The following is a 288,358-nucleotide window of genomic DNA, read 5'->3' as shown; positions in this document are numbered from 1 at the left end:
AATGTACCATAATGCAAGATTATTTAATAATAGAGGAAATGAGGGGAGAGTGGATGGAGATGCTATGTGGGAAATCTTTGTATTTTTTGCTCAATTTTTCTGTAAATGTAAAACTGCTCTAAAAATATGTCTATTAATTTTTTAAGTAATAGAAAAATAGAGAAATAGGTAAAGAACAAAATTATTCAAATAAAATATGTGTGGCTGATAAACAAAAACTTTGAATGTCATTCATAATACAAATGATGCAAAAACAAATGACAGCGAAAAACTATTTCTCGTATTCACTTTAAAAAGTAATTTTAAAGTATTTTAAGTACAATGAGACCTGTACTTTTGCACACTGTTGGTAGAATTGAAAAATTATGACTGCTTTTCTGAAAAGCAATTTGGCAAAAATCTCAAACACATATATTTCCCTTGACTCAGTAGTTCTAAGAATCTACATTTTAAAAGTGTGTGTGTGTGTGTGTGTGATTTTGTAATAATGAAAAAATTGGTTATAATAAAGGAATGATTAAATAAATTATTGCACATTCATATGATGACACATTATGTCACCAATAAAAAATATGTTTTTAAAGAATATTTATAATGGAAAAATGTCCAAACCATAATTTTTAAATAGGAATATCCTTACTGATTTTTCTGATATGTTGTTCAAAAATTAAAATAATGCCAGTAAGTGGATTATACCTCAGTAATGTTTTATAACATGCTTTTTTCACCTAATAATATATGATGGGATTCCTTCTATGAATGTAGATAGATAGATAAATAGATAGATAATTTACATCTACTTTTCATCTTTTTAAAGCAGTTTGTTAGTATTTCATTGAGTGGAAGCACTTTGTACTTCATAAATCAATCAATATTTTTATTTACAGTATTCCATTGATGGATGTGACAATATAATTGTGCCATAGAAAACACTATTTTCAAGGAGCTGCGGGTTGATTTTGTGCATGTCAATTTGTCCGTCTATATGCATACAAGATTTTTCCGAAGCACATACACCAAAATGTTAATACCGTGTTTCCCCGAAAATAAGGCCTAGCCAGATAATCAGCTCTAATGCGTCTTTTGGAGCAAAAATTAATATAAGACCCGGTATTATTTTCCTACAATATAAGACCGGGTATAATATAATATAATATAATATAATATAATATAATATAATATAATATAATATAATATAATATAATACCAGGAAACAGGGTACCTGTTTGTTCTTAAATAAGGTAACACAGGTGAAAACATCCAGCACAATGCCTACCACATAGTAGATAATCCGTAAATGTTTGCTGTATCTGGAAGGATAATTTCTCAACTCAGAATGAACAAATCAGGGAATGAATATCCCACCACTTACTGGAACATAAGGCAAGAGCAAGAATGCTAAGAAACAGTCACAGCTTTCCTACTGTGATGGTTATGCGTATTAAAGGTTACATCACGAAGGAAAGTGAACACATCAACAAAGAATGAAGCAAACAATTTCAACTCACTAAAAGCCAGTAAAGATGTTTGAGATTAATTCAGTCTTCACACAAAAAACATCTTCAAACTACTTTAGATGAAAAGAACAGCTATAATTATTTTAATCAGATTTTTTTGCCAATACTGTCTTTAATTTGTTCTGCAGACCTCTGCATTTTATCTGTTCTTCTCTCTATATGCACTATCTGCCTCCCAAGTAGATAGCTAAGAGTTGACTTTTCCTAAACATTTAAAACAGTATCTCACTTCTTTTTGGTCAACTTTTCAACCAGCCTAGCAGGCACTACCTATTTGGTATAATTTTAAGGACATTTCTGTCCAATTCATAAGTTTGTCCACCTGTTCTAAAACCTGAAAGAACTTGAACAGGAATCAAAGTGATTAATTCTGCACTTAGAAAAGGCTTAAAAAGCACATCCCAGAGGAAAGCAAAGCATTTATTCAAATCCAAGCTAATATATTCTCCTCCTAAGTGCTCTCCTCTCTATTCAATTTCTTCATTATTATCCATACAAAAAAATGACTCACAAATTTATATCTCCAGTCACCAAACCTCTGTTTTACTCAGACTTCCAACTTGATACAACTAGCAACTTATCTTATATTCTTGGGATTCTCAAAAGTATGAATGAATTCCATGTTCTCAACCACTGCCCACACCCACCAATACTCCTAACCTGACTTCCTTCCATGGTCCCCTAGCTCAGAGAACTGGTCATCCAACTGAACAAACCTGAAAGTCATGTCATCCATGACACCTCCCTCTCCTTCACCTCCATGGCCAAACTATCCCCCAATTCTGTCAAAATTGTCCATAACTCTCCATCCCTCCACCTTCTTTAGCCAAGTGTTGTCTATTTTAGTATTCTCCTAACCAGTCTACCTGATTCCTCCTAACCCGTTGGATCTATTCACTATATTACAGCAAAAACAAATACGTTAACCTATATTTTATTCCCTGCCCCTCCACTTCCACAGAGCCTTTGCATGTACTGTTTTCTTGACTCGAATCACTCTTCCCTCCTTGATAACTTCAACTCCTTCACATTTCTGCTCAAGCATCATATTACAGGGAAGCTTTCCTTGGCTTTTACGACCAGATCAAATTCCTACACGTTGTACGTCTCCTTCATAATGTTCCTCAAGTTGTTATCTCACATTTACTTGTGTCGTTATATTGTTTCCCCTCACTAGTCTAAGCCATAAAGCATGGATTTGTCTAATTTTTCTCCCTGTTGTATCCAACCACGTAGCATAGTGTCTGGTACATAGTAGCTGCTTGAGAAATATTTCCCGGGTAAATAAATGCATATACTAAAATATAAGTAACAACATCAAATCCTTTCCCAAGAATAAGTTTTTGAGACAGATAAAAACCAGAAGGAGAATAAAGCATTTCCTTGAGTGAAAGAACATGTGAGAAAAAAAAATGTCTGGCACACAGTAGGTACACAGAGTCATCTGCTTTAAAACTTTCATAGGGCCACTATCTGCATTCTATTCCTTATGTATTTATGGAGAGCAAGCCCCAAACAATACAATTTGCTTCCAGGATGCTAATAATGAAGTGTTTCTGTCTGTCTGTTTCTGCTCCCTGAACCTTCTCTGCTTTGTGTAAATTTACTGTGACTACACAAGACATAACAGGCCAAATGAAAGAAAGAGTTGCAAGAATTTCTATTTTGCAAGTTGGGCAGGATGCCCGAAGAGACAAAATTTAGGTCTTCCCATTAAATGGATGCCGAGCTGTCTAGTCCTGAGGCTGAGATAAAAAAAAAAGTATCTACTAGGAAGGGAATCATTTCTAAATATGGGCTAGAGAATTCAAGATTTCAAGTTTAGCTTCCTCAGTGTATGAGACACTCAAAGAGATCAAAGGTGAAGTGTTTGATCTCCGTGAGTTCACTTAAGGACACATTCCAATAAGGAAAAGCTGTGGGGCTTATCATTGTTTTATAAAACAGTGTGAAGAGAATTGTTTGGCACTCGCTTGTACATGACACACGCACAACGACTCATTTCTTTAAATATGAAGCCCTAAATCACCCCATCTAAAATTATGTTTCCTACCAACATCGCTTAGTAACCACACATAGGAATGTGCACTGGCCTGGAGGCAGCTCCCACAGATCTCCTGAGATGATGGCATGCTCTTCCATTGGCAAGAATCCTGCTCAAGACACTCGGATTCTTGTCCCATTTCTCTGGCACTAATTAGTTCTGTGGCTCTCACACAGCCTCAGCTCTTCATGTGTAAAATGAGGAGGTTGGATTTTTTAAGTCTTTAAAGTCCCCTCCAGTTCAAAATTCTTTGATTCGTGCCTGAATCCCTGCTGGGGTTTGAATTTAGTCGCCGAAGTGGTCTGCAGAGTTTCGGGAGCATTTGGCGCAGTGGTTCCCGCTCTTTGCAAGGGTTGGGTCGTAGGAGAAATTTATACCACTCTTAGCAAAGAGGAGAAACCTGTCCTATCCAGAAACCAGGGCCATGAGCAGCCTCCAAATTGGAATGACTGGAGGGGTGGGGTGGGAGAAAGGAGTAGGCAGGGCAAGGCGACCATGGTGGGGACACAGCACTTTTGTCCCCAGATGGCACTGGCCACATTTCCCTTCACGACTGCTCTGATCTCAGCAGGCAGGCCACTGACCTCACAGGTCTCACCTTCTGCAGCACGGACTCTCAGGACTCAACTGAAGAATGTGAAGACTTCACTACCATACTTGTCATGTTTATAGAGCAGCCCTCCCTGCATATACAGGATATCTCTATATCTATGTCTATCTAGCTATGTCTGTCTATCTATCTATCTATCTATCTATCTATCTATCTATCTATCTATCTATCTATCTATCTATCTATATAACAGAGGGTGACAAAAAATGTATACACATTTTAAGAAAGGAAAACACTATATCAAAATTACACTGATGGTAACCACTTTGCTTACCTCTTGTAATTGCAGAAGTCAAACACGACTTGTATCCATCCTTTGTTTTTGGTATATATTGAGTATTATAATTTTAATACAGTTTTTTTCTTTCTTAAAATGTGTATACAGTTTTTGGCACCGTGTGTGTGTGTGTGTGTGTGTGTGTGTGTGTGTGTGTGTGTTTGTGTGTGTGTGTGTGTGTATTTCTCTCAAGTAACCATTTATCTGGATTATTCCAGAAGGAGTCAGAAGCAAAGAAAAATACCTATACAAGAGGGCCATTTTCAAATAGGAAGATAAATTCAAGCTGCCTCCATAACTTTGTGCTTCCTTCCCCAGCAGAGAAGAGAAACCCCCTCCCCATCCCCACCCCCCAATCGGGGGGTCTTGTCACTATTTAGGGCTTTACTATGGGCAAAAGGTCAATGTCAACTTCTCAGTATATGGGAAAGTTTTATTTGTTTAACTAACCTACCAGAAGAAGATTCTAACTTCAATTTCTTTGCCTTGATTTATAGATGATAAATACTATCTTACTCAGGACACTTTGTTCAAAATGTTACACAAAATATTATAGACTATGTGAAATTAATTTTCAAATTTTATACTTATAGCTATACATTCTCTAAAATGCAGCAAGATGTTGTCAAAGTATAATTTGCTTAAGAGTAATATTGTAGATTGAGATTTGTACTTGGCCATGATATACATTTGTCACTTTTTGGACAAACTTTTTTGTCATCTCCCTTCTGCGTTACGTTTGTCAACTCTCTTCTGTTTTATATGAGTCAAAAATTGACTTTCATCTTAAATAGACATGATAAAAAGAAACTTTCTATTTGGAAAAGTCCACAACATGAGCTCATTCTTTTACTATCTAGTCTTGCAACCTTGCCTTGGGTATTTTTAGCCTAAGCCAATCTTTCAACATTTACTTTATGTATGTAAATAACACATGTTCCTTTTAGAAATTCTGCTTACGTTCCAAAAAGCAGTAACTGATTGCCCACTGCTATCATTCAGTCTTAAGCGTTCTAATTCAAGTCCGGGGTGACCGGCGACACCTCCCTCATCCTATTGGATTCATTATGAATATCACACGGATAATAATACTTGTAATTACTGCCAGAAAGCTTGCCACCCTCTTTGAAGTTCTGAAAAATCAAGATGCCCCAAATGTGTGTTCATAATTCTTTATCAGTTGGTCAGATTACTAAGCAAACCTTAGCTTCCTCAAAATAAAATGGCATTTTTTCATTTTTTAAATTTGAGTTCCAATGTTTCTAAGTTAAACAGAGTATAAATACTCATATGAATAAATACATGAGCTGTTGCAGAAAGTACCATTATATACAGAAGTCAACCTATAACAACTTTTGTTTTAGGAGAGTTATTAGAAATAATTCAATGTTATAAATAGTCAGATCCTAAGAGATTTGTCAAATCCTAATAGTTTGACTAATAAGTAGTCAAACTAAATAGATTATTTTCTTTATAAGGCAAATCGTATGTTGCAATCATGATGATTCAAATGTGATTATTTCCAATTGCTTATCTTAAGATTTTTGAGAAACTAATGTCTAAAGTCCTGTGTGCTCTCTGGTTTTCTCATTCCTCCTACATTATAGATTCAATCTCGTTATATTGTTTTGAAAGCCCTTTCTACCTTCCTTCTATTTGCATATAGTGAATTTGTTGACAATTTGATACCCAAAACTGAATGCCTTTCTTCATCTCCTTTCATAGTAACTACACATTCAGCACAATGTAAAACATTAAATGAAAGACAAAAACATACAACTAAGAGGAAATTGTTTTCTATCTACCTCTAACTGACCTGAGTCAGTCCAGTATTATTGGCTATGAACGCCATCACCAACATCTTTTTAACGGAATTAACTATGCCCTTTAAATCACCCTTTATGGAGAAATGACATAAAGTTGATACGCAAAACTGTGCATTATCCTGAAGGACTGCTTAAGGTGTAATGATAAAGACCAAATAATTGCCTAGGCTAAAATCTAAAGGAAGGGAAATCATGAGATCAGAGGTGGCTTCCCCATGACTTGAGCAAAAGTATTACAGTACTTCCACCAAGGGAGCCGTTCCCCTTCCAAGCAGGAAACTCATTGGAACTCCCCTGAGTCACTTGCAAACTAGTTATAGATGTGACATCAACTCATATCCACAAGCATAGTCCCATAATTTTTCAAAGTAAACATTTAAAGCCCCGTATGATAATTTCATAGCCGTGCATGTTCTCTGATAGCTAAAAATGACAGTCTCCAAATAATACTTAGCCAAGTGACAGTAACCCTGCAGATGCCTGCCCAGGAGGGCTGACTACTACAACACCGTGACTTATATGCTTCTATGTCAGTTTCCCCAGCAGCCATCATTATAATGTTCAAGTGTTGTAACACAGCAAACATTGCAACACAAGAGACTGCCGAAGGCTGACACAAACTACAAAGCCACGCTCTCCTTGGTGAATGATTCAGATAATTACAATGATAAAAACATCAACAAGTTTTGTAAACTGAAACTAATATTAAAGAAAACAAATGAAGCTTTAAGAACATAAGGTCTGGCCTAGAATCATTGAATCCTATAGTTGGAAGAGTCTGAGAGGTCATCTGGTTAGCCATCCACCTGATGCAGAAGTTTCTTCTACAATGTTCTTGACAAGTGGTCTTTCAGCCTCTCCTTGTTCATGCCCAGTGCCCAAGAGTGCACTATTGCTATTGAGTGGAAATTTGCCTTACTCAAATTTCCACTCATTGACTGTTTTCTAGAGCTCTTAAATCAATTCTGCCACTCTTTGTACTAGCTCAGTAGGTTTTTAAAAATACCTTATAACAATAGCAAGCATTTATTGAGTACTTGCTATATGCCAGGCATTCGACTGGGTATTTTATATCAACTATCTTATTTATTTAGTGATTATAGGTATAAACTCTAGAGCCAGACTGAGTTAGAATTCTGTCTCTGCCATTCACTAGCTAAATAACATTAGAAAAGTCATTTAACCTCTCCATGCTTCAGCTCTTTGACTATAAAATAATAATAATAATACTGCTTACATGATAGAGTTGTCATAAAAATTAAATGCTGGTGTATACAAAGTGTTCAGAACAGCCTAATACATGATAAAGACTGTAAAAATGTGGTGATACCCATTATTATTTCTATTATAATCCCATTTTACAGAGGAGAAGACTGAGATTTAATAAAGAGTTTAGGCAAGATAAGGTTGGGATTTTCAATTATTATTAAATCACATTTGGAATAGATTTATTATCTCATGTGTGTGCTGTTTCTTGTATTTGCTATTCCATTTAGCTTTGCATGTAAATCTATTTAAATTGATTGAATTCTGGGAACTTTTTTCAGTATTTGATTTGTTCTAAGAGTTTGGATCCAAGAGTATGGCTTCTCCAAAAGAAGCATTACTAAATTATATTCTCCCATAAAACAAAATCATCCAGTGTTAAACTAGACTGAGTAAAAGCATATTTGTGATACATCACAAAATGTATCAAGAATCATATTGTTCAAAGCCTTTGATTCAATAATCCTACTCCTAGAAAGCCATTCTAGGGAAATAATTAAACAAAACAAGCAAGCTACATACCCCCACAATCTTCTTTACACATTACCAGCTCCATTCCCCAAAATATATTACACGTATAGTTATGTAAATTATGATAACTACACATGAGGAAAAGTATGTAGCTAATTAAATAATAATTATGACATATGAAACACGGAAAGAAGTTTGTAATAAATTTAAAAAGAACCCAAAATTGAGTTATAATGGAATTATCACTATTAAAATATGTGTGCTTAAAGACACAACTGGGAGAAAATACCCCAAAATGGAAACAGTTCTGTTAAAAATGGTACAATCCAAGAGACTCATCTCAGTCACAAGGACAAATATAGACTCAAAGTGAAAGAGTGGAAGTCAATACTCCAAGCAAATGGTATCCAGAGAAAAGGGGGTATATCCATACTTACATCAGATTTAACAGACTTCAGAATTAAAAGGTAACAAGAGACAAAGATGAACATTTCACAATGATAAAGGTGACAATACAACAAAAAGACATAACACTTATCAATATATATGCCCCCAAACAGGGAACACCAAAATATACAAAGCAACTACTAACAGAACTAAAGGGAGAAATTGACCAAAACACAATTATAGTAGGGGACCTAAATACATCATTGACAGCTATGGATAGGTCATCCAAGCAGAAAATGAATAAGGAAATATCAGCCCTAAATGACACATTAGACCAAATGGACATAATTGACATTTATAGAACACATCATCCTAGACTGTACACTCTTTTCTAGTGTACATGGAACATTCTCCAGAATAGACAATATGTTAGGACATAAAATAGCTTCAGCAAATGTAAGAAGACTGAAATCATACCAAGCATATTCTCTGATAACAAGGCTTTGAAATTAGATACCAACTGCAAAAAGAATGCAGGAAAACCCACAAATATGTGGAGATTAAACAGCATGCTTTTAAAGAATGACTGGGTCAAAGAAGAAATAAGAGGAGAGATCAAAAGATACATAGAAAAAAAAGAGAATGAAAATACATCCTATCAAAATTATTGAGCTGCAGCAAAAGCAGTAATAAGAGGGAAATTTATATCATTACAGGCCTACCTCAAGAAAGAAGAAAAATCCCAGATAAATAACCTAACATTACACCTTAAAGAACTAGAAAAGAACAAATGAAATACAAAGTCATCAGAAGGAAGGAAATAATAAAAATCAGAGCAGAACTAAATGAAGTAGAGAACAAAAAGACCACAGAAAAAATTAATGCAACAAAGAGCTGGTTCCTTGAAAAGATTAATACAATTGAAAAACCCTTGGCTAGACTCACTAAGATAAAAAGAGAAAAGACACAAACAAAATTAGAACTGAAAGAAGTTAGCACAGATACCACAGAAATATATAATAGTACAGTTGCCGGCTACAACATCAACATACAAAAATCCTATATACTATATACATTCCTATATACATTCCTATATACTAACAATGAAATTTCAAAACCAGAAATGAAAAAAAAACAATTCCTTTTGCAATTGCAACAAAAAGAATAAAATATCTAGGGATAAACTTCCCCAAGGATGTGAAAGACCTCTACACTGGAAACTGTAAGACATTTTTAAAAGAAATTGAAGACATAATAAAGAAATGGAAAGACATTCCATGTTCATGGATTGGAAGACCAACATAGTTAAAATGGCCATATTACCCAAAGAAATATACAGATTGAATGCAATCCCCACCAAAATCCCAATGGCATTGTTTAAAGAAATAGAAAAAAAAAAAATCATCATATTTGTATGGAATCACAAAAGACCCGAAACAGACAAAGCAATCCTAACAAAAAAAATATGGCTGGAAGTATCACACTCCCTGACTTCAGCTTGTACTACAGGGCAACAATAATCAAAATAGCATGGTATTGGCAGAAAAACAGACACACAAACCAATGGAATAGAATTGACAATCAGAAATAAACCACATATACGTCATATGTGGGCAGATAATTTTCAACCAAGGAGCCAAACACATACAAGGAGAAAAGAAAGCCTCTTCAATAAATGGTGATGGGAAAATTGGAAAGCCATGAGCAAAACAATGAAACTAGACTGCTATCTGTCACTATATACCAAATATTATATTATACCAAAATTAATATACCAAGATTAACTCTAAATGGATCAAAGACCTAAACATGAGTCCTGAAACAATAAACTGCATAGAAGAAAGCATAGGTACTAAACTTACGGACCTTGGATTCAAAGAGGATTTTATGAATTTGACCTCAAAGGCAAGAGAAGTAAAAACTAAAATAAATGAATGGGACTATATCAAACGAAAAAGCTTCTGCACAGCAAAAGAAACCATCAATAAAACAAAGAGGAAACCAACCGAACGGGAGAAGATGTTTGCAAGCAACACCTCCAATAAGGGGTTAATATTCAAAATATATAAGAAACTCATACAACTCAACAACAAAAAGACAAACTGTCCAATTAAAAAAATGGGCAGAAGACCTGAACAGATACTTCTCTCAAGAAGACATACAAACAGCCAACAGATGTATGAAAAAATTTTAAACTTCACTAGCTATTAGGGAAATGCAAATCAAAATCACAATGAGGTATCACCTCACACCTGCTAGAATGGCTATCATTAACAAGACAAATAATAACAAGTGTTGGAGAGGCTGTGGAGAAAAAGGAACCCTCATACACTGTTGGTGGGAACATAGATTGGTGCAGCTGCTATGGAAGACAGTGTGGAGGTTCCTCCAAAAATTAAGACTAGAATTACCACATGACCCAGCAATCCCTCTCCTGGGTATCTACCCAAAAAATATGAAAACATTTATCCGTAAAGATATATGTACTCTGATGTCTATTGCAGCATTATTTATGGTGGCCAAGATATGGAAACAAGCAAAGTGTCCTTCGATAGACGATCGGATAAAGATGTGGTATACATACACAATGGAATACTACTCTGCCATAAGAAAAGATGAAATACTGCCATTTGTGACAACATAGATGGATCTTGAGATTATTATGCTAAGAGAACTAAGTCAGACAGAAAAGGTTGAAACCATATAATTTCACTCATATGTGAAAGCAACAAAGGAACAAGACAAACAAAGGAACAAGACAAACAAAGAAACAAAAACTCACTAGACACAGACAACAGTTTAGTGGTTACCAGAGGGGAAGGGGGAAGGGGATGTGGTAGAAGAGGAAAAAGGAGATCAAATATATGGCGATGGAAAGAGAACTGACTCTGGGTGGTGAGCACACAAAGTGATATATAGATGATGTATTACAGAATTGTATACTTGAAATCTATGTAATTTTACTAACCATTGTTACCCCAATACATTTAATTAAAAAGAAAAATTTTTAAATGGTACAATCACTGGCTCACTTCAAAATACTTTTTAAAATATTTATACAATAGGATACTATACAGTAGTGAAAATGAGCTAAAACTATATGTTTTAGCTCATTTATCAGTATGATAAATCTTGAGCAAAAAAATGTTTCAGTAAGATAGATATGGCATAATTTCATTTATGCAAAGTTTTTAAAACGTATGAATGGCAAATCATATATTGTTACAAACATACACACATGTGGTAAAAGTTTAAATATTTGAATGGATTGATACATACACCAAATTTAGTCTAGTGATTACCTCTGGAGCTAGGGAGGGAAATTTGACAAGGGAGAAATCACTTCTTATGCTGGTTGGAGAATAAACTGGTTATTTAACAATATTATTTTCTACTAGTGGTTCTCAACCAATCTGAGAAGTTTATTAAAAATACAGATGCCTGGGCCCCCCACTCTAGATTTGATTCAGTTGGTTTAGAGTAAGACATGGCATCAGTAATTTGAAAAGCTCCCAGTTGATTCTAATGAGCACACAAAGTTGAGAAGTAATGTATTTTCGGTATAGCTAAAATACATAACAAATGATTAAAACTGAACTTGAATGTTGCTATATTGTTTTAGCAATAAAAATACGAAGTTTAAATAAACACACACACATATATACATATATACATATACATGTACATATACATATATATGTATCTATATATCTATATCTATATATAGATATATAGATATGTATATCTTGGTCTCTGCTTGACTCATAAAATTAGAGAACCCTGCAGCTTTCCAAGCCCAGGTATCCATGGGTCCTCTGCTATCCACAGTACAAGGAACCCAGCATGTGCATTATGCAAGAGTGGAAACCAAGCCCAAGCAGATCAAGGAAACAGTACTGTTTAAATCATCATGCCAGCAACAGCACAACTGAAAATGACACCCCCACAGTATTGTTTTCCCTGCAGAGTGAATTTCACAAGAGCTCCCTTGTAGAGGGTGACTTCTGGGCCTGTGGCTTCCTCCTCCTCTGGGCCTCTCTCTCCGACTGTAATAAAGGAAAGAAGAGAAAGAAGCCAATCTGTTACGTCTCTGCAAGGCAGGCTTGTCAGATTTCCATGATGCCAGGCCAGCGGCTACAGTGGCAGATTCACCCTGCGGGCCAACAAGGAAGATAACCAATTGCCTTCTGAGGCAAATGAAGATGGTCTTGAAGTCATGAGTGGAAGCCAAAGGAAACTGTCTTGGCCACGTCCTGGCTGCAGGTTAGCCAGAGGAGGAGGAGGAGCCCACAAGTGTTGGTGACAGGTCTACCACCCCCACACTCACCAGCTATGCACCTCCTGAGCCTCTCCCTTTTCTCTGTTCCCTTCCTTCAGACTCTGCATGGATTCCTGTCCTTTATCTTCCCCAGGTTTTCTTTAGAAATCAGAGTGGGGAGTGTGAAGAAGAGGATCTTAGATGGAGGTGAAGCAGTAGCTTTTGTGGCAAGAAAAAACAAATAAAGGAAATGGAGAAACAGTATGGAAAGAGCCAAATTAATAGAATAACCTTTATGGACTGAATTGTGGTTCCCTAGCAACTTAAAATGAGGCGCGCTTAATGAGAAAAGAAACACCCTCGTTTGGTGAAAACAACAAAAACAGTAACTCATTTTTGCACTATTTATTGCACAACCTATCATTAATGGAACCTAAGTTCTGACAGGACAAGTGACATGTAAAGTCCTGTTAGTCCAGGGTCCCAGCAACCAGACTGTGGGAATATTGTTACTAAAGGGACTTGAAAATCCCACTGGGTCACAGAGGGATAAATATGGTATTAAAAAGAAAGAAGAGACATGTGGAATGAAAATAGCATTGCTGAAATTCATTTTTATTGAAGAACCCAAGATTTTTAAGTGGGGATATTTCAATAAAATATCCTGGCTAAGAGAGGCTAAGGAGTGCCATGTTAAAAACAGTGGCTTCCTTTTCTTAGAAAAGGGAATTTGTGTCAGCAGGTGGTTCTTATGGTCCATTTGTAGGAAGACGTTCGTTTGTAAAGGCTCAGAAAAGAGGCCTCTCAATTTTCTCTAGACTGGAGGAACAGTGATTAATTTTGAGACGTTACAGATGAGAGAGCATATAAACAAACGTGGGCAGAAGCAGGACGGTTAAGGAATGCTACCACTGCTATTATGCCTGGCATACAATTTTTTTTTTTAATTTATTTCTCCAGAACTAATCATCCTAGCATCAGAAACAAAAGCTGAGGGATTAAGCTCTGTTCCAAGAACAGTTTTGATAACATTCATTACATTGGTAAACAAACTCAGAAACAATAAAAGTAAATCAAGGTATATTTCAGCTCCAGTGAAAAGGCAGTTTGCCAAAAGGGACCCAATAACAAGGCAAAAATTATTTTCAAGCTTCTAAAAGAAGTCTAGCCATGAAGACTAAAGAAGAATAGTAAAACCCCAAGAAAAGAAAGAGAATAAAGCAATTTGCTATTTTTAAAAATGTTGTAGTCATTTTGAAAGAAAAAAAAAATGCTTTAATGACCAATGTGTCCTGGGGACTCTCTGGAATATATGATGAAGTTATCTAACAAGAATTTGCCTTGCATGTCGTTAGTCATTTGTGCAGTCAGCAAGCGAGGCACGCCAAGACTTTCGTATAACCTGATGTCTTCAGAAGCAAAAACCAGTCAGACAAGTTCCAGATAGAAAGAAAAATAAAAGCATAAAACGTAGAGACTGGGATTACATGGAGAAGATAGAGCTTGTCAAAAAAGAGAAGACGTATAATTCTTGGTCCTATAAAAACTCAGTCTAATTAAAAACTCAAATCAATTTAAAACTCAACAAATCAATCAAGTGAATTAAAAAGTCGTCACAAGCACTCCATTATCATTTATAGGTATTTAAATATACTACTTCATCAGATCATTCTGGATTATAAACATGACAATAATAGTTTATACATATGAGTTCTTTAACATCAAGATATAAAATGGTTGTCTCATTAATCTCATACCACTCTGAGGAAAATTGAAAAAGTGATGAGAGTATGGTCAGAAAGTAAACAAATACACTCTAGAATATTGTTTTCAAATCTGTGGGGCACAGTCTTAGGTCAAAGGCTATGTTCAAGTTGTTTGTCTTCCTGCAATAGTATTGAATGCATCTTTTGTATAATTATTATTATATTATAATGCAGACTTCTCCAAGCTAGGGGTGTTGACAGGTAAAGATGATACATTAATACCTAATTTATATCAGGTTAGTCTATCTCAGGTCCCATTTTGAGACCCACCCTCCCCGCCCTGGGATTGCTTGGAGGTTATCTCCCAGTGGTGGTGTCTACTGAAACAGCTCGAGCTCTACAATATTCATTCATTCCTTTACTCATTCATTCACATATTCACTCATTGGTAATTTCAAGGGCTGTCATGAGGGGATATTAGCCACACCCCACTGGTCACCATCATTTCCTGCAGCAAATACAATTTCAATTCAAGCTCCCTAATCTCCAATCCCAACCAGATGATCATTCCTAAACCATCTTTATATAAAAATTCTAGAGATAGCACTGCATTCATCTTTCATAAACATTTCTTTTTCAGGCACTGTGCTCGACCCGGGGGATATGGCCAAGGTCAAGCTCTGCCCAGGTCTTTATCCTCAGAACTGTAGAGGTGGGGGGAGTATCTGCTTGGGCTGATGTGGGGACAGGATGGAGTTAGGAAGACAATTCTGATTTCTCAAGATTCTTAAACTGGGAAAGACCTAGTAAAGGATCCAAGATGTAGACATCCCTACATATTCTCAATTTAGCAAAGCTAGAAGCTATAACTGTACTAGATACTCACAGTATGCCTTTCAGAAATGATACGTAATAATTATTGAGCATCTAGACACATAAATGGTCCCTGGTTTACATGCAACTGTTACTGGTTCTGTCCCTAATACAGAGCAGAACATTCTACAAACAATCAGGTTAAGTGTGACTTTACAGACAGGTGGGATAACTCACTCAAGATCACACCGCTAGGAAGTGGGGAAGACAGATCTAGCCCCACCAGCCTGGGCCCAGGCCCTGGACCCTTCACCACCTTGCTGCACGAGCTCTTGCAGCCACTAGTTTCACGTGTCCTCACACTTCGGAACCCTTTACAATGTAATAACAGTAATTTGGAGGAGTAGTCCTCTGTGATATAAGGAAACTAATTTTTGACTGGAAACTCTGTTCTCGTTCCAGTTCTCTGCTAATTAACCCTGTAAACATGGACAAGTGTCTTTACCTCACCACCTCTCAGTTCCCTCATCTGAAAAATTCTGACATGGAACTCAATGGTCTCAAAAGTCCCTTTCATTCCTACAATGTAAAGCTTTAAGAAAAATGTATTCTAAATTAAGAAGTATGTCATAGTTTAAATTGTAAGTCTCAGTCTGTAACGACAAAGTTCCACTTGAGTATACCTGAAGGAAAATCCCCCAGGCTTTTTGTCTGTGTCATAGAGGCTTTAAAACATTGAATTTTGACGTAATCTCAACTTTAAAATAATCTCATTTCATTCACCCTTTTTAAGAGGATGAGTCCAGCTCTGGCAATGCCTTGGACTCATGAAGCTCCTCTCTTGAGGCTGAGCAAAGTAAGGTAGGCACTTTCTGGGTGGCAGCTGGACAACCTCCCTGACATGATGACATAGAAGTAGTGATGATGGCCAGTGTTGACAGGAAATGTGGTAGCAGAATGCGGGATTGTAGGTGTGAGACAGGTGGGGGCAGAGGAGAGGATGGAACCCGCCTGACAGAATGAACCTCCAGCTGCCCAAGCTCATTACCAGAGTTTACTTTGTATAAGGGAAACAAGTGTCACACTGCTAGTATATAAGTGGTTCCTCATTTATACACAACTTGTCCTAACTCACTCAGCCTTTCTTCTGGACTTAATGGCGTTCTTTCTCCTTGTCTTGCTCCCACTATTGCCTACACCTGCTTGAATCCTGCCTAGACAGTAGTTTAGAGTTGGGGAATCCCTGCTTGGGCACGAATGGAGACTGAATGGAGTTACAAAGAGAACTCTGATTTCGTGAGTCTCTTAAGCTCTAAAAGACCAAGAAGAAGGATCCAAGGTGATGACATTTCTAAATATTTTCAGTTGTGTAAAGTTGGACACTGAACCTGTACTAGATTCTCCTAGTGTAACACTAACATTTATTGAAAGCTTACTAAGTGTTCTAAAGAACTTATATATACTATTCTAAAAAACTTGTATGTATTAACCCATTGTTTCCCCCCAACAACCCTGTGAAACAAGAACCATTATCCTATGTTACAGGTGAAGAATCTAGGTACTAAAAAATTAAATATGAACTGGGTTACAAACTCAGGTGGTCTGCTTCCAGGGTCAACACTCCTAACTGCTGCCCTATGCTGTCTTGGTGTAGAAATTGTTCCCAGGAAACACAGAATCCATCTTATAGATGAGGAAATAAAGGCCAGCGATGTCCAGAGGCTTGCTTGCCCACATGAACCATAGCTGGTTAAAGGAATAGCCAAGAAAACCCTAACTCCCAACTTCTAGAACAGTAATTCTTTTCCTGTCTTTGTCTGACTCTCAGGGTTGGGAGTTGGGACATCTTGAGTATCTTATTCTTACTTCTTGTAAAACCTGTTCCACGTCCTTGCCAGTTCTGCTGCTCTTCTCCGGGAAGAGTCTGGCTTTCCTGAGATGTGACACCCAAAATGTACTCTGGCTGCACATCTCCATCAGCAGGGCCCAGGCAGAGGCCCCTTGTCCTGCCTAAAACAGTTTACCCACCTGTAAAAGAACCAAAGAAACCACTGAGGGATGTCGTCAAGGACGAGACCAACTGCCACCCTGAGCGGAACTTGCCCCAACTCTGATGAGCTTTTTTCCCCCCAAAGTTTCTAGAGATAAACTCTCTCTCTCTCTCTCTCTCTCTCACACACACACACACACACACGATACTTTCTAAGGAAAAACAATAGTTCTCAAATATTTCTCAAAGGTAGTATACTTATGGTAAGGTATATGAAGAGAACAAAATACCAAAATACCCCCTCTCTATATAAGATAATCAGCACAGACACCCAGACCCAGTCAGGAGGGCATGGCACATTACCGTTTACCATACTAGCATCTGTCTGTTGAGCTAGTTCTGAGCTTCTACACTCACCTAGCTCATTATCCTGTATAGGTAAAAGGCCGAAACTCTGTAATCGCAGCCTTTTTTTCTCTTCTTCTTTAAGCAAGAGTATATCCTTCAGTGAGACATCTTTCATCCATGTTAATTTCTGCAAAGGACAGATTGCAAACCTAGTTTGAACAGCTCCCTGTTGCTCTACCCAGTCCGCAATAAGTCAGCAGGTGGGGGTGAAAAATTTATTCTCTAAGTTACGTTAATTTCAACACTCTGTGTGCCTTTAGAAAAGTTCTAGCACATTTTGTTTTAATCAAATAAAACACTTATGTACATTGTTTTTTATTTTGGTTGGAAAAGGATCCTAGATGATATCATCTCTAAAAATCCTCAGTTGTATAAAGTTGGACCCTGAATATATCATATCAACATATGATATTACCATATCATAAAATATACCAAATAAAATAATGACAAACTTATTGACTTCGAGGTGTTTAGTCCTCTCAATAAATTCACATCTATTTGTTTCAAATGCTTCATTTTCCTGATTAGATAGCAAAAATGTAAAAATCAATAACCACTTGAAATGTATAGTGCTGGTCTTCTAAAAATGAAACTACATCTATTTACAAGTTGAGAACCATATTATGATGAAATCAAACAAGAGATAGGAAGCTGCAGGTGAATTTCTTACATTCCATCTTCCTGAGTAGTAATTTAAATTTAAATAAATTTTATTTAAATCAATTCCATCCTAAATTATGTGCATTGATGCATTCATTACGAATAGCAGATGGAGCAGATTCAGATAAATAACACTCAAAGATTAGTAGGATGAATGAAAAAAAAAACTGTCATCTTGTTCTGATTAGTCAAAAAAAAAAAGAAAGAAAAACCAGCAGGGAATAAGTAACCATTTTGGGAAGTCCGTGATATGAAGAGTGATTTTGTGACCTCAGAGAAGGGACAAAAGAAGAAGAAAGCCCTCAAACTAATTTTTGTCAAAACAATCCAACTAATAGATACTCCAGATTTTATATCAACTCATTTTACTTGGTGCCAATCAACTTCAATGTTTTAAAAAGAGGGTATACAAGAAGAAATCCAAATAAAAATGTCTAAGAAGTTAAATTAATTATTAATCAGCATTATGAAATTTTCGTCTGTTTCCACCTCAGCGGCCTATTTTTCAAATTCACATTTATCTTATAGTATGCTTCAGGTGTTTATTCTAAGAAGCCGTAGCATCAAAATCAACAATGAATCCATATGAAATAGTCATATGAAGTTCTGACTCGGAGAAAACATTCAGAGAGAAATGATTTTGGCATAAAGAAGCCACTCTTTGGAGGCAACAGAAATTCAGATTTCCACTCTGCCACAGTTACAGATGGAGTATGGATATTTATAAAATAAAACTAATATAATGGCATTTTTCTTTATCATCAGCACCAGATTCTTTTATCATTGAATTCACTTCCATTCTCTGGCCTGCCTATGACCTTATATGACCTGATGGCAGAAACAGACCATCTTTTTTTTGTTCTGGGTGTGGTCTCTTCCATGTTGGGTAGAACATCAGAACAAAGCAGGATGCACGTGCATGACCAAAACAGCAACTTTATGGGTTTTACACTCAGTGATGCTTCATATTAATTTCCTGTGATTTATGTCTTAATCCTTAATTGCTCCATTTTGCAATCAGGCACCAGCTGCAGATAATGCAGGTCACAGTCACTAGATTAGTCAGTCTCGCACCCCCGAGGCCATTCTGCACATTTGCCAACAACATTCAGAACAGCAGCCATAGGTCACCACAGGCAGACGGTTGGGTAAAGAAAGTTGGTTCAGAGCTGTGGTTCTCAGAGTGTGATCCCTGCTCTAGAGGCATCAGTCTCACTTGGGAATTTGTTAGAAATGCAAACTTTTTTTTTTTTTTAAGGAGGGCGCAGCTCGCATTGGCCCAGGTGGGGATCGAACCAGCAACCTTGGTGTCATCAGCGCCACGCTTTAGCCAATTGAGCTAACTGGACACCCCAGCAATGCACATTCTTAAGCCCCACCCCAGACTTAGTGACTCAGAAAGTGGAGATCATCAGTAACCTCAGTTTCAAGCAGCCCTCCAGGTGATTCTGATACACACTACAGTGTGAGAACCGTTGAATTAGAGTGATTCCCACAATGCTATGCTTCTTTTAAAATGTGTGATACATTGATTTTTATCACAAAGCTTCAAAGGACCCAAGATAATGCTCATATTACATTGCCTACTATACAGCTATGAAAAATTAGGGAAAATGAATGTTGGTTATTTATGGGTATTCTAAAGAGCATAATATTTTAAGACACAACCAACTTTATATTTGTGGGCATGGAGTTTGGGTTGAGAAAGGACTTGAATCCTTTTTTCCAAGACCCACAACCTGCTGAGGCAAAGCCTCTTGGGGAAACAGCTTCCCAGAGTCCCCAGAGATGAGGCTTCCACCTCCTGGCAAGAGAAGCTTGGAGACAAGGGCAGACGACCAGGACCTGGGACACGGGGCTGATCATCATGGTGAGGTATCTGTAGCACTGACTCAGTCTTTCATGTATTTATTCATTCATTTATCAAATGTTTAATAGAAAACCTGAGCTCCTTCATTCCTAGTAAAATTCCTCACCCTCGCAGAGTTGACTTCCTTGCTGAACCACACCAGAAAGAGTCAGAACTGACCCACCAAGGCAGGTTAACTCGGTGCATGCATGGTTAGCGGAGGTAGGACACCCACTGCCATCCCCACGCCTGTCCTTCCCTGGAATCCCCTGAAAGGGTGTAGATGCCAGCCTCCAACATGGAATTTGGCATTCCTAATGTTTACTGGTGTGCGTTTAGAGAATTAATTTACCTAATATTTAACTGCTATGAATGAATTCAAGAATAAATGAATGAAAAAAAACAATCTTGGCTAAATGGCACTTTTCTTTGCTTAGCTTTTGAAAAGAGTGAAATAAGTGACAATCAAAGGTTATTCTCCAACTAGAATACAGTGTTAGGATTTTATGTTGCTGATACAAGATACGTAAATCTTGTACATCAAGCAAGTAGGTGGCAAGGCTGACATTCTATTAAGCAAGCTGAAAAGTGCCCAAAACTCTCTGCTCTGAGAGAAGGTAGACTGCAAAATACCTGAGCCAAAGCCAGAATTTTCCCTCAAGAAACACCTTTGCCTCCATTTTAGGTCCCTGAAGGCACATACAAATCTTCAGAATTGCATGGGACTTGTCTTCCTAGCAATAGTGCTTGGCAAGAGCCTAGTGTACATAAGCTTGACCTGGAAAATTTTTAAAGCAGGTATCATCAATTTTGCCACTCAGCCATAGAAAAAGTCCAGTAATGTTCCTGTGGAACATTTGATTCTGAACAGCATAACTTCCTGACATGCCTGCCAGAGTGAATTAGTTGCACATTGTACATCCAGGCATCTGCATAACTTGACCTGCTGTATGGCGCTATTTGAATTCTCACTAATGACCACAGAAGGCAGCAATTGAAAATTGAGCCATTCTTTCTGGCAGAAGTTAAGATAGCAGGAACAATTGCTTATAGAGACCACCCATGATACATGCTATTAAAACTATAACGTAAGCATACAGAGACATATCTGTAGGATTTGCTACGGCCAAAGGGCTAGCATTCCAGTAACAAAAAAGTGGCTTTCTTGAGATTACTGTAAAACGATATAATATAAATTATTGAAAAGGGTAATAAAAGGAGGGTATGTAAAGTCTTTAATAGTTAGGGATCTATATTAAGCCCCACGAAGACCAACAGTAAGTACTGGTTTGCAGGGCAATGAGATTTCCCCTTTTCCTTCAGTGGGAGGGGCTAGCCTCAAATTCAATTTCCCACTAGAGTGGTGGCCCCCAGCCAAAGCCTTCAGGTTCTGGGCAGCTATCACCTATGTGCAGGCTTTGTGCCAAGGCACATTTATCCCTGAGCAACACAAGACGCTCTCATCCTTGCCACATAAAACAAGAGGACAAGAGATGTCACTGTCCTCCAGTGGGTATACAGTCTTGACGTGGAGTCAGCCACACCCCAGCCCAAATGTGCCTCTGTGCAAACACTGAGCCTGGCAGCCTGGTGTGTGCTCAGGAGTGGTGCATCCTGGTGTTTACATCAAGCCCATTGCAAGACAAGGCCTTACAGGTCATAAAATAAAAAATTGATTAAATCTCAGACAATGCTGTAACAATCATTTTCTTGGACAAAACACCAAAGGCTGGAGGGGTACAAAGCTCTATAATTCATCTCTGATACATTTTCCTATAGATTATTATTAATCCACAGTTTTCCTTATTTCTCCCTACCCCTTTAGGGGGGAAAGGGAATTCATTGTTTTGTTCATAAAAAATGTGTTTTCAGTTGTTTTAAATACTTGCTTGATTTGGGTCCATCTTTTTTGTCCATTTGTTTATTCACATTAAGTTTTGAATAGGAATAAAATTCAAAAGTTATGAAACAATGTATTTAAATAAAGGTTTCCTTCTTCTCCTCTTCTCCCAAATACCCAGTTCAGATCTCCAGAAGTATCCATCATTATCAGTTTCCTTATGTATCCTTAAGATTTTCTATGCACATATGCTTTTTTAAAAACAAAAATAGCAGAGCATACATATTTTTTGCATCTTGATTCTTTTCACTCGATAATATATCTTGACAATCACTTCATATTAGTGCAAACAAATCTGCTTCCTTTATTTTAAGTTACATAGTACTCATCTCATGGCTGGACTATAACTTAATCAGCCCCTATTGGTGGACATTTAGGTTGTTTCCTTTGTGGTTATATACCAAGCTGAAATTAATATCCTTATATGTTTTTGCCTGCATGTGAGAGTATATCCAAAAGGTAAATTCCTAGAAGTGGAATCTCTAATGAAAGGATATACATGTGTTTAATTTTAATAACTGTTGCCTGATGGTCTCCCAGAGAGGGCCGTGGTCATTTACTGACCCACTATCAATGTATTTGAGTGCCTGTTTCTCCCCACTATGACCAAGTGCATGTCAAACTTTTTTATCTTTGCTAATTCGATCGGTGAAAATTTTTTTATCTTTATACTTCAAATGAAAAATGTATTCCTCTTTTCCTATTTTTATACCTCTTATTTCTGTACTGTGTTGCACTAGCTACTACCTCCAGAACAACACTAAACAATCCTGGTGCATATGGAAATCCCTGTTTTGTTCCTGACTTTCATGGGGAAGGGGCATGATGCTTCCCATTAAGCATAATTTTTATCTGTGGGGTTGAGATATAGGTACTTGCCATGTTAAGGAGGTATCCATCCACTTCGGTGTTATTGGGAGGTTTATTTTTATTTATATATGTTATCAAGAATGAAGTTTGAATTTTTTCGAATGCTTTTCACCATCTAATTACACTCTTTTTAATCCTTCTTACAAACAAAGCAGATCCTATCATTTCTGTCGTTGGCTCCACACTCACACACAGTGCTGGATGCTGCAGGGCTCCACCCAGCTCCCATCACCCACCTTGTGGGGGCTAAAGGCTCACATGGCGTCCCTCCCCAGGAGTTTTTCTAGGTCACAGGGACTGCCCAGCCCTAGCCCAAGGTTATATCCTGACTAGCTGACACATGGGCTCAAAAGGGCCCCATGGCCTTAATTTGGGGATGACTTTGAAGGTCTGTCCGAATTCCAGAGCTCCTTATAGACGAGGCTGGGGCCTCAGGTTGCAACCACATTGAGTCAGCTTCTCCCTGTGTCCCAGTCCTGTCTCCCTCACTTCCTTATAGGTGTATCTTTTGAGAGTACGTCTTAATAAACCTTCTGCAAGTGACTCTTTGTCTCACAGTCTGTTTCCGGGGATCCCAATCTGACCCAGAGGAGGCTGTGAACCCCTCTGTGATAAATGTTTTCCACCTGTCCCTCTGGATCTTCACTCTTTCCCACCTGGCTTGCTGTCCCACCAGCCTCACTTGTGTGAACTAAACTAACAGGGCTCTTGTGCCCTCTGGCTCTCTGTTGGATTTAGTCAGTGGAATGCCACAGAAGAAGATCCAAGGGAGGGAGGAGAGTAAGGTTGGATATTTATTCCCTGACTCGGATTGGCTGGGTCATTTGATCAATTGACGGTCAATGTTGCTTTCAAATTGCCTGCTCTATATGACTTTGTTCTTCCATATTCCGGCAACATCTGCCTCCTTTTGTCCCTCAAACCTAGAGATGGAGAAAACTCTATTGCTGCTATCACTTGTGGTTCTCCAGCACCAGCTACACCTCTTTAACTTGTCTCCCTTGTAAATAAATCCTCAAATTATCCACATTGGATTGTATCACGTATTTCCTTTTGGGATCAAGATTAATCTACACCCATCAGGTGTAAGGAACAAGCTGGATTCCCCCATGGCTTCCTGCCTATACTGGCAAGATTTTAGCACAGGACAAAGGAAGAGGATGAAAGAAAATAATAATAATAGTAGCTAACATTACTGAGTGCTTGTTATGTCCCAGGCACATCAAATAAAAAAGAAATCCAGACTTAGGTAAGGGGAGACTTCATTTGAAAGGATTATTGCAAGGAATGGGGTGGGAGGGGAAGGGATTATCCACAGTAGGAGAAAGGTCTAGTGCAATTGGGAGAATTGTTTGACAATAAGATCTGCAAGTGTCTCAAGCGTTAGGCGAAACGAGTGTTTCTTTTAGAGAGGGGTAAACAGGCTAGGAAGAATCTGAAGTGGGAAAGTGGTATGAAAGGGTAGGGTGGCTGATCTGATAGATCAGAGAATGTTTTATTCTGAGGTCAACCTATTTCCAGGAAGGATGTTCAGGCTGAAGATGGGACAAAGTTTAGGGGCCTGAGAGGAGAGAATCTTAACCAAAGTTCAGTTAACAAGTGTTTTGTTCTGATTGATTACTGAGGACAAAACAGTTCAGCTAATTTTTTACGAGGCAAAGAATGAGAATTTACAGGGTCTGTGCCTGGCTTTTATTGTAGGTAAACGAGGGAGCAAATCTTATGTAAGTCCTATGAGTTAAGGATGGTTCTTGGCAAGAACCATTTTCCAGAACACAGAGACTCAGGGGATTTCTTTAACCATTGCTGTTTTCCAGGACCATGGGGTTCAGGTAAAATTCAACACTGTCAGCACTAATCTAAGAGTTTTACATGCGTTGTCTTACTTACCCCTCTCCACATCTCTATTTGCGTAAGTATAGTAAAGTGGTTACGAGGGTACCAAGAAGACAAACTTGGGCAAGTTATTTAACTTCAGTTTCCTCTCTGTAAAAGGAGACTAATCAGCTCTAACCCCATAGGGTTGCTGCGAGGGTTAAACAAATCCATACACACAAAGCACTTATGTACAAACAGCTCCTGGTGTATAGTGAGTATTCAACTGATGTTAACCATTATTACTATTATTATTCCCACTTTGTAAATCAGGGAGGGTAATTTACTCAGGTCAGTAACGACTAAAACCCACCCAGACTGCATGCTTTTATCGTCTCTCTACTGCATGCCCAAGTGGGGGGGAAAGGGATAAAGTGAAAGAAATATTAGACAAAGCCAAGATAGATTTTCCAGTTACTGCCTACAATTCAAGAAACAGAGGAAGGAACTGAATCACTTTATTTTTCTCTAACCTGAGGAATTTTTGAGGCGGTAGCTGAAAGAAAACATTCTTACCTCCTAGAATTATTGTCTTGCTGCCAGCAGAGTCTGCGGTCACCCATCCCTGTTTGGCACTGGGGCAGCAGCCAAAGGTCCCTACCTCCTTCCCAATTTATCAAGCCCTCCAGTCTCCCCATTCTATTCTGGGCGGTCCTTTATTTCTAGATGGAACAACACTGTAAAATTCTGCAAAACTGTTGTGATTTATTTTCTGACAGACCAGTTAGCAAGAGCTCTCTAAACACATTATTGTGGTGGTCTTTCTGTTGTTATTACCATATTACTAACCTTTAGCAATTTTGTTTCTTTTCTGCTGCTCTACCTTATTTTCTAGGGAGAAGAAGATAGTAGAAATATCGAACATCCTTCTCCCTCCTCCTCAATCTCATCAAGTTCTGCAAAATCTAGAGCCTAAAAAATTACCACTTGGCTGTCTTAACCTAAAAATAAAAGGCCAAAATGAGAGGCAACACGCATTTATTTGAGATCAAAAAAGAATAGCTATTTGAGGAGCACTGATTCAGGAAGAAACCCAAATAGTGTCCCATTAGGAGACAAAGGCAAGAAGTATTTATGAGAAAGGGAAGGGAAACAATTACATCAATAGAAGGAAGGCATTTCTATAGGTGCAGATAAGCTAGCATAGTGACGCTAATTCTAAAGAATGTTTTTAATTTTCAGTTTTTAATGTTTCGTCCAATAGTCATCAGTCCTGTAGTCATAATATGTGCTTTCTTATTATCATTGCGAACAGTTATTTGGAGCAAATGCTGCCTTAGGCCCAGTTGAAAGGTTATTTTTCCCTGTTTTAACATTTCAAAGATTTGAGGCATAAGACGTGCAAGGCAGTTTCTCTGGGATGGCAGTTCCTAGTCCATGTTATTTATTTACTTATTTATTTTTAACTTTATTAAATTTATTGAGGTGTCATTGGTTAATAAAATTGTATGAGTTTCAAGTGTATAATTCTATAATACATCCTCTGTATATTGCATTGTGTGTTCACCACCCAAAGTCAAATTTACTTCCGTCACGGTATATTTGATCCCTTCACTCTTGTCCACCTCCCTCCCTACCCGCCTTTCCCTCTGGTAAGCACCATACTGTTGTCTGTGTCTATGATTTTTGTTTGTTTGTTCATTTGCTGCTTTCAGTTTTATATCCCGCATGAGTGAAAGCATATGGTTCTTGACTTTTTCCAACTGACATTTCATTTAGCATGATAATCTTAAGATCCATCCACGTTGTTGCAAATGTCAGTATTTCATTTTTTCTTATAGCAGAGTAATATTCCATTGTATATATATACCACATTTTCTTTATCCAATCATCTATCAGAGGACACTTTTGTTGTTTCCATGTTTTGGCCAGCATGAATAATGCTGCAATACACAAAGGGGTACGTGTATCTTCACAAATAAATGTTTTCAAATATTTCAGCTTACTCCATTTTAAAGTGGTTCTGTTTATATTATTTTTCACAGTTGGATATTGATAACAATACGGAATTATTGTTAACTTTTGTAGGCGTGATCGGTTCCTTATGTATTTTATTTGATACCTAAAGCCAATTGTTTTTAAATACCTAATTCTCTATACAACAAAATTATTTTTGGTAATAATCATGAAATCAAATTGAAAATTATGGCCAGAAATTTTATTTTATTTAACTTTGTATATATAATACATGCTAGTAAAAGAAATAGAGATCACATATAAAAAAGAAAAAAAATGTAATGAACTAATTCTATTTAATTATATTAAGGGAAAATATTAGACATACATCTTGGTCTTTTAAAGTAATGAATAATAACATTAGAGTTTAATTGTAATTAAATAAAAAGAATCCTAACTAAAGTAAAGGTATTCAAGTTAACTGAGATATTTCACATATGAAAAAATACTTGTTAGCCTTCTGCTCAGGAATTCCAGCCTGCTCCAAGTGTTTGTCCCAAACCTTTTATGAAATCAAGTTTTTATGAAACCAGGCCTGGCCCACATCTGAATTCTGTCCACAAAACTAAAAGCTGTTTAGATATTAGAAAATGTTGAAAAATAACCAAACAAAAATATTTCACCTTACAATTCTAACTGTTTTACCATTAAAAATTTTAAACCCAAGTGATTCAAGTTCTCTTTATCTTTATAATCACTATGCCATCATTGTTCATTTCAAATCTACTGTTTAGATGCAGGAATATTAGTACCACAGGGGTTTCAGACACAAACTGTCTCCCTTACTCTCATCCCACCCAGTCTAGGTCGACAATTCCAAACCATTAGGAATTTATTTTCAAAACAAATGCTTGTAGTTCAGTCTCAACATGCCAGGGGCCAATTGTATAACTGGGAATTCTTTAACTGCCATTAGAATTGTTGGTGTAAGAACCGTCCAAACCTGTAGAGACTTTTTATAAGTTTATTTGAGCCAAACTGATGACATTGCCAGGAAGAAAGATCTCAAATTCTCTGGAGAATGATAGTTTTGCAGTTTCTTTTATGCATTTGAAATTAAAGAGGGAAGTAAGGAAGAATAGAAAGGAGAACACAAGTCAGGGAAACTACTATGATTGGATTACAGAATAGTTAACAGGATTCTGTGCTCTCTTAAAGGTGGTTACGCTTCCAAAGGGTCTGAAAAAGAGGTATTTCAAAAGTGTGTTAAGCTAGATACACAAAAACAATGGACAGGGCGTGCTTAAAATGAAGATAAACCTTTTATAGGCTTGGGGCGTGTCTACCCTCCATGACCTGCCCAGTTAGGAATTTACGATCAGATCACCCTGTGAGGTTACTTTTGGTTAGATTTATTACAGAACCCTTTTATTTGTTCAGAGAATACAATGTATATTTTAAAATAAGTAATAAAAAGTGCTATTTTGAATCTTATATATATTATTCAACTGTATGCAGGATTTGTTTACAGCTAAACAAAAAAAAGTTTTTCAGGGAGAATTATTTTATCACTGACATTGTTTAGAATTGTCAGTGCACTGTCAGATTTTATTATGGATTTCTGATTCTTTACAAACAATGCACCCCATGATTGCCTGTACCCAGGAATGACCACTTCCACTCTTCTCTCTTAGCATGAGCTGGTATATGATTGAATATGTGATTCAGACACTGGTATATGACCACCATTATCATTGGGTACTACACACTGAAGTATTTAAGGATGAAGTTTCACAATGTCTACAACTTAATTTCAGATGGCTAAGATACACACACCCACATACACAGCTCATATATAGAGAATAATGAAAATATGGTGAAATGTTAACAATTATTTAATATAGGTGGGGATCACTGTACTATTCTTTAAATCATTTATAATTTTTCATAGTGAAAAACTGTAAAAAAGTACTACTACCTTTACCCATTGGCAAATACGGCAAGATAAAAAATGTATATATTATACACGTTTATATTTTCAGTTATGTATGATGTCAGTTTTTTATCACCAATTTTCTAACATATAAATATTTGTAATCAAATGATAAAGTGTGAATTCTTAAAGAATTGTCATTTTCTAATTTTCTGAAATTAGTTAGAGATAATCTACAGTTTCTGATATAAAGACTGATTATATTAAAACAATATTGTGCATAAAAGTACAGCAATGCCATTTTCTCAGTTTGAATAGGGTCCCAGTTGGTTGAGTAGGGTACTGCCTATAGTTTCAAAGCTTAAAAAAGACTTTTAAAAATATATCTAATTTGCCTCAGTAACAATTTTTAAAAACTCAGTTCATAAGTTTTCCATTTGATTATATCCGTTTTACATGGTAGTATAAAATTAGTTTGTTGTATTAATTTGAAAATCGATTGAACTTCATTGTGTTTTTTTCCAGTTCTAGTTTTTTGGTTTTTGGTTGTTGTTTTTTTAATTAAAACATTACTTCTTAGACCAGTTTTAGGTTCACAGCAAAATTAAGCTGAAAGTACAGCGAGATCCCATATACCCCTTCCACTGGATACCCACATTCTCCCCCACCATCAACATCCTGCGTCAGTATATGGTACATTTCTTAAAATCCATGAGTCAACATTACACATAATTGTCAACCAAAGTCCATAAGACACACTAGGGTTCACTCTTGAAGTTGTGCATTCTATGGTTTTTGACAAATGTAAAATGACATGTACTCACCATTTCATATCATACAAAATTGTTTTGAACGTAACTTTTTAAAAATTGAAATGTTTTCAGAATATTTTTTAGGAAGAGTTAAGTTCTAGAATTTAAAATATCAGTAATTCATACTATTTTACTAGAACTTCTAATTGTCAGTAAGTCCTATTATAATGTACTTCTGTTATACTCCTTATTTTTGGTATAACTATTAATATTAGCACCATAAATCTTTGAAACTTCTCATTCTTGTATACTTAGAAGTTTTCACTAAAATATTATCTGTTTCCATTTAATTCATTGCTTTCAAGTGAATAACTTAGTTGCCTCCTATCAAATAAAAAACAAATTCTGATTTAGGTAAGACTTTTTTTGAAAGGATGAATGCTGAGGGGGGAGGGGGGGCATGGAAGGAAGGACTACTGTAATAAGAACAACTCTCCAGCTGTAGATCTGCAAGTGTCGCAAAGGTTAGGGAAAAAGCTTTTTCTTTTTATAGGGTGGGGGTGTCATGACTGGATAGTACCTCAAAGAATGTTTTGCCCTGAGGGCAACCTGTTTTCAGTGAGGTCCTTAAGGTGGGGCATATGCTGGCTCAGATTGAGTGTGGGTAAAAGTTTAGGGGCCTGGAAGAGAGAAACTTAAGTTTGATTAACAAGCACTTTCTTTCCAATTCCATAGGCACAGTCTAGCTAGTCATTTGAGACAGAGAATGGCAATTTGGAAGGTCTGTGTCTGGCCTTATAATAGGTAAATAAGGAAGGCATCTGTGAGTTGTATCTAAGTCATATGGGGAAGTGTGCTTCTTTGCAACAAGCCGATTTCTGGGCCATAAAGAGTGCAGGGATTTCTTAACCTTAACCTGTTTTACAGAATCACTGGGTTTATAGAATATTAAACATTGTCAGTCCCCCATTTTGTTCAAGAAGAATCAAATCATTTGCAACTGAACAATTCAAAGGGATCATAAATCTCCTGCGAAATTAGTTGAACCATCTATTAAGAGGTGGTGGCAAAGGTCAGTTGTTTTGTGGTCAGGCATCTTAAAAGAGATGCCTAAAATGAAAACAAGAAATACTAATATAAAAGGTTCTGTCAAGTCTAAGAGGTTGGTAGATGAAAATCTCAATTATGCAGCCCTGTTGGCTGAATTCCTGGAAGCCAAGGTGTAGGCGTCCTGGCAATGTTGTCCACAGTCATAGTTGTCTCCCCTATAAGGGCTGCATGACCTGAGCATTTTTGCAGACTTCCTTAGTGGCCCAGACAATAAGTGGCTTGTGGAGATAGAAATCTAGCCCACGCATAGACATGCACAGACGGATGAGTCCTTTGAAGTACATATCAAGTTGTGGAGCTTCAATTCTCAGTGCTCCTACAGATCCTGGGTGAAAAGGTCAGCTATACGGCAACCTAGAGTTTGAATAAGGAGCTGAGCTGTAAGGTTTTAATTCTCAGCAACACCAAGTCAAGGTAGAGGAAGAAAAATTGGAAACACTGGTTTGGAGGATTGTGTCCAGACATTGAAGAACAATGGAAGAACTGAACATTTGGTAATAGTTGGCAATGAACGAAAGATGGCAGGATCCAGTCCAATTTACAGGTAAGCAACATGTTTTGAATATATTTTTTCATATCCATCAGTTACCTACAATTAATAAAAAGGTGCAATCGAGCTCAAAGGCTATGAATACGAGAATCTGAAAACGTACAGTAGTATGTTCTAGTTTTCTAATGAAACACAAAACTTCTCTCAACAGTCACCCCACAATAAAGGGTAATCCCAAAGAAAGACTATTTTCTTATCATAAAATAGGGCTAATCTCATTAGAGTTGGCTTTATTGCTTACATAATAATAGGAAGAATGATAATTTACCATAAGAGGCCTTTTTAAGTTTGCTTTGCTGGAAGTTTTCATAAGGAATCTCAGATTGGACTTTTAAAAGCCAGGCCAAGAACTCACTACCAGATTTTACCTGTAGTACCTCTAGATTCAGGTGAACTCTTCTCTTTCTAAGGTTCCCCCAAAATATCATCAGGCTCCTGGGCTTGCCAGAAGGTGACGTTCCTTATTCTGTGAGGCTGGAGTTCCGTAAGCCAGGTAGTAGGCTGCGTTTTCTCAAGAGGGCTTTGTAGGCATTAGCTCCATAAAATTAATCTTAGGTCCTATAAATGTTAGGTCATATCTGATTCTATGACCATCATTTTCAAATATGACATTCCAGTCAAATTCTTGAATATATAACTCATAGTTCCATTTATGTACTGTTGATAAAAGGGATGACTTCTTATTTAACCTATGCAAATAATTATAATGTGATGAAAATAAGAATACTCAATAAGAATTTCTGAATTCTGGAGAGATCAGGCAGAGAAAATGATAAATGGTTTATTTCTTTTTACAAAAGCATAATCTACTCAACTGTTACTGTAAGAGAAATGATAAGGGGTTCTTTATAGCCAAAACACAGAACAGCATCCACAATATTCCAAACAAAACCCATAATCATTCTTCCTCAGTTCATTCAGTCCTATGCAATTAATCTTTATTCTACTCAATCTTAGGTTAGCAGTTTCATGAACCCATCAGCTTCTCCACTAAAGTTCTTGAAATCCTGACTCAGTCTAGTGGTATGGTCTCAAAGTTATTAAGCAACACCATCAGAAGCCTATACTCCCAAGTACCTGGAAAAGTCCTTTCCATGGGTTTCTGTGACGGTCCCTTTTTGTTGAAGATGAGTGGGTGCTCTTATGAATTTTCTCTTATTTCTCACCTTTAAGTTCACACTTTTCTACACTCCAAATAAAAAACTGTTGGCAAATATTTTTCGCAAAACCTCAGTTTTCCCTCCTATCTTTCTTCCCCATGTGTCTCCTTTACTACTCACATAGTACACTTCACTCTGACACTTCTGGTCACCAAATGTGTGTTTGTGTGTGGGGGTGAGGGGGTCTCCACACTAAGCAAATCTGTGGTACCAGCTGGATGGCCTACAGTTTAACTCAATTCTGACACTATCTACCTGGAGATCATGTCCCACAGGTTAAGGGCTCAGTCCTACAAGAGTGCTCCCCACCCCACCTCAGATGTCAATCACAGTAGGTTCCTAAGATACCTACAACTTCTGTCTGATTTGGCTACAAGTTGAAGGTTCCCACAACTGCCTCCTCAGGTCCATCAATTTGCTAAAGTGACTCACAGAAATCAGGGAAAACACTTCACACTTAGTTTATTAAAGGATATGATAAAGGATACAGATGAGCAGCCAGATGAAGACACACATGGGGCGAGGTCTGCCAGGGTCCTATGCACAGGAGCTTCTGTCCCCAAGGAGGTGGGGTGGGTCACCCTCCCCATGTGGATGTGTTCACCAGCCTGGAAGCTCGCTGAACCCCACACTACTGGGACTTTATGGAGGCTTTCTTATGTAGGCATGACCAGTCATAACTCATTTCTAGCCCGTCCCTTCTGGAGGATGATGAATGGGGCTGAAACTTCCACCCTCTAATCATGCCTTGGTCTTTCTGGTGACCAGCCCCATCCAATAGGCATCCAGGAGCCCACCCAGAGTAGCCTCCCTAGAAAAGATGCTCTTAGTGCTCTTATCACTTAGGAATGTACAAGGGTTTCAGGAGCTCTGTGCCAGGAAGCAGCGACAGAGACCAATATATATGTATATGTTTCTACACAGCAAGCAACTTCAGTCTACCTTCCAAGTGGGAAAGGAGGCGACAAGAAGGTATAAGCATGAAAAGTATTAAAACATACCCTACACCAAGATACAGTAGGTCAATGGTGTTAGGAGAGATGGGCTTGCTATCATCAGGTGTATTACAGGTTTACTGTACTTTTCTAATATGATAGACTTGGAAATGAAAGTCTATTGTTCTTCCTTTAAAAAAGTTTAGTAATAAAAAATTCTGAATTCCTAAGATTCAATTTTGTGCTATTAATTTTTAAATGTCTCAAACGAGAGTTTTCTGACTAATCTTTTAAGATTCAAATACATGGCAAGGAGTAAGAAAAAAGAACACATGTAAATAAAGCAGTGTCATTTTCAGGAGGTTGAGTGCTGTAGTCTATCATTCAGGGATCTTGGATCTTATGTTAAATCTAACTACAAAGACAGGCCTATACGAAACCTAAACAAATTGAGTCTAAATCAGTGGGAAGTTAAGTGATAAATCCTTGCAAGTTTGCTGAGTTAACAAAGGGAGAGAGAATTTCCTGGCATCATGCCACAAAAAATTGATTCAGCATTTAAAAAAATTTATCCCCACATCCTTATTATTTCTATCAACTATACGGTACATTATTTAAAAAAGAATGTTATTTTTGTTCAAGGTATTTTCCTAAAAAATTTTAGTGCTCAAAAAATGTTAGTGTTAGTATGCCATGTATGTTTTTTCCCCCAATATCAGCATAGAGGCTGGATACATATAGAGGTTCCTGAAACCAAAATAATAATAATAAAGAAATACTTTAGTTATCAGTGTGTTGAAAGAAGATTTGGTTTTAATAAAGCTGAAATTATATCTTCTAACAGGATTTTTTTTTTTTTTTTTTTTTTTACTGGTCAGTTATACGAAAGATAGCATGCTCAGTTTGGTATACCACATTTTCAAAACAATACCAATAAAGAAAAATGTTACCTAAAGCAGTGTTTACCAAAGTGAATACTGGCAAACATAATTCTACAAAACCTTCTCTCAGGAGTCCCAGGATCAAATAGGATTAGAAAACCCTAAATACTTTATATTTCTCCTAGAGCTTCACAATGCACTTTGTATATTAAAGTCTCTGAGAAGTCCTATAAAGTACAGAAACTTCTTTCATTTTGTTTCACACACAGTTTTCCAAAGGTAGTTTTTCTTTTTCTTTTGTCATAACAATGATTATCCTGTTCACCCAAATTTTGAAAAAAATCGCCTTCGGAAGCACTAATCCAGAGTGACCAGGATGCTGAGATGTCTGGCAAGTGATGGAACTGAGACTGGGGAAAGAAGGTGGAGCTCAGACTCACATGACCTGCTTTCGAAAGCCACCTCAGCCACATAGAACCTGCATGACCTCTTCCACCTGTAAAATCGTTAGGGAAATACTGATCTCTTAATGTTTTTGTAAAGATTAGCAATAGGGTGCACAAAACGTGTAGCTCAGTGTCTGGTTCATAGCGGTCAATGAAATGTTATGCATATCCCTTTATTATTATTAATTTCACCAGGATAAAAGAAAGATGGAAGAAAGAGGAAGGATAATATTTGGAGAGTTTTTCATATAGACGAGGGAATAGACTATTATAAGCCTGTCCAAATGGCAGAAAATGAATCAATGGGCAGAAGTCACAAAAAAACATATCTCTGCCACTAGGAAAAAGTGCTCTATGATTGAGCAGGCAAAGAGTAGAGAAGTTGCTTGATTAAACACTGAACTCCTTAAATGACAGAGGGCACCATAGATCTCTGCTGCTGTTAGGTGGCCCTCTCCACACAACCTTACTCTGTCTCTGGTTCTAGGAAGTAATCCTTCCCGTTGCTGTCTGAGATGGCTCTGCTGGCAGCTATGCCTTGTTCCTACTTTCTTCATTAAACTCTCTGAATTATCACAGCTCGAACGAGCAGTCTTTTATTAGTCTAACTAATAAAACAATCATCTCTAATGCTGAGTATCATTAAGGGTTTGGGTTATGATTCTCGACCAGTTTGATTCTTTACCAGTGGGATGTTGGGTTGAGTTGAACATCTGTTGGGCATAGAAGAGAGTGCAAAAATAAAGGTGAGGCCTAATGTATATACGTCTAGCACAAAGCCTGATCTACTCTTGCTGCAACATGGACAAATTTGGTCTCTTGAGTGTATGAGTGAGCACACACAGAACAATAAATTGTCCTCCTCATACAGCAGCACACGGCTGAAGGGCGACCAGGGGAGTGGCGTGTTTACTATGGATGCTTTTATGGACAAGGCTATGCTGTGGCAGTGATGGGTTATAACTATCGCGGGTTTGCTTAGTGTTCAATTTTTTAACTTCGTCAAACATACTACCAAAGTTATAATATTTGAAATAGTGTCTTGAACTCAAAACATCAAGAATCTCTATGCTTTGTGTTTAAGGCTTGGATAATACTTATTGCTTAAAGTCTTAGAAATTAGGGTTAAAATGCAAATTTATTTGAAAGAAGTAATGCTGATGGGTTACATGCCTAAAGCAGTGGTTCTCAAATCTAATAAGAGTACATAAGAATCACTTCAGAAGCTTGTTAAAAATATAGATTCCTTGTTTAAAATAAAGTACTCCAAATATGTTTTTTTCCCATTGAGATGTGACTTGCATGTTAAATAAACTCTCCCAGAGAATTCTGATACAGACCATGTGCACAACTAAGACCCAAACTTAGCAACTTAAAGCAACATTATGTTTATTATCTCACATGGTTTCTGAGGGTCAAGTATCCCAAAGTGACTTAGCTGGATGCCCAGGGTCTCTCGTGAGGTTGTAGTTAAGCTGTTAGCAGAGGCTGTGGTCACCTCAAGGCTTAGCTAGGCTGGAGAATCTGATTTCCAAGTTCTCTCACATGGTTGTTGGCCAGAGGCTTCAGTTCCCCATCATGAGGACCTCTCCATACGGCTGCTCACAGCCTAACAACTGACTTCCCCAGAGTGAGTGACCAAAGATGGAGATGACGAGAGAGAGAGAGAGAGAGAGAGAGAGAGAGAGAGAGAGAGAGCCCAAGAGGGAACCCTCAGTGTTTAACAAGCTAATTTTGGAAGGGACATATCGTGACTTTTGCCATATTCTACAGGTCACACAGAACAATCCTCATACCATGTGGGAGGGGACTAGACAGGGTGAGAATACCAGGAAGTGGAGATCATTGGGGACCATCATAGAAGCTGGCTACCACACTACATTTTGAGTAATTCTGGCAAAAACGATCAGCTCATACTAAGAGCTGCATCTTTCTGCAGATTCAGATAGAGAGAACAGATGGTCCAGTAAGGAAACAGAAAAGAGATCCTGACAACCCAGTACCAGGCTGGCCTCTGCAGACCTAGACTCCAGACTGGCTACTGCAGACCCAGGCTCCAGGCCAGCCAAGCAGAATGCTAAAGGTCAAGCACCATGCTTCATGCTGATGCCAGTATCTCATCTCCTGGTGGCGTGGGCCCGTGTTTCATCTCTCATTTTCCTGTCCTGAGTTTCTGGTCCCAGGTCTGACCTTGCTGACCTGGACTTGCGGCTGTGACCTGAAGAACACTCCATCATCTCTCTCTCCTGCTCTTGCCCCACGTTCCCAGAACTGATCTCTCTGGACCTGACCTCTGTCCTGCCTGCCTGGGGGCCCTGCTGCTGATACTTCCACCTGGTCTCGCTGAAACGTCCCTGCCCCTCGCCTCACACACTCTGGCCTGGCCTGACACAATTTATTTTGATGTAGAATATCCACTGCTTCCCTCAGCCTCTCTTTTGGTGCAAAATTGAATGCAATCAGTCTCTATCATTAAATACACTCCATTTATAGATATCATTTAAACATTTAATTGTCTATGTGCTCTCTGTGTATTTAAAAATATTTTCTGTCCGATGTTTATTATTCTATTCATCTGCTCATGAGTTTGTTCCTTCACTTGATTCCAACTGATATCACGTGCACAGCATATTTTCCCTGCTTGAAACCTCCCATCTCTGTGCACACATGCTGTTCCTCTCCATCCAGAGTGGAATCTATTTTCTCTCTTTGAATCTGGCTGGCCTGTGACTTGCTCTGACCAATAGCATGCAGCAAAAGTGGCACCCTGCCAGTGGCAGGCCTAGGCAGCTTTGGATTTGGCTCTCCTGAGGGCCCCTAGCCACTATGTGAAAAAAGTCCAACCTCCCTGTTGGAACAAACAAGGCAGCTGAGGCACCAGACATGTGAGTCAAGTACTTGGATCCTCCAGCCCGAGTCAAGCTGTCCCAGCCAACATCACATGAAGCAGAGACCAGCAGGCCCCACCCAGCCCTGCCCACATTGCAAAACTGAAACAAAGAAAAGGCTTTGGTTGCTTTAAACCACTAATTTTTGGGGTAGTGTGCAATGCAGCAATATCTAACGTACATTAACAAATATGAAACAGCAAAACTAACAAATATGAAACTTGTACAGTAACATAAAAAGTACACTGAGGGCAGAAGAGACAACTTCTCCATCTATCACCTATTCTCAGGACGGAATAGTATTGAATTTGATAAAAAGGAAGTTACTGGTTTCAGTAAAGCAGGAGACTCGGAGTCCAGCTTATAGGGAATTAAGGAGAAGTGATTAGAGAAACAGTAAAAACATGCAGGTATGCAACAATTATTCAGAAATTAGAGTAACAGAGTGGTTTTCAACCCTGTCTATATCTTAGAATAGGCACTTAAGAATTCACACCTGCGGCACTTTTGAAAGTACAGATTCCTGGGTCCTATCTTTTAAGATTCTAATTTAAATAATGTTGGGTGGGGGTTGAGGATAGGGTTCTGACATGCTGCTAAGGCTTAAAACTGGATTGTGAATGAAGGTAAGCCTGTAGCTGATAGGTCCAATGGTGGCAAACAAAGGTTTTGGGAGGTTGGATTATATTGGAAATTTCAGGAAAAAGAGCAAGTGAAGAGAGTAGGGCTGTAGATTGGGACAGAAAGGAAATAATCAAGGGAACAGCAAAGTCAGGAGAGAAAAGCACCAAACACACAGGATGTACTGACTGGGTAGGTTTCTAGTGAACTTCCACATGCCACCTGAAGTCTGAAGTCTTAAGAATGAAACTATTACATGCGTTTAAAATAACATGAAAGAATGCAAGCAAATTGGAACATGGAATCTTTGGGGGTGGAGGTTTAGAAGGCACTTTTACTAACTTGATTTTTTTTCCCCCACAGTGAGAGGGTATTACTTTTAATAATCGAAAAACAACAACAAAAAAGATAAGAAAGCATCTGGGAGAATTTTTAAGTCAGTTAATTTTCAATAATCATTACATACTTATTAAATTTTTAAAAATATATTAAAACGTGTAACCCCAATATTGTTGGGTCTAAGGTAAATTGATATAATATTGGAATATGAACTTCAAGTTATAAAACTTTTCATATTTTGGCTTAATTCCACTTTAGGATTATACCTCAAGGAAATGACCAGAAAGAAAAGAAGTAGTTTGTACAAAGATGGTCATAGAAATGCTATTTATAATACTGGAAAGTTGGAAAAATCTCAAAAGTTCAACAATAGTGGTAAGGCTAAAGTAAACTGCAGTGCATTATCAAGATGGAAAACTATGGAACACTGATTAGTGTGGGACTAAGTAGATACACGGAAATGTTAACTGAAGTTAAATAAAAAGACAACAACAAAATCCCTATGTAGGGATGGCAACCATGTAAAACAGATATATGGATTAACAAGGATCAGAAAGGTGTAAATAGTTCTAACTTCATATCCTTTCTCCATAAAATTGATTAAAGTCTGGATTTTTAAATGGGGGGAACAGAAGCTAGGACTTACCTATAGAAGAATTAACTACCTACCGTGCTTCTTTTAACTTCCTGTGCCTGAGAATGCTAGTGTTCTCCCACTGTAGCAACAAGGCTTAACACCCACAAAAATAACTGGTCATATAAGTCTTGGGGGAGTAGTTTTTAATCAGTGACATCAAGTCAGTGTTTTGCAAAAATGGGTGCAGCAAAGGATATAGCAGAAAATAAGACAAATGCAGAAGACATTCTTTTCCTTTCCCTTTCATGGCAGTCAAGTGATGGCATATACTTATGTAGTTACTTTCATTAAAGAGAAGGAAAAGACCACTCAGAATGGAATATTTTAAATTCTTTAAAAATATGACCCATATCAAACATAACAAGGAACAGAGAAACTAATATAATAAACACCCATAAATTCAACACCCAGTTTTAGCCAATGTGAGTATCTGGAAATCCTTTACATATCCCTCCCCATTCCTATTCATCGCCCCCTCTCCTCAAAGGTAAAACTATTTGGATCTTGGTGTGTGCCCTACCCTTGCATTTTAAAATATTTTTGCCACATAAGTATAACTCTATAAATAATATAGAATGCCATTTTATTTTTTTAAATATTGAAATAGCATCATAATGTATATACCCTACTGTAATTTTTCATTTAACACTGCTTTTGAAATATATCCATGTTAATATGCTAGCTGTAATTTTGTTTTAATGATTACATGGTATTTTTAAAAATCATTAATTTTATTATGAAGTACTTTTTAAATTGAGAAAAACTAAAGTAATATCATAAACACTCATGTACTCAAGACCAAATTTCATCATATATTAGTATTGTACTATAATGCATATTAACTCAGATATTTTTTTAAAAAGCCAAAGTTTATAGATACATTTGTAGCCCCTTGAATCTCTTTCCCTGATCTTAATGCCCACCCTCCTTTCCTAGACATATCATGAATTTAGTGATAATTCCTATGAATATTTTAATACATTTCCTACATATTTAAGATCCACAAACAATATAGTTGTGTTTCTAGTTTATAGAAATTATATACATGCCTTTTTCTATATGTGATTTTTTTCACTTATCATGTTTCTGAAATTTAACCATGATGACAGGTGGTTAACTAGTTCTTGACAGATGTAGTATTAGTTTATTCATTTTTATTGCCGTATATTTTTTCATATCTCTATTACATGTTTATTGATTACTATGTGATGGATATTTAGACTATTCCAGTTTTTACTATTATAAATACCTGCAGCTGACCCTTGCACACCATGGGGATTAGGGGCATCGATCCCCACCACACAATTGAAATCCACGTATAACTTTTGATTCCCCAAAAAGGTAACTACAGTCCTCCCTCAGTATCTGAGGGGGACTAGTTCCAGGACCCCCCCACAGATACCAAAATCTGCAGATGCTCAATCCTTTATATAAAACGGGGTGGAACAATGCATAGTCAGCCCTCTACATCCACAGATGTGAAATGTGGCGATATGGAGGGCTGACTATTTATTTTTAAAAATCCACATATAAGTGGACCTGTGCAATTCAAACATGTGTCAACTGTATGACTCACTTGTGGCAGACATGGAGAGGCACAGCTCAAATCCTCCTTCAAGGAAGGGCAATGCCTGACTGTTGATCCTTAGATTGATGGAAGATGGAGGATTAGGTAAATGCTATGCCTACTGCATCCCAGTATAACACCAAAAATACAAATAAATTATAGAACCATCAACCTCAAGAATCATCTGAACACTAGCTAAACAGAAACCCTATAACTAAGGATATAAAGAAGAGGCCACATTGAGACTGGCAAGAGGCGGGGAGATGCAAAACTGGCTGACCCCAAACGTACAGAGAGAGGTTGAACACCACCCAGAGGGACACCTCAGAGGCAGAAGTCCCCCCTGAAAAGGGAGGGGCCCCCAGCCTCATGCCAGGATCCCCAGCCCAGGGGTCCTGTGCTGGGAAGAGGAGTCGCCATGCATCTGAAAGTGAAAAGCAATGAGGACTCTGTCTGCCCTTCCCAGTGGAGCAAAAGGTAGCTGGAAACATACATGCCCTCGTGTAGAGCCAGTACAAGGACTTGCTCACTTGCGGGCACTCACCTGGTCTCTGGCAGAGGGGTGGCACCTTGAGAGGCCTGGGGACATGCAGAGAAGATCTGAGTTGTGTGGCTTCGGGGTGGGAGCTAGAGGGATAGGAGCCATTGTTATCTCTGTGTGGAGCCTGCACAGTTGTGGCTTACATGACAGCAGCATCTTTTCAGGGTTAAGCCCTCCCCCAAAGGGCCAAATCTGGGACCATACTGGTCTGGTGGGATCCGCACGTGTGCACTGCCTTTGTTGTGCTCTGGGTCACTGCCCTCCGCACAGCTGGTGCTACATTGTCTGGGAAACTCTTGACTGCTGGGCTACTGTCCCTGCCCCATAGGCTGTGGAAACCTGTTTAAAGTAGGCAGAGAGCCTATGGCAGCCCAGGGAAACGTCTGCTGGTGGGCAGTAATCCAAGACCTGTGCCACAGCATAGACAGGTGGCGGTGGATGCCTGCGGTAGCTGGCCGTGGCGTTCTCGGGGCATTTTTGTGGGGTGGTTGTGGGGTACTAGTGTGGGAGCCGAGACTGTATTGATTTTGTAGAAAACACCAACCACACCCCCTAGCTACATGGAACCCTGCCCCGCCCACCTTGAGCTGTGTTGCCAGGGACACTCTGGGCACCTGGGTGGCTGCCCTGCCCCACGAGTGGCGGAGGCCTTTTACAGCAGCAGACGGCCCATGATGGCCCAGGGAAATTTTGATGTTAGCCCATGACCCAAAAGCTGAGCCACAGCCACTCTTGGGCAACTCTCAGTGATTTGTGATCTGAGGCAAGTGGTGGCTGGCTGCAGTGTTCTCGGGCACTGTGCAAAGTAGTCACAAGCCGGGCACTGGCGTAAGACTGAATCTGCAGTAACTTTGTAAAAGCCACCAACTATGTGTTGTGACTCCCTGAGACTCCACCCTGCCAAGCTAGTGCTGCATCATCGAGGGCACTCTCAACAGCAGGTCAACCAGCCCAGCCCAGCCCACTCACCTAAGGAGGCTCTTTCAATGGCTGAGCCTTATGGGCAGCCGTCAGGTGGCAATAATGCTAGGGGGCCATGGGCCTTTTGCTATGCTGTCTCAGGCCCACTATTGGTGGCAGCTGCCTCAGCTCACAGTAAGGCCACGCCATATGCCTCCAGGTCCAGCACAGGCAGCAGCCAACCACATATAGCTTTATGGCCATGGGCGGGTAACTGGCAAGGCTGAAATTGGCCTGCACAGGAGCCCCCTCCAAGAAACACCACAAACAACATACCCAGAAGCCTGTGTGAGACCACACCAGAGTACTAACTGGTTAGCCCCACAAGCAGCTCACCGAAAGGTGGGTCTCAACAGGCATGGCAGTGAATCCTCTTTTGAGGCGTCAGCTCCCATATAGCAGCTCATACACTGTGAGCATAGCCAGTCCTCACAGTCAGTCAGCCTGGGAGTCAATCCCACCCACTGACATGCTGAAAACAATCAAGGCTCAACTACAACTGGAGAATACACACAACACACTCAAGGGAAACTCCTGGGACACATGCACAAGAGATCAGGGAGACTGCCATTGAACCACACAGGATATATACTGCATAAGGACACCCAGCAAAGACTGAGAGACATAGGAGATCTACCTAGTACATAGAAGCAAACACAGAGAGGCAGCCAGAATGAGGACACACAGAAACATGTACCAAATAAAGGAACAGAAGAAACCTCCAGAAATGGAACTAAATGAAATGGAGGCAACCAACCTACCAGAGACAGAATTTAAAACACTGATTATAAGAATGCTTAGTGAACTTTGTGAGGATTTCAACAAAGAGATAGATAGCAAGCATAAAAAAGGACATGGCAACCATAAAAGAGAACCAATAAGAAGTGAAGAATACACTATAAGGAATCAACAGCAGATTAGATGAAACAGAAGATCTATTCAGTGATTTAGATGACAAGGTAGCAGATAACACCCAATCGGAACAACAAGAAAAAAGAATAAACATGAGGATAGTTTAAGGGACCTGTGGGACAACATCAAGCGTAACAACATTCACATCATAGGAGTATCAGAAGGAGAAGAGAGAAAGCAAGGGATTGAGAACCTATTTGAAGAAATAACGACTGAAAACTTCCCTTGCCTGGTGAAGAAAATAAACATACAAGCCAAGGAAGTGCAGAGAGTTCCGAACAAGAGGAACCCAAACAGGCCCACACCAAGACACATCATAATTAAAATGGCAAAGGTTAAAGACAAAGAGACAATCCTAAAAGCAGCAAGAGAAAGACAACTACCAGGTTTCCCCAAAAATAAGACCTGGCCAGACAATCAGCTCTAATGAGTCTTTTGGAGCAAAAATTCATATAGGACCCGGTCTTATAGTAAAATAATATAATATAAAACCCAGTTTTATATTAATTTTTGCTCCAAAAGATGCATTAGAGATGATTGTCTGGCTGGGTCTTATTTTCAGCGTAACAGGGTAGTTACTTAAAAGGGAGCTCCCGTTAGACAGTCAGCTAATTTCTCAACAGAAACTTTGCAGGCCAGAAGGGAGACCCAGGAAATATTCAAAGTGATGAAAAACAAGGGCCTACAACCAAGACTACTTTACTCAGCAGGGCTATCATTTAAAATTGAAGGAGATTCCCAGACAAGAAAAAGCTAAAGGAATTCATTACCACCAAACCAGTATTACAGGAAATGCTAAAAGGACTTCTTTAAGTAAAAGAAGGGAGAAAAAAAAACCACACAAATGAAGATCAAAAATATGAGTAATAAAATGACAATAACTATGTACCTATGAATAATCACTTTAAATGTAAATGGATTAAATGCTCCCATCAAAAGACATAGGATAGCTGAGTGGATAAGAAAACAAGACCCATATAAATGTTGTCTACAAGAGACCCACCTCAGATCAAAAGACACACCAGGCTGAAAGTAAAGGAATGGAAAAACATATTTCACACAAATGAGGAAAAATCTGGGGTAGCAATACTTATATTGGATAAAATAGACTTCAAAGTTAAGACTTTAATAAAAGACAAGAAGGACATTACATAATAATAAACGGATCAATTCAACAAGAGGACATCACCCTAGTAAACATTTATGCACCTAACATAGGAGCACCTAAATAAATAAAGCAAATATTGACTGACATAAAGGCAGAGATCAACAGTAAAACAGTCATAATATGGGACTTTAACATCCCACTGATACCAATGGACAGATCTTCAAGACCGAAAATCAACACAGAAACAGCAGCCTTAAATCACACATTAGATCAGACAGATTTAATTGATATTTTTAGAGCATTTCACCCCAAAGAAACAGAACATATTAATACATTATTTTCAAGTGCACACAGACCATTTTCCAAAATAGACCACATTAGGCCACAAAATAAGTCTCAATAAGTTTAAGAAGATTGAAATCATATCAAGCATCTTCTCTGACCACAATGGTATAAAACTAGAAATCAATTACAAGAAAAAAACTGAAAACACACAAACACATCGAGGCTAAATAACATGCTATTAAGTAATGAATGGGTCAATAGTGATATCAAGGAAGAAATTCCAAGCTACCTTGAGACAAATAAAAATGAAAACATAACAACCCAAAACCTATGGGACATAGCTAAAGTTCTAAGAGGGAAATTCATAGCAATACAGGTCTACCTCAAGAAACAAAATACACTTCAAACAATCTAAACTTATATTTAAAGGAACTAAAAAAGAACAGCAAATAAAGTCCAAAGTGAATAGAAGGAAGGAAATAATAAAGATCAGAGCAGAAATAAATGAAATAGAGGCTAAAAAAAGACAATGCAAAAGATCAATGAAACCAAGAGCTGGTTTTTTGAAAATGTAAACAAAATTGACATACCTTTAACAAGACTCATCAAGAAAAAAAGAGAGAGGAGCCAAATAAATAAAATCAGAAATGAAAGAGAAGTGACAACCGACACCACAGAAATACAAAAAAAGTTTTAAGAAGACACTACAATCTACTATATGCCAACAAATTGGACAATTTGGAAGAAATGGATAAATTCCTAGAAACATCAATCTTCCAAGGCAAAAATCAAGAAGAAACAGAAAATCCAAACAGACAGATTACTACTATGAAATTGAATGAGTAATCAACAAGCTCCCAACAAACAAAAGTCCTGGACCAGATGGCTTCACAGGTGAACTGTACCAAACATTCAAAAAAGAATTAACACCTATTCTCCTCAAACTATTCCAAAAAAATCCAAGATGAGGGAAGGCTCCCAACCTCATTTTACATGGCCATCATTACCCTGATCCCAAAACCAGATGAAGATCTTACAAAAAAGTAAACTATAGGCTGATATCCCTAAGGAACATAGATGCAGAAATCCTCAACAAAACATTAGCAAACTGAATTCAGCAATACATTAAAAAGATCATACACCATGATCAAGTGGGATTCATTCCTGGGAAGCAAGATTGGTTCAATATCTGCAAATCAATTAATGTGATACACCACATAAACAAAATGAAAAATAAAAAATAATATGGTCATGTCAACAGAAGCAGAAAATGCATTTGACAAAATCCAGCATCCATTTATGATAAAACTCTCAGCAATGTGGGACTAGAGGGAACATATCTCAACATAATAAAGGCCATATATGATAAACCCACAGCTAACATCATACTCAATGGGGAAAAGCTAACACCATTCCCCTTAAGCTCAGGACACAAGGCAAGGTTGCCCGCTTTCTCCACTTCCATTCAACATAGTGCTGGAAGCCCTAGCTACAGCAATCAAACAAGGAAAAGAAATAAAAGGCATCCAAATTGGTAAGGAGGAAGTAAAACTGTCATTATTTGCAGATGACATGATACTATACAGAAAGAACCCCAAAGAGTTCACCAGAAAACTATTGGAACTGATAAATGAATTTAGTAAAGTAGCAGGATACAAAATTAATATTCAGAAATTGGCTGCATTTTTAGACACCAAAATAAACTATCAGAGAAATTAAGAAAACAATCCCATCTACAATTGCATAGAAAAGTAATAAAATACTTAGGAATAAATTTAACCAAGGAAGTAAAACACCTGGACTCAGAAAATTATAAGACACTGAAGAGAGAAATTAAAGAAAATACAAACAAATAGAAACATATACCACGCTCATGGATATAAAGAATTAATATAGTTAAAATGTCCATACTATCCAAAGCAATATATACATTCAATGCAATCCCTGTCAAAATACCAATGGCATTTTTCACAGAACTAGAACAAATAATTCTAAAATTTATATTGAATCATAAAAGACCCCAAATGGCCACGACAATCCTGAGAAAGAACAAAGCTGGAGATATCATATTACTAGATATCAAATTATACTATAAGGCTATAGTATAAAAGCATGGCAGTGGCATAAAAGCAGATACATAGATCAATGGAACAAATAGAGAGCCCAAAAATAAATCCATGCCTATATGCTCATTTAAACTATGATGACACAAGAATTTACACTGGGGTAAAGACAGTCTATCTAATAAATGGTGCTGGGACAACTGGACAGACACATACAAAAAAAAATGAAACTGGACCACCTTCTTATAACATATACTAGAATAAATTCAAAATGGATTAAAGACTTAAATGTAAAACCTGAAACCATAAAACTCCTAGAAGAAAATATAGGAAGCAAACTCTCAGACATTACCCTTAGTCATACTTTTACTGACATAAAATAAACAAATGGGACTACATTAAACTGAAAAGTTTTTTCACAGAAAAGGAAACCATCAAAACAAAAGACATCCTACTGAATGGAAAAAGATATTTGCCAATGATATATCTGATAAGGGGCTAATATACATTTATTTAAAAAAAAAATTCATACAATTCAACACAAAAAAACAAACAATCTAATTTAAAAAATGGGCAGAGGACCTGAATAAACATTTCTCTAAAGAGGACATCCTGATGGCCAATAGACATATGAAAAGATGCTCAACGTCACTAATCATCAGAGAAATGCAAATAAAAAACACAATGAGATACCATCTCACTCCTGTCAGAATGGCTATCATCAATAAATAAACAAGTGCTGGCAAGGATGTGGAGAAAAGGGAACCTTCGTGCACTGTTGGTGGGATTGCAAATTGGTGCAGCCTCTATGGAAAACAATATGGAGGCGTCTCAAAAAATTAAAAATAAAACTATCTTATGACCCAGCAAATCCACTGCTGGGTATTTATTCAAAGAAATCCAAAATGCTAATTTGAAAAAGAATATATGCACCCCTATGTTTACTGCAACACCATTACCAATAGCCAAGATATAGAAACAACAAAAATGCCATCAGTAGACAATTGAATAAAGAAATTGTGGTACATTTATACAATGGAGTATTACTCTGCTATAAAAAAGAATGCAATCTTACCATTTGCATCAACATTGATGGACCTAGAGGATATTGTACTAAGTGAAGTAAGTCAGATACCATATGATTTCAGAAAGATAAATACCATGATTTCATTTATATATGGAATCTAAAGACTAGAATAAACAAGTATATAAAACAGAAATAGACTCATAGATATGGAGAACCGATGCTTGCTAGATGGGAGGGAGGTTGGAAGATGGGTGAGAAAGCTGCAGGCATTAGGAAGTACAAATTGGTAGTCACAAAATAGTCACAGAGATGTGAAATACAGTATGGGGAATATAATCAACAACCTTGTAAGGCTATGTAGGGTGTCAGATAGGTACTGGACTTATCGTGGGGATCACTTCATAGATTATATAAATGCCTAACCACTGTGCTGCACACCTGAAACTAATATAATACTGAATGCCAACTTTAATTCACATATGTAAAGTACAGCATAGGGAATATTGTATTGTAATAGTTACGTACGATGTTAGATGGGTGGGGTTATCACTTTGTGAAGGGTGTAAATGTCTAATCATTATGTTGTTTTGTACACCTTAATTTTTTAAAAAGCTGAAAAATATTTAAAAAATAAAATAATAGACAAGGTCTGACAATTAAGGTCGGGAACTTGTCACAACAATGTTGCTAACCTTTTTTGATATCAGAGGGATTATTCATTATGAATTTGTACCGACTGGACAAACAGTTAACCAAGTTTACTATCTGGAAGTGCTGAAAAGGCTGCATGAAAAAGTTAGACGAAAACACCTGAACTTTTCGCCAACAATTCATGGCTCTTGCATAAAGACAATGCACTAGCTCACACGGCACTGTCTGTGAGGGAGGTTTTAGCCAGTAAACAAATAACTGTGTTGGAACACCCTCCCTACTCACCTGATCTGGTCCTCAATGACTTCTTTCTTTACGCAAAGGTAAAGGAAATATTGAAAGGAAGACATTTTGATGGCATTCAGGACATCAAGGGTAATAGGACGACAGCTCTGATGGCCATTCCAGAAAAAGAGTTCCAAGATTGCTTTGAAGGGTGGACTAGGTGCTGGCGTCAGTGCATAGCTTCCCAAGGGGAGTACTTCGAAGGTGACCGTAGTGATTATTCATCAATGAGGTATGTAGCACTTTTTCTTGGATGAGTTTGCAAACTTTTTGTCCGACCTCGTATGGATAGGAAAGTAAAGAAAAATGTGTATTTGGGGATGTATATATTATTCTCTTTTCAAAACTTTTTTTTTTTTTTTAGAAATACAGGTATTGTTTCACATTCTAGATTTTAATATATTGTGTTAAACTCACCCAGATATTTCACATCAGGTAAAATGAATATAGGAATGGGTGCAACCGAAAGAGAAAGAACCCAAACCCCATTTAATATTTACCTTACAATTTACCTTAGAATCTGAAAAATCATTTATGATAATCCACTCAGACTGAAGCCAATGACTAGAATGTGAGCATCACATCATATTCATACGTTTGCCCTCGCTGTGTCATGAATCAATGAATGAATAGTCCCAAGTTTGTTTGTTTTTAAAGCACAGATGGTATTTGAGGCAGCCACAAGAATGTGCCTCTCAGATCTCTGAGCGTAATATTGACATCCGGCTGCAGTCCTGCTGCAGTTAGGAACCTACCACACTTCCCACAGGCTGCTGCCAGCCAATGACTGAGTGACAGAGAGACGCAGGCAGGCCTGCTGTTGTGAGATGCAAAACTCCTGTGACAGGTAACTTCTGCTTGAGGACTCCCCGTTGGCCTCTGGCCTAGTGAGACCGTCCTTAGACTGCATGGCGCTGTACAGCTTTCTACTGAGGCTTCCCGTCTCCCCGCTCTCCTTCACAATCTACTAGCACTCCCCTTCTGCTGGCTTCCTCCTCATTTTCCCTCACAGGTGTTCCCCCACCCAGATATCTTGCACATCTAATCCTATCTTGGTATTTGCTTCTTAAGAGAATCTTGAGTAATACAGTGGTTAAGTGTATGAGTTTCAAAGGGTTCCTCTAGACAGGGCATTAAGAATGAAAAGAGAAATACGTGCTCAAAGACTTAGGATATAAAGTTTCTTTAAAAATGATAGTAAAGATGCATATGTATTAACATCTTCAAGACACATTAAGTAAAAAGGAGTTTACAAAACAATATTTATAATGGGATCTCCTTTTTGTAAATAAGCATAGGAAAGGGTATAAAAATATATACACCGAGGTTTTAAAAGTGGCACCTCTAGGTAGCATTTAGTTTCTCTTTTGTCTGCAGTTTCAAATTTGCCTACAGTGAATATGTGTTACTTTTATGATAAGACTTCAGAAAGTTGTTTTAAGCTTTAGAGAATATTGAAGTCCTTAATTAAGCATACTACTCTTAGGTGCTGCCCAAGAAGAAAATTAGATTGCTTATCAACATAAACTTTGTGCATCTTCCCAGCCCTCAGCTGCCTTTCTTTCTGAAGGCGCTACCTGCATCCCAGACCATGCACTGCTGCTGCTTTTGCAGAGCTGGGTGGCTTGTTCTTATTGGTGGGTTGTTGAATCTATCGATGCTGAGCTGCCTTCATTTCTAGGCATTGTGGAAACACCACACTGCAGGGCAAAAACCTGGCTTCCTGAAGGGCTGGATGATGCAAACTGGAAGTGCGAGCTCCCCAAGGGGTGAAACTCGACTTTTGAGAAATGAGAGACGGGAAGGAACCAGGCAAACACATACCGCCTTCCTTCTCCATTCCTGTGCTTTGCAAGAAAGGAGCATGGTCTTTACTTGCATCCCTTCTGGAGAAGCCCCTTTTGCAGAGGGAGAAAATCTGCCAAGTGACCTACTGTGTCTCATACAGTGGTGCCAGTGCAGTCAGGCATCACTTTACAGAGCTTCCATCTTTCCTCACCTCATTTCCTCCTTTATCTTCCTTTCATCACTTGGAAAATAAGGATACTTGGCCACAACTGATGTAAAATATTAAAAAGTGTAGTTGTAAACATGCACAACTCAGATCCCCTTTCAAGAAAGTACCTGCTACCCAGATGCAAAGAGTGGGCTTAGCTGACAGCCCTCTGCCGACAGCACCTTCAGGATTCACTGTAGCTTTCAAGCCTCGGTCAGACACCTCTCAAGGTGGCCCCCAGCCTATGATGAATTGTGACAACGGTAGTCGGGATAAACTTACTCTCGTCTGGCTCCTACCTGATGACTGAATAAGGCTGTAGGAACAGGGTCTAGCTGTTTCCATTCAGCATCCACCTCCTCTAACAATCACTGCTCCAGTTCCCCACTGGGCTGGCAGGGATTTCAGGCTGATGCCCCTCTGCCCATCCTGCCTTCTCCCTTTTTCTTTCAAGGTGTTCCTCTCCATTAACCTTTCCCACTCCTCACTCCCTCTCAGTGTCTGCTTCCCAGAGAGCCCAGCTAGCACCATGGGTACTAGAAGTAGTCCAAGAAAGCAGGAAGATGGGGTTTGGAGACTAGATCACTCCCCACCTGGCTAGTAATAAGCACCCCATTCTGAGTGACGGGTACAGCACAGAGAACCACCAGCAATAGTTGAGAGTATTGCTTCTAAAATTTTCACTGGTGGGGAGTTTACACTGTACCCGTGAAAAGGAATGTATTGCTGATGCAATAATTAAGCCATTTGAAACATAAGGGGAATGATACATATAAGGACAATGTATCCCTTTTTGTTATAGAGTTTCATTGTCACCCTACAGACTTATGGTGAAAAGCAGTGTGTAACTAACATTGTTTATTGACACTAAGTTCACTCTCTCAGGACGAGAGAATTTAATATTTAAGCTAGGACCCTAGGGGATGTTGGAACTTGCAGCTAGGGTGACTCCTAGAAACTTGGAAAAAGCAATGGCCTTCACAGAGCCTGAATTGAAATGCTTGAATTGCCATGGTATACAGACGAGGAAGGGAGTAAAAGACTCAGGGAAGTGAGAGTGCTGGAATGACTATGTTACATGAGGGCAGAAGGACTGTTTCCCAGGAAGACCCGAAGGATACACCATTCATCAAGGGTGTGAGAAATCCGCTGGTGAGAGGAGCTCCGGCATCCCTATGAATTTCAGTGTGGCTCTCCTCTGCAGGCCAGGGTTAAAGGCAGAAGCAGTCACAGAATTTGGCTCACTTGAGAGCACAGGGGATGAGAAGGGCCCGGAACAAGAGAGGCCGATGGTACCATTGCACCATCAGAAGCCAGAGGGTTAGAGTGTTCACAGTTAGGGGATGATTAGTAGGACACAGCATCCCTAGGGGCAAAATAGCTGAGCAGCCAAAGGGCACTGGTTAATACTACACTTAATCAAAACAGAGTGGATGAACAGGAGGTTGAGCGAAGTTGGCCCCCAAATACTCTTGCCCAGTTTCTGGACCTGAACCAGTTTTCAGTTTTCAGACCTGGTGCCCATTGACTGAAGAAATGACTGTGTCTCAGTGTGGGGAAGGCTGAAATATATAATGATTTCCCCAGTGCTTCCCCAAAGGGACCTAGGCCATGTACAAGTGACTGTTCACAGGTGAAAGAGGAATATTCAGACATTTCAAGGATTATTGACGACAGAGTCCAAGTTCACACCCATACCTAACAACCAGAAACTTCATGATGGGCTCTGCATGAGTGAGGGCATACAGGGGCCAAGTAATAAATGAAGTTTTGGTCAAAGTCAGCGTCCACTGGGTCTGTGAAGTCATCTGGAACTCATTTCCCTGGTCCCCAAGTATAATTAAGATTGACATATGTGGCAGTTGTAGTAACCCACACGTTGGGCCTGTTGGTGAGAGCTATCATAGTGGGGAAGGTCAAGTGGAAGCCTGTGAAACTGCACCCCTCCCACCTAGATATGAATCAAAAAGTGTAACTCTAGCAAGGGATGGCAGAGATTAATGCCACTCTTTAAAGATGCAGGCATGGTGGTCTCTGGAATATGTGTTTAATTTGCAGGTCTGGTTCTTGCAGACACCAAATGGACCCTGGAGACTACTACTAGCTCAACCAAGAAATAGCCCTGCTCACAGCTGGCCAGCCAGATGTAGTTTCTTTGCTAGAGCAGATAATATGGTCTCTGGTATGTAGTATGCAGCCATTGACTGGGAAAATGTGTACGTTTCTATTCCAGTCAGGAAAGAAGATCAGACACAGTTTGCTCCAGGGCCAGGTTAACTCTTCCACCATCTGTCATAATTTAGCCTGAAGACATCTGCACCATCTGGACACACTGCAAAACATATTGATTCATTACAGTGATGACATCATGCTGATGTGGCAGTATGAGCACGAGGGTGCTAGCATGCTGGAGACCTTGGTGAGGCACATACACAAAGGGAGAGGTAAATTCTATAGAAATGCAAGCACTTGCCAACTCAGTCAAGTTTCTGCACAGCCCATGGTCAGGTGGCTGGGAGGACATCCCCTTCAAAGGAAAGGACAGACTGTTGCATCATGCATCCACCACCACAGTGAAGGAAGCACAATGGCTGTTAAGCCTCCTTGGGCTTTGGAGGCAACACATTCCACACCTAGGAAACCTTCTCCAGCCCATATGGCAGGTACCAGCTTTGAGGAGGACTTGGAGTAGAGCATGGCTCAGCAGCAGGTCCAGGGCTGCGAGACCTGCTGCTTGGAATGAAACCCCCAGCACTCTTTGGCATTTGAGATGTCAAATACAGATATGGTATGAGGCTTACGGCAAATCCCAGTGGAAGACTCACTGTACAGCAAGATCACACTACCTGCAGCATAGGAGAATACACTGCTTGTGAAACAGCTCCAGGCGTGCTGGTGGGCCCTGATAGGGTTGGAACACTTGACCTTGGGATACGAAGTGCCCATGAGTCTGGAACTGCCCATCATGAGTTGGGAACAAGACATAAAGTGAGATGGGCCCGATAGCAATCCGTCATAAGGTGGACGGTACCTCTAGGACTGAGCATAAGTAGGAAGCAAGGACACAGCTAGGGGCACGAGCAAGGGGCCCAGCACCCGACCCCATGGCATCTGACGTGCCTCACCAACTATGTAGCAGCGTTCCTCCTCAGCTCACACAAATGACCATATGCCACCCGCCCCATTCAACCAACTTTAGGAGGAGAAAAAACTCCTGGCTTGGCTTATGGATAGGTTGATTCGGTATGTGGGTGAAAACCAAAAGTGGATGCTGTCTGCGTTATTGCTTTATTCAGGGGAGGCTGTGAAAAACAGTAATAAGACACCGTGTGCAAGACAAATCTTCCCAATGGGTAGAGCTTCAGGAGGTCATATACTTTGTGCAAAAGGAGATGTGGCCTAAAATAAAAATGTACATGGACTCATGGACAATGGTGAATGATCAGTAACCTGGAAGGAGAAAAACTAAAATTTTGTTTTAGAGAGAAGGAGGTCTGGGGAAGAGACATGTAGATGGAGACAGGAGAGTGGGCACAAAGTGTGAACATTTTTGTATCGTACATTAATGCCACTATGGCATAGGCATCACATAACCAAGTGGACAAGGTAACTAGGCCAGTTGACATTCACTGGCATGATAAGCAAATAGATGCTATGACCACAGTTGCAGAGACGGAGGCTTGGTATGGGTCAGAAAACATGGACTCACACCTATGAAGGTCAATGTAGTGAGTGCCTGCTTTGAATGTTCAACCTGCCAACAACAGACAACACGGAACCCCCAGTGTGGCCCTATTCCTTAAGGATAACCTCGACTTGGCAGCAAATGGTCTACATAAGAATGGTCCTTTCATCCTAGAAGAGCCAATAATTTTTCTCATAGGAACAGATGCTTCATCTGGGTATGGGTTTGCCATTCCTGCCTACAGGGCCTCAGCCAGTACCACTGTCAGGCTATTTGCAGAATGGCTGATCTACAGAAACAACTTAGTATCCAACCAGGAAATCCATTTTACAGATCCATTGGTCATGTCATAAACTATATCTAGAAGCTGTTGGCTAAATAGAGTGTTGGCATGCTTTGCTGAAGGTACAGCTGAAGCCCCAGCTCAGAGGCAACCCTGCAAGGATGGGGGTACTCTCCTCTAGGACATGTACAAATGTTGAATTACACAGCTTTATATGGCACTGCATCCCTAAGAGGAATAACACATGGTCCAGGGGCCAGGGGGTGGAAGCAGGAGTAGCCTCACCATCACTTTCAATGATCCACGGGGGGGTCCCCACAGCTCTGTGGGGTTAGAGGTCCTGGTCCCTAAAATGGGTGTATTCTTGACAGGGGAAAGCAAAGACCCATTGAACTATAAGCTACAGTTGCCACTTGGACACTTTGGGCTCTGTGTGGCCAGGAACCAACAGGCAAGAGTCACCCTCTTGTCAGGGGCCATTGACCCCAATCAGCAGGAGGAGGCAGGGCTGTTGTTTCATGACGGAAGCAGGGCGGAATGTGCATGGAGTTTAGGTGACCCACTGGGTGCCTCTTGGTAGCTTTTGCCTAAGTGTGGCAAATGTAGTGAGACAGTAATGGAGGCTAGCCACAGGTAAGGTTACCAGACCCCTCAGGACTGATGGCAGGGGAAACCACCAGATGAGCCACCAAGGCCAGCAGAGAGGAACAGATGTTAGAACAGATGATGCAGTGGGGAGACGATGAGTATCAGTTGTGGCCATGAGACCAACTGTAGCTCCCGGGAGCAGTTCATCCCTCTAACTTCCCTCTTCGAAATTTCCCCTCTGGAAGAGAGGCCCACCAGAGCCCTGGAGGAGCTGTTTCCCAAATATGTTATGAAGTGGATTCCCGTGGCACACAAGGTAAACAGTGGCAGCTGTGCAGATGTGTCAATCAGGTTCTTCAAGAAAGGACTCATTCCTCAGCTGCGTGGAGTGTGGTTAGCTGACAGTCCCCAGCTGTTTGTGTCTTCAGAGTGCGCTTCACGTTTCCATCCTATGCTTTTCTCAGGGTGGTCCCCAGTCAATGACTAAGCAAGGCCTAACCATTTCCACTCAATGGAGGGACTTCTTTAGGAAACAATCTTTGCTCTGGAGCTCCAGTCCTGCTTCTGTCCTTTGTTTGTCACAGGTATTATACATACCCACACGTTTTTGCATTCCTGACTTCTTTTCAGTGTCTGCTTAGGGAGAATCTAAAACAGATGTCCATCAGGCCCCTGAACACAAGTTGTCCCCTGCTCCCAATCCTGGGATATGTGACCTAACTAATCAGAATGGTTTTCTCATATAAAATTAAAGACTTATTCCTTTCATGCCTAATGAGGATAAAATGAATGTGTAGGAAAATGCTATTTAATTTGAAAATCGCTTTGTAAACTATTATAGTTTTTAATTAAAAGATCTAAAAAGTTAAAGCATTTCCCAGATTACCTAACAATCCACAACAGTTTAAAAAAACTCAAACAGATAATAATTTTCAAGCTCTTGGTTTTTCTGTAGCTTTACTTATTCCCAGGGAGTAATTTATACACTCAGAGAGCTTCTCCCACAATCAGATACAGATCTAAATAAAGAATTGTAGGGTACTACAGTACCTACTGTGGGAAATTTGGTTTGTTTCTTTTCATTTCTAGGATAACAATTACTAAGAGGAAACAAGAAACATTGAAACAATCCCTTTGACAAAACACAGTGGCTGGAGCATTGGGGGAAAATGTTTAACACCTGTGCGACCATGAACCAATTTTTTTTTTAGCACTAGTGTGGTAATACAATATTATATCTGTAGATAAATATTGTAATTATAATGTACACGTAAATAAAAAATATTTCCCGTAAACATTCTCTTAATGTTCATTCCTAGTATTCATACTTATCTATAATGTATTACAAGAAGAGACTTAGTGATCACGTCATCACTTTTTATCAGAAAAACTTTTAGGAGTAGCTTTTTAGCAGAAAATATGGCAAAGTTTTCTATAATGTGCTACTGTTTGCTTAGATGATAATAGTTTTGTGACAGGTTTTCTCTTTCTTCCTTTTGAAAGCTATTTGAGAGTTGATACAAGTTTAGTTACAAGCTTTGAAAATTTGTGGCTTCATATAAAAAACTGTAAAAATGTTTAAAAACCAGTCTTTTTCCTTTTTTGCTCATCCTGTTCAAAGTGCCTTTTCTTTCTTTTTTTTTTTTTTGTCAAAACAGATCTAGGTGGGCTGAGTGACAGGGCTAAAAGTTTTGGCTTTTTATTCAGATCTGAGGACACCACTGAGGTAAAAGTAAGTGTACCTGACAATGCATGATTAATCCAAATGGTTTTGCATATATTTTAGAAACATGGATAAAAGTAAAAGAATGAATTCCATAGTCCACTGTGGATGCAGAATATTTGCAATATAGATTGGACACTAATAGGAAAGACAATGCCAATAATATAAACTGGATTATAAGATCCACTGGGCAATTTTAAGAATGTGTTTCATCATAGTCCAGTATCAATAGCAGAATTCTTCAGATTTACATGATATATTTTTTGGCATGTGCATTCTAGGAACTCTGATAATTTAATACAACTTCAAAAGGGCTCAAGCCAGTGACCTCAAGATGAGGTTCACAGAACAGTTCATAATGATGAACCTGAAGCAATAAAACACCTATCAACTTAAACGTAAATATTCATACTATTAGGGCATGAATGAAATTTAATTTAATTTTATTTTATTTTGGAGTTTACTGGGTTGTTTCATATCTTAAATTGTGTCTCAAGGGTGATAGGGTAGAATACACCAGTCTGGGGGATTCCAATCAAGTTTAGCACATGAGTCGCGTACTGTGAATCGTGACGGAGTACTGCACCTCTCTCCAAACAGAGGGCTCCTCCGTCCGACTCCCCCGGGGGCATGGAGGCAAACTTACATTTGAGAGCTACTCTGAATGACTGGAGTTCGAAAGCCTCAGTTCCTCGGCCTTTGTTCCTCTTTTCCTGCGGTTCGGAGGCCACCTGTCCCGCAAAGCACACCTGCCACTCTCACCACTTCAGAGCCGGCGGCCCGCGAGTCCCCAGCTCCAGACCGCGGGAGGAGGAAACTGCACCGACGCAGGAAAAGAGCCGGGCGCGCGGCTGCTCGCGGGAGGGGCGGGGGGACGCCGAGGGGCGGGGCCGGCGCGCGCGGGGGCGGGGTGTGCGCGCCGCCGCCGCGTCACCAGCGTGCGGCACGTGCCCGTGTTTACGTCCCTCGTGGAGCCGCCGACGTCAGCAGCCGAATGGTAACATTGTGGCGATACTGAAGCGCCGAGTTTAGGAGACGCGTCCATCCGTCAGGCTGGCTCGGTGCCGTCGGGAAGAGGTGGAGGGGCGGGGAGATCGGCCCCAGCGAGCCGCGGAGACGCACACATCACCGGCCCCGACTACCTACCGGCCTGCCAGGCCCGGCGGGACCCGCGCCTCACCTCCAGAGAGCCACAGAGGCAGCACCGCGGCCTCGCGCGGGGGGCGGCCCGGGCGGGCGCGAGGCGCTGCCGCAGCGCGAGGCTTGTAAACAGATCCTGCCGCACGTGACCATGTGAACTACCTGCTCCAGGGACGAGTATTGTCTTTCCCGCGAGTCTCGCCACAAAGGAGCGCGGTGTGTCCGAGTGCGGAGGGACAGGGGAGCGAGCGAAGCGAACCGGCCGGGCTGCTAAGATGGCTGAAGGCGCCTGGCGAGGGTGAGCGGGGGGCGCGGCGCAGCCAGCCGGTGAGTTCTCGGGCGGGCAGGGCCAGCGTCGCTTCCCCCGCGGCCTGGCGCCAGAGCCACCATGTCGTTCGCGCTGGAGGAGACGCTCGAGTCGGACTGGGTGGCTGTGCGGCCCCATGTGTTCGACGAGCGCGAGAAGCACAAGTTCGTCTTTATTGTGGCCTGGAACGAGATTGAAGGCAAGTTTGCCATAACCTGCCACAACCGGACGGCCCAGAGACAGAGGAGCGGCTCCCGGGAGCAGGCGGGGGCGCGAGGGGGCGCCGAGTCCGGCGCAGCGGCATCCGATGGGACCCGCGGGCCGGGCAGCCCGGTAGGCAAGGGGCGGCCTGAGGCCACTGCCTCTGCGACTCTGGGGAGGAGCCCGGGGCCCCGGAGGAGCCCGGCATGCGCGGAAGGCGGCTCTCCGCGGAGCGCGCGGAGCGTTCGTGGGGACTCGCTGCTGCGGAGTTCGGCCGGCAAAGGGGCAGAGAGCCCTCTCAGGAGCCCAGTGCGGCCCAAGTCCAGTCCAGTCCGGAGGGGATCTGAAGGCAGAGATGTGGCGGGGGCCGCCGCTACGGCAGCCCCGCCGGCGTCCCGGGAGGCCCCTGTGTCGTCGGTGCGGATAGTGAGCCCCTGCGGGGCGGTCTCCGAGGAGATTGAGGTGTTGGAAATGGTGAGGGAGGACGAAGCGGGCCCGGCCTCCCTGGCCATCTCGGACGCGGAGCAGCAGCCACCCGCAGCTGAGCTGGATTCCGTGGCCGAGGAGTGCAGCTGGGCCGGGCTCTTCTCCTTCCAGGATCTGCGCGCTGTGCACCAGCAGCTGTGCTCCGTGAACTCGCAGCTGGAGCCGTGCCTGCCGGTGTTCCCTGAGGAGCCCTCGGGCATGTGGACCGTACTGTTCGGGGGCGCACCGGAGATGACCGAGCAGGAGATCGACACACTGTGTTACCAGCTCCAGGTCTACCTGGGCCACGGCCTGGACACCTGCGGCTGGAAGATCCTCTCCCAGGTGCTCTTCACTGAGACCGACGACCCTGAGGAGTATTACGAAAGCCTTAGCGAGCTGCGGCAAAAGGGCTACGAAGAAGTGCTTCAGCGGGCCAGGAAGCGCATCCAGGAGGTAAGATCCTGGTCTGGGCCCCAGTCATCGCTTTTGGTTACTGGTTACCAAGGACTGGAGCCTCGGTCTGCACTGTGCACATATGGCACCCTTGTTTTTTCAGACAAGGGAAAAGGAAAAGGATGGGTTCCTGTGACCTGTCTCCCACTTCATTCCTTTCAGTGGTAGGAAAACCGTCGCTTTCCTTAATTGGCCCTCTGCAGGACCTTTGATAAGTTTTTAGGTTTCCTTTACCCAATTATCAAATAGGTTGTATATACGTACTAGGTGCCCTATTTACATCTCGATACTGCCAATAAGATTAAAGCCAGTATGAAAAAAGGTGGCCCGTAAATATAAGCTAAAAGAGCTTTTCTCTTTGTCCTTAAAGCTCTTTCCAGCAGTAACTGCCCAGGTATTAATCCTGGTGTCATTTCTTGGTGTCATGCTCATTTAGTCAAAATAGTTTATCTTGAGCATAGTTGGTCTGTCTTTACCTTCATATGTAATTTGGCTACTTAGGCAAATTTTAAGTTCATTTTCCTCCAAATGAATGGCCTGTGCAAATGAAAAAGCGCCAAGTGACAATTAGATGCAAATGTGTTTTTAAAGGTTTTATACACACTTTAGGAATATCTCAAGTCTTTACAGATGGCTTATGTTTCATTCCTGTTTTAGGGAGAAAAAAGTCCTGGACAGGAATGGTTAGTACACTTTTGTACAAAAGAGTAAAAGTGCAAAAGCTGATTCCAATTATTTAATCCTTAAAGTAACAGGAAATATGGGTGAAAGGTCTGAATAGGTATACGTAGGGAACTCAACAATGTGTAAGAAGGGAACTCAACAATGTGTAAGATATGTATAATTTGAGGTCATGACTATTTAATAGCTTCTTTACCAAAAAAGTATTTTCAGATATACTTAGTTTCCCCTAATGAATACTAACAGATACTTTCTCAAAGCAATTATTTTTTTGTATTAGTACCAATTGAAGTTGGACTTGGGGTGGGGAAATACCTCTATGGTGTTTACCTGACAATTGTATTGTCATTTGTTATCCTTGCCTATATTTATATAATACTTGAATCCTGCTATTCAGGCTAGGAAGCTGGAGCCTCCTGGTTTCTTAGTAGGCTATTTCTTATTTTGCTTTGCTAGATTTGAGGGTTTAGGAAATAACTCTTTCTTTCTTATCCCATAATGTTCTGTTACAACTTCGTGAATCCCGGTTTTCACTCTTTCCTGTTAGTTTACTTTATGATAAACATTACCCAATCATAATATGATCCTAGAGTTCCAGGGATCTGTTTTCATTTCCTTTTTTATCATCTCATTTCTGGTGTGTTCTGCCTTAAATTGTTTTTGGAAGGAAGTGACACAAATCTTTACATAGAGTTTTGCTAATATTGACCTGCATTTCTTTTAAGCTGCAAGGACAAAGTTTGTGCTTCTTTCTCTTACTCCATTTACAAACACATACATGCGTGTAAAACAAAACAAAACAAAAAACTATTTTTTTTAATCTCTTAAGTGATGTGGGCATGTGTGGTTTTAATTTTATTGATACTCAGAAAAGTTATTCTGTCTGGTTTTTAAATTCAAATTGGGTGAAAAATGAGGGTTGCCAAAAATAGAGTTAATTACAGTTTTCTAGAACTCTTTCATGGGGGAGTGTTTACATTTTTTAAAAAGAATATATTTTCTTAATTAAGATTATGTTGACCATAATATTTTATAGTCTTTGACAGAGAAAAATTCAAACTTTTAAAGAGGATTTTTTTGTTCTGGGAGACCACTCAAAATAAATGAAATGTATAAATTCATTGAACGTTAGATATATAAACTTTAGGTGCTTCATATTGTTGACTTGGACAGTATTTGTAAAATAGCTATCAAAGACAACAAATAGGTTCAGTTTTAATGCCCACCCTGATTTCTGCTGGAAGGTTATGTTGAAAGTATGAGGGTCAGTGTAGGGTAAGGATGGTGTGATTAATCAGTGATGTCTGCCATGGGCATGATAATGGGGGTGTATAGCACATTACCCATGTATTGTTTTTTTGTTCCCCAGTGGCTTACATTCTTTGCTATCTTAAGTTTTTAGAACATTTTCTTTTTTAAGGTAAAATCATTATAGAACTTGTGTCATTTTTGTATTATTGATTCTATTGAGTGTTTATGTATCTAATTCAGTGTTTTTGTATTCCCAATTCTCAGATTGACTTAACTTGTGAAATTGGCTATAGTTTTTCAAACTAGGTATATCTGGTAAGTCAAACACATTCTTGGGTATATGTTATTTAGAAAATCTAGTTGTTTGGTTGTTTTTCCTTCTTTAATTTCTCGGAATCTATTTTCTGGTCCTTTTTTCTGCAAAATTCCTTTTCCTATCCATTTAAAGATTTCAGCCTAAAGACCACACCTGTTTTTGTTCAAAATGGTTAGTAAATTGTTGAAAGGAGTGGTTTTCTTTTTGTTTGTTTGTTTTTAATAGAGTAGACTATACAAATAGATTGTAAATTTCTCAAGGTTGCTGGCCTTGACGATATCTTAGAAGTCTCTTCTTTGCCACCCCTACTTCAGGGCCACACATCTTGTGAGCACTCTAGTATTAGTGGACAAAGGACATCAGAGGTTTTTGTTGTTGTTTTTTTAGTATTGCAAGAGTTTAAAGAATTTGGAAGAAGTGTTCTTTTAATGTAAAGTTGTGGATAAATAAACTTTTATAAAATGATAAATATAAATTATTCCAGGGACCATGCTATTTAAAAACTAGGAGAAAAAAATCTCTTAAAACTGTAAATAACTTCCTAAATAAGGAGTCTTTATTTGGGGTTGGTGAATTCCCTGTAAATTGAGGGGAGCTATAGATGGAATTTAATGGGCATGTAAAGTTTTATATGCATAAGCATATTTGCATTTTTGGAGAGAAATTATTAAACTCTTAAAGGTGTTTTTCAAAAAGAGCGTTAAAACCACAATTGTAAATTATGTGTTTTGTAAATTAGTACACAGGCTGCTGTGCCTTGTAAACTGTATTGGAGTTTAATTTTTGGAATATACTTATGATTAAATATGGGATTATTAGAAGTACTCCCATATCCTTGTCTTGTTAAATATTGAAGAATTAAACCTTAAGTTTTCTGCTAAAATGTTTTGTTAATGATTCACAAATTTGGTCATCTGACTGGAAATAATAGTTTGTGAGGAGTTACAATTCATACAATACTAATGAGAAATTATTTTTAGATGACACAAGAATTGTATTCTACTTAGGACCTTGAATCAATCTTGAATCCAGTGAAATGTGAAATTTATTATATGGTAGATTAGTCTTGGACTTGTAGACGGGTTTACTGTAAGTAGTGCTATTTACACAGTAGGCACTCAATCCCTGAATGAATCAAGTGCCACCAGGGCCTCTTGGAATGGTTTCAGCAGTAGCCCTGGTTGTTGGTCAGAACTGAGAATCATATTATAGTGTGTGTGCATGGGCGGCCCATATTGTGGCTTACCTTTGATGACTTGGGTTTTGTAAATAGTGATTTCTGTATGTGGATAACTATTCTTGGTAATTCTTTGTGGTCCTTTAGATAATAAACCTTAACTATGATGGTAGGCTTGATTAAAATCTGTAAGTCAGTGTTCACTTTGGAATTGATTGTGTTTATAAAACTGTCCTCAATTTTAACTTCTTTCCAGTTGAAACCACTGTTTGAGAGCATTGCTTATTTCAAAAGTAGCCATGTAAGGCATACAGTAGCCAGAGCCTACCTAGGGTTTGGAGTCAGAAAGACCTGGATTCAAATACAGACTCACCATTTATGTGCCCTGCTTAGTTGTTTAAACTCTTTAAAATGGGGAAATGGAGAAAATACTTAAAAGGTATCTTAAGATTTAATTAAGACAGTATGAAAAAGTGTCTAATAAAGTGGCACTTATAAAGGAGACTTCCAGAAAGTGTTAATGTTCTCTTATTTCATGTAATAAGGATTCTCCAGAGTTTTCAACTCAACACTTCTTTCAGGGAATGTAATATTTATTGGCTACTTAGATATTGGGCGCTTCACATTACCTATCTCCTTTCATCCTCCCCACTATCTTTTGAGCTAAGTGGTGTTTTTACCTATTTTGCTGAAGCAGAAGTTGAGATTTGAAGATGTTACGCAGATTTGACCATTGTTAAACAGCTAAGGAGTGACCAAACTCTTAGATTCAAACCTAGATTTGTCTTAGTCCAAATGTATGCCTTTTCTGTCATACCTGTTTTCCCTGAACACATCGGAAGGGATATCGCTTTCCACTCCCAAGAGTAGAAGAGTGGCAGTATTTTAAAATTCTAGTCAGTTCTATAATGACTTTTAAATTAAAATAACTCTTGTTTTATTTTAAATTAAGTATGATAGGCGCGGTATAGAGTAGTGTCTGCATGTTGTGTTTTACAAGAAAGAGGTTCCCTAGGGGTGCAAGGATGGATTTATGTTAAGAGAAGAGTGCCCAATCACTGTTTTATTTTGTATCTTAAAGTGACTCAGCTATAAACAACTCCTCTTCTGAGGTTATTTAACAGAAGGGGCAAGTAACTTGAAGAAGACTGCTTAGCACCCCTCCTCCCAATTGTGACTTTCCTAATTTTTCTGGAAATCTAAGATTAGTTCTAAAACTCTGGAGCCTTGCTGAAACCCCAACTTAGAGAAGTGACAGTCTTTTAGGAGCCCTAGGATGCTGGTCTTTTATTGGGCCAGGGAGCTATACCCATGATTAGGTATTAATACTGTGTTTCCCTGAAAATAAGACCTAACCAGAAAATAAGCCCTAGCGTGATTTTTCAGCATAACATCCCCTGAACATAAGCCCTAATGCATCTTTTGGAGCAAAAATATAAGACCCGGTTTTATTTTCAGGGAAACACAGTAGTAGAAGCGGGTTCGAGAAGGATATAATATGGTTGCAGTGCATAGAGCTATTCTGCCTGAAAATCCCCATTAAAATAGTGCAAACTGCTATCTTACTGTAAAACAATTAAGGAATAATGAAGCCAAGTTAATTTTGTGGGATTCTTGAGTTATGATGAAAGACTTGAAAGCTGGAAACTGTTAAAATAACAACTTAGATACTAGTCATTTTCTTCAGTCCTGTGCCCAAATAAACTTTTGGCCATGTTTCATATCACCGGAAAAAAGAAATAAGTATAGAAAAAAACATGAATGTATGCCTCTAGAATAGCACTTCTGTAAAGCAGAAATATGGAGTCTGGTGGCAGGACGGCAGCCTTGCTGATAAGTAACTTACATGGTGGTTTTTCTGCTTGGCATTTAACATCACTTGATGCCCAGTCCACCAGATATTTCACAGATATGAAATTGGGCATGTTTCCTCTTTGCTAAAACAAGGTTAACTTTGACAGACACTTTGGTAATGTGAGTAGAAGGGTGTGTGTGTGTGTGCCTTGAAGAGAGAAAGAAAGTGAGTGGGTGGTTTGGTTTGTCAAGCATACCGCTGTATGTTTGAATTCGCAATTTCTACTCCCCAAATCTTGACATGTAACTTTAATCAGTCTCTCACTGTTCTCTATTGCTGCTTTATTTGACCTTCCATTGACTGTAGAATATTGGAAGTGGGACTTGAAAGCATGAGGTGGCCTTCCATTGATGGTTAAATGTATGTGTGCTTATTTTTTTGTGTAATGGGAAGTTGCCCATGGCTCCTTTCACTCTTTGATAGGCCAGAATCTGCTCCCTACGAATCTGACCTGTTCCCTCAGTTGTTGATAGAAAAATTAAATTGCCAGGGTAAGAAACACAGGCAGTGAAGGCTAAATAATAATTCTTGGTGCTATTTATTTTTTTGGTAGAGATGGTGAAGTTCATTTGGCTTTTCAAGCTTCTTTTAGGGGACTGTTAATACCAAGTAGTCTTAACACAGTATCTATGTTATTAAAACTGCACAGGGGCAGAGAAGAATTCATTCAGGAAAAAGTTAGAAAATTTCGTGAGTTTTCTTAAATAGAGGGAATTGTCTTTTTTGTGCTTATCCTTCAGTTTTAAATTTTATATGATTGTAATTGTATATAATAGACTTTTCATTCTGTAGTGTGTGTTTGTAAAATAGGCTATGAAATGGAAAGAGGCCTGGTGGGCTGGACATTTTATAGAGGAGAATGGTCTTAAGAATAAATGTATGAAATTCCTTTAATGATTTGGGATTTTATTGGTAACTTCAAGGTTTGAGGGTGTGATGGCTTGGGGCTTATTCAACAAATATTAGTACATTCAAGGAATGTAAGCACAGGGAGAATACAGTGATAAACCAGGATGGTCATTTTCTTTATGAAAATAAAATTGGCTACCAAGTCCTCTTGTTGATAGGAATTAGTTGAGGCAGGGTATGTTTTATTAATAAGCAGCATATCACTGCAGTCTTTAATAGTACTTAATGGAAAGAAAATTTATTGGACATGGCTCAGGAAAATCTGTTTTCATCCTAATTTTGATACTAGTTGCTGGACTGTAGCTTGTCACTTAATCATCTTTAGGCCCTAATTTCCTATTTGTAAAGTGAGGTTGCAGTGTCCTTTTTAAGGATTTCAGGGTAGTTTAAAGGCATAGTGTGTCAAGGGTTAGAACTTGAGCCACTTGTTTTATGTGCTTGTGTTCAGGTCTCGGTCTCCCTGCAGTAATAGGATTGTGTTTTGTCCTGTTTTTATGTTTGTTTGTTTTTTTGTTCTCCCTTTGTTCATTACCTGTGCTTGTATGCTTTTCCCTATAGTTTCAGTATTAAAACTGCTTTTCCCATCAGTTTTTGAACTTGCTGAAGTTAAACTTACAAAACGAAGGTTGAATTACTAAAATTATTTCTCTAAGCCTTTCTTCCTATTTAGGTGAGCCTCTGTCCTCTTTACTGACACTAATGGAACCATAATTGGAGTGACCCATGTGTAGAAAAGTATGTGAGGTCTAGTTTTCAATAATCACAATAACCTTTATCGAATGCTTCCTGTGAATTAAACACTCTGGGGAGGTCTTTAAATGCATTATCTCAGCATGTAGGTAAGAAGTAAGAGGTAGGGTTCAAGTGAGTTTGAGAACTGGCTCCTCCAGTTGATAGCGTTGTGGGTTTGGGCCTGCCTACTTCTCTCAGTGCCTTAGCTTCCTCATCTGTAAAGTGAGGAGAATAATACTGCTGCTTCATAGAGTGATTTAAAAATAGGCTTTATGTGAAGTACTTAAAATAGTAAACACTTCGTAAATGTTCACTTTTATTTATGTTCATCTTCATATCAACCTAAGAGGTAGGGATTTTGAATTAGAGGAACCGGGTTCAAAGAGATTAAATAAATTTTGTTGAAAAAATACCTGGTATATGAGAACCGGATTCAAATCCAAGCCTGACAGATTCCAGCCTGCTTTCTTAACCACTGGACTATCTTCATCCCTATATAAAGGGAGTGAGGCTGATAAACTTAACCATTGTCAAATTGCAATGCATGGTCACTGTCTCATCACTGAACAACAACATTAGCAGTGGCTGGCTGCTGACTGTTTTTAGAAAACCTTCATTATGTGCGTATACTGTAATCAACAATATTGTCTGTGATTAAGAGAACCTTGTAATCCCAAAGGAGGCCAATTTAAATTTGTGCCTGCATGTATGATACATAACACTCTAATGTGAGACAGAATGCATATGTCTTATATAGACTCATTTATAAAAATACAGTTTTTCTATAACCACAGGAAGAATAAATGTTTATACTGTTGTTTAAATGTTCTGTTGTAAATTCTTATATTAAGCTTGCTAAGGGTGAGTTGGTTTGGACTGTGATAATTTTCCTTGAAAGTCTTCACAGATATATCTTCCTTTAAAGAAAATTAATTTTCTCCCCAAAACGTTTTCTTATACTTTTCCCCCTACAGTAGAACTAGGGAACCTGGTATATTCTAATCTCAGACCTAAAATCTACCTCTTCCTTCTCACTGTCTATTCCCATTTTAAATAATTAGTCCATACCATCAAATAATTAATAATATACTCCCCTGCCCCTCATAATTTTACTTAATTACCTTACTTATTGGTGAACTTTTTCTGGCTAGGCGGGAGAGGAGGGCAATTAAGGATGTTAACTTCTCGTTTTATTTTTATTTGGAAGCCCTGCTTCCTTATGTTTCTTTTATATTAGGTGATATGAATTTTGGTAAATGAAAATGGGGTTGCTAAACGAAAATGTTATGGCAAATAGGGTTTGAAAAATGAAGAATTAACCAAAAACCGACCCCAGAGTGTAGATAAACAATCGGTTGTGCTTAAAAAAATGGATTAAGAGAGAAAGGGGAGTAGAATTAACTTTAGAGTAGCAACATTTAAACTTGAGAAATTCATAGGACTGAATAGCATTCATTATTTTAGTAGAAGGAAATGATATGCCAGCTGACAGTGAAGCCTGTCTAGATGCTTGTAAATAAGTGTGTTATCAAGTCTCTGGTCCCTGGAGGGCCTTGGAGGTGGCTCTTAAGCAGGTTTTACTCTATACATTGAGCTTTGTGAGACCTAAAACTTTAAATAAGACTATTTTATTTGTCTTGGTGGAAATTATCTTAAACGAGATGGATAGAAAATCAGACATTTCTTATCAAAAGTATTCAGCATATTTGTGGGTTTGCTAAATAAAAACTGGAAGGAATTCCAAAATTGGAATTTTATTCTCTTTTCATCTTGTATGACTACACCGTTTCCCACTTAACTCTTCCAGTGTCTTCCTTTTCAGTGAAATATTTCATCATATTTTCAGTCATCCTAGACTTAAAAGATTGGTATCTTTCCCATAAGGAAAAAACAGTAGTCGCGCTATGAGTCATGGGGCAGTGGTTAAGAGCTTCACTTAGGCTGCAGGGGGAAGGTCACACCTTACTTACACCTTTCACCAGCTGCCTAACTTAAGGCAAGTTACTTAGCCTCTGCCTTGGTTTGTTTTTTTCTGTCAAGTGACGTAGTGGTTATATTATGATAGTCCTTTCAAAATCAATTTTTTTGATAAGCTCTTCCATTTTTTTCTATACTCCGCTTCCCTTTTGTTTGTTAGCATCCCAGACAACCTTGATCACAGTTGATTTGTAAATATTCCAATTGAAATAACTATTAAAGAAAACAGTACGCCTTAACCTCCGGAAGCCCTTAGAAATGCCTTCAAGTCTCCTCATCAATCATTTATTCAATAAATTGTTGTTATGCCAGGTGCTAGGCATACCATAGGATACAAAACTGGCCCTTCCCTTGAGTTTCACTACAAATTCTGTTCATTCTTTCTAGTTGAACTTATTCCTTTTTTAAGTCCTGGCATTCCTGACCAGTATTTTCTTTTCTTTTTGTTTTTTTCCTGACCAGTATCTTAATTCTTGAAAAATATTGTATCCTAATATCTTTCATAGCACTTGTACAAATTTACCTGTTGTGGGTAGTCATTTTTGTGAGTTGTTTAAGAAGTCCAACCACCATTTAAAATATTGTCTTCACGGGGGGAAAAAAACAAACTTAAATGTGTCTTTAGGGTACAATATGTTTAATAATTGACTTTTCTTCCCACCTTTATTTCTTTAGTATGTTTTTCGAAGGACCCAGAGTTTTCTTTCTTATGAAGAGAATTTAGGTATTTGCATATGCTGGTTTTTTTACAAGTCAGTTTTTTTGAAAATTAGCATTCATGTTTGGTTGGGAAGGAGTGGAAAATTAATCTGGTCTAAGACAATTGGGCATACCTTTGTTCTCTTTAGTATTATAAATAATGTAATTATTTTTTATTCTATAGATATGATATTTGATATTACCTGGAAGGTCAAGTACTTTGGGGTACAGGGTCTGATGGTTAACGTAGATTTTGCTTTATGTGACCTCTGAATTGTATATATAAATATAGGTGAGCTGGCTAACTGAACCTGTCTCACAATGTTCACTTTCTGAAGTATGAAGCCATTATAGAAAATATGTGCCAAGTCTACTCTAGTCTTTACCAAAGAATGGCACTGTTACTGCAAATGGCATTTTCTGGAGATAATCCTAAACCCCTTTTCTAGATTAACGACTTGAAAAGTATAGCAGGGCTGGATATACTGAAATGCCTTTAGGGTCAAGTAGCCATCATGGAAAATGCGATGGAATAATTGATACAGGGCGGATTGCAACACATCACGGTGGGGCCACAGGTCATGGTTTTTGGAGATACAGTTTTTGAGTTTTTATTAATTGTTGGTTTTTATCAGTTTCCTATGTGATACATGAATAGGTTGTTTTTTGAAACTAGTGCTTGATTCTGTGTGTGTTTGTGTGTGTGTCCCTGGAGTCTTAAGATATTAAGTGAAGTATTACTCTCCTACCCTGGGCTCATTCATCCCTCATCCCAAAGCTCTACTCCTGCATTTCCAACTTTTCCTTTGCATCTGGATGTCCTGCTGTTTTCCTATTCATTCCATTTATCCAGAGCGCATCCTCCACCTGCCATCCCTGCGCTGGTCTGTGGTTCTATCTGGAGCAGCCATTTTTAGTTCGGAGTCTTTGCTATTTTCCTGGAAGTGCTTCACTCCCATCTATTCTCAGAACTATTCAGTTCTTCCAAATCTGGTGTTTGTTGGTTCCAGGAAGCCATTGATTATGACACATGATCAATTTTGCAATGGTTTTTTTCACTGTAGGCAAAGAAAAACTGTTTATGTACGTGTTTGCTTGTAAATACATACCAATTCAGAAATGTTAAATACGAATTTTGTAACGGAAGAACTCTGGGATCACTCATGCATTAGTTACTGCTTTCCCATGTTGCTCCTGCAGCCATTTTAGTTTAATCTCTCACTGTTTCATCCCTAGGCTGGTTTTAGTTTTCCTCCAGTGTCTTGAAATGTAGACTTTCTATACCTTGCTCCCAAACTATTTTAAAGCATTGCTTTTCACACTTTCATTCCTATCTGGTCATGCGCGCGCACGCACACACACACCCATACGCAATGAACTCTTCCATTCCTGTAGACAGTGTCCAAATTCCTGGAATTCAGAGTTATCCATATTTTGGTTAGCCTGCCACTCTTCACTCTTTCTCTTCTCTACATGATCCTTTCATTATTCCAGCCAAGCTCTTTCACCCATTATTCACTGGACTCACCATACACATGCTGCATTTTACATGACTCTCCCTCCACTGCCCCAATGTCTTGCCCCCCCCCCCTTTTTTTTTTTTGCTTGTCTAAGTTCCACCTTTCTTTCCAGGACCAGATTAAATGCCTCCTCCCCCCCCCCCCCATAGAAAGTCATTTCTCACCTCTATGAAAAATTAGAAGAATTTCTGTCAGAAATTCAGAGATAAGAGAGCTCTCATTACATACACATCACGTCATTCATCCATAACTGCTGCCCTGTGTTTTTCTCTTAATGGACCTTTCCTGCCCTTTTAAAATACATTATAAGTTTGCAGGACACAAAGATGGATTTTTGTTGTTGTTTTCTAATGCCTCAAATCCCTCAGTGCTTTTTTACATAGTAGGTGTTCAGTAGGTATTCCTTGATCTGTTTTAAAGTTTATTTCTATACCTGTCATGTTTGCAGCTAACATTTTTAACTAAACGCATGTACTTCCCCAGGAGTAAAATGAAGTCAAATTATGATGAAGTAAAGAATCTGAAACTCAATTTTTGAAGTATCAGAGTTAGTCATTACTGTCAGTAGCCCGTATACTTTCTAAAATTAGATTTTAGCATAATTAACAAATAACCGTTATTAACAAATAAGCAATGCTTAACCAAAATAATAAAAATAATTTAACAGTTTTACAAAACAGTATCAGAGTTGAGCAGTGTATTTTGTGAATGTGGAAAATTTGCGTGACACTGGTCCTTACTAGTCAGTCGAGGAGACAAACCTGATAGATCTAAAGGGCCCCAGATCCAGTTTCATTGCTAGGATAGGCCTCTCCCATTTGAGCCGCCCCAGAGCTAGTCCTGAGTTACCCCTTTTCATAAGCAGAGAATTATTGTATATCTTAATCATTTAATGATGAAGATATTACTTGAGGATTTTCTGTTGTTTCTTAAACATCTTCCTAATTAAGCAAAAAATAAGGAAGCATTCAGTCTTGGGTTTGACAAATTAGAGTAGGGAAGAAAGTTATGAAACTATGTGCAAGAGTTTAGCTTCTAAATTTTATGTCTAGGACAGCAAAAATTATTCCAAGATCCTCAAGGATAGTAGAAGTCATACTATTCTGAAGTCAGAGAGATGACCCTTGAACTGATGGGCAGGGGACAGGATGGAGACTCCATAATTAAACACAGTAGTTCCTCTCTCCTCCTATATTTGTAATTGGTTACTGGGTTAGAAACCAAATTGAATAGCACTGGGGAAAGGAGTAAGTCACACAGGGTGATTTTGTAGTTTTTTCTGTTCCAGTGATTATTGGGTCATGAAAAATAAATTTTTTAACTGTTGTCACTGACTTCTTTTAAGAACCTGATAAAAGTTGTGGGTCCTTGCCCTAGAGAAATTTTGCAGTTAGCAGAGCTTTGTTTCAAATACCCATAATTGAGGCTCGTGGGTTGAGGAGCCTCATTCTTACCAGGATTGGATTGGGGAGGCAGGAAAAAAAAGGTATCCCTTAGGAAAACTAGACAGAAAGAAGGGAAAGGCAGAAGTGTTCTACTTATTAGGTCAATATATTTAATTCATGTTTCATACAATTCTTCATTTCTTTTAAGTGAATCAATAGAGCAGAATAACTTTCCAAAGTTTCATGAGAGATGTGTCAGCTTTTGCAGCAGAAATAATTTTACTCTTTACTTTCTAGGCCTGTTCCCTGGCTGTCCTTCCTTTCCTCTGCAAATATGAATTGTGCATCTTTATATTGTGTTTTTTGTACTTGAGCCCTTGTGAAATCATCCTTTGCAGGCATGTTGTATTCTCATTCAGAGCCATTTACATTCTGACTCAGTTTGTGTCCATCAGTGAGTCTTTTCAAATTCAGCAAACCTGCATTTTCCACATTTTAAATTCAGGCATTCTCTATATACCCCAAACTTCCTTAATTCTAAACAATCCAACTTTCTTTCCAGATTCTTTCTACTCTTTGTGTGTGTGCATTATTCATAGCATGTTGCACATAGTTGCCTGCAAGTGTTGGCAGCCCAGTTTATTCCCCAGATTTAGTCAGTATTGGTTAGCAAAATAGAAAATTAAATTATTTCAACAGGTTAGTGGTTATGTTCTTTTACCAATTGAACTTTTTTTACCATGGATTATAAGAAATGGTTTAGACTGAAGTCTAATGCTTAGTAAACTGCATCTTTTGACGTTTTAAAATGCATTTCCTTTACTTTAGGATTATTTACAAATACTTTGATTAAAATAGATTGCCAATTGAAGCTAAAATTGGTTTTAAGGTAATCTAATGTTGGAAAAACATGAAACTTTATAGCAAAGAAGACAAATTAATAAATTAGCAGTGTTAGGTGAGATGCCTTGGGCTTCTCTGCAAGAGTATTAAGTTTAGTTGCTGCATAATTGCTTTGTAAAGTACTGTTCTGTTTGAGGATAAAAGGCATGTGGGAAATAATATACAAATACGTTAATATTTAAATAGAATAACTGATTTTCTTTCTTATTGATTGCACATAGCTGTGTAGAGTGGTATTGTGACTTAATTAATAAGCATATAATGACTTAATGTTTTTGTGTTGACAGAAAATAGTATCTAAACTGTTTGGTGCATTACATTTACTTTAGTATCTGTAAGAAGATCTCAAAGAAGCCTAGTGTGTAAGGATTGTCTTACTGTTGAATCGTGGCATTTAATCACTTGTAAATGACTCGGGGGAACTTTATTATTGAAAGATGTTGCTAGTGTTTTGTGTTTTTTTCCATTCTTTTAACAGTTTTGCTATTCCTAAAACTTGGTAGAAAATCATCTCAAAGAAAGTGTTCCATTTGCAAGTGGAAGGGCTTCTATGAATGTACATTTTCTTGTAAGGAGAGAATTATTGCCTTTAAAATTGTAAAAGGATAGTTTATAATTTAGTGTAAAGGCTACCAACATGGCCTTTTTTTTTTTTTTTTTTTTTAAAGTTTTCTTGGTCTATCCTTCCTTAATCTGGTTATTATGTTTCTGATATGCTGCAGTCTTGAGGTGGTAAAATTATGGAAATGAATACCTTTACCACCAGTTAAAATTGATTTCTGGGATTTGAGAAGAGTGCTGTCATTTGAAATTGGTCACTCACACAGCTGCTGTTACTTTCATAATCCTCCTTTGCAATTGATTCAACACATGATTTATCTACTTACGAATAATAGGTAGGTGAGCACAGAAAGAGAAGCATGTATTGTTTTCTTACTTCTCATACCTTATCTTTTGGAAAAGGTGTGTGTAATTTTGGATATCATGGTAAAGGGGATAATTCAAACTTCCTTTTTTGATGTGTAAGCCAGAATACCTGTGGGGTGGGGAAGTGGAGAAGGAATAGAGTATAAAACCTTCCTTAAGAGACACAGATAGCCAACAGGCACATGAAAAGATGTTCAACATCACTAATTATTAGGGATAATCAAATGAAACCCGCAATGACATATCACCTCACACCTGTTAGAATGGTTATTATCAAGAAGATAAAAAATAACAAGTGTTGAAGAGGTGGGGAAAAGGGAACCCCTCATACTCTGTTGGGTCAGATCGTAAATTGGTGCAGCCACTATGGAAAACAGTATGGAAGTTCCTCAAAATATTAAGAATAGAGCTATCATATGATTAAGCAATTCCTCTTCTGGGTATGTATCTGAAGAATATGAAAACACTAATTCAAAAAGATATATGTACCCCTTTGTTCATTGCAGCATTATTTATCATAGCTAAGATATAGAAACAACCCAAGTGTCCATTGATAGAATTGACAAAATGGATAAAGATGTGTATACAGTTGACCCTTGAACAACACAGGTTTGAACTGTGTGGGTTCACTTATACAAGGATGTTTTTCAATAAATGTACAGTCGGCCCTCCGTATCCCTGGGTTTCAAATCTGTGGATTCAAACAACCACAGATCAAAAACAGTATTTTTGATCTGAGGTTGGGAATCTGTGTATATGAAGGACCAACTTAAGTTACACATGGATTTTCAGCTGCTCAGCAGGTCAGTGCCTAACCCTCACATTGATCAGGGGTCAACTGTATATACAGTGGAATATTAGCCATAAAAAAGATGAAATACTTCCATTTACAACAACATGGATGGATCTTGAGGATATTATGCTGAGTGAGATAAGTCAGATGGAAAAGGACAAAAACCACATGGTTTCATTCATATGTTGAATATAAAACAAAAAGAGTTAAAACAAAACAAAAACAAACTCATACACAATAGACTGGTGGTTACCAGAGAGGTGAGAGGAGGGCGAAATGGGTAAAAGGAGTCAAATATATGGTGACAGACGGAAACTGGACTTTTGGTTGTGAACACTCTATAGTGTATATAGATATTGAATTACAATTTGTACACCTGAAACTTATATAAGGTTATTAACCAATGTTACGCCAATTTAAAAAAAAAAACTTTCCTTTTAAAATATGTATGTGTTTACTTGATGGATCATGATTGAAAAAAATGTAAATGAAACGTAAATCTTCTCTCCCTCCACCCTCATTCCTGTCTGTGGTTCCCTTTCTCAGGGGTAACAACCTGTAAGAGTTTCTTGTGTATCTTCCAGAATCTATCACTTATGCAAAGATATATATAGGACATATATACTCCCTACTTTTTAAACAACTCAAATGGTAGCATACTATATACTCTGGTATACATCTTGGGTTTTTTTCTGTTAACAGGCTGTATTTCTTTTAAGGGCTAAATAATACTCCATGAAATGAACTTGTTTTGATGCATAGGTTTTCTTCTTGATGTTTTGTTTTTGCTGTTAAAATAGCGTATCTTGGGCCTGCACGGTGGCTCAGGCAGTTAGAGCTCCATGCTCCTAACTCCGAAGGCTGCCGGTTCAATTCCCACATGGGCCAGTGGGCTCTCAACCACAAGTTGCCAGTTCAATTCCTCGAGTCCTGCAAGGGATGGTGGGCTCCACCCCCTGCAACTAAGATTGAACACAGCACCTTGAGCTGAGCTGCCGCTGAGCTCCCAGATGGCTCAGTTGGTTGGACCGCATCCTCTCAACCACAAGGTTGCCAGATTCAACTCCCGCAAGGGATGGTGGGCTGTACCCCCTGCAACTAGAAACGGCAACTGGACCTGGAGCTGAGCTGCGCCCTCCACAACTAAGACTGAAAGGACAACAACTTGAAGCTAACAGCACCTTCCACAACTAAGACTGAAAGGACAACAACTTGACTTGGGGAAAAAAAAAAAAAGCAAGAGCTAATGAATGTGAAAATACTAAAAAGGCTCTAAATAAATGTTAGCTGAATACAAACAAAATTAAAAAAAAAAAAGCATATCTTTTCCTACAAGTGAAGTATTCCTATAGGATACATTTTTATAAGAGGAATTGCTGGATCAAAGAAAATGTGCATTCTGTTTAAATTGCTTTCTGTTTTTACGTCCTTTTCACCATAAAACTGTATTTTCAAAACCTTTTTTATCTTATCCATGAAAAGTTTTAGTTTGTAATTTATTTTGCAGTTATCTTATGAGTGAATCTTCATTTGTTCTGGAGTAATTTCTATGAACCCATTCCATTCTTTATCAGGTTTTGATCGTGTTGTTTGGTTACAGAAATTGTCTATTTGTTGCAAGTATTTTTCCCTTTTTCATGTTTCTTGATTTTATTTTTTATGCCTTTGTAGCCATTTTAAAGATTTTGTAGCAGAGTTTATTAGTCTTTTTTTATAGTTTCCGGATTTTGCGTCATGCTTTAAAAGTCACCCCCTACCCCCACCGTTACGAGATTATTTAAAGCAAAAACACCCTCATTTCTTCTCGTACTTGTATTATTTTGTTATTTGCATTTAAATTGTTGATCCAGCTGGAATTTATTTTGGTGTCAGGAATAAATAAGTTAGGGATCCATCTTATTTTTCCTGATGAAATGACAGTTATCACAAACACAGTTTCTTGAATGATTCAGACTTATTGTGCAGTACATTTTCATATATCTGTATTCTTTCTCAATGTGAACTTTAAGTTGGCCTTATTCCATAAAAAATATCAAGAGGCTATTTAGTACTGTGTGAAATTTATAGATTAATTTAGTAAGGATTGATATTTTTATTATTAGTCTTTGTTTTTTTTACATCATATTTTGGTCCCTTTTAATATTTTCTTTACATGGCTCTTAATAGATTTGTGTTTATTCCTAAATATTTTTCTCTTTTTGTTGCTATTGTAAATGGAATCCTTGCTGATTGTTGGTTGTATTTACTATAAAAGGGCTGTTGGTTTCTGTATAGAAATTATAACTGCTTATTGAATTCTATTTTTATTGCAGTTTTTCAGTTTATTCTAAATTAGATGCTTAATTGCCAGTTTTTAAATTAATAGGCAGAATTCTGTCAAAAGAACTAGACTATCTTCATGATCATTTCATTGTTTTTTTGTAGGAGTAAAAGGCCAAGTTATAATTTAAAGAAATAAGTATAAGCGTGTCATAATGAAGAGTGTTAATTTGATGACTTTAATGGCTGTTGCCTTTAAACATCCAACTTCATTGAATGGCCCATGTACTGAGGATAATAAGACGCTGACCAGTGCTGGAGATACTGGTTTCCCCCAAAATAAGACCTAGCCAGACCATCAGCTCTCATGCGCCTTTTGGAGCAAAAATTAATATAAGACCCAGTATTATATTATATTATATTAAACCTGGTCTTACAGTAAAATAAGGCCCAGTCTTATATAAGATCCAGTCTTATATCATAGTAAGATAAGACGGGGTCTTATATTATTTTTTGCTCCAAAAGACACATTAGAGCTGATGGTCCAGCTAGGTCTTATTTTCAGGGAAACATGGTAAGACCAGACTGACTTTGTCACTCTGTACCTGTCTTCTAAAGATGAAGGTCAGGCCGGCCCAGTGGCTCAAGCGGTTAGAGCTCCACGCTCCTAACTCCGAAGGCCAGTGGGCTCTCAATCACAAGGTAGCCGGTTCAACTCCTGGGGTCCCGCAAGGGATGGTGGGCTCCGCCCCCTGCAACGGTTGTCGGTGGGCCGCTCATAGCAGCTCATGACAGCTCTTGCCGTGCCAGCCGCTCATGCTGGCTGCCGGCCGCTCAGGGCAGCACTCGGCAGCACATGGCCGCTCAGGGCCGCTCACCACAGCACATAGCAGCTCACGCTGAACTCCCGCTGCTCACAGCAGCCCAGCTCCAGGGAGAGCCATTGTTCACAATCTTAGCTGTAGAGGGTGCAGCTCACTGGCCCAGGTGGGAATCGAACCGGTGACCTTGGAGTTAGGAGAGGGCACTCCAACCATCTGAGCCACGGGGGGGGGGGGGGGGGGCACACTTTTTTTTTTTTTTTTGCATGTAGATACATGTCCAGTTGATTCCGCACCATTTGTTGAAGACTAGCCTTTTTCCGTTGAATTGTTTGTTCCTTTGACAAATGATTACTTGATTATTTGTGTGGGTTTATTTGGACTCTATTCTATTGATCTATTAGTTTTCTTACCAATACTATACTGACTTGATTACTGTAGCTTTATAGTAACTAATAAAATTGGATAATGTCAGTCTTCTCTGTTCTTCAATATCCTGTTGTCTATTCTGGGTCTTTTGCCTTTTCATGTAAACTTTAGAATCAGTTTGTCGATACTCAAATAGTAACTTTGAGATTTTGATTGGCATTGCATTGAGTCTATAGATCAAGTTGGGAAGAACTGCCATCTTGACAATATCGAGTCTTCCAATTGATATCTATATATATATGGAATATCTCTCCATATAGTTAGATCTTTGATTTCTTTTATGAGGGTTGTATACTTTTCTTAGTATAGACCTTGTACATATATTGGATTTACCCATAAATAATTATTTATTTTTTTCTGCCTACTAATATAAATGGTGTTTGAAGGATTTTTTGGACCACATAGACTATGGTGTCATCTGTGAACAGAAACAGTTTTATTTCTTCCTTCTAAATCTGTATACTTTCCCCTCCTTTTCTTGTCTTATTGTAGCTAGGACTTCCAGTGTAGTCTAAAATAGGAGTGCTGAGAGGGGACATCCTTGCCTTGTTCCTCATTTTAGCAGGAAAGTATCTTGTTGCTCGCAATTAGCGTTTCCAGGTGGGAATTCCCGCCAATTCTCAGGAAATTTTTTCACTTTCCCATTCCAGAATCCCGAGATATAAACTGTTTTCTGTTCTCCATGATGAATCGTTTCCACAAATTGACGGCTGATATTACCAACCACCTGTGTTCAAGGAGCCGATTTTCCTGATTTCCCGACCATCTTTTCTCGGGATTTGGGAATGGGAAAGTGAAAATAATTCCTGAGAAAACCCTACTCACAATTATGTATGATGTTGGCTCTAAGGTTTTTGTTGATGTTCTATATCAAGTTAGAAACTTGCCCTGAATTCCTAGTTTGTTGAGTTTTTATCGTGAATGGGTGTTGGAGTTTATGAAATGCTTTTCCTGCACCTGTTGATATGATTATATGATTTTTCTTCTTTAGCTTGTTGATATGATGGATTACATTAATGGATTTTTGAGTATTGAACCAATCTTGCATATCCAAAATAAATCACATCTGGTTGCTGATATATAATTCTTTTTATACACTGTGGGATGTGGTTTGTTAGTATTTTGTTGAGGTTTTTTCCATCTGTGTTCGCAAGAGATGTTGCTTTGTAGTTGTCTTGTAATATCTTTGGTTTTGGTATTAGGCCAATGCTGGCCTCGTGGAATGAGTATTCCCTCTCTTTCTGTTTACTTGAAGAGATTGTAGAAAATAGGCATAATTTTTTCCTTAAATGTTTGGTGGAATTCACCTGGGCCTGATGCTCTCTATTTTGGAAGGTTATTAATTATTGATTCAATTTCTTGAATATATTTAGTCTTATTCAGATTATTTATTTTTGACTTTTATTAGATGAATTATTTAGGGAATTGGTCCATTTCACCTAAGTTGTCAAATTTGTGGGCATGGAGTTTTTCATAATATTCCTTTATTACTCTTTTCATGTCCATGGGATCAGTAGTGGTGTCCTGTTTTTCATGTCGGATATTATTAATAATTTGTGTCTTCTTTCTCTCTTTTTTGTTAACCATGCTAGAGTTTTATTGATCTTTTCAAAAAGCTAGACTTTTTTGGTTCTATTGATTTTTTTTCTTTTTCTCTATTGATTTCCCTTTTTCAATTTCATTGATTTATGTGCTGATTTTTATTTCATTCTCTTCCACTTTCTTTGAATTTAGTTTTCTCATTTTCTAGTTTCTTAAGGTGAAAGATCAGATTTTTTATTTTAAGCATTTCTGATGTATGCATTCTGTGCTATAATTTTTCCTCTAAGCACTGCTTTTACTAAATCCCAAAGTTTCTGAAAAGTTGTGTTTTAATTTTCATTTGGTTGAAAATATTTTAAACTTTCTCTTTACTTTTTCTTTGACCCATGTATTATTTAAAAGTGTGTTGTTTAATCTCCAGGTATTTGGGGGCATTCCAGCAATCTTTATTAATGATTTCTAGTGTAATTCCATTGTAGTCTTGAGAGCATATTTTGTATAATTGTTCTTTTAAATTTTTTAAAGTGTGTTATGGCCCATAACATGGTCTCTTTTGGTGGATGTTCCATGTGAGTCTGAGAAGAATATGTATTCTGTTATTGGATGAAATAATTAATAGATATCAGTTATATCCAGGTGATTGATGATGCTGTTCAGTTCAACTTTGCCCTTATTGATTTTCTGCCTGTTGGACTGTCCATTACTGATTGGAGGGTCTTGGTGTCTGACTATAATAGTGGCTTCATCGTTTTCTCGTTGCAGTTATGTCAGTGTTCACCTCAGGTATTTTGATGCTCTGTTACTAGGCACATATACATTAAGGATTAATATGTCTTCTTGGAGAATTAGCCCTTTTATTATTACATAATGCTCCTCTTTATCCTGATAATTTTCCTTGCTCTGAAGTTGGCTTTGTATGAAATTAATATAGCTATTCCAGTTTCTTTTGATAAGTATTAGCATGGTATATCTTTCTCCATCCCTTTACTTTTAATCTATCTGTGTCTTTATATTTAAAGTGAGTTTCTTCTAGATAGCATATATTTGGATCTTGTTTTTTTATCTGACCTGACAGTTTCTTTTAATTGGTATATTTAGATTACTGGTATTTAAAGTGATTATTGATACAGTTGAATTAAAATCTGCCATATTTTTTACTATTTTCTATTCATCGCCTTGTTTTTTGTCTTTCACTCTTTTTCTGCCTTTGGTTTTAATTGAGCATTTTATATTATTTTATTTTTTCTCAATTAGCATATCAGTTATACTTTTTAAACTTTTTTAGTGGTTGCCCTTGAGTTTGCAACTAATCCAAGCTTTCTTTCAAATATGTAGTGCCTGGTACCTTATAACAGGGTATTCCAGATTCTTCCCTCTTGTTCCTTTTAATGTTGCTGTCACTCATTTCACTTTATCAATAAGCTATAATCATTTAATACGTTATGGCTACTATTTTGAACAAACTGTTATGTTAGATCAATTAAGAATAATAAGAAGATATGCTATTTTATCTTCATTTGTTTCTTCTCTAACTTTCTTCCTTTATTATTTAGATCTAGGTTTCTGACCTATATCATTTTCCTTCTTTCTGACAAATTTAATATTTCTTGCAAGACAGGTCTATGACATCAAATTCCCTCGATTTTTGTTTGCCCGAGGAAGTCTTTATGTCTCCTTCAATTTGAAGGTAATTTCACTGGATACAAAATTGTAGGTTATTGGGGTTTTTTTCTTTTAAATTCTTTAATTATTTCACTCTATTCTTTCATGGTTTCTAAAGAGAGGGTTTATGTACAAAGTGTGACAATTAAGTTCATGAACTCATCCTAGAAAAAGTGCCACATACTTCATTGCTGAATATCATTATGGTCACCTTCAGAGTACTCACTCCCCTTGGGAAGTTATGCACCCACACCAGTGCCTAGTCCACCCTTCAAAGCAATTTTGGAACTCTTTTTCTGGAATGGCCATCAGAGCTGTTGTTGTATTACCCTTGATGTCCTGAATATCATCATAATGTCTTGCTTTCAATATTTCCTTTATCTTCAGGTCAAAAAGGAAGTCACTGGGTGCCAGATTACGTGAGTAGGGAGGATGTTTCAATACAGTTATTTGTTTACTGGCTAAAAAGTCCCTCACAGACAGTGCTGTATGAGCCAGTGCATTGTCATTTTGCAAGAGCCATGAATTGGTGAAAAGTTCAGGTTGTTTTCGTCAAACTTTTTCACTCTTCATCTTTTTTTCGTTTAGCCTTTTCAGCACTTGCAAATAGTAAACTTGGTTAACTGTCCATTTGGTATAAATTCATAATGAATAATTCCTCTGATATTAAAAAAGGTTAGCAACATCGTTTTGACTTTGATTTGGACTGATGGAACTTTTTTGGTCGTGGAAAACTGGCTGATGTCCAGTGTGCACTTTGATGCTTTGTTTCGGGGTTGTATTGATATACCCATGTTTCATCACCAATGATAACACGGCCCAAAACATCATCTTGCCTCTCCAAAAGGTCTTGGCAAACTTCGACTCTTCTTTGCTTTTGTTCATTGGTGAGCTCCTTTGGGACCATTTTTGCACACACCTTTCTCATGCCAAGATTTTCAGTTAAGATTTTCTTGTTTCTCTATTGATGTTTACTTGGTCTGCTATGCTTCTCCCAGTCAGCTGATGATTTTGATGCACAATTCTAAGAATTTTTGCAATGTTTTCATCAGTTCTGCTCATTACTGCCTGCCCTGACCTCTCTTCATCAGTGATGCGTCTCGCTCCTCAGAAAAATGTTTAATCCATTTGTACACTTCATTTTCTTCATGGCATTATCCCCATAAACTTGGGCTAACACGTCCCTGATTTCACTTCCACTCTTGCCAAATTTAACAAGAAATTTAATGTTTGTTCGTTGCTCTAATTCAAGCTCAGACTTTCTCGTGACGTTACACAAAAACACGCAACAACACTAATGAACGCCACTCAGCAAGACACCACCACATGTCGGCATGAACACAGCTGTGAGACAGTGATATACTAAGGTTATGAAACCTTACCGAGCTGTTTGTACAGTGTTTGGTGGCAAATTCGTGAACTTAGTTGTCAGGCCTCATACTTCTCATCCTTTCAGAGGCAATTGTCTAATGCTTTTTGGATAGCCTGTTCTTTTATATTCTTTTTCTCTTTGCATTCAGTTGACATTCCTTCGATTCAAGCTCACTCACTAATTTTTTTCCTTTGGTTGTTTTCAGTCTGATGATAAGCCCATCAAAAGCATTTAAAAATTTTTGTTAGTATTTTTGATTTCTAGTGTATCCTTTTGATTATTTTGTAGTATTTCCAACTCTGCTTACGTTACCTATCTGTTTTTCATGTTGTCTATTTTTTCCATGAGATCTTTTAGCATATTAATCATAGTTTTAAGTTCCCAGTCTGATAATTCCCACATCCCTGCTATATCTCAGTCTGGTTCTGATGCTTGCTGTCTCTTCAAACTGTTTTTAATATGCCTTGAAATTTTTTATTGAAAACTTTACATGATGTATTAGGTTAAAGGAGCTGAAGTAAATATGCCTTTAATGTGAGGTGTTTTTTTTTTTTGGTTTAGCTAGAGTTTAGACTGTTATTTTAGGTAGTAGCTGTATGTGTCAGAGGCTGAAATTTCCTCTGGTGGCTTTGTTTTTGTCTCCCCTGTTATTTTGGATTTCCCTAGTTCTAAAATAAGCTCAAAGATATGCAGTTTTTTCCTTTTTATTCCCCTGTTATACAGGAGCCCTACTGATCTAGTAAGGTATTAGGGGCTGAGGAAGTACTAATTATAGATCTTTGATTAGGTGTGGGGACAGAGCCAGGAGTGCAGTTTCCACGCTCTCGCCGTCACGTGGAAAGGTGCTCACTTGGGTAGTAAATGGCCATCAACTGTGGCTAGTTGGCCGTCAGCTGTAACCAGTGAGCTATTGGCCACTAATATAACTGCTGTGGCTACGCTAGCAGCAGATGGGGGCCAGCAAGAAGATGGTGGCTGAGCTAGTAAGCATGGATTGCAGCTAGCAAGTGAGGTGGGTTGGCAGAGAGAAGTGGACGGAGGGTTGTGGATCGTGTGGCTCCTGCTTCCTGTGTCTCCAACCCAGCCGCCAGTGAGACTATAGTGGTATGACTCCCCTATCTATGGTTCCGTGGGTATTCCTTTTTGGCCTCACCATGTCCTGCGTTCTTATGTGGGGAGTGGGAGCTGAGACCCTGCATGACACCCTGTGGGGACAGAGTCCCAGAGAGCAGTTTCCAGGCTCTCGGCCTCACAGTGGAGAGGTGCTGGCTCGGGTGGTAGATGGCCGTCAGTTGTGGCTAGTTGGCCATCAGCTGTAACCAGTTAGCCATTAGCCACTGATACAACTGCCGCGGCTGTGTTGGTTGGAGAGTCGGTTGGTTGGCAGACAGAGAAGCGGACAGCAGGTTGCAGGTCGTGTGGCTCCAGCCTCCAGTGAGAATATAGTGGTATGACTCCCCTATCTATGGCTCTGTTGGTGTTCCTTTTTGGCTTCACCATTTCCTGCATTCTTATGTGGGAAGCAGGACCAGAGACCCCGCAGGCCGCCCTGCACAACACACCCTGCATGACGTTAGGTTTCAGTCTTTCAGTGCACCTGTGCCCTTGAGCTGTCACCTTCACAAATACTTCTCAGTCCCCTCCCACACCCCACCACTTAGGCAAGACAGGCAGTCTAGAGATCTGGAGTTGGGCATTTCTTTCCCCTAGGTTGATTAGGTAGGTAAAATAGGCAGGCCTTGTTAAGAAGAACAGATTACCCATGCATATTTCAAAAAGGCTACTTTATCCCTTAGCCTGCCAGACGTAGAAGGAGGTTTTTCAACCTCCAATGTCATTGTGAGACTCTGATAGAGCTCATGGAGGTAAAACAAAAAACTGTAGGAGCAGCCCTGCAGTCTTTAATGCTCACACTAGTCCATACTGAGTCTCTCAATTTATCAATTACAGTTTAGGTATCCCTACTCCAATATTGGTTCCACACAGAGGTTTCTGTTCTTGTGCTTCTGCCCCAGTTAGTTGTGATTCTCTGTATCCACCTGTCTTGCCAATTATGGGTGAAGCTGTTTACCCTGTGATCTCAATTCTATGATGGATCTAAGAAGAGTTGCTGATTTTCAATTTGATTAGCTTTGTTATGTGGATGGGAGTGATGACTTTCAAGCTCCTTACCTGCTGGACTAGAAACTGTCTTATGAATTTTGATAGGTTGTATTTTCATTAATCAGTTCAAAATATTTTCTTAATATCTCTTGATTCATTCTTTTGACATGTGGGTTTTTAATAAGCATGTTGTTTAATTTCCAAATGCTTGAGGATTTTCAGATATTTTAATTCCATTGTGATCAGAAAACATACACTCTGTCAATCCTTTTAAATGTTTGAAATTTGTTTTATGACTCAACGTATGGTCTATCTTGGTATTGTATAACATATGCACTTAAAAAAGAATATTTTTTGCAATTGCTGAATGTAATTGTTAATAAATGTTAATTAGGTTAAGATGGTTGATGTTGTTATTCAGATTTTTGTTTTTATTTAATTTTTTCTAGTCCTTTCAATTGCTGTAAGTGCTAATATCTCCAACTTTGTGAATTTGCTTCCTCCTTTCTTTAATTTTTGCTTCATATACTTTGAAGGTCTGTTATTAGGTATACACATACACATTTATGATTGTTGTCTTCCTCATGAATTGACCCGTTGTCATTATGGAATATTCTGCCTTATATCTGGTAATACTCTATACCTTGAAATCTACTTTATTTGAAATTAATATAGAACCCCCAGCCTTCTTATGCTTTACTGTTTGCTTTCTAATTACCTTTGTACTTAAAATTCATCTCTTGGGGGGTCTTGTTTTTTATTCATCCTGACATTATCTACCTTTAAATTAGTATTTTAGTCAATTTACATTTAATGTAATTGTTGACAAGATTATATTTAGGACTGTTTGTTTTCTGTTTTTATCCTCTGTGTTTTCTTTCTCTCTGACTCCTGTCTTACTTTCTTACGTGTTCCTTTAATATTTTTTACAGTTTAATCTCTTGAGTTCATAGCTGTGCTTTTTTACATTATTATTCTTTTAGTGTTTGCCACAGAGATTATACCATACTTATTCAAATTAATATTGTGCCATATTACATTAAACATAACCTTTGTGTGTCCATATAGGTCCCTTTCTACCCTGTCCTTTGTGCTATAGGTGTCATATGTATTATAGTCACATACATTATTAACCTCACAATATAGTATTAACATTTTTGTTTTCAACACTCATGTATTTTACAGAAATTCAGAGGAGAAAAACAGTCTTTTATATTTCCTTATTTACCATTTCTAATATTCTTTTTTCTTTTCTGAAAAATCTGAGCTTTCATTTGTATCATCTCCCTTCATCCTGAAAAAATCTTATAAAAATTTTTTTTTAAAAAAAGTACTTAATAGTGTCAGTCTACTGATGAGGTCTCTTGGTTTTCTTTTATCTAGAAATATGTCTACTTTGTTCTTCAAAGGTAGTTTTTTTGGGAGTGGAATTCCGGATTAACTGGTAGTTTTGTTTTTTTCTTCTCCTTCTCAGCATTTTAAAGATGTCACATCACTGCTGTCTCTTCCCCATCATTTCTGATTTGAAGTCAGCATTCAAATATATGTGTTCCTCTTTATGTGCTGTGTTATATTTCTCTGGCTGTTTTTAAGATTTTCTCTTTTATATTTGATTTTCAATAGTTTGACTGTGATCCTAGTTTTCTGGGTTACTGCTTGGGATTCTTGGAGCTTCTTGAATAAATTGATATCTTTACCATATTGGGGCTGGGTGTTAGCCATTATTTTTTGAATTTTTGTGTCCCATTTTGTCCTCTGCTGGAACTCCAACTAAATGTATCTTTAGACCTTTCAGTATTGTCCCATGGATCCCTGAGGCTCTGTTCATTTTTTGCTCTTTTTCAGACTGGCTACTTACTCTTAGTCTGTCTTCAAGTTCACTGACTCTTTGTCTTTACAACCATACTCTGTGTCCATCCAGCAAAGTTTTTACTTCAGATACTGTATTTTTCAGTTCCGTTTTTAAAGTTTCTTTTTCTCTTTTGAGTTTTTTTTTTTTTTTTTTATGTTTCTTTATGACCATATTTCCTTTGTGTTCATTAGCATCATTATAGTAACTGCTTTAAAATCTTTGCGAAATCCAGATTGGTTTCATCTTGTAGTTGGTCTCCATGGATTGCCTTTTGAGTGCTGAGTTTTGTTTTCCTATTTCTTTGTAGATCTGCTACATTTGGATTGTATTGTGGACATTGTAAATGATATCTTGTAAGTCTTTGGATTGTGTTATATTCCTTCAGAGAGTGTTGATTTTTAGTTTTATTTTAGCACAGTTAATTTGATTAGTTCAAACTGTAAACTCTGCCTTCCTTGCAGAGGGCAGAGCTAAAATATTAAGATTTTATGCTTAGCTGCAGTGCTTAGAGCCTGTCCTGTACATCCTCGTTTCAGTAATCAGCCTGAAATTTGAGTTTATTTATATACAAATTTGGGAATTCCTCCTTTGGCTTTCTCCTTTTCAGCATTTTCTGTAACTGTTGTGATTATTCCAAACTCTAGTCTCTTATTCTTCAAGCTGCCAAGATTGTGGGTTTCTGTCTGTGTTTTAGCCACACTACTTTGCTCTTTTGGCAGCCACTTGGGCCTGTCCACAGGCTAAAAGCCAGAAGTAAAAATGCACTTAGGGCTTTCCCTTCTTCCAAGTGTTGATGACTCCTCCAGTTTTTACTTGCTTTTGGTCACACTACAGTGTCTTCATGTAGTTGTTTAATATTTTGCCCAGATTTTATAGTTGTTATCTGAGGGAGAGTTGGTCTAATAGGAACTATTCAGTCAATACCAGAAGTGGAAATTCTCCATATTAGTCGTGAAAGTTAGAATTACAATAACCTTAAAACAATAGAATGGTAACTAATATTTATATGGTACTTTGTCGTTACAAAAGCACTTTGATGTAGATTGTCTGATTTATCATGATTATTAATGATATAGTAGGAAGAATACTAAATGCCTAGGTGCTGCTGCACTTTGGGCCAAGAACCTGGGCAGGAAGTGAATCTGAAGTCTAAATTCAGCACAATCATACGTACATGTACAACAAAGTATGATAACTAAAGCAAGAAGTTGGGGAAGGAAAATGGTAATGGAAACTTCAGGTATGAGAAAGAATAGCAGAATTTTGTGCCTTTGGGCAGATGAGACTATCACCAAGACACCAAGAATAAGTATATAAAATATTTTCTTTACTATATGGTTCTTTCAGAGGTTCTTTAAATTTCAGCTTAAGCATCCTTGGATGAGCTTTTCTCTACCTGCTCTAAAGTAGGTTGCCGTTTATGTAACACCATCTCCCCACCTCCTATTCTTTCTCACGGAACCATCATGGAACCCATTGTGTTACTTTTATACTTTTAAAACTTAAAATAATCTTCATGACATTTATTACTGTTTGTACCTTTTTTTAAATGGAGCTATGCTGTAAGCTCCATAAGGAGAGGGACCATGTTTTTGTATACCCAGCTCCTAGCCCAGTGCCTAACGTTTTAGATGCTCAGTTCATATTTGTTGAGGAATAGATGAATGAATGAATGAATGTACACACACACACACACGCATACACGCATACAGACATATGTAAGTACCAAGGAATGCAAAGTAAGAGTTATAAACATCTGTTATAGTCAATCTTAAACTTTTCAGTAGAGTTGAGCTGTTTTTTTTTTTCACCTAGATTTTGAAGGAAGCAATAGGCATGAGTTGAAGAATTATTGAGGTAATATCCCAAATTGGGAAGAGGAAGGGAATGTCAAGAAGCTTTGGGGAAATTAGTAAAATAATATTGGCAAGAATTGATAAAATTACTTTGTAGATTAGTAATAAATTTTTAAATAAATATGGAGAAAGGTACTAGATCATGGAAAAATATTTTTGATTAGTTAAGGCTAGGCAGATACTGTGGACACCTACAAAATACAGAGAACAAGAATAACATAGTGAAAGCGGTTTGAAAGGATAATTTAGGCAGTGATCTTGAATAATAAGACAGCTGAGGCATGGAGATGAGTGAGGCATCTTACTTCTGTGTTCCAGGGTCCCCAGGTCCTGAGATGATAGGGAGTTAAAAGCAAGTATTTATAGGCTCTTATAATCGGGTTTCTTTGTAATGAAACTTTCTCGTTCCACAGCTCTTGGATAAGCACAAAAATACAGAGAGCATGGTGGAGCTTCTGGACTTGTATCAGCTGGAGGATGAAGCCTACAGCAGGCTTGCAGAAGCCACGACTGAACTCTATCAGTATTTACTACAGCCATTCCGAGACATGAGAGAACTCGCCATGCTACGAAGACAGCAGATCAAGGTATTTATTTAAAACCTAAATAGTAGCCTGCCTGTTTTATAGTTTTTGACCTGGCCTGACTATGCATTTTAATTACTGGAGGAGCTTTTTAAAGATACCTGGTTCTTTATCCCCAAAGATTCTACTTTGGTAGGTTTGGGTTAATGCAGCCTGAACACCTCATTTTAAAGTTATCTCAAAAGGTGATTCTGCTGAGTAGCCAGGATTAAGAGCAGTCTAGAAAGTACAGCTGTAAATACATTGAGAGATTCCCCATTTGCCCCCGCCCTTCCTTTACTTTTCCTTTCCCTTTACTCCTGTCTCCCTTTTAATATTTTGGGTACCATGTAGTTCTAGACTTCTTTACCAGAAGTTTTGGGATATTTGTTTTCAGTAAACCTTGTTTTGAAAGTTGCAAGGATTTAATGGTAGAGCTTTAAAATTTATGACATTTAATTTTCATGTATAAAGTATATATTACAGTTTTTGAGGGAAGTGTTTTAAGGGTTTGGTTTTACAGCTGACCTCAGATAAGTTTTACTGTGTTTAATTCACATGGAAATGTTGCTGAACTAGGACATAAAAATTGTGTTTTGCAAAATGGATTAAGTTGGAACAACATATAAGAAATGTGTATTTAAGAAATCAGCAATTATTCTGAGAACTTTATGCTTGGGAGCAAGGATGAGTATTTGAAAAATTATAACAAGGTAAAGCATGTCTGTGTGTCTTTTTTCTTTTTACTAATGAATCAAAATATAGAGCAGACAAACTTGGTGCCCCATTTGACACACCGGTTTTATTAATGCTTTTGAAAAATATTGGGTTGTCAGTGAGTTGTATCATAAACTTGGTATTGTCGACGTAAGGAACCTCCAAACCTGTAGAGCATTTTTATAAGTTTATTTGAACCAACCTTATGCTGGGGAACAAGACATAAATGCTCTGGACAAGAACAGTTTTGCAGCTTTTATGCATTTGAAGTTAAGGCTGGACTGGAAGATACATGGAGGTGGGATAGAGCAAGGTGGGAATTGGACTACAGGACAGTTAACAAGATTATGTGCTCTCCTTAGGGTGGCTTATTTCAAAGGTGTGTTAACCTAGATGCACAGAAACAGTGGACAGGGTTTGTTTAAGGCAAAGAAACCTTTTACTAAAATGTTATTTGCCTGGGGCCTGGCTACCCACCATGACCTGCCCAGTTAGGAATTTATGATCAGAGCATCATGTCAGATTACTTTCCATAGAGCCCCTGTTTTTGTCCACAGCATTTTGGTTAAAATGGTAACTTATAACTAAGCAATAATTTTTAGACACTAGAATTTCCTCAATTTTTGAAATGAACTATAGATGTTTGTTCATCAAGCACTTGACCAGAAGGCCAGGAATGAACTGGATGACGTGGGGGTCCCACCTACTTCTAGACTAGGCTGCGATGTCTAGCAGACATAATCTGTACAGCTCATCATTGACTGTCAGAATCGGTGTGCATTTTTACTTCCATGTTAATTATACCAAGATTTGTGTTGAGTATTAACATGAGCAAATTGACTGAACCTGCTTATCAGGCTGTGTTATCTGTCCACTAGCATCACTTAGTGCTCCATTTTTCCTGGGAAGCAGTACAGATGAGGAGGAACAGACAACATATTTTTAAAATTTATAACTTTTTTAAAGGTAGATTGGTATTTTCCTATATTTCTTTTTCTGTGATATTGCCCCTCAAAGGCCCCCTCAACTATGACTACTCTTTTTTTTCTTTATGGAGTATTAAATAGAAGTATTAGTAAACAACTAGATGCAGTTTGCAAGCTCAGTGTATTAGACAAGTGTGTTAAATGGTGCTGTTACATAAAATAGCTCATTTAATCCTTACAACAACCCTGTAATTTAGGTGCTCTCATTGTCCCTACTTCATAGATAAGAAAACTAATATTGGATTGGGATGATTTATGTAACTTGTTCACAGCTAGTTTGTAAGTGGCAGAACTTGTACAGTACTCAAATTCAAGTCTCTGATTTCAAAGAGTATATTTTTGGTTTTTTATTTTATTTTTTGTTTTTACTAGGTACTTTTAAGTAAATTCATACTCCGTAAAAGAGCAGTTATAATTGAATTCGTAAAGTATTTGTTATAAGTTGTACTAAAAACTATTACTTATTTTGTGCAATATTGCTATGTTAGCGTTTGCCATTGAGATATTTCGTTTTTCTGAAGATAACTTACAGTCAACAACTTATAATTGGAACATTTGTTTCTGTGTTTTAAAATGTATTTGTGTCAGGCTAGCTTTATTAATAAAATATCTTTCTGGCACAAACTTTGAAATTAATCTTTGAATCTCAATTTAGTAAGATCTTTTTAGTAAGCTGGTGCCTAAATTAGAGCAAGATTTCACTCTGACAGTAGTTCTATTGGTGTGGTGTATGTTGTGTGCACTAAGCTAATCAGTCATCAATTTAGAAAGCAGTTGAAGGTATATTTATATCAATTATAGTGTTATTAGTATTTAGACTTACTCTAATGGAATGTTATTTTCTTAAATGCCAGAAGAAAGGATGTGTGTTGGATTGACGGTATTATAAATGCTTTTTCTAAGTACTAGTCTACAGTGGTTATTATTAGTCCAAAATTTCAGTGCTCCAGTGTCCCAGAAACAATTGCCCTGTGTAGAGCCTAATACAGTCTGGCAGGACTAACTGGAAGGACTTATTTCTTTCTGAGGTTTTTCTTTTCATGATTTCTTTTGGTTATTCATGTCTTTTCTTTGTGTTTCTGGGACATGAATAACCTTAGGTTCATAAAATTTCAACCTGAACCCTTGACAAGATATCAAGGGATGAAACTAAAGCTGTGCTTATAGAGAAATTTATAGTTTTGAGTACTTATTAGAGAAGAAGAAAGGTCTAAAATCAATTATCTAAGCTTCTACTTTTAAGAAGCAAGGAAAAAGAGCAGATTAAACCCAAAGTTAAATAAAAGTAAAAAAAAATAAATTAAGAGTAGGAATCAATGAAAAAGAAAAAATAGTAATTAAAATCAATGAAACCAAAAACTGAATATTTAAAAAATTTTAAATATATTTTGTAAACCTAGCTAAATTGATTTTTAAAAAAGAGAACCACATATCAATGTTAGTACTGGAAGTACAGCTATTGGTACAGATTCTACAGATTTTAATTGGCTCAGAAGAGAATATGAACAAATTTGTGCTGATAAATTTTACAACTTAGATGAAATGGACACCTTCTTTGAAAAATACAAACTATCAAAACGGATTTAAGGAGAAGTCGAAAAATTTCGACAGCCCTATATTAACAAAATTGAATTCATAATTTAAAATCTTCCCTCAAAGAAAATTCCAGTTCCAGATGGCATCATTGGAGGATTTATCAAACATTTAAGAAATAAGTAATACCGATTGTAAACAAACTCTTTCAGAAAACAAAGTAGGGAATACTTCCCAACTCACTTTTGAGGCCAGCATTATCCTGATACCAAAACCAAATGATATTTACAGAAAAAAGATAATTACAGATAAACATCCCTCATGAATGTAGATGCAGTAATCATTAACATAATATTAAAAAATAGGATCCAGTAATCTATATAAAGGATGACATACTATAACTAGGGTTTATCTCAGAAATACAAGGTTGCCTTAACATTAAAAAGTAAATCAGTGTAACTCACCATATTATCAAAATAAAGGAGAAAAAACAATATTATTTCTACAGCTGCAGTAAATCATTTGAGAAATTTTGGTACTTGTTCATCATAAAAGCTCAGCAAACTAGGAGGAAAGGAGAACTACTTTGACCTGATTAAGGGCTTTGTATGAAAAGCCTGTCTAACATCAGACATGATGGTAAATGACTGAATTCTGTCCCGCTAAGATTGGGAACAAGGCAAGATTGTCTACTCTCGCCAATTCAATAAGGCAAGAAAAAAAAAAAGCATATAAATTGGAAAGGAAAAAGCAAAGCTCTTTATTTGTAGATTGCATGATCATGAATGTAAAAAAAATCTTAAGGAATCTTGAAGCTACCAGAAATAATATGTAAGTTTAATTACAAGGGCAATATTAAAAATTCAGTTCCATTTTCTATTGCTAGATATGAAACTAAAAATTAAAAATTTTTAAAATACCATTTAATTTAGCATCTCTGAATACGAACTATTTTAAGGATAAATTTTACAAAATATATAAAAGTCCTGTAAATTGAAAATTACAAAACTTTGCTGAGAGAAATCAAAGCATCCCTAAATGAATGAAGAAATAGACCCCATTAATAGACTGGAAGATTCAGTTCTCAATTGATCTGTGGATTCAAGTTAAAATTCCAGTATTTTTTTTTTAGAAACCGATAAGCTATAAAATTTATATGGAAAGGCAAAGAACCTAGAACTACCTTAACAATTTTGAAAAAGATAAAACTTGGAGGACTTATATTACCTGATTTCAAAACTTACTAAAAAGATAGAGAATCTAGACAATGTGGTATTGGCATAGAAAAGACATATAAATCAATGGAACAGAACAGAATTCAAAAATAGACCATGGTTATATGCTCAAGGTGTTCCACAAAGGTGACAAGGAAATTCAGTTGGGAAAATAACTCTTTTCAATAAATGGTACTAGAACTGGATACCCACATAAAAAAAGATGAACCTCAGTCCTTATACCATACACAAAAGTTAATTGGAGATCTATCTTAGACCAAACATAAAGCTCACACTATAAAACTTATATAGAAAAACACAGGAGAAAGTTTTTACCATCTTTGGGAATTAAAAACAAAAGTGTTTTAGATAGGATGCAGACAATTTGAGCCATAAACTAAATAAAATTGGTAACTTGGACTTTACCATAATTAAACCCTTTGCTCTTTGAAAGATTATTAAGAAATTGAGAAGGCAAGCCACAGACTGAGAGAAAATACTTATGGTACACATGAGAAAGAAGTGTACAGCTTAATAAGACAAAAACCAAATATTTTGAAAATGGGCTAAATATTTTTAAAGACACTTAAAGAAATGGCTAATAACACATGCAGAGATGCTCAGCATGGTCATCAGGGAGATTCAAATTAAAACCATAATAAGATATAGTTATACACCCGTTAGAATGAACATAATTAAAAATTTTGGCACTCACAAGGGCTGGTGAAGATACAGAGTAACTGGAATTCTCATAGTTGCTAGCAGGATTTTAAAGTGGTGCAACCATTTTGGAAAACAGTTGGCAGTTTCTTCAAAAATTAAACATAAACATATCTTGACAACTCAGCTGTTCAACTACTAGATATTTATATAAGAGAAATGAAAGCATCATAACAAAAGATTTACACACTAATTTTCATGACAACTTTATTCACAGTAGCCCCAGACTGGAACAACCCAAGTGACCACGAACAGGTGAATGGATAAACAGAATATGATGTTTCCATATAATAGAACAATACTCAGCAATGCAAAGGAATTACCTATTGGTAGACAACATGGATAAATCCCAAAGTTATGCTAAGTCAAAGAAGAGAAATACAAAAGACCATGTACTACTGTGTGAAGGGATGGACAGCATGGGGCATGAAAAATCTCTTGGAGATGATAGAAGTGTTCTGCATCTTGATTGTAGTGGTTGTTTCTTGAGTGTATACAGCAGGGGTGTCCATTTTTTATTGGCCCGCAGCAAATTCCAAAAATATATTTAGTTTACTTAAATAAACCAGGTGAGGCAATACGTACGTCACCTCGAGTGAATGGCCCGGCTGTTTGTGTATTTTACCGCATATGGACCTTGGTAAAAAATGTTGAAAACAGTTTGGACACCCCTGGTATACAGCTATCAAAACTCATCAAATTGAGTATTTAAATGGATTCACTTGATTGTATGTAAATCAAATCTTAGTAAAATAGTTGACTAAAACTTATGGTGAGCAAAAGACACCAGACAGTATAAACTGTGATTCTATTTACATGAAATTCTAGAAATGATCTTTCTGATCTATACTGACAGAAAGCTAAACAGTTGTTGCTGGGGGTGGAGCAGGGGAGATTGAATGAGAAGAAGCAGGTATAACAGAATCCTTTGGAGCGATTGATATGCTCCAAATCTTAATTATAGTGACTTTTTCTTGGGTATATAAATTTGTCAAAATTTGTTAAAATTTACACTTGAAATGGGTACAGTTTGTTGCATGTAAATTGTCAATCAATAAATAGGATATTTGAAAAAGAAAAATAAATGAACAATATGTACTACAAGTTTATGTAGAGGCACACAAGATAGGGTGATTAACACTGCCTAAAGATAAATGGGAAAAGGGCTTATCGAGAGCTTCACTACTGAAGAATGAATAAGAATTCATTAGGAAGTAGTACCTATGTCTATATAGAATTGAGAATATTCCAGATAGAGATTATATAAAAACAGTGGTATAGTGAACAGGCAAAATACTTGTGCTTTTAGTCACAATAAGTTATTAAAACAAATTACTGAATCATCATACCAGTTTAGTACCATTGGTGGATGCCAGTAAGTGGTATGGCTGAGATTGAAGTATATGTGTGTTTGACTGTAAAGCCTGCTATTTTAGTTACACCATAGGGTGGGAATGTTTATGCCTTGGGTCTAAGGTGTTTTGTAGGAGATGAAAAGAAAGGTGGTCAGGAGCTAGAATGCTGTGGAGTTGGACCTTTATTCTTTAGTCTATTTAAAAAAGAAACTATATTCCAGTGGTTTTATTCACCTAAATATTAAATTCGGATAGGAAAGAAGTTAACCTGGCACTCCAAGTGTATAATGTATGTATAGATTTACTATTTTAAGATAATAGTGAAAATATTAAATATATTTTAAAATAGTCTTAATTATTAGATTTATATAAATGGAAATTAATAGTTCTCACTAACCCTCTGTCTCATCTGTAAGCATGAAGCAGCCCCTCTCCACCCGGCATTATTTTAGGCCTGGAAGTCTTTCTGACATACCTTTAGGGAGCTTCTAGACTCTTAAGTCTAATATGTTGGTTCTCAAACTATGACCCCCCGACTAGTAGCATCAGTATCACGTGGAACCTTGTTAAAAATACAGATTCTCGGCCACCTCAGATCGCCTCTGCCAAAACTCCTTGAAAGGAGCTCAGTAATCTTTGTTTTAGCAAGCCTTCTAGGAGGTTATGACAGACACTGAATTTGAGAAACGTAAGTCTAATAAAACTTGAAACAGTTAAGGGACGGAGCATACTGAACTCAGTTACAATCTCTCTGGGTCTCTGTTTTCTATAAAAATGAGATTTATACTAGATTGTCCTCTGTAGATTTTTAAACCCAGTGTTTTAACAAATCTGGGTCAGTTAGTGAGTTGGCCTACTGATTGTCTTCCTGGATCAACTATAAGTAGTTCAAACACATAGTCCAACTTATTTTTAATACCTGCTGAAAGTAAATAAGCTAGAAACAAGAAGGCATCCTCAGCTCTTCCTCTGCTTTGTAGCAAGTCACTTCATTTTACCAGTAATCTAGTTGAATCTTGAATATGCTCTTCTTTCTCCACCTTTTCCCTCCCTTAGGACCAAGTAAATCTGAAGTTCTCACTAACCCTCTGTCTTATCTATAAGCATTAAGCAGCCCTATGTAAAATAGAAAAAGTTACCCCTACCCCAGCCCAACTGACAGATTAGAAGGGCCCCCTTCTGGAAAGATGCAGTAGTACACATGGCTTGGCAACGCATGGGCTGGATTTCACTCTCCACTCTGCCTCCTTGGTTGAGTGCTTTTTGTGCAGGGTGCAATTTTTATACCCTTGGACCACTGTATGCTGTGATATGTGCACTGTGAGCTACACAGTGCCACCACTATACATTAAGGCACTTATCTTTTACCTGAGCAATTTCTTTGGTTTCCTTAATTTTAGATTTCTCTCACCTTTAAAGAAATGCATAATTTCACACTCTTTCCTGAGAAATTTACATTTAATATTTGGTTTGAATATTAAAAATTTATGAATAGAGATACTGCCTAATCTAATTATGTCATTCTGCTAATCAAGGGTCACTTTCAAGTGACTCCTGAGCCTTGAAAATTTGCATATAAGGGTACTACGACATCAGTATATTCACAGATTTATCTTAACATTTGTTTCACCTAAGAATCATAGTTGTTTTTTTCACTCTCCCAATAATAGACAGGAATAACACTTTAAGTTTCTCATACAAAACCCAGTGTCCAAGCAAGTGATGTACTTTTACAATAAGTAATTTCATGCCAAAATAATTGTATATATAAACTAGTCTCACTGGCCAGTTTATACTTTATTCCTTGTTAAACTGACACATACTTTATTCCATGTTAAAAACAGGCACTGTTTTCTTTCTAGCCCTGATATTGAAAACAGAGATGTCATTGTTTTTAGCACATGGTCTAGCTGACCAGTGCTGTACATCTTCAAATTTGCCAAGTTAGGAAAAGAACTTAGTATCCTAGCTTAGGTGCAATAAACTATAATCAGTTGGCTGCAGCAGTAGCTACTGTTTCAGAAGTTAGTTAAACAATAGCATTTAAAAAAGCGTAGATAGTGTTCTGTATATTTGAATATACATTTACAGTCAAGATAATCCAATAACAAAGTACAAATTATCTTCAAATAATTACTTCTGGGGTGTTTTTTTTTTTAAACTTTTTCTATTCAAAAAGCCATAATGCAAGTTTTCTCACTTTTGTATACAGTGTTTAACCATGCAAGTGAAAAGGATTTTTGTCTTAATGATCTGAGTTAAGATTTTTTAATTTTGAACACTACTTGCTCTGTTTATTACATTTATATTCCATAGTTGTCTCATTGGGGTCTGACTAGAAAATCAAACCAGTTGTTGTAATAGAGGTTAATTTAATATGAAGAATTGTTAACTAGGTATAAAGTTGTTAACCAGATTGTTAGAAGGCAGGAAGGTAACTGAGATACCAGATTTAACTGCCAAAGCAGCCACCACTACTAGGATTGGGGGTACAAAGGAAAGGGGTGGTAATTAATAAACCTTTAGCACAGAGGAGGGGCCAGGTGGAGCTGACCTCTGAGGAAGAGGACGTTGCTCGTCTGGTGCTGGTGTGTCAAGCGCAGTAGAGACCCTGATCTCTGGGCCTGGTGCTGGTCTGTCTTCGAGGGGCACACAGTGAGGCTGGTTTTGCAAAGGAGGAAAAATTGCAAACTGGATCCTGTTAACAGCTTAAGGATAGAATTGTAGATGCTGGGATGAAAAAGCGAGTTTGGGATGATGCTCATGGGAACAGCAAACAGTCAAGTCAAGTGACGCCAATAGGAAGCAGCAGGTCTCTTTCCCTCTTCCAAGCCTCCCTATTGGCAAAGCCTGAATGTGACTTGCAGAGCCTCTAGCATCAGAAGGCGGAGGGCTGAACTTGGAGTGGATAGACAGGAATTTACATACATATCAGACTTTCAAAGTTAGGGGAAAAAACCTAGTAACCTAGCTTATGGTCTTAGGTAAAATCAACGCACAAGTTCTTTAAAGGGTACAAAGTTTAATCATGTCATTGAAAAAGACTTCTATTGTAATGTGCTGAGCAAGAGTTTAAAATTTTGACTGCAGTATTCAATTTATTAAATTTCTATTCCATACTTGTGAATACTATCTTATGCTTTTTAACTTAAATATTTTAAAATCAGGGATAATTAAAACAGAAAGCACAAACCTTGATGGTTTTGTTATAGCAAGCAAGTCTTTATCTCCTATTACCTTTATCTGTTTTACCTAAACTAGCCAAGCTAGATGGCTCTCCATCCATTTCCATGCACTGAACTTCCCTGACTCGAGGCTTTTGCTCAGGTTAAGTCTTGCCTCCGACATGCCCCATATACTCCATATGTACATGTTAAAATCCTACCCCTCCTTCTAAGCCCTCCATAATCATGAACCCCAGTAAAGTTTGCCCTAATCTAAAGAACTAAATGTTCTCTCTCACCAAACCTTTCATTTTTTTTAACTAGTCTAAAAATACCTTTATTCTTTTTACACAGAGACACTCCTCACCAACTTCAATACCTGGCCAAAAATCTGCTTGCTTTTAAGAATCCACTTACTCATCATTCTCTTTAGAAAGTTGGCCCAGACTTTGTACCCCAACCTCCACAGCTGGTGCTCCCCATGGTATCTTAGGCGTACTCTATCATGACATTTTTTCCATACTCTTTTTTTGGGTGTCTATGTCCTCTACTAGACTGAATATCTTGCTATCCCTAGTGCCTAGTATGATACTGGCACTGATTGTTTTGAATTAATAATTGAATGTTAAGTGATTTGTCAAAGATCTTCAGAGCAGAGCTAGGTCTCCTAATTTTAAGACAGATTTCTGCACCCCATCCCTCCTCAACTAGACTGTAAATTTCTCTGAAGCACCTAGTACAGTGCTCTCTTTATTAAAATTACATAATTGAAATGATTTACAGATATTGACTGAGAAAAATCTAAAAGGGAGAAAAACATTAACCATATCCAGTAGCATCATTTAAGTTTGATTCCTCCAGTATGAGACTAGAGATACAGTGGTCCTCTTCTGAGAATTAAAAAAAATCCAGTCTAGATAAGTAGGGAATTAGATATCAAGAATCAGCTGCTAATTATCTTTGCTTGGCACTATTTTTGCAGTCCCAGAGAGTTTATATCATTGTTTCCCAACTATTAAAGAAGACATTTAGGTTTTGATCATATCTCCATTTCTCCTCACTCCCCCCACACATTGGAAAAAAGAGGTAAGTGTCATAATTTTGCCTCTTGCTGGGCCTCATATATGAAAACATGAGCTCATTGTTTGCTTCACGAGAAACAGGAAACCTCTGGGATAATGTGTCTTCAGCCTGTCTAGTTGGTATGGTTTGTGAACCCAAGAAGAGATACAGGAAGCATTTCTTTTTCTTGCTCATGATTATAAAAGCAATATGTATACATAAAATAAAGATTTGGAAAGTGCAGATTTTAACCGGAAGAAAAGTATCAACATAATCCACTACCAAAAGATGACATCACTAGTAATATACTTTACATATTTTGACTTTTTTTCTGGACATCCTTTTATGTAACTGAAATTACATATCTATGATTTTGACCTGTCTTCACTTAACATTATAGCATAATCATTTTGCTATGTTATTAAAAACTCTTCATAAACATTATTATTTTTTGCCTTGTATTTATTTAATGGGTATCTTATACATAAATTTCTCTGTTATTAAATAGCTGAGATCCATTTTTTCCTTTATTTCAAACAACATTTCAATGAACATCTTTGATTATGAGTCTCTGAAGGTATTGTCTTAAATACCTTCAAGAAGTATGGTATCATAAAATATTTACCAGAAAATGTTTTAATCAATTTATTGTTCCACTAGTAGTACGTGAGTGTGTCTTTTTCACAATTACCACACCAACTTGGTTAGTCTCATTTTTAATATTTACTTAATGAATCTTTATGAATGGTTTGTCATTGTACCATCTAAAAACAGCTATTTTGTATTCTCTTCCCTCTCCTGCACCAACTTAATCTTATCTGGGCTCTTTCCTGGCAGGGGAAGACAGAGATGATCACACAGGAGATACCCTCATCCTTCCTTTACCAAACTCAAAACCTGCCTTTCTTTGAGCCATGGAGAAATTGTCCCTCCATTTACCAAGAGTGCATCCCTAAACTAGTACCCTGGATCCTGTCCCTTCTCATCTGCTCTCAAGGACCTTCCTGCGTTAATTAGCCCTTCTCTTTCCTGCATCTTTAGGTTCTCCCTCAGCTGGATACTTCTTGTCACCACTCAACCTGCTGCATGATCTGCCATTAAAATAAAACAAAAAGAAAAGGGCCTACTCTTTAGCCGTATCCTTTTCTAGCTTCACCCTTTTTTCTCACGTCACTCACACATCTCTCTCAAAAGAGAGTATTTATTTATACATATGTTTACATTTCTCTCCTCTCATTAAAACCCTGTATGGAAGTGAGCCAGCAATTCAGCGGAAAGCTGAAGATACGATGGGAGTTATGGGCAGAGGGCGTTTGCCTGTCCTCCAGCACTGTTGTCGCCACGTTCAGTGGTCTTCGTGCTGTTAGGTCCATGGATACTAGTTGTCATCCTGCTTGACCCTCACATACGCAGAGTAGTTGTCAGTATCGATTTCTCCTCCTTTGAATCTTGCTCCTAAAGTGATTCCACACTTTACTGGTGTCCCCCCACCTCTGACTTGGTTTCTGTAGGCTCATTTTCACCCAACCTGTGTTCCTGAATTCCTTAGGGCCCAGTCATGAGCCTTTTCTCATGACTTCCTTAGATGACCTCATTCACTCTCATGGCTTTAAATGTCTTCTGTGTGTCAAGGTTGCCCAGATGTGTATCTCCGGTCATGACCTTTGCAAAGTCAAACTTAGCATATGCGAAAGGAAATCCTTGGTCTTCTCCCTTTTGAAATCATCTATTCCTCCTGTTTACTTTGTGAGGAAATGGCAATTCCACGTACATGTTTTCCCAGTGACCTTGAGTTATTTTTTACCCCCTCCCCTGCCACGCCTTGGCATCACCCCCCTTAACACTGCGGTCAGTTACTCACTGCGTGCTGGGCTCTGTACTAGTATTTTATGTCTGTTTCCCTCTATCTGGAAGATTGTTCATTTGTTTAAAGAGTGGTGTATTGTTCCTTCAAGACTAAACCCAAATGTTATCTTCCTCTGGGTATTAAATTTCCAAGTGATAAAATTTTATTTTGCTTTTAGACTTTCTTATTTCTACTTATTGTACCATTTAGACAATATGGCCTGTGTGGTTTCTACTTTTAAAACTCATTATAGATTTTTTTAGTGGTTTTTGACACTTGATCATTTTTTTTAAAGTGTACTAGAGTGGGTTAACATTTTTCTGTATAATGGTTTTTTCATCATCCTCATTTAATTTTTAACAGTCTTTTCTCAATAGATGGTAAAGCAGGATGGCATGTCTAAAGAGTCCATTGCTGTTCATGCTGGATTGCACCTTTCTACAATGTTAAACATACCTTTGTAGTTATTTTACATACTTTTATATTAGTATTATCAATCTAGTGACTTTCATTTTACTAGTCAGCTGGTATAGCCCATGCATCATTTGATTTTTAACGTTTCTTAGTCCTTCTGATTTAGTTGTGACTCTTGTAAATAACACATAGCTAATTTTTCTGTTATTTTTATCCTGGGTCCTTCAGTAGGTAGATGAGCTGATTTTTATATATAATCAGTCTTAAAATGTGAGTTTTTGATTATTTTATTTATTTCAGTTATTAAATATTTTATTGACAAATAATACTTAACCTGAAAATATAATTACCACAAAGGAAATAAATTTTTCATTATCCCAGCACCCAAAAACAATCACTTGTACATTTTGCTTTATGTTCTTTGTTTATGTATGGAGGAAGAAAGGATGAAAAAGAAGAGAAGGGTGAAGGGGAAAACTTATGTCAAATATCTTCACATTATTGTTAATTTACTTGCTTATGAATTAGTAGCTTGTACTCTTAGAGCAGGAAAAACAATTATTCTTTGTTTTAGCACCAAGCACAATGCCTGATGTATAAACATTGAGTAAATGTCTGGGAAATGAATAAAAGAAAGAAAGAAATGAACTTAATTTTTCTGTTTTTTCTCTAAAGATTTCCATGGAGAATGATTATCTGGGTCCCCGAAGAATCGAAAGTCTACAAAAAGAAGATGCTGACTGGCAGCGGAAGGCTCACATGGCTGTGCTATCTATTCAGGATCTCACTGTCAAATATTTTGAAATAACAGCTAAAGCTCAAAAAGGTAAATCTCCAGTAAAATATCCTTGTTAGGTATTATTTAAAATGTGTAGTTTAAGTATTTTATGTTCACAATAGCTGTATTTAAAAGTATATAAAGACCACTGAAAATCCTAGCAGATAAAGAAGATCACTGTTAACAAAAGTATATCCTTTCAGTCTTTTCTAGGCATGTGTGTTTACATGTATTCCACCTTAAAAAAAAAATAGTAATGGGGTATTGGTATAAGTGTAATTCAATCCTTACACTAACAGTTCAGTTATAGACTCCATGGTTTAAGGGCACAGCTTCCAGTCAAGACTGCCCTCACCTCAGACACTGTTCACAAATTTGGGGATCCTTAGGCCATCTGCACTTCTAACCAAATGGTTACAAATTTAGGAGTCCCCACACCCCTTTTAGGTTCAGTAATTTGCTACAGTGACTCACAGAACTCAGCACATACTTACAGTTTATAAGGGGTACAAATTAGGACAAGCCAAATGAAGAGACTCATGGGCAAGGTCTGTGAAGGCCCGTTCCTTTTAACTCCCATATGTGGCCACAGAAATCCTTCCGTGGCTCCTTGATAGGCAGGTTCAAAATCACTGCTATCCATTATTTTAATAATCTATTTACCCTGGCATTGATACAGTTTAGCATTCAGGTTATTCTTTCAGCAAATCCACATTTCCTTAAAAGTTTCATTTACATCAATTTATTTATTTCTGTAGGATGCCAGTGCTAAATGAGAATATTTTCCCTGATTCCTAAACATCATTTGGCATTGTCATTAAAAAAATAAAACCAGCAATTTGATAGGTGGAAAATAGTATCATGTTTTTAAATTTTGCATTTCTTTGGTTATTATTGAGTGTTGATTTTTTTTCATGTAATAATTGGTATTTGCATATTCTTTCTTTTTTTCCAGTTATATCTTTTGCCTATTTTTCCACAGTAGTATTTTTTCCTATTGATCTGTAAGAACTCCTTATATTCGTTATATTTTTATTATATTTGTATTATATATATTAACTCTTTAAAATTTTTTGCAAATATCCCTAAATTTTCCCTCAACTTTTTTGTTATACAAAATTTATTTGTAAAAAAATCAGCTTTTAAGAATTTCTTTTTAAATCTTTAAATTATGTTACTTAATTTGTTGTATTTTCTAAAATAAGTTTCTGTGTTCCTCCAAATAGTTAAAGCCTACTAAAAAAAAACCTTTTATATACTTGGATTTCTTTCTGGATTCTCTTTTTCCATTGATGTGCCTTGTCTTGTGCTATAATTACTATAGCTTTGTAATTGAATTTATTACTCAATTTATTAATTAACCCCTCATCATTTTTTCCCCCAAAATATGCTTGGTTATACTCAATTATTCTTCCCTAAGATAGTATTATAATCCTTTTTTAATAATTGGAATTATTACACACAGCTATCTACTCTAGACTCTGCCCCCGGCAACTCCTCTGCTGGTGTTTCTCTTCTTAAACTTTCTAACTGCTTTAAAAAAAAAAAAAGGCGTTATTTATTCCCAAACCAGTGTAATTCTGATCAAAACTGCAATGTTTTAGAATTTGAAAGAGGATTTTAATATTCATGGGGAAGAGTAAATGCTTTGTTTATTAAATAAACAAATGTTATAATTTGAAAAAATACATTGTGTGGTTGGTATATCTTGCCATTTATTCAAGTCAGTTTTCTTCAGGAACGTTTTGTAGGGTTTTTCGTGTTTGATTTTTCAATCTGGGTTCTACCCATTTCTTGTTCAGTTCACTTCTCAGTGTTTAATGTTTTATTTCTGTTAGTATGAAAGAACATTATTCCTTTTAACTGTTCTGAGTTTTATTTTTTAATCTTCAAATCTTTCATCCTGTTTTGGTGATGAATATGCTGTAGAATGTGTTGGGATGCTTGCTTAAATGTTTCACTTCTATACAAAGTGAAATTTGATAGCTATGATGAAAACTGAATAATTCTGTGTGATTTCTATTTGTTGAAATCAAATAGAAATCAAAGAGTAAAATAAATGTGGTTTGTTTCTTAGATTTAACAAAATGCTTCAGATACATAGAATTATAGTTAACATTTAGTGTTTGGCTATAAGTGCTTTCTTTCATTCTTTCAAGGTATGTTTTAGTTGGAGATGCTTTATTATTTTAATGTTGATGTCAGTGATTTTTGTGCATAGATGTTTGCAAAGCTGTCTGACATTGATGCTTACTGCTACTTTGTAAAGTCATTTTACAGTTTCAGGCACCAAGGTTAATGTGTCCCATCTTTCCTGTTCCTGAAATACGGGTATTTGTCTAAGCATGTGGCAGTATTAGCTTAGAAAGTTTTGAGTAAATCATATTACTTGCCTCCCCATCCTCATTCTTTTTGGAAAAATAGTGTAATGTGATTAAGGAATTTTGAAAATCACATATACTCTATTATTCTGCCACCATTCTTCATCTTCTATTCTTTCATGTCATTTCAAGTACACATGAAAATATTTTTCATTTAAAATAAGTTAAGATGGGATATTACTACAGAACTTGCAGGCATCAAAAGGATAATATGGGAAATACTACAAACAACTCTACACTTACAAAGATGAAGTGCAACAATTGCTTGAAAAACAAACTACTACAACTCACATAAGATGAAATAAATAACCTGAATACCCTGTAACTATTAAAGAAATTGATTTGTAGTTTAAAATTTTCCAAAAAAAGAATTTTTCAGGCCCAAATGGTTTCGTTGGTGAATTTTACCAGACATTTAAATAGTAATAGCAGCTCTGCACAATCTCTTCCAGAAAATAGAAGAGGGAGGAATAGTTCCAATTTATATTAAATGAGACCAGCAGTACCGTAAATCCAAGACTTCATAAAGATAATACCAAAAAAAGGGGAAAACTACAGGCCAGCATTCTACATACAAAAGATGCAAAAATCCTCAATGAAATATTGACAAATTTTAAAATATTAAGAAAAATACTTTTAAAAATTAACAACCATGACCAAGTGGGGTTTATCCTTTGTGATTCAGTATGTGAACATCAATCAATGTAATCCACCTACTGAACGTCTAAAGAAAGCAGTGGTTTTTAACTGGGGGTGATTGTGCCACACAGAAGGACACTTAGCAGTGTCTGGAGACATTTCTGGTGTCACAGCTATAGAGAGTATCAGTAGCATCTAGCAAGATAGAGGCCAGAGATTGTGTTAAACATCCTATGTTGCACAGGATAGCCCACCCTTATGGCAAAGAATTTTCTGGTCCATAATGTCAAAAGCTGAGGTTGAGCAACCCTAGTCTTAAAAAAGCATGATCAATATATCGATAGATGCTGAAAAAGCATTTGGCAAAATACAACATCGTGTGTGCTGAAAATAGTCAGCAAACCAGAAATAGAAAGGAACTTCCTTAACCTAATAAAGGGCTTCTACAAAGACCCTAAAGCCAGCATCACATTTAATGGTAAAAGACTAAATGCTTCCCCACCCCAAAATAGGTAAAAAGTCAGGAATGGTCCGTCTTACCACTGCTATTTAACATAATATAGTAAATCTTAGTTATAATATGGCAAAGAAAAGGCATATAGTTTGGAAAGGAAGAGATAAAATAGTGCCCATTCACAGATGATAACATTGTTTATGTAGAAAATTGTATGGAATCTATTTATAAAAACTCTTGGAACTAACAAGTGACTTTCTCAAGGTCACAGGAAATAAGATCAACACACAAAAATAAATTATATTTATCTATACAAGCAATGAACAACTGGAAATCAAAAATTTTAAAACAACAGCATGTATAATTCCTCCCAAAACAAAATATTTAGGTATATATCTAACAAAATATACAGGCATATAATATCCTTTATGTCTGTCAAAATACCAGCATGGTTTTTGTTTGTTTGTTGTTGTAGATATAAACAGGCTGGGTCTAATTATATGGAAGGACAAAAGAACTAAAATAGCTAAAACAGTTTTGAAAAAGAAAAGAACACATTGGAAGAATCACAGTACCTGACTTTACAAATTACTGTAGAGTTACTGTGGCATGGTATTGTGGAAGGGATAGACTTGTTAATCAGTGGAAGAGAATAGAGAGTACAGAGATAGTAATACATGGCCATTTACTCATTGATAAAGCAAATCAATGGAAAACAACAAATGGTGTTGCAACAATTGGCCATGCATATGCAGGAAAAATGAACCTTGACCTAAACCTCATACCTTATACAAAGATGAACTCAAAATGGGTCTAAATGTAAAACTATAAAACTTCAAGATGACAACAAGAGAAAATTTTTTGTAACCTAGAGTTAGGCAGAGAGTTCGTAGCAGTGACACCACAAATACAAACTAGAAAAGCTATGTGATGTATATTAACTGTAAAGAAAAAAATTGATAAAATGCATTTCATCAAAGTTAAAAACTTTTACTCTGCCAGGGACTGTCAAGAGAATGACAAGCCAAAAGAGTTTAAGAGAAAATATTTGCAAATAACGTATCTGAAAATGAACTTATATCCAGAATATATAGAAAACTCTTAGCTCAAACAATCCAATGAATAGTGGAATAATAAAATAAACGATCCAGTTAATAAATGAGGAAAGGATTTGAACAGACAATTCACCAGAGGATAAAGATGGCAAATAAGCACTTGAAAAGATGTTCAACATTATTAGTCTTTAATGCAAATTAAAACCACGGTGAGATACCAACACCTGCCTATTAGATTGGCTAAAATAAAAAATGCTAATGATACCTAGTGCAGACAAAGACGCAGAGTAACAGGAACCCTTCCTGCACTGCTGGCAGGAATGCAGAATGGTACAGCCTCTCTGGAAAACGATTTTGCAGTTTTTTTATGTAGTTAAAGATACACATACTGTACTTTTATGACCCACCAGTCCTTCTCCTGGGTATTCACCCTAAAGCAGTTTGATAATTTTTAAAGTAACAATTGAAAGAAGAAAACAATACATTATGTTAATAGTGGTTCCTTTGAACGTTTAAAGATGTCTTTCCCTACTGTAACTATTTTTATGATAACTGTGTACTTGGTTTAGACTGCCTTCTAGATGTACTCTTCTAATGTTTTCTAAAAAGGCTTTGCATTGTGGTTTTAAAAAAATATAACCATTACAGAAAATTTAGATTAGAGGAAAAAGATACTCCACGTCTGTAACCCTACCAGCCTTATGTGACCACTTTGTATGTCTTAATTTTTTTCTACATCTGGTTTATTACAAAATTGGAATGATTCTGTATATTTTCTCTTGTATAGTTCATAGTTTATACAATTCTGATTATTGCTCTTATTTTATACTTATACTTTACTTCTCCAGTTAGAGGCAACACATTTTTGTATGTTGTGAGCATCATTCTAGGGTTCCAAATACTTGATCAAAGTCATTGTAGACTTCTTTATATCTCGGTTCTGGTGACTATCCTAGCAGATAGTCTTTGAGCCCCAAAAGGAGAGATACTTAGTTTGCTTGACCTTTTAATTTTCCTTTTCTGAGAATGTTTTCCTCCTCCCATGTAAGAGGAAACAGAATGATCTCTGTGTGGCTTTATGCTGTTGAGACTAATAGCCCTCCTTTGTTTCCAATCAGAAGGTAACCTTCTCTTTTTAGAAGAGGAATAAAATAGGCCCTTCTTTTATTTCCTTCCCTATACTAAGCCAGGTGTAACCTAATTTTGATATATTACTGCTTAGCCTTTAAAAACATCTTAAATGGGCCTGTTTCTGACAAGTATACATATGTTAGAACATTTTTTTATATGTATATAGATTTAACACGATACCTTGTAAATACCAGGCCTGTGTAGCCTTTAGAGCTTTTTTTACATATAATATCATCATAGAGCATTATTACTGGGTTGTTATCTTGATAATGTAAATGGTCGTTTTAGCAAGAATCTTTATTTTTGCCAGCAGAGAGAGAGAAGAATCTGTTTTAGAGGTATTCCAATATTGTTCTTAGGGGTATTCCAATTATTCACAAATAATTTTCTTCATTACCTTCATATTCCTGAACTGTTGGGAAATAATTTCAAGTGAAGTGAACAGTAATCAGATGTAAGAAAACATTCCATCCAAAGATGTTGGAAGACAAAGTAGTGACAAAGTCTTGTGGTAGGTAGAAATTAGGACAGGGAGCTGCTCCCCAGGCATTGTCCTGAAGTGGGGGGCAAGAGAAAAGGCTCCCAGCTATTTGTGAGTATACAGAATGTTTGACTCTATGCTGGGATTACAAGTTCAGGTAAAAATGGGAGAGGCAGTAGACTAGAGGCTTAAGCAACTTGAGTACTAGTTTTAACTTTACTATTGTAGGTGTGTACCGTTGCTTCTAAGTCACCAAAACTCCTCAGTTATGCGGATCTATATAGAAGGTGTTGATGATGCATAACTTACTTATTCCATTAGGATTGCTGGGCAGGTAAACAGGGATAAAATTTAATAACACCGGGTTTGTGAAAGTATTTTTTAAAGTTTTAAAATTAATATGACAACTCAGTTTCATTTTCAGAAAGTTATTTCTGAGGATGATTTAAAATTCTTATTGAAGACATTAAAATCTAAGATATTCTTGAATTATATTTTAAAGCTATTGTAGGTAATTTATCAAGGGAATAGGATTGTGTGTTTATCTGAGTGTATGGTCAGTGAAATCTAAGCCTATCAAATTCTATAGTGTCAATTTGTTTTCTGTCTTAATGTCTTTTTTTAAAATTATTATTAATAGCTGTGTATGATCGAATGCGAGCAGATCAGAAGAAATTTGGTAAAGCATCATGGGCAGCAGCTGCTGAACGTATGGAAAAACTCCAGTATGCAGTTTCTAAGGAGACTCTGCAGATGATGAGAGCTAAAGAGATCTGTTTGGAACAAAGGAAACATGCACTAAAAGAGGAGGTAACAAAAACTCAGAAAAATATATGAAATTTTTAAAAAATTAAGATATACTATTGGATTTTTATCTTTGTACAAAACTGATGTTTTTTTGACTCTACAGGCAGCCGTTCATTTTGCACTGTTTCTGTGAGATGATGGTAACACACATGATGGGGCCTATGATTTGAGTTGCTGCTAATAGAAGAGTTAGACACACGTGGTATTTTCACAGCATCACAGTGTGACTGTCGGCAGCAGTGCACTGTTAAAACAAAAAGGAGTTCAACATTAGAATTTTTGTTGTCTTTAAATTTTTTTGTACTGTAACATTGAAAGCTTTCTGACAATTAAGAAAGTTTCACTACCCAGAGAAGTTTATTAAAATTCCTAAGGCAGTAACATTTTGTTAGACTTGATTATATTATGCGCAAACCATTACCCTCTTTTTTTTCTTTTCTTTATTTTAAACGTGTTTTTCCAGGACCCATCAGCTCCAAGTCAAGTAGTTGTTTCAGTCTAGTTGTGGAGGGTGCAGCTCACAGTGTCCCATGTGGGGATCGAACCAGCAACCTTGTTAAGAGCACCACGCTCTAACCAACGGAGCTAACCAGCCACCCCAGACCATTACCTTTTGGAACTTCCCATTTTATTCCTTCTAGTACAAAAGAGGGTTAGTTGAGGTTCAGTTTTCTTGACTGCTTCATTAGGACCTCTTCATGGATACAAAAAAAAATTGTCTTAGAAATCCTCAAAAAGGTTACTGATATATTTAAAACATAAATGAACTCTTAAAAATTAACCACTTTTTTCATTGTCAACCTGTTCATCAGTGGTTTTAGTTTTCCTCATAGTGCCCTATACAGCACTGAATATACCATTGATGCCCATGTCTTGCTTGAAAATATTGCAACCATTAAATGCATACTATTTCTTTATGTCTTAGGCCATTAATTTAAAAATACGATTATATGTTTTATGTTTTATTATTAAACGGGGCCAGAACAGATTGCTTTTTATGAAATGGTACTTAAATATCACATTGGTCATTTGCTGATAGTTTTTCTGCGTATGAGAAGAAGCAAATGTTAAGGTCTCAGAGTATAGTATTTTTGAAAATAAGGAAAGCATATAGTTTTGATAGTGAAGATGAAAGCAGGTGTTAGGGATGAGGGTGTTCTGGATGGCACATAGTAAGACTTGATGGTTTAGGCATCACTGTTCAGTTTGTGCTATTTATATTCAAAGTTAAAACTCAAAATGTTTCAAAGATGAAAAGTGTTCGAATTATTAAGTAAATTTTGGATTGTTTTCCCTTTCATTTATCCATTTTCTGCCTTATTGAGATAATTAGTAATTTATTGATACCATACATTATTTAATTAAGCCTTTTTGGGGGGGCGGGAATCAAATCACTTTTTTAGACCAATAGGCCATACATGAAATATTTCTAAAACCAAACTCCTTCATTTCTCCATAGCAGGTCTTTCTCAGATCTGTCCTTTCTGTTTAGGGCCCATGGTTCTTCAGGATATTTCAGGCCCAAAATTTTTTAGGGTCATCTTGAACTCTTCCCTTTCTTTTCCTTTGCCTTCTTTTTCTGCCTTTTAGAATTCTACCCAACTCAAATGTCCCTGCTCAGTCATTCATTCAATAAATATTTATTAAGTGATTTTAATGTTTTTGCCTGGAATTATAATAAACGATGGGGATAAAATGTGATTAATACCCTCTTCCCCCCCCCACATACATACTTTTTAAAAGCATAAAAAAATGTGATCGTGGTGTTTAGAGTTCTTAGAGTATGGTGGGTGGGGTGAGACATATGCAGTGTGAAAGAGCTATGAGATTGGCAAGTATCCTTATGGACAAAATGGCAACATGGACCATTGGAGGAGTACTCAGCTTTGCCCCAGAGGTCACAGGTGAAGAGAACTGCATGTTCCAGGAGTCCCAGTGGGCGCAGGAAGAGTTAGCCTCGTTATTTGGAGAAGAAATGGTGAGAGATGAGATTAGAAAAATAAGCAAATTTTGGGTTTGGCCTTCTGTGTCCTACTAAGGAATTTAAATTTTACCCTAAACACAGTAGGGAACCTTTGTAAGTTTTTAATCAAGGATCAAATTTGTTTTTGTGAAATATTATTCTGGCCAATTTATAGAGAATTGATTGGAAGGCCATTCTTAAGTCCTTAGCCCATTTTACTTTTCAAACTTTATTTCACTTCTGATCGTAGAAAGCAAAGCATTTCTCATAAATGAGTATATAAATACCAGGAATTTGGACCCTTAATTCAGCAACAAAGGAGGGTTAAGTTGAAGGCAATAAGGAATTGGAACAGCTTAAACCTACATTATGTTTTGGCAACCTGAAATTGCTGCTTTTAAAACTACTCGGTTGCTGTGTATTCCTAGTCATTTGAGAACTGAGTAAAGCTCAGGTCCAGATTGCACATGTCTGGGCTCCTCCTGAGTCTACATGAGCTGTGCCTTTGTTCAGATAGCCCTGCAATCATCTTGACATTAGTAAAGGAGGCAAGAAGAGTGGATTTTTGTTGAGCAGAGGCGACTAGCTGGGTGAGGCGACTGAATTTATTAGTTATTTTAAGACAGCAGTTATACCTCAAGGGTTAGATAAGAATAAAATTATTTGATTCACCATTAGATTTGTAGTACCTAGTAGTTTGTAGCCCAAAATGATTTTTAAACCATATTTTGAAATACAAATTTTAAACCATATTTTGAAATACAAATTCTACCATTTAAAGTGTATAATTCAATGGTTTTTACTATGTTAACAGAATCTTGCGACTATCAACAGTCAACTTTAGAACATTTTCATCACCCCCAAAATGAACTTGTGCCCATTAGTCATCGTTCCCATCTCCCTTCCAAATCTCCACAGCCTTATACAACCACTAATCTACTTTTTTAACTATAAATTTGCTGTTCTGGACATTTTAATATAAATGGGATTATAAAATACGTGGGCTTTGAGTTAGCATATGTTTTTAGGTTCATCCATGTTATAGCATGCGTCAATGCTTATTTTTGTTTTGCTTTTTTTGTGTTTTTTTTTGGGGGGGTGGTTTTGCCAAATAATAGTTTATCGCATGGTTATCCCACATTTTGTGCATTCATCAGTTGATGAACATTTGGGTTCTTTCTACTTTTGGAGCTATTATGAATGCAGCTATCAACATTCATGTGGAAGTTTTTTAATTTATCTTGGTATATAGTTAGGTGTGAAACTGCTATTTAACCTTTTGAGGACCTGCCAGACTGTTTTCCAAAGCAGCTATACCATTTACATTCCCACCAGCAGTGTACAAGGGTTAGAATTTTTCTACATCTTTGTCTACCTTATTGCTAATTTTTCTTAAAATTTGTCTTTTTTATTATAGCCATCCTGGTGGGTGTGAAGTGGTATCTCTAGGTTTTGATTTGCATTTCCCTGGTGGCACTGATGTTGAGGATCTTTTCATGTGCTTATTATTGGCCATATACATAGTCTTTGGAGGAATGTCTGTTCATATCTTTTGCCTATTTTTAAATTGGGACTTTTTAAAATATTAAGTTGAAAGAGTTCTTTATATATATTCTAGATACAAGTCTTTTGTCAAATATATGACTTGTAAACACTTGCTTCCATTCTGTGGATTGACCATATTGGTTTTTAAAACATTGACTATATACAGAGGGTGACAAAATAGTGTTTACACATTTTAAGGAAGGGAAAAAACTATTAAAATTGTAATAATATATACCAATAACAAAAGAGGAATATAAGTCATCCGTATACATATTTTTGGCACCCCCATGTTTGTGAAAGTAGTACATTTTTGTCTCTAGAGAAGAACGAAATATTGTCTCTGTTTTTATAAATACAGCTTTATGAAACATTTGGGGGGCTTAGGTCGTAAACCAAATGTCACTGACATTTTAAAAGTGCATATGCTTATCTCTTGTTTAAAAAATAATGTATGAGGTAACCTATAATGTATCATGGCTGTGATCTAGAAAGAAATCTTTTTGTCAATGGATTTTAAATTGTTTTTCCCTTACATTTTCTTATTTGCTATTATTGTTAAAGGTAAAGTTGAAACTTGTCCTGGAACTTTGTCACACTTTATATTCAGAATCTCTTTGCAAGAATTTCAGCCCCTTCACCTGTTCCCCTGAAGCATTTCTACTGCAGTCTCCTTTTCTAGTTAGCTTTCTCTTTATGTTACTAGCTTCTGGAATTTTCTTAAGTTCCAGAACTTTTAAAACTTAAAATCCTAGCACGTTATTGACTATGAAGTAGAGTACCATTCTTTTTCTTCATCACAATGACTAGCTGTATGGTTCTGATCAAGCCGACACTGATTTGTACTGACAACATAGGGCACCTAAAATTGCTGCTGAGCATAAGATTTCTGACTACTTGCTTTTGCTAAGAACATTGTTCTTATTAGAATTGGTCTAGGGTGGTGGAGGAAGGGTGAGGCTGAAATGGGCCCTGAGAGTCTGAGATGATGATTATCTGCGGGGTCATTTTCTCTGGGGCCATCCTATTACCTTAATAGTCTGTTTTATAATGTTCTAGATTGTGTTTGAATTCTTCAAAGGTTTAGTAAAACTCAGTTAGTCATTCTTGCCAGGTTTATGCTTGTTGTGTGTATATAATGTACGTATTGTGCTTTGTATACATATCTGTGAAGATGTACTGTACCAGTTTTATTAGCATTAATTTAAGGTGACCACATTACTCATGAAGCAGAACAAATGTCAGTTATTAAGCCCATCCCAAACAAATGCTTTGCCAGTGAAGGTTTTATAATATGGTACTACCCTGTGATTTAAGTTGTGGGGAAACTTCTGTTCTTTTAAAAAAATGTTTATATATTGTGTCTCCTTAGGTTATTTTAAAGACAGAAACTTCTGATATGACAAAATAAAACACAAGCATTAAAAATAGAAATTAAATTGAAAATATTTAGTAATATTTGTTATGAGTATAATGCGGAACTTGAAACTAAATTTCTGAATTAACACTGTAATATTAGATATCATCTGGGCAAGCAAAATTCTACTTGACTTTTAAGTTTTCTTTAACAACACTAGTACTTAGAAATAAGTACTATTTCTTTTAATCTGTTTCCTTTTTAAATGTTTGAGTCTTGATTGTAGCCATTTTTAATGCTTTTGAGATCACAGACTACTTGCCCCTTTAATAATTTGAAAGCTAGGAACTTTGAACTCAGAGAAACACACATTTACACACAGCTTTGCACACTAATTTAGTAGGTTCCCTAAACCTCTGACCCAGACTATCCACTGGTGTTCAAATTTTTCCACCAGAAACTCCTGAAAATGTCAGTGCTTTTTTGCCCCAATACTTTTGAAAGAATCCAGGTTGAGTTTAATTTCTTGTGACTGTCTTACTCCACTCTTTCAATAGTATACTCCCTACCAATCCAGATTTAAAAACAGTACAATCTGACTATCCAAATATACCTGTAGTTTTAGATTTTGTATTATTTACAGATTACATCAGATATGTTTTAAACCACTGGGCAAAATTAAACTGCATACAATCACACAGGGTTAGGAGTAGGATATACATGAAAAGTATTATTAAAATAAGGATTATTAATGAAATAAGGGTATTTATAATAATTGAAATAGGAGATACTAAAATTAAAATGCCACCATAACACACATCATAGAAAATAGAGTTACATCTCAGTTGCCATGTGGACTGTTACCACCTGTTTAATAGCCATGTTCTCTGGTTAACAGGGAGTTAACCAGAAAACCCTTTGGATGCTCATCCTTGTGGATGAAAGTTCTTAAAATATATCAGTGTGCTTTCTTGTCTTGGCAGAGCATTTTAACCATTCCCCATCCATTTTTAAGAAACTGTTTCTACAGAAACTCATAGACACAGACGATAGTTTAGTGGTTACCAGAGGGTAAGGGGGGTGGGGGGTGGGAGATGAGGGTAAGGGGATCAAATATATGGTGATGGAAGGAGAACTGACTCTGGGTGGTGAACACACAATGGGATTTATAGATAATGTATTACAGAATTGTACACCTGAAATCGATGTAATTTTACTAACAGTTGTCACCCCAATAAATTAAAAAAAAAAAAAAGAAACTGTTTCTTTGAGGTCATCTCTATGAACATACATAAACTGCTAGACTATTGAACAGACTCTACTGTATATACCAATCCTGAGGCTGGGTCCTTATTTCAAAATTTCGTCTTTCTCTACAAGCATATGGCTAAATTATAATTAATTAAGGTTATATTCCTCTCTGTCAGTTTATTTAATTCATCAAGTATTTACAGTATACCGTAATGGACATGAGCTTAGGCTGTAGACAGAACTATTCAGCAGAACTTCCTTCAGTGATGGAAATAGCCACATGTATATTGAGCTCTTGAAATGTAGCTTATGTGACAGAGGAGCAGAATTTTTAACTTAAATTTAAATAGCCACATGTGGCTTGTGGCTTCAGTATTGGACAGAGCAGCTCTATAGATCCCAATTCTGCAAACTTACTACTTATGTAATCTTGGGTGAATTGCTTAACCTCTTCTTAAAGTATAAATATTATATAACTTCTAGGAGAGTTATCATTCCGTGAGTAAATGTGTATAAATCATTTATAGCATAGTGCCTTGGGTAGACTAAGAACTCAGAAATAAACATTAGATGCTATTCCTCTGATCTGTGTTAGGTATTGTACAAAAATCATGGAAAGGAATACAAAGACGGGGAAAATGTAATTCCCATGCTTAAGATGTTACTTGCATTTTGGATGTGCCTTTCCAAAAAGTTTCAACCTCAAGGAGCTTTGATGTTGTGGAGCCTGGACATATATGGGGAAGCTGGGATGCTTATCTAAGCAGAGAGGTTTTTTTTTTGTTTTTAATTTATTTATCAATGAACAGATAGGTAAGAGTCTGTTCCATATCTGCACACTAGAAATTTCAAAGTCTCTAGGTACAAAAAGTTGGGTCCACCCTAAAAACTACAATTAGTATTTACTTCGTTATGAAATTTTATTTTAGCCATCTATCTAAGTCATATTTTGATAACAGTTACAAAACAAATAAATATAAAAGGTTTATATATTTCAGGCACTGTCCTTAGTACTTTATATTATCTCACTGAATTCTCAAACATAACCCTTTACGCTACAAGCTCATAAGCCATTCTCTGAAACCCCTGAGGCCAGATATGTTTCAGAATTCTTAATTTTTCAGATTTTTACAAAGCCAATTTAGGGTTCGTAACTTTCAGACAAGTGTTGGTATTCCAGTAATGAAACATATAGATATTTACATTAAATGGAATAAATAGGGACATCAATTTGATCATATTGTCCTTCTAAGTGATTGTGAGATTAGGTTTTGACATCAAAGAAATTATGGATAGTTTTAGTTTTTCTAAGATTTCTGAAATGTGGAATTGTAGATAATTCTGTCAGATTGTATGTATTATCCATATTTGTGCAGCTGTTATTGGTGGAACCTGTATTCATATGCAGGTTTGTCTGGTTCTAAGTCTCATTTTCTTTCCATCGTTTCCACATAAAAGGGCTAGTCTTGATTGAGAGCTTGCCTTTAATGTCGTTTCTCTTATGCTATGCATGGTCTTTATGACTATTCTTTGAACCGTCGTTTCATTTCTTGTTTACTGACATATTCTCTAACTCACACAATGGTGGGTGCTCAGTGTATATTTGTTGAATGAATGGCTCAACCCATAGATACTCTGAAAGCTGTTTTTCACAACTCCTCACTTGTCATGGTGTTTTCTAGCACGGTAGGGTGAAAGGCACGACAAGGGGCATTGTTAGTGTATATATATATATATATATGTTGCTGTGTATCTGATTTCATGGTACAGTACAGTCAGTCAAAATAGGTACACACGGTGGGAAGGGTCACCTGTGGGGTCATTAGTGTATGATGTACTTATGTGTATATATGGACGTTGACTGCTACTTCATTTCCTTGCTAGATTTATTACAAAAACATTTTTGTTTCCTTTTCCATATTTATTAGAATGGTACCTCCCTACTTTTGTTTAGTAAGAAGACCATCCTTGTAGGAATTGGGAGAATTGGGTCTCGTTTCAGCGTTGCTGGTATTCCCTGGGTTATATTGGGAAGTCACAGTTTGGTTTAGGTTGGGGTCTTGATATCCCGATATCAAAAGTTTATTTACTTAGAAGGGTCAAAGTTGAGGTGAGTAAAATTTCAAGGTAGCAGAGTTTTCATTGGCACTTAATTGTCTACTTTTTTGAGCAAATTAACCTAGTTTCTAGGCTTCCTTCTCGTTCAGGGAAGCACTGCCAACAGGTCCAACAACAACACCCCTTCTTTGATACCTGCCTTCTCTGTACAGCGCCGTCGTCCAGAATTAGTGCTCCTTCTGCTCTGGATTCTTGTTCCCTTAGTTCAGGCTGTCAGCTGAGTTAGGTACCAGGAAAAAATCAGTCTGGAAATTTCAGATGTGGGGAGGAGATTGGGAGCAGCATAGCCTTCCCATTCCTTTCACTGAAGATTTCGCCTCCTTGTGCAAGTTTAAATAAACCTCAGAGAACCGCTTTGCACTCCCAGATTTCCCTGACTTGCCTTTTATCCCTTTCTCCTTAGCTTGTCCCATAAAAATCCTGTCTACTCTGGTCCTACAACCCTCTAACTTTTCCTGAAGACCACCACTGCTCTACTATTTGTTTTCTTAGAGATTGGGATTTAATAGATCCCTTCTCTGCACTTCTGCCTCTGAGGAGGTTTTGTCCTTTTGAACCCAGCCATAGCACATCTACCTCTGGACTCCCTTGCTCTGAATAGAACTCACTGAACCAGGAAATTGGGGGTGATGTGACTTATTGTAAGAGAATACCCGCTTCCTTTCTCAGTTGATATTTGATATTCGCTGTATTCTGGTATCACTATGCATCTCAAGTGTTTTTAAGGTACATGAGCCCTGGGCAGGGATCAGAATATTGGTCTACTTGTAATTGAGGCAGCTGACAAGGTAAAGGTATGTCAACAGGGCACTTTGAACTTCCTTCCTTAGCAAAAGAATTGAACAGGACAGTGCTAGGGTAAGCCTTAGCACAAGGAATGTGGCAGATAAAGGGTCACTTCTGGCTGGCAAGATCTGGAAGTAGTGAAGATGGAACTAACAGCCTCGACTGGACCCAAACAATGTCACTGGAGAACTGATCCTAAGATGAAGATTTTCAGACTGATTCACACTAAGGTTTTACTGATTATAATTCCCCACTTAGAGAATAAAGCCTTCTAACGTTACATGTTTTCCCTGTTTATACGCTGTGCTCACAGAAAGTGTGGGTGCAGGTAACAGAGGAAGATGCATCTTGGGGCTGTGTTCTCCAGAGCTGGACAAAAGCCCCAAGATAGTATGTAAAGGAATGTTTATAATTTAAAGTGAGATTGGGTGTCTCAGGAAATAAATCACTCTAAGGTTCCTCTTCTTTTGTGACTTAAAACAAAAGCAGCAAGATTTCATTTTGTCATCGTTCTCCCTGAGCCACTATAATTAAACCCATTTGGAATTTGTTCCGTATTTACTGTTTATCATTTGTAACATATTTCCTAATGCAGCAAGACCACTGACTTACAACTTAGATAACTTATTATTTATTTATTTATAAAATGTCTATAGCATTTATTACACAGCACTATTTAATTCATCTGGTTATTTTTAAGTGCATACCACTGAACATTTAGACCACAGCCTAACTGTTGGCTTTGCAGTTCAAAATTTTTGTTAAAGAAATTTGAAATTATATTCTAAGAAAAACATTTTACTCATTGGGTAAGAGTGTGTAGACATCTGGACTGTAAAGGCTAGAATCTTGTTTAAAACATACTGTCTTTATATGCTAATATGTTTCACCAGCCAGAAGGGATTATTTTGTAGCAATAAGAATTCACTGTTTTTGCTGCCATGGTTGTCCCAGGACTACCAGGAACTATTTTCCTATTATTCTGGAATCCCCAGGTGATGTCACATATGAGCTCATAAACATTGCTCTCATTTTCCTCTTGATTCCTCCCCCACTCCCTTTGGTAGCCACTCCCTGGGATACCACTTGAGGACAGGGCCTCCTCACCAACGCTGCTAGTTCCCAGCAAACTGATAACCTGTGCCAGGGGTCTCCTGGAACTTCTAAGCATGAACTTTTAAACTGCCAGAGTGGTGGTGCCATGTTCTTAGAAGAAATGTCCTTGGAAGAATGGTTACTCTCTCATCAGAAAACTATGCTTGTACTTCATATCTTACAGACTCATGAAAAGCTATTCCATCAGCTTCTTCTTGCAGCTACCTTTCTCCATAGAGCCAAACAGGAATATGTGGAAATCGTGGCATTAGGAACCAATGTCTGATGCATACCTTCCCCTATAGTGATTTTCTTCTGATGCCTGGCAAAATCTCTTTTTCTTTCTCTTTAGAACTGAAAACCAACCAAGCAAACCTCATGCAAGACCACCCACCACTTCATGAGACATGCACAGAACTTTCTGAATCCCACCTTAGGTTCATAGTAGGACCCTGAGTACATTTATTTAAAGATACTAATAGTGATCACTATCACTAAATTGCAAGGATTTCCATGAAAAGCAGTTCTGTCGTGCTGCTCCGCTCACACCCACTCACCTTGCTCTCTAGTCTGATCTAGAAGCTAGCCAGACTGTGACCATAGAGCAAAACAAAGCCCAGGATGTGTGGGGTTGACCAAACTCTGTTGTGTCTGTCTGATTATGGCCTAATCTTATTCATATATTTTATATGGAAAGGATTACTGTATAGCTAACACTCACTTGTGAGAGTGAAAAGGGACACCATTAATATTTGTCAGGACAATTAGAATAGTGTATTACTATCCTAAATATGAATGAGTTGTAATATAAAAATAAGGTAAGACCTTATTTTTACCATGTTTGCCTAGTTATTTCTAAAATCACATGTTTTGATTATCACGGTTTTTGTATCTTTTTAAAAATCTTCATTTCTTGCCTATAGGTTTTTCTTAGAACAGTTGCGACATGGATTTATCCTGTCTGATTAGTTTTCATTTCTAATTATAATGTGATTTTCTTTTTTCTTGTCCCCACCGACTAGAAATGTTCTTATTTTTATTTTCGATGCAGATGCAGAGTTTGCAGGGTGGTACAGAAGCCATAGCCCGATTGGATCAGTTAGAAGCTGATTATTATGATCTGCAACTTCAGTTGTATGAAGTGCAGTTTGAAATCTTGAAGTGTGAAGAGTTACTATTGACAGCACAACTGGAAAGCATCAAAAGACTTATATCAGGTATGGTGTACATTTAACCACATAAGTCCACAAAAAGATTGACTACATCACCAGAAGTAATGGCTCTGCCTGAGGTTATAGAGCCAGTAAGTGGGTTAGAACCCTGTTTTGTCTCTGCAGCCCATGCTCTTAACCACTGCCCCTTATTGCTGTTCTCTAACAGAAAAGAGAGATGAAGTGGTGTACTATGACACTTATGAAAGCATGGAGGCCATGCTGGAGAAGGAAGAGTTGGCAGCGTCAGTGCATTTACAGAGAGAAGAGTTACAGAAACTTCAGCAGAAAGCACGCCAGCTGGAAGCAAGACGTGGACGGGTTTCAGCCAAGAAAGCCTACCTCAGAAATAAAAAGGTATATAATAGGTTAAGTATTGACTATCTAACCTTGATTTTAAATCTTTTGTTCATTACTTAATCCCTGATCCATAGCTAATAATTCTAACCCAGTTTGTCACTAATATTTGCATATTTCCAAAAATGAAGTAAGTTGTTATGGGGTGCTTCTTCATATTTTTCTGGAGTTACTGGGTAATATATGGTATATGTAACATAGCACCTCTCTAAAATCTGAAAAAAATTTAATTTCAAAACACATCTGATCTCAATTCTGGATAAGGGATTGTGAACCTGTGTCCTTGTTTTATAACCCAGGGAACCAAGGTGTCCAGTAGTTAAATAAATAATCCAAGGAAAAGTGGTTAGTATAGGGCAAAGGTAGGATTCTATCCTAGGTCTGTGTGACTTAGAAGCCTGAGTCATTATATCACTATATTATGTCACTACTTACTGCCTTTGTTCCCCCCGCCCCCCAGACTGCCCAAGACTGCCCTAGATAGGCTCATTTCATGCTTAATACTTGTTAGACAATAGACTCAACCCAGTGTGGGTGAAGAATATGATATAAACATTTGCTTAAAAAGAAGAGAACTGACTCTGGGTGGTGAACACACAATGTGATGTATTACAGAATTGTACACCTGAAATCTATGTAACTTTACTAACAATTGTCACCCCAATAAACTTAAAAATTTTTTTTTTAAAGTTTATTAGCTGAAAGGTCATTCCTTAAGTATCTTTCTCTGGTTAGAAGAGTAATCTTTTGGTATAGTTTGAGAGTGTTGGAAACTAATGTAGACTCTTTTATCTGGAGTTCTCCAGAAGGACCCAGGGAAAATGAAGCATGGTGCCACTAAAAAGTTAGCAGATGATAGTGCATTATTTTGTAAAGAAGCACATATCTGCTATTTTATATTTTTATGTTTTTTATCTATGTGATTAGAAAAAGCATACCTTTATTTTTTTTTATAATTCTGACTTTCTAGTCTTTATGGTCTCTCTTAGTTCTGAAGTCTGTGACTAGAAGATTCAGATTTCATGATATTGTTTAAACCAATCTGGGCAAAGTCATGTTTTTAACTCCTTAGAGCTTAAGAATACAGACTTTAAGCCAAGAGTTGTACATCCCTTTTTACCCAGAGTAGTTTAAAGAGTACAGTAAGACTTAGAATCTTTTGGCCACAGATTTCAGAATTGAAAAAGAGCCTTGAGATTATCTAAGGACACCCCTTTCCACTCTACCTTGCCCCATCCCTCCCCCTCCAAAAAAAAAAAAAAGAGAGAAATCAGGAGTTCTAGAGAAGGTTTAATAGTTTGATAGATAAGTCTTTTTAAGATCCTAATTATTTGGCTTATGCTGCTTCAAACTCCAGATGAGAATCCAGAGGTGGTTTACTTGGTATTTTGCTATGTAGATATATGTTAAGATTAAAATTGAACTTATCAAGTAAAGCCTGGTATGGTATTTCAAATCTTTTAGGTTTCACTTATATTAAAACATATTTTTTCTATTTATAGGAAATTTGTATTGCAAAACACAATGAAAAATTCCAACAGCGCCTTCGGAGTGAAGAGGAATATAGAACCCATCACACACTACAACTAGTAAGTTTGAACTCTTGGAGACTTAGAACAAAAGTTTGATTTTTACATGTATCAAAGTGAATAAAATCTATAAAGAATAAAAACATGTTATATGTAGATGTTAGAAACAGTTCACTATATATCTGTAAATATAATTTAGAGCAGTTCTAGACAAAAAGTACACCTATGCACAGCTTCCCCTACCAGCCAAATCCCACACAAGTGTACATTTGTTACAGTCAGTGAACCAACACTAACTAGCACATCATCTCCCAAAATCCATAGTTTACATCGGAGTTCATTCTTGGAGTACATGTTCTGTTGGTCTTGACAAATGTGTAATGACATGAATCCACTATTAATAGTATACAAAGTATTTTCATTGCCTTAAAAATTCTCTGTGCTCTACCTATTCATCCCTCTCCCCAAACCTCTGATCTTTTTACTGTCTCCATAGTTTTGCCTTTTCCAGAATGTTTAGTTGGAATTATGCAGTAGGTACCCTTTTCAGATTGGCTTATTTAACTTAGTAATATACCTTTAAGGTTCTTCCATGTCTTTTCATGGCTTGATAGCTCTTCTTTTTAGCACTGAATAATATTCCATTCCTTGGATGTACCACATTTATCCATTCACATACTGGAGGACATGTTGGTGACCTCCAGGTTTTTGGCAATTGTGAGTAAAGCTGCTGTAAACACCATACAGGTTTTTGTATGTACATAAGTTTTCAACTCTTGGGTAAATAACAAAGGATCATGATTGCTGGATCATATGGTAAGAGTACGTTACATTTTGAAGGATGTTGCCAAAGTGGCTGTACCATTTTGCATTCCCATTAGCAGTGAATCAGAGTTCCTATTGCTCTGCATCTTTACCAGCATTTGGCATTTGCCAGTGTTTTGGATATTAGCCATTCTAATAGGTGTGTAGTGGTTTTTTAGTTTGCAATTCCCTAAGGGCATATGATGTTGAGCATCTTTTCATAATGTTTATTTGCCATCTGAATATCTTCTTTGGTCAGGTGTTTGTTCAGATCTTTTGCTCTTTTTTAACTGGGTTGTTTACTTATTGTTGAGTTTTAAGAATTCTTTGTATATGCTCTATGGCAGTCCTTTATCAGATATGCCTTTTGCAAATATCTTCTCCCAGTCTGTGCCTAGTCCTTTCATTCTCTTGACAGTATCTCTCACAGGGCAGAACTTTTCATTTTAATGAAGTCCAACTTACCAGTCTTTCTTTCATGGGTCATATCTTTGATGTTGTATCTAAAAAGTCATCAAACCCAAGGTCATCTATATTTTCTCCTATCTTGTATTCTAGGAGCTTTATAGTTTTGCATTTTACATTTAGGTCTCTGATCCATTTTGAATTACTATTTGAGTTACTTTGGAGGGAAAAGGTTTGTGGCTAAAAACTTTTTTTTTTTTTAACATGGATGTCTAGTTGTTCTAGCACCATTTGAAAAAACTGTACACTCTCCATTGAATTACCTTTGCTCTTTTAAAGATCAGGTGATTATATTTATGTAGGTCTACTTTGAGCTCTCTATCCAGTTTTATTGATCTAGGTCTTTTGCCCCTCTAAAGAAACTTTAGAATCACCTTATCGATAACCATTAAATAAGTGGCTGGGATTTTGATTTAAGATTGTACTGAATCTATGATCAAATTTGGAATAATTGAAAACATTATTAAGTCTTCCTATCAGTGAACAAGAAATTAATATCCATTTATTTAGTTTTTTTATTTCTTTTATAAGAGTTTTGTAGTTTGCCTCATATAGATCTTGTATATATTTTATTAGATTTGTACCTAAGTCTATCTTATCTTTTTTTCTTTCTTCTCTTTTTTTTTGGTGGTAATATAAATTGTATTGTAGTGGTGATGTAAACAGTTTTTAATTTCAAACTCCAGTTGTTTGTTGCTGGTACATTAGAAAGCAGTTTATTTTTATATGTCAACCTTGTATCCTGCAAACGTGCTATAATCACTTACTAGTTCTAGGAGTTTTTTTGTCAGTTCTTTCGAATTCTCTACGGAGACAATCATGTCATCTGCAAATAAAGAGTTTTATTTCTTCTGTCTCAATCTGTATACCTTTTATTTGCTTTTCTTGTTGCATTAGCTAGGACTTCCAGTAGGATGCTGAAAAGGAATGGTCAGAGGTGATATCATTGTCTTTCCTGATCTTTTAACAAGAAAGTTTCTAGTGTCTCAGCATTAAGTATGATACTAGCAATAGGGTTTTTTGTAGATGTTTATCAAGTTGAGGAAGTTCCCGTTTGTAGTATGCTGAGATCATTAGTTCATTTTGTAGAAAAATCACATTAAAAACCTTTCACCCCTAGTATTGCTGTACCTCATCATGTCTACAGTATATTATCCTAATAGTCTTTTCAGACACATATGTCTTAGTCAACACCGATAATTTGTATTTCATTACATAATAGAAATTCCGACATGACCATATCACTATATGTACTTACTTAAAATTTCTCTTTCCTTAGTGTCACACTAAAGGCGAAGAGCTTTGATTTTTCTTACTTGATAACATAAGCTCACTTCGGCACATGTGAGCTCAAGTTCCTTACTCTTGATTTTAAACACATAAAAGTAGCCACTCTACCCATTAACTATGTGATTCATCTTTTTCTTAGAGGGTAGAAATAACAAAATTAATTATTGCACTTTTATTTTTCATTACTATCTTCATGGGTCAAAAACTGGTTTGTAAGGAAGGTTAGACAATGGGCCAACAGAACAGGGGACATATGAGAATGCCCCCTACTGTCACCATCAGTACCTGCACTGGCAGCTTGTTAATTTAGGTTCCACACTTAGAATTTGTTCCACATTCCATAAAGATCTAATGAAATGCCAGTACTTTGCTGGATGGCATAACTAATTAACTTTGAAAAATGAATATCAAATCCTTTCTGAAAGAATTTTATGGGGCAAAGAGGAGTGAAAATTAGGAAATTGATACTTGAGGGAATCTCAAAGATATATGTCATCTGCGTAATTAAATTTGCCTAATACCACCTTTGGGTGGAATACCTCATTGTGGGAGAATGAATCTATTAACCATATAGTCATCATTCACATACATAGATAGAAGAAAATGAAAGTTGGCTTAAATTGTTTTTCAAAGCTGATTTTACCAGCTGTCTTTATCAAAATTTCTTGGGAAGTAGATTGTTTAAAAGGTAGAACTCTAGATTTTAGCCTTATTGTTACAAAAATTTCTTTTAGAAATCCTTGCAAATTAAATATGTAAGCTGAAGGAAGTTTACTACCTGATAGTAAACTCTAAAACAGAATAGTTTTAAAAATGTAAAATTACTATTGTTTTTGAAGCTCAGAGATAAATTGGGTAAGGGAAGGAAATGGTGGTTAGGAAACAAGTCAATTCTCCCCTTTAAAAAATGGATTCTTGTCTCATGTAACCACACTCATAAATCTTGGGTTTCATTTCAAGAAAGTACACATGGAATACTTCTAAGCTGTAGTTTATGGAAACTTATCAGACCTTTTTCGATTATTTTGCTCACAATGGCTTCTTTTACCTACTTCCTCCATGCTCTGTTATATGTCCTGCTCAGTCATTGTCTGTTCTCATTTTCTTAAAACAACTTTTTTTTATTTTTGTTTTTTAAATAACTTTTTTTATTTTTCAATTAACAGTTGATGTACGGTGTTATATTAGTTTCCGGTGCACAATATGATTAGACATTCATACAACCTAAAAGGTCATCACCCCAATAAATCTAGCACCCACCTGACATCATACATAACCATTACAATATTATAGATTATATTCCTTATGCTATACTTTACATCCCCATGACCATTTTGTGACTACCAATTTGTACCTCTTAATTCCTTCCCCTCCTCAACCATTCCACCAACCCTTCTCCCATCTCGCAGCCCTCAAAATGTTCTCTGTAGCTATGAGTCTGTCCCTATTTTGTCTGTTTATTTTGCTCTTTAGATTCCACATATATGTGAAATCATAACAGCATTTCTTTCTCTGTCTGACTTACTCCACTCAGCATAATATCCTATAGGTCCATCCATGTTGCTGCAGATGGCAAGATTTCATTCTTTGAAGCTCTTTATTTGTCCTTTGATCCTAAATGATAGCTTTGATGGGTAGAGTAGTCTTAGTTGTAGGCCCTTGCTTTTCATCACTTATTTTGTGCCAATTCCTTCTGGCCTGAAAAGTTTCTGTTGGGAAATCAGCTGACAGTCTTATAGGAGTTCCTTTGTAAGTAACTAATTGCTTTTGTCTTGTTGCTTTTAAGATTCTCTCTTTGTCTTTAAGTTTTGACATTTTAATTATGTTGCAGCCTGGTGTGGGTCTCTTCGGGTTCATCTTGTTTGGAACTCAGCACTTCTTCGGCTTATATGTCTATTTCCTTCACTGAGTTAGGGAAATTTTCCGTCATTATTTCTTCACCTAGGTTTTTAATTCCTTGCTCTCGCTTCTCCTTCTGGTACCCCTATGATACGAGTGTTGGTACGCTTGGTATTGTCCTAGAATCCCTTTAAATTAAACTATCTTCATTTTTTGAATTGTTTTTTCTTTTTGCTGTTCTGATTGGGTATTTTCTGCTAACTTATCTTCTGAATTGCTAATTCAGTCCTCTGCTTCACCTAATCTGTTGATTCGTTCTGATGTATTCTTTATTTCAGCTATTACATTTTTTCATTTCTGATTGGTTCTTTTTTGTTTTCTATCTCTGTTTTTGTGTTTCCTGTTTCTTTGTTGAGGTTCTCACAGATCACTGAGCATCCTTATAACCAGTGTTTTGAATTCTGAATCTGGTATATTACTTATTTGCATTTTGTTTAGTTCTTTTTCTGAAGCTTTGTTCTGTTCTTTTATTTGGGATATGTTTCTTTGTCTTCCCATTTTGGCTGCCTCCTTGTGTTTGTTTCCGTGTATTACTGTGTTTCCCCGAAAATAAGACCTAGCCAGACACTAAGCTCTAATACATTTTTTAGAGCAAAAATTAATATAAAACCTGGCATTATATTATTTTATAATTATATTGTATACATTATATTATAATTATATAAGACCAAGTCTTACAGTAAAATAAGACTGGGTCATATATTAATTTTTGCTCCAAAAGATACATTAGAGCTGATTGTCCGGCTAGGTCTTATTTTTGGGGAAACACAGTAGGTAGGGCTACTATATCTTCTGATCTTAGTTGAGTGGTCTTATGTAATAGGTGTGCTGTGGGTCTCAGTGGTTCAGTCTTCCTGGTCACTTGAGCCAGGTATTCCAGGTGTGTCCCATGTGTGGGTTGTGTGTGCCCTCTTGTTGTAGTTGAGCTTTGGTTGCTGTTTGCACATCAGTAGGAGGGATCGACCCTCAGGCTGATAGACCCTCAGGCTGTGACTACAGTGGAGGAGCTGTTGTACAGATGCTGACCCTATAGAACTTTAGCAGGGCTCTGGCATCTGCCCAATCAGCCCTTTGGGTATGTCATCCTTGGAGGTGCCAGGTGGTGCTCCTGCTCAGTCTGAAGCTGTTCCTGAGGCGTGCCGGCCCAGGGCCTCCTGGGAGGGGCCCTGCTGCAAACCAAGCTCAGCTGCAGCCTGTGCCCTGCCCAGGGCCACCTGGAATGAGCCATAAAGCAATCCACAGATGGCCAACACCCATGCTGGGATTGGAGGTTCCTGGAAGAGGCTACAAGATATCACAAAACATGGTGAATGTTTAAATTTTAAAATTATTACAGTAAAAGACACATTGCCATTAATCCCCCTCAAAATACTTCCCCTTGCTTTGAACACACTTATCCCATTGTTCTTGCTACTTTCTGAAGCAGTTTTGGAAGTCCTCTTTCCTGAGTGTCTTTATTTCATCCTCCCATCATGACAACACTCCATGTCACACATCACTTCTGGTATGGCAATTTCTGTCAAATAAAAACATCACAGTATGCCCTCATCCACCTTATTCACCGGATCTGGCATCATGCGACTTCTGGCTCTTCCCCAAAGTCAAAATGACCATGGATGGAAAACATTTTGAATCAGTTCAGGACATGGAGGCAGCCACAACAGCACAACTAAAGACACTCATGAAAGAGGACTTCCAGAACTGCTTCAAAAAGTGGCAAGAAGATGGGATAAGTGTGTTAAAAGTGAGGGGGAGTATTTTGAGGGGGATTAATGGCAGTGTCTTTTCCTGCAAAAATTTTTTTTATTTAAACATTCACTGTATTTTGTGATCACACCTTGTGAGTTGCAAACTGAGGCAAGCTGCCATCAATGCCAGGCTTGGAACTGCTCAGCAAGAGGTACGGGGCATGCCACGGCCGGATGCTACTTGTTTGGGGTTTGTGAACCTTTGAGAGGTGTTAGAAAAGTCCATAGCATGAGCCAAGACAGGCTGTTTGTATGGACTAGCCACTAGAAGTGGCTTGGGTGGGCCTGTAAGCTTAGTGGGGTGTGGTATCAGGAATCATCAGGGTGGGGTGGGTCATGTTAACCAGGTTAATGGAGACTCAGATATGGCAGCTGGGAAAGGGAAGGGCTCAACAAAGAAGTGACGGATTCTGCCAGCACTTCTGTCTAGGAGAATGCTGCCCCTCCAGCTCTCAGACTCCAGGAGCCCTCCGTCTCATTCAGCTACAGTGTCACTGGTTTTCACAGCCAGACGTTATGGGGACTTCTCTTCCCAGTACTGGAACCCTGGGCTGGGGAACCTGGTGTGTGCCTGGACTCCTCGCTTCTCCAGAGGTCCTCTACAGTTGAGATACCCTTCCCGATTTTTAACTGCATGTGGGTAAGGGACCAGCCCTTTCCGTTTCTCTGCCCTTCCTACCAGTTTTGACGTGGCTTCTGTATATCTGTAGGATTTCTGTTCCACTAGACTTCAGATGATTCTTGTTCTGTAGTTTAGTTGTAATTTTGATGTGGTGAGAGGATGCAACACTGTGTTTATCTACTTCATCATCTTGACCAGAAAACAATACTTTGTTATGAAAACCTTTTTTTTTTTAAGATTTTTATTATTGGGGAAGGGGAACAGGACTTTATTGGGGAACAGTGTGTACTTCCAGGACTTTTTTCCAAGTCAAGTTGTTGTCCTTTCAGTCTTAGTTGTGGAGGGCGCAGCTCAGCTCCAGGTCCAGTTGCCGTTGCTAGTTGCAGGGGGCGCAGCCCACCATCCCTTGCGGAGTCGAACCGGCAACCTTGTGGTTGAGAGCCCACTGGCCCATGTGGGAATCGAATGGGCAATCTTCAGAGTTAGGAGCACGGAACTCCAACTCCCTGAGCCACCCGGCCGGCCCCAGGAAAACCTTTTATTGCTTTTTTGAAGGAATATATATATATATATATATATATATATATATATATATATATACACACACACACACATATAATATATATATATATATACATACACACACACATACAGAAAAGTGTACAACTCGTAAGTGTATAACTTGAAGAATTTTCACAAGATGAATAATATACCTATATAACCAGAACCCAGATTGATAAACAGAATGTTAACAGAAACCCATTTTGGGTTACCTTATGTTACCATCATGTAAGTACTCCCCACCACAACTTCTCTTTTCCTGAGTTTATTTTGATTCATCTTGGAGTTAGATTTAATTAAGATACTATTTCAGGAAAGTTTCATGGTTGCTGTATTTTCTGAGTTCTGACATGTTTGGGGAATGCTTGTCTGTTTCCTTTATACATGAAGGACAATTTGGCTGGGTCATACTGTCAGTTTGCTCTTCACCAAAATTTTGGAGACATTGCCACACTCTTAATAGCAGTGAATGTTGCAGTGGTGAGGCCTGAGGTAACCCCTACCCCCAACCCCACCCCCGTATGAGACCTGGTTTTTCTGCCTGAATACCTATAAAAAGTTCTATTAATGATAAAAAGGAACGGGACACATCATAATGGAATTACTGTTAATTTTTTACCAGAAGAGAGAAAAAGTACATGATGAAGAAGAAAGAAAAACTGCCTGGGTTAGCCAAGAAAGACAGAGAACACTGGATAGACTTCGAACTTTTAAACAGGTAATAAAAGTATGATCAATTTATTATTTTCCATTGCTTTTTAAACAGAGCTAGATACACTCTCCTATTGTAGGATTTCTTTGTATGAGAAAAGCTTGGTTTTCCTTATTTAGAAAATAATATAATCACGGCAGTCCGTTTTGTTATGTTTTTAAATTAATGTTTTGATTACATGGCTACCTTGCTCTGGTTGTTTCCAGAATTAATATTCTTGTGACCCTTGGGCTACCACTTCAGTGTAGTATAAGAGGAATGGTCAAGACCTCTGGGAAGCCTGGATTCTTCTTGAATTTTATAAAATTGTTAGGTCAGAGCCAACTGTCCATTTCAAGCATCAACTTGTTATTAATGCCATATACATCAACCTACAGTAATAATCTGTGGAAATGACCAGTGGCAGAATTAGAGGGTAGATCAACATATAGTATGAGAAATGCTTCAGCAGTTCTCTCACCAGACTAACCCATGACTATGGACACTGATATCACAGCAGCTAAATATTTCCTTGGAACTGTGCTTAAGCTGAATGGTTTTAGTTGTTAAAGTGCTCAGGAGCCTTGCTTCTGCTATCTGTGGTGAGGGACCATCCTATAGGCGAAGAAAGTTTTTGATCTAAGTTCTCTTGGTATTATAGTGAAAGGGTTGAGTATTATAGTGAAAGACGGGGCAGGGTTCTTAATACAAGGATAAGCCTTGAGTTAAGTATGCATTAATGCTAAGTTTTACTATAGTAAAAATATAGAATGAGAGTTCTGTATATCAGTACTCAAGCATTTGCAAATACATGTAAGAAACTAATAGTAGTCCCTTTGTTTTCCACATATATATGTTTGACATCATTTATGTTGTGTAGTTTACAGTGCTTTTATTTTTCCATTTAAATTCATCATTTTATTCAGTAAAGACCTTTTTTCAAATCAGGTGGTAATTTTGAACAGTTGACTTAAGTAGATAAAGGGGATAAAGCCTTGATAAAGGATTTGATAAGAAGTAAATAAGAGAGTTTGGTGATGACTGAAAGGTATTACTCTTTGGTGTTCTGGTTTTCTGTATAACTTTATTAAAGAATTTTCCCTGAAAATTAACAGAAGCTCCAAAATAACATCTTGCATTTGAGGGACAAAATAGATAGCCATTTGTTCACAAGTAGTTTTAATATAATTTAACCAGTTATGATAACTTCTGATTTTTTTAGAGGTACCCTGGCCAAGTCATACTTAAATCGACCAGGTTACGACTGGCTCATGCAAGAAGAAGGAGTGCCACCAGTCCTGTGCCCTGTGAGGACCAGTCCGAATCGCTACCAGGAGTGCTACAAGTAGAAGAGAAAAGTGAAGAGGTGGAGGAAGGAAGAGGCAAGCTTGGATCATCACATACAACAGAAGCCGAAATCCTCACACAACTTGAAGATACTTCATTAGTACAACTTGAAGCCACTTCATTACCTCTCAGTGGTGTTACCTCGGAACTGCCTCCCACTGTTTCTCTTCCACTTTTGAATAATACTGACCTTGAACCAGGTTCTCTCACCACAGATCCACTCCCACCACCTCTTCCTCCAACACCACCTCCCCCACCACCTCCTCCTCCCCCTCCCCCACCACCACCTCTGCCTGTTGCTAAGGACAACACCCCAGAGACACTGGAGAAAGGTCTGCCTAGAATGGAGGGAAATGAGAAGAGGATCCCTAAGTCTGCAAGTGCCCCTTCAGCACACCTCTTTGATAGTAGCCAGCTGGTCAGTGCCAGGAAGAAGCTCAAAAAGACTGCTGAAGGTTTACAGAGGAGGAGAGGTAAGTTAAAAGAGATATTTTTGTGTTCATCTGTTGAATTAAAGTAAGGTATATAATCAAAGGACTTTTTATTTCATAGGACCTTACAGAACTTAAAACATTTTATTTCGGAGCAGTATTTGATAGCAAACGGGTTTTCAAGGTGACAGCAGGGCAGAATTCCCACCAGTGTCCATTGCACATCGACAAATGTGTATAGACATAGAAATGCATACCTTCATTAGCTGTTAGGCATGTTTTTAAAAATATATCTTCTGAAGTGATAATGGATCTGTTTGGTAATACATAGTAGGTGGTCCTTTTGAGTTAGAAAGTCTGATTTTAAACCTGGGAAATGCAAGAAAGATATTCACATCAGAGGTAAGCCATCTGGTCAGGACTAGCACAGTAGGATGACATTAGCAAGGCAGTGTAACATCTGGTCACATTTATTGAGGACCTTGGTATACTCTTTCTATAAAGAAGCAAAAAAGGAATAGGTAGTAATAGGTACTATTTATTGCATGTCAGATATGCCTTAAAGCTACTTTTGAAAAGAACAGAATAACCCTAGACCTTAAGGAGCTTTAGTTTGCATAGGGAAAACATTATATAAAACACTTTACATGTTACATTTTAATCTGGGAGACCATCCTATAAAATATTTTTTTACCATAACCCGAGCAGAATTTCATACATAAAACAACCAAATGAAAAGAAATCACTGTAATGAACCAAAATTTAATTTTTTTAAATTAAAATGTGTAACCCAGTCACTGCCTGAATTTAGATTGAGCTGGTACAGTTTGGAAATCCTTGGAAGCCTCAACTATATTCCTAAAGACCACTTCCCGGCCTCCAATGTGCTCCCTTCTCTCACATGAGAAATGATAGGAATACCAGCAATACCTGACATGGAACTTGAGTGTTGGGATTTCTTTTTAATAAGCACAGTTAGGATCCCTGTGCTCTGGCAACCTTCTGTCCATGCTTCATGGTCCATTTTATAGATGGAGTTCCCAGTGTCCTGGGCTATCACAGTCCTGAAGTCTACAGGTTACATAGTTTGCCTCTTAAGTGTGATCCTAACTGTAATTGTTCTCTTTCATTTTCTAAAGTGAGCTCACCCATGGACGAGGTGCTAGCTTCCTTGAAGCGTGGTAGTTTTCATCTGAAAAAGGTTGAACAGCGAACTCTGCCTCCTTTCCCTGATGAAGATGACAGTAATAATATCTTGGCACAAATAAGAAAGGGGGTAAAATTGAAGAAGGTACAGAAGGAAGTTTTGAGAGAATCCTTCACACTTCTGCCTGACACAGACCCTCTAACACGGAGCATCCATGAAGCTCTTAGAAGAATCAAAGAAGCATCCCCTGAGTCAGAGGATGAAGAGGAGGCTTTGCCTTGCACAGACTGGGAAAACTAACAAGTAAATGGTCTTATTTTCTTCAGTAGCACTTGGTAATACCGCTTATATATTGACTGATGAGGTCTGTTATATTTTATAGAGTCTCAGGTTTATTATTTATTAATTCAGCTCAATTATAGTTTGGATTATAAATTTGTAAACTTCAGATTTTCCTTCTGTAGTTTCTAGAAACTTTATAGAAAAGCAAGACACTGCTTTATAAATTCTGTGTTTTATATCCTGCTCATTAAAAATTTCTTCAGTACAGCCATATCCCAAGTAAAGAGGATAACTCCTAGTAATGTGACAGTCTTATTCTAGGTTTAAAAAACAAAAGGCTTTTTATAACTGAAGTATTTTGGTTACAAACTGTTATGCACATTGAATTTCGATGTTTTATTAGCTGCCTGCAAAGGAATTTTCTAAGGTCAGTCTAAAATAAATTGTATCATCTGATTACTTAGCTTTTGAGAAGCCTTTAAAACTAAGGTTTACCATTTTAAGGCTTATCATAGTTACTACATTGTTTAGTTAAAATTGCAGTTAACATAATACATAAAAATTATACATATTTTATCAAGGACCCCTGTGGGTATTGGTTACATATTTGGCATTCTCCTAAGGTAATAGAGGGTTGTACTCCAATATTTTTTAATCTAGTTATAAAGTAATGTGGCACAAATTATGCTAAATATATAGAATCAGTAAAGATAACCCATACTATAAATTAAATAGTATATGGCTTCATAATACTTACCAAAAGGGGAAGACTCATAGTCCCAGAGGTAGTAAGTAAAGGACTAATAAATTTATATGTTATGGTGATTCTTAAATGTGCCTGATCATAAGAATTACGGGGAAAGCTTATTAAAAATGCAGATTCCTGGCCTTTACTCCCAGGATCCTGACCAAGTAGACCTGATGTATATGCAGGAATACATCTGGATTTTGAAGATATAATACAAAAAATATATAAACTATGTTATTAATTTTTATATTGATTACCTGTTCAGAGATATTATCGTGGATATCAAATACACTAAAAGCATTTTTACCTGTTCGTTTTAGGCATGTGTCCAATGTTCCTCTTCTACACTCCCAACCCCACCCTCCCTAGCAGCATCTGCACAGACCAGTAGCTTAACAAAATGGGTGAAAAAAACCACCCAATTCCCCTTGATAAGTAGTTGTGTGTTACCTTTAATGTGCTTCAGCCAACGTTCCAGTCCCGCTGTCCTGCCATGGGTCTTGAGCTGTTGGTATCCTTTTTTCCTGTTATTTATAGAGATTCAATCCATCACTTTGTATAATTACTATTTTTGGATCCCAAAATAATTTCAAACCATTTGTGCCTGTACATATGTACACTATGCTTTGTAGAGGGCTGTCAGTGTATCAGTGTGTCTACTCAGTGTGTGAAAGTGTCTAGAAACCCAGGTGTGTGTGACTGGAAATCTTTCCCACACTAGCTATTTGTAAATAGTCAATGCAGTGCTTGCTACTTATTCCCTTGTCTACTTCTGCTTGTATCTTCTCAGTGAGCTGCTAAGCCCGTGCCTGAAACTACCATTTTAGCGCTGACTGGTTAATCCACAGCTGGGCCTTGACATAAATGAGTATTTAGTCCTTTTATGAGAATTGCCTACAGTGGCCCAGTCAGGGTACATGTCCTGTCAGCAGCTGCTCAGGCCAGCCCATCCCTGTTTGTCTTCTTCCTCCCACCAGGTCCTGCCCAACGCATAGACACTGCAGCAGAATTTCATATATTCAAGTGGCTGGGATGTTATTTATAGCTTTTGGCTGCTAGTTTTGCCTTATATCAGATGTTAAGAATATGTCCATGATGGATACCACTTTGAAAATTGCCTAAAACTTTTCCCCTTTTTGGCTGACTTTTTTGGCTGGTGTATGTAGTATATAATGTTGAGAGAAACAATGAAATATTTCCAGAAAATGTATGTCCTCAGTTATTTGCAAGACCATTTTTAAAAGACCAAATGTACGCTATACCACAAGCGAACCATGGACCGGTTATAATCCCTGCAGACTGAGAGGCAGTGATAAAGGAGCTGGATAGCACTGCCTTGTGTGGTCTTGGGAAATACTTTTCAAAGGCTGAACTTCTAGATACTTCTCTACAGGTAGCAAAAAGGGCTATTATTTGTATTTCCTATTATTAATTAGCTACTTTCTTACAGATTTTAAATTATTGATGTAATTACATACTTTTTTTTGAAAGTCCCCTGTTCTGCCTCATCCTGCCTCTTCCCAGAGGTAGCTATAGGTAATAGTGTCCTAGAAGGGTATTTCTCCACATAAGGAAATAGATATAATTATGTAGATTTTTTATTTATTGAGTTTCTAATTTGTTTCCTTTGGGGTCCTTCTTAAACTCATGAAGTAACTACAATGAGGCTGTCCAGTAGAAGTACAGTGTGAGCCACAGATGGGATTTAAAAGGTTCTAATAGTCACATTTAAAAGGGAATGGGTGAAATTGATTTTACTAATACTTTATGTTACATGATATATCCAAAATAGTATCTTTCAACATGTTTTTAATGTAAAAAATTGACAGTGTAATTTACATTTTTTTGTACTGAGTCTTCAAAATCCATTGTGTATTTTACATTTACTCATGCAAATTACAACGTACACATCTCAATTTGGATGTTAAATATTCAGTGGTGAAAGTGAAATGACCTACCAAAAACCACAAGATTACATTTAATAGATAAATATTTATACTGCTTCCGATTTTAATTTAAATCAAGTTAAAAATTCAGTGTCCCAGTCACACCAACCACATTTTAAGTGCTCAATAGCCACATGTAGCTATGGTATTAGATAATACAGAACTATAATAAAATAAGTTAGTATTTTATTCATGTGCATGTCAGCTTTTATCTGACAAGTAGGTCTCATAAATGCTCCTGTGCCATAGGTAAGCTCATCAATCTCAAACACAACTATTTTGAATTTTAAAAAGTCCTGATAAAGACCAATATTAATCCTGTCCTCTAAATGTCGATATAACAAAAACTGCTCCTTATTGAATTTTAAAGATGCTATTTAGTAGTTCTTACTATACTGGCAGTGTATGAGAAGTATTTTAGATTGTATTTTCCTTTTTAGTATATATTTTTGACATGAAATGTTACAGTAAAAGAAATAAAAGTGAGTCTAACATACAGCCTTTTAAGTGATCAAAATTCATATTTAAATTTTGTTTTCATTTTTATTGCTTCAAGAAGACAAGCATATCCTTTTTTAAAAAAAGTGTTTCCTGCACACTATTTGTGTAAATGGTTATTTATAAGAAAAAACTATCAGTGTTCATCCTGGATATTGCAAAAGGTATGAGGGAACATATATACACACTACCTTTAATAGGTCATCCTTTTTTAATACACTTTATTATTTTGTTTGTAAACAGGTGACTCAACAGAAAGAAAAAAATACCTACAGCTGAAGATCGGTTCATATTCTTTTGGAAAACAAAATTTTAAGCACTTGGTTCAACAATTGGATTTCATTTGATCCAAAGTGTATTGTCTCAGTGGTGTGAAAAAAAGGAAGCACAATTGGCAAGTTACCACTTTTCCAGTCATTCCAGTAGATGGTGGTTAACATGAGTTTTAGATGTGCAATGTTCTGACTGCAGAGAAGAAAAGGCCTTCAAGGAGATCCCTGTTTTTTTAACCATCTTCCCCTCCTGTCCACCCACTTACATACTTGTAGTGGCCAGTAAAGCTAGGGGTCGCTATGAGTTGAAAGAACACTGGGTTGACAAGATCTACTGTGAGCTGTATTGGGACTGCTTTGAAATCCATCTTTCAGTGCACTGAATGGTCATCTGCTTGAAAATTACAGAGCTTCTTCCATATCACCTTATATAAGTAGTGTGACATTTTGAAAAAAGAAGTTTATCATGATAATTATAGGACAGGAACCGAAAGAACATCAGATGGAAATGTACTGAAAATTCCCACATTACCCATCTCCAAAGGAATTTTCATAAAGATGTTCAGTAACATCTGGAAAGATACAAAATATGGAGATACATCTATTAAAGTGTTTACCACACATGATATATTTAACATGGCATATTTTTAGAAGACCACACACTTACATTTTGTAAGTTTTCGAAGTAAAATTTTCCATGCTTTTAAATAGTTCTTCATAATTGTGAATTTATACCAGTTTGAATTTTATGTGCAGCTTTGTTTATGAGAAGCAATACTTTGTAATTTGATATTTCAAATTATTTTTAGTCTTTTTGTTTGAACTATTGCTTGATTATTATAATTCAACATGACTTTCCTATTGAGAATCAAAAATCAGGATTCAGTAATAGGGATGTAGATCTTAAGTCTTTTTATCATGCACCATTTACATTTTTATTTTATGCTCCACAGTGAAAAAAATGTATGCTCTACAAATATGCAGAAGAAAACAGGCGGAAAAGAAAAGCCTCCTTAGCTGGCATTTCTTTATCTTCACGTGCTTTGAGTGGAGTTTTGGGAGGGAGCCTTTGGTATTGTCACTAAATTTTTAAACATGTATGTAGCTCTAGGTGCCGGTTTTGCTGTAATGGAGTCCTGAAGGATGCATTTATATGAATGGAGCCATTATGAATTCTCAGCTGGACTGTTGTGGGCTTGAATGAAGGTAGATATGTTGGACCCAGTTTACAGTACCCTGTAGAGTATAATTCTGCATAAGACAGATCTTGGCCTTTATATGAAGGGAGTTAAAGATTGAAATACCAAAAAACTTATTTTTTATGATACAATTTTCTGGCTTAGACCCAGAAAGCAGTCCTAGAGTAAAAGCCCTCCAATGTATATGAATTGTTATTCCTGAGAAAAAAAAATAACATTCACACCTTTGTCACTTTAAAGTGTTATTTCCTTGAAAATAATTGTGGAGAAAATTTTCTGGCAGCAGGTTGTAAAGAACAAAATCTTTCTGCTTAAACATTGGTAATATTTTTACTGATAAGACTAGGAGCTTGTGTACGACATTGTCATGATACATTGGTTTATTCTCACATCTTGTCTGAAAAGATTAGAAATACAGATCTGATACATAAATTGAATCTTTATCCCATGATTGGGGAGTGGGGTAGATTGTTTTCCTATATACCATCAGTAAAGCATTGAAGCATGCTTTTTAACCCAAAGAATGATTGGTTTAATTGTTAATATATTTGAAAAAGTTTTTAGCAAATTTGCAAACCTGAAAAAAATTGTGTATCAATTTTATGCCTTTGGATGCTTGTTCATAACATGTTTTGTTTTTCAGTCATTGACATTTAGAAAAATACAGGAGAATCTAGTATTAAATTAACAGCGAAAGCACTGGAACTTTCTTATATCTAGAGGGAATTACTACCCATTTAGTGTTGCAGCTGGGATTCCTTTAAAAAGCAGGCTCACTTATAAAAGGGTCCTGTGATCTATCTTCCTGAGGCATTTTGTAATTAAGTCTCTAGCAAATAATGGAGGGTGTACAGACTCCTGTGATCCTTGTAGGGGTGTTTCCACAGCCCTTAACACATCCCATTGTAGCACTTCATAAAGGTTATCTCACAATTGAAGATGAGTAGGTTAAAGCAGCCAGCTATGCTTATTCTCTGGTAAATGACTTTCTGCAACACACTCACTTCTCTTCGAGATTCAGATTCCTACTTCCACAAATTGCACGTTACTGCAGGTCATCAACCTTTATAGAGTTCTCACAGACAATATTAAAATTTAAAATAACTGCAGTCTACTTGTCCATCAAAATGAGATAACCAGTTGAATCCTCATCTTAATTTTAAAGCGGTTTCAGAACCCAACAGGAATTATGTATACATGGTTAAATTCTTTTTTTTTCTTGCCCCTAATAAAATGAGCATGTTTGGCCTTAATATTCAATTTGTATATATTTAGTTATCATGGTACTTATGTTTCCAGTTCCAAACTTGGCTGTACTGTTTATATGGTTTAAAACATTTGACAGTTATAATTTCTGTTAATGTGTCATTTCCGTATTAAGAATCCACAAACAGCTGCTTGTTTATGCTGAATCAATTTAGAAGTTAATTTACCAATCTAGTCTCAACTGCAATGTATGTAAAATAGGGAAACTAGTAGATGATGACTTGGGGATGTTTTGAGATTAATGTTACTGCTCACTTGAATGTCAGTTCTAAATATTTCTCTTACTAATGCAACTAAAATTGTGTATATAACCAATGTGGCATGTATAGAGAAGGTATTTCTAATGATTTAAAATCCTAATGGTACTGTAGTGTAGCAGTATGAGGAAATGCCTGGCTAAAGGGGATTTTTAAAAGATGAGCAATCGTGATTACTTGATGTATATTTTATAGGCTTATTGAGGTTGTGAGCAGCACAAAAACAATCATTCCTTAATCCTTCATTGTGGAAGTGAAACATTTCAAGAAATGCGTTTTTTAAGTCCGTTTTCAAATGGATTCTTAGACACAACTATGACAGTTGATCAGGTGTAGTATTTCCACAGTCGGAATGTGGGGCTTTTCTTACATGAAACCATAGAAATTTTTCAGCACTTTCATGTACTCTGTGTAGTGAGAGGGTAAAAAATCCTTGTTTCTACAAAGTTGAACTAGCAATATTTGGTAAACTATGGCATGACCATTTTCTGTCATGAAATGTGTTAAATTGTAAAGCATTCTTTGGCCATAGCAGACACTAAGAATTAAAACTCATACCAGTGGAACAAGAATTAATGGGCAGCATCCTCTCTGTTTAGAATGGGGCCAGTATACAATTAATACAATTTAATTTTGTACATTCCCTAAGACTCCATTTTTTAATTACAGTCACTAAGTGTGTATATAAATTTAAGTCAATACTTTTAGCCTAAGGAAAGTTTTTCTTTCACTAAATATAAGGGTGTTATTTTTTTTTTTTACCTTTATAATTTCATTATTGTGCACTTACCATCAGTTACAAACTTGTAAAGTACTAATGGGCGCTTAAAGGCCTTATCAGGGAGTTAAATTTCATACACTTTACCAGGTTGTTTGTAAAAAATCTTTTTGAACAGCTGTAAAACATTTAAGAACTGTGGCAGACACATTGTTAACATGCAACCATTTGGTAGAGAAAGCAGAAACCTTAACAAGTTTTACCTAATTCTTGCACTGAATTTAAATGATAATATAAAGTTAAATGTACATTTTAAACAGATTTTATCCCCCATTTATTGCTTAGCATAGGAGAAGAACTATGCTTAGTGTTAGAGGATTAACCAGCAAGATTGATTGCAGATGGAAGGAGAGGTAAGAAAGTAGAAGCACCTTACTGTTGGAGCATGTTGTGTTTATTTAGTGAATTGTTCAGTAGCTATTTCTGAACTTTGCTGCAAAGTGCTCTTTAGTTAAAGCACATAAAGAAGAGTCTCTGCTTAAAAAATTGCTTTGTAAAATGAAGCAATGGTATTTTATATCCTATAAATATAATCTAATTTAAAAGTTTTTCCTACAAAATGAGTTTATATTGCTGCCTAAACTATCATGTATGTAAACAGAGGTTTTTTAAGGGTGAAAGGGAGTCTGGATATTCATTCATTTTCTCTCTCTCTTTCTCTCTCTCTCTCTCTGTGTGCGTGTGTTAAATGTTTGCCCATTGAGTTGTTTCAAAGATGTATTCATTCTGAAATTTTGTGTTCTGCCCTCAGTAAATGTACAGTTTGGTATTTGAGGAATTGATTGAATTCCAAATTTATAAATGTTTCTCCCCTTCTCCAAACACATTTATTATGACACTGTAAGGTGCATGTACAGAAAATACCTCTGAGATTGACATATTAAATATTTTATCAATGTTATTTCACACTGAATCTCAAAGCAATCATTTATTTTGAGGGTTAGGGGAAAGTTTGTTTTGTTTTCTTAAAGTCAGGTATAAGTAAGAGTGGCTCAATTTGGGGAGTTAAGACAGGACCTTGGAAAGTGATTTTTAGACGTGTACGAAAGGTGTGGGTGTTGGTGTTGGTTACAGAGTTCAATTTTAACAAGGGAAGTTTTGGGGTTTTTATTTAACTTGCATGTTTTATGGGTAACTATCAAAGAGTGTAACAAGTTATTCTAGTTTTCCCCAATACTAATTATACTAGTTTTAAGAAGTCTCCATAATCACAAGATGGCATTTGCCCTTCATTTGTGAACCAAAAGGAGTAGATAATACAACCCATACAGTGACTTCTGACTTCTTCAGTTTGGACAGAATCCCCACTGTCTCCTTGAATTTCTCATTGTACTGTATGTCTTGCCAAGGTTGAAACCATTATATATAGTTTATGAAAAATTGAAGGCTACAGATCATTTTGCATGAGTAAAGCCCATTAAGGCTTATGAAACTGACATGTTTTTTAGCCTTTCCAGTTAAATGAAAATTTTAATGGCAAACCAATTCACTATTTACTAGCTTTGTGCAATATTATAATGGTAGAAGCAAAACACTAGCACATTGTGCTTGGCTTTTAAGGATTGCTTTAACACCCTAACATTACATGGGCAATGTGCACAGTGTATTGTAAATGCCAACTCTTGCAAATTTACAATACTTAAATATGCTCAATTAACATTCTGAAGTATTAAAAGTACAAAGAAAAAACTAAGCAAGCATTTATAGCAATACTCTGAAATCTCCAATAATTGTTTTGACTGTTGACTTTTGCTCTTTAGTGCAACTTTCTGCATCGTAATTATTGTATTGCTTTGTATTTCATGTTTTTTACACTCATGACTTCAGAATTAAGTACTTGTACACCAAGTATTGCAATCACCTTTCTCTTCTTGTACATGCAATGTAACAACATACAGTTTTGGTGCTTAACAATATTCCATTTTTTCTTTAATAAAAGATATTTATTGAGTTAACCTCATTTTGTTTGCTTAACATTGGTGGTAGATACTGTCACTTCACTTCGAATAGAAACAGCATAGCAAGTTGTATACTTAACGTTGAATAGGATTTAGAGACTCTCCACCCCGTACTTCTGGCTCTGCCCGACCATTGTCTGTAATATTTTAATGGCAGCTTTATTTGTGCTAGTAATATTCATGTCATCTGTGAAACTAACTCTCCACCTAGTTTGGGAATGTTGACTTCCAAAATTGGAAGGTGTTTAAATGCCTTTCATTTTAGTAGTCAGTTTGTGGTCATTTAATACAGGGAGATTATTCGCTTAACTCTTAAACACAGGACTAGCTTAACTGGATCCCAGCGGATACTCTTACCAGTGCTAATGTGATGAAGGCCCGGACGCGGCAGCGCATCCTTTGAGGGACTTAGTTCCAGATGCTGCCAAGCCCTCCTGTTTTTCCAGGCACTCGTTTATAAAATGATGGGCTGAACAAAAGAAGTTTGGGACTTCTTTCCAGCTCCATGATTCTATATTAAGAAGTGAGAAATTTCTCCTAGGTAGGGCCTCACTTCCATGAGTTCCCACCACAAATATATGTGCGGCTAACCAGAGAACTTTGATTACTAGATGGTTTTTCCATGAGACTTTAGAGCAGGGGTGTCCAAACTGCGGTCCGTGGGCCAACTGCGGTCCGCAATCCATTTTTAATTGGCCCGCAGCAAATTCCAAAAACATATTTAGTTTACCTAAAGAAACCAGGTGAGGCAATACGTACTTCACTTCGAGTGAGTGGCCCAGCTGTTTGTGTATTTTACCGCATATGGCCCTTGGTAAAAAATGTTGAAAAAAGTTTTGACACCCCTGGTTTAGAGAATGGACTTAATAGAGGAACATTAGCCAAACTGATAGAACCTTGTGCCTCTTGAATTAAACTTAAGATACATTAATACAACTCAACACAGTGCTTCAGAAGACTCCTCATACCTGGTTTACCCTTGTGAAAATCATGGTGCGGTTGGCTTGGGAAGGGCTTACCATGTGACTTCTCTGTTGGATTAGTCATCTTTACTAAGAGGTGAAAACAGCTCCTGAAAATCTCGGAGTGACTAGAATTCCTGACTCCTTTGCTACTCTCATTCATCCTGACCCTGCTGAGTTCTACAAGCTCATGAATTCTTGACTACAAGAAGCTCTTTGGGAAAGGTTTAAAATTCTTTGGTGCAAAAATTCCTACATTTCCATCACATTCTGACAGCTACTGATTGATATGGCATTTAACTGGATTTCCCAAGCACTCTGTCCTGCTGCAAGGCCCAGTTTCGCTGTACACCATACACTTTGGTTTTCCTCACTGTTGGCAATTTTTCCAGATGTCTCCACTAGTAGTGTTGCTCATTCACAAGTCTTCTTGCTCATCAGTTGTGTGCTCACATCTTTCTCTAAACCTAGCTGTTTGTCAGCTGCTTGACCTGTAATAGACTGATGGGCCATTCGCCTCGTCATTCTCCTACTGGGTTCATACGAGTCCATCCTCTGATCACAGTGGCCTCCTACTTCTTTCTCTCACCTGCCTCCTCCATTTGCTCTTGGCTATTGCTGTGACTAACTCCATGTACTCAGATGATTGAGATCTTTCTAATCCCAAATTCCTCCCCATTACTGATTCCAGTGGCCAGGCAGTGCATTCAGTAGAGTCTGGGACTTCCTGCCTCCATGCTGCCTAAGGAAAACATGCATCAAAGCTACAAGGCTCTCTGTGGAGGACTCCTCGCCAAGCCTTTACCCCAGTATCTCCATTTTACATGCTCATCTCATGCCTTTACACTGGCACACGTGTCTGTCTGAAATACTTCTCTTACCTCAACACCATCTAAAGTCCATCCATGGAGCGATAATTTGGAAAGCACTTGGGCAATATGTGTCTGACCCTCCCTAGTGTCAAAATTCTTAATCAGAACATTGAAAATAGAATAAGAGAGTTAAGATGTGAAAGGAAGAATTACAGAATCTGATTTAATCATCACAACACTACAAATGTGATTAACCATTTGAGGCATAAGAAAAGGGGTTCGATATTAAATTGTCAAAGGTGACAGCTACTAAGTGGCAGAGAGCTTTGCTTGAAAACCTGTCCATTATTCCCCATAGCATCTCACCTTCACTCTTAGCCCTTTAAGGTCCAACTAGTGCTCAGCTTTCAGACAACCTTGAGAAGAATGCGTCTCTTCCTAATTGGTGTCACTCTTTCCCATGGCTCTAAATGACTTCTGTGTCATGACAACGCCCAATTTCATATTTTCCTGGCTTATGCCTCTTCTCAGAACACTAGATATGTTCTGAGTTCTGTCTCAGCTGTCTGGGGAGCTCTTTATTTGGATGCCTCATACCTATTTTAACTAGAGTATGTCCAAAATGGTTCCCTTGATCCAACCCTTCTCAGCTTTAACAAACTTTCACAGTTCATCTAGTTCTGCAATTTAGAACTTGGAAGTTACCCTGCTGCCTTTCACACCCTCACCATCCACGTCCAATCTCCAACAAATCCTATCAAACCTAATTCCAGTTAACATCTGGCATACATCGACTGCTTTCTCTGTCCCTTACTACCTCTGGTCTAGACCACCTTCATCTCTCAGCTAGACTACTGCACTAGCCTCTTAAATGATCTTTTCACTGCCACTCTGGTCTTTTCACTGCCACTCTGGTCTCCTTCCAACTTCATTCTCCACCCACAGTCAAAGTTGTGAGATCAGATCTCTCCCTGCTGCATAAAACCCTTCAGTTGCTTTCCATTGCAGTTAGAATAAAATCCCAAATCTTGAACAGGCAATTCATAAGAGAAATCCAAATGGCCAATATGCATACCAAAAAAAAAAGTCTACCTCATTAGTAACAAGAACATAATTAAACCAAAATGAGAGACCATTGCACCTTAAGAATGGTTAAAGTTGACAAGATTGACAGTTTTGAATATTGTCAAAGATTTAGAAAGCAAGAACTTGGATATACTACTAGTGGTAGTATAAATGGTACAACTATTTTGGAAAACTGTTAGGCATTCCCTGCAGAAGTGGGATGTCTGTTCACCCCCTGACCTAGCTGAAATACATGTATACTTGAATCGGAAGACATCTGCAAGCATGCTTACAGCAGCATTCTTCATAATAGCCAACAACCAAAATAACCTAAATAGCCATCCACTGATGAACGGACAATTGTATATTCCTAAAATGTGGTATAGCCATACGAGGGAGTGCTAAAGAACAATAAGGAATACGGCTACACAACAATTTGGATGAGTCTCCATGACAAAGTCGAGTAAAAGAAGCCAAAAAAATAATATGATTCCAGTCATATAAAGTTAAAGCAAAACTAAACTATAGCATTTACGATATTATTTAGGCAGTAAAACTTAAAAAAGCAAAGAGATTATAATGGTTTGGTCACGATTTGGGGGAAGGAGAGCTTTATGACTAGAAAGGAGCATGTGGAGAACTGTGGGGCTGTCCAGCTCCTATTTCTTTCCCAGGGTGGGAGTTCACCTTACAATAGTTGAGTAAGCTTTACATTTATGTATTTTTCTGAAAGCAATACATTTCATGATTTTAAAAGGTTTTTTAAAAACCCTAATACAGAGTTATTTTACTAGAATTCTAGAAACTGCTTGTAAAATTCAAGTTGCCAAAAACTTTTTTCTCCACAAAATAATTTGCATGCTTGCTCTACAAAACATATAATGTAACATATTTTACTTCATTGGTTGGCAGCAAATCAGAGCCAAATATAATGCTCCGATGGAAAAAGCGGCTCATCTCAGACTTCTCTCTACAGTTCTCTGCTCCTTTTATTTGGCTGTGTGTGTGTGTTCTAAACTTCTCTAGGTACTTTAATATTTATGTTTCCTTTGGGAAGTAGGTGGGAAAATGTAAAATTTCATCAAATAAAAAGGTGTTACAGCATAGCATGGCACAGTGGTGAAGGGCAAGGACTCGACACCTACTAGCTGTGAATTTGGACAAATTACTCTGCTTCAGTTTATTCATCTGTAAAATGGGAGACACTAATATCTACTTCATATGGTTATTGTCTGGATTAAATGCATAACTAAATGTCAGCTATTATTCTCCTGAAGATATACCAAAATTCTTCACCAAAAAAAAAACACAAAAAAAACCCCAAAGGTTTGAGTAATTTAGAAGCAGTAACATCGGAGATATACATTTCTGTCTTTAGGGAACATAATTTCATCAAATGCCACAAAATAATTCTTCAGTAGGCAACATTTTAAATTAACAACACCAAAAATAAAACCTTACCTTTAGGTTTGCTCTCTGTAGAAAGAATTGGGTGCAACTGAACAATGCAGGATTTCTATTTGCTGACTGGAAATGCAATCCTAAAGAATTGAAAAATATAAACGTCAGTGAACTTTTAGTTACATGCGGTGGCTTGAAACATGTTTTCATTGATACTGTGTTTCCCCGAAAATAAGACCTAGCTGGATAATCAGCTCTAATGCATCTTTTGAAGCAAAAATTAATATAAGACTGGGTCTTATTTTACTATAAGACTGGGTATAATATGATATAATGTCGGGTCATATATTAATTTTTGTTCCAAAAGATGCATTAAAGCTGATTGTCCAGCTAGGTCTTATTTTCGAGGAAACACGGTACTCCTTTCTAAAGCCCTAACATGGCAGCAAAGGAATAAAAAACAGGAGAAATTTATGGACAAGTGTTTGAAAAATGCATGCAAGGAAAATGACCTGAGTGGAGGGAGCTGACCGGAGAGTCTGCAGTAAGTATGGAGAAGCAGGCCAAGCACTTGGAAGCACTGTGTTTGAAAGGTGGGGATGAGGTGTAATGTGAGAAGGTGAGGGGTAGAAAGTCTTAAACAGGAGCCATAGACTTCTCACCTCCAGGCCCTCCTTTCCCACTGCAAGACACTAGGTGCTCATTATCTGGATAAAATGAACGAGAGAAGATCTGGACTCAGGTACAAAAGGAGGGCAGAGGTAATGCTGAACAGCAGAGGATTCTGTTCCAATCCTTCAGAACCAGGTGGTGCTCAGCTAGGCTTCCGTACCCCCCATAGGAGTCTGGAAGATCCCTCTGGAGAAACTGAATAGTCCCATAGAAAAGACCATCATGTGTTGATATTTGTGTATGTGGGGAGGGATGGCGATTTACCAAATGACAAAGCTGGCCTCCCACCCAATCAACCTACCCCCAAAGCCACCAGTCAGCCAGCTCCACCCTCCCTGCCCCCAAAGTCCCAGGGTCTGACTTGTCAAATATGAACAGACTGCTTAGAATCACAGAGACATTTTTCTGAAAGTCTCCACACAACGGGCCAAGACTAAAACAAACTGAAGAGGTAACTCTTAGACAATTCAGAGACTAAGAGAAAAAAAGTTATTTTTGTCAGAAAAACAAGGTGAACTACTATACCCACGAAACATGAATGTGTTGCAAAAAAAGTATTCTGAGAAATGGAACAACATTTTGAAAACAAAAACTGATAGTTGACATTACAAATTCAGTACAAGGTTTAAAAGAGGCAAGGGGCTCTTAGAACTGAATAAACTACTAAGAAGATGAACAACAGAAAAGATAGAAGATTAATTTGCTTAATCCAATATCTGATTAATGTCAGGAAGAAAAGAGAAGTGGAGGGGAGAAAATTATTCAACAATACAAGAAACTTACTGTTTGCTTTGCCACAAATTGAGTTGGGTTTTCTTCCATGTGCAATCGAGGGATTCTCACAAGATTCTCTTAGTAAGATGAGGACTCGGAAATGCTCCCTGGAATGGGTGACATGCAGGTTACTGGGTACCTTGGAGGGAGCACTTTTGGCAGAGCAGTGGGGACAGAAGCCAGATGGAGAAGTCTGAAGAGCAAATGGCAAGTTAGGAAGTGGAAATAGTTTGTGGATGCACAATTCTTTCAGAAATATTTCAGTGAAAAGGAAGAGAGAAATCAACGGGTAGTTCTAAGAATTAAGGGTGTATATGTATTTTAAGGTAAGAGACATTAGAGCATGCTTGTGTGCTGATATGCTGATAAAAAGATAAAAAAAGTGACGAGAACAATTGTATTCCTGTTTCTTAGGTAAACAAAAGCCTACATTTATAATTAATAAATAAGAAGGAAATTACCCAATTCAGATTCCCCAAACACTTTTAACCTCAATGATTTAAATTCAAAGGATTAGAGGAGGTGAGAGGAGTATGTGATTTTTTTCAAGTGTCCACCGCAATTCTTCCTGGTTATGTAATGCACAGAAAAATAGCCAAGATCTATTCTGGTTATTAATGGATTTTCTAGAAAAAGTTTCAGTTTTCCCACAGTACACTGTGATTTCTTGTATCACTAGTACAATGATTTGATTAGTCCACATTTAAAGTCAGTACTTTTATTATCCACTTGCTCAAGTAATTGAATCATTCAGCGGCATATGCTGCGTCCAGGGACGACAGCACGTCCTTGTAGACACACGGGCACCTGCAATCCGAGGGCGTGGCAACAGGCGGCAAAGAAGAAGAAATCTCCACCCTCACGGGGCTCCACAGCAGAAAGTGCAGGACACCCGCGCTAGCCCCACGCACCGGGCTGCGTGTCTGAGACATGAACGGTGTTTGCTGCAGCTGCAGCACAGCACGGCCATCAGGACAAGAAGTGGCCCAGAAACAACACTGGGATGGGTGGGGCGTCACCAGTGTGCACACTTCCAGGAAATGCCGTCGCTCGGTAATCGGGGTCCCCTCATGGGGAATGCTGCTGCTGCTGCTTCAGTCCAGGGTGATTCTAACAACCTGAAGTCACCTTCCTAAAGTTACCGTCTTAGTCATTCTGCCAAACTCTGCAATTGATATTCTGGGGAAACTGCACAAAAGCAAAACATGTTACCAGCACAGCAGGCGATCCGAAGGGCCAAGTCCAGGGCTAAATTACGCAAGTGTCGTCTTTATCTCCCCAAAACAGCACCAGCGCCAGCCTTGCGGGCGCTGTCCAGACGCCAGTAGGACAGAATATCACAACACCCCCAGGAAGCTGCTCCCGCTCCCACTCTGAAGGGCCAGATGTGACAAGGGGTGGGGGACACTGCTGAGACCTGGACATGCCCAACTGTGGTTTGAAAATGTAAGAGCCGCGTTGGACTGAGTGTTAGTGGAGCTTCAGAAAGACCTAATTTACTCCCTGGCAGTGGCAGCTTCACCAGAAGAATCTGATTCAACTTCAGTCAAGAATCTGCAGTGATGAATGTTCTCTCTGTATAAAATGTTATTTCAATAGCCATCAAGGGGAAATATATGAAGAGTGAAAGGAATAGTAAGGACAAAGAAGCATTTCCTAGTCACAGAGAATGTTCCTACCGAAGAAATAATTTTATTCTATTTTTTGCAGATGCAAATAAGAATGGAAATTTAACATGGTCATTTTCACCATGGAACAGGCTTTTGTAATTGCTGCCAAGTTCTACGATAATCATAAATGCCTCTCATTCATTCCCATGCTGAGATTTGGTTCCTACATTTCCTCACCGTAGGTCAGAACTGAGAATTTGCTGCCTGTCTCTCAGCTAGAATCCAACCATTTTACAGCTTTGACTTTAAAAAAAAAAAAAAAAAAAAAAGTGCAGCGGGCTGAGTTTGGAATCAGAATCTGGCTGTAGGCAGCAAATATCTTAGGCTGTACTTTTCCAGTGAGTTACGAGCCAGTGTAATGAAGTACAGAGACTCCTGGAGAACGGTGCTTTTTAGTTCTGCTCCGGATGTGTGAGCGTAGGCCAGTCACTTACTTTCTCAGGGCCTCAGTTTCCTCCTCTGAGAAGATGGACAGGAGAATCTCTGGGGTTCCTTCCAAATCTCATCCTGTGGTTCTGTAAGTAGCGCCAACTTAAATAGGTCGCTCCAGGTGGCCTGTAAGGGAAGAATGTACTCTACAGCTTCCTAGCTTGTGAATAGAACATTCAAACAGTAGAATGGCATCTGCCACTGAGTACACCCATTCCGCCTCAGGCAGAGTGAAAAGAGAAGTCAGCATTAAGGAGCCTGACCCACTAAAAAGGCGGCTTTGGCCGCCCTGCGCTTGTCTGTTTGCTCATGAGCCGGCTCTCAGGAATCCACAGCCAGCTGGAGAAAGAGAGCGAGTAAAGCACCGTCAGCTGGGTTTCCAGGATGGGTCTTTGTTCTGGAGTTTACCAGAAACCAGAAGATAAATTCTTTTCCTACAAATTCCTATATGCTGCCCACAAACTAAAGGTCTTTCCAGAATGTTTAAGATTATTCTCTTTGGTTCACCAACTCTTTTTTGCTATCGTGGCCTCACAAAACTTATTTGCTGCCCATTATGTATTTTCCGAAAGCCTCACATTTTACAGTTAAGAGCTTACAGAAAAAATTTTCCCTAGTAACGTTGAGAAACAAGTTGCACCCCTAAAAGTGTACAATTTGATGAGTGTTGACAGTTGCACTCATCTGTGAAATGAACATCACAGTCAAGATGCAGCACATTTTCATCGCCACCAACAGCTCCCTCGTACCCTTTTGCAGTCCACAGGCCTGCTTTCTGTCACTATAACGGATTAGCTTGCATTCTCTAGAATTTTATGTAAATGGCAGCATACAGCATGTACTCTTGTGTCTGGCTTCTTTCATTCAGCATAATGAAATTCATTCATGTTGTTGCATATATCAGTAGTTCCTTTTTATGGCTAAATAGTAATCCATTGTATGGATGTACTACATTTTGTTTATTCATTCATCTGTTAATGGGCATTTGGGGTATTTCCAGTTTGGGGCTATTGTGAATAGATTCATGTGCAGGTCTTTGTGAGGATGTGTTTTTATTTCTTCTGAGTAAATAGCTAGGAGGAGAATATCTGGATCATATGGTAGGTGGATGTTGAAAGAAAGGTCACAAAGTATCCAGAGAACAATGATTGCCAGGCACATCTTTGCCCTCAGACGAGAGAAACCTTAGTTTCTTTGGAGGCACTGATCTTCACCCTGTCCTTGTCTTAATGTATTGAATATTATAGAGATGGAAGAGGGGGTTGGAACAAGTTATAGACCATTTCCCTCATTTGCAGAGGAGGAAATTAGGGCCTGGGGAGATGAGGGGACCTGCCACAAACAGAGTTGCAGGACATGTTAAAAGATTTTGGCAGGTCACATGTGTGAAGAGCACTGCATGGCAAACCCAAGTGTGTAGAGTTCTTCATGGAAGGAAACATCAAGAAGAGCTACACAGCTCTGGGATCTGGTTCACACTGTCGTGCTGGCAAACTGTCACAGTTTGAAAGGATCTAGTCATCATTTACATTGGATGATCTCTACCTAGAATCTGATGGGGAAAAATTAGTTTTTAGCACGAGCTTGTGACAAAGCCCCAGAAGTCCCTAGGACTTAACAGACATGTGCAGAGATCTCCACTTCTACCAAGGCCAGCACTGCCCACTCAGGGGCTGGGCCCTTTGGAGGGGCAGCCAGTCAACAGCTTGCTGGGCACACTTCACACCTTTGCCAAAATGTACAATCACTAGTAATGAACTTGGCTTGAATTCATTCCAGAGGGATCCAGTGTGGAAATATTTGTTCCTGTTTTTATTCTTGTTTGCAATAAAAATAGAATAAAATCATTAATTGACCACACCTCTTCCTTAATCCAAAACATAAGCTTAACAGAATTCTAATTAAAAAATCCATGTTTGTTCTCTATTGTCAATACTATACACGATTATTAAAGGGATATTTGTAAAACCTTTAGCAGTAACAGCAAATCCTATTTTAGATGAGATGGCAGTGGATGCATGACATTTTAAGTGTTGCAGTCAGGTAGATCAGAAAATGCATTACTTAAAAGAAAAAAATATGTCACTTGAAAGCATTTAACCATGACCCAACAACAAATAAAATTACTTTTCATTTCTCTCAGATAACAACTTTGAGAAGAGAATTTGTGATACAAAAGAATATAATGGTCAAGCCTTTCTATGATGTCTTCTTGACCTACAAAGTGAAGAGAATTGGAATGCAGTTCCAAATTATTTAAACCAAATGATAAAGAGGAAGAAATAGCAGCTTACTGAGAAGTGTTATCTTTATCACATTTGCAAATTTGTCAGTTTTCTCAAAGGAAGCCCAGGCTCTGCAGAGAAAAGAAAAGCCCTCCTCATCATTGCAGTTGATTTTATAGTCTGAAGATTAAGCTGAATCTCAAAAGCATGTCTGTGGTTTTCATGCTGCTCCATGCTGCCTATTCTTAAGGAACCCGTAAGTATTCTGGCTCTGAAGACACACTGCCAGCTCCCAGTCTACAACCAAATTGTCTCGGTATTCAAACAAAGTGAAACGAAAATCTTCATTTTGAAATCGGGGGATCCCAACAACAGCAAAACGGAAGGGAGTTAGTTCTTCACTGGAGAATATGTGTGGGGAAAGGCTAAGAAGCCTGTCTAGGTGGAGGAATGGGGGTGTTATCCCCTTTATCACTACTTCTCTTTGTTTAATCCTGACTCCCAACAACCCTGGGTCTCTTTCCAGACAGCTGGAGAGAATGGAGTACTCCACAGAAGGAGTACTAAGAGCTATCAGCTTTACTGCCAGCATTTTCAGCTCCCCAGAACCTGTCCCTGAGGTTCCTGCAAGTCTACGTGAATTAGCCGAACCCGGCACCAGTGGGAAATTGTATTTAGAGTGTAAGTCAGTCATTGCATGGAAACTCCTTGCATGTAGTCCTCCCTTTAGGTGTGATGTAGGCATCTCTGGAATCAAGGCTTAGATAGGAAGTGTGAGTACTGCATAGATGCTTAGCTCTGTTTTTTCACCCCAAAAGTTGTATCACAGCCTTGGGATCAAATAAACCAGGCAACAGAAAGGACTGAATGAATCATGGCCAGCAATTCAGGAACCTTCCCTAGGACCCTGCCCTGGAGCCTCCATCCAGCAGCAGCCTCCCAGCTCCAGTCTCCTCACAGCTTACGTGACCAACCAATTCCAGTTTTCTCATTCTCTTTCTGTTTCTCTGTCATTGCTGAGGTTGGCAAAGAAAAACATGCCTCTTAGAGAAAAACAGGAGCTAACTGAGTTCAAACTGGATTCCATCCTTTACTAGTGATATGGCATTGGGTGACCACTGGTTTCCTCGAGTTTCTGGTGCTCATCTGTGAAGTAGAGCCACTAATCGCCTTCCCAGAGCTGTTGCAAGGACCCAGTGACATAACGCAGAGGGCCCAACACATGCTACATAGTCAATGCAAGTCTGCTCTCTCCTCTCTTGTAGCTACTGCTTTTTCAAATAGAATGAAATCAATTAAAACGAGAATTATAGGTGTGAGACATCTTGGTTTGATAAACAAATCATTAGCCAAAAGGAGAGTTTGGACCTTTTCTCTTTGCTGAGACCCAAGCTACTATGTAGCAGGAAGTGGCTGCGGACTGGCGATAAGCATTACTCAGAATTTCATCCAACTTTCAGTTCAGGCGCCTCTGGGCCGTGTAAGGGAAGAAGTAAAGCAATGGTAATTGGTAACTTCATTCTAACCTGGCACATGTGGCTTAATGATTGATGAGCCAATCGAGAGCAAGGAGGGTCTCCTGGAATGTCTTCACTCTGAAGGAGGCTGCATCCTGCCCAGGGTCGATCTTTGGCAGGGCTGTGGGGAAAACACTTGGTCTTGACAAAGTGTCTGCCAATAGCTCAGTCTTTACCTCGGAGGGAAGCCTTGTCTTTCCCTGGCTGGTGATGGGAAAAGTAGATCCTGGCACCTAAAAAAGATCTGATAGGCCAAAAGATGTGACAAACGAAAGCACGCTCAAAGTTACGAGCTAACGCAGAACAGGGGAACGTATGTTATTTATTTTTGCTGAGTTCTTGCTCATGATAATTCCACAGTCAGGGTGATGAGGGCGTGATGGATTTATGCAGTTCTCATAGCTTAGAGATGAGAAGCATAGCCCCAAAAGAACAAATTTGTTTAGACTTAATCTCTAAAAATAATTAGTGATAGAAATGTTTTCTTAAAAGAGGAATTGGGTAATATAGTGGCAAAAAATTCCTGAGATTTTTTTAACATGAACGTAACATGCAGAAGACCACACTCTGTGTACATGAACGGTGATCTACCTCGTGGGAACAGTATGGAGATAACTAAGGCTGTATCATGTTAGCGTAACTTAGGCCCTGCTGGCCGGAATCCCAGCATAGCCAGGCAACCAGACTTGGGCTCAAGTTTGGATGGGAAGCAGATAATTTCCTGGTCAGTAGAAGGTGTCACAAAGAATTTAGTTTCTAACCCTGAATTATCCTTGGTCTGGACCCTACTGATTTACTCTAAAATTAAATGATAGTTATGTTTGATTATCTGGTATCACTGCTAGTTCTCTAGGTCACTTTGCACCTTGCTTCAAGGCTCTTTCCTAACTCCATTTTCTCTGCACACCCCTTTAAATGTCAGGGTTTTCTAGGGCTCTGGTTCTGTCCTCCTCACCCTCTATTTAATTTCAACTGCTCATGGCTTCACGAAGAGCCTGTTCTCTGGTAACTTCCAAATTCATTTCTTCAGCCTACACTTCTCTCCCAGTCTCCAGAACCATAAGACTTCTGGAGAAGAACCTCAAACTCAACAAGCAGAATTTATTTTTCTTCAAATCAAACTGGAAACCTAGAAGTCCTTCAGTTACCAAGGCTAACAAAGTCTATTGGTGGTAGGAAGATGTTCTCAGGCCACAACAACGGTGTGCAAAAAATAGAATTTTACCTCAATTTTGTTCTAAAACATATTCTGCCTGGCAACAGAAACATTGTTTTTGTCAATTCAAGAAACACTCAGGAATTAGGGTTTCCCTTCTGCCACGTCCTCCTGGGGGTTCCAGCTAGGTTCTGCGTGGTGTCCACATACTTGGGGAGCTGGGGGAGTGGTGGCTTCTGGTTCTTGACCCACCTCCATCAAAGCTGGCATTTGCTTGCACAGCTGAGTTCCCTCTGCACTTGGTCACTGGCACCTTTCTGCACCAGCATCCACTGAGATGTCTATCTGGTCTTTGGTCCTAGATCCTCACAGGTGACCCTCTGCCCTGACACACTGGCTCCTTTGTCAATTCTGCACCTGCTGGAGATTGCAGGGCAGGGAAACTTTGCAGATGCTTCCCTATGCCACCCTGGGGTCCCAATATATGTGTTGGGGACTATCTTAGCTTAGACACATTATGTCACCATTTCTTCTCAGCGGATGCAGCGGCATCCCGGCCGAGGGGAATTCTTGTAGGCATACCCGGAAGCTGAGCCATGGGTGTCTGCTGCTATTTGCTCCTCAGTCCTGTCTGGGGGTCCACTTATTTGTCCTTGACCTAAGGCTGATGTGTTAGAGGGAGGGGCAGTGCTCAGGCCCCTTCTTAGTGATACGTGCTACTTTCTCATTATCTTGTTTCCCTTCAGTTCCTCTTCCTTGTCATGAGAGATTATTTGTTTTTGTTTTAATCTGAGTTGAGAGAAGAAATTCAAAAGTAGAGAACTGACTCTCATTACTGCAATAACAATCCAGTTCTGACGGTCAGGGACTAGAGCGCTTTGGCCATTGTCTGAATTGGGGGCAAAGGGAAAGGAAAGGAGCAATATGCCAGGAAAGAAGCAGAGGTCAAAAATCTCAAAATTTCATCCCATCACACACCTCTTGAACGTCTCATGTTTAGTTCAGCTATTTTTGAATCATTCCCAGTTTTAGTTTTTTTCATCTCTTACCTGGATTGCTACAATTAAAACAAAAAGTCATCTTGTATCTGGTCTTGCAGAACCTTTCTTTAATCCATTCTTTTTCCCGAGATTTACTGATATATAATTGACATATAGCATTGTGTAAGTTTAAGGTATCCAACGTGTTGATTTTGATACACGTATCTATTTAAAATTATTACCACAATAAAGTTAGTTAACACATCCATTACCTCACACAGTCTTGAATTCATTCTTGATACTGGGGCCAGTGATTTGCTTTCCCTAAAATGTAAATCCACTCATGTTATTTCCTCCCTCCAAGGTGTTGGCGGCATTCCACTGCATGTAGGAAGTCACAACTGCCAAGGACACAAAACAAGGTCCCAGCCTGGAATCTACCCCCCTGATTTGCTCTGGTGCCTCAAGCTAAGCTGCCGATAGGTCCGCCAGGGAGTCAGAATAAATCTGAGTGTACAGCTCTTGGTTCTGGTGACGCTCGCTCCCTTTCCCCTAGGCTCTCTGCCCGTCACCTGAATCTTCAAAGTAGACATTCAGCTTTTACATCTCAGCTCAAATGTCACCTCCTCAATGACAACTAACTCCCTCCTCTGTATATGCACTGGAAACTATGACTCCTTTTATAATAACACTATGTCCTACTGCATCTATGTTACATATGTGCTTTCTTTACTACCCTGTTGCTTGCGAGTAAGGACTGTCTTAGATCTTTGCATTCCCAGGGCCAGCACAGTCCCTTGTGACATTGGAGGTGCTCACGAAATGTTTTGATTAACAGCCAACTGCCAGGGGATGCCACCAGGAGTAAAGCCGGCAATAAGGTGACCAAAGGCTCCTGGCACAAGAGGGAGACATTGCTCGGATATATCACAGCTCAAGCATCTCCCCAGTTCTCCTTTCCTTTCTAATCCTATCTCCTTCCTCCCCACTTTGAAGGTTATGAAGCAGCACTTTAAGTTTGTCCTATGTACCCTAGTAGTCCCCAGTCATTCTCAGATGGTGGCACTGTCCAAAAGTTGGTAGACCAAGTCACTGAGCAAGGCTAGAATTCACACTGGCATCCCTTCTTTTCTAAGGCAGTAAGCATGTTCAGCTGCTCAGCATATTCAGTGAACAGCTACTCGGTCCAAAGCATGTTGCTAGGCATTGCTTGTAGCATAATTTAGAAAGATTTTCAAGATCAGTTAAAACATTTTTTTTTTTTGAGTTTTTCAGGAAAATTTATTCATCCAGAGTTTATTCTGATTGGGAATATAAGAGGCACTGTGGGAAATTTGGTAACTAGGTATCAATCCTGAATACCCCTAATTCATAACAAAGTATCCTCAAGGTAAGGAAGAAGGGGTTAGAATAAAAAAGGAAAGAAAAAATATACCGATGCTTAAATATACTGTGATATATCTATAAAATGGAATACTCTGAAGGAGTTAAAAAGGGTGAGGTAGGTCTATATACGAGGTCTGACAATTAAATTCGTGAACTCATCCTAGAAACAGTGCTACATACCTCATTGCTGAATATCACTATGGTCACCTTCGAAGTACTCCCCTTGGGAAGCTAGGCACTGACGCCAGCATCTAGTCCACCCGTCAAAGCAATCTTGGAACTCTTTTTCTGGAGTGGCTATCAGAGCTGTCCTCGTATTACCCTTGATGTCCTGAATGTCATTAAAATGTCTTCCTTTCAATATTTCCTTTATTTTTGGGTAAAGAAAGAAGTCATTGGGGGCCAGATCAGGTGACTAGGGAGGGTGTTTCAATAGTTCTTTGTTTACTGGCTAAAAAATCCCTCACAGACAGTGAGTGCTGTGTGAGCTGGTGCATTGTCGTGATGCAAGAGCCATGAATTGGTGGTGAAAAGCTCAGGTAATTTTTATCTAACTTTTTCACACAGCCTTTTCAGCACTTCCAAACAGTAAACTTCGTTAACTGTTTCTCCAGTTGGTGCAAATTCATAATGAATAATCCCTCTGATATCAAGCAAGGTTAGCAACATCGTTGCAACAAGTTCGCAAACTTAATTGTCAGACCTCTTACACTGACTTGGACAGATCTTCCAAAGAAATTAAGTAAAAACAGCAAATTGTAGAACAAGACATACCATATAAAATTTATATACCCCCAAACTAGATATCTATCAACATATGTCATAAATAAATGCATATAAAAATGCTGAAAGGACATACATTGAATAGATTATAGTAGAAATTTCTAGGGATGGAACTGAGAGATCAAGGGTGACTCTTGCTTTATCTGTACTATTAAAAACACCTGCAAAAAAAAAAAATCACATGTGAACCACTTGCATAATTAAAGTTATTTTTTTTCTGAAAAAGGAGAGAAGTAGAGAGATAAATATTCGATGTATTAATAGACAATACTATTGTGACAGGGAAAACAATTTTCTTCATTGACAGGTTGTTCAACACTGTGAATGTGGAAACTTCTGTATCTGTACCTGCCTTCGTATAAGAGGTCTGCAGTTCCTAGCTGGGCGCGATGGAGTGGGAAGGGCAGGGGCTAGCAGGCCAGGACCTGTGTTCTAGTCCTTGGTTGGCTCTCACTGGCTGATCACTGAATCTTGCTGAATCTCAGACTCTATAAAATCTATAAAATGGGGTAACAATAACAGTTAGGTCACGACATTGTTGTGAACTGTTGTGAGATGGCCGTATACCATAGACTGTGAAGTTCTATGTTTTACACTATTACATATAACATGGGATTTTAATGTATGGAATGTACTCTAAAGGCTCTGCTAAAGGAGACCAAGATTAATCACTACATAGAAAAATATGAACAAAGATAGTTTAAAAGTTAGAGTTTATTTGACAATTCACAAGTGATTTGTAAATTTTATAGATTGTTTGGAGCCAAATTTAAAAACCAGTAGCTCCTTTTCTTCCTGGAATATCTAACATGCTCTAATTTGCCCAAGTAGTGCAAGTCATGTCTACTCAAGGAATCCAAGCTAATTTTAATTTAACTTAAACTAGAATAAAAGTCAAATACCATACAGCAGTCTTATACCAAATACAAGGAGTATGTTGTTGTTGTTGTCGTTGTAGATCTTTTCTACAAGAGATAATTTGCATACAGTTACCTATTTATGAATTAATATAAAGAGTAGAGACCATTTAAGATAACAGAAATGTCAACTCTCTAAACTTTCTATAGCAATGCAAACACAAAACCACCTGGTCTTAGCGGGGAATTCAGTATTGAAGTAACACATTTAAAAAAGACACACTTGACTTTGAGGAGAGGCAGGTGAGCCACAGAAAGATAAGTTAAATTCTACTAGGGAAGTGTCAACTTCTTTTTGTCTGCAGCCCTCCAGCCCTGCAACCTTTTAGAAATGACAGTTACATGGAAGTCCAGTACAGAAAGAATGGTACGTAACATTTAATTTCATCAACAAGTCAATAAGAAAAATGAAATCACTTTCCTAAACATTTGAGACTGGGTTTATAGAACACAGCAGTTATCTTACGTAGACCCCATCTCCGTATTTTATTTCAGTTGCACGGTACTGAGAAAGCCCTGATTCACACTAAGAAATGGTAACACTTCTGTAAGAGCTCACCTTGAAACACCATGATGCTCTTCAATTTACCAGAGACGGCCTCATTCTGGCATCCATAAAAACAGTTAACCTGGTATTGATGTTTGCTAAATTTCAATGTTTTAAAATGTCATAAGCAGTGTATTTGAGTTTGTTGGTTTTAATTTTTTAAGTTAAAATATATTTTTAAATCAAACATAATGACGGATCTCAACAGAACACATTTTGCATATCACTGCCTTGGGACATGAGTTGATTTATTTATTTTTGTGTGAAATCTGGCTTTCTGAAACTCCACTCTAGGCTTCCATGAATCCCCCCTCTTTGGTTGTCTATTCATCTTTCTGTCTCTTTCACAAGCTCCTGTCCTGCATCTGGCCCAAAGTGACATTTTCCTCTTGTATTCTCTGCATTTCTCATGCCCTCAATTACTGTATGCTGACAACTCCCAAATGTCTATCTGAGCTCTTATTTCTCTCCTAAGCTCCACGTAGACTTATATCTCCACTTGGATATTTTATAGGCATCTTAAACTCAAAACAGAACTAACTCATCCTTCATCTTGCTTTGTCTCACTTCCTTCAAAACTAAGGCTCTCCCCCTCTTGAATTCACTTCTCAATAAATGGGATTGTTCAACTGGTTGTCCAATTCAAGAGATCCAGAAGTCATCCTGCATTCTTCTTTTTTCCTTGTCACCTACATTAGCCAATCGGTCCTAATGATTCTACCGCCTAAGTACTTTCTGAATCCATTCCATCTTCTCCATTCTCACTGCAAGTGCCACGATACAGCCTCTCAACAGTGATTACTGTGATTTGCATAACAACCTAGACTTATAAAACATATTTTATTATATCACTTCTTTATTTAAAAAAAAATCCCTTAATATCTATCTCAGCATTACCTTCAGAATAAAACCTAAATTTTTCATATGACTTAGAGTCCTTCCTGATCTACCCTTTGACGACTTTCTCCATTACACTCTCTACAATTCTCTTTCACCCCTTCTTCAACAAGCTAGCTCCTATTCCTACACCAAGACTCAATCAGATACCGTGTCTTCTGGGAAAGCCTTTTCCACTCCTCTTTCCTATGGGTCCCTTGTGCGAGTGCTCTCCTTATCATAGCACTTTTGCAATGCAAAGTAACTGTCCTGCACTAAATTGTCTCTGTGCCGAAATAGGGTCTGTGACGTAACAGGAGTTCAATAAATGTTTTAGTTATGAGAGTAAAAGGCATGAATTAGAGGCCAATAGGTCACTTGCAGGTAGGTCTATTAACAAAACATTAACGGCACAAGTGGGATTTCCCTAGGACAACCATCTTGCTCTATGAATCTTTTAAGTTAATTCAATTCAAACCCAATCCTTTGGGTTCCTCAAAAAGTTAAACACAGAATTACTACATGATCCTGCAATTCCACGCCTAGCTAGAAATGAAAACAAGGACTCAAACAAACACTTGTATATGAATGTTCATTGCAAAATTATTTACAATAGCCAAAAGGTGAAAATGACGCAAGCGGCCATCAACAGACGAATGGATAAACCAAATGTGTTATGTCCATACAATGGAATACTATTCAGCACTGAAAAGGAATGAAATTCTGATACGTGCCACAATATGGATAAACCTTGAAAATATTATGCTAAGTGCAATAAACCAGACAGAAAAAGACAAATATTGTATGATTCTAATTTATGAGAAGTATCGCCCATCTAAAGGTCCTAGGGCTGATTTAATGGCCTGATCAACCCAGAGAGGCCTTCACTTCTCCGAAACAGGAAGTGATCACAAACTCACCCAGTACTGACTGCAAAACCCACATCCTGCTGAACTACTGTTTAGTGTTGGGGGACGCGTTTTACGGGTTTACAACTTATTTCACTAGGGAACTTACAAGATTAATTGCCTTCCCAAGGCCTTTATAAATACTTAAATTTTATACACTGAATTCTGCATATGAAACTACTTTCCGCGTATTATCTGAAGCCTGTAAGTTAAAAAGAAAATGGGGACTAAAACATATTGCATAAATATGACACGCACAAACAAAATATGACTTATAACTGAAGAATAACACGCATGTAAACACCAAAGGAGGCTGAAGGAAGAAGTTCAAGAAGAGGAAATCTATGTAATTAAGAGGTGCCCTAACAGAAGTATTCTAGAGAGGCAAGGCAGGCAAGCTAGAGGGAAAAATTGTACCAGAAACAGGAGCAAGATCTCCACCTTTGGACTGGTGTACTGGATGACCAGACTGATGACTGTGGGAACACAGCAGGTGCAATCATTTGAGCTCTTCCCTTCCTTCCCCCATCCCCCGTCCAAAGGAACACCCCTGGAAGGGCCCCTATACGTAGAAATGAAATGTCAGTTAGTACAGCGCCTGTCATGCAACAGATATTCAACAAATACTCCTTTCTGTTCCATTTCATACTGAAGTCAGCACAGCATTCACTTCAAGTACATGTGCTTTCTAGCCATGTTTTCTGAAATAGTCACTCCACTTAAGGTATAACAATCAAATAAGTCATAGACACAAGTCATATAGATATGACTTAACTATATAAATGCATATATAGTTAACAATTATAAAACACAGATAAAACGATAAAATCATAAGTATTCATAGAAAAGATACCCACAAAAGACATTTTCCTATGCTACAGAAATGGGCTTAATTTTGCATTTCTTATGCACCCATTATCACCTTAATTTGGTGTTATCAGGAGAAAGAGTAATATTTCTGTCCCTGGGTAGGTCTGATGTGAAAATAACGGACAAAAATAGATCAGAATCCCACCGAACGGTGAGTTCTGAATGTTAGGTGTCTTATATTAGGTTATAAATTCTGACAACTTCTGCAAGCCTTTGAAATTCCTTAGGGCAATCCCAACTCATTGAGTTAAAAGTAGCAGCAAAGTAGGAAATTGCACTTTATATGTCGCTGGCTATTCTGATGGGCCTTAGCTGAAAACTGGTCATTGTGTTCCTACTCTTTGCTCGCTCTGCTGTCACTGGAAAACTCCTGCCCACCCAGATGTGCTGGTAACCTCTGGAATGTGTCCTTCAACTGAAGGACAGAAGTTCCTTAAGGAGCTCAGTGAATCGACGAGCAGTCTCTTGGGAGCTTGTGGCCTTTTCCCTATTCTAGTCTGGATATAATTTCTCTTCCCAGGTCACCTGTTTTGGGTAAAAATCACTTACAGTGTTTCTTTTCTAGCTAGTGTACTAAGCAGAAATCACTAGGCAGTGAGTGCTGATTGAGTTTTTGAGGTTTCTTTCTTGGATAAAATTGTTAGCTATTTTACTAAGCAATGCCACAAAAAGTGAAAAATGCATTTCTTTAATTCCATAATTATGCTTCTATTTGTGTGACATCTATATATCAGTTTCCCATAGAGAAAAACTGTCATAAAACTTTAAGGTCCAATTTAACGTGACTATTAGGAACACTTTCACAATTCAGAGTAAGGTAAATTATGCATCTGTTTCCATTCTAAAATGATCCTTTTCTAGTAATTTTCAAAATATTCTCTCACATGAAAATTATCTTCTCAACAAGTATTATTACAGTATAGTAGCCAACTTGAGAATTTTTTTTTTTTTCACATCTGTCATTCTCAATTACTTCTTACCTGGAAGTTTTCTTCTTTAAGTTTGATACAAATTAATTTACTTCATGAATGATAAAAGAACAATGTTAAATATCCAGAAGACAAAAATTCATTGAAGACTATTTTATAACTTCAAGCACAGAATTTCAGGATGTTAAAATCTTTTGATGTCAAATAAAAAGGATTTCTTAAAACAAGAACAATACAAAACAAAACAACAAACACTGCCACCAAACAAATTTTCCCTCTGGCCTGCCTCCCATTCCAGAACTGACAAAAAAAATCAGGTCTGCAAGGAGAGAGCAGTTAAGCTGCACACTCCAGAGTTAAATAAAAACATGGAAGACTAGCACACACATTAAAGAATAAATTTAATTTTAACAAAGAATTTAATTATTTAACAAAGAAATGAATTTTAAAAGGTGGTAGTGGTTTAATTATGAGTGCCCCTTTTTTGTTCCACTTGGAAAAAAAAGTGTAAGTTTATCTAACTGCTTCCCAAGTTCAATGACAGCAAAAGATTAAATCTATGATGGTGCTGGAGTTCTTCTACAGGAAGAGATGCAACTTCATGAACTTTTTAAAATCTGCAGTAAAGGAGAGAAAAAAAGAGAGACAGAGAGAGAAAAACAGAGAGAGAGAGAGAGAGAGAGAGGAAGAGAGAAAGGAAGAGGAGAAACAAAAACTAATTTTCCAGGCAGGGAAATACTTAGAAAACCTTTTATGTCAAAGTTAGGATTTCACAACACAACACACTAATGCAAAATCCAATAGCACCTGTAAGATTTAAGTAAATGCTGCCATCACTTAAATGCTTTTTAAAAATGTCTGTAAAAGCCTGAAGGAAAAAAAGATAAAGTACATTCTCCAGAGAACAACAAATGTATTTCAAAATAAAAACTGTATTTTTCTTTTTCTTTTTTTTTCAGTTGCTTTTTTGTACAAGAATTCATAATTATTCATATAATACCTTATACACAATGGGATCAATCTCTGCTCTCCTTTGCTGTGTCACTTCAAGTCCACATGTTCAGGCTACAATCCCCAACATTATTTTCTGATAAATATATTACCACAGTTTGATCTAAATATAGATACATTATATAATACTTGTCTCTGGGAAAATCAAATTTTAATATGCAAATTTTTATTTATATAATACAGAAATGGAGAAAACTACAGTAGGCACACAACCTAATTATGACTTGTAGATGATGATTCTAGATACTCTCCTACTGTAAATTAATGTGTAAAATAATTTAATAAGATTTTATTTATATGTGCACTTGTGTTCACCTTATCCCATATACTATACACGTCTAATGACAATCTGGGAATTTAAAGGTGCAGCCCTCAAGAAATTGTTAAATCACTAAAAAAAGAACAAATCAGGCTCTATTGGACAAGGAAAAAACTCACAAAATTTCCAATTTTAAATGTCATATCAGTAGGAAAATATTAAAAATAATTTTCTGTATATACATATGAGTATATGTATATATTGAATTACACATGTCTCATATCAATACAATTCAAGAGGAGACATTTTGATGAGTTATTTTCCCATTAAATAACAACTATGTCAAAATTTAAAAATATCTTATTACATCATTAAAATAATTCACTTACCATTTCATCAGCTTACACTTTTTAAATTTTTTTTATTTTAACTCTTCATAACTACATTCCCTGATCCCTAGAGTTAAATCCCCTATTTAAAACAAAATCTGGTGCTGTTTGTTACTCAGAAACTGATGGATAAAATCACATCTACTTCAAAATTCTATCAATCAAATAAATTTTATTACCTGATTTATCAGAGAAATATTTCAGCTCTGAGCTTGTGTACCTAAATTATCCTCCCTATAACACATAGGTGAGGAAAATATTCTAAAATAGATGGAGGTAACTTACATGATGTTATCACACATATAATACATGATGATTAAGTGTCTGATATAAACTTTTCAGAGACACCTGAAAACTCACTTTAGAAACTAACTTTAGAAACAACCCATTTATTTTTCACTCTAATATAAATTAATATGTATGTATGTACATACATACACATACATATATAAAACAAAACTGTCTATGTTGAGTAGTTGTTTGTGAGTGAAAAAATGGTTATAAATTGATTAGCTTAGTTTTGTACTTAACAATTCAATCTTTTGGGGGTACAATCAAAAATCAGTGCATTTTATAGACTCCCTAGAGTCAGATACTCAAGCAAACACTTTAAAAAAGAACCCTCCTCATCATCACGGGCATTGTACAGCAAGAATATACGGACTCTAAAGCAATTCCTACTCTGTAAGCAGACTAGACAGCACTTGGCTTACTTTTAAAATAGCGTCTTAAAAGAAACATATAAAGAAATGCATCTTTGCTAAAAGTCTTTTAAAATTACATCAAAACAACATTAAAACCTGTTCACTGAGAAGAGCCTATTGAATTGAATTCCTGTTTTGAAATACCTATTTAACAGTTCAGAATATTGCCTTGTGAGGTTTGACTAGAGATGTGGTTGATGTGAAGACCCAGACAGAGTACACGGCTCCAATCCCAGTAAGTCCTCTGATCGGCTGTTGGATGGAAATGGATCCCCTTTAAAATAGCTATACACTTTAAAGTGATCTATAATAAACAGTTCCCCAATAACCATAATTATTTGTAAATTGAAATGCATTGATCATTCAGAAAAGATTTTTTGCAAAATATATAAATAAATGTAACTGCATATTCTGTAAATACACTTAACATTGCTAGACCAGACCGTCAGTGACGGACGGGCTGCTATATTTCAGTACTGTGTGTCAAATTCATTAGAAATTTAAAAAGAAAAATTTCTGAGGGACTCAGCTGCCTTTGTTAGTTGGCTTTAAAGTGTGTAATAAAATGGGAGACAATATCTTCTCATAAATACATGGAATCAATATGGAAAAATAAACTATACAGCGGACAAGATTAGAGAACACCAGAGTGTACCAGAGTGGTGACCAGAGTGAAATCTTCCAGTATAAAAAAAAGGGAAGAACTCTATACACCCAGTTATAGTATGTTCCAATTAAAGATGCAGCTCTCTCTCACTCCTGGCAAGAATTAATTGGTAATGGCACTGCTTCTCAGCAGTGCAAAAATATCCTGAGAAATTATTTAGATTACAACAAAAGACAGGGCTTTCATCACTAAGTTTTTGCACAAAACACAGCTTTAGATATCATAAATAAATTAATTTAAAAAGCAGATAGCCTTCACTGTGTTGAACACAAAAAGGGGATGTGACCCAGACATCATTAATTCTCCCACTGGCGAATATCAGAAAAAAAGATTGCATTAAGTGTCTATTTATAATTTTCTAGTTAACTATGGCCAATAATATACATGGAGGTAATTTGTAGTTCAAGTGTTTCATCTCTTTTTTTCCCCAAACTAGCTACAAGCTGAATTCTAAAATTTACACTGAAATATACAATACCAATTTTCAAAAGATCCTCCTCCTGGAGGAGTGATATTTAAACTTTTTGTGCAATCTTGATGCAGAGCCCAAACAGTCCTATGAAGAGAAACAGTGTACTTTTTAATCAATTGGCACTGAAATTTCACTTTCCTTAGCTGCATTCTAGTAGTTTGGCCAAGTTATCTCGTAATTCTGTTAGTTCAAATATTTTTCCATCAAGAATTTCTAAGAGTGTCTTCAGGTTATTGCGAAAAGCTTCTTGTTCATTCTGACTTTTCTCCAGACGTTGCTCTAAGTCAGACAGTTGTCCCTCCAGGTCTTTGTTCCGAATTTCTACTTCCTTTAGAAACAAAAGTGTGATATATGTACATGTCAGTTCGTGACTTAGAAAACGATATAACTTTCATTATTACTAATATTGTTGTTAATGCAGTTTGACCATTAGGATGAGCTTCTGAATCTCAGCTTAACACAATTTTAGGAAATTTCAGATTTTGCCATCTGACAAATCCATGTAATTTTACTGACTGGCTTGTTCATGAATCCGTCTATCCACCCAACAAAAATTTCCTGATTGCTTATCTTGTGCCAGGAAACCTCCCAAGCACTTCAAATACCGAGATAGGATTGAAGACCCACTTTAAGGATTATGTACATCTCAGGTCTATTTCTGCCCATGACTGTTTCTAATGCTCAACTGTTAGCAATCTCAAGTGAACGCAGGCAGAGAAAAAGAGAGGAATTAATTTTTTTCTCCTTACTGGCAATTCTGGGAAAAGACCGAGAGAAGAAAATGACTCTTTAAAATGAGGTTTTAGGATCCTCTGAGTATGTTAATTATTCTTGTGGTAGAGAATATAGCTCAACTGCTAAAAACTGTAGTGAAGATATATAATAATTGCACATATAAGGATTATAAAGCTAACAATTCCAATATACTGGAAATCAAGAAAAGAAAAAGAATCACGAAAAGGAAGTACATAGCAACCAAAAATTAAAAAAAATCTTTCACACAATAAATTGTGGCATACTTAGAAGTTTTTATTGCTCTAAAAATATTTCTAGGAATTCCAAATATAATAAGTAATTCTACAAAATAAAATGACATAACGTGAGCTACAGAGTTAATTTTGGTAAAGAATCAAATTGAGAAAAATAGCTGAAAACCAACTATCAATAAACTATTCAGATAAGCAATGAATTGAAAGTTACAGTAGTCCTCCTTCTCCGAGAGGGGGCACATTCCAAGATGCCCAATATCCACGGAACCGGATAGCACCAAACTCAATATATACTCCATGTTTCTCCTGCGCATACATACCTATGAGAATGGTCAATTTATAAATCGGGCACAGTTTATACTAACAGCAATAATTATAAAATAGAACAATTATAACAATGTACTGTAATAAAAGTGATGTGAATGTGGTCTTTCCTCAAATACCTGCTAACAGAGATGAATATTAAGTGGACTAACACAACATGGATATGCTGGACACAGGGATGATGTATGTCCCAGGTGGGACAGAGCAGGACGGCTCGAGATTTTGTCACGATACTCTTAATAGTGTGCAATTTAAAATTTATGAATTGCTTATTTGGGGAATTTTCCATTTAGTATTTTCAGACCGCTGTTGACCACAAGTAACTAAAATGACAGAAAACAAAATCGTGGATAAGGGAGGACTACTATATATATCCTTTCTGGAAAGCTCACTTTTATATCTGAGAGGAATGAAGTGACTGATATAAATTACATTCATAGCTGCAAGTTATATGGGAGAATGAAAACATTTTAGTGTTAGTAACACAATATGAATCAGCCTCAGAAAATCTGTTTTAAATTTTAGCATATCATTAAAAAGTAAACCTCTACAAAAATTCTATCAAGTCAAAAGGACAGTAGAAAAATGTTTTCTTAATTATTGAAAGCCAATTTGGTAAATGTTAAATGAAAAGAACAGTATATGAAGTAGCCCACTGCAACTGGGAAAAAAATTGTATGCATGAAGACGAATACTGGGAATTAATATACAAATAGAAAACAGGAATTAGTTTAGGTTTATTGCAATTATGGGTACTTTCCAAAATTTGTCTTATAATTAACGTCTGTAGAAATAAAACTTTTGAGAAAAATTACTGGGAAATTGCTTGAATACATATAAGAAAGTAGCAATTGATTTAGGATTCTGAACATAAACAAATGTTCACATGCTTTGACAGAAATAAGTAAGAAAGAGGCTAAAGGAAGGATGCCACAGATGAGTTGGAAGAGCCTGGGAAAATATAAAAAGGAATAAAGCAGCTATAATGATTTATAAAGAATGTAAGGCATCCCAATTTAAAGTATTTATTTACTGTTAGATGTTTACCAGGTACGTTTCGAATCTCTTTCCTTTGAATAATCTACAAGATGAAGATAAGTAAACTGAGAGCAGAATCTAAACCAATAAAATATTTGTAAATTCAGAAGCCAAGTTCATAGAAGCTCTAAACTATGAGGGAGAAAACAGATCCTGGGATCAAATGTAAAAATTCCACTCATGACTGCACAGCATGCTCTCCTGCGTGCTTAAACAATAAGCTTAAGAGTAGAATGCTTCCAACTATAAAAATAGACCAAATGTCATTCAGTAGAAAACACCCACTTCACCAGGCACCACCCAGTTTGCCCTCTAAACTCTTCCTTAAAAATGAAAGGCTTCCTTGTTCTTCTTGCCAATCAATGAAACATCCAAACGTTTTCAATGGAAGCAAGTAAAACACCAAATTCCATCAGCGATTAAAATTGTGGTGTTCTCTCCAAAAGGAGTCTCATACTCTAAGCCATTTCTCTGATTGGAGGAATTTTACTAGGCATATAACAAAAGGGATCCCATAAAATGCTGAGGGTGCTGGTCTATTCTGAGGCAGAGAATATGATCCTGGGTAAGAACAGGTAACCCAGTGCACAGGGACCAACAGGAGGCAACTGGAGCCGTGGTTGGTGGCACTTCTCAGTTTTCTACCTTCTGTATGTATTTTCAACCTTTTCCTTCTTGCCTTTTATTGTCCCTCCTAGCTCATTCTTCTGCTTATTCTCATTTTTGTCCTACTATTTTCCCCTTCTCCTTTACTGATATGTAAGCATGTGCCAGGGGCACCCAGAGGCCTGGTTCAGCCCTAATAAAGCACGGGAGGCCAGAATTTGCTCATTCTTTTTCGAGTGTGTTAAAGGGCAATAACTGAACATATAAATCCCAGTGGGCAGAAGGTCATGCTCTGTATTTGTTAGATATGGGGCCTACAACACTAGAGTGATTTAAAAATTTTAAACAATTATTACCATCATCAAGGGGACCAGATCAGGTTCATTTACTATTAATTTAAGTCCTGCATCATTTAATCCAAATAAAAGCTACAAAAACAATTGTCTTCACTGATATCCGATTCACATCTTAAGTTCTTATAAGATGTATTATTGCCCTCTTATATTATTAATGTTCATCTATAATAGGACATATACATCATCAAAACAAGTATTAATAATTCAACAGACAAATGGGTAAAAGACAAATTTTGAAGAAGAGCATCTTCTATGTACGCACTGAAAAAACAAAAGTACATAAAGATGGCCCCTGTTTTAATGCATCCTAGAAGGAGGACACTGGCAACAAAGAAGTAAACAGAACAGGCTTCCAGACTTCCAGGAAGCCAAGATAATGGTGCCGGTGTACACTGATATCTCCCAACCATCCTCCCAAACTGTAAAAACCAATAAGAAAAATAAAACCACACCAATTCTATGACTTCAATGTAACTAGAAGAGAACAATACAAACTTCAAATGACCTACAATTAGGAACTACAATCACCAATTTCCAGCAGAGAGATTTCTCAAGTCCTCACTGTAACCCTCTGCAGAGGGCAAGGCATTGTAGGATTGTGGGGGCCATGCACAGGAGAGGGAAGAGGCCATCGAAAGGCCTGACACTGAACTCTAGTAACCCCAAGAAAGAGAAAGACCACTGTAAGTGGCAAAATGCCAGGAAAACAAAAGACAAAACAGTCTTAGTAGACCAGAACACACCACAAGAAAGGGACTTGAACAGAGTACACGAGGTATGAGGAGGCAATCTTGGAAAGGTGGTACTTCTGAGAAGAAGGGCAAAAGAAGAGAAAGGAGCCTGTTGGAACAGTATGGTAAAGGGAAAAAGAAACACACAGAAATTTAGAATCTTTCAAGACAAAAGAAAATGAAAATACTGAAGGACACATAACCTTTCCCTCATTGTCTCCCCCAAAGAGGGTGTTTTTGAATTAAGAATTTGTAAACTACCCAAAACTGTCACTCTATTCACTAAATACAAAGGTACACGCAATCTTCAACCTACATAAACTGTTATAAGATAAAAATAGAAAATGATACTCTAAAAACTTCAGTGGATGAAAATAAAAGTCCCCCTCAAAACAACTATGAAACACAAGAAAACTCTAACAGAACCCTCCACTCTGAGTTATATATTCTCAAACAAGCATTAAAAAAAACTTGAGTCTGGTAAACAGAAATTGGCCAAAAAACTGAAAAACAGGAGAGTTGACTAAACCCATGATAAAAACAAAAGAAAAAGGCAAAATCATATCAGAAATAAAGACTGAATTATAAGATGCCCAAGGAAAAATAGATTTGAATAAAAATTACTTTTTATTCAATTATTTTAAAAATCCAAGGGAATTAAAGTGAGATATAACAAGTAGGGAAAATGATCATAGAGAAAGTGGTTGAAACAAAAGATAAGACAACCCAATTACATATCATCGGGGCTCCTGAAGAAGAAAAACACCACAATAGGACAGAACTAATATTTAAAACTTTTATACAACAAAACTTCCTGGAAATAAAGGAAGATCTAAATCTACAAATTAAAAGGGCCTACCATGTAGCTGGGAAAACTGACCTTCAACAATCGAATCTGAGAAGTATTCTAGTAAAACCAGTAGACTTCAAAAATGAAGGAAAAGTCCTCAGGGCATACAAGCAGAATGAGCTCAAAACTTCCAAGGCCAGAGAATTAGACTGGAATCAGACTTCTCAAAAGCAATATAAAAACAAGGTAATAATGGAGTGGTATTTTCAAGAAACTCAAAGAAAATTACGAAGCAAGGATTTTATATCTAGCTGCCATCCAAGTACTATGTCTATTTTAAAAACAGCTTAAATATGCAAGAAAATATATATCCATGAGCTCTTCTGGAACCATCTTCTAGAGGATAAACTTCACCCAACCAACAGATTACTGTGGTAACTTCAGACAAAGGACTGATGTCGATCATTTAATATATTTATTGTATATCAAAGACTAAAACAAAGGTGGATGAGGGTTAAAAAAATAATATGAAAATGTACTTCTTCTGACAAGATAGAAAGTAATGCAACTACAAATAGAAAAGAGGAAAGGGAAAGCAAAAAGCAGAATAAGTGCATTATTATTGAATATGTAATAGTTCAAAGACAAATAATATCAATTAAAAACTAACACAAGAGAGTGAAAGTTCAAATATGAACACAGATAACTAGGAAGCTTTTTGAAAGGTGTGAGGTTAAAGGTAAGCACTACAACAAAGTTAGGACCATCTTAAACATCAAAAGATATAAAAAAGAGCCAAAATTACATCATATGAAGAAAAGCATCAAATTAATATAACACACAGAAATTATTACATAAAATAATGGCAAGTTGAGATGAAACAAAAATCTTATCAACAAACATGACTGAGTTACCTAGTAGAAGAAAAATATCAGTTTGGCTCACAAAGCACTATCCAGCTATATGTACACAACACCCAAGGGGCACTCACAAAAACTGATCATATATTAGGTCACAAAAAAAGTAGCAGTCAGGTATAGTAAGTATATATATTACAAAAGATATTCTGTGATTACAATGCAATAAACCTAGGAATTGATAACAAAATCATAAAATAAAAAGATCTTTCCACCTAGAACTCATTTAGGAAGGCCAAAATAATGAGGGGTTGTGATACTGGCAGAAAAAGTGGCAAATGAAAACATTTCTCTAATGCTAAAAGCCACAATGAAAATGTAACAATTATGTTTATATACCAAGAAACACAACAGCCACCTTTATGAAATAGCAATTACAGAAGATATAAAGAGACAGGTAAAAACACACTGTTAAGAGACTTTAATATGGCACTCTCATTATAAGACAGATCAAGTGGAACAACAACAACAAAAAAAGGTAATCATAGAGAAGACCTAAATTACAAAATCAATAAAGAGCATTCATAAAAACTGATCATATATTAGATCACGAAAAAACCCAGCAGAAAATTATGTAAAGTAGAAATTATACAAACAAAACTTTGTGATCACAATGCAATAAAGTAGAAATTAACAACTAAATCAAAAATATAAAAAGGCTCTTCCACCAGGAAATTAAAACACCTCCTTTTAAACATCACTAGCATGAAAGAAAATAAAACCAAAATTACAGACGTTCAAAAAATGATAATGAAAACACTAAATATCAGAATCTGTGAGACGCACTTAAAGCAATGAACAGAGGAAAATCTATAGCTTTAAACACATATAAATAAAAGAATAAAAATAAAGGAATTAAATTGCCCTCTCAAAATGCTAGAAAAGGAATATGAAAGTAAACCAAAGTAAATCACAAGGCAGGAATAATAAAGATAAAAGTAGAAATTCCTACGGTAGAGAATAGAAAAACAGTGACAACTGATTAATAAACCAAATATTATTTTTTTAAAAAACTTAAAATAGATTGCTTAACTTTACTTAATCAAGAACAAGCATATGAAATGAGAAATTAAGAGTTCCCATTGAATATTTGAAGACCTAGATGGAAAGCTTAAACAGACTAATATTTGCAGAAGAAATAGAGGCCCAGGTGTTTCTATTAGAACTCAGGAGTTCTATTAAAGTTTTAAAGACCATATAGTTCCAATATGACATAAATTGTTGCAGAGCACAGAAATTGAAGAAAACCTTCCAAATTATTTTATGAAGGAAGTATAACCTTGATACCTAAATCATAAATACAGCTCCTCCAAAAGAAGAAAATTACAAACCAGTATCACAAATGAATGTTATGTAGAAATTGTAAATAATAGAGAACAAAAATCTAAGACCACATTAAGAAAATATTACACCATAGCTAAGTGGGATTTATTACAGGAATACTAAGGTGGTTGAGTATCAGAAAATCTAGTAATACAATAAACCATATTTAATAGATCTAGGGAGAAAAAATTATGATCGTCTCCGTTGATGCTGAAAAAGCTGTTAACAAAATTCAACATTCATTCTTGGTAAAAACACTAAAGAAAATAAGAATGAAGGATACTCTCATGACATGACAAAATACATACACACATTTTAGTGTTAAAGCCAACATTTCAATTTATACTACAAAATACTAGAGCATTTTCACTAAGGTTAGCAACTAGATAAGCCCATTATCTCCACTGTTGTTTAATATTGTACTGGTGCTTTTAGCAGATATAATTTGACAAGAGAAGTCATCAGAGGCTTAAGAATTGGGAAAAAATGAATTACTTCTATTTGCAGATTACATGTTCGTATACCTGAAAAATCTTAGCGAATCAATGGAATAAATGACAAAACTAGCTCAAACAAAATAATTTAGTAAGGTAATAGGATATAAAATTAGCATGCAGAATTCAACACCTCTTATTACATACAAATAATAATCAAAAGATACAATGGTAGAGAAAACCCCATTTGCAACAAAAAAGATACAATATTTACAAATAAACAAGAAATATGTGAAACCCACATGATGAATATCTGAAAATACTTCTGAAAAATAGAAAAGCAGATGTGAACAAAGGGGAAAACATCCCTTGTTCTTGGATAGGATGGAAACCTGATGAACACAGCACTTTTCCTAAGGTTACATTATAAATTTTAAGCAATACCACAAAATATTTTTATACAGCTAAATTTTTAGTTGACATTAAAATTGGTTCTAAAGTTAATATGAATGTTCATATAGAAAAATAAACATGTAAGTATACATATAAAAACAATGGGAAAAAAAAAAGCTATGAGGAGTAATTGGACCTACCAGACATTAAAACATACTATAAAGCCTCTACAATTAAAGCAGTGTGGTACTGGTACATGAATAGACAGATGACTAGTGAAATAAAATAGGAAGTCCAGAAATATACCAAAATACATATGGAAATTGACCATTTAAAATCTCTGGAAAAAAGATGAGATAACTAGACATCTGGGAAAAGATAAAATTAGATCCATATCTCATGCTACACACAAAAGAATAAATCACAAATGATTCAGAGATCTAAATTAGAAAAAATAAAACCATGTAAGTATTACAGGAAAATATTGATAAATTTCTATATAATCTGAGTTTGGAAAAATATTATCTATGCTTCATATGCCAGAAGCAATAAAAGAAAAGACTGATAAACTTGACTACTACATCAAACAACACCACCATCCTAAGCAAAGTCAAAAAACAATGACAAACTGGGAAAAAATATTTGTAACATATAACTACAGATATATAAAGAACTCTTGAAAATTTTTGGAAACAGGACCAAAACCCTATAGCAAAAAGGGCAAAAGACATGAACACACAATCCACATATGCACAAAAAGATGTAGAAAGGGCCTTTAAGCTTTTGAAAATGTTTAATTTCACTCATAGTACAAGATACACAAGTTAAAACTATCATTTCTTACCTATCACACATTGCTAAAAGTTAAAAAGTATGAAAACAAATTTTGTCAGTGAGGCAGTGAAGAAGCAGGCAGTCACTTAACACTGCTGGTATGAGGGAGAAATGGCACAATTCATTATAGAGGGGAATTTGACAACATTTAACAAACTACCTGTTTACTTTCTCACTTAGAAATCTTGCTTCTTACCTTGAAAATAACACCTCTAATAATAACAAAATGTGCACATTACTCATTGTAGTACTTTGCAGAATACTGGAAATGACCTAACTACCCAGATAAAGGATTGTGACTGAATAAACTATCACACACACAAACGAAGTACTATGAAACCATAAAAAATGAACACGATCTCTGAGGATGTATCTTAGGTGAAAAAAGCAAAGTGCAGAAGAGTAATCTAGAGTATGTTACCATTTGTGTAAGAAAAAAGGAGGGGGGGAATTAAAAAGAAAACAGATATATTTGTTCATTTGTGTAAAAACAAACACCAAAACGATAAACTAGAAACTAACAGGTTACCTACAGGGAATTAGAAAAATCATATCGTACTATTCTTAATTTACCCATACCCATGAATTTTCTATCCATATTCATACCTACACAAACCAATTCTATGTACTGCAATTTCAGAAGTTCCTCTACCATTCAAGGAATTTAATGACCGCAATTTTCTAGACTGAACTTATGAATAGATGTTCAAGGGTGCTGGGCTTTTGATAAATAGATGTTTAGAAGGGAGGGACCAGGCTACAGAGGAGAAACTTTCTTCAAATTGGAAAAAACACAGGTTATCTTGGGCTTGCTTGGGCTTTTAGATTTCATCCTTAGGTTTTCTGAAAGATTCCCTGTCCTATTTTATTTAGGTAGGCACTTTTGGTATTCAGTAAGAGAATAGGTAAGAATCGATATTCACAATTTCAGGTGACAACTACAAAATTCAGTTACTGCTCAATTGATGAAATACATTTAGAAGTTTAATATGAATAAATCATCTCTTGGTTTCTCTGGGATAATATAAATGTATATATAACTGAAAACATTTTTTTAAAAGAATTGTTAAGGCTGGCTTGGACACTTGGCTGCCTGAAGCAGTATGGTAATGCAGAAAGAACAGAGACTTTGGAATCAAAACGAATCTAGGTTTCACTACTTTCTAGCTAAGTGCCTTGATGAAACATGGTAACACCTCTACACTGCCGCCTTCCCTTTGAAAACGGTGATACTACACCTGTTACTATGAGAATTAGAGCTAATGTATGTAAGTGCTTAGCATATGCCTGAATCACAGCCAAGTACTGAAAAAAATGGGAGCCAAAATCAAAACAAAAGACAAAACTAGACTGAATTTCCCCCATATTTTCCAGCCCCAAAATCATGCTTCATATTTTAGTTCTACACGAGGATTTCTCAACCTTGGCACTGCTGACATTTTGGGCCACAGAATTCGATGTTTATTTAGCAGCATCTTTGGCTTTGATCTACTACTAGCAACACCCTACCTGTGAAAATAAAAAATGTCTCCACATATTGTTAAATGTCCCTGGGGCACAACACTGCCCTCACTTGAAAATCACTAATTCACACAGATGATTAAAATGTAAAAACATTTAATAGGGCAAAACAAGCCAAGTGGCCTCATTTTTCCCAGGCTGCTGAAAGTCAGTGATAGGCGAGGGAAATATTTCATTTCATACCAAGAACGTGTTTTCTTTATGAAGTCTCTCTATTGTCAGAGAATTTCACTGTCTCCACTTATCAAATATAAGATGAACAAGTCAGCCTACCCACACCTCAGTTTCCTCATATGATTCATATGGACTAAATACATAATGTAAGTAAAGTGCTTAGCACAGTGTCTGGGTAATAGTCAACACAATAAATGTTTGCCATTCTTATCACACCCCAGGTACTCCTTCCAGTACTTGGTTTTTTAGGTACCACTTTTAACCCCTGGCCCCAAATTTATTCCTCACTCTATACATACATTTATTTCTACTCCAAACCCCAAAGTAGTCCTAACCCAGCTAGCCATAGGGGTGCAAGAAAAGTGCCTGAGCTGGCAAGAGGAGACTTTGGTAATTATTTTGAAAAATCCTCCCCTAAATATGGTGAACTAACACTGACACAGAATGAGTGTATATAAATTACAATCAGGAAGCATACTATTTATGCAGGAAAAAAGTGAGTAAAATTAATTAGACTGAAGAAATAAAGAGCACAAATTTGATTTCCATTAGAACACTACGGCTTTAATTCATATATTAATTCAGTGTAACAAAAATGAACAGAATTTCTAAACTGAATAAAATCCATTTGAGAAATTTCATTTAAATTAAGGGTATTTTTTATGTTAAAAAGTAGAAATTTCTAAAATAATTTACTAAAGACAATTTGTAAATGACTACCTATGATGATCATAAGCCACCTAGATGAAATCATTAATTAATTTTTGAAAAATCAAAGATTAGGGATGAATCAGAAGTCCTGGAAAAGAAAAATGACCAAGAATCTACAAAACGGAGGTTCAGAAAAAAAGTCATTACTATGTGAAAGAATGATTGATGCTCTCTCTGCAGAAATGAATACAATTTTTTCATAGCTCACCTGTAGCTTCTGAGTCAAAGAGTCCCTCTGTTCTTGTAGTTCTCTGGCATTATCTATTTCTTGTTTTAATCTTTCTATTTCCTAGAAAAAGTAGAGAAATGTCTTTCACATTTAAACGATATCAAGGGAAGAGAAGGCCACATTTTCCCTTGAAATTACTGTCCCAGCCCTTAAAAAAATTATTCAAAGAACATTGCTTTATATTGACGTTTAGAGAGATGAACTCATCTTCACAAGCATGTTGTCTAGTATAGAATAATCTTAAGAAACAAGCAACAAGACTAAATTGGTGGCTTTGGTATAGCACTGCTTAGAAGCAACAATCTGAACATTTTAAGGTTGCTTCAAGTTTTGTGGATATAACTCTTCCCTGGGATATTAAATCTTTTGACTGGAAACCAGAGAAAGCTGCAGCTTATAAAATTCAGATAACTTCTAATAGTTTTCTGTTGATTATATGAATGAAACTCTTATACAGAAGGCAACAGGCAATATCTCAGTCTGATTGCCTCACCAAAGTTGATAACAATAGAAACAAGGATAGGGAAAATATGGACATGCTTAATAACACTCAAGAAAAATTCCATCCTAAAAAAAAACAAAAACCCTCCACAACTTTTATCTTATTCCGTTAAGTACTTTTAAATCCTTTAAATCTGTCATACACTTTAATATTTGTACACACACTGTTAGCTAGATTACAGATGAGAGAAAAGCAGCAAATACCTCTTCTTTCACTTTCAGTGTCTCTTCCAGTTCTTGTATTGTCTGATTTAATTCTGTCTTATGGGTATGCACTGCATTTGCTTGGCTACTAACACATTCAAGCTCAGTCACCTAAAATTAAATGAAAACACAGGTTAAATCATATGACAATTTCAAAGGATTTCTTGCTGAAAAGATAATAGGCTCCTGATAGGTGAATACTGAATTTTGAATCAATATATGAATATTAATTTTGAGAAATATTAACACTGGGTAGAAATGAATAGAATAGATTCTTTAAAGATATGAAATTCGGGCAGAATAAGAGCAAAGGAAATAAGTTTACATGTATTGATCATAAAAAGGCTAGGAAAACTTAAGTGATTAAAGATAGTAGAGAACCCCTATAATGAAAGTCTTTAAAAATTTCTTCTGAAAACAGTCAAAATCAAATATAGTTAACTGGCTTCCATCTGTAGCTTTCAAATTAAACATGGGCTCTGAAAACTGGACTTGTAGAAGTGAGAAATTTTTAAAATATATTTCCAAAATGTAAAAGAATCTGGAAGAAAAGATATGCGTAAAATACTACTTAAATCATTCTATACTAGTACGACTACACATCAACAGTATCTCTTATGGCAAAAGACAGTTCTTCCATCAATACAAATTTATTGAGGACCCAAATAGCAACATAACTTTTGATGAGCACTTGCTATTTTTTGAGAAATCAGAGAAGGACCTTATCCATAAAAGTGATGGCATCTAAAAACAGTCACAATACACAAAAGTCTACATAAACACACACAACATCCTATCACAGCTCTTTATACAGATCAGGATCTCATACATTTTGACTGACTAGAATATAGTAAATTCTAGACCATTAAGGAAACAGTAAATCTCTATCCCTCACATTTTCCAATTATTGAATTAATGTCCTCATTCTGTCACTCTACCTCTCATATCACTTTCTTCCTGTGTGTTGATGTTCTAATAGCCTTGTGCAAACCCTTACCATCCAGGCCTAAACAAAAGCAATGGCCTGTCAGTGAACTTAGTTATAATCTTTGTCTACTTTCCTGTCTTCTGCAAACTGCTAACATTCATCTTTCTTTGTGTGACTCCCCCATTAAAAGCCTTTCAATGGCTCATCTTTTTTACAATAACAAATCTAAACCTTCAGGTTCTCCACACACTAGCCCCAAATTAGTTAACCATCTCATTGGCCAAGACACTCAGTATGTATTTCCAATTAAAAGCAAGCAAGTTTCCTCGTCCTAAGAACAAACCACATTCATAACCATTTGTTGACTTAACCAGAATGCCCTCTCTTACCTCTGAAAACCATTCAGACCTTAACAAACCCTCAACTCTCAGCTCATAAAGTACTTTCTCCAGAAAGCCATTCCTATATACACAAGCATTCAAAGCTCTCCTGACCTCTGGCCCACAAAACTGAAAATCTGTTAAAAAATCTTGGGAATTATTTCCTTAATGTTTAATATATACCAGTTTTCTTTGTCCAATTAGATAAAAAATTCCTTGTGGGGAGTTCTAGTTCTGATGATGGAGCAGTTTTTTGTGTTTTTTTTTAGATCAACTTTCCAACACATAACAATTACAAATCAGGGGCAAAATGTAAAAATCAACTGTTTGAAGGCCCGGATGAGTGACCAAATTGGGCAAAAGACTGAAAGAAAACATCATGTTGGGTGAGATATATATTTATGTATCTTTTTGCCTGAAGACACTCTGTAGTGTGGCTTTGTTGCTTGACTAGAATGAAAGCAAAAACCTGTGCTCTTTTTTTCCCCTGAGGAACCTGAGGATTTTGGGATGCCTCAGAACAGCTGAAACATATAGAAATTGAGGAAACTGTAGGAAAGAAAGCCCCTCAAATAAACATTTAGACTTCATTCAAATCTTTGGCTGACCCCTAACTGAACATGCACAGATAAGAATCCAAGAAGCCCAGGAGAGTGGGGATAAAAGGCAGAAGGCTGAAAGAGCTAAGCTGTTGTACTGCTCACCACAGAGAAGACACTTTGAAGTTTGAGTCCCATCAAACTAGACGATCCTGGTAAACAACTAACTCAAGCTTTCCAATGAAACCCCAGAAGGCTTATTCCTTAGATAAAAAGCTTTCTCAGGACTAAGGGATTCACCCTAGAATTAAGGGAAGAATTGAAATAAACTGACTAATGAAGCATAAGCCCACTCCTCCACAAATTCAAAGTAATGTACAAGTAATTTAAATGCTCACTGAAACAAAAATCAACACTATTCAGAAGAAGCTAACAGGATCTATGGGTCCTGCAGAATCTCATTTACAATGTCCAATACACAACAGAAAATGACTAGATGTAAAGAAACCAGAAAATGCAACCTGTAGTAAAGACAAAAATCTATTATCTTATACATAGAAAGACATATATAAAAGCTGAGAGTATAGTTGCCACTACACTTGTAATACCAAAAAATGCTAAAGAAAGTTATTCAGGGAAATGATACCTGATGGAAATTCAGATCTACAGGGAGAAAAGAAGAGCACTGGAAGTTATAAATATGTGAGTAAATCAAAAGATCCCACTTCTTAAATTATTTAAAATTCAATAGACTCTTTAAAGCAAAAATTCCTTAAGGGCAGGGATTACACAAAAAGGAGATATGACAGCTCTTCAATGAACATTAACTGGCTTATGAGTTAATTGTCATAAGTTAATTTTTTATTGTGGTAAAAAGCCTGTAATATAAAATTCACCATCTTAACCATTTTTAAATGTATAGTTCAGTAGTGTGAAGTATATTGTCATTTTTGTGAAACAAATCTCCAGAAGTTTTTCCTCTTGCAAAATGGAAACTCTATACTCATTAAACAACATCTTTCCTCTTCTTCCTTATAAGTTAACTTTTATACTTGGTATAAAATGATATTTATGCAGGTTTCTTATTCTCCCTCTTATCTCTACTCAATTTCTATCTTACTTCCCCCGTCATCCTGGTCCTATTACATTCTTTAAACTGTGCTCTGGTACTAAGCGCACTTGTTATGGTCTGTGGAGCTCACTTGCTATGGCATCCTTTTTAAAAAGGGAAATTAGTGGCATCTGCTTCCCACTGGGTGACTGCATATGCTTTGAATTTAAAATTCTTTATAATTGTTTGGGCTTCTAATATTAATGGCATTGGGATTTCTGTTTTTTCCTTTTCTGCACCATATTTCTAATATTACCAACTTTTATAAAGTCTACCACTAGTTTTAGAAATTTTCTTTCTTTAAAAAACAGTAAAATAGAAGCATTATCATTAATTCGGTGAAATTACATGTCAATTCAGTGTCTCAATTTTCACTGGAATTGTACTGAGTCTGTATTATTATTCCTATTTTATAAATGAGAATGCTGAGTAGAAAGAGGGGGATAACTTACCAAAGATCATACAGCTAATAAGTGACAGAATAAGAACTTAAAATCAGATCTTTCAATTCCAAAAGTTTTATATGCTTCATTAAACTGTGGAAAACATTTTCTTAGCTAATAAACCCACATATAATATAACCTATATATATGTTCTGACAACTAGCGAAAATCTGCAAAAGATGTCCCTTTGCTGAATCTACATGTAAATTTCCTCTGACCAAGGAAATCTGTTAGCCATAAATTCCGATGGACAGCAGCCCAAACTCACCCGCTTGTGCAGACGTTCTGCTTCCTCTTGATATGCGGCAAGTTGCTGTTTCCATTGTTTCACATTGGCAGTAGATTCCAACAGGGCTGCAGTAAGTTTGGCATTATTTCCTTTGAGGGTAGCCAGTTCAGCCTCCCAGTGTTTGCTGATTGCTGAGCTAAATAAAAGGAAAGAAAATTCTATTCATTACATAGAATATTGTTACTTCGATAGAATAGCAGTACTCAGTTCTATCACTTGGTTTATAGTCCATGAATGTTTCAAAGACAACCCAGAAAGAGGAAAACACAAATATTTCACTGCAATGTTCCTAGTGAAGAAAACCTAGCAATTGAAAACCTGAAAAGTACCAAAGTAGCAGGCTTAACGTGGAATAGTTCCATTCATGACAGACACAGATATAGTATCTACAGAAGAGATTCTAACCAGTCTCTTTTGAGAAGTAAATATTATATCCTGAAAAATATCTACAAATAAAACCTAACAATGTACTATATTTTTTAAGAGCATGAAGCCTGAAGCACAATTTCATTCCTTCATAAAAAACATATGAGGATCCTTCAATGTCAACAAGGTTTGGGATACGTACGTAACACAGTATATCTTCTGAAATTATTGTTGGTTTATCTTATTCAGAATTTTAAAAAGCACAAAATACAAAAAATTGCTGCAATAAATTGATTTCAGATCATATGATAGGCTAGACCTAGAAACTGTTCTAATGACTTAATTTCTGCTAGAATTCCACTGTCTGTCGCTTATAGAACAAAACTAATGCAATCACCTTTTTCCTCATTTAATGTTCTACTTGATAAGTTACTGAAAGTTAAGTATCTCAACCAAGACAATTTTCTATTATGAAGACAATTCTTTTAGGAAGGCCCCTCTCTTGATAATTCCTTTCTTAATTTTCTAATGAAGAAAGAATTGCCTCATTTTGACAGAAATAGGTGGTTTCTGTTTCTCATTATTGAACAGTTTATGCCTATTAGTGAAATTCTACTAACCTCATCCCATTAACTCATGATGAGAATAGATTTCTTTAATCAACATTTTGGTTTTTGATAAGTATCTGTATCACAGAGCAAATGTTTTGATAGATTGATATTTTATAGTAATTTTAATATATTGTATAAAAGAAAGGATAGTGTCTATTATCAAGATTTCTAAAGCTCATAACCAATAATAAGACAGACAGCATTACAAGATTATTTCTGTGGTATTTTTGCCAAAAATGCATAACCCTAATTACAATTATGAGAAAACATCCTATAAACCCAAACTGAGGGACATTCTCCAAAATCACTGATTGGTGCTCTTCAAAAGTGTCAAGAAGAGATAAGACTGAGAAACAGAATGGAGAAGACTAAGAAGAAATAATTAAATGCAATGTGGGATCCCGGATAGGTTCCTAGAACCTATTAGAACAAAATAGGGACATTGGTGAAAACTGATACCTGTAGTTTAGTTAGTAGTATTGTATTAAAGTGACTTTCCTGGTTTTGATAATTATATTATGGTTATGAAAGATGTTAACATTAAGGAAAGCTGGGTGAGAGGCATACTGGAATTCTCTGCACAGGTTTTGTAACTTTCATATGTCTAAAACTAGTTTAAAATAAAAAGTTAAACAATTTTTCTAAAGCTTACTAAGAAAATTTCATCAAAACATGAAAGAACACAATCAAACAATAAGTTAAGCCATTAATCTAACAACCCATTTCTATCCTCAAAAATAAAGCTTTTGTATTTCTTCTATTGTGGAATGATTTTCCCAGATTCAGATTTTCAGAGTAAAGCATACAATGATTTATCTGCTCTAACTGAATTACAGATTTTTTAAAAACCACCTACCAATTTTTCCTCTACAGAGATGAGTTTTATTTAAATAGACCCTTCAATTCAACAATGCAAATCTTATTGAACTAATTTAAACACTCAATATATGCAAATATCAAACCCCTTAAAAATTAAAGAAAAAAATGATTTTGAATATTTATTTTTAAATCCATTTGTCAAAAGTTTCACAATTATAAAGTAAGATTACCACGTATCTTCATAGCAGAAAAAAGAACAAAAAAGAGGGTATTTTCTATCTTATTTTTCTAGGTTTTATTTTATAGGACATAGGGAGCAAAGTCCATTAAGAATTTGAGAACTCAGCTTACGTCACAATTATGTCAATAATTATTTGTGTGACCTTGGATTAGTCTGTCGACTACTTTGATCTCAGTTCTTCATATATCAAAATAAACAGATTAGTTAAGATCTGCATGTCCAAATGTTAGCCACTAGCTGTATATGGCCATTTCAATTTAAATTGCTCAAAATTAAATAAGGAAAAAATTCAGCTTCTCAGTCCCATTAGGTACATTGCAGGTAGTCAATACCCACACGTGGCTACTGTCTACCATATTGGGCAGCAAAGATACAGAAGTTTTCATCATATTAGAAAGTTCTCCTGGATAGTGCTATCCTAGGTGATCTCTATATTTCAGACTGGTTTTTCAATTCTATGTGTTATGGGCTAAATTATGGCATCCCCAACCTCTGCCCCCAAAATCAGTATGTTGAATTCCGAACCCCCGGTACCTTAGAATATGACTACATTTGGAGATAAGGTCTTAAAAGAGGCAATTAAGGTTAAATGGGATCATGAATGTGGGCCCTAATCCAATGACTGGTGTCTTTATAAAAGGAGATTAGGACACAGACGTGCACAGAGGGAGATCACGTCAAGATAGTAGAAGAAGATGGCATCTGCAAGCCTAGGAGAGGTCTCAGAAGAAACAACCCTGTCACCTTGATCTCAGACTTCTAGCATCCAAACTGTATGAAAATAAATTTCTATTGTTTAAGTCACCCGGTCTGTGGTATCTGCCAGGGGCTGGGCGTAAGGAGAGAACTTGACCACAAAAAAGCAGGGGAGGGACAGAACTTTTTCCTTTTCCAAGATTACTTACAACTGTGAAAATTTGTCAAAACGCATAAAACTGTACAGAAGGGTGAATTTTATTACATATATTATACTTCAATTAAAACATATTATCACACTACCAAAATAAAAAACAAAAAGGCTTTCTAAGCACTCCTCAATACTCTTTCTGTGACTGTAGGATTACATACAATAAAGAGTTGGAAAGTCAGATCTTAGGGTAGAATGGTCTCTAAGCTGCTCCATTCATTTCTGGATTTGTTGGCATGGGAAGAGACTGGCACAGGAAACAGAACAGCTGTGATATAAGAGAGTCAAAAATAAAAAGAAAGGAGGTGAGGGCATCTGGAGATGGTGACAAAAAGTAGGTAGAAGTAGGATTCAGGGATGTGCGAAGGAAAGGAATGGAACATAGACAAGGTGTAATTAAAGCTGGTGTGGGGCAGGGGAAAAATGAAATGATGCCCTTGGGACAGGATAGAAAAAGACAAATGTACAAAGTCTTGATATAACTTCTTTAATTCATATCCATGAGCATGTCTTGGGCCTCTAATACATTAAATAGTGAGATTTGGCCACAGATAAGCAGCTCAATGAATTTCCATTACCTTTTCTTCCTTGACTGCAGACCCCCAAAGTACTGCTCACTACACTTAAACAAGGACATAAATGTTGAAATTATCATATCAAGTACTTTTACGCATATTGTACAAGAGACAATTTGAGACTTAATAGTCCTGAAATGAGTAATACAGGAGAGCAGTTCAATGCTAAGGTTTTGTGTTTCTGCGTTTTCTTATACTTGGTTCCAAGGTAAATAAATATGTGTTTTTAAGGCTATTTTGCGATATCAACCAAAATTGTATCTTTGGTAAATTTGACTCTTTCAGAACATTCTTATTTCCTCTACTTTAGGAGCAGCTTCTTTAATAATCTGTTTTTCTAGAGCACAGTGTGAAAAACAATTTAGGAAATAAAATGTTTTTGAGTTTTTTCAATCTGCCCTGTTTTTTCTTTATAACTTCCTCATGTATTCCTTTCACTATCTAGTATATTAGAATAACCTACCCAATGTCAACTTAACAATGAATTCCAAAGAGTATCCTGAAGGAAGTTCTACATGTGAGCTATCTGTTATCTCAGATGTGTTCAGCCCTTATGTAATTTTAAATACTTTGCATACTTTTGCAATTTTGAAGAAACAATGTTCCTTTCTTTAATCTACAACTCTAAGATATCACATTCCTCCCCCATTAGACTGATTTTTTTTAACAGTAATTAATACCTTGGGATTAATTCTGATACCAAAATTTTAAGTTAGCATCTTACGTTTCAGGAATACTTGTTAAAAAAATACTGGGGTTCTCTGTCTGCTAATTTAATCCTTTTTTAGAGGTACAGTTTTGATAGTTTCACATTATCTAAACTGCTCATGAAGAAACCACTAAATTAGTTAGCTAGAGACACCAGTTGAGTCAGAAGAGATATTGAAATACCACCATGATCTCATGTCTGAATGCTGGAATAAGGGCAAAATAATTCTTTATTCTTGTGACTGTTTGGTAAAGTTTCCCTTTAAAAAGGAACAGCTGGTTTCCTGTTGGCTTTAGATCTAGAAGTCAGATGAGAGAGTTCAAAACACTCCAAAAACATCTTTGGAAAGGTTCCTTAGCCTGGTATTTTAGTTTTCCTTTACCTAAAGTCAAAATTCTGCAAGTAAGTAGTACACTTCATTAAATTGTGTAAAAACTGAAAGAAAAGGTACTTCAAAAATACTATCTAACAAATAGTTAAACTATCTAACAAAATAAGAGTCTAGTGCATGAGCAATGCATTTATGTGTATTTAACCTGCAGAGTGTGAACCCTCTATGCCAGGGGTGTCCAAACTTTTTCAAAGTTTTTTACCAAGAGCCATATGCAGTAAAATACACAAACAGCCAGGCCACTCACTCGAGGTGAAGTACGTATTGCTTCACCTGGTTTATTTAAGTAAACTAAATATATTTTTGGAATTTGCTGCAGGCCAATTAAAAATGGATTGTGGGCCGCAGTTGGCCCACAGGCCGCAGTTTGGACACCCCTGCTCTATGCCCATGGTCAGCTACAGAACTTAAGAAAGCTGCCTCTCTTCCATGCCTCAAGGGACCAGGATCAACTATCAGTCTCTAGAACAGTAGTCCCTCACATATACCTCCTAGGAAGGTTAATTATGTAGAACTGTGAAAAATATCCAGGTAAGCTTTTAAAAGAGGGTTTAAAAATAGGTTGCAATAGGCTCACTTCTCAACATTAATCTCAGTATTGGTGGTGAGGTCATTCCTGAACTATGAAAGTAAGAGTGCCATGTCGAGTAATTCACAATACTGCCTTGTCTCAGGATCTGCCTGTTGGTTTCTCCTCACTCCCCTTCGAAATCTGTGAATGTAGAAGCAGCCAACATGTATTTCAAGCTGCTTGTCTGACACTTTCTGGGCTAGGTGCTCCCACGTTGGCCTGTTGACCTCAAGCTAGTTCCACTTAAAAACTAATGTTTTCTTCAGTAGTTTAGGATCTAAACTGGTATTTCTTAGTACAATTTCAGTTACCTTTTTAAAGGAAAGAAACATCTCTTAAATGAAAACAGAACAGCTTTGCATTGTTTATAAAGAGTATTTATTGTCAAAAGGACTTCAATGAGTACAGGCAAATATCCTTCTATACTAGAGGATTTTTCTACTAGGTATAGCTGAAAGCTTTAATTCACCTAAATGCTTAACAAGCTGTCTCTCAAAGCTTACTGTAATTCTGGCAACTCCTTTAGTTAGCCTCCTAACCCTCGGGTCCTCGTATCAGATGTTCCCATTGTTCTGTTCCTTACACTCCTGTTCCTGTTGGAACAGTCCTAACTGCTGCCTTCTCTGATCCTTGCTTTCAATGTGTGCCTTGATAATACCCCAAGTCTTGCTTTCTAGCTCAGATTCCGTCCCTGACTCATAATCCATCACCTTTGCACATAGCCTGATATATCTGGCTTAATATACAATACAGAAACTGATGGATACAGGTAAACAGATAAGGATATGTTTGCTGAAATCGAATACAACGATACATTAAAAAGATTATACATCACAATCAAGTGGGGTTCATTTCAGGGGCACAAGGATGGTTCAACATATGCAAATTGATCAATGAGACACATCCCATAAACAAAATAAAGGATAAAAGTCATATGATCCTATCAATAGATGCAAAAAACGCAATTGACAAGCTACAACATCAATTTATGGTTAAACACAATAAAATGGGTATAGAAGGAAAGTACTTGACCATAATAATGGCCATATACGACAACCTCAGCTAATATCATGCTTAAATGGTGGAAAACTGAAAGCTTTTCCTCTAAGATCAGTAACAAGACTAGGATGCCCCCTCTCACCAATGTTACTCAACATACTAAGACCTAGCCAGACCATCAGCTCTAATGCGTCTTTTGGAGCAAAAATTAATGTAAGACCCGGTATTATATTATATTATACCTGGTATTATATTATAGTATAGTATAGTATATAGTATAGTATATAAGACTCTGTCTTATATTAAAATAAGACAAGGTCTTATATTAATTTTTGCTCCAAAAGACACATTAGAGCTGATTGTTGGGCTAGGTCTTATTTTCAGGGAAACACGGGGCAGTATTAGAAGTCCTAGCCAGAGCAATCAGGCAAAAGAAATAAATAAAAGGAATCTAAATTGGGAATGAAGAAGTCAAATTATCACTTTTTGTAGATGACATAATTCTTTATATATAAAACCCTAAAGACTCCACCAAAAAAACTATTAGAAACAATAACCAAATACAGTAAAGTTGCAGGATATAAAATCAAATTACAAAAATCCATTGCATTCCTATATATTAGCAATGAAATTTCAGAAAAAGAAATGAAAAAAACAATTCCTTTTGTAATTGCAACAAAACGAATAAAACACCTAGGAATAAACTTAACAAAGGATGTGAAGGACGTGTACACCAAAAACTACAAGACATTCTTAAAAGAAATTGAAAAAGACACAAAAAAGTGGAAAGATTCTGTGTTCATGGATTAGAAGAATCAACATAGCTAAAATGTCCACATTACCCAAAGCAGTATACATACAGATTTAATGCAATCCCCATTAAAATCCCAATGGCATTTTTTAAAGAAACATAATGAAAAATAATCAGCTTTGTATGAAATCATAAAAGACCCTGAGTAGCCAAAGCAATCCTGAGAAAAAAGAACAAGGTCAGAGGTATCACATTTGTGACTTCAAATTATACTACAAAGAGATAATAATCGAAAACAGCATGGTATTGGCAGAAAAACAGACACACAGACCAATGGACAAGAATCAAAAACCCAGAAATAAATCCACATATATATATATGGACAGATAATTTTTGACAAAGGAGCCAAAAAACAACAATGGAAAAATGAAAGCCTCTTCAACAAATGGTGCTGGGAAAATTGGAAAGCCATGTGCAAAAGAATGAAAGTAGACTGTTATCGGTCACTATATACCAAAATTAACTAGGGAATAGACCAAAGACCTAAATATAAGACCTGAAACAATAAACTACACAGAAGAAAACACAAGTATTAAACTTACGGACCTTGGTCTTAGAGAGGATTTTATGAATTTGACCTCAAAGGCAAGGGAAGCAAAAGCTAAAATAAATGAATGGAACTATTATATCAAACTAAAACGCTTCTACATAGCAATAGAAACCATCAACAAAACAAAGAGGCAACCAATCAAATGGAAGAAGATATTTGCAAACAACACTTCCGATAAGGGGCTAATAACCAAAATATATAAAGAAATCATACAACTCAACAACAAAAAAACAAACAATCCAATTAAAAAAATGGTTAAAGGACCTGAACAGACCCTTCTACCAAGAAGACAAACAGCCAACATATATATGAAAAAACGCTCAACTTCACTAGCTATTAGGGAAATGCAAATCAAAACCACAATGAGATACCACTTCATACCTGTTAGAATGGCTATTATCAACAAGAAAAGTAATAACATGTGTTGGAGAGTTGTGGAGAAAAAGGAACTCTCATACACTACTGGTGAGAATGCAGATTGGTACAGCCACTATGGAAAGCAATATAAAGTTCCTCAAAAAGTTAAGAACAGAATTACCATATGACCGAGGAATCCCTCTTCTGGGTACCTACCCAAAATATTTGAAAACACTTATGCGTAAAGATATGTGTACCCCTGTGTTCACTGCAGTATTATTCACAGTGGCCAAAACATGGAAACTGAAGTATCCTTTGATAGATGATTTGATAAAGAAGATGTGGTACACATATACAATGGAATATTACTCGGTCGTAAGAAAAGATGAAATACTGCCATTTGTAACAACATGGATGGATCTTGAGATTATCATGCTAAGACAGGAAAGTCACCAACCAGGTGATTTCACCCATATGTAGAATATAAAACTGAAAGCAACAAACAAGCAAAAACTCATAGACACAGAGGGTACCAGAGGGTAAGTTAAGGCAGGAGGGGGGAGACAGAAAGAGGGTACAGGGGTCAAATATATGGCGATGAAAGGAGATTTGACTTTGCGTGTTGAACACACAATGCAACATATAGATGATGTATTTAGAACTGCACATTTGAAGCCTATATAATTCTATTAACCAATGTTACCCCAACACATTTAATTTAAAGAAAAAGATATGTTTGATGATAAGTTTAAACACAGTCCCTGTAGTGGATTGGAAATAATTTAGTTCACACTCTGGAAAACACGGTGTTTAAAACTGAAATGTTAATTTAAGTATTAAAGCCTTAGTAAACAGTGGCTTAGAAAAAAATCTGAGAGATAAGAGTGAGGTCGTTTTTAAAGAAACACTGTGTCGTCAATGTTATTGACAGCCCAAAAAAGATGGATATTGGATTGAAAAATGTGGATACAGATTATAGTCAAATAGTGAATCACATGAGATGGACTCTAAATATTATGAAATTATAGGAACATGTTAAACCATTTATCTTACATTTATTACATATATACAAAAGTGTTATACAGATATATTGACATCCTTGTCTAAATAAGTCTGAAAGAGCTGTTATAGTCAGTTTAAGTGACAACATTTTTTCTTAGTAGTATGTAAAATAATGGTGTGTCTTATTAAAGACATCAGAAATCAGATAAAATACAGGATTTTACTTAGCTCTGGAAAAGAAAATGAAACACCATTGACTTTTCTGAGGAAGTTATAAAATTAATCTGAAACAAATTACTTCAAAAGGTATAATGCTTACCTTTATCAGTCTATAAATAGAAATTTGAGTTGTGAAGAATATTGTTAAATGTATTAATTAAACAAGAACCAAATGTGAAACAGTGGTTAAAAGTATAGGCTCAGATACACCTAAAACTAATACAATGTTATATGTCAATTATGTCTCAATTTTTAAAAAAAGCATAGGCTCAGAAGTCTGTTGACTTGGTTCAAATTGTGGCTTTAGCCATTTGCTAGTGTGGGACAATGCAGATGTTATCTACTCTCATTAGGTCTTAGTTTCCTCATCTGTAAAATTAGGATTAATACTATCATCATTGGGTGACTCTGAGGAATAAATAGTCCATATAAAAGTACCCTTGAAGAAAGCACATAATAAACACTCAAATGTTAATACCTTCCAAATGCACAAGCAATAAAGCATCTTGAAGGGATGTTCAGTGAGCTATGAAAAAAAAGCTAAAAAGATTTAACGTTAAATATTTTAAGGGAGATGCTTTTGATTAGTGATATAAATAACTTAAATAGATGTAATTTAAATCAAACCCACATCAGGTGTGCACTCAATGAATTATCTTGTCATCCTTAGGTACTATAGGTTATAGATGTATTCTTTATAGTAAGTTTAAGCCTTTGGTGTAGACCTCAGAATAAATTTAGCAAGCTAATGGAGGAGTGAGAAAATAAGTAAACAGAAATGATTCTCATAAAGTGGAACGGTTGATTTCTTATTGTGAGACAAGAAAAGGGAAAGTAAAATCTGAATCTAAACCACATTATGTTTACCCCAGAAAAACATCCCACACTTCAGGCAGTTTCCTATTTGATTTTAGAGAGCACAAAAAGTCTAGCTTTACCCCCCACTTTTTATTCACTAAAATGGAGGAACCCATAAACCCACTAAAGAGAGGCAATCCTGAAATTCCCCAGCTCCCATAACTGCTCCCAGCAGTAACAGAAGCATTTCTATGTGCTAGAGTATCTCTCACCGGGGATGGCTCCGTACAGTAACATCCCCAAACATCTGTGTACTGCCTGCCTGGCACAGTGCCTTCTGTGGTCTTTGCCACGTGCCTTGAGGTAGCTGTCACCAAGGAATGGAGACACAAGATGAAGAAACCACAGGAGGTCCCAATTTCACTTTTACTTTTCACTTTCACTGTAGTTCCCTATCCACGATGATCTAAAACATCTAATGAGATTCCCTTTGAAAATTTAAAGTAGCCTATATTTTCTAAGGAAGGAGGTATGGATACCAATTTCTTGCTGAAAGGTATTTATTTATGAAAGGCTCAAACTACAGATATTTTAAATATTTTAATGTTAACCATACTAGCCTCACAACAGTGAATTTGGAAGGTTGGGTGTGAGATCTAAGGGAAGGGAGTAGAAAGCTATTCAATGCTAGTTTGTAAGTGAGAAAATAATTTACTCAAGGTGCTATTGTGAATTATGCACCCACTACCTTCATACAATATTTGTGCTGGTTTCCCTTTTATATAAACTCTTCAGTGACTAAAAACTTTCTTTGGCAATTTATTCAGAGCATGATATTAGATGATCCTATTGGGGAGATGTGTTCAGGGAAATAGCCTTACATACTAAGTGAAGAATTATGTTTCTCTCATCGCTTATGAATATACATCAATCTTTTGCAAAGAGTGAGATCAATTAATTTTAAGCCTGTCCTTTTATTTGTAGGGTAATAGCACTATAACCATACTTTATTCAAGACAGAAACGAATATTTTTATCTGTTCATCCATAATATGACTTAATTTTGGAGGCTGGGTGCCTCTGTTTCCTTGCAAAGTAGCTTACTTAAGGAAATTCCATCCTAAAAATTGTTTAGCACACTATTTAGTATTGTTGGGGAAAAACATTATAAATAATAGAAATCACTCTTAGTAATGACAGAATAGAAAAGATGCTATTAACAGAGATTTTGCCAAAGCTAAAAATTGGGTGGAAATATGTGGATAATTTTGCAATAAAATCTGTTTTCCAATTTCTTGTCTTGAAAACTTTTCATTCTTTTTGAAACCAGTTGTAATCAGTAATTTAAAAGACCATTATTTGATACACAGAATCAGACAACTTTTGCATTTCAGTTTGAATTTGTTTTTAAAGAGAAGGCCAGAGTCAAAGACATAACTTCAAATTACTTAAATGTTTGAGTTATAGTAGGAACAATACTTTACTTGCAACTACTATTGTTTGTTAATTGAGGCAGACCGTCATTATCAATGTCATTTCCTTAATTCATATATGAGCTTTATAAATAATATGTAAAAGTAAGGGCCCTGATCAAAAGTATTCTGCAAATGAACTTTAAGGAGGGCGGAGATGATAAGTGACTATAGCTCAGAATTAATAATACCTTAGTCCACTACTGATTGATTGGCTATTATCAAGAGAAGCTTTTTTTGGTTTTCCCTCTAAGACCTGCCTCATCAGCATGGATGGAAGCCAAAGTCTATTACAAGTCTGAGGACCAACTTTACTGGCCAGGGTGATGAAAGCTGGCTGTACTCCAACTCCAGATTGTTCAGCAAGAGTCACTTTAGCTCTAGAAGATGATACAACTGAAATCTCTGTCAGCGGACTATTTGCTTTGTGTTGTTTTCTAGCAATGCTGACAGATTTGAGCATATCTATCCCATAAACTTAGTTTCCCTTGACCTAACACTTGCTCTTGTAATCTGTAACTTTGAAAGGGTGTTTCTCTGTGGGAAGCTATCAAAATGATATCAAGACCAGTGATGTGGGCTTCATTTATACCAACTTAAGCAACTGAATTAACTAACTCAGACTATTAAATACAAATGCTGTAACGGATGGGGACTCCCTGTCTTCTACATTACAGCAACAGAGCTAGGACTTGAACTAAGACTCCTGCCTTAAGGTTTTTCCAACTAAACTGTAATGTCTTTTTTCACATGTGCTATTCCTCTGCTCTATTACCTTTTGGATAATCTACAATTGGCTATATGCAGTCATATATAAGGATGAATGGGCAACTACTTTTCAATTAGCTTAGAATATGAATTAATAAAATTCAGTGATAATCAGATCATACTAATCAGAAACTGGTAAAGTCTGGTAAAGCATGGATCAAACAGATTTAAATCATTGTTCAAAGGACCTTGACACAGCAAAATTTGCAAAATATATTTCAAAATATGTTTTTAAAAAGGATATAAATCCTAACTCACTTTATGAGGCCAACATTACCCTGATACCAAAACCTGGTAAGGACAACACAAAAAAAGAAAACTACAGAAACAATATCTCTGATGAATACAGATGCAAAAATCCTAAACAAAATTCTAGCAAATCGAATACAGCAATGCATTAAAAAGATTATTCATCACAACCAAGTGGGGTTCATCCCCGGGGCACAAGGATGGTTCAACATCCGCAAATCCATCAATGTGATACATCACATAAACAAAATAAAGGACAAAAATCATATGATTATATCAATTGATGCAGAAAAAGCATTTGACAAGATACAACATCCATTTATGATTAAAACACTTAATAAAATAGGTATAGAAGGAAAATACCTTAACATAATAAAGGCCATGTATGACAAGCCCTCAGCTAATCTCATAATTAATGGTGAAAAACTGAAGCCCTTTGCTCTACGTTCAGGAACACGACAGGGCTGTCCCCTATCACTTCTGCTTTTCAACATAGTGTTGGAAGTCCTTGCCAGAGCAATCAGGCAAGAGAAAGAAATAAAAGGCATCCAAATTGGGAATGAAGAAGTTAAATTATCACTCTTTGCAGATGACATGATGCTGTATATAGAAAACCCTAAAGACTCCACCAAAAAGCTATTAGAAACAATCAACGAATACAGTAAAGTTGCTGGCTACAAAATCAACGTACAAAAGTCCATTGCATTCCTATATACTAACAATGAAATCTCAGAAAAAGAAATACAAAAAACAATTCCTTTTGCAATTGCAGCAAAAAGAATAAAATACCTAGGAATAAACTTAACCAAGGATGTGAAGGACCTATATGCTGAAAACTGTAAGACATTTTTGAAAGAAATTGAAGAAGACACAAAGAAATAGAAAGACATTCCATGCTCATGGATTGGAAGAATTAACATAGTTAAAATGGCCATATTAACCCAAAGGAATATACAGATATAATGCAATCCCCATCAAAATCCCAATGGCATTTTTTAAAGAAATAGAACAAAAAAATCATCAGATTTGTTTGGAACCACAAAAGACCCAAATAGCCAATGCAATCTTAAGAAAAAAGAACAATACTGGAGGTATCACACTCCCTGACTTTAGCTTGTACTACAGGGCTACAATAATCAAAACAGCATGGTATTGGCAAAAAAACAGACACATAGACCAATGGAATAGAAGTGAGAACCCAGAAATAAAACCACATAAATATGGACAGATAATTTTTGACAAAGAAGCTAAAAATGTACAATGGAGGAAAGACAGCCTCTTCAATAAATGGTGCTGGGAGAATTGGATAGCCACGTGCAAAAGAATGAAACTGTACTGCTGTCTGTTACCATGTACCAAAATTAATTCAAAATGGATCAAAGACTTAAGCATAAGACCTGACACAATAAACTGCATAGAAGAAAACATAGGTACTAAACTTATGGACCTTGGGTTCAAAGAGCATTTTACGAATTTGACTCAAAGGCAATGGAAGTAAAAGCTAAAATAGACGAATGGGACTATATGAAACTTAAAAGCTTCTGCACAGCAAAAGAAACCATCGACAAAATAAAGAGGCCACCAACTGAATGGGAGAAGATTTTTGCAAACAGTGCCTCCGATAAGGGGCTAATATCCAAAATATACAAGGAACTCATGCAACTCACCACCAAAAATCAAACCACCCAATTGAAAAATGGGCAGAGGACCTGAAGAGACATTTCTCCAAAGAGGACATACAAATGGCAAATAGACATATGAAAAAATGTTCAACATCACTAATCATCAGAGAAATGCAAATAAAAACCACAATGAGATGTCATCTCACTGCAGTCAGAATGGCTATCATCAACAAGACAAATAGTAACAAGTGTTGGAGAGGCTGTGGAGAAAAAGGAACCCTCATACACTGTTGGTGGGAATGCAGACTGGTGCAGCCGTTATGGAAGGCAGTGTGGAGGTTCCTCAAAAAATTACGAATAGAATTACCATATGACCTAGCTATCCCTCTCCTGGGTATCTACCCAAAAAATCTGAAAACATTTATACATAAAGACACGTGTGCTCCAATGTTCATTGCACTTTTGTTTACGGTGGCCAAGACATGGAAACAACCAAAATGTCCTTCGATAGATGAATGGATAAAGAAGTTGTGGTATATATACACAATGGAATACTATTCAGCGGTAAGAAAAGATGATATAGGAACATTTGTGACAACATGGATGGATCTTGAGAGTATGATGCTAAGCGAAATAAGTCAGACAGAAAAAGCAGAGAACCATGTGATTTCACTGATATGTGGTATATAAACCAAAAACAACAAAAGAACAAGATGAACAAATGAGAAACAAAAACTCATAGACACAAACAATAGTTTAGTGGTTACCAGAGGGTAAAGGGGGTGGGAGTGGGAGATGAGGGTAAGGGGGATCAAATATATGGTGATGGAAGGAGAATTGACTCTGGGTGGTGAACACACAATGGGATTTATAGATGATGTAATACAGAATTGTACACCTGAAATCTATGTAATTTTACTAACAATTGTCACCCAAAAAATTTTTTTAAAAAAGGGTATAAATATGGATGGACTAATCAAGTAGGATGGATCTCTATACTTCTTTTTGAGAACATGAAAATAATAGACATCCATGTTACTACTTAAAATCGAAAGATATTATGGAGATGGATGACTTCATGTTTTACTCATATTTACATGAAAAGTAAATAATTTTATAACATATAATGTAAATATCTGTGGAACTACTTCAGGCCCTTTTATTAATATTGGCTAGGCTGTTTTCTACAAACGAATGCAGATTCTACTAAAACTAAGGTCTTAGTATTAACATGTGCTTCTAGAGGGTTATGTGGTTTACTAACAGCTTTCAGAAAACCATCCCAAACAACCACATATCTCAAGCTTGAAAGGAATTTTATCGTATACGCGTACATTATGTTCACTAAACTCTTTATGTCAATATTTTATGAGCTTGCAATGACTGATGACTTTTCCCCTCACCTTTCAACTAGTTAAATTATCTCTCTGATTATTACTGAATTATAGAAAACAAATTAAAGACTTATGATTCCATGTTCATTGCAGAATTACTCACAATAGTCAATCTATGGAAACAACCTAAGTGTCCGTCAGTGGATGAATGGATAAAGATGCAGTATATATGCACAATGGAATATTATGCAGTCATGAGAAAAGAACATCCTGCACTGAGAGCATTATGCTAAGTGGAATAAGACAGAGAAAGACAAATACTGTATGATACCACTTATTTGTGAAATCTAAAAAAGCCAAACACATAGAAACAGAGATTACAATGGTGGTTACCAGAGGCTAGGGGGTTGAGGAAAAGGAATCGAGATGTTGGTCAAAGAATACAAACTTCTAGCTATTAGATGAATAAATATGGGAAGTTCTAATGTACCGCATCATGACTAGAGTTAATAATACTGTATTACATAGCGGAAAGTTGATGAGAGTAAATCTTAAATGTTCTCACCACAGGAAAGAAAGGGTAATTATGTGCCCTGACACAGGTGTTAGCTACCCCTGTGGTGGGAATCATTTTGCATTATATAAGTGTATCAAATCAGCACATTGTACACCTTAAACTTACACCATGTTCTATGCCAATTATATCACAATAAAAAATCGAAGACTTAGGAGAAACTCTATGTAAAGATAAATCTGGAAAGCTAGTTTCCATGCTCAGTTTCTTCAAGAATTATATTAAAATTACATGACTTATGGCAACTAATTTCATAGGCAACAAATTAAAAGTATTAATCTTTTGAGGTTATAGTTAAATTACGCTTTCAAATGCATTTTGTAAAAGTGAATAAATTCAAGAAGGAAGAAAAACTTAGATTCCATTTACTGATAGAACTTAACACTATATTCATAAACAATCTTAACAGACGGTGCTAAATGATATTCTGGATTTATAACACAGTCAGAAGTACCTCATCCTTAAAATTTTTAGCAATATGACCAATTCTATAAAATTTGGGCATTTATATACCTTGGCTCTTGGGTTCTATTTAGAGAAGAAAAAATAATCAAAGAAGTGTAAGTTCATTTTCTACCAATGGATTAAGATTTGCATTTCTAAATTATTAGTCATGTGACATTAGCATTTTGATGGTTATTGGATAACTACACAGGCTATCAGTTTTGTGTAATTTTTGAACTTAATTCAAGCAATCAATGACAAATCAACAGTATTTATTGCCTTTTATGTGTCTATTACTTTGGGGCATATAGATGTATATGATATTTTCCTCATCCTAAAAGGAATTTCTACCCTAACTGTAGAAAAAAAAAATCTGATATAAAAGGAAAAATTAACCAGTCACCTGATTCAATAAATATTTATTGCACACCTATTATATGTCAAGGACTCTACCAGACAATGTGATTTCAAGGATGAATAAACATGGCTATTGCTCAAAAGGTTTACAAGGTAGTGGACTAGAAATAGCTCTAATTTTTCTGATTCCCTTGCTCTCAAAGCTACATAGTGAACAATCCTCTCATTTCTTCTGTCTCTGTCTCTATAATTCCTTTCCATCGTCACTACGATCACCTCAGATGAGGGCACTAAACACCTAATTGCTTTAAGGCCAAAGCAGATGCCCCTCCATCTACCTCGAATCCTCCTTCCCCACTCTCACAGGCCTGCTTCTGTTTTCAGGAAGGATGAGTGATGTGTAACTGCTCAAGGAGACCTCCTCTTGTGATCCAGCCATACCACAACCTGCCCTCTCCCTCTCCGTTTGATCTTTTCTTTCACGATACTTTTCACAATAGTAATTACACAATTATTTATTTATTTTTCTTACTCCTCCACTTAAGTTTAAATATCATAAGAACTGAGATGTTTTTCTTGTTCACTGATGTAGCCATCGTGCCAGGCACTTAAATATGTCAAAAAGAGTGTAAAGGGAAGTATGAGATTAGAGCGTGTTGAAGTAGCCAAGGAGAGAGCTGGCCTTTCTGGGTATAACGTTTTCTGTCTATAAATTGGTCTAGAATTTATATTAGACTGCAAAGTGTGACTCACAGGTGAGACAGCGACAATATTATTTGAAGTGCTAAATGCCTACGCTACTATTTCCAGGTATAGCAATATATTACTTATTAAGTTCTTATATCTACTTTCCCAAAAAGCGGCCTATCGGACTTCACCATTTTCCATTGACTGATACCATGTTTCAAAGAGAGCCACTACACGGAGCAAGTTTCTTTCAGTTTGCTGTTTTTGATTTCATATTGCTAAACTCCATTCCCAAGTATAGAAGATTTAATTATCATTATGGGTTTCAATCTATAAGTCTAGTTATTAGATAGCAGTATAGTTCGGAAATTTATCCCATTAAAATAATACATTTATGGACATTCTGATGTTATGCTCTCTCCTATGTTAGTGCACTAATTTTAAACAAATCTATCGTTGAAAAGTAATAACTGATGGATCACCTATTTTGAATCCATAGCGCCATCTGGAAGGAATTTAAATAATTTAAACTATATGTGCACACAATATATGTGAAAGCACAGGATACAATACTTCTTTTTCCTAATGTTCTATTTAAAGACAGAAATAGCTAATTTGACTTAGGTAATAGATCATTTTATGTAGCACAGTAACATATCAATGTTTTTAACAATTATTAACTCAGTACTAAATCTCATGCCCAGCCATAAAAGAACACAAGAGGACATATTATTCATTTCCTGGACTAAAGGCAGGATCACTTTAAGATAATCAACTGAAAGGGGCTTAGAAATCTTTAATCACTCCCCTATTTTACTTAATAGATGAGGAGACCAGCTCAGAGAGATGAAGTAATTTGCCTAAATGAACACTACTGGTAGCATAGCCAGAAGAACCCAAGTTCACCCCTTTATTTTGAGAGGGATATGATGGTAAGAATGTGTGTTATTTTTAGAAAGCAACAAAATGATCACAAAAACATTATATTATACATATTTCCTCCCAGGAAATTATTCTGTCTAGTTAAATCAGGCTCAGGATACATTCTATAAACTGTTCCCATAATTAAATGGGCACTGATGGAAGATATCCTAAGATTCAAAGATCAGAAAAGTAATACTGTTAAGGTAATGACTAATACTGTTATATTTTCTTCATTATTTTTCTGAGGCATATGTTCACTAATTTTAATATTTGCTTTCTATGATAGATTAGAAAAGCACACATATTAAATTAGGTGCTACCATATTTGGGGGGAAAAGAAAGTATTTTTTCTCTAGTCTTTTTAATCAAAAAAAGTTCTCCATATTAGATTCCATTTTTGGTGTTAAAAATAATTAGTAGGGACAATAGAAACCAGGTACAGAATTAATTTTCAAAGGAGCTTCATTTTTATTAATGCTTACATATAAAATTTATCAATAATTTCAAAACTATCTTCAAACTAGTTCAGTGTGTACATTGTTCTTCTCATTAGAATGAGCTTAGAATTTCCAAAATATTATTCTTGCTGCAGTATTCAAACATATGTACATTAAACTGGATAAAGAATACTACACTACGGACCACTTTATGTAATTCGTATCAGCAGTAGATATCACTGTATGCGTAAAATGCTAAAATGAGGGCAAATTATGAAACTACTGAAAGACAGAGCAATTACAGTGACAAACTGAGTTAGCCAAAGAAATGCCCCTTCTATGTTCCCCACCCCTACACAAGTTAAATAATTTAACAGGGTGAAGAACATAAATGAATGAATCTTGCGTTTTGTGGTATATATGACAGTATGGAGCAGCAGGATCTCAGATGAAGTGAAGCATGCAAGGTTCATCTAATGGTATCACTTGTTTTTTAAGTGAGGCATATAAAAAACATTCTGATTTCCAGTACTTTCTTGATCCCAACACACTTTACCTAGGACTATGTCCACTCCCATTTTTATAGCATATAGAATAAGTTATAAAACAAACATTTATATAATATGGTAATTTAAAAAGGATTTTCTAAATTATGTGTTTACAAACACCAGATTATAAGCCTAAATCTCTAAATTCCCCTTGAATTGATTTGTCTTTTGATACTATGACACAGTGAGAACAAAGGGGTAAAAACAGACATCTGAGAGCAATTTTAAAGTCTCACTGAAGGAGCCGTTATCTGGTAAGTCATGTACTATATCTAAGCTTTGACTTGCAAAAATCAGGATTGGTTGATTGATGTGGAATGGAAAATGTTATACAATTACTTCCCAAAATAGGTTATGAAAATGAAATTGTACAAATGAAACAAAATTCTGCAGGCTATCAAGAATTTTCCATGCATGAATTTTATAATAACTCATAAACATTCTTCATTTAGTATATGCAAATTTTCTTTCTGACTCTTATCAAATCTCTCTCTTCCTACAGTAACACTAATTTTAATGAAAATATGACTAAGATTTCAGTTCTACCTAATAACACAGAGTTCTACTCAGTTTTTATCAATGTCTGAATTCTGAGCACCTCTACATTCTTGAATGTTGTTTCAAGATTTTCATTTTTTCCTTTAAATTTTATCTATTTCATTGTATTTTTCATTTTTCACTCATTAGAATTTGATGAATTACCTTTTATATAAGATAAATGAATAATTAAATCTCTACTAAATAAGAGGGGAAACAAGACACTTTTACTTTAGCTTTTCTTTAATTATAATTGCATAAAAGCTCTTAGTTGAAAAAAAAATCAATGTAACATTTCATGGAGTTAAATTATTTACAAAGATGCTCAGTGATAAATCAAATATAACTTTACTATGTTACTTCCATTTTAATATACCTAATATCCATTACTATAGGAAAGCACTTGCAAATTTTAAAATAAAATCTTTAGATTATAGAAATTATCAACAAAGAGACAGTCAAGAGTTATTACCTCTACACTTTTCTTAGGAACATTAAAAATTTGCCTCACAACATCCCTGTGAGGTGGGGAGTTAAATGTTCTCATAAGACAACAAAAGAAATGGGCCAAGATATGAGGGTCAGATTACACGCAGGAAAATAGCTACATGAAGTCTCAAAAGAAATGGCATCTATGGACCAGTTCTACTTTGAAGTCCAGGTAAATGCTTAAGTTTTCACTATTCTTTATCAGGAATAATAGCTATTTTGATTTTCAAGAAACAGAAATTTTTCTCCATCGAGGGCTTCTAAGTCTTCTGAAACTTAAGTGGAGCACGTATGACACAGTATTTTGCCAAAGCAACAAAACGAAATGCCATGCGAAGTCATTTTTTCTTCTTCTATGTGTAGATATCTTAAATGCCATGTAGGCATTCACAGGAATTCACACAGTATCTTCTTTAAAGGTACTATTTCTTTTGACTCTTCAAAGTTAAAACTCCAATAATTGGGTCTTTTAAAATTGTCACGTTTCCTTCAAGTTAGTTACTCTCTCACAGTCAGAGGCTATTTGCATCTTTCCAATTAGGATAAACTGTTGATCCTCTTTTTCCACGGGATATGGTGATTCCACTAAGTTCCAAAACTAACGGAGGTCACAGAAGTCGTCTACCAAGGCAAATTGGTTGTCTCCGCAGTAGAAAAAAAAAATCCAACTTGGAGAAGTGATCTTTTCCGACTTTTCAAAAAAAAAACCCCCAAACTATCCAGTAGGTGTCAGAATGTAAGGAAGTAAGGAGTCCAGCTTTTCCATTATTAAAAAAAAAAAAAAAAAAAAAATATTTCAAGCAGCTTTTTTTTTTTTTTAAGTGAAAGTGGGGGAAAGGTAAGGGAGTCTAGGTACGTGATTGGTATGTGATTTTTCTTCTTTATTTTATGCCCAAGATATCTCTCTCCCTAAAATCCCCAAAATGTGATAATATGTCTAGTACTAGTTCATGGCTTAACATCTAGTACATCCTGTGGGTTGTGAGAGCTCTAAAATAAAGTACAGCTCCCCTCCTTGCTATGAAAATGAAGACTTTCTAACCAGATGCACCGTGTTTTCCCAAAAATAAGACCTAGCTGGACAATCAGCTCTAATGCATCTTTTGGGGCAAAAATTAATGTAAGTCCCGGTATTATATATTAATATAAATTATATATTATTTGTATTATATTATTATATTATATTACATTATACTGGTATTATATTATATTATATTATATTTTATATCCGGTCTTATATTATAGTAAAACATATTTTACTGTATTAATTTTTTATCCGGTCTTATATTAATTTTTGCTCCACAAGACACATTAGAGCTGATTGCCCGGCTAGGTCTTATTTTAGGGGAAACACGGTATGACAGAATGGCTAAGCTACACTTTTTAAAAGAAGCTGAAAAGGTATGACTACTATACAACAGCAGTATTCTTGGACTCAGATAACACCCACATAATTTAACAAATTACTAATATCCATTCTCTATGTCGCTAGAGGAAAAAATCTGTTATTTCATAGAGACCAAGAGGCCTTAGCTTTTCTCTTTAATAGTAACTAAGCTTGTTAGTAAAGCATACTCTAGAATGATCCAATTACAAAAAAAAACTATTAAACCAAAGGATTGAATATACTTTCTATCTCAAGACACTTTGGGTAACATGCTTTTCCATTAACCTCATCATATTATAGACTCCATAGCATCTATGAAGGAAATCTCTCTCTATGTCTAAGGTTTCATATTCAGTATCACAGAGAACTTTTCTTGTTGAAAAACACAAACAAACAAACAAACAAACAAACAAAAGACTTTGGTGCTTTTTTCAGAGTTGGAGAACTCATATTCCCCATTTCAAAACTTACTACAAAGCTACAATAATGAAGACAGTGTGATACTGACATAGGGATAGATAGATCAAGGGGACAGAACGGAGAGTTCAGGTAAATGAGACTAAAAAACCATGGGCTAATTTAGCTAGTGACTTAATATTCTACTTTGTAAGCACAGGCAGCCTTTAAAATGTCCTAAGACATGGTTACAATATCCTTATATTGCTTCAATGTTAATGTACATGTATGCTGAAAACTCTTTTAGACTGCATGCATACAGAAACACAACCCCTCTATGATAAACTAGGTAAAACATTGTTGACATAAAACAAGTATTGATCACAAAATCGATCATTTAAAATAATCATCAGCTAACATTTCTATAGTGCAATAAGGAAAAACCCATGATGAATCTTTTCTAGAGTAATAATTACATTAGAAATCAGTTCTTTGAAATGAACAACTTAATATGTATATTTCTATTCATATTTAATATGAACTGCTTTATATTTATTGAAATGAATACACTGTCATCTTCTAAAGTATAGTTACAGTTTTCCTCTTTTCAAAAAGGGCATATTTTTATTTTCTTGTAATCAAAAAAATACTGAAGAAAAAATCAACTATATCACTTACAAAAACAGATAAAGAAGTAAGTGTACCCCCATTCCCACCATCTATAAAAGCTGTTTCACATATTTTGGAGAGATACAAAACTAGAAAACTGGAAGGTTTCATATTTTTAGATAGGAAAACTAAGGCCTAGTGATAAGCTTTTAAAATATAGTGACAGTTTTATAAGAAGAATTCTTCCTCTCAATCTAGTTCTTTTATCTTTTAAAATAAACTATAAATTACCTTTTAAGAAGTAAACATAAGGAAAGAATATTGCTATATTTGTCAAAGTATAGATTCCTAAAACTACCAAGTCAAAGGAGTAAATCATCAACCAATCAGAACAAATATTAATGGGAAAAACACTAAAAAGTTAGGAATATAGGAGAACTTCTTCTAGCTGATAAAGAACATTTATGAAAAACCCACAGCTAACATCATATTTAACGGTAAAAAACTGAAAGCTTTCCCTCTAAGATCAGGAACAAGATGGGAATGTCTACTCTTCTCACTTCTATTCAGCATTGTATTATAGTTTCCACAAGGCAACAAGTCAAGATAATGAAGTAAACAAACCAGGAATGGAAAGGGAGAAACAAATTATCTCTATTGGCAGATGACATGATTTTGCATATAGAAAATGCTAAGGAAGCTACTAACAAACTATTAAAACAAATAAATGAGTTTAGCAAGTTTATGGGACACAAGATCACTATACAAAAATCAATTGTATTTCTATATACTAGCAATGAACAGTTAGAAAACGCAATTAAGAAAATAACTTCAGGATGATAGCATCATAAAGAAAATACTTAGGAATAAATTTAACAAAAGAAATGCAAAACTTATACTCTGAAAACAAAACAGTTGAAAGAAATTAGAGCTAAATAAATAGGAAATCATCCCATGTTTATGGAAAGACTTAATATTAAGATGGCCATCCAAAAACTGTTCTACAGATTCAATGCAATCCCTACCAGAATCCCAATGGCTTCTTCGCAGAAATTCACAAGCTGATCATAAAATTCACATGGAAATTCTAGGGACTCAGAATAGTCAAAACAATCTTGAAAAGGAAGACTAAAGTTGGAGAACTCATATTCTCCATTTCAAAACTTACTACAAAGCTACAATAATGAAGACAATGTGGTACTGGCATTGGGAGAGATAGATCAAGGGGACAGAACTGAGAGTTCAAAAAATAAACCCTCACATTTATAGTTAACTCATTTTTGACAAGGATGTCAAGAAAACTCAATAGGAGAAGAATGGTCTTTTCAACAAATGGTGCTGGGACAACTGGATAACCCGTGCAAAAGAATGAAGTTGGACCTCTAACAATCATATAGAAAAATTAACTCAATGTGAACCAGATCTAAATGTAAGAGTTGAAACTATGAAATTCTTAGAAGAAAACATAGGTGTAAATCTTTGTGACTTTGGAGTAGGCAATGCTTTCTTAGATATGACACCAAAACCAAAAGCAACAAAGAAAACATAAACAAATGAGACTCAATTAAAATTAAAAGTTTTTGTGTTGCAAGGGACACCATCAAGAAGGTGAAGCGGCAATCCACGGAATTGGAGAAAGTATCTGCCAATCATTTATCTGATAAGGGGTTAATATCCAGAATGTACTCATTTAAAGAATTACAACTCAACAACAAAGAAATAAACAACCCGATTAAAAATGGGCAAAGGATCTGAGTAGCCATTTTTTCAAAAACGATTTACAAGTGGTCAATAAGCACATGGAAAAACTGCTCCACAACATTAGCCATCAGGGAAATACAAATCAAAACCACAATGAGAAACAACTTCACACCTACTAGGATGACTATAACCAAAAAGCAAATAATAACAAGTGTTGATGATGATGTAGAGAAATTGGAACACTTAGGCCCTGCTGGTGGGAATGTAAAATAATGCAGCTGCTTTGCAAAACCGTCTGGCAGTTCCTACCAAATTAATCACAGAATCACCACATGACCCAGTAATTCCACTTCTAGTTATACACCCAGAGAATTGAAAACCTATATTTACACAAAACTTTCACACAAATATTCACAAAAGCATTATTCATAACAATAATGGAACTTTCAAAAAGTGGAAACAACCTAAATGTCCATCAACTGATGAGTGGATCAATAAAATATGGTATATCCATACAATGGACTATTATTTGGCAATAAAAGGAAATGAAGTATTTATACATGTGACAACATGGATGAAACTTGAAAACATGTTATGTGAAAGAACCTAGTCACAAAAGTCCACATATTGTATGATTCCACTTACACAGAATGTCTAGAACAAGCAAATCTACAGAGACAGAAAGTAGATTACTGGTTGCCTAGGATGGGGGTGGCAGGGAGTGCGTGAAGGAGAAAAGGGGAGTGACTGCTAATGGGTACAAGGTTTTGGGGGAGGTGATGAAAATGTTCTAAAATCTATTGTGATGATGGTCGCACAACTCTTGCGAATATACTAAAAAACCACTGAACTGTACATTTTAAATATGTGAATTGTTCAGTATGTGAATTATACTTCAATAAAACTGTGACTGAAAATATTAATGGGACTATTAATAGCTAAGTGATTCCAATTAGAATTAAAAAGGCAAAGTACCATATTTTGCCATGTATAATACACACCCACATTTTTGGCCCAAATTTTCAGGGGAAAAATATCTTTTGTTTTAATTTTTTAATTCAAATTTTTATTTGTTTACATTTAGATATTTGTATTTTGTATTATATAAGAATTTTAGCGTTTATTTTTAACATATTATGGTACAAATAATTACAATACACAAGAACAGATACAAGGTACAAAAAATTTTATGTACCAGTAACAAATCTGCGATATTTACACATCATAGAAGGCCAAGAACTCTTCGTCATTGCAAGTTCGTCATAAGTTCAACAAAACCGATTATCATATTCCAGGGTATTACTTTGCATATGGATATCATTATAGATTTCTAGAGTTACACTTTTAATTCATAAGCATAAATAAAAGAATTTAAAACATTTACATAATACAGAATTAATACTACCCATGTATAATGTGCATCCTTATTTTTTCCTCACAAATTTGGGCAAAAAAATTGTGCATTATACACGACAAAATACGGTGATTATTCTTCATATTGGTATCTTTGTTAGCCCTGCCTAATATATGAGTATGATCTATTTTTGATACTAGTGATCAAATTGCACTAACTTATATACCCCCTTCTGTCATCTCAGTTACAGTAAAAGCATATACATTTATTCACTCAAGAAATTCATTATCTATTACATACCTAAATGGCTAGAAACTACATGGGATACCAAAAAATGTAAGTCAACGACGCTTAGTCTAGAAGCTAAGAATCTACTAGGGGAGTTTAGCAAGTCATAGCAAGTGAGTTCAGGAGAAGGGGAGCTGTCTCAACCAGGATGGACCATAATGATCAATGACTCTGGAGACCTCTCTGGTCTAATCTAGCCATTAGAAAATAGTGATGCTGAATACCTGTTCCTGGACTTGCTTTCACTTCTATATAATGAAGTGGCTGGACTATGTAATAGCTAAAGATCCTTCTATCTCCAAAGTTCTAATAACAATGTTTAGATTTCAATTTAGGCCAGAGTCATAAAAATTAACCATTTGTCTACATTTGGATATATAGCCAAGCTAAACTGTCAATGGAAAATGGCAAACAATTAGAAAACAAATAAAAGTAAAATGTACATTTATTTCAATGACTTAGTTGTATCTACATTTTATACACCCTGCAAGGAGGGTAGTCCATGGAGCATGAAAACTTTCAATACATTTCAGTGAATTAACTGTCAGCTTTTTTCCATGTGAAATGTGAGGTTAATGTGTTATCCCATGAAGTAAGAGTTGGCCCCAATCTGTATACTTCTGCCAAATGTACATAGTACAAGTCTCAATTTTAAAAATACTTATAGTCCTTAAATTCACTTCTTTCAGTCAAGTAATATTTGTGCTGACTTTTATAAGAGATGAAATTTTAAAAAACACATTTAGCTATAATTGGTTTAAAAACAAAGAATATGAACGGTCTACTTTCACAGAAAACACATCATGGAGTCACTCTGTACTGCATTTTAAGTAAGGAGAAAAATTGTTCTCAAGAGAAGAATAAAAATTTTTGTATTCCAAAGAAAATGCACATTTTAGTATCTTTCACATTATTTAGGTAGTTAACAACATTGTTTATTTACGCATTATCTTTAACATTTCTTTATACAAACTAGGAAACTTTGAAGAAAGTCAGACTAAGTCACTTAAACTCAAGTCTTGAGTTTGATAACAGTGACTGGTTTTCAAAGAATGTAACTAGTTTTATATTTTAGCTTCAAGGTCTTAGGAACCTGTAGGTGTAACTAGCGGATTGAGGCATTGTACCAAAGGCATTCTGTAAGGGAAATTGTTTCAATCGTATGTTTATTGAATGTTTACTGGGCTAAGCACCAGGAATATAAATGAATAAAACACAATCCTTGCCCCAGAACCGACTGAAACGTTAATGTTAACCTCTATATGTCAGTTTGGAGGCAATAGGGATTTAGCAGAAAAGGAAACATAATTCAGTCGGAGGACATGAAAGAAAGCTGATTGGAGGAGGTAATGCTGGAGCTTGTAGGATATATAGGGGATGACAGGTTGGTGGTAGAGTTAGAGGCAGAGGTGAGGTGGGAGAAACTATGGAGAGAGGGAGGGAGAGAGGGAGAGAGAGAGAGAGAGAGAGAGAGAGAGAGAGAGAGAGAGAGAGAGAGAGAATCAGATGTTGCAAAGCGATGGGAGAACATTCCAAAAACAAGGGAGCAAAGATTTGCAGAAGAGAATAATAACAAGGTTGCTTGATTGTATGTGGAGTACAATCAATCTGGAGCAACTGCTACAGGAGCACAAAGTGATGTGGCTGGGGACACATCACCGAGTGCCTACGGATTGGTCTACATACACCACGCCACTGAAATATGTTAAGGAGGAAAGTAACATGGTCAGATTTTTGTGTTTGAGAAAATTAATAACACCTGTCACAGTAATATGTCACCAAAGAGAAAATATCCAGTATTCCAAAGCTGAAAATTTTATCCTCCAAAATACCTCCACCAAGAGTTTATAAGAGTATTACAACAATGGATATTACTAGCTGGGAATTTCTCAAAATCCTTACCCTGGGCTAAACCATATGTAAATCAGAAAGATTCCTTTTGAAAGTCTAAACTAGAAACCAGATTGGATCATCTAGTCCCAATCCCTCTGTTTGGACTTATTTTTTAAAAACCTTTAGTATCTTCAAGTGAAACTCATACACTCCACTTTACCACAGACATCACAATTCCGTACTGTCACACACACCACAAATTTCACACATGTATGTGCCTTGCTTGGCCCTGGCCTCTGCCTACATTCACTAGTCCCTTACTACTCTAGTAAGAGGAAAGATGGAAAGCCAAATCCAAAAAAACAACAACATTTTCCCCTAAGTCCCAGAACAGAACTGTCCACATCACAAGCTTCCCTTCCAATGGAATCCCTATTATGGTCTCCTAAGAACAGGAAAAAAGGAATTTTTAAAAGCCCTCTTTAGGGATGAGTTCATAATCAATCTAAGGTCAATCTGTCCCGTTGTGAATGTCACACTTTTAACTCCAGCTGGTCATCTTGGAAACAGAAGTTGACAATCACTAGAGATGGACTGGTGAACATTCTTTGCCATGAATTACAATGATAAGGTAGAGGGGGAGAAGGGGGAGGGGCTAATCTCTATGGGGGTTGGGTTAGTAATGCCTTCATATCAAGTGAACAGTATTTTTCTTTATGCAAATAATCTATATTAAGTTACAGTGCCTGAAAAAAAAGTTTCAGCAAATTTTCACATTTTCTTCAAAATCTTTTCAAAGATATTAGAAGAGAATAAAGGTTAGTTCTTAAAAAATTCAAGATAGAAAATTTAAGTATACTTATTTAGAAAGGTAAACCCTCTTGGTCACTAAACTGCATTTTTTATTGCATTTTATTTAAGAATATATGAACTGCTTTTCACTTTCCAGAGAATGCAGAAGGGGACATATTACCAAATTACCATAGCAGTTCTTATAAAATGCTATCTGTTCATAATTGTGGTAAAGGAAATTATACATCTCCAAATTGTTATATTGAAATCTCTCACAAACTGTCTTGGCCTTCAAATTAACTTTTGAAAACCTAATCTAACTGATGAGGTTTAATGATGGAAGAATAACAATATTTAAGTCAATTGTAACTGCAACAATGAGGGGAATCCAACAACTTACATTTTTCATCTGCAGTTATATCAGTGACAAAGCACTTCTTGTGTAAACAAGTCCCAGCTTTACAAAGATTTATCAAAACAAAAGTTACCTGCAGAAATTATTTCTATTTTACTTCATAACTATAATTCTTTATTATTCATAAAAAAGAGACAGATGGCATAGCTGTGGAGAGTATAGAAACGTTAACAGTCATTCACTCTTCTCCTGTTTGTATCATCTTTCAAGTAAGTACAAACTGTATTTGATTCAAGGTAAAGCACTATTTTTTTTATTTTAACATGTAACTAAAATGGTGTGCAAAATTCCCAATGAAATTTAGTTTTTGAGGTTGTACAAAAATCCCTAATCACAGTTTTAAAGTAATAGCTTTCTGAAACTCCAATAATGAAGAAATTAATTTACTAATACAAATGGAATGAACCCACCCAGATTTCATAACTTTTGATAAAATTGTCATCATACTGATTTAAAACAAAAATCAATATACTAAAGAGCAACGTGTCTGCATACATGCTTTAATGAATATCTGTTGGAAACACGTGAAGTAACAGAAATATCTCTTTTAACAGAATAAAAGATACATGCAGTACCCCCGAAATGCATAAATTTTAGCAGCACCATAAGAATGCATTATTTAAACATTAGAAGAATTTAAATATAATCAGTGCTTTAAAAAGCCTATTTTCCATTAACAGAATCCAACTGTTACTAAAATTTATCAGTACAAAAATAGCTTCATGAGCTACTAATGTCTATATATCTGTTCTGAACTCTCAAACACATAGCAGCAGTTATTTATCAATATGTTAGGATAATAAATGTGCAATGAACAAAATTAAAAGTTTTAGTTTTAAATATTATATGTATTATATTCTAACAGCATTGGGATAGTATAAAATAAACAATTTCCAGGAGTATTGAAATAGCTTTAAATCTTTTTAAAAAATCCTAGGATCTATTATTATTAAGAAATAACAAGTAAATTTCAGAATTCCATACAGTTGATGCTATGAAGCAAATAATATTCCCTGGAATGAGAGAATAAAATCTTCCCCCGTATATATATGCTAGTCTATTAGTATATAGCTACTTTATTTAGTATATAGTTAATCTAAGACTACGGTCTCAAAGGATACCTGAACACTTCAGTGAGTCAGAGTATATGCCTGCTCCGTCCCAAAAGGATATTTAAGTTAAAAAATAACTTCTTAAGAAAAAATGCCATTTAGATAAAATTTAATACCATTTCCTCAAAGAAATGAGTTAACATTTTCATCTTCACCATCTCCCTCTTTTACATATCCCTAAATTTTAAAAAGTATTTAAATAAATACAATAAAAAAGTGTTAATGTATTGAAACTTATTCAATGAGAATGTTTTTTGCATAGTTTATGACACGGACATAAAACAGTACTATAGTACTGGACTAAGGAGTATTGAGCAGCCCATTTTTTTAATTTAGTTATGCAGTATAATTAAAAATCAAAGAAAGAGTAAATAATTCAAGTAACCCTATACTGCCGCTGAGTTAGATAAGTTGTATTAGCCTAGTAAGTAAGTTTTTTAAAAGTTCAAAATAATTTTAGGCTGTCGCTTGCCCAAGGGCAGCCTCTACTCTGCCTGTGGAGTGGATCACCTCACAATAAACTTCTTTTGTTCCTTAAAAAAATTTAAAAAGTTCAAAAGTAATTTTTAAAAAAAAATTTGTGGATGAATTACATGTCTGGAATTTCTTATATGTATTACATATCATATATCATATCATATATTATATTATATCAGACTTGATCTTATATTGTAGTAAAATAAGACCAGGTCTTATATTAATCTTTGCTCCAAAAAATGCATTAGAGCTCATGGTCCAGCTAGGTCTTATTTTCAGGGAAACATAGCATGTTCCTTATTGAGCAGGAAAATGGTATCAACCATAACAGAGAAACATTGGCAAAATATTGTTTTTGCTATTCATTCTTTTCTGTTAAAATAAGTACTAAGTAGGGAATATAGTCAACAACATTATCATAACTATTTATGGTGTCAGGTAGGTACTAGACTTATCGGGATGATCACTTCATAAACTATATAAACATCTAACCACTATGCTGTACACCTGAAACAAATACAGTATTGAATGTCAACTGTAATTGAAAAATAAAAAGTTTTTTTAAAAAAAGTACTAAGGAAGAAAGACAAATGGTCTAAGCCTTAAAACAGATTTCCTCTGTCTTCCTTTGCCACAAGAAAAAGAATGGTGTGTCAAGTTTAAACATTCATGAGTTTCAGATTTAAATAAAAATTATTTTGATATTCTTTCTGTCTCTAATTCATGGCAACCCTTGCCCTTACCTCTACACATGTATCCTAGGATAGGAATAGTTATTAACTTCCTGACACAACAATGTGCTCATATTGGGGATTTGACTAAAATTTAGCATAGTTAACTAACTGGTACTAGGACACATTCAGGTCAAAAAGGCTGAGCTGTAGTCCTCAAGTTTTTAGAAATGACCTGTGTGACCTAGGACAACTCACCTATCCTCTGGGAGTTAGTCTCATGTGTAAAGGCACATGTTTTCAAACTTTGACAGTTAGCACTATAATCCAGCACACACATAAATAGGTACATTACTGACACAAAGTTTCTACTCTTATTGTGAGTTTTACTCTGATGTTTCCTATTTGGTTTTATTATATTTCACTTTTCAGAATGCCATGAATAACCTAAATTAATTTCAAATTACCACCGTTTGGAAAATCCTGGATTACACCATCTCAAGTCTCTTCTAGCTGTGATATTTTGGGATTTTAACATTAGCAGCAAAATACACTATCTTGTATTGCAGGCAGAAATCAAAACAAGGTCAGAGAGTAAGTCTTCTAAAATCCTATAGCTAGACAGTTTTACAATAGAAACCTATAAGATGTAATGCCTTTAACATAATTAAAAGCTTAAATTCACCTGATAGGTCTTATTTTCAGAACTCAAACATCTCCATGGCTAATCTATAGATTCTAGTAGTCAAAGAAGCTCTATCTTCAAATCAAATAACTCCCATTAAACTCCCAGAAATGGAGAAAATCAACAGATGACAACCAATCCCAGTTAGTAACTTCAAATACTAAGGATTAGCAGAGGAATAAACACTTAGAAAACTTTTGGCCCATAAAGTAAACTAGGAATAGTTTTTACAAATATTAAAACACAGAAGTTCTTGTTTCTAAATGCAACACTATTCAAAGCATGTGACTCAAGTGTCAGCCAAATAAATCAATTTTATAATTACGTTCAGTGCAGTTAAGTCTATGTATTAAATGGATATGTTAAATATAATTTCATAGAAGGATATTTTTCCTCCCTCAACATAAATTGCACACTAATCACATAGCTCTTTAATTTTAATTGCTGATTGTAAAAACCCACATGTTTTACAAATCATATAGTCTTCAGATCAGAGGAACTAAAACTTTTCATGTGTTCAGTCATTTTTACAGCTACAGAAAAGAGAATATGCTCATACTGCAATAGTTAAATCATGATCTCCATGATAATTCCAAGATATGCCTACTGTTTATGCAAATATTAGCAGTTTTAGAAACAATTTTGAATAGCTTCACAGTAAAATAGTTTTTACCATTCATTACTAAAAACAAACAAACAAAAAAAACACCTTAACTAATTTCTTCTTTCTCAGCCTGACCATGAGGTCCCTCAATGTTAGTCTCTAATATGCTTAATCCTATGCCCCTAATACTCAATAAATTCAATTAAAATTAGAATTCCAACAAAAAAAAAGAGTTTGGAATATCTCACTTCATAATCTTCTGAATATGCTAAAGAATTTGATTTTTTTAAACACTGGTCCCAAAAAGCGGTACACAACAAAGGGAAACTATTTTCCTAATTTCAACTAAAAGTACCTAGTCAAAAGTTTCCAAAGAAAGATAAAAATTAACTTTAAGACAATGCCTGATTAGTATTTGTTTATATTTGCAATACTGCAGTTTCATAGACCTCCTTATATCCTAAAAATACCACAGTATGGCCAATAATTAATGTAACTGGTTTGGAACACATTTAGGATAAATTGTATCTTTTTAAAGTATCAAATTATTTTAAAATTCAGAAGCATGTGAAGATTTATTTTCTGTTGGTGTACAAAAATAATTTTGATATCATCATTAACTTCATTCTAGAAGTTACCTCAACAACTTGCTTCCTTCTGTGAAATCACACAGTTAGATCACCTCTAATAGAAAGTAGGAAGAAGTCTATTTAAAAAAAAAAATTATAACCCTCAAGAACATACATGAAAATGCAAACCAGGTTAACAAAGGAGGCCTTCTAGGGGCTCTGTTAAAAATCGAAGTACAACACGTGTATTGTTTCACTGAAAAACGATTTGTATTGTAATTAGCTCAGTAGCCCTTTTCCTACATTAATAATGGAAATGTTCACCCCAGTCCAACTAGGCAACTATAAATTATTAAAACCTTTCTGAGGTTGGCAGAAAGAATTAAAAAACAAAACAAAAAAGTCTGACCTGGAATTTTCACTCAAGGTTGTAACTTCACAAGATGTATCTGAAACCCAAATAACTTTTTTACACATTTTACTTAATCATGATGCTTGAATTGAATCTGTACCTATGTGAAAATGGCAATGCATTCTGAGTTGGTTCAGCCCTTGGCTCTGAGTTCTGTGTCACATCAGGTGTTCTTTCATCGTCTGTCCCATTGATACTTTCTGGTGTTAAAGGAGACTGAAGATCCCCGCCTGCTGATTCCTTAAAAACAAGGGTAGGATAAGAAAGTATTATATTTCTGTTAAAATACACAAGATAATCTTAAAGTTAGAACTGACTCTGATATATGCTTACTTATGAACCATATTTCAATTCAAATTTGAGTCAAAGACTTAAAAAAATTAAAATCTGAAGGAGAAATACTTTTTAAAAGCAAAACAACTCATAAGAAAACTATCTGAAACGTAACACAATTTAGAAATGTGGGGGTGGCAGGATGGCTCAGTTGGTTGGAGCGCGGGCTCTCGACAACAAGGTTGCCGGTTCAATTCCCACATGGGATGGTGGGCTGTGCCCGCTGCAACTAAAGATTGAAAACGGCGACTGGACTTGGAGCTGAGCTGCACCTGTCACAACTAAGTTTGAAGGATAACAACTTGGAGCTCAGGGGCGCTGGAGAAACACACTGTTCCCCAATATTCCCCAATAAAAAATATTAAAAAAAAAAAAAAAAAGAAAAGAAATGTGTTAGGTTGGTGCAAAAGTAATTATGGTTTTTGCAATTATTTTAACTTTTTAAACCGCAATTACTTTTGCTCCAGCCTAGTACTGTGTTTCCCCGAAAATAAGATCTAGCCGGACAATCAGCTCTAATGCATCTTTTGGAGCAAAAATTAATATAAAACCCGGTCTTATTTTACTATAAGACCAGATGTAATATAATGTAATATAATATAATATAATATAATACCCGGTATAATATAATATAATATATAATAGAATATAATAATTCCAGTCTTATATCAGTTTTTGCTCCAAAAGATGCATTAGAGCTGATTGTCTGGCTAGGTCTTATTTTTGGGGAAACAGGGTAGTTTCAAAGAACTGAAAAACTTGTGGGTTTATATAAGCAACTAATTGGTTCTAGAATAAAAGATATCCAAGGAATTACTTGAGAAGAAAAAGAAGACGGCACAAAAATGCAACAAGGTGTGATTTTATTTGGGAGGGTAGAAAGGCGAAAGGGAAATTTTCAACAAGTTTTAATTTTTTTATTTGTCCTACTTTACAATTCCTAGAGTTATTTTTCAAAGCAACCAGAAATACCTCTATTAACATACATAATGATGTTAGTGTATTTTGGCTTTTCTTGCCTGCTACTCATAATGGAATTGTTTTTTCACAAAATTTCCTTTTATGTCTACTTTTAATTAAGATTTGCCTATCAAGGCAAATTTAATTTATCCCTCTGGAAAATAAATGGAATTCAAAATGAAGCTAAAGCTGACACTAATTCTTGCAACTGCCATTATCATATCATCCAAATTTGATATTAGAATTCAGAATGAGGGATCATTTGACAAACCTCTAACCAGGACAAATCTTAGCACCAGATAGTTGAAGAGCCGCTTGGTAGACCCTGTGTTATCACTAGGCAATAAAACTTCCCAACTGAAATATTAGGCTATGTTAGGGAACAAAATGAAAACATCAGTGTCCAACAGGGAGCTGGTTAGGTATGGCCATAGTCTGTCAACATAGTTTGTATTTAGAAGAATACAAGATTTCTTCAAATACAAACAAGAAAAATATGTGTAATACAGGCAAATGCTTATAATGAGAAAATACGTGAGAATATAAGGCTATATCTAGGTTATGAAGAAGTGCTAGAAAGATATATGGTGGAACATGCAAACATGGTGAGACTTTCTTTTGGGGGCTTCTGATTTTATAATGCTGTATATATTTTATTTCACATTTAAATATTTTTACTAATAGTACTATAATGCTATAAATTATGTAAGCTATCAAAGATCAAAAGGCAACTCTCTCAACAATTTTTTTCAATTATTAATGGAATCTTTATTTTGACCTTTAATTTTATTCTTATTAAATCTTTCTCCTAAATCCTCTTTGTTTCCATTAACTAATAGTTAATGCATGAATAAAGTTTATAGTATAATGTGACAACATAAAATTGTTTTACTACAAAGTCAAATCCTGCTAAGTGAATAACGGGAACAATACCCAAAGGGACTACTACCAGGTCAATTATGAACCATATCAATTAAGCAGAAAAAGTTTAAGCAGCCAATTAGAAATCATGTTATCATCTTTGGTTTCAATAAATCAGGACTATTTTCCTCCAAGAAAGGCCAAACCAAACTAAAATAATCAAGGTTGACTATCCCATCACCTAAGCAGTAAGTTGGCCAAGACCTGATTCAGTGGAAATGATAACAGAAACAAATTACTTGGCACCCCTGAAAGGACATAACCAGCATTAGCAATTAAAGATTCACTTAGGAATTTGCTTGAAACAGTTGACAAGAGTGTGAGGAACAAAAGTAGATTAGGATTAAAAGAGAGGGAGGAATCAATAATGTTGTAAAGATTTTGTAGGGTATCCGATGGACACTTGTCCCATTAGGGAGACCACCTCAGGGATGATGTAGATGCCTGATCACTGCACTGTACACCTGAAGCTGAAGAATAATGAATGTCAACTACTATTTTATATATATATACATATATAAATATGTATATATAAATATATATAATATATAAATACATATTATATATAAATATATAAATATATATTATATAAATATATACAATATATAAATATTTATATTTATTTATTTACATATATTTATATATTATATATATATGTATATAGTTACAAGAAGTGGAGTTCAGCATTAGGAATAGAGACAGTGGAAATGAATGGCTGCATGCGATGTCAGAGGCGTAGTAGATGGGGGTAGGAGGGTTATCACTGTGTGAGGGATATAAAGGATAAATGTCTATTACATTGTTTTGCACACCTGAAACTAATTTAAAAAAACACAACAACAACAACAACAAAAAATAAAAAATAAAAAATAAATAAAAGAGAGGGAGAAAGATGAGTAGTAGTTTGATTTCTGGTCCTTACTACCTTCTGGGGGAAAATTAGGAGGGTTTTGAGGCATGTGTCTTGGGGAGGCTAGAAACGTTGAAGTTACTGAAGTAGAAAGACTGTTCTCAGAGGCAAGTTAAGGAAAGGAAGGTGAGGAAACAAGGGATAGAGGCTGACCATTCCAGCATCACAACACAGAAAGCTTTTCTCCAGAAAACTTGAATATTAGCTATATTTAACGAAAGGCATATTTAATCACCTTAGATTATTATATCTAAAATGAAATGGAAAGAAATGCTAGGAAAGAGAGACAGAAGAAGAGCAAAAGGATACATTAAGGAAGATGAGGCCAAGATCAAATGTCTACTGTCATAAATCATTCCCTACACCTGGTCACCATCCAGAGCCACCGTCGCTGAAATCCCATTTCTGATAACCATAGGAAAAATAAAATTAAATACACAACTGAAATAGGTATATATACTATTCTATAACATATAGTATATCATATAATATCAGAAAAATGACATAAAAATCCACTAATATAACACCTAGATTTCTTTGCAAGTGCTAAGGGTTAGCTCTACTTACGGAAAAATACCCAGGAAATTACAGAAAATTAATTACCAGTATGATTTATATAAAACAGATAACATGGAATTTCAATCAACAGATTCATATTCAAAGACTTCAGCTTTAAATCAAAATATTGATGAATAAATAAAACTTAATGCGGTGCTCGCTTCGGCAGCACATATAATAAAACTTAATGTTATTGAATTTTAATTTATAAATTTAAAAGAATCTTTAAAAAAATTCTTCATATTAACTGACATTTGGGATTAACTCATCAACTACTGGTTTTGATTCCAACAGGTAAAGAGGCCTTGTACTGTACAACCTCCTGTCCTCTCAACCTAACCCACTCCCTTTCCACCTGCTCTTCAACCTTGACTTACAATCTCTTCGCCCTCTGATACTACGCTGCTTCATCAGGCTCAACCAGGCTCAACACCAGAAAGCCAGTCACCTTATTTATACTCTCACCAGCATCATCCAATTTCCGGGGTTCTTTTACCCTCTATATTACCTATCTTGTCAATTTCCAATTTTACATTGGCTGAACTGTCATTCCCCATTCTTATGTCCCCAAACTACCAAGAGCTAGGCAAGAAAATACTGTTAAATATGCTATGAAGATAGCTTTGAGCTCTGACTTTAATTATGCTCTTGAAATGCCAAGTAATCTTTAATTTACTTACTCCCACTTGACTTTTTTTTCCCCTTTACCTAACCACTATTCCACACCACTGTTCAAGCCTTCTTTCTCTCTTCAGTTGTCCTTCCTCTCAGGGAATGATCTAATTCTTTCTTCACAGAGAAAACAGAAATAAACTGGCATAGACTTCCTCAATCACTCTCCTATCTTTATCTGAGTCCATTTTTATCCTTCCCTCCTGTCTCAGATAAAGTGGCTAATTTGCTTCCATTCTCCCCCCCCTCACATTACCTCTTGCATAATGCTCCATCAATGATCCCTTCCTTCTATTCTTCTTTTTCCTTCACTGACTCCTTCCTTACATTTAAAAACATATTTAAGTAAGTCACTCCTACACATACGTTCTTGAAAAAAACATTTTGTTAGCTCCACATCCTCCTGAGATTACTCATAAAGGAGAAACAAATATGTGTTACCTTATAGTCTCTCTACCAAACATTTTGGTCACAAATAGCCCAAAGTCAACTGCTTTCATTCTAAAACTGCTTCACGTTGCACTTCCTTCACCAGCAGTCCACCTATAATTACAGTGAACTCCCTTTTATTCGGTTGAAAGTCCTAAGTCCCATCATTGGTACGCTGACATTGCCACATCATATCCCATCATATCCTAGAATTTAAAATTTGCAGGAAGAAGTCTCTTGACTTCTGCTGGTTCATTTCCTACTTCTATTTAGTGTCTTGCCCTATAGCTCCCTCCAATTTCTTAAATAACAATCTTTAAGTGATAATTTTGATTCTTGTTTCTCCTCCCTTTTCATTCTATTTCTTTCTGGATGTTATTCTCACCTACAGCTTTGACTACAATATATTTGTTGATGACTCATGAGACTTAGCTCCAATTTCAAGTTTCTAACTACCCACAGGACATATCTACCTGGATGCCCCATTAGGATACAACTTCAATATCTGAAGTGGAAATCTTTTTCTGAAGTTCGTGCTACAAACCAAGTATAGAAGTTTCAAAAACATCTAATTCCTCACGTACCACCCTCCTTTATTTACCCTTACCATCCCCTTAATTACCACATTTCCTCCAAATTCAGTCAATTTCACCATTGTTATGTCTATTCCCTTCTCTCTAGTCTCACTGCCAGTACCCAGTAGGTAAACCCAATGGAGAAATGGATAAATACTCCATTGACAAAAGTACCAGGATTAGAGGCATAAATCCACTGTCCTTACTTTGGATAGCGAACAATAATATCCAGGAAATTCTAGTGAAACTTTCCGGAGGTCGTAAAAGATGTTCTTGCTGTATCTTATTCTGTAAAACCACATTAGTTATATGACACTTAAAAAGTATCATATTACTAATAAAAATATGCATATTAATTAATAGGCTTTCACTAATTCTAATGGTATATTTGTGGGCTAGATATATAAGTAACACAGTGCAGGGTAGTAACACTTGGCTAATACACACCATCTTTCAAAAAAAATCCATTTATATCAAGTTACACCCTTGTTAAAGAAAATCGAAAACATTTGAGATTTATTGCACTTATAATGTCCTAAGAGCATATAGTTTAACCCCTGACATGGATTTAAGAACTACCCAGATAAGTCAACTGACTTTCACAGGACCAAAGAGCTAGTCACAAAGATCCTAATAATCAGTTACAATACACTAGTGCCTCATTTGGGGAAATACAATTTATCAGTAAAATGACCATTTAAAAAATTATGGTATTTATAATAGCTAAAGAAACTTTGCTCTTTCTTTATATACACACATATATGTATATTGGACTTTTTCTATAAAATGAATTCTGCGATATATTCAATTCTATACAACTTTACAATTTAATTGGGGGAAAAAACCCACAACTTTTGTTTGGCTACAGATAACTGATGGAGTAAATACTCAATTTAAAAGTCTTAGTCAACTGACAGCTAAAAAATTTTTTTTTCGAAACTCCAATGAAGAAAAATGTGGATACTATTTGATTATATAGCCCTTTTTTCTTCAATGCACATTCTGAGAAAAGTGCATAACAAGTTAACTGAAGTACAGTATTTTTACTGTGAACCACATAAAAAAATTCAGGTTTAAAGCCAACCATCACTCTTAATTTTATATCAAATTGATCATTTAAAAGATTCCGATGGAACATGATAATGTACGATCTCCAATAGAGGAAGTTCTAAATTAATGCCTATTATTTAAAGAGGGACATGAAAGAAACCAACAACTAATATGTGATTCAACTTATTCCTAAAGATCTAACCTTGATCAAGACAACATTAACATTCTCTGACACGATCACACATTTATATTGAGTGTACATCCTTAGCTCACGAGTCTAAGAATGGGGAAGTGGCTAACTTCGCTCTGAATGCCAGACTCCTTTCACCACAAGCCTTCAGGGAGGTGGAATGGCTGCTTCTCAAAATGTGGTCCACAGAGTAACAGCATCAGCATCTCCTGAAAACTTGTTAGGAAAACAAATTCTTGGGCCCCATCTCAGCCCTACCAAATCAGAAATGTTGAGGGTAGGAACAAGCAATTTGTGTTTTAACAAGTCTCCTGCAGGATTCTTATGCAGACTTTATTCAATTAAGGCATCTGTGTTTTTTTTAAATAACTGTTGTGTGCCAAATCCTGTGTCAAGGCTTTATATCATTATCTTCATCATTACAACCACATCACCAACAACAGCTGTTAACATTTATTAGGCATTTACTATAGGCTAAACACTTTGTAATCCTCATTTAATTCTCACGATAACCCTATAAGGAGATATCGTTCTCATTCCCATTTTATAGATTAAAAAAAAAATAGTAACTTGCTTAAGTTCAGACAACTAGCTAGGGTTAGAGCCCCGATTGAAAGCCTGACTCTAGAGCCTACATCATTGCCATTATCATATGACACTGTCATGATGCCATGTTATAATGACCTTGCCATTATGTACTTATTCCTCCCAACAATTCTGTAATGTAAGTAATGAAATACTTAGTTACAGATGTATAAAAACAGACTTCGGTTAAGCAATTTTCCCAAGATCACACAGTGAAAGAAAAAGGATTTATGTCTAAATTTGTCTGACTTGAAAATCCATACCCTTAACCAGTTGGTTAGTCCTCCTTAAATAAAAACAAAAACTATAACTAACTGAATGTCTGCTATTGTCAATTATCCCATTTAACCTCCTGATCCTTTTGCTGAATTCCTGAGTAATATTCTATTCTCAGGCAGAGTGTTAATGTAGCAGATTGGGTTAAGCCAGTGAAATCAAGCTTTGCTTTCTAGCTGAATAGGATTGGAGATGCCAGTGGTCATACATTTCAAACTAAATCAGAAATATTAATGACATCTGTCACCAAAAGGGGACAGGGAGGAAAGAGAAATGAAAAGAAATACTTTTTCTTTTTTCACTATTTCTCTGGTTTCTGTACATTAACAATCAGACCTCAAATGTTTTGAAAAGACAAAGTCAGTACAGTTTGGCTCTCAAATACTGATGAACTAAGGTATTTATTTATTCCTTATATTTCATAGCATTATCCAAATATAAACATCATAGATATATTCCTTTGATAAAAGTAAAAGCTTACAGACATTCCTTCCACCAAAGAGGAGTAGAGAGGAGTAGTAAGTCATGATTAGAGAAACAGAAACTAAGTACAGTAGCAAAGTGTAATTCATTACAATTTTATAGGCGTCCTTTGAGTATTCTCTTACTGAATGTGCTGTAGCGTCCTTTTGTAACACTTTGTAGTGTCCTTTTGAATCATTCACCTGAGGAAATGAAGTTCTCATGTACTGGTTCTAAATTTTAAATAGGCTTTTATACTTAAAAGCATCAATACACCATCACAGCACTTACGGGATACAGATTCAAGGGAACATTCAAAATGATCATTCATGTTGTTCCAGGTCACTGTTAGTACAGAGGAGGTATAATGAAGCTTTGGCTTCAATCCTTTAGTTTATGAGGAAATAAGTATTTTAAACATGCTTAACAGAGCTCTCCTTTCCTATTAAAAAAAGAAATCCCAAAACTCTTTATACCAGTAGAGTTTGCCAAATAGAGTTTGATGCCAGGGTGGCTAGGAAGGTAAAAAGCAAAAAAAGTTTTCTAAAATGTTCCAAGGCAATTCCTATTTCATTCCTCAAGAAAGTCTTATGTAAATCTGCTACTATTGACATTATTCCAGAGAAACACTTGTAACATCTGATCCTTCCTTTTCATAAAGCCCATGATACTTCAAAAATAATTTCTGTAGACAAGAAGTCAGCACAAAGCTGAACTCTACTCTTAAGATAATTGAAATGAAAATTAATTTTAGAGAAGCCTGTTATTAAAAAGTTGAAATAATTACAAAAGAACAAGACAAACAAATGAAGAAACAAAAACTCATAGACACAGACAATAGTGGTTACCAGAGGGTAAGGGGGGCGGGGGGTGGTAGATGAGGGTAAAGGGGATCCAATACATGGTGATGGAAAGAGAACTGACTCTGGGTGGTGAACGCACAATGTGATATAGAGATGATGTATTACAAAATTGTATACCTGAAACCTATGTAATTTTACTAACAATTGTCACCCCAAGAAACTTTAATAATAAAAAAAGTTGAATTGGCATTCTATATGAATCATACTATGTACATTAAACCTGTGTGAAAGTATTGAAATGTAACTATTTAATGAACTTTATTGGAGATATAATTAATTTCCAGCTGAAGAAAGACTATGATGCACAAATAAGAGGCATTAACTCATTTGTCAAAGGAAAAAGTAATATTGCAAAAAACCTTTAACCTTTGGGTCTCAATGCTGAAAATAAAGTTAAGATGTTCCAACTGTCATGTTTAAGTACACTTTAAAATCAAGTACAACAAACTGTGTTGTTAAATTTTTATGTTTTCTGTATATTACGATGTTTTGACATCTTAAAAAACCTTTCCGGCTAGCCAATTTTTAGAGATAGTAAGGGGTAAAGTGGGAGCATGCCTTTGACAGGAAACTAACCAATCCAGAGCCATACCTCCTCTCTCTGGCACATGCATCTTAGGAGGCAATATTCCTCTACTTACCAGGCCACTAGATGTCATCCTTATAGTTTAGAGCCCACAGAAATGATTCAAACTAGCAGTCCTTAAACTGCGCACCCTGTGCTGCCCTACCATTTCTGTAGAAACCTCAATACAGACTCTCCCTTCAGCACCCCTGTGCTCCTGCTTTCTGCCTCCTGACCACCCCGAGCCGTCCCTGTGTGTCCTTCCTGTGTGTAGGACCTGTGAGTATAATAAGCCTTTGTTTTCCTGAGTCTCTCCTCCAGTGGCCACTCTTCAGTGACCATCCCAGAACACAGAACACAAATAACAGGCAAATCTTTGCTCTATAGGTTGTTTGTAAGTTGTATGCACATTAAAGAATCTGAGTTTTAATGACTAAGCTAATCTTCCCCCAGATTCTTGTAGACACTGGCATATAGGAAAAAAGCCTTTCTCCACTAGTACAGGTTAACTGAAGGGTACATTTCTATGTCCACTTTGGAAATTACCTTAATTTTGCCACTGTTTTCTTAAATTGAACCCTGGCATAAAAGATACCATCTAAAATGAACAAGGCTCAGAAATAAGAATAGAAATTAAATACCCACCTGTGAAGGTGTACTGGTAAGTTCCATCTTTTCTTGTGATTTCTCCTTTGCTAGTCGAGCAGCTTCTTTAAATTCCTGAAACTTTTCTGCAAACTGAATATATAAAGACTATATACATTAACCAAATAAAAATAAGCCACAATGCCCACTTTTCACCTTGGTTTTCTTTCATTTCCTCAATAACTGACTCTTATACAAGCAACCTAGCCCTCAAATCAATTACAGGTGTAATATGAAAATGATGGAAAAAGAAACCTAATACCCAAACATTTGTACACTGTAAAGTACTCTGACAAATCTCATTCAAAAACATCACACTAGAATGAAGTTAGAATTTGGTGTCAGCTAGCTTACCTATGTCCCTCCTTGGTTGTTCAGATATACTTTACTAGGACCAAGCTGGGGGGTACAGGTTGGGAGTGGAATCAGTAAAGATTCCATTATGTTTATTTATCATGGAAAAAAATTGAATCTCTTAAGTATCCAACATCTCAGTATTTGGAGCATGCTTTTAACTTTTACTACAATGTAAACTCTTATATTATGTAAGGCATTTTATTTTCAACAATACAAAGAGCAATATTTACCATTATCACTAACTGACATTACTAAAATTTCATTTCTAAAGATTCCTAAACAACCAATGCACAGCAGCAGAAAGGAATAACATTAACTCCACAAAGGTCTTTAATATTGTTAACAATTTTTTTAAATTACTGTACATGAAATGCTAATTCTTAGGAACTCACAGGAATCTATAAACATCATGGCCACAAAACAGTATCTATTTGTTTTGGAAGTGGAAGCTAGTTTACCACTATTCTCAGAAAGAGCAAATTAGAGCTACAAAATAATGAAATTTAGAAGTCTAAAATCTCCATGCAACTGAAAACACCTATTAGAGTTGGTCATAAAAATATAACATTATAGTTCCCTCCTCAAACCCCATAAGCCAACACTAATTTCATTTCCATCCTAGGAAGAAAACCTTTGGTAGGAAAGGCTCATGATACTATGACCTGCTTTGGGTAGATGGAGGCGGGTCAAAATTCAAGTTGTCATTATTACAACTTTTCCTTCTTGTCTTAAACCTTGTCACCCACACCTACAACTTGTGGATGAGGGAACTGAATCTGTATTGCTATACTTTTCTAATTGAACAGAATATCTCCTTACCAAAAAAAATCTGAATACAAAGCTAAAAAGACTTTATTCATGTTGGTGGAAATGAAATAAAAACAAAACCGTTTTTATTTTTATGTAATCTGTAGTACACAAAGTTTTTCTTACACTAATTTAGCATTCCAAAGTAGTTAATGTTTAAAACTCTTCTCAACTTCATAAAGACTTACACCATCGCTAATTTTTAAAGTCTTAGGTTTCCATGATAACAAAATATAATAAGTAATATCACAGTCTAAGCATAGCTGGAATTTTCCTCATACATCAACCTTAGGAGATCACACATTTCTTCCAATATTGCTACTCTCCCCTATTTCGAGAGGCCTCTGTCTAGAATTGCTTTCAGAGCCTTGTCTAGAATTGCTTTCAGAGCCTTCTCCACACCCTTATAAGTGCTTTGATTTACTTACACATTTTAATGATAAAACAAGCCAAAATATTTACACGTTTGTTTCATTTAAGTAAAAGATTATAAACTCCTTTGGGTCCCCTACAGTCTACAAAGGATCAACATTAGACTCCAAGGTAGCTTGGAAAATAAATCATGATTTTGTCATCTCTAGACCAAAACACCTGAAAAAACTAACTGTAAGCTCTTGGAGCCAAGTCTACTGAATAAATAAACTAGACTTGGCTCTTGTTTCCTAATAGTCAATCCACACCCAAAATACTAGGATTCCCTACCAGAAAGGTTGATCAACAGCAAATTTTTAAGGAAGAAAAAAGCTAATTCTAAGGAAGCTAAATAAAATTCTTGAAATATAAAAGCCATTTCTAGAAAAGAAATCAAATGAAAGGAGATGGTATAATTGGCAGAATTTAATAAACTATTCCTTTATTACATTAGCCAGCTGCCCATTAACCTGAAAGATGCAATAGAAAACTTATTTTATTGTCAGAATTACCTCGGCTCAAAAATCATTTCATGCAAGTTTATTTGAGAAATTATTCCACAATTTAGTTTCTGTGTTGTCAAGAGATTCAGCAGAGGTAGAATATAATTATAGTTCTAAATTTATTTATTTTTTGCTATAGTTTTTAATAGGCAATTCCAAAATAAAAGTTCCAAAAAGGTTCCAGATAATGGCAAAAGTATTAGAATAAACATATAATTTCTGAAGGGAATTTTTTATGGAAGGGCAATGCTCAAGCAGATGGCTGTGTCCTTGTCATGCTGAAATACTTTGAATCTAAAACTTACGACTCTACCATAGTTCAAGAAATGTATTTAGAGATTAGATGGGTGTAAGACAAACCAAATGATAACATTTGTTTCTTTTAATTATCCTACAGAGAATGACTTAAAATTACCAAGGCAAAAATTAAAATAGTCTTAAAATTGAGCTTTACACAACAATTTATATTAAAAAGGAAAAACATTTGGGGCTGCCCGATGGCTGAGTTGGTTAGAGCACGAGCTCTTAAGAATAGGGTTGCCGGTTCAATTCCCACATGGGCCAGTGAGCTGTGTCCTTCACAACTAAACTGATGACAGTGAGCTGCTGCTGAGCTGTCAGTGGGGCGGCCAGATGGCTCAGTTGGTTAGAGCGCGAGCTCTCAACAACAAGGTTGCCGGTTCAATTCCCTCATGGGATGGTGGGCTGCACCCCCTGCAACTAAAGATTAGAAACAGCAACTGGACCTGGAGCTGAGCTGCACCCTACACAATTAGATTGGGGGACAACAACTTGACTTGGAGCTGATGGGTCCTGGAAAAACACACTGTTCCCCAACATTCCCCAATAAAAATTTTTCAAAAAACACTTAAAAAAAAAAGTTAAAAACATTTGAAAGGACAGTGTTAAAGAATGTTTACAACGAAAATAAAAGGAAACAAAATAGCTTATCTCAACTACTGAACTATCTAATAATATCGTCAAGTCAATAAATATTCACGGAAGTATAAGGCTTTTTAAAAGAACTCATTTTTAAGAATCTGAAAGATTTCTATAAAAAATAGCTTTAGGTTTAATGTAAATATGAACAGTGTGTATTTACAGGAGCCTGATTACCTTGCACTTGAACAATTTAAACTTCCAAGCCATCAGATCCTGTGTATTCCAAATTACATATAAAGTGTTTCAAATGTAAGGTTATCCTTTTAATTAAATGCTTCAGAGAAGTTTTAAGTATAAATCCTGGGGTCTGGTGAGCATAAAATTTGAAGAACAAAATGAATAATACTCATCTCCTCGATCATCTTAGTAACCTGAGATTGCTTCCTTTTCCTTACATATCCTTTCCATGTGACATCCATAGAACTCAAGGTGCTGCTGGTATGGACACTGCATGGGCTTTTGCTTATAGGCAGGACAACTTTTATTTCCAGTCTTTAACCTTGGGGATGTTCTGTATTCTGTGGGCTTTTCTGGCCACAGTAATTCACTTGGTTAGTATCTTCCCAGAACTCATGGTATCTACTGAATTTCACTTTACTTACTGAATCAGGAAGTTCAAAGTAATTCTCATTCAGATAATGCACAAATTTTCCCTAAACACAGTAATTTATATGTGTCTACTCTCATGTTAAAAAGATGAAGTCTATATCACTATCAGTTTGAGTTTTCACAATTCAGAAGAGCCTGGGTCTTGCAGACCATCTCCAACTAAGGGGGCAAAGCCTTAAGAAAAGTCCATTCTGAAGTGATAATCCCCACCTTTTATTTCCTGTCATACAGTTAACCACACAAATCCTTCTCAATCAATGGTGACAATTTTTAATGTGTGTAATGTATTTTCCAATTGACAGTAGAATCCAATCTCTTACTTCTTGCTCTAAAGTCACTATAGTTGTTTTTAGAATATCAAACATACTTCTCCTATATTTTATACTCCATCTGCCACTATATATTTAACACATCTGACTTCAGATGAAGATTTTCACTTGGATCTTATGATTTAACTTACTTTTGAAAGATGATGCTCAGAGGAGAATCCCAGTCCATAAACAGTGTTTGCCCGGCTATCGGCCCACTGGCCAAACTTCTGAGATGTTTTAGTAAATGTCATGTTTGGGGTGATGGTGCTATTGATTATTGCCTAAAAAATAAAAAAAAGTATGAGTAACTAGCTCAAAATTAGCAAGCAGACATTTAAACACAGGACTATTTAGTTACATAAAAACTTAGGATTCCTAATGAGGCACAACATTAAATATATAAAGACAGTTAATAGAAATGGTTTTATTACAAGTGACAGCATGGAAATATAACTACTAGAACTATAAATATAATGTCATTCAATCAAAAATTTCAAAATAAGTTTTAGTATGATGTAAAAAATTTTAAACAGTTTTTAGTGTGGTCAATTTCTTCCCTTTGAACATTTAGGATCAATATCTATTAATTGTGGATGATAGTCTCTAGAAGCAAGTAAGTTAGTTATGATACTTGTTTATTTAAAAGTAAGATCCCTCCCTCCAAAGAACCTTCCAAAAATGAATACATCAATAGAAAAAATTTTCTATTTGTACACTAACTTTCTAAAATCCATAATCAAGAATTTTCTTAAAGCTGACTTACCTGAAATATGATACAGAAAAGACTTTCAATCATTTCGTACTTTTTATTTTACTCAAGGGAAAAACAAATCCCAAATATATACTTCACTTTTTTCTCATAAAGCGGTATAAATTCATGATATTGAAAATCAATATCATTTCTGTTTAACACACAGTCTCTTAGAAAACTAGTATTTTAGTATATTATTAAATATTAACTTTGGTTATCACTATACTATAATAGGTTTCAACTATTATTATAACATATTAACTTAAGTTCATTCCCCCTGCTAGTACTGTGAAAGTACAGAACCTTTTAAGCAGTCTAATGCCCCTAAAATTGAGATGCAAAGTGATTCCAATAATAAAAATACACATTATCAAATCTATAAGCAGTTTTTCTGGTGAACTATTAAATGTAGAATGAAAATCAAGCATTTTTAGAACAAAGCTAAATCTGTTTACCATGTAAACAGTACAATATACATATTTATGAGCTATGTAGGTATGGATGAAGTTATAATAATAAATGTTTGACACCTGTCCTGCTAAAGAACACAGGAGAGTGGCCTCTTGCTTTCTCTCAGACAGCAGATATGTTATCTGTTGTTATATGAGAACCCTTATCTTCGATTAAGCTTTTTTTTTTTCAACCTGACAAAATTTATGTACTCATACTCATATACCTCCTTACTCTTCAGTTCAAAAGCTGCTTTTCCTAGCATGTCATTTTAGATCCTACAAAACGTGGCTAATGAATGATGGCTCTAACTTCGGGGTTGTCATCAAATGAAAGACTAAATGGGAAAGAATATACAGTAGTGCCCCTTTATCCGCAGTTTCCCTTTCAACGGTTTCAGTTACCTGTGTTCAACAGCAGAAAATGTTAAATGGAAAATTCCAGAAATGAACAATTTGTAAGTTTTAAATTGCATGCCATTGTGCGTAGCATGATGAAATCTCTCACCATCCTGCCCGGGACGTGAATCATCTCTTTGTTGAGCATTATCCACATTGTACATGCCACCTGCCCATTCGTCACTTAGTAGCCGTCTCGGTTCAGCATCTGACTGCATGTGTTCGCGCCACCCTTATTTTACTTAACAATGGCCCCAAAGCACAAGAGTAATGATGCTGACAATTTGAACATGCCAAAGGGAAGCAGTGAAATGTATGTATGTATAGGAAAAAACATAGTACATATAGTGCTCAGTACTATCTGTGTTTTCAGGCATCCACTGGGGGTCTGAGAAGTATCCCATGTGGATGAAGGGGGACTACCATATGAACAAATGGTAAAGAATCATTTGGTTATTCAACTTTTTTTTATTGAGTACCTAATAATGCCAAGCACAAGTCTATAAACTTGAGATACAATAAGAGGCAACGTAATTGTGGATTACGTTCTAGAGCAAGAAGAGTCAGTCAATGAATAAGTAAATAAATAGCTATAATTACCAATGTAATTTCAGAGAATGGTAAATGCTGCGAAGACCCTAAGACCAGGATGTGATACGGAAAGGCTAGAAGGCAAGGACTGGCATGCACTACTTTAGATCTGGTGGTCCTTGAGTGTTCCCTGAGGAGGGTTCATTTGCGCTGGGCTTTGAGTGTTTTCCATGACAGAAGGGCATTTAACACGTGACCCTAATAACTCAAAAAGTAAGGTAGCAATAGGTTTTATAGGCATCTAAGAAAACTGACCCACATGCTGTTGGTCACTGACCTTCAACCTTAGCTATTTCAAATGGAACTTGTTTCTGCTTAAGAGTTCCATGTTAATCTCCATTCTTAACCTTTCCTTTAAAAACACATTTATTAGAATTCCTTGAGTAGAATGCTACAAAGAATCCATTTAAAAGAAAAATTTTAGTTCTTTAAAATAAATATGTCTCTCAATCCCAAAGTTCTTCTCCTTGCAAGGAAAACAGGTAGAAATGCTGTGTCATTACAGATCATGTAGTGCCCTGATCCTGGCCCTCGGCCATGCTGATGTCTCTGCAGCATGATTAGAAAAACTTCAAGCAAACTTTACACTCACAAGCAAAGCACTGAGAACAAATGGACATTTTCTAATCAGGGGCACCTAAGGCCTTTTCAACTCTCATGTAGTGCAGAAACAGAAGTGGGGGTGGGAAGGAGAAAAACACTCATTTAGCCGCATCAAATAAACCACGACTGCTTACCAAAAAAACAATGACTCCTGCAGGGAACTGCAGTCGTTAACAACATCAGTATAGAAAAGTAACTAGAAAATGGAAAATGTGATAGAAAATATAACTGCCACAGAGGGTAGATTTTGTTAAAAGAATCAAAACAAAAACTTTTTCACAAGAGTTATTTAGGAGCCTAATAATTATAAGCGGCAAAATGTATAAAAAATGGAAATGCCAGAAGTAGTATTTCATATTGCTTCAGAAGGAAGAACACATGAGGATTATTTAATTCCATGGGACATGGGACTACTCCACTTCAACTTTATTTTTATGTACTATTTAATTCTCCTTTCTAATAAAACTATATCATCTTACCTATGGTTTGGGCTAAGACAGAAACCCAGGTTATAGAGAAGTGAAGCTTCAAATCAAGGAAAAGAAATAACACTATAGAGTGTAATACCCGTTAATTTCACTAAACAGTTACAAAATATGACAAAATTATTCATTAAAAAAGCTATTAATTAGAAATCAACTATTACTATTTCCCAAGTCCTTTAAATCCTCCAAATGAAAATGAAAAGGGTATCAATTATTCAAATAAATACATTAGTCACTTACGTACAAGACAAAGTGCAAATAGCCCCTGGGGTCCGACAATCTAGTTAAGGAGATTAGAAATGAACACACAGAGAAAAGACTGGAAGTTGAGCATTAAATTATCTTTTATTCCCCCAAATCACTAGGTAATATATAATTAATAGCCTTATAATATTAATAATGATAACACCGTGTTTCCCTGAAAATAAGACCTAGTCGGACCATCAGATCTAATGTGTCTTTTGGAGAAAAAATTAATATAAGACTGAGTATTATATTATATTATACTATACCCAGTCTTATTTTAATATAAGACCGGGTCTTATATTAATTTTTGCTCCAAAAGATGCATTAGAGTTGTCGGTCTGACTAGGTCTTAGTTTCGGGGAAACACGGTACTTAGTAGAGCAAAAATTCAAACCAGACAGTCCAGCTCTAGAGTCAGTGCTCTTAACCCTTACACTGCACTGCTGAAATATCAGAGAATGAAAAGGCCTCATGGCTTCACAAAAGCTTGAAGGAGAAGAATGGAGCCCTCATTCTACACAACTTATGTCTAGAAACTGATGGTTGGTATTTCATTACATGTGTGTTATTCAAAATCACTGATGAAAAATGGAATATTCCTTCTTTCTGAGGGTATATTATCCATCAGGAACTCACCTAAGTGTGCTGCAGATATTAACTCATTTAATCCTTGTAACTACCCATACTGAGGTGAGAACAATTAGGCTCAGAGAAGTAAAGTAACTTGCCAAAAGTCAAAACCTTAGTACGTGTAGAGCTGAGATGTGAACCCAGGCAGTTCATGCTCTTAAACATTAGATTATCTGCCCCTCCTACAAATAAAAACTAACGTCTTGTCCATATGCTTCTCTTCAGAATAAGAGATGTCAGCTTTTAATGTTGATATTGACAGATTTCATATGATTTAGGAATTCAGAACTGCGTACAAGTCTATAGAAGTTTATATGTAAAGAAATCTAGTTCCTCACTTGATCGTATGCTTCAAGAGTAGAAACTGTCAATTCTGTTTACCACTATACTCCCAGCACCTAGCATAGGACCTGACATATAACCGATATACAATGACTATTCATCAAATAAACTAACCTCAAATTTGTAGAATATTTTGGCATGTAACTCAATATAAATAAGGTGGTTAATCCAAGTAATTTAGTGGACAAAAAATGGTGTTATCTTTAAAATGATCAATTTTGGGGTTTTTTGGAAGTTTTAAAAACTCAAAAGGCAATATTTTATTTTAATGAAGATAAAAATCCTCTAAATAAAACTAAAATGCTATCCTGTATAAAACAAAATAGCAAGATTACTTACAGGAAATGTAACTTACCTTTGAGCCATCTAAACTGATTATCCTATACACGTTTCTTGTGCTGTCATAGAAATAAGACACAGTAACTGCGTGCTTGCTGGTGGGTACCCAGTTCTTCTTTGTGTTTGGGTCAATCTGGAAGACATGAGCACGAGTGCTGAAGATGGGTTGTTCCCTGTGGGGGAGAAAATAAAATGACAGACTGAAAGCAGCCAATTTTATTCCACTGTATAACAGAACATGGCACCTATGAGGAGGACTCCACGTAACCAAAAACACCCACATCCCTGAAAAGAACAGAAACTTTGTTTCAAATTTGAATATTCTAAGTATTCAATCATAAGCTTCTTTAAAACAATTACTGTCAATCTTCATTATTTGAAGATTCTGTATTTGTGAATTTCCCTGCTCAATAAAATCTATTTGTAATCCCAAAATGAATATTTGAGGTACGATCTTGGTCTTTTGTAGTGGAAAATGTGAGCCACCTGACGTGTATGTTTCTTTCTGAGGCGATCAAGGTAACACTGACCTCTTGTTACGGCTTTAATACTATGTGCCCTTTTTTTAAAAAAAAATCTATTTAGCACCAGGTATTTTGCATTGTTGTGTTTTTTTTGTTGGTGCTTTCACTGTTTAAAATGGTCCCCAAGCATAGTTGTGAAGTACTGTCTGTTCCTAGGGGCAAGAAGGCTGTGATGTGCCATATGGAGTAAATATATGTATATAAGCTTTGTTCAGGCACGAATTATGTAGTGTTGGCCATGAGTTCAATGGTAATGAATCAACAGTATATATTAAATAAGGTGTCTTTAAACAGAAACACACATAAAACAAGGTTATGTAAAAGACCAGTTGATGAAAAGGTTATGACAAAAGGCACGCAGGAAAATAACTTTATATTCCCCCTAGGAGCAATGGTTCAAAATTTGCTCATTGAGCGTTCATGATTTCTTTATAGAATGTAACTACTGCTAATAATGAGAATCAACTCTACCCTTTTAAAATACAAATCTTGTATTTGACCTTCGCTAGGTTAAAAGTTTTTACCCATTTAAAACTACGTTATTCTGGGGAGCCACTGAGAGCTTGCTCCCTGTCATATGTCATCAGTTTAGCTCAAATAAACTCATCGAAATTCTCTACAGGTTTGGATGTTTCTTACGCCAACAAGACCAACAAAATCCTTATAGATTAGCACAGAGAAGTTCAAAAAAATAAAAAGATGAAAGAGGAACTAACAAAGAGACAAACTTTTTCTTTTCTTTTTTTTTTTTTAAGTAATGGATGAGGGAGGATCACTGAGAACTCAATGTCTTGAAGAGTTAACAGAAATAGCAACCTGCCTGGACTAGAACATGCTATAAATTGAAAGTGTAGTCTACACCACATGTTTTGTAATTTGGAGAAATTTCTAACCAATTGGAGCCTCAGTTTCCTCCTATCTAAAATAAAGAATAAAAAAAGTACATTATTCTGGTAATAGGTAAATAACTTACTGAGGAATTTACGTTCAGTAACATCTCTACTATATTGAAAAGTATGTGGAAAACAAAGTAGCTCACCACCATAGTATCTTTCACTTAGATCAAGCACGGCCTTAGACATACAATAGAGATTTTTAAAATTATAATGTCAAGAACCAAAACTACTGAAAAATACATACTCAAAATATGATCATTATAGATTTTACAGTCTGAAAAACAAGCATGAGATTACCTGTACATAACAGAAGCTTCATAACGCAAAATTTTCCAAGTTCTGAGTAAAATTCTTTTGAAAACAGCATTTACCAGGCTTTTTTGGAGCCCAAATAACACAACACCTTTCTTTCTTAAAGCAGCTTAAGGTCCTAAAGAGAAATTTAACTGGCATTATGTAATATGTAATTAATTAAAATTAATTTTTTAATTTTAAAGAAAAGAGAGTATGGAAAAAAGGGAAATTAGAAAATAGGTAAGGCAAATCAGGGTCCGTGACAAAATGGTCTTTTGGGTCAATAATAATGGGGAGAGTGTCACATGTCTATGACTACTGCAATCTTTGGAAAGGTGGTGTGAAAGGGAGGTACGTTCCTTGTAGGTAACCGAGCTCTTCCCAGTTTTATCTCTGGAAACTTCCATAACAACCTCTCTTACTAAAAAAATCTCTTTTGAAAGGAAGTGATACATTTTATGCCATTCCCTAAAAAGTGACAGAAAGTCATCATTTCTAATTCAACTACTACCATATATGGATTCCTTCAACAAATAATTATTAACAATCTGGCAAGGCATTGTTACAGAATATAGAATTCTTCTGAATTGGAAGATCTTATTTATTCCCTTTCCCCATTCTCGATCCTTGTTATTCAGTGAGACTGGTCCTACTCTTGAGTTATCTTCCAAAAATGCTGCAACCTCTAGTTTTCTTTTTTCACCTTTTAATTAAAGTTCTAGGTATAACTGTAGTTGGTCAGACCAACTGTGACTAGTTCCAATTCACAGGGAAATCAAATCATATGAAACTATATTTATTAAGGCATGTACGGAAGGAAAGTGGGACACACAAGTCTTTACTGACTTGATAAATTTTTTTTTTTCACTTGACGGGGTGAATTTTTAAATAGTGCAGATTGGTAATTATAGGAATGTGTTCTAAAAAATGTATTTTCTAAAAAACTAAAATAGTTGATAACACAGTGATATTGTTTTTGCAATCATCAAATTCTTATTCAATGAAAATGCAACGTTTTGAATCCAGTAATAATTCCCACATCACATTAGTTCACTCAATCGAATTAATCTGCACAATCTGTGCAATTTAATTCCCTTCTGAATAAAAATCTTTGGCATAAACTAGCTTTTTTATAAGCAAATTACACTTGATATCAACTAAATATACTGCTTTCTCCAGTTCTCTTCTCAATAGCTGATTTCTGAAAGAAAGTTACAGTTTAAGATTTCTGTGGTCAAAAGCCTATCCCTCAAAGTCTGGATGATAAAGACTGAAAAAATAATAATTTCACTGCTGATACAGGGAACAGAATTGCTAGAAGTAATGAGGATGTTACTACATCTCTCAGAGTATACTAACAACTGATTCAAACTCTGGTTGAATATCTACTACATGCCAAAAACTGGTAGAGAGATGGTGCCCACCCTTGAAAAATCCAATCTGGTGAGGGAAGACAGATACGTTAAAAAATAAAATGCCCTTCACCATGATAGATTCCCTTAAAGTGACTGAGGGCTGCCACGGACAAATTGATGCCTACGTAGAATATGAGACAAAGCATGGTGCAGTGGAAAGATGGCATAGCACATGGCACGTGTAGCAAAAACCTCAGTGAGAATGAGCACCTTGGAGGAATGAGGCTACATATGAAGAGAGAAGCCAGTTCATGAGGGTCCTGGCTGGAAACTAATGAAAGATGTAAATACAGAACAGCCTTGCATTTTAAAAAAGGTGTATTTGGTATCACTGGAGAGGGGAGATTGGAGGGAAATAACATTGGACATAGGGAGGCTAGTCAGAACCTCACAAAAGAATTCCAAGTATTAAAAAATAAAAAGGATAGGTGATAGGGAGCAGGAGGAAGACTCGAGGAGGGATTAAACATCAACTTAGAAAGTAGAATCAATAAAAATAACGACTGGATATAAGGCAATGGTTCTCAAATAGGGGGTGATTTGTCTCCCAGGGGGCATTTCACAAAGTCTGGAGACGTTTTTGGTTGTCACAACTGAGGGAGATTGCTATTGGCATCTAGTGAGAAGAAGCCAGGGATGCTGCTAAACATTCACAAGGCACAGGACAGCCCCCACAAACAAACAATTATCCAGCCAAAATGGCAAGAGTGCTGAGGTTGAGAAACCCTCACACAGGACATGAAGGAAGAACCTGAGTCTCCTGGGTCTCTGGTTTGGGTGACTGAAAAGAGCAGTGCCACTAGCCAGGATGGGAAACAAAAAGTAACGTATACTAGGATTGGAGGGATGGAGAGGGAGAAGATGAGCTCAGTTTTGACCAAATTCAGATGCTTTGCAAGGGCTTGAATATAAACCTGTCAAAACAGGAACTTAAAAATATTAGTTTGGAGCTCAGTAAAGAAAATCAGACTGGCGGGGAAAGTTTGGAAATCATTAAGAGATCTTATCACTAGTCTGTTTAAGATACATTTCATTATAATTACTATGTATAGTGCCAGGTAGGTACTAGACTTATCAGGGGGAATCACTTCGTAAATTATATAAACGTCTAACCACTATGCTGCACACCTGAAACCAATATAAAATAATACTGAATGTCAACTATAATTGAAAATTTTAAAAAGATACATTTCAACAGTAAGTATGTAGATAAATTTCATTTTAGAGGAAAGCTGAAGAAGCAGTAGAGAAGCTATACCTGAAATCTTAAAGCTCTTATCTTTTGAAAGAATCTGGAAAGCATTTGAAACTGTCCCAAGTGTCCAAGTGTTAAAGTTAGTACTTTTTCAAAAGAAACTGGATGGCACTCATAAATAAAGGCTAGACACACTACTTCCTTTACAACAATTCAAATACTAACTGCATCAAACACGAGCATTTCCCAAAGTATGTTCTATGAAACAACAGTCCTGGAAATGAGTGTTCCATGTTTAAATAACTTCTGCAAACCTGCATTATGCCCCATTCTGAAATATTTATAATTAGTATATTAAAGGTTCTGGGAAGTCCTCCTGTAAAGAAACCCATTTAACCCTGAATAACCCAGCACGTGGCAAAATTATTTGACCCCAGAGTTCTTTTACACATTAACACATTAACATCTCATAGGACGTATATTTATAACCACAGAATGAGAATCAAAAGATAAATTTTGAGGTAAATACATCTCACTGAAAGCTAGTCTGCGTATTTTACCATCTTTGTTGACATTACTAATTGTCACTCAAAAATACATATAAAAGACATAATACAAAATTATGGCCTTATTTAACAATGATTACATAATAATTTCTTAAATAGTTAATGTTAACTCAAAGTAATTTCTAAGAAATTAAATATTATTCCAGAATTCAATTTTTAAAGCAAATAAATTTTGGCATGAAATGCTTTAAGCTAGCTTAGAGAAACAAAACTAAACACCCAGATACACACACATTTTAATGCTAGAAAATCATCTACTTTGTAATTTACTATATCAATAATCAGGACAATGAGTAGTTCCAACGATCTTACTGTAAAAGAAAAGCTTAGTGGAGCATTTTCCAGTTGGTTCATAAAATAATTCCAGGAAGCTAGTATAAGATTAATTCTGAAGTTCTTTATCTTGGGCTACAATTCTGTACAAGTTCTATATACAGTGATGGACTCTAAACTTAATATGAATATGGAAAATTGAAAGAAAGGAAGTGTAAGATAACATCTGAGAAAAATGTAGTAAAATCAGAATTTTGTTTTTAAAATAAAGTTTATTCAAACTTTAGAGTTGACAGAAAGAATTGCCATATTTAACTCTTAGGCATCCGTGTAATAAGAAATGAGGATCATAAAAAATGGAGCAAAACAAAAAAACTATTTGCCAAGATCTACATATAATTGTTTTTAGCTCTAGAATATGTATATACATATTCTAGAGCTAAAAAAAAAAAAGCACAAAGTTAACATTCATCATTTGGATAGCTTTGATTTTTAAAAAATCAATGATGATACTTTTAAAAATTACTAGTGAAGTCTATATATTTGCAAACATTGTAATTATTCCATAAATTTTTGTTCCAAGGAAGTGCAAAGGTATGGGTCAAAGCTCAAGGGAAGAAAGAGAAATTACACATTTCCTAGTCTTGTTTTAGTATCTAGCTTACAAATATCCTTTTCAGATATATAAGAACAATTAGATATTGTAGCAAATGGGCTATAAAGAAGATTATGTTTTCAAATAACTCCCTGACTTTTTAATTTTTCAAAAGAAAGTAGCCTGGAAAACGTATAGGAAACAAGGTGCATGATATTTTCCACTGAGACTCTGACACTGTACAGACACTGTTGGCTGACTATCCACCATTTCTCCTCACTCCCTCCTAATATACTTCGGATATTGTGCTGGCACTACACCCTCCTCCACACCGCTGTGAGCTTCACTCAATAATCATGGCAATCCCTTTCTCCTTGCCAGAAGTTGGTTTAGGAATGGACCTCTAAAGCAATTCTAGCCAATGAAATAACAAGGGATGGTGTGCTGGAAGCTTCTGGGTACACCCCCAAAGAGATACACACATAAGAAGGAATGTTCTTTTAAATAATATTGTGCTTGGAGTGACACCTGTGCCTGAAGAAGTCATCTAGCATTGTGAAGGCAGCTAACAGGAGAACAAAGCCAACACTGTTTGCTAAGAATAGCAGATGGAGAGACAAAGAATCTGGTTCCTTGATTACGTCATTAAACCAATGAATCAGCCTCCAGGCTTCTTATGTGATAAAACAAGTTTCCTAATTGCTCCAGGCAGTTGTCATTTTTAAAATTACACAACTAATAACTGAAGAAAGAGGCTTCTACATAATAAACTCTGAAATAATGTGCCCCCAATAAAATATAAGTGGTGGTCTTCCAGAACTTCTGACCAGCTATCTACACACTGGTCATTTATTAATGTCATAACACATCCCCACAGTATATACAATTAAGTTTTGGGGGAACCCATTTAAAATTATAATTGAAAAATGATCAAACTAACTGCATTGAAATAGGTGAGAGGAAGAAATGTGGTATTGAGAGTTTACTATCAATTAACTTTCTGCTATAATGATTTAATATCCAAAGCTTTTAATCAAGAAATAGCAGTATAAAAGCGTATCAGAGCTATGGCGGCAACCACCAAGAGAAATAAAATTTGGAATTTTTGAAAGCAGTTGCCTCTGGCAAAGGGGCTAGATGAAGGAAGGGTTGAGCTAGGGAATTAGTACTTGTCTTTACAAACCTTTAAGTACTATTTAATTTTTTAACCTTGTACAGGCACTTAAAGATTTTTTTTTTAAATGGTACTGTGGAGGAAACTGCACTTACATCACAATAACACTGAGAACAGAATGTGTTTAGGGGCCGCTTTTGAAGATGGCCAAAGAATCATAGAATAAGTGACCATTTTTAATAGCCTGGAACTCAACTACTAAAGAGTGCAGAAGATGAAAGTGCTCCTGTGATTCACACAGAGGAATAAGGGGAAAGTAGGAGAGGAGCAGAAATCCAACCTTGCCTAACTGCAGGACCGTAAGTACTGAGGTCTGTCCACTTCTTTGTGAAAACACCCTCCTTCATCAGAATATACACAAAAGACAGACAACATTCTATCTTGAGCTTGGTGTTTGGAGTTTGGAGAGAAGCTGGATCATACTAGTTATGGCCAAAAGGACATGAGCAAGGGTAAGACAAGGACGGGACAGACACTAGTGACCACGTAATTCAGATGTAATGCCAGGAGAGTTTAGTTTTCAGTGCCATTGAGATGCACTGCATGTCTTCAGACAAGCTGGAGCTCAAGCACTGGAGTTTCTTCAAAAGAAGTGTGCTGTGCAAATTAATAATATGAATTGTAATTCCAAAGGATAATCAAGGAACTGGTTTAACTACCCCCGGCCCTGTCCTCCAACGCATACACATGTAAGAAAAATGGTATTGACTAAAATAGCTGTTTTGATGCTGGTCAAAGATTGTGACTGCATATTACCAACTATGTATTTCTATTAACACGTTATGGTAATAACAGCTGATGCTTATACATTTAGAATGTTTTTTTTAAACACATGTTTACTTTGAGGAAAGCAGAGATTATTCTACTAATGGCTACCCAACACCTAGTTGTACTGCGAGAACTCCATCTAGTGATAAACCGAAAACATAGCAGGCATGTTTTTTAAAATTTCCGGGGGGCGGGCGGCTAGCTCAGTTGGTTAGAGCACGGTGCTCTGAACAACAAGGTTGCCAGTTAGATCCCCACATGGGCCACTGTGAGCTGCACCCTCCACAACTAGATTGAAATAACTACCTGACTTGGAGCTGATGGGTCCTGGAAAAACACACTTAAATAAAAGTTAAAAAAAAATTTCCAAGTTACTACACATATAGTAAACACAAAATTGTAAAGTGACATTGCTATAACAGAGACATACCACTTAAAACACGATGCCAACAACTACAAAATGTCTTTTCTGAAACGATTTTTTAAAAATGTATGATCTGAATTTCTTGGTCTTTTAATTGGCTAACTACACATTCAAATGAAAGCTTTTTTTAGAAAATCACTGTTACATCACAACAACTGAGCATTAGAAACACCTTCATGACATCAAATATTTAATTGGCATATCTGAAGAAAATATCATCAAATAAATTAAAATTTTCCGTTTGGCATTTAAGATTATTATAGAACTATACTTTAACAGTGACAATATTGTTTACATTCCTTATATATTACCCCTCATTGTAAGAGTAGTTTTTATCAATCTCAGTCCTTTAATTAGGCCACAGCACTAATTATTAAGAGTGACTGTAGGACTTACTTTCCTTAGGCACTTCAACCAGTAGCTAACATTTAAAAGATCAAGGGATATGCCAAAATTCATAGTAAGGAGCAAACAAGTCCACTGAGTGTGTGTGTGTGTGTGTGTGTGTGTGTGTGTGTGTGTGTGTAAGCTCAAAAAACCTGGCTTGCTATTTATTAAATAAATGACAAATGACATTATCTCTGTTCCTCCTCCCCAATTAACACCCTATCCATTTTGGATAAAATACTGGGTGTTTTTAAAGGTATCAAGAATGTCTGATAACTCAAAACATTTAAAAGTATTACTGCTTATGTTTGTTTAGAAAAAGAAAAAAAGTATTACTGCATTTTCAATTATATTAGACTTTAAATATTCTTCTCTTCCCAGATGATTTCAACTAAATAAAGCTAAAGTTTGAGAAATGACTATATACACTAGGGAAATCTAAGGTAAATAACCTCTTGTTAATGAGAATTTAATTCTGATTAATATAGGTGGCACATTCCTAAATCTAAAATAACTGTCTAGTAGACATCCAATTCCTGAAAACTTTTAAAATAAATTAAATGTTAAAAGATTATTTAAGTTCTAATACCAATAATATTTCAAGGAACAATAATACTCTTAGGTACTCTTTTTCCTGTATACCTACTATGAATTAACCAAATGGATATTCAATCTACATAGTATGTGAACAAGTATATATTCTAAAAAATAAACCCAGCATTGAAGAAAAAGCTCTGAAGGTATTTTGGAAACATATTAACATTTCCTACATTTAAATAGTGGTTGCATGAATGTTATATTATTCCCTGTATTACACTGAATGCTCAAAACAAACAATAAAATCTCATACCATTTCTCTAGAATTCTTACTGATGCTTCAAAATTTGAATAATCAGCCACATTTTATTTTATACATATGTAGATGAGTTAACTGCTGTGCAAAATTCTATTCTATGATTAGAACTGCACTATCCAATATGGCAGCTTCTAGCCTTTCAACTGTAAATTTTATGAAATTCAAATTCAGATCAAGTATTTTCAATAAAAATTTTAACATCCAAATTGAGATGTGCTCTAACTACAAAATACATAATGGATTTCAAAGACTTAATATGAAAAAAAGAATGTAAAATGATCACAATGATTTTTTATTAATCATATGTTAAAAAGATAAGATTTGGGATATTTTGCATCAAACTGTATTAAAATTGATTTCATCTTTTCAAAAAATGTAAAAGTAAATTTAAAATTACATATGTTGTTCACATTGTATTTCAAGTAGAAAATACAGAACTGTTTTATGTAGCCATTTCCTTACTGATAGACATGTAGGTTATTCCAGTGTTTTCACTATTACAAACAATGCCCTTATATGATTACCTGTGCACACATGCAAGAGATATACTCTTATAAAAGCAGAATTCCTGGTAATAAGAGTATAAACCATAGCACATTTCCAAATTGCTCTTCACAGTATATGTACCAATTTATACTCTTAACATTTCCTCCCAACAATTAGTAATGTCCAAATAACATCTTTAATTTGTGCCAAATTGATGGGCATGAAATAGCATTTCACTGTTGCTTTAATTTACATATTCCTGATTACTTGTGAGACTGAGGAGCTCTTTGTGCATTTCTGAACCCAGTGGATTTCTACACTTATTCCTAAACTCGTTTAAAACCTTATTTTAGGTCCAGAGAGTGAAAACACCGGAACCCAAAATTCAGCACTCAAACCACATGTACGGGAACATCTCATATATACAATTCTAGCCAAACGTATAAACTTAACTAAGGCTAACAACCACTAGAGAAAGGCAGAGTTGGTTATTTTTCTAAATCTGCTAACATTTAATGTTTAAAAATCAATATAGTATAGATACAGCATATATTTTCTGCTTTTTTTTCCAAAGGTAAATTACGGTTCTTTGGTAGTTTTAGTTTTATATAATAAATTGTTTCTGACATTCCTCAAAATTTTTCCTTTGTGAAGAGGTAAGTGAAGGAGTGATAAATGCTTATCAGTCAAACTTTTAACTTAAGTCATTTAAAATTTTGCTGGCTTGCCATTAAAAAATCATTTAAACAAAACATTTAATGTTAAACTAGAAGTGAAAAGTAACAAAACAGTTCTATTGTCAAATAGCTTAAACTCCTGGGTGTTTTTCAAATAGTAACCACTACCACTCCATTCCCATTCTATTTCTCTATGCAATTTTCATTCCAACATCCCTCATAGTTAGCAGTGATATTTACTTTCATCTGATCAAGTTTTCTCTAGTCATAGCTAGTAAGTACATCTGGCTAACTCCTGAGTCATCCTCAGGTAGTTTAGTTACAAGTGTACCAATGAACAGCATCTGGTATTTTACATATGGTAGCCACACTTTCTCAATTTTTCAGGATTATCTAGCTTTCATATTATTTTTTCTACTGAAAAAGAGCTGTATTAAATATAACTGAATGTGATTTTTATGTTCCATTTTTGTCAGCTTTTCAGGTAATAAAAATTATACACAAAATTCTGTCAGATGCTGTATCCCAATTTGGGGTTTTGCAAATATAATCTCTGTAATGATACAGTGTTTTTTCTCAAATGCATTAGATCAATTTCACAATAGTGGTGTTTATAATTTAGTCATGGGATCATAGAAGCCCAAAGAAATACATTTTCTGACAGTGGAGATATTTAACATTCTTCACTAACCAAAAATTTGATGCAGGAATACAATAGGCTAAGTTTGGGGCCATTTTCCTATTTAGCTTTTCTGAAAGTGAATTTTAATACAGGTAAAGGGATGTTGACTTCTGAGGCATCTGGAAGAGATAATTAGAATAGCTAAAAGAGCACCTACCAAGATACAGTACTCCACAGTTTAGAGCAGTGTTTTTCAAACACTCGGTCACAACCCAGAGGGTCATGATCAATTTAATAGCTAACAATGGGAATCTAACAAGATGAATGAGAATGTAAAATATCAGTGTATCACACTTGGTTAAGAGTATATGCACTGTTTCGTGAAACTTTTGACTACCTATTCGTATATGTTTGTCACAATGTAAGATGCATTTGTTACTGTGGATCATGGTCAAAAAGTTATAAACCTGGCCATATAACATGCTTTTATTTAATATTCATGAAAACTCTGTGAAGGGGGTATACAATACCCATTTCACAGCACAGAAACATAGGTCCTAAGTGATTTATCCAAAGTCACACAGCTAGCAAATGACATGAACCAGCATATTTTTAATGCAAATTTTAAAATGACATTCAACCTCACTAGACATCAAAGAACTGCAAATTAAAACCACAAGTTATCATTTTTCACCTGCCAAAATAGGAAACCTTTTTTTTTTTTTTAAATGAAAATAACTTCAATGTTAGTGAAAGTTTAAGGAAACCTGACACTTTCAGAGGCAGCTGGTGGGAGTACAAATTAATAAAGTCTTTCTGGGAAACATTTTGACAATGCACATCAAAGCCTTTAAATTTGTGTGCATATCCTTTGACATAACAATTCCATTCGAGGAACTTTCCTTAAGGAAATAATCATGGATCTATGCAGAGATTTAGCGATAAGAATGTATCACCACCTTGTTTATGATAACCAAAGACTGTAAATTAAAATGTGCAATACTGTAAGATCAAATAAATGATGGTACATCCATGTAATAGTATCCTATGTAGCTATTAAAAAATAAAGTTGTAGAATATTCAGTGACATAAAGTGTCCCATATAGTAAATGAAAATAGTTTATAAAAGTGAACATAGCATAATTTGATTTTTTGTTTAAACAATGTATCTATATGCTTACAAAAAAATGATATATTTATATTCAGCCCAAGTCCTGCCTCTCCTTGTCTCAACACAGAAACCAGAGTGATCATTCTAAAAACCCAAGCTAGCATTAGAATATTCCAGGGAAAAAACCACAAAAAAACATGGAGGAGTCTGGATGAAGTAAGTAAGGCAAAATCTAGATGGCTACTGAAATGGGTAGGATGATGGTGGTGCAGGAAAGTTGTAGTTTCTACTTCTTTGTATGACTGCAAATTTTCATAATGTAGAGTTTTAAAGTAACAAAACCTAAATCAGATGATTCATTCCTCAAAACCCTCCAAAGGCTTCCCATTTCATAGTAAAAGCCACAGCCCTTAAAATTAGGTCTGAAGGCTTTGTACCAGTGTTTCTCAACCCCGACTGCATTAGAAACACCCAGCCTCCACCCCCACAATCAGTGGTATGGGTGGGCAGCCCAGCTTCCAAGGTGATTCTCATGTGCACCCAAGAGAAAGAAAGACTACAGATATGGACCCTGCTCCTTCTCCAATTTCCTCTGCCCCTCAGTCTTTTGCTCCAGCCACACTGGCCCTCCTGGTGTTTCTCAAACATGCCAAGCAACCCCCACCTCAGGGTTTCTGCACGAACTATTCTTTCCCCTCAGATCTATCTAGCATCTTCAGGAGTCTCCTCTAGGTGTTTGCTGAAATGTTGCCTTCTCAGTGAGGCTGTTCTGATTGCTCTACATAACAATTGCAGCCCCTTCCTCTCCTCTCCCAGGACGCTGAATTTCCCTTCTTTCACTCTTCCCCATGGCATTTATCACCATCTGACATACAATGTATTTTCTTACTTATTGTCCCTCTCTCCTAGCTAAAGCATTATCTCTTCAAGGGCAAGGATCTTGTCTTTTTAATCATTGTGATGCCCCCAGGAACTCAAATACCTGGCCATATTAGGCACTTGGAAAATAATAAATAAATAAAGGTTTATATACTAAGAAATTTAGAGTTCTTGGTGGTGGGATTATAAGTGACATTTTTTCTTATCTCAATTTTTCAATACGTGAACATGTATATAAGAAAAACATTTTAAAGCAAACAATTTTAATGCAATATATTTGCTTGCTTTAAAAAACACAGCTAGTGGAATGTTATCTTGGTTACTACACAAATAATTATATATGTAAACAGTGACTGAGCTGTAGAATTGTGTACTTTACTGAATATATGCTTTTTTTTTTTTTAAGTGAATGACAGTTACATATTACATATTACAGCCCTAATGATAATGGACTCATTTAGCATATATAGATCTGGGGACACTTTTGCCTATAGAACGCGTCCTACAAATCAGCCATAAATCTCCACTGATGCAAGTTTTTCCACCAACTAGATCTGCTCAGAATTCTCTTTATGGTGTTTAACAATAGCTAGAGTTATCATACACAACAAGTAAACCTATAACTACCTGTGTGGCTTTAATTGTGAACCAGCAAGCTTGTTGATCCCATAAAATAACATCTTAAAGAAAAGCCAATTATCTAAAGCTGGAGAAAGTTCCCTAACTGGCTCTCCAGCTAACAGCATAGAAGATGATCATTTAATTGACTAACCAAATACAAACATTAGCTCAACCAATTAATAAATAGAAAAAGCATCAATTCTACTAAAACCTTTGTGTTTGGCAGACATTCCACAATATTTAAGTGGACAATATTATAACTCCAATTAAGGTTGCCTCATCCAACTTTTTGGTGACCATTTGGGACCAGGTCTCGTCAGTTCTATAAAAGCCATATCCTACAGTCTGACAAAGTGGTAGTACCAACTTTTGTACTTCTGTAGTCAAATCTTCTGTAGTCAAAAACAACCTCTCATCATGTGAAAAAGAACTCTGGAGTCTCAACTAAATGGTCTCTTGAGACATTTGAGATAAACCAGTTAGCCTCATTTCTCAAGAGAGAGCAGTGGTGTTAACAACAGAGTACTTCAAACAGCAGCATGAGTACAGTACGTCATCCTACAATTTTACATCATGGTAATAAAAAAGAAAATCATACCCAAAATAGATATGGCTAGGCTATGGCAAAGAATGCCAAGTTTGTATAAATTTATAAGCTAAGCCATAACACTTTTTTAAAAATTGACACCTTCTTATTCCCAGTATCCTACATGCATTTATTCTTTTCTATTACTAAGGTACTTTGTCAGAAGTATCAAAAGTATTAGTGTAAGGAATATGTTGATTATTCAAAATTCACTAAGACTAAACCTCCCCCCTGCCCATATTAGTAATAGGGTCAGAAGGCAAATATCTGCTTTCCCTAGAAGAAAGCCTTCACTGCAAGGTTTAAAGTTCTCCCTTGAATCTTTTAACAGATTGATAAAAGAAATTCCCATTGTATCCCCGTAGTTCTCAGGATCTCATATGACAGTGCTAGGAAAAAAACTTGCCTGCTTGCTATTATACCCAAACAAGACTACAGCTCAACACACTTCTTGCTCATTTGCCAAGAAACGCAGCCATGTTCTGTTTTTCACTGTAGTAATGATCTCATCTCAGGTGTTGGCTACATGTATTCTTCTGTTTCAACAGTGTGTTTTTAACTGTCCTGTTTAACCTTGTTCCTGATTTTACAAATTACTGGAAATTCTCTGTAGAAACCAAAAGATTACAGATCTAATATAGTAAAAACTGAAGTGCTTAAACACTAGTTATTGAATTTTAAAAATAGTGACAGAAAAAGTTGACAGTTTTTAACCTTTTGCAGTTGGAATGATGTGGTATCTCAACCGTTTCCCTTTTATAAATTAATGAGCACACACATTAACAACTTACATTATTTATGCCAAAGGAGGAAAGCAGTAGGTTGGATAATTCAAACTGAGAAATTCAAATATGCCACTCTTAAGCCTGAAAACAAAAGCCTGAACTTATAAAATGGATATGTGATCAATTCTTTAGTCATAATAAACATTTTGGAGAGCTCATCGTATGATCAGACATCGTTATAAGCACTATGCCTGTGCTATTTAATCCTCTCAACCCGGGTGAGGTAGTTACTATTATCCCTCTTTTGAAGATGAGGAACCTGAGGCATGGAGAGTATGTAACGCTTTACATATAATTTGCTTAAGAAGACACATGGTAGAGCTGGCATATACACACAGCCTGGCTCTAGAGCCCACACCTTCATCCTATACTGACTCTTTGGATAAGAAAAGAATTCTTTTGTCACGTAAACCTGAGTTCACTGCTGTAACCAGACTCTCATCTGGCTGTTGCCTGGAATTTTGTTGACAGACGTGGGATACAACAGCTACAAAACTATGATTACTATGCATGTGAAGTACTATTCAGAGTACTTACGTGTTTTCATGGAATGTACGTGTATATATGTGCACTAGTACCACTTACCTTTTACCTGTATTTTGGAAACAATTTGTACTGTAACACTTCATTGAAATGACAGTGTGGCTTGGAAGAATCCAAAAACTTATTTTAGGTCATGCCAATTATAGTTCTTGAGCTTGCCTTCTGTAAGGGAAGATAACTCTGATCTGTATTTGGTAGAATGATTCCACCTCTGTAACAGAATACAGTAATAATGATAATAATAATAATAGCATTAGTCTGTGTGAGGTGAAAGCACTGGTCTTTGAGAGTAGGAGTTATTAATTCCAAAATACCTCATATCTGTTTCATACATTGGCTAGATATCATCACACAAGGCATATCTGAAAGGATTACATGATAGGAAGGATATGTGTATTTTGATAAAATAGGAGCTGTACATGAAAAAACACCTTCTACTGTTTTCCTACTGTTTTTTCTTACCTTCATTTGGTTTCTTTCTAGCAAAAACATCTAAGAATTTAATTTTTCCAGCATTTTACTGAACACTTCACCTCTGATAAAGGAGTTTGTCCAGGATAATGTTTCCCTTCAGTTTTAAAAATGTAATTCCTCAACTAGCTGTATGTGTGGAAAAGTTGTGTATACTTTCTGTAAAAGCTGTCTGAACCATTACAGAATTTCTACACACACACACACAGATTCCATAAAAACAAGTTTTTGAAATGTGTTGCATGAACCACTGTAGAAAGCACTTATTAATTCTTTTAAAATGATGTGACTTTTAAGACAGTCTTTTTCTTGAGAATCATCACAACTAAATGTTTGTGACATAGACATAGTTAGGAGGAAAAACATACTTCACTAGGTGAAATCACAAACAGTTGATGGAAAAGGGGAGAGGAACAGAAAAATTCAGTAAACTGACATTTTTTTAAATGTAGAATTACATAAAAAATATTCTAACATTTGAAAAATAGAATGTGTTGATATCCCCTTTAAATGACTGTGGAAGGTAGAATAATGACCCCCAAAGATATCTGGGTCCTAATACCTAGAATATGTGAATGGTACCTTATTTGGTAAAAGAGATTTTGCAGCAGTGACTAAGTTAAGGCTCTTGAGATGGAGAGATTCTTCTGGATTATCTGGGGAGACCCTAATGTAATCACAAGTGTCTTATAAGAAGGTGGTAGAGGTAGATTTAACTACAGAGAAAGATTATGTGACATAGGGAGAAGAGAAAGTGAAATTAGAAGATGCTACACTGCTGGCTTTAAAGATGGAAGAAGAGGCTATGAACCATGAATGCAAGGAATGCAGCTCAAGAAACTGGATAAGGCAAGGAAATCGTTCTCCCCTAGCCCTGAATGACTGACTATGGCCCTGCTGACACCCTGATTTTACCCCAGTGAAACTGACTTTGAACTTTTGACATCTAGAACTATAAGAAAATAAATGTGTTGTTTTAAGACACCAACTTTGTGGCAATTTATTACAGAAGACAATTAAAAGATGATACAAATCTTCATCCAATTAAAATCTACTAACCCTCCACAATTTATAGAATTAGTTTACTCTAAACTCTGTTAAAAATAAGATTTTAATCATATATCTCAAATAATGTTTGCTTAATAGAGACAGAATTAGTGAAAACCAACATAAAATTTTAATAGAAGCAACTTTTAATTTATTAAAGCAATTTTAGGCAATTTATTTGCCAACTGGGTATCTTCAACTGCAGTGTAATTTGATAAAAATTAAATCTGAAGAATAACGAACTACTACCATGGGAAGAGCTATAGTAATTGTTCAAGAGTAACAGAGTAGTTGAGTAGTGACTCTATTTTTCTCCTCATTTCTCTAAAGATCAAACCAACATGTGATCCAGAAATAGCATTGTTGAAAAATGAAACAGCAGAAGGGTATGAAAAAACATGGAGGAAGAAATAACTTTTTGTTCAATTCTTATTGAATGTAAATACATATATATACACACACACACACACACATATATATATATATATATATATGTATATATATATGTATATGTATATACATATACACACAAACACATACACACACGGGGGGGTGCCAAAAAATGTATACAAATGGACACTTTAGTCAACGTTGCTCAAGCAGTAGTTCGCTGTAATCAGAAGTGTCTGGACGCTGATGGTAACCACTTTGAGCACCTCTTGTAATTGCAGAAGTCAATTTTGTTCACCTTTGTGTCCCCGAGACCCAGCAAGGTGTCATGCAGTATTTATTAAGTAATAAACGCCTTTAGAATTTGTGGAAACTTCTACCCCACATTACTATTCCCAATATGTGAGGTGTCAACAGCTGTTGTTCTTGCTGTTATCTGCACCCCACTTCCAAAAGCCTATACTTTTTCCGCTACCAGTCTCCTGGGGGCTGAGAAACCTGATAACCAATCTTACTAGATCTGTGCCAAAAGTAAAAGAACACTGGTTCTAAGTGAGGGTCTGATTAGCATTACTTGAGTAAAGTCCATCTATTGGGCTGCGCCCTGAGTACTGAATATTTCGTAGGGTATCATGCTTCTTTGTCTGACCAGCTAGAAGCCTCTTGCCCTGAATGGGATACTAGAAAAACAGAAGAATAAAAATGGATTTGTGGTCTGTATTTTAAAATATAGAACGAATACGTAAGATTTTGGTTATTTGAACTGCCTACTCCTCCGACCTCCTCTCTCACACAGAATTGATACGTACGTGCTCCAGCCCATCCTCACCCTAAGCTGAGCAGCAGGACATGAAATATAAGGAGTTAAAGGACTCCTGTGGTTTCTCTATCTCTGTTCCCTTCTTCACACAGAGCTTGGAATATGCTTTCTCTAGTGAAAATGTGATATACAGCATTTATATATGTAAGTTACAAATAATATATTTTAACAACATTTCAACAGGTTTTACATGCAAGGTACTAGGTATACAAAAGGCAGTAGCATTCAGGGACCTTAAGGAGATAATTATAAACTGGGATCAGTGTTGCCAAGGAAAATAAAGAACTAGAGTACACAATGGGAATGGAGGAAGAGGAACCTCATTTAGATTGGATAGTTAGCTAAAGAGAGAGATAATAGTGTTTCAGTCTCAGACAAAGGCATGGGGAGTGGCAAAACGCGTTTTCCAAAGACGGCTACAACAGCATCTCCTGTCACTCTTTTAGAATCCTGCTAGTCCCCATATTGGGAAGTGGAGTCTATGTCCATTCCCCTTCAACGTGAATGGAACTTTGTGATGGCCTGGACCAAAATAATGAGGCAAAAGTGATACTGTGTGACTTTTGAGACCATAGTAGGAAATTTAGGTATAGTTTATGAGTAATGGAACACTACTGAAGCATTTTAAGCAGGGTAGCTTTTGATCCAATTTATATTTTAAAGATCACTCTGGCTGCACGTGAAGAACAAACGGAAAAAAAGGCATTAATGTTTGACAACTAGGTACTCCTCAAGGATAAAATTAGTAAAATTAGACATAACTAAAATATAATGGTTTCACTATATAAGGGATAACACTAAGCCCCATGTACAACTTGAACATACAAAAAGAGAAATGCCAAGACATTGTTATGTGCCTTCTGGTGTAAGGCAACAGACCGGAAGTACACCACACACCCTGGGGTGGGGGGTGGGAATTCAAACCTGAATCCAATCAAGCCTAAATCTAGCCACCAGAAATAGACCAGAGCAACACATTAAATAACACCAAGAATATATAGCCTGCCAAATCCAGAATGTGGAAAATTCTAGATCACAAATTTGATACACAAGAAAAGAAGGGGAGGTTGTTACACATAAAAAGACTCAAGAAACATATCAACCAAGTGCAATATGTGGACCCTGTCTGGAAGCTGATTTCAACAATCCAATGAGCAAAAGGACATTGATGAGGAAATTGGGGAGTTTGATCACTGATTAATATTAAAAAATTATTAGGGGTTTGTTTTCGTATAATAATTATATTGTACATATGCTTTAAAAAAAAAAGAGTCCTTCCTTCTTAGTGATACATATTTAATATTCATAGTTAAAATCATATGTCTAGAATTTGCTTTAAAAAATCTGGAGGAAGGCAGTCTAGAGGAAACAGTATGTGCCATATGTAAATAACTATCGAAGCTGGGTGATCGTACAGAGAGAGGGTTTAATTACATAATTATCTTTAGGTTTTTGTCTGCTTAAAACTTTTCTTAATACAAAGTTTAAATTTTAAAAATTTAGTTTACCTAAGCTTTCCAAATCCAACCAAAGTGAGACAAACTCAGGGATGAATGACAGACTAATGACTAAATACAAAATCTCCTCAAATGTTTTGCTTTCTCCTTAAAGAGCATACAATACAAAAGCATGTAAGTTAGAACAGGGGATTTATGAGTGGTGGTTAGGCAGTGCCTCTAGCACTGCCTGGGGGAGAAGGGGCCTGACATATGTATGTGAGTGCCAGGTAGAGACAATGCATGAGACTTTGCAGCACTGAACATCCAATCAACTATCCTCACTCATCAAGCAACCTTCTGACTACAATCTGGCCTCCACTGTGGCAATTTTTTTATAGGAGAGGATTATTTCTAATGACTTATCAATAAATTGCCATTCCAATTTATATATCAGCCTCTTTTGAGTTTACATAGAGTAAAGCAGTCCATAGAGTCCAAAATCAAACTTCCTAAATAATTAGCAAACTAAAAAGCCCAGACTTTACAATCTGATGAACGTACCAAAATACTGTTAACCTTTCACCATGGACCTTTCTCTGTGTTATTATACGTCTTTCACATAATAATAGAGCTATCCACTGTTACTAAAATATGCACATTTGTAATAGAAAATAAATTTCAAATGTAAGAATAATTACCATTCATTGAGTAGCTACTATTAGTACATCAAGCAAGCACTAAATCCTTTGTATACATTTCACCTAAATCTTAAAACTGGATGGGGGACATGTTATTTCCATTTTACAGATGAGGAAAATGACATAAATGACCTATTCAGGATCACGCAGTGAAGTTGAGGATGGAGCCAGGATTTGAACCTAGATCTGAAGTTAAGCCAAAGAGCCACTTAAATTGTTTAAACTAAATAGATTCTCATGGATTTCCATGGTTAACAAACCCAAAATACAATCTCCTGCAGTACGCATTTGATAATTTGAGTACCTAGTGAATGCTAGGTATTCTGTTAAGAGCTGCGGGGAATATACACAGAGGAACCTTATACACGCATCCTATTCTCAAAGAGATTTCATCTAGGAAAAAAAAAATGTTTTTAATAAAAGACAATTACATAAGAGTAGAAAGTGATAAATGCCATAGTAGAGATAATATAAAATGCAATGAGGATTCAGAAAGGGGAAAGATGAGAATTTCAAAAGAAAAGACACATAAACTTCTCAAACAACCTATTTTTTTAGGTTGGCTTGAACTAATGGATTAGTGTTCTAACTGGTGGATATTTCTCTTTCTAGAGAAAATAACACAAGGCCAAGAAATAGAAAGCTAGGCTCTACCACCAACTAGCACTGGGACCTGGGCAAAGCCCTCAGCTGCCTCACTTAAAAATAACACAGGCACCAATTTACAAGAGGTTATTTCTGTACCTGAACACAAAGGGAGATAAAACATTAATTAAAAAAAAAAAGCAGAATAAATTATCTCTAGGGTTCTTTCCTCCATTTACATAAAAAGTCTACTTGGAAAAGTTAATATGCTACAATTTTTAACTTATATTCAAGTTTGGCCAAATATTCAAAATTACTAAAAGAGAGCCCCTCTGAGGTCAAATTAGTATTTCTACTGCATAGATCAACATTTTTAAGTGAATTGAAATTTCACTCTGCTGCTTAAGATCCCCCAGGTACTCCCCATGGCCTACAGAGACTGACTTAGAACTTATAGAGAGGACATATGAAGTCCCCTAGCATAACTGGATTTGTAGCCCCCAGCAGTAACTGACTAGGCAAGGGATCTAGTTGCATCTCTACTCAGCCTCTGGGGAAGCTAAAGAGTGTGGAGGAAAATATTCTTGAACACATGTCGTGTACCAAGCAGTCCAGACACAAATTACAATAAAGTATAATCTTATGAGGATAGGGATTTTTGTCTTATTATATTCACTGCCGTACTACCATCACTTGGAAGAAGGCTGGGCGCATAGTGGTTGCTCAGTAAACAGTGGCTAAATGAATAGACAAGTCCCTGCCCTCATAATATTTACAGTCTAAACTAATGCTACCATAAGAATTTATAAACATATTTTTAGGTAATAAATATAAGCATGTTTCATTTTTGTGGGTTCTTTAAATTTTTATATATGAAACTCCAATCTGAGTAATTTAACAATATCTGACCGGAAAGATTCCCATAACTGGTGAACATGATTAATAAAAAAGATCAAATCAGATACTTACATATTATTCTGTAGACTTAATAAGACAATCAATATGATAGCTTAACAATACAGAAGAGTTTTCATAAAAACGGTATACTTATTTAGGTGTATCTTATAAAATTCATAGAATTAGTGATTATTCCTGTCACATATAATATTGAAACATCATCTTCCTTACTGAGAAGTAGTATTTTCCTGGTCTATCCAGGCCCCCCAAATCAGCATGGTATTTCAAGATAATCAATGAAATTAGAACATTAAGCGGATAAGTTCTTTGGACATAAAATAGAGCAAGAAGGGGGATATTAATGGGTATTTGATTAGAAAAGGACAGATAAAATCTACAAACTTATTTCTGGCCTTCAGGAATACTAAAACTTAATTTTTTCATATTCTCTAGGAGTTAAAAAAGTAAAATTCAGCTAAGTACCAGAAATGTAACTGTATAAAAACCATAGTAATAGCTGTGATTTACTGAGTAGTTACTATTAGGTTGGTGCAAAAGTAATTGAGGTTTAAAAGGTTAAAAATCATTGCAAAAACGGCAATTACTTTTGTACCAACTCAATATATGCCACAAAACAGTGTAACAACCTTGTTTGTATTTTACCCTTTAATGTTCACAATTCTATCCCAATTTTACAGATGAGGAAACTGAGACATACAAAAACGTTAGTAACATACCAAAGATCACAGAGTTAAGATCAATAATTTAAATACAGCACCAGCTGGCTCAAGAGACCTACGTCACTTGAGTGCCAACCAACTGTCTGTGCTGTGCTGTGCTAGGCTAGGCTATACACAGCTATTGCTTCTGTGGCCTAAATCCAACTCCCAAGTTTAAAATATTAAAAACAAAACAAACAAAAAAACACACCACTTTAAAAAATGGTACAAGTCCCATCAATTTAGAGCTTGATGATAAACTTATATTTTATAGAACAGAGGATAAAGTAAAAGTTATTTCATTTTGAAACTCGTCTCTTAACTGATTCTCACTACTATAAAAAAGAAAAATACTGCTCAGTTCACTAGCAGAGACATATTCCTTCAGCACAAAAGTTCCATAAAAACTAAAATGCTATCCAAGCTGTCATCATCATAAGATTAGAATTAGCAAAGGGTACAGGTACTTTGAGTGACTAGAAAGAAAACAAAAGCCTACCCTGTCCTGAAAGACTAAAAATATTTACATGTATCAAGAGTAAGAAAGATAACACAACTTAAAGTTGCAAAACTGCTTCCAAAACAGTAATATACTGAGTTCTCGGTAGGAATCAGAGTAATGTTCAAGTGCTTACACCAATCAATTCTGTGATTTTCCCAGGTATGAAAGAAGAACACACTAAAGAACCCCTCTACACTCTGGTTGCCCCTGAGGGCATGTGTGTTGTGTGTGATGACATACAGGGCACAAGCAGGGATGAGAAGATAAATACTAAATGTAGTCTCAGAGCTCAGGAGAGCTACAAGACTTTCCACTAGGTTTCAGGACATCTTCCACAGAACAGACATCAAATGTTAAAAAAATTGGTGGTATTCTGGAAAACTTAATACTTCAGTTGATTTCCCAGGATAACAGAATGTTCCCTGTTATCTATTTAATGTTCCCTATTTCCTCCCTGTTATAGACGGAAAAGGGCAATTGAGGGGTGGGGGGGGGAGTGGTATATTAAAATAACTAAATAGAATGCTACAAAAATTAGACGTACCTCTTGCTGATCAAACTTTTCAAGCTAAGGCTGTTAAAGAACTACTACTTACCCAATCTAGTAAATACTTTCTGCCTCATCTGATCCTGGCCACTCAATTCTTGAAACCCTTTCTTGGCTTTTCTACATTGTTTTCACTGTTTTAGCCAGACAGCTCTCTCAGCTCCTTTGCCGGCCTCTTAAATGACTATTCCTCCAGAGAAGCCTAATCTGCGATTTTCTATAAATACCCCAAATGAGCGCACCCACAATTCATAGTGTCAGCCAATACTTACATATTCTAATGATTTCCCAAACTCTAGCCTCAGCCCAGTTTTCTTTTCTTGAATACCAGACCTGGATATCCAACCATGACATTCCCACGTGGATGGCCATAAATAAATACTTCAACTTTTACTCAATTCGTCTCACCTCACTGCAGACTTGCTTCTCTCCTGCTTCCCTATCTCAACTAATGGCTGACCAAGTCAATCTCCTTACCCCTCTATAGCTACATAGCTCACTGTCAACTCCTATGGATTCTACTACTTATATCTCCTTTGAATCCAGCCTGTTCCACTCTATCTTAATTCAAGCCATTATTCTTGACTAAATTACGGCAATTAACCTATTACAGTTAAATGTGAGGGTCTCCAAGACCTCCCATCCATTTCACACACACACACACACACACACACACACACACACACACACACGTCTCCCACAATTCCAAAACTTCCTCCATATTTCAGCCTGAGTAGTTAATCTAAAACACAAGCATGATAATAATTCTACAAGCTTAAAATTGTTCCTTTGCTCAACATTATTTAAAGCAATGGCTTCTAAAGTGGGGTACAGGAAGAAGTTAATTTTCTCCTCTTTCACTTCTATTTTTGTGTAAGTTTTATAATAGATACACACATGTAATTTATAAATATACATATATGAAGGAATATGCCCAAAATCGTTCATTGATATGGATACCACATCAAAAATATGTGGAGCCCACTAACCTAGAGGAAAAGTACAATCATCTAACATGACACATAGTCATCATCTGGCCCTGGACTAGACTAACTTTCTAATCAAATCTACTTTTATACTATAACTGAGTTATGCCAAATGACCTGAACTTTCTAATCAGCATAGGTCACCTCTGAAGCTTTACCTCCCCACTGTCCCACCTTCCCATCAACTCTTGTTTGATCTTTAAGGCTTAAAACAAACATAACTGGCTATGTGAAGCTTTCTCTGCCTTTCCCAGGTGGAGGTGGGCACTTCTTTTTCTGTGCTCTCACACACAAAGGACGTCTCTATCATAGCACTTAGATCATAGTACCGTAATTTCTTGTTTACGTGGTTGTCTACTCATCTTTGTATTGCCAGGGCCTAGCATGACTCATGACACAAATTAAGTGCTTAATGTTTGTTACAAGTGCTCACGAGGCACAGTGTTAGGGGATAAACTGTGGCAACACCTTAGTTACCCAACAGAATCGAGAGAGTAAGTGCTCCTTGTTTTGCTGAGGTTTGGAATGATGATCAATTTTAACTTTTTAATTTTAAGATGTGCTTACATCACGCATCTAGTTTTCAGGTGTTGGTAACAGGGAGAGATTTTTAGAAAGCCAACACTTTATCATCCACTAAATTCTAATCAATTAACTGTCAACAGTGTCAACACATTCCGAAAGATGTCTTATATAAATTCAAATGCTAAGCCTCAGTGATTCTGGTCAAACATGGCAAATTAATTGCACACATTTATCTTCCTTTTCTGAAATTCCACTGAAATGAAAGTGAAGAGAAAAAGAATGTATAAACCCATAACACCAAAGAATGGAAGTGACACCAGTGCGTAAGTTATTTTAACAGTTTTGAAAGAAAGAATAGTACCTGACTTGGCAAAGCCAAGGAAACTATAAAGTACCTGCAAAGAGGGAACGATCTGCTGGCCAGAATTTAGAGGCAAAGGAACTGCAGAAGAAGGTATGAGGTATGGGTCTGAAATTGGAGAGTTGATTGAAAGTTTATCATAACAGAGCAATGAGAAACCCCTCCGCACCCTCCATAGTGAAGCAATTACCTTTTCCAACACCAGAAGACAAGGGTAAGGCCTAAAATGGGAGCACTGAGAAAACGGCTGCAAATCAAACCATGCTGCCTTAAAAATCCTCTCCTTCATGATTTTCAGATTACAGCAGGTACTATGTCTCCCAGGTAAACAATGGAAAAATATACTTACCTTGCTCTCAGAATGCCAAAAGATGTATATATTGGAAGATACCGTGTTTCTCCAAAAATAAGACCGGGTCTTATATATATTTTTACTTCATTAAGGCTTATTTTCAAGGAATGTCTTTTTTTTATGTAAACAATCTACATTTATTCAATTAGTCATATCATCTTCTTCTGGAACATCGTCATAACGTACTAAATGTGTCCATCTGGCTGACAATCTTAACTGGGGCTAATTTTCTAGAGAACGGTAGTTCTCTAGAGAAATTGAACAGTCTCAGAGAAAAGTCCAATAATGACAGAGAACAGACCTCTACTTACTGACACCAGGGCCCCAACCAAGAAAAAAGACCAGTTCACTGCCTAAATGCCTGATATGAAGCCCACTGGTGACAGGCCTCACTAAATCACAAAAAGCTTCCAATCAGCATTTTAGTATCTCACTCTTATACGTAGCTGAGGCTCACCAGATATTCCAGGAAAGTTTCCCACATGAAAGAAGAAACTAAACAAACAAAAAAGTAACATTTTTGGGAATTTAGGGAATAGAAAACAAAACTTCAAAACACTCCAAATTTCCTCCAATAAATGAGATGTTGAGAAAAAGAACTTGGAAATTAAAAATTACGTGGAAGTGAGGGATATAAACAATAAACGTCTAAGTACTGCTTTGTCTTGTGCACCTGAAACTAATAAAATAATAAAAAAATTACGTGGAAATTAAAAATCCAATAGAAGTATTAGAAGATGAAGTCAAAGAAATTTCCTTAGAAGGTAGAATAATAATAATAATAATAATAATAATAATAATAAAGTAGGTAAGACAAAAAGGTCTACGATCCAACTAGTAGACAGTTCATAAGAGAAAAATACATATAAGATACTTTTGAAAAATATAAGAAAATCTCCCAAACTTAGGGGAGTTGACAGATTGAAAGGACCCAACAGTGACCAAAAGAACATACAATAAAAAAATAAAAAGCAAAACAAACAAAAAAACCCACATCCTATCATCATAAAATTTTTGAACAGCAAGGAAAAAAAAAAACTCCTAAAACCTTCCAAAGTGGGGGAAAGTCATACATGAAGGAATCAGAAAAAAGCAGGCTTCAACAGGAACAGTGCAAACTAGAAGACAACAGATCAGTACCTTCAAAATAATGAGAGGAAATTACTTCCTGTCTAGAGATTTACAGTCAGTTAAAGAAGAGTGAGGCAGGGAAGACACTTTCATATATTATGTCTCAAAAATGTTACCTCTTATTTAGCCACTTTCAGATAACTACAGGAAAATGAGCTTCAGTACAACAAACGGGTAAACCAAAAAAGAAAACATTGTCCAGGAAACAGGAGCTAAAATGCCACCCCCCAAAAAATAAATAAATAAATAAATAAATAAGGGAAGGTCTAGTATGAGGAGTACAATGTATGCCTAAAGAGTAACTGATCCATACTTAAGCTGGAGAGCAGAGGGCTATAGAGTTTTAAAAGTTAAAAAAAAAAAAAATGAAATGGATATACTGATATTTGAGCATTTGGAAAACATCCATAGGTACTCAATGTGGTGTAGCAGGCAGAATTCTAACATGGCTCCCAAATTACTGTCCCCTGGTGGACACTTTCTGCACGGAACTCTCCCCTGGAGCGTGCGTTGTGCGTAGAAGGGTTGAATACGGTAGTAGGATGGGATTAGGTCACTAATCTGTTAACCATCAGTTCATCAAAAAGGAGGTTGTCCTGAATGGCCCTGACTTATTTAGGCAAATCCTTTAAAAGAAGATGAAGCACCAGAGAGGGACTCCTCCAGCTGGCCTTAAAGACACCCTCTTTGAGTCCTATTGCTGCAAGAAACTAAATTAAGGAACAACCACAGGAGCTTTGAAGAAGACCTTGATCCAGAGTTGAGACTAGTCCCAGCTGCCACCCTGACTGTTGCCTCATGACAGAAGATCCAGTTAAGGTACCCAGATTTCTGACTCCCAGAAACTATGATAAATGGGTGTTGTTTTAAGCCACTCAACTTGTGGTAATTTGTCACACAGCAATAGAGAACTAATGCGATAGCATGTGAACAAAATAAGCAGAATAAATAACTTAGAAGGAAAACATACTTCCTCCAAAAGCATAAAAGTCGGGAGTCAAAGCAATGTTGGGTAGTTTTAAAAATAAGAGATTTAGAAATGCCTGAAAGCAGAAGTCACTCTGAATAAGAACTGGTAAGACGGCTGAAAGTAATCAGGTTTAAAGAGAGAGAGAGATCAGTTTCAAGTTGTCCTGGATCTTATAGCTTATAAAAAATAGATACGAGGCTCAATCAGGGTTTTTCTCCTCAGTTCAAAATTCTCATTATTACAGGCAGGAGGAAAAATACTTCAAATATCATTGAAGCTTTTAACAAAGAAGTTTCCCACATGTGTAAGCTTCATTTATCAAATGCAATGACTCTTAAAGTAAGGTCCTTGAACGAGCAGCATCAGCATCCCCTGGGAAATTGTTAGAACAGCAAATTCGTGGGCCCTACTCCCAGAAGCAATGCATCAAAAATTCAGGGTGAAGCCCAGCAAACTGTGTTTTTAACAAGCCCTCTGGGTAATTCTGATGCAGGTTCAAAATTGAGAACCACTAATCTAATGTTAATTTCTGCCACTGCCCTGCTGTGCTCTGATCTTCCTTCTGTAGTCAAGAGTCTAAGCATTTCTAAACTTACTGTATCTGACCTAGATTAAAGTATCACAGTCACTAGCACATGGTAGGAGCTCAAAAAATGTTTGCTAAATAAGTAAGAGATTAGGCTTCAGCTGTGTTTCTTTCACCAGAAGGTTCGTAGAACACAATGGATACAAATGTCTTCAGGCAAGACATGTTCTCTTCACTTTCCCACAGTCCCCACCAGTCCCTACAGCCTTCTATCTTGTGTGTTCACACATGTGCTGCCCAGCCAATGATAGCACTGGAGTTTGGGACCTCTGGGGAAAATAAGTCAGGAAGAATAACAATTTTAAACTTGGATACAATATGGTCCAAACTTCTCTCACTAATTCTAGGGAATCAAGTAACTTACAGCTACCTCATGATTAAGAAATTGTATACAATGGGTCCTTCCACTTGTGGGTCTCCTGATCCAGCATTAAGACCTAGGAAATGTGTTCCAAGGAAACATCTCAAGCTTTCTTTTTCTGGTCGAAGTCTTCAGAGAAGTAGACCCTGCCTACTTAAGTCTTCCAGAGGCTCACGTGCCCAATAACTACAAGAGCAATTAACAGAACTTTGACTAATGGAATTTACAATTCAATATCAATTCTATACCAAGCACATGTAATAACATCAAATAATTTATGAAAAAGACTTCAATGTATTCAAAATATAATACACTGAGCAGAGATTTAACTACAGTAAAATTAGAATGCAGTTTCTTTCAGAACCATTTAAAAGGAAAACAAGATATATTTAATGAACTCACCACAAAGATACTAAGCTTGCACTAAATTAAAATTTTTGTTTTCACTACGAGGGGTTAGATACCCCTCTTTAAATGAGTCTCTCTATATATGTGAGCATCCATTTAGAATCCCTGAATTAACAGTTAAGAGTCCTAAGGATCTAGCATATCTTCTGCCATTGCAGAGCTGCATAACTTCCCATGAGTGACATTTTCATCCGTAAGAAAGCGATTACTACTAACACTCTGATACCTGACAGCAGAACCACTTCTTACACTTAAATAAGAAACCACTTTTGCTATTATTAGAGTAACTGCTTCTTTAGCCAATTTTGAAAAGAAAAATGAAATAAAATGATATAAGCAAGTTACAACTGATACAAGTACATCAGTATCTATTTGCAGGAAGAGTGAACCTGATAGCTTTGCACTGTAATATCAGCATATTTTAAATACCCCAACCCTCAGAACCGAAGAGTAGTTCTAAAACTTAACATATGCATCGTAGAGAAACGAAAAGATTCAAAGACTCAAAAAGAAAAAAAAAAATTCACTTACCTTCGAGAAATAAAACATAGTAGCACTTTAAAGAATTTCCTTCAAATCCTTGTGTGCATACACAGACATATTTTATATAGTTGAGGTCATAGAGAAGATACAATTTTGCATCCTAATTTCTAATTGATCACTGCACCATCTTTGAAAACTTTCTTCAGGCTAACTCCCCACCATATGAATAGGCTATAGTTTACCCACAGATCACACACTAATTACTAAGAATATACTAAAACACCAGCAAACAAAACTAAATAGCAATATTGTCATTAATGTGCTATTATTTCCCTCATACTAACATAGGTATAGCAATAAATATCAACTTAACATTAATAAAATACTAAATGAAAGCAACAATGAAAATAGACAACTGAAATTAGTGGAGTAGCGGGGGAAAGCAGCCTGCAAGACTTAGAACTATTTTTTTTCTAATCAGCAGAACCTCAGCACAGAGTTTAAGGGTGACTTGGGAGATTTCCCATTCAGCTCAATGTATACAAATCCCTGGCAATACTGAGTAAACAAGAGTAGGTGGAATCCTCATTCTGTAAACATCTCAGGAGCTGGCAGGGTGATTAAGCATAGCACATGAATTTTAATGTTAAAAGCCATGTGATAGAGATTCATAACAACAGAGTAAGGCAGAAAACAGCAGTTTTACAAAATAAGCAAAAAGGAAGTATAGAAAGGTAAAGGGATAGGCTGCACACACTCAAATGTTGTACTAGGTTCAAAATAATTGTCCTATCTAAGTTTAGTATGTACAGACTTACTTCGCTTCTATGAAGGAAGACCGACTGACAGAAATGTTCTAATCTGAGTACTTTGAGCTCTTTGATAATCAAATCCACTTAAGATAATTTCCTAGATACCATTATTAAGAGCCTAATGGGGGAAACTGAAAGTAACCAGGGCAGAAAATTCTAACTCACAAAAAAACACATTATTCAGAATAACCCTCTGAAACTTCTTACTTACAAATACTTAAATGAAACAGAAGATAGTAACTGCTTAAATAAGATCAAGGTGTACTTAAATGTAAAGGAGAAAGGCTCCAACGATTTACCTAGAAAAATTACCAGGAAAATAATTGGTACATCTCACTGAATACTCAATTGCTAGGAATCAGGATATCCTGCATACTAAAAATGGGGTCTAATTCCCCAGAGCCTTTCAACTTATACTGCACATGTGTACTGTACTATGAACTAGGTGGTTAGGTACATTTAGAGGACCCCTAGAGGTCTGTACCAGAGCTGTGGCTCTCAGTTCATTTCTATTAAGGCTCTCCTACTCAAGATAAGGACAAGTTAGGAGCCAGCTGTTCTGTGGAGTGGGGTGGGCTGGCGGAAAGTCAAAGACACTCTCTTTCACAGCTCTCTGGACTCTGAGGCATGTGAACACATGGATCCAGATGTACCAATAGACATGACAAAATAAACATGACTTAAAATGACCTTATAAAGTAGTGCAAGCTGCTTTGGTTATCTGTGGTTTTTCAGTACAGTTTTTTGTTTGAGTTTACTTTCTATCTAACTCTTGTTTGGTAAGTTTACAAAAACCCTCACTTCTTACAACTGCTCTGCCTTGAGGAATTTGTGGCAACCCTTTTCTAAGACAGCATGGAAATGCTTCACGTTTTATGGAAGAGCATTAAAAGAAAATGTCCGTAAGCAAAGCTGTTTTTTTAAGCTAATATTAGGTGTTAAGGGGTTAAGGTGATTTTTTTAAAAGACAGAAAGTGCAAAGGTAAATTGTTCTAGGAAGAGAAAGAAAATATTGACTAGGTTGCTAAGTTTTTTTTATAAGTAATTTTATTTTCTGATACAAGAAGGAAAATATTGACTTTTTGCCTTCCTCCAGCAGCCTACATTAAAAGAGAAGGTATTTAAGTGTAAATGAAATTCCGTTCTTAATTGAGTCAAATATTAGTTTAACAAATTTAAAATTCTTTTAGCTGTACAACAGCCATACTGGGTTCACAATCCAATACTGTTAAAAAAAAACCTCATGAGAACAAATAGTTTCATTTTTTCCTTTGCAAGGTCACTAAAGAGACGCCCCTGCAAAAGTAATTCTAAATTATACTTACCAGCGAAGTGAGATTTTTAAAAACTTTTTCAAACAAGATGAGAAATAAATAAAATACAAGTGGAGGGAAAAGGCAAAGCACAAAAAAGACAATATACGCATGTCAATAATTTTAACCTTTTCCCTCAAAAATGTTGCTTAAAACAAGCAGCATTGACTCACCAATTTCAACTTTTTCTCAGATATTTTAGTAGGGAGCATAGAAGTGACCAATGTGTTAGACTTATGCTGAACGGAGAAAGAAGAATCAAACTCCAATTAAGAGCATAAGTTCACTAATAAATCTGTCTCTTTTAACAGAGTGATAAGGGGTATCCTAATTTTATAGTATATGGAGAGGTATACTATAAAAATTAAGGGGTTTTTTTTTTGCCTAAAATTAAGATTCTAACTATACAATTTTATTCACCTGTTAAAAACCACTGTATGATTAGCTTTTAAAAAGTTTTACCTATTCCTGCAATGCCCAGTCAGTAATTTTATCTCAATCCTTGTTGATAGGCTAACATCTATATAATTTTATCACATGGAGATATATTTATATTTTGAAATAAAGATATTTAGTCAGCCTAAAACTTTACAATGCCTCAAAACCACTAAATTTTTCAAAACTTAACAGATAACTCTTTCTGATCTCTAGGGAAATCTCAGTTTTTTCCATGAACAATCAATCTCATAAACTACAGGGTCATTTTACTGTGTAAGCCGCAAGTCATAAGGTATTACAAATATGCAACACAAACAAGAAACTACACACTTCATTCAAGTACACAGATCCTAATTGAGAAATAAAGCTATTTGAAGTGTCTTACATTCAATCATTTAAAAATGGTATCAGGAAACACTAAATATTTGGAACTCATTTTCCCTACTCTCCTGACAACTTAGTTGGACTAATCCTAAATAACATTTCACCTAAACACCAAAGGTCTAAAAAAAGTAAAAATCACATGGCAGTAGGGAGGTTGAGAATTTTGAGAATTAAGCACCTTTTTTCATCTGAGACATTCACTTAAAACTAAACTGAGTTTACAAACTATGTATGAAGACAGTTTCTTTTGTCATTCCCTTAACTGCCATGAATAACATTTCAGGCAGGAAATTCACCTAAATCAATTTCCAGGATTGTCTAATCCCCAAAAAGAAAAGTCACCTAGTCAGATTCATATTGTGACTTCATTTCAAAATTAAATCAATAAATTATTGTACTGAACCAAAATTAAGCGAGTCCCTTAAACATACCCTTTACATATTTACATTTTGCAAAGGATGTTTTTTTTTGGATATACACTTGTTTTCTTATGATAGGTTTACAAGTGTGTTGTGAAAGTTTAGTAATTCTGTTTGAGAGCCAGTAAATCAAAATAAAGAAATAAAATTACAAGTGAAAGAAATAAAAATAGGAGCAATAGGATGTTTTTTAAAAAGATTAATGTCTACATAATGTGACCAATCAAAACACCATAATATATCTTGTTTTTAAGAATTACATAATGATATCCTAATTTGCTACTCATAACCACTATTTCATTCTTATAAAAACCTCAGGCCTGAGCCAAAATCATCATGTATATGATATCCATTCGGTCTCCCAAATGATCCCAGCTCTAATGCTTTCTCCGCCCAAAAGTTAATTTACATACTTAGTGTAACCAACATTGACTAGTTTATTGTCTTACTAAGAACTCTGCACAAATACTCAAGTACCATAATCTTGATTCTCCTCCTCTGATTCAACTTGTATCCTGCTGAATACGTAACAATTCAAAAAAATTTTCTTTTCTTTTCTTTTTTTAAGTGTGTTTTTCCAGGACCCACCAGCTCCAAGTCAAATAGTTGTTTCAATCCAGTTGTGGAGGGTGCAGCTCACAGTGGCCCATGTGGGGATCAAACCGGCAACCTTGGTGTTGTGAGCACCGCACTCTAACCAACTGAAGCTAACCGGCTGCCCCCATTTTCATTGTTGAAACTCTAGAATAGGATCTAGTTTTTTAAAAAAGACATTATAAAATATCTTTAAATAATAATATTCCTACATCTCAGCATGATAAGACAACTTGCTATCCCATATAGAGATCCTATTACCTGTTAGTTGAGAGTGGATGACCTACCCATCCCATCACTACTACATTTGGAAAAGAAAATTTCTCCTCCTCCAACCTTTTTGGGGGGAGAAGGGGGACTTCAGATGAACATGGCCAATCCCAACATGGCAGCAAACAGAAGTTAGGAGGTAAGGAGGAAATTGCAGAAGCAAAGTTAGGGAGATGGCAGTTTGGGGGTGGGAGTGGGCTTATATTTTTTCCACTACTTTTAAGTGGGTAAATGCATTATAGCCAAGGGAAAAGCCCTGAGAGTCCATTGCAATTATCCCTTCCTGTATCAGTAGGACAAAGGAAAAGTGGATGAAGTCACAAGGATGAAAAGAAGAGCAAAAAGGAACCAGTTAAAAAGGAACTCAGTATAGGGAACAATAGGTTATAGACTGGGGGCAAGCACAGTTGGAAAGCGAAAGGGTGACCTTGCCCATGTATAGTGATATGTTACCTCGAGAAAACCCTAAAAAAAAAAATGAGTTCTTTCAAAATTTCAATAAGAGTGAGGTGGGCTCAATTATTCCATTAACATATACAAAAACAACCTATTCTCATGAAAGTTCTCATCACAAAAAAAGAAAAAAGAAAAATTGTAACTATGTGAGGTGACAGATGTTAATTACACTTGTGGTAATTATTTCACAATGTATACATGTGTCAAATCATTACATTGTATACCTTAAACAAATACAATGTTATATATCACTTATATGTCAATAAAACGGGGGGGGGGGGTGTTACCTATTCTCAAAACATGCAAACTCTTCTTCTACTCTTCTTATGGTTGAGAGCCTCCTAATATATGTTGATAGATACAAAATTATAATTCTGTTAGTTACGGGAGAAATAACTTTTCAGCTTATAAGACAAATGTTATTGGCAACTCCTAGTACCCTTTGATTACTTGCTTGGTATAATTTTTAAAATGTTCTCACTCTTACTTTCCACATAGTTTGTATGACAGCTAGAAAGTCCTTTTTAAACCCAAACTCACTGTTTCATGGCCCATCTGAGTGAGCAGCTCTGCTAGGAACATACCATGCCATTTCCTACATTTTTACCTCTGCACATGAAATGCCCTAATCCTGAAAACGTTGTGCTTAGACAACCTCACACAACTCAACAACATCCCTCCCCTCCCTCCGCCCTGGAATTTTCCAAGGACTGCCCAGCTATCCACTTCCCCTACATAACCAAGGTTCATTGCTCTGGCTTGGTGCTTCCACAGGACACAACATACAAAACCAAATTTTCGGTGATTTATAAAACTGTTTTCTCACCCTACTTCCCTGACCCTTCATAGCCTGGTAGCTACTCTGCTTAAAGCCCTTTAGTGGTTCCCACAGCCAAGAGCAGTGCTTTTCAAATTACCAGTTGCTACCACTGGATTGTTAAATCAATTTATTGAGTTCCAATCATCATTCCTTCTTAAAAATAGAATAGAAAATACCAGAATGCATCACACAAAGTGTATTATTTTGTGACATTTTATCATTTATATACGTATTCACTAGGTGGTGAGGTAAAAACATGTATCTTACTATAATGGACCATTGCCAAAACAAGCTTGAAATACACCAGCTTTTGTTTGGTCTACAAGGCCCTCTAACCTGGCCCCTGCATAAGACTCGAGGCCTATCTCTTGCTATACCTCCAAAGAGGCAAGTTCATCATGCCAAACATCTTTGCAGTTCCTTGTCTTAATACAGTCAGTCACACTGTTCCCCTTGAATGGCCTCTCATTTGTCTAGAAGTCCCACCTATACTCATCTTTCATTATTTAATACTTATTACCTCCTCTACGAAAGCTTTTTTATCCTTTCCTCAGCAGCTAATGCCACACAGAGACACACTACGTACCTCTACGAGGAATTATAACCTACATTACAGCCCTTAGACATTTCACTGTACTTCTTAATGTTAGCTTTGACGGTCTTCCAAACTTCCAAACTACAAACTCTCTGAGGAAAGGAGCACATCTTAGCAGTCTCTGTATCAGCCGCACTGAGCTGACGTACATGCCATATGACAGGGGTTCAAAACTGGTAAAATGAGCAAATAAAGAATTAAGGAGTTGCAGCTAATTTCTCTGATGTTAGAAATGATTGCCTTGGCAACAAGGCCCATTCATATTGCAGTGCTAGATCAAGATTTCCTCATTTTTGCTACAGTAGCTCCCAGAAAGCAGCACACAGTAGCCTAAGGCAGAGGTGTCCGCTTCCTCTCTCAGCAAAGAGGGGACTCAGTTAAGTTTGCAATGAATGCAGCACCCACTTTCATGCTTCAGAAAGTTATCTAGGGAATGCAGAGAAGAGAGTTTCCAAAGGTTCCCACAGGCAGGTGAGATAAATCAGAGACAGCATTATCAGACCTCATCAGCAGGGAGAGTCACATTTTATAAATAACTCTTAAGGGGGGCGGGGAAAGGGTTTCTCTGTTCCCTTGTGGATGGCACTAAGTTGCCAATATGAGCTAAACAAAACAAAAGGTAGCATGAAATAACTCACTGAAGTTACTTGGTTTCTGTTGCCTACTCTAATAGTTCCAAAATAGCTACTGACTCACTGCTCTCTTTAAGAAATACTACTTGAAGGGCTGGGGGTCATACTGACGGGGGCTCCTCACTTTGAAGCTTTCCAAAGACTTTCTCTTACACACATAAATGCTCTAATTCTTGGGGGTCTGATGCACCTCCTTCACAAACTGATGATACTTCAACTGCCTTCACTGTAATTAAAAACAGTGCAGGCAGCATCCAAGATACTTTGACAGACTCTGCCAACTGTCAGTTTCAGCTGTTCTTTTCCGTTTCCACCATAGTTCATAAACCATTACAGGAGCCACAGATTTGTTTCTGCCTAATCACTCATTTTCTTTAAAAAGATTCCTTTTGCTTAAACTTTGCCCCTAGACTTGCAAATATATATATATATATATATATATATATATATATATATATATATATATATACCAAAGATAAATTCTTATTCTAACAGTCAAAAATATGTGAAAGTCTTCACTCACAATATTAAATTGTAGACACCTGTCAGAGTAAGGTAATTTAGGATTGCCTGGGTAAAACATTTCCTAACCTGTTTCCCTTTGTTTTAAATAGGTGCAAGAGGCTATGCTTATTCCACACTTGTTAGGTATAAACACCTACCAAGTGTAGAAAACTTCCACAAATGCCTTCTCCGTATGCTCTTCTCTTCTTCCACCTATCCATCCTCTCTTGACAACTCAGCCGAAACAAGTCACTGTCCATGAGAGCCATACCTCAAATATAGGCTTTCAGAAAAATAATGCCATAAACACTCCTTTTCCTCTCCAGTCCACCTTTGAGACTTTATTAAGAAAAGGGCAAATAAAATGGTTTATAAAGAAATTTAATTACACCAATGTATCTAAAATATGTGCTATGTGTGGGGGCTATTTGCATATATTAAATACGGTCACCTTAGTATTAAGTTCATCCCAAATTTCCCTTGGTAAAATGATGAGGATTCATGCAACTTAAAGGCTGTGGAAAACCAATTTTCTTCCACGATACTACCACTCCACAGCCTGGAAAATGCAGCCTTCCACATGAAAAACTGCCAGTTGATTATTTTTTCCTCTGAAATGTTTTAAACAGAAGAGCTGCAGATTCTCAAGAGAAGCCATATTTCAATTGTTTTGAATAATAGCATTTTTCACTATTTTCTCTTACTAAAATTGGTGCAATTCATCCAAAACATTTTCCAAATGTCATTGTTTTCCAGCTTGCGCGCTTAAAAGCTGCTTAGAGAAAACAATCTCTCCATCTGAAAGATTTATTTCAATTAACCAATTAGTAATCGCTAAAAAGGAAAGGAGAAAAAGAAAACAATTCACTTTTATAGACTGGGAAAAAAAAACTTTTAACTCATCCAAGTCCTTCATTTTACAGATAAGAAAACAAGTCCGTGGAGGTTAAGTAATTTGCCTCAGACCACAAAGCTACTAATAACAGCACTAGAAATAGAATGAGGTATTTTAATTGCTCTTAATAGTACCCTAAATCATCCAAGTTATATATGTTCTCATCAGTTGTCATTTAAATTGTAAAATTACTGCTTTTTTTTATTAATTCCTGATGAAGGACTCCTACAACATATGTTCTACATTTTCAAACTTGTTTCATTTAATAAACTTCAAATTCTAACTCCAACAAATAAAGGTACTACTGTCTAAGAACTTTCCTCTGAAAGTTTCAAGAAAATAAGTTTAGAGGTGCACACCCCTAAAGTGTCATAATTTTAAAAGCACATACTTTCAATCACCATCCCTTAACTATACTTTAGATATGTTTGTCCAACCACCACAAAAATAGGGAAGGTGGGTGAGGAAATTCTGGAAGTTCCTCTTTGACAAAAAGCATCAATAATCTGTAAGTGAAATGACTAGATCATTACTCCATTAATAAATTATGGGTTTCTGACTTAAATTAAGAAGTCACTAACATTTTATCAAGTTACTGTGTGAAGAGTTAATAAAAGGTTGGAAAATGCACTCTTGGTTGACTTTGGATCTGAAAGAAGGTGAAGAGCTGACCCTGATAACACAAATTGAAGACCTGAGCTTAAAAGCAAAAAATAGAGGTGAACATGTTCCTTCAATAAAAAGCCCTTTCCTGTTCAAGCTCTGATCTATCAAGTGCACCCGCCCTGTGGAGGCCACATCAGTAAGACTTTCAGATTTTCGTTTTAATGCCCTAATAAATCAATTCTGCACTTTTTAGCTTTGGCTACTCAAGGGCAAAGCAGAGGGCAAAGAGGGCAACAATTTACATTGGATCATTTTCAAGTACTGTAGTCTAACCACTCATTAGTTTACAATTGTTTCTTTGTGCAACTGATTGATTATTCTCAAAGCACTAAGAGAATGCAGTACTGTATGTACTTCTCTGAAAGACACCGGCAACAAAACCGAAGACAACATGATTTTGATTACAAACTGATGCGGCAGTTTGAACAGTAAAACACAAGCGTGTTTTCTTAAACATTGCTTCTAAAATATTCTTATGTTTGTTTCTTAACTATGACCTCCGGTATCACTCTACAAAAAAAAAAAAAAAAAAAATTGTTAAAAGGTTAACACACCTATACTTTTAAAGTATGGCCAGCTTAGCAAGGTGGCAAATTTGAAAACATAAAACACAATTCCAATCCACCACTGATCAATAACACACACACACACACACACACACAAACACACATACACAGATTCGGAGCTGTGTTAAGCACAAAAATCCTTACCCCATTTTGCCCAGTGAAAACTTGCTCTGAAGTTTCTGCTCTTATGCTACGGAATAGAACTTCCAAAGGAATTTCTCCGTCTGCTATTTCGCAGTTGCTTTTCCACCCCCCGAGGTCCTTTTCTGGAGGTATGTGGCAATTCAATTAGTTCTCTTAGGTAAAATGATTTCTCTCTCGTAAATACCAAAACGTTCAAACAAAGGTGGCATTTGCTTATGAGTTAAAATGCTGCGCGGAGAAGACAGCGGTCAACCCTATTCCACAAAATGAGTCTATGAGTCGGAAAACGCAGAATCCAGCTTCACCGAATCCTACAAAAAGAGTTCCGTGGTCATTTCGCTCACGTCCTCCTCCACAGTCAGAGAGCCAGGTAACTCGGTCTTTTCGGTGCTAAGGCTGCAGGTTCAAATTTCTCTACCACACCAGGTCCCTGGGGGTGGAGCGTGCAACCCAATGCGACGTGCACTTGAGAGATCCCTACGAGAAAATAAAAATCCTAAAAGCAGTAATGCCACTGCTTCCCTGCGCTCACATTAGAAAAAGCTATATAGAAAAATCTCCTCCAAGTGCAAACCCGGCAGCTCGCGACGTGCACGGCACTCCACATTGGAATCTGTCTTAAATTTCTCCTCTCTTAAGACTCGCAGCAGAGAGGAGGTGGGGAGGAGGAAGAGAAGGCTGGGCAGGATCGATTCATTCTCCCGAGAATAAACGGAGCCATTTCCAGGCTGGCAGCAGGCTGGGGGCGCAGCGCACACAAGAGAGCAGAGGGAGGGGGCCCGATCCCACCTCCCTCAGCCCCTTCCCGCCCCCCGCCGCCGAGCACAATGGAGCCCGGATCGCGCCTGGCCCTTCATTCGCGGCTGCCCCCTCTTCCCTCCTCTCTTCCGAGCACCGCAGGTCGGCGGAGAATGAATGAATCAGAGAGCCAAGCTCCACGCCGCCCCCGGCTCCCTGCGCCCTGCTCCGGGGCGGGCCGAGCAGCGGAGGACTGGGCTGCAGGATCGACGGGCGCTAATTCCACGTCGGGAGCAGGGGAGCCGGCCTCGAAGCCGCCGGAGAGCGGCTGCTCCGGTGCCCCCACCCCTGCTCCTCGCCTCTCACGCTCCGCGCCGCCGCCACGCGCCGCCTCCTCACACTTCCATCACCGCCCGCCTCCGCCGGTCTCCAGCTCCCGCTCAGCAGAGCAGCGCCGACCCGGGTGGCCCTGAAGCCCGCTGCTGCCTCCGCCTCCACCGGCCGCTCGCAGAGCGGAGCGCGCCCGTTCCCGGGTCAGCGCCGCCCGCGTGAGCCGATCGCGGCGGCAGAGCTGGCTGCGGGGGGGTGGGGGTGGGGGACGGGGCGGGGAGAACGGGGGGCGAGAGCTGTCCCTCCCCCTGCTCGCGGGAGGGGCGGGAGGCAGCCGATGCCGCGGAGACGCGGCCGGGCGCCGGGGGCTGGGTCGCTGACAGTCCCGAGAGGCCGGTGGGGCCCTGCGCGCAGCAGGAGGAGGCAGCAGCCGCGAGGACGGCGGGAAGGCTGGTGGTCAGCAGCCGAGCCGGCCCGCGTGGGGAGCTAGTCGGGCCGGCAGGTCCGTCAGTCCGTCCTTCCTTCCCCCCTCCCCTAGTGGCTGGCGGCGGGAGCACTGTGCGCTGTGCTGCTCCGCTGGCTCCTGGCCCCGCTCCCGGCCGCCACAGCCTCCTCCGCACCCCACACCAGGTGCTCGCGCTGTGTCTCCATCCTCCCCGCAGGAGGACCTTTAAATAGCAACGTCAGCGCGCTCTTCTCCGCACACTCGTCACCCGTCGCTCACGTCACCGGGGTGCGGGGGATGATGTCACGCGGCCGGAAGTACTGCTAAATTAGGGAAGGAGCAGGGGGAGGAGGACTCGGCGAGCTCCTCTGTACCCACCTGCTCTCGCTTATCCTTAAAGGCCAAAGCACAGGAGACAGCCTGAAAGGAGCTTGGAGAAGGAAGCGGCGGCGGCGATTTCCTCGCAACAAATGTGCCAAACGCGAGTGAATCATTCATAGCAACGGTACCGAAGTGTCAAGCGGGTGATATCCTATCTCCCACTCCCACCTCTGTTGCAGAAGCATCCCCAGGCTTTTCAAGTCCCAACTAGCACGGAAATGTGGGAGGAAAGCCTGATCACCAGTGCTAGATATATTCCCAACAAAACTTGGGAAAAATCACCATAATTTTCTAAATTTATTAAATGCCCTTCTGGGCATAGTTGACTTTAAAACATTCCCGCCCCCCCCCCCAGCTTAGTGATACTTAAATCACGAAAAGAGTAAAGAGGGGAATCATGAGCAAATGTTATAATGTTACAAAAGATAGTAACCCACGGGAAAGGGGGAGAAGGCCATGAAATGATCTCAATGCTTACATTTGCACAACAGCAAACTTCTGGTATAGGATAATAAGTCAGTCCTAACTTAGAAAGTTCACTCATAATTATCGTTGTAGATGCCAGTACACCCTTTAAATTCTGGTTTATCAAGAATATAAGTTCCAGTCTATGGAAATTAAAACTAAGAAAGATCACCAAAATTATTTTCAACAGTAACACAAGCACATTTAGATTATTTTTGTCTTCCTTAGTTTTGGCCATAGAATATATCATTAAAGTACCTCTTAAGTATGTTGTTTTTCATTTCCTATATTCCATTTCTTATAAGTCACTTATAAGTTTACTAGTTGTGTGTGTATAATAAATAATATAACGAATGCTTCTCAAGTTACAAATTACTACAAAATCTTAAATTGTCATTACTTTGATAGTTTGTTAGGTAGACTTAACTAATCAACTTTGATTTGATTTAATTTGATAGTCATGACCCAGAAATAGAATTACTACATAATGCCAAAGGCCATTGCTATTTCAGAGTTAGTCTATAAATTCAGTGACCACGTTGTCCAAACCCAAATCCAGACACATCATTTGACAATAGACAAAATATTTGAAATCTGAAGTAACCTGGAAAATCCGGGGCATAGGATTACCAACATATAAACTAACTGTTAGAAGAGCTATAAATGGATACCAATGCAGTTTAAATAAAAGAAATTAAAACGCTACAGAATTTATACCCTGTGTGGCTTTTTAAAAAAATGATTTTTAATATTAAACTACTGACATGATTCCCAATTAAGAAATATTGGTTTTATAGCTTTCTGCATCTACATTTTCTTGGTCAAGTTAGGAGCCCAATATTAAAGGACACCAGCCAAAATAGGACCAATTTGTAACTAAATCAGGCTTTCTGGTTATCTTCACATTATAAAATCATGATCTCGCTTATAATTTGAAATAGTGAAAGTCGTTTTGGGATGGCTGGATGGCTCAGTTGTTTAGAGCACGAGCTCTGAACAACAGGGTTGCTGGTTGGATTCCCACAGGACCAGTGAGCTGTGCCCTCCACAACTAGATAGATTAAAGACAACAAGCTGCCACTGAGCTTCTGGAGGGGCGGCCAGATGGCTCAGTTGGTTAAGAGCACAAAGCTCTCAACAACAAGATTGACAGTTCAATTCCTGCATGGGATGGTGGGCTGCACCCCCTGCAACTAGATTGAAAATAGGATGGTGGGTTGCGCCCCATGCAACTAGATTGAAAATGGTGACCGGTCTTGGAGCTGAGCTGCGCCCTCCACAACTAGATTGAAGGACAACGACTTGGAGCTGATGGGCCCTGGAGAAACACACTGTCCCCCAATATTCCCCAATAAAAAAAAAAATTAAAGTCTTAAAAAAAAGTGGTTTTGTTTTTTTGTTTTTGTTTTTTAGTGTTATAACAAAGGTTATTCAAAAGCAAACTCCTGCTTGACAATTTATTTAATATATATTATCATGTTAGTAGAAACTTGTACTAATTTATATTTCAGATAAATGGAGCTTCTTATGTATAAAATATTAAAGCAATAAAACTGTCATTTTTCAAATAATGTCATCCCTTGGCCCTTGCAAATTAAAATAAAAATTAAGTTATTACTCTACTAAAATTTCTCTACAAACTGTTTCCTATCTGAACTAAATTACTTTTCTCTTTCCTGCTCTTTCTGTCCATGTTAAGTCAAGCTCTCACTTTGTCATTATCAAACACTTCATTCTACCCTTTTATCATGACTCCTCCTGGTTTACAATCTTATTTCCCCTCATCTTTACCCAACTGTCAAAACAGCATATCAACTGCCTCCGTGCTTGCAGAATGCTGACCCTTCGTTAGGGTTTCTACCTTTCAAAGCTACATGATCTCTTCTTAACTGCTGTTTTGTCAACTGAAAATTGAGAGCAATCTTTTTCTATATAAATCTAATGGTGCATTGTGATAGAATTACTCAAAGTTTATGTGATTATTTAACTTCAGCTCCTGCTTTTAATCTAGAAAATTCTGCCAATAATTGGTCAATGTTTCTTTCTAGCTTATGTGAGTTTAGTATATCAGGGAATACATATGAACCCAAAGGAATAAGACATTTTATGTTTCATTGACTATCTTCTCATAAAAAAGAATAATAAAGTAAATGCCCCTTTCTCCTCCTTAAACAATTCTAATACAATTTTGAGAAGAGTCAGAGAACCATTCTATGGCTTTCCATGAAAATTAAATATGTTTTCTCCTAAAACTGAGCTAATGTAACCCAAATGCTAGCCATGAATTTCTAACCCTAATTGTATGTGTTTTAAAGTAATGAACTTTCTAGAAAGTGATGTACTTTCTTTTTCTGGAAGAGGAAGAAAGTACTTCAGTAGAGTTTCAAATTTTTCACAGTTCCTGTTTCCCACTACACTCTGAAAATTTGTGGAGAGGTTCATGAATACCCTCTGATTTTAGAATCTGTGGGCTGGAGGCATCTGTTTTAGTTACAGCGTTTACTTCCAAGCCCTTAATAGGAGATAGCAGTATTCAATGGATGTTCATAGATTGGTCATGAGATATGTCTTTTTCAATGAAAAGACATTTAGGAGATAGAAAAACTTTGCAAGGAAGAGGGTTAATGCCACGTTTTATTTTTAATTGCTTAGCATTAGATGATAGCAACTCCCTTCCAAGTTCCCTCTTTTTAATGACCAAAATTCCACTATTGCTTCAAGTAAAGGTAGAAATAAAAGATATCTCTACATACAATAGAAATCTTAAGATTCCTAGTTATGAAGTTTTAGTCTTTCCCAGCAAAGACTGAAAGTAATGATTAAAAAAAAAAAAAAAAAAAGCAAGAGTGGTAGGGAAACACAATTTACCCAGTTGATTCTCCAAAGTCATCCCACCTCCTCCACAATATAGCAGATATTGGGTGCCAGTAAAATGTGTTTGGCCTGTTCAAAACCAACTTTTATTATTATCTTTAATGTTCTGAACAAAAACAGAGTAGTTAATAGTCTTAAGGGTGGGAGTGTAAGTGTTTGGCATCTCCAAGACAATGACTTGAGGACAAATTTTACTCTTCTGAATGTGTGCACTGTTTCATCAAAGGGTTTGGGAGTGATGGAGGGAGGGAAGTTAGAAAATATCCTCAGGAACGATATGATGTAGAGAGCATGGGAAATGATCTCATAGAACTATCTCTTGCTCTGATTTTTACTGTAAATTCATTGTTTTCTAAATATGGTCATTAAAGAGATACAAATATAATCTCAGACTTATGAAAGAACATACCAGAAAGTTTTCAGTTGGTGTTGTGAGAAAATTATTGTACAGCTATATATGTAAGTTTGTTAAATATTCAGAAAAGATGGGGATATGGTTCCTTTGAAATAATTATCTGGCTTAACTGCAGGCTGTTTGGTTGGTTGGTTGATTGTTCTAAACAGCAGTTACAGAGGACAGGCTGGAAAAGATGCAGATCTGCAGAGAGCTACAGTAAAGAATATGGAGTAAAGCTTGGGTTATACCTGTGCGGTTACTTAGAATGGAATGCTGTGGAAGCTGATTGCCATGGTAACCAGTAATCTTTTTCCTGAATGGAGGAACAGAACAGCCATGAGGAAAATATTTTAAATTAGCTACCTTATTTTGTCTTTCCTTTGGTGCCAGCTAGGAAGAAAACAACACCCAAGGTATTTAGGACAGCCATGCTTATGAAAGGAAGTTGCCTTCTTATCAAAGAGATAAAGCCCGGGGCAAAAAAAATTAGACTATTTCCAAAGAGAGATGGGGGTTTAAGATGGCAATTGGAAACTCTCTGAGGCAGAACGTAATTGGTAAAGACTCTGAAATAGCTAACGCGAGCAGATGCAATATCTAGAAACTGTATTAAAGGTTCTCCCAAACATAAGATGTCAGAATAAATAAAAATTACTAACATTTGGGAGTTTCGGTCAAGATATTTTATGAGTTATTCATGAGGTTTTTTATTTTTTTTAATCTGGTTCTAAATAATAATTTATCTAAAACTTAAAATAGCAATGGTAAATATATCTGTAGTTAATATCTATTCTATTATTTTAATGATGGATTGTATTTTATCATATACATAATAAATACGTATATAGACATACATGTAAATAGAGATAGATAGGTCTGTATTATATACCTGTATTGACTGGATCATCTGCTAAAATGCCTTATCCTTAGAATAAAATCCAAACTCCACGCCTTGGCCTAAGAGGCACAGCATGATGGGCACCTGCCAACCTTCCTTACCTTGATTATCACCCCCCAACCTCCCATTACTAGTGTGTAAGTTCGTGTATCAACTGCAAGGAACAGAAACCCCACCTAATGGTGACTTAAGCTATAAGATTGATTTTTATTTGCTTATTTACTTAACCAGAGTCTGAAGGAAGGTGGTCCTTCACTTGTTTTGGATGGTCCAATGTGTCATTAGGGGCCAGGCTCTTTCTAGCCTTTCACATTGCCATCTGGCTTGTTGTCTTGTGGTTGTTAAAAGACGATTGCATGTCTGGGCATCACATTCTCACAAAGAGCATCCAAAGCAGGAAGGGAGGGAAAGACACTGAGGAATTTTCTCTTTTATGCCTGTTTCTTACCAGGGAGGAAACATCTCAAGAGCCTCCTCAAAAATTCCCTCTCGTGTCCCGTTGGCCAGAACTGTGTTACATGCCCATTCCTAAATCAATCAATGACAGTTTGGAACAGGATTTTCATGATTCACTTAGACAAATGGTACTTCATCCCTTGAGTCTGCATATTGTGTCTGAACAAAATTAGAGCTCTCTCAGCAAGGAAGAAGAGGCAATGGCTATGGGGTAAGCAAACCACTTATTTGCTACGTGGCCCGTAGCCAATCTGCTATTCCTGCTGCTCTTCAGCTATGATAAGACTGTTCCAAATGCAAAGCCTTTGCCACCTGGAACACATATGCCCAGGGTAGCCACCTTCCACGTTATTCAGTTCTGTGCTCAAATTGCATCTCTTGAGAGAGAACTCCTGAACATTCTTTATAAAATACCTGGATATTCATAGCCACTTACTCTTTACTCAAATTATTTTATTGTCTTCAGAGTATATGCAACACTATCTGGAATAATTTTATATATTTATTAATTTGCTTATAAACTATGAGCCCCACTAAGAGGAATTTGGTTTCTTATTCACTTTCCCATCTACAAGAGCAAGACAATGTCTAGCATATAGTGGGTCCTCAATAGATAGTTACTGAGTGAATGAATGGCTGGACTGTTAGTTATCCTTAGGTAGAAATTACTTGATTAGTTGGGGTTCTTAACCAGTTAGCTGGAATGAACCACAGAATCTTCTCTAACTAGAACAAAAGGACTTAAAGAGTGGTATACAGACCTCACAGAATCACTGAGAGGGCGGGCTGGGGAATCTTTCTAGGCTGAGCTCCCAGAAACAAGAACTGGCAGGTAACAGAGAAAACATTCAAATTAGGTACTTTGAGGAGTGCTTAATAATGATACTACTCTTTACAACGGTGGGGCAGGGTATAGGAAAACCATAAGTGAGAGGGCAATATCTGGTTTAGACGGGCAGACTACCCTTTTATGACTGAAAAGGCAAGAGGAGGGAGCAGTGGCTGAAACCTGCAGACAGAGAAACTGTGAAGAGGAGCTGGGTCCTTTGCTTAAAGGTCCCAGCCAGTCCACAGAGACTCCACAAGGAGGGAGCTGAGGAAATACATGCCTCAATATCACTCTCCTCCCCACCCCCACCTCCTGCTGGTATTCCTTCCAAACCTGACACACAGGAAGCTAGAGAGCACTGTAGCCTAGTGATGAGTAGTCCATACAGATTGTCTTCCTGGGGCAAAGTGCAGGGAAAACAAGGGTGCAGGGTGGGTCTGGAAGGTCAAACAAAAATATCCCGCCCAAATCACACTTTATTTATCAGCTATTAGATCAGCAATTACAGGCATAACACGTTTTATTGCACTTCACTTTATTGTGCTTCACAGATGTTGCAGTTTTTACATATTAAAGGCAAGTCCCCTCCACGGGCAAAAAGATTACAACTCAATTTATTACAATATTCACTTTATTGTGGTGGTGTGGAACCAAATCCACAATATCTCCAAGCTATACCTGAATTTTAAAGTTTGGCATGTGGAAAAACAAGCACTACCACACACTTAGTAGATGTGTAAGTTAGTGTATCTTTGGAGACATAGATAAATTTTGACACAGCAGTTATACTTTAAGGGAATTATCTACAGATATACTTTCTCAAGTATTCAAAGAAATACATACAAAGATATTCTTTATTACTATAAAATAAAAAATGGAGAGGAAACAACCTCTATATCCATCAGTAGGGGACTGGTAAATAAATGAAGGTACAACCATATAATAAAATACTAGGCAGCTATTAAAAAGAATGAGATAGATTCATAGTGCTGATACGGAAAGATGCCGGGTATAGATAAAAATTCTGAATGAGCACATTGTAGTTACCTTAAAGGAGTAGGAATATAAATTTGAGAGTTAAGGAAATTTTTTTAAAAACTTTCTCCTTATACCATTTGTTTTCATAATATAAAATCAAACCATATTATTTTAAAATATTATTTAAAATATACAAGTATATTTAAAATACAATAAATAATTAATATATTAAAATTCAACTTAATGTCTTATTCTGGTGGACAGAATAAGACATTAATATAACCAGAATAAGACATTAAAATACATTTCATTTTCCTAGCTCCCTCATATCCTTTTTAAAAGAAGATTGTAAGTTTAAAAAATATTTATAAAAAAGAGAAGAAATTAAAATAAGTATTTTATTGGAAATAGTAATTCTGCTATACTATTCACTGAGGCAATCATATCTGGATATTCTATTCTAAAGAAAATGCTGATGAGATAGCAAAATAACCAAGATGGTGAAAACCAAGACAAAGCCATGTGAGGGATGGGTGATGGTAGATGTTTAATTTGCTGACGACAAAACCAAGAGGAGGCATGTTGGCTGACTTCATAGCACATCTATTAAAAAAGACTAATAGCTATGTGAATGCGTGTTCTATGAGGTAATAAAGAATCAATGGTAAAAATCATTAGATGACAGGTTTTAGCTCAATATAAGGAAGAGTGCACGAACGATCAGATCTATGTCGATAGAATTGGTTGCCCTCACAATCATTGGCCTAGCTCTTCCTTGCTATGTCTACCGAAGCAGAAATTAGCTGTGTGACCAATTGTTGAAATGATGTAGAAAAGATGATTGTATCAGGTAAAAGGTTGGATGTAAGACCCCTAAAGTCCTTTTTTATTCAGAGATTTTATGACTACTCAAATCTGAGCTCACATCAGAGTGGTCCTTCACCGGTGGCTTCTCTACATTGTCTTCTTCAGAGCATCTCCTCTCTTCTGATGTTAGTTATTGCCCCTGCACAACTTGCTTTCTCCTCTTTCCTCCATGCTCCAATCTCACATCTAGCCTACTGAATAATTCCATTTGAGGATTTTTATAAGTCAAATGGCTAAAACAAATTAAACACCTTAACTCCCCATAAATGTCCTCTTGGGATTTCCTTATTTCTGTAAATGTTATCAAGCGAGGCTAACGGATTTAGCTAGTAACACACAATAAGCTTTTTAAAATTTCAGACAGCTTATTGCCTACCTAGCAAGCAAAAGCAAGAACAGCAAAGGTGCCAGCTCACCCTGTCCCTTGTCCCACAGGAGAACAAAGAGACAAAAGAAGCTCAATGCCAGTGCAACATGAGTAGTTTGATTGCCTGTTGCTGAGGAGCTGACCCAGGCTGCAGCTACTAGTTTTATAGCCTGAAGTTGTACGCTACGGGGTGGGGAGTCTTGTTAAGAATGTGGCTGGTCTTTGTTCCTGGTTCCTGGGAGTTGACTTCTAAACCTTGAAAATTCCCAAGAGATAGAATTATCTTTGTTATTCATGGTGGGCCCTTTGGATCATTACCTGAGTTTATGCTAATGATACAACTTATTAGCATAATGAGTTGGGGGCTGGTCATGCCAGTTAGATTAATCATGTGATTAGAGGGTTGGAGTTTTGAGCCAAGTGATATCAGCCCAACTTCTGTGGAGGAGAGGAGGGATTAATGATTATGATCATTTGGCCAATGCTTTATGTGTAATCAATCATGCCATCGTAAAGAAACCCCAATAAACATTCTGAACATAGAGGCTCAGGTTAGCTGCCCTGGTTGGTAATCATACATTGTTTTGTGGAAGGACATGGAAGCTTCGTATGGGAAGGACATGGTACCTACACTTGCCCTACATGTCTCTTTTGTTGGCTAGTCCTGATTTGTATCCTTTATAATAAAACTATAATCATAACTATAGTGCGTTCTTGAGTTCTGTGAGTTGTTCTAGCAAATTATCAAACTTGAGAGGATAGTGGGAACTCCTGAATTTGTAGCTAGTTGGTTAGAAGTGTGAGTGTCCTGGGAAACCTTTAGCTAGTGGCTGGTGTCTGAAGTTAAGGCTGTCTGGTGAAGGACTATGCCCTTAACGTATGAAAATTGACCTAACTCCGGTAGTTAGCATCATAATTGTATTACAGAAGGGAAGGCAGAAAACCTCATTATCTCCTCAGAACCCAGGAGATGATGCAAAACTGTCATAATATCTTTCTGGAAAGATACGAAGACATTGAGAAAAGGCCTTAAAGTAGTTCTTTATAAGCTTCCCATGGTTTCATGGGAATCACAGGACATTTTGCTAAAACTTAGATCAGCTGCAGTTAAGCTTCACATCAAAAAGGGTCTGGAAATATGTTTATCAAAATGATGGCAGTTGTCTCTGAGTCATGGGATCAGAGAACTTTCATCTTTCTTCCTGATGTTTTTCTTTATCCTTTATAGGGTCATTTTAAGGAGTTGTTAAATGTGAGCGCTTGGGACATCCTGCCTGGGTTTGAATCTCAACTTTCTCATTTAGTAGCTACATGTCCTTGGTAGTGATGCATTAACCTGTCCACCTAATCCATGGGTTCAGTCAGCTCCAGGTCCTCCTTGGTGGGCCTTCCCTCTCCCTTTACCTTCTTTATTTACAAGAATATCATGTAGAACTATCGTTTCCTTTCATGAAATGAAGATATAATATGTCCATGGTAAGGCCGTAATTCATCATCTTTGTTTTTGCATTAAAACAACACATTGAACAAATAAAAACCATGCTAGTTTGTCATGACTGTTTTCTTGGTAAGCCAAGACTTCAGGCAAATTACTTAGCCTCTTTATGCCTAAGTTTTCTCATTTTTAAAATGAAAATAATAAATAATAGCCCTTACTTCATAGAGTTCTTGTGAGGATTAAATGAGTTAATGTAAACAATACCCTTAGAACAGTGCCTGGCACATAGGAAGCATTCAACAAATGTTAGCTATTTTTAATACTTGTATATGTTATTTGATTTGTATGTAGTAACCATATATTATCTTCATAAACAGAAAAAGAATTAAAACACAAAAATTCAAATTTTCTTATATGTAAATCACATTAACTTATTTTTCGATTATCAACTAGACAAATTGACCAATTTTTTGCTTATAATTATACCTCATAGTGACTATATAGAGAAAGGAGATAACTTTCAAGAAAGTATTTGAAAACTTCAATGTATATCTTAGATAAATATAAATATATATATATATATATATATATATATATATATATATATATATAACTTGAAGTTCTTCAGTCACCCTCCAAAATAAGCCATGGTTAATATTTTGATCCCATATAATATTTAAAGGAAATACATTAGAATATTCATCATGTTTTATCTGTGGATAAGCAAGTTTTGGATCTTTTATTTTTATTTATACCTTTATACATATTATAAAAGCTTTCAAGTCATCATGCATTACTTTTTGTAATTAGAAATGAATGTTATATTTAAAGATAAAATTATTTTTACTGAATCCTTTTTACACTGTACAAAGAAGGAAGTAGAAACAGAAAACCTTGGAGACTCCAGTGACATGAGAGATTGCTTCTGAAACATTTTGAAATTATATTTTTATTGGTTTTAACAAGATTTACAACCTACTCAGAAATGCAATAGAGTGGGCACCACAAAACAAATTTGTTTGAAAGCTCTGGAACCAGCACATGAATATCATGACATTCAGCAACATGTCCCTGTTGAAAAATAGTTTTTATAATCTATAATGGTGGATGTTCTATGAACAGGGTAAGCTGCACGTGGAATAAAATGAAAAGGTTTTAAAAGTAGAGATTAAAGATGATTAAAGATTAAAGACGACAAGGTATTTTAATGAAACATCCTTTGGTTATGTTAATACAACTTACAATCAAATACAAACATGAACTTGAAGACTATCAGTGTGTGTGTGTGTGTGTGTGTGTGTGTGTGTGTGTGTGTCTGTGTGTATGTCTGTGTTAAGAACATGGACTGTGGAATCAGATATACTTTGAATTCAAGTCGTCTATGCCCAACTAGGTAGCACTGGATAAGTTATTTAATATCTCTGAGCCTCAGTTTCCCAGTCTCTAAAATGTGAATAATAATAGTACCCGAAGGGTTTGCTGTAATAATTAAATAAGTCCAAAATACTGGTACATTGCAAATGCTTAGTAAATGTACTCTTTACATGTGAAAAGCAATAGTCAGTTTTTTGTTTCTTTTGCTGATGTGAAAATTAATGGTGTTCTTCCTACTTTTTTTGTAATTAGCAGTTTAAGAGGAATTATGTAAATGGAAAAGAAACATTAAACTATATAAGAATTAGGGACACTGACTTCAAAGTTGTTCCCAAAATGTATTTTTTTCCTTTAAAGCATCCAAATCTTTGGAGTTTTACATGGAAACATACCATACCAACTCTATGATCCTACCAAGTGTAAAAAGAAAGCAAAAACAGAGACCCTAGCAGACAAATACAACATTCTCCCCCCACTTCATACCCATTGATCTCTGAATCTTTCAGAAATACAACATTTTGGTCTCCTCCATCTATGAACTAGAGTGCAGGTTATCATTGACTCTGGGTTTATCACATAGATGCTAGAGTAAACTCCTGGCCTTCTAAGAATAC

General features: G+C 36.5%; 2 protein-coding genes across 3 annotated transcripts; one reads left to right on the top strand and one right to left on the bottom strand.

The window, feature by feature from the left end:
- Positions 1 to 57,501: 57,501 nt before the first annotated feature.
- JMY (junction mediating and regulatory protein, p53 cofactor) lies at positions 57,502 to 142,854 on the top strand. Its single transcript, XM_019728183.2, has 11 exons — positions 57,502 to 59,118; positions 88,553 to 88,726; positions 102,389 to 102,539; positions 109,273 to 109,442; positions 120,603 to 120,768; positions 120,932 to 121,119; positions 122,622 to 122,708; positions 130,660 to 130,755; positions 131,951 to 132,548; positions 133,646 to 133,956; positions 137,371 to 142,854. Exons 1-10 carry the CDS (start codon positions 58,078 to 58,080, stop codon positions 133,951 to 133,953), a joined length of 2,979 nt encoding a protein of 992 aa, XP_019583742.2. The 5' UTR covers positions 57,502 to 58,077; the 3' UTR covers positions 133,954 to 133,956; positions 137,371 to 142,854.
- A 16,531-nt stretch (positions 142,855 to 159,385) lies between these two features.
- Positions 159,386 to 276,639, bottom strand: HOMER1 (homer scaffold protein 1). Of its 2 annotated transcripts, none has more exons than XM_019728184.2 (9): positions 274,908 to 276,639; positions 235,461 to 235,617; positions 230,759 to 230,890; positions 226,670 to 226,762; positions 216,776 to 216,915; positions 182,983 to 183,139; positions 179,314 to 179,424; positions 178,588 to 178,668; positions 159,386 to 167,566 (listed from the first exon to the last, which is right to left on the bottom strand). In XM_019728184.2, the coding sequence occupies exons 1-9, from the start codon at positions 274,910 to 274,912 to the stop codon at positions 167,378 to 167,380; spliced, it is 1,065 nt and encodes a 354-aa protein (XP_019583743.1). In that variant the 5' UTR covers positions 274,913 to 276,639; the 3' UTR covers positions 159,386 to 167,377. The 2 variants fall into 2 exon arrangements, with proteins under 2 accessions (XP_019583743.1, XP_074184900.1); XM_074328799.1 differs by having other exon boundaries at positions 235,461 to 235,577.
- Between the last annotated feature and the right edge of the window lie 11,719 nt (positions 276,640 to 288,358).

This window comes from Rhinolophus sinicus, linkage group LG03 (genome assembly GCF_036562045.2).
Source record: "Rhinolophus sinicus isolate RSC01 linkage group LG03, ASM3656204v1, whole genome shotgun sequence".
Taxonomy (NCBI): domain Eukaryota; kingdom Metazoa; phylum Chordata; class Mammalia; order Chiroptera; family Rhinolophidae; genus Rhinolophus; species Rhinolophus sinicus.
Note: the sequence above shows the minus strand (reverse complement) of the source record. Positions and strands in the feature narration are given on the sequence as shown.

Coding starts and splice junctions, on each gene's coding strand:
- JMY (XM_019728183.2), top strand. CDS start 58,078: ATGTCGTTCGCGCTGGAGGAGACGCTCGAGTCGGACTGGGTGGCTGTG. Junction 120,769..120,931: donor CATCAAAAGACTTATATCAG/GTATGGTGTACA, acceptor GTTCTCTAACAG/AAAAGAGAGATGAAGTGGTG. Junction 130,756..131,950: donor GACTTCGAACTTTTAAACAG/GTAATAAAAGTA, acceptor TGATTTTTTTAG/AGGTACCCTGGCCAAGTCAT.
- HOMER1 (XM_019728184.2), bottom strand. Junction 226,763..230,758: donor CTGAGCATCATCTTTCAAAA/GTAAGTTAAATC, acceptor TTATATATTCAG/TTTGCAGAAAAGTTTCAGGA. Junction 183,140..216,775: donor GCATTGCCATTTTCACATAG/GTACAGATTCAA, acceptor CCTTTTATTTAG/CTCAGCAATCAGCAAACACT.